Source organism: Pygocentrus nattereri, chromosome 4 (assembly GCF_015220715.1).
Source record: "Pygocentrus nattereri isolate fPygNat1 chromosome 4, fPygNat1.pri, whole genome shotgun sequence".
Lineage (NCBI taxonomy): Eukaryota > Metazoa > Chordata > Actinopteri > Characiformes > Serrasalmidae > Pygocentrus > Pygocentrus nattereri.
Genome location: NC_051214.1, coordinates 15,405,026 through 15,693,383, shown reverse-complemented (window position 1 = coordinate 15,693,383; position 288,358 = coordinate 15,405,026). Strand labels below are relative to the sequence as shown.

General features: G+C 40.0%; 12 protein-coding genes and 1 long non-coding RNA gene across 28 annotated transcripts; 7 read left to right on the top strand and 6 right to left on the bottom strand.

The window, feature by feature from the left end:
* Positions 1 to 8,565: 8,565 nt before the first annotated feature.
* On the bottom strand, positions 8,566 to 9,820 carry LOC119263284. The gene is made up of 2 exons (XR_005130224.1): positions 9,477 to 9,820; positions 8,566 to 9,001 (listed from the first exon to the last, which is right to left on the bottom strand). It is a non-coding gene; the product is annotated as an uncharacterized LOC119263284 (long non-coding RNA).
* A 37,065-nt stretch (positions 9,821 to 46,885) lies between these two features.
* On the bottom strand, positions 46,886 to 79,442 carry rhpn1 (rhophilin, Rho GTPase binding protein 1). 2 transcript variants are annotated; one of them, XM_017723752.2, is made up of 16 exons: positions 78,447 to 79,442; positions 70,197 to 70,312; positions 69,812 to 69,940; positions 69,598 to 69,673; positions 68,931 to 69,008; positions 68,573 to 68,697; positions 63,767 to 63,933; positions 63,326 to 63,423; positions 61,566 to 61,655; positions 61,257 to 61,413; positions 60,898 to 61,011; positions 54,293 to 54,487; positions 53,874 to 53,950; positions 52,467 to 52,610; positions 50,777 to 50,923; positions 46,886 to 47,855 (listed from the first exon to the last, which is right to left on the bottom strand). In XM_017723752.2, the coding sequence occupies exons 1-16, from the start codon at positions 78,516 to 78,518 to the stop codon at positions 47,643 to 47,645; spliced, it is 1,998 nt and encodes a 665-aa protein (XP_017579241.1). In that variant the 5' UTR covers positions 78,519 to 79,442; the 3' UTR covers positions 46,886 to 47,642. The 2 variants fall into 2 exon arrangements, with proteins under 2 accessions (XP_017579241.1, XP_017579242.1); XM_017723753.2 differs by lacking the exon at positions 46,886 to 47,855 and having other exon boundaries at positions 50,781 to 50,923; positions 52,517 to 52,610.
* A 316-nt stretch (positions 79,443 to 79,758) lies between these two features.
* On the bottom strand, positions 79,759 to 92,545 carry naprt (nicotinate phosphoribosyltransferase). Its single transcript, XM_017723754.2, has 13 exons — positions 92,214 to 92,545; positions 89,293 to 89,420; positions 89,125 to 89,207; positions 88,585 to 88,715; positions 87,970 to 88,085; positions 85,339 to 85,532; positions 85,113 to 85,253; positions 84,935 to 85,019; positions 84,743 to 84,823; positions 84,301 to 84,403; positions 81,369 to 81,526; positions 80,090 to 80,197; positions 79,759 to 79,973 (listed from the first exon to the last, which is right to left on the bottom strand). The coding sequence occupies exons 1-13, from the start codon at positions 92,458 to 92,460 to the stop codon at positions 79,887 to 79,889; spliced, it is 1,662 nt and encodes a 553-aa protein (XP_017579243.2). The 5' UTR covers positions 92,461 to 92,545; the 3' UTR covers positions 79,759 to 79,886.
* Positions 92,546 to 92,955: 410 nt separating this feature from the next.
* c4h8orf82 (chromosome 4 C8orf82 homolog) lies at positions 92,956 to 95,850 on the bottom strand. The gene is made up of 3 exons (XM_017723745.2): positions 95,516 to 95,850; positions 94,832 to 94,880; positions 92,956 to 94,045 (listed from the first exon to the last, which is right to left on the bottom strand). Exons 1-3 carry the CDS (start codon positions 95,681 to 95,683, stop codon positions 93,603 to 93,605), a joined length of 660 nt encoding a protein of 219 aa, XP_017579234.1. The 5' UTR covers positions 95,684 to 95,850; the 3' UTR covers positions 92,956 to 93,602.
* Positions 95,851 to 96,427: 577 nt separating this feature from the next.
* arhgap39 (Rho GTPase activating protein 39) lies at positions 96,428 to 144,623 on the top strand. 2 transcript variants are annotated; one of them, XM_037538064.1, is made up of 11 exons: positions 96,428 to 96,576; positions 123,280 to 123,666; positions 126,860 to 127,363; positions 127,625 to 128,300; positions 132,863 to 133,027; positions 133,704 to 134,103; positions 134,871 to 134,944; positions 136,541 to 136,740; positions 137,463 to 137,554; positions 139,455 to 139,624; positions 141,723 to 144,623. In XM_037538064.1, exons 1-11 carry the CDS (start codon positions 96,566 to 96,568, stop codon positions 141,915 to 141,917), a joined length of 2,874 nt encoding a protein of 957 aa, XP_037393961.1. In that variant the 5' UTR covers positions 96,428 to 96,565; the 3' UTR covers positions 141,918 to 144,623. The 2 variants fall into 2 exon arrangements, with proteins under 2 accessions (XP_037393961.1, XP_017579244.1); XM_017723755.2 differs by having other exon boundaries at positions 126,854 to 127,363.
* A 2,460-nt stretch (positions 144,624 to 147,083) lies between these two features.
* On the top strand, positions 147,084 to 157,352 carry LOC108443227 (GDP-L-fucose synthase). Its single transcript, XM_017723746.2, has 10 exons — positions 147,084 to 147,209; positions 151,332 to 151,480; positions 151,859 to 151,973; positions 152,067 to 152,195; positions 153,379 to 153,452; positions 154,226 to 154,359; positions 155,708 to 155,839; positions 155,995 to 156,074; positions 156,469 to 156,568; positions 156,954 to 157,352. Exons 2-10 carry the CDS (start codon positions 151,332 to 151,334, stop codon positions 157,007 to 157,009), a joined length of 969 nt encoding a protein of 322 aa, XP_017579235.1. The 5' UTR covers positions 147,084 to 147,209; the 3' UTR covers positions 157,010 to 157,352.
* Positions 157,353 to 160,133: 2,781 nt separating this feature from the next.
* Positions 160,134 to 163,739, top strand: pycr3 (pyrroline-5-carboxylate reductase 3). Of its 2 annotated transcripts, XM_017723747.2 has the most exons (7): positions 160,134 to 160,315; positions 160,460 to 160,550; positions 161,005 to 161,069; positions 162,097 to 162,276; positions 162,361 to 162,573; positions 162,888 to 162,980; positions 163,073 to 163,739. In XM_017723747.2, exons 2-7 carry the CDS (start codon positions 160,466 to 160,468, stop codon positions 163,253 to 163,255), a joined length of 819 nt encoding a protein of 272 aa, XP_017579236.1. In that variant the 5' UTR covers positions 160,134 to 160,315; positions 160,460 to 160,465; the 3' UTR covers positions 163,256 to 163,739. The 2 variants fall into 2 exon arrangements, with proteins under 2 accessions (XP_017579236.1, XP_017579237.1); XM_017723748.2 differs by lacking the exon at positions 160,134 to 160,315 and having other exon boundaries at positions 160,486 to 160,550; positions 162,094 to 162,276.
* Positions 163,740 to 164,261: 522 nt separating this feature from the next.
* eef1db (eukaryotic translation elongation factor 1 delta b (guanine nucleotide exchange protein)) lies at positions 164,262 to 173,351 on the top strand. 4 transcript variants are annotated; one of them, XM_037537963.1, is made up of 11 exons: positions 164,304 to 164,403; positions 165,422 to 165,485; positions 166,732 to 167,609; positions 168,045 to 168,159; positions 169,158 to 169,229; positions 169,445 to 169,513; positions 169,907 to 169,997; positions 172,245 to 172,351; positions 172,426 to 172,644; positions 172,967 to 173,161; positions 173,239 to 173,351. In XM_037537963.1, exons 3-11 carry the CDS (start codon positions 166,735 to 166,737, stop codon positions 173,275 to 173,277), a joined length of 1,782 nt encoding a protein of 593 aa, XP_037393860.1. In that variant the 5' UTR covers positions 164,304 to 164,403; positions 165,422 to 165,485; positions 166,732 to 166,734; the 3' UTR covers positions 173,278 to 173,351. The 4 variants fall into 4 exon arrangements, with proteins under 4 accessions (XP_017579249.1, XP_037393860.1, XP_017579247.2 ...); XM_017723758.2 differs by having other exon boundaries at positions 164,309 to 164,403; positions 172,453 to 172,644; XM_017723759.2 differs by lacking the exon at positions 169,445 to 169,513 and having other exon boundaries at positions 164,321 to 164,403.
* Positions 173,352 to 176,950: 3,599 nt separating this feature from the next.
* si:ch211-221n20.8 (neurogenic locus notch homolog protein 1) lies at positions 176,951 to 198,769 on the top strand. 2 transcript variants are annotated; one of them, XM_017723749.2, is made up of 23 exons: positions 176,951 to 177,028; positions 177,652 to 177,769; positions 179,611 to 179,680; positions 179,760 to 179,882; positions 180,156 to 180,281; positions 182,286 to 182,426; positions 182,566 to 182,691; positions 183,789 to 183,821; positions 183,962 to 184,084; positions 184,371 to 184,493; positions 184,927 to 185,049; positions 186,564 to 186,686; positions 187,431 to 187,553; positions 188,372 to 188,497; positions 189,309 to 189,434; positions 189,547 to 189,639; positions 191,928 to 192,023; positions 192,095 to 192,190; positions 193,326 to 193,421; positions 195,681 to 195,782; positions 196,673 to 196,778; positions 197,771 to 197,887; positions 197,995 to 198,769. In XM_017723749.2, the coding sequence occupies exons 2-23, from the start codon at positions 177,653 to 177,655 to the stop codon at positions 198,068 to 198,070; spliced, it is 2,385 nt and encodes a 794-aa protein (XP_017579238.1). In that variant the 5' UTR covers positions 176,951 to 177,028; position 177,652; the 3' UTR covers positions 198,071 to 198,769. The 2 variants fall into 2 exon arrangements, with proteins under 2 accessions (XP_017579238.1, XP_017579239.1); XM_017723750.2 differs by lacking the exon at positions 183,789 to 183,821.
* Positions 198,770 to 204,804: 6,035 nt separating this feature from the next.
* Positions 204,805 to 218,477, top strand: LOC108443236 (alanine aminotransferase 2-like). The gene is made up of 11 exons (XM_017723761.2): positions 204,805 to 204,940; positions 205,952 to 206,041; positions 206,656 to 206,764; positions 207,097 to 207,227; positions 209,177 to 209,420; positions 209,514 to 209,593; positions 211,260 to 211,396; positions 216,083 to 216,257; positions 216,338 to 216,493; positions 217,466 to 217,596; positions 217,683 to 218,477. The coding sequence occupies exons 1-11, from the start codon at positions 204,851 to 204,853 to the stop codon at positions 217,768 to 217,770; spliced, it is 1,431 nt and encodes a 476-aa protein (XP_017579250.1). The 5' UTR covers positions 204,805 to 204,850; the 3' UTR covers positions 217,771 to 218,477.
* Positions 218,478 to 220,473: 1,996 nt separating this feature from the next.
* phactr1 (phosphatase and actin regulator 1) lies at positions 220,474 to 242,025 on the top strand. Of its 5 annotated transcripts, none has more exons than XM_017723765.2 (13): positions 220,474 to 220,911; positions 231,368 to 231,532; positions 231,669 to 231,749; positions 231,906 to 232,010; positions 232,119 to 232,319; positions 234,786 to 235,020; positions 235,118 to 235,329; positions 236,102 to 236,258; positions 236,990 to 237,045; positions 238,157 to 238,218; positions 238,442 to 238,582; positions 240,507 to 240,583; positions 240,662 to 242,025. In XM_017723765.2, the coding sequence occupies exons 1-13, from the start codon at positions 220,800 to 220,802 to the stop codon at positions 240,675 to 240,677; spliced, it is 1,620 nt and encodes a 539-aa protein (XP_017579254.1). In that variant the 5' UTR covers positions 220,474 to 220,799; the 3' UTR covers positions 240,678 to 242,025. The 5 variants fall into 5 exon arrangements, with proteins under 5 accessions (XP_017579254.1, XP_017579252.1, XP_017579251.1 ...); XM_017723763.2 differs by lacking the exon at positions 220,474 to 220,911 and adding an exon at positions 228,952 to 229,558 and having other exon boundaries at positions 231,371 to 231,532; XM_017723762.2 differs by lacking the exon at positions 220,474 to 220,911 and adding an exon at positions 228,952 to 229,558.
* tbc1d7 (TBC1 domain family, member 7) lies at positions 241,661 to 248,667 on the bottom strand. Of its 3 annotated transcripts, XM_017723769.2 has the most exons (9): positions 248,522 to 248,667; positions 248,282 to 248,427; positions 247,224 to 247,347; positions 246,786 to 246,866; positions 246,478 to 246,668; positions 246,205 to 246,342; positions 245,582 to 245,727; positions 243,969 to 244,098; positions 241,661 to 242,343 (listed from the first exon to the last, which is right to left on the bottom strand). In XM_017723769.2, the coding sequence occupies exons 3-9, from the start codon at positions 247,333 to 247,335 to the stop codon at positions 242,257 to 242,259; spliced, it is 885 nt and encodes a 294-aa protein (XP_017579258.1). In that variant the 5' UTR covers positions 247,336 to 247,347; positions 248,282 to 248,427; positions 248,522 to 248,667; the 3' UTR covers positions 241,661 to 242,256. The 3 variants fall into 3 exon arrangements, with proteins under 3 accessions (XP_017579258.1, XP_017579257.1, XP_017579259.1); XM_017723768.2 differs by having other exon boundaries at positions 248,282 to 248,582; XM_017723770.2 differs by having other exon boundaries at positions 247,288 to 247,347; positions 248,282 to 248,580.
* A 2,859-nt stretch (positions 248,668 to 251,526) lies between these two features.
* Positions 251,527 to 279,994, bottom strand: wu:fi04e12 (desmoplakin). 3 transcript variants are annotated; one of them, XM_017723773.2, is made up of 24 exons: positions 279,655 to 279,994; positions 274,785 to 274,878; positions 273,776 to 273,912; positions 272,980 to 273,130; positions 269,342 to 269,467; positions 269,030 to 269,089; positions 268,562 to 268,729; positions 266,460 to 266,564; positions 266,270 to 266,365; positions 265,763 to 265,888; positions 264,553 to 264,705; positions 263,992 to 264,146; positions 263,312 to 263,438; positions 262,054 to 262,240; positions 261,718 to 261,884; positions 259,408 to 259,586; positions 259,180 to 259,318; positions 258,805 to 258,998; positions 258,514 to 258,676; positions 258,341 to 258,424; positions 258,024 to 258,131; positions 257,840 to 257,938; positions 255,912 to 257,738; positions 251,527 to 255,286 (listed from the first exon to the last, which is right to left on the bottom strand). In XM_017723773.2, the coding sequence occupies exons 1-24, from the start codon at positions 279,825 to 279,827 to the stop codon at positions 252,050 to 252,052; spliced, it is 8,055 nt and encodes a 2,684-aa protein (XP_017579262.1). In that variant the 5' UTR covers positions 279,828 to 279,994; the 3' UTR covers positions 251,527 to 252,049. The 3 variants fall into 3 exon arrangements, with proteins under 3 accessions (XP_017579262.1, XP_017579263.1, XP_017579264.1); XM_017723774.2 differs by having other exon boundaries at positions 273,776 to 273,909; XM_017723775.2 differs by having other exon boundaries at positions 257,241 to 257,738; positions 279,655 to 279,993.
* Between the last annotated feature and the right edge of the window lie 8,364 nt (positions 279,995 to 288,358).

Here is a 288,358-nt window from a genome sequence, read left to right as displayed (position 1 = left end):
GTTCCTGGCCCTGGTCTTGGCCAACTGAAGGAGGCTGGTGTTGACCCTGGCCCTGGTCTTGGTCCTGGTCCTGGCCGGGTGATGGAGGCTTACCCTGGTCTTGGTCTTGGCCTTGGCCCTGGCCTTGGCTGGGTGAAGGAGGCTGGCGCTGGTCTTGGCGAGGTGAGGTGAGGGGTAGGACGCTGGTCCTGGCTCTGGCCCTTTACCTGTTCCTGGCCCTGTTCCTGGCCCCGGTCTTGGCCAAATGAAGGAGGCTGGTGTTGGCCCTGGCCCTGGTCTTGGGTCTGGTCCTGGCCTTGGTCCTGGCCGGGTGATGGAGGCTTACCCTGGAGGCTGGCGCTGGTCTTGGCGAGGTGAAGGAGGCTGGCCCTGGTGAGGTGAAGGAGGCCAGTGCTGGTCTTGGCCCTGGCAGGGTGAGGGGTAGGACGCTGGCCCTGGCAGGGTTAGGTGAGGGGTAGGAAGCTTGCCCCAGCAGGGTTAGGTGAGGGGTAGGAAGCTGGCCCTGGCCCTGGCAGAGTGAGGTGTAGGATGCTGGCTCTGGTCCTGGCAGGGTGAGGTGTAGAACGCTGGCCCTGGCAGGGTAAGGGAAGGTGTAGGAGGCTGGCCCTGGCCCTGGCATGGCAAGGTGTAGGAGGCTGGCCCTGGCTCTGACCCTGGCACGGCAAGGTGTAGGAGGCTGGCCCTGGCCCTTGCACGGCAAGGTGTCGGAGCCTGGCCCAGGCCCTTGCCCTGGCACGGCAAGGTGTAGGAGGCTGGCCCTGGCCCTGGCAGGGCAAGGTGTAGGAAGCTGGCCCTGGCCCTGGCACGGCAATGTGTAGGAGGCTGGCCCTGGCTCTGACCCTGGCACGGCAAGGTGTAGGAGGCTGGCCCTGGCTCTGACCCTGGCAAGGTGTAGGAGATGGCCCTGGCTCTGACCCTGGCACGGCAAGGTGGAGGAGGCTGGCCCTGGCTCTGACCCTGGCACGGCAAGGTGTAGGAGGCTGGCCCTGGCCCTGGCACGGCAAGGTGTAGGAGGCTGACCCTGGCCCTGGCCCTGGCAGGGCAAGGTGTAGGACGCTGGCCCTGGCTCTGGCCCTGCATGGCAAGGTGTAGGAGGCTGGCCCTGGCTCTGACCCTGGCACGGCAAGGTGGAGGAGGCTGGCCCTGGCTCTGACCCTGGCACAGCAAGATGTAGGAGGCTGGCTCTTACCCTGGCATGGCAAGGTGTAGGAGGCTGGCTCTGGCCCTGGCACGGCAAGGTGTAGGAGGCTGGCCCTGGCTCTGACCCTGGCACGGCAAGGTGTAGGAGGCTGGCCCTGGCCCTGGCACGGCAAGGTGTAGGAGGCTGGCCCTGGCCCTGGCACGGCAAGGTGTAGGAGGCTGGCCCTGGCACGGCAAGGTGTAGGAGGCTGGCCCTAGCTCTGACCCTGGCAAGGCAAGGTGTAGGAGGCTGGCCCTGGCCCTGGCACGGCAAGGTGTAGGAGGCTGGCCCTGGCTCTGACCCTGGCACGGCAAGGTGTAGGAGGCTGGCCCTGGCCCTGGCACAGCAAGGTGTAGGAGGCTGGCCCTGGCACGGCAAGGTGTAGGAGGCTGGCCCTAGCTCTGACCCTGGCACGGCAAGGTGTAGGAGGCTGGCCCTGGCCCTGGCATGGCAAGGTGTAGGAGGCTGGCCCTGGCAGGGCAAGGTGTAGGAGCCTGGCCCTGGCCTTGGCAGGGCGAGGTGTAGGAGCCTGGCCCTGGCCCTGGCAGGGCGAGGTGTAGGACGCTGGCTCTGGCAGGGCGAGGTGTAGGATGCTGGCCTTGGCAGGGTGAGGTGTAGGAGGCAGGCCCTGGCCCTGGCAGGGCGAGGTGTAGGAGGCTGGCCCTGGCCCTGGCAGGGCGAGGTGTAGGAGGCTGGCCCTGGCAGGGTTAGGCAAGGGGTAGGAAGCTGGCCCTGGCAGGGTTAGGCGAGGGTCAGGACGCTGGCCCTGGTCCTGGCAGGGTGAGGTGTAGGACGCTGGCCCTGTCAGGGTGAGGGAAGGTGTATGAGTCTGGCCTTGGTGAGGTGAGGGGTAGGACGCTGGTCCTGGCTCTGACCCAGTGTAGGAGGCTGGCCCTGGCACTTTACCTGTTCCTGTTCCTGGCCCTGGTCTTGGCCAACTGAAGGAGGCTGGTGTTGACCCTGGCCCTGGTCTTGGTCCTGGTCCTGGCCGGGTGATGGAGGCTTACCCTGGTCTTGGTCTTGGCCTTGGCCCTGGCCTTGGCTGGGTGAAGGAGGCTGGCGCTGGTCTTGGCGAGGTGAGGTGAGGGGTAGGACGCTGGTCCTGGCTCTGGCCCTTTACCTGTTCCTGGCCCTGTTCCTGGCCCCGGTCTTGGCCAAATGAAGGAGGCTGGTGTTGGCCCTGGCCCTGGTCTTGGGTCTGGTCCTGGCCTTGGTCCTGGCCGGGTGATGGAGGCTTACCCTGGAGGCTGGCGCTGGTCTTGGCGAGGTGAAGGAGGCTGGCCCTGGTGAGGTGAAGGAGGCCAGTGCTGGTCTTGGCCCTGGCAGGGTGAGGGGTAGGACGCTGGCCCTGGCAGGATTAGGTGAGGGGTAGGAAGCTTGCCCCAGCAGGGTTAGGTGAGGGGTAGGAAGCTGGCCCTGGCCCTGGCAGAGTGAGGTGTAGGATGCTGGCTCTGGTCCTGGCAGGGTGAGGTGTAGAACGCTGGCCCTGGCAGGGTAAGGGAAGGTGTAGGAGGCTGGCCTTGGTGAGGTGAGGGGTAGGACGCTGGTCCTGGCTCTGGCCCAGTGAAGGAGGCTGGCCCTTTACCTGGCCCTTTACTTGTTCCTGGCCCTGGTCATGGCCAAGTGAAGGAGGCTGGTGTTGGCCCTGGCCCTGGTCTTGGTCCTGGCCCTGGCCGGGTGATGGAGGCTTATCCTGGTCTTGACCTTGGCCCTGGCCTTGGCTGGGTGAAGGAGGCTGGCGCTGGTCTTGGTGAGGTGAAGGAGGCTGGCCCTGGTGAGGTGAAGGAGGCCAGTGCTGGTCCTGGCCCTGGCAGGGTGAGGGGTAGGACGCTGGCCCTGGCAGGGTGAGGGGTAGGACGCTGGCCCTGGCAGGGTGAGGGGTAGGACGCTGGCCCTGGCAGGGTGAGGGGTAGGACGCTGGCCCTGGCAGGGTTAGGTGAGGGGTAGGAAGCTTGCCCCAGCAGGGTTAGGTGAGGGGTAGGAAGCTGGCCCTGGCCCTGGCAGAGTGAGGTGTAGGATGCTGGCTCTGGTCCTGGCAGGGTGAGGTGTAGAACGCTGGCCCTGGCAGGGTAAGGGAAGGTGTAGGAGGCTGGCCTTGGTGAGGTGAGGGGTAGGAGACTGGTCCTGGATCTGGCCCAGTGAAGGAGTCTGGCCCTGGCCCTTTACCTGTTCCTGGTCCTGTTCCTGGCCCTGGTCTTGGCCAAGTGAAGGAGGCTGATGTTTGTAAGTCTCACACTGTCTACAGTTATTAAGTTTTATGTTAATATTTCTTGGGTTGAGTGCAGAATTAATGTTAATGGTTAGTTTACGGTCAGCTACATGTAGATGTATTAGTGATGGATGGTTAAAGCATTAGTGTTGGTTTAAATGATAATTCTGATGTATTTTCATGTTTCATTACTTCTTCCAAAATACCTACCTTTAAGCACTTGTTCAAATTGTTTTCTCAGTAATTGTGTGTGTACAAATGTACAAGAGATATTAGGACTTACACAGGTACTTATCAGTTGTATTTTGTGTTCTTTTGTGCAGTTTTACAAATTACATATTGTAGCGTCATGCCTATAGCGGATGGTGCCTGTAATTAGGGGCGGAGCATTCATGTTCACAGAAACCTCTCAGGTTGCAGTCTAGCCACCGGTATGGTGTTTCGTGGCTAAGACTATGGGGTCGGTATGCTATTTTGCTGCGGGACACCCTTCTGATGCTGTTGGTCTGTTTAATAGAATGTGTGTATTGGAGACTGATTTCAGTAAATCACCAAAATGATTAACTTTTCTGTTTCGGGCTTCTCTGAATCACCATGTTGGTATCAGAAGTTGGATTGGAAGTTTTCTCCAGTCGAGAAACTACAGTGATCCCCTGACGAAGTGGACCAAGCCTTGGAAGAGGAAGCACAGTTGTGAGGTACTCTCACAGGTTTGGGTACTGAGCATCATGCCTGCCCAATCCCCAGGCAGGGTCGCAGAATCCCAGTGCGGGGCTGGGTACCAATGGGGCTACTGAGCCGCAGCACCACCCACGTTTGCGGAACGACGGCATGTCCACAGTAGCACGGCTCCCACGTTTTGACGGTACGTGGGAATGCTATGGGAATTTCCACATGCCGTGGGAATGCTACAAGGCACAACTCAATGCGGTGGAGCGTCATCTTGGTTGGACAGCGGAGGACACGGCGCTACAACTAAGTTTGGTGTTGGAAGGAGAGGCGCTCCAAGTTCTTCTAGACGTACCGGAATCTGAGCACAGCAAATTGGAATTACTCAAAATGGCACTTCGTCAACGCTTCAGCCGAACGCCACCCACAGAGCAACAGCGGTGTGCACTGAGAGAGAGAAAGCAATGCAAGGGTGAAAGGGTAAGCATTTTACCGGTGAAACTTAGCACACTGGCATGGCAGGCTTATCCTCGGTTTCCAGAAGAGGCACAGCAAGAGCTGGCATTAGAGGCATTTATCAACGCATTAACACTGAAGCGGCTTCAACGATATTTACAGTTAGCCGCACCGCTGAGCTTGGCAGATGCCGTTAGGGACGCTGAGCATGCTGAGCCGATTGTATGCTGCCTTTCCTCCACAACTCCCTTAACACTATGTCATGCAACTGAGGTGGAGGAAGAAGTTGTCGTGCAGCGAGTGACCCAAGACCGGCAGATCGTGTGCTGGCAGTGCCGGAAGCGTGGTCATCACGCTTGCCACTGCAAAGAGGTAGAGCCAGCAGGAAACAACGAAGGGGCCGGACAGTGAGGAATGGCCTGGCCCCATTGGGAATTACCCTCATGACAGAGCATGTAGCAGGCCGATTGGGAAAACAGCATGGGCTTTGGCTCCAGTGTGAGGTGGGTGGTGTCAAGCTTACAGCATTAGTAGATACTGGTTCAACCATTTCCATTATTAGGCCTGGATTGCTACAGCAAGGCTGGGATAGGAGGGAAGTTGTTAAATTGCTGGATCTACTCATGGCAGTTCAAGCTCAGATCTGTGTGGAGACTAAGATGCTGGAGGCGTGCGGGAAGCGCCTACAGCTGAGGGAAACTGAAGGTGAGCAGCTGAATCGTGTGGTGACTGGCGTTTTTGCGTGGACTACAGATGACTGAATGCGGTCATGAAGGTGGACTCCTACCCGCTGCCCCGCATTGATGACACACCAGATTGGCTTGCAGGATCTTAGTGGTTCAGTTCCTTGGATCTACGGAGCGGCTATTGGCAAGTGGCACTGGCAAACGATGCGAAGGAGAAAACAGCATTCACCTTGGGCCTGTGGCATTTCCGAGTTATGGCTTTCGTGCCAGCCACCTTCGAACGACTAATGGAGAGCATGTTGGTGGCTGTACCCAAAGAATGGTGTGTGGTGTACAGTCCTGCTCACCATTATTGGCACCCCTTCATTTTTTGCATTTAGAAATAAATGGAAATGTACCAAATTTATATTATCAGGATTTTTAAATTGGAGGTTCAAAGAAATATAACGAAGAACATTGTTTTTCAGCTTACATGCTGTCATTTTAAAGAAGAAACAGAAAAAAACGGCATGTGCATTAATAAAGGCACCCCTCCTTAATATTTGGTAGCACACCCTTTGGCAGTGATGACAGCCTCCAAACGTTTCTTGTAGCAATCTATAAGCTTCTTGCACTTCTCAGCTGGTATTTTCTCCCACTCTTCCTTTGCAGTTTGTTCAAGCTCTTGAATGTTTGCAGGGTTCTTTTTCCCAATGGCAGATTTCAGCTCACCCCATTTTCAATGGGATTGAGATCAGGACTCATTGCTGGCCATTTTAAAACAGTCCATTTCTTCCTTTTCAACCATTTCTGTGTGCTTTTGGATGTGTGCTTTGGGTCTTTGTCTTGCTGGAGGACCCATGATCTTCGACTCAACTGAAGTTTTCTTACACTGTGCAGTAAAATCTCTTGGTAATTCTCCGAGTTCATGATTCCTGTGATACGGACAAGTCCCTCAGTACCAGATGCTGCAAAACAGCCCCACAGCATTATGGATCCTCCACCATGCTTAACTGTAGGTAGGGTGTTCTTTTCCTTATATGCTTCATTGTGCCATCTGTAAACAAACTGTTGGTGTGCATTACCAAAAAGCTCTATTTTTGTTTCATCGGTCCACAGAACATTTTCCCAGAAAGATTGTGGTTTGTCCAGGTACTCTTTGGCAAAGCTGAGTTGTTCCTTTTTATGTCTTTTCTTCAGCAATGATGTCTTTCTTGGCCTTCACCCATAAAGCTCTGCTTGGTTTAGTGTGAGCCGTATGGTACTTGTTGGAACCATGACCCCAGACTGTTCCAGGTTGGCCTTCAGGTCTTTGGATGTTTGACATGGTGTTTTTTCCACCACATCTCTCATCAATTTTCCTCTTCCCTCCACGTCCAGGTAGGTTCTTGACTGTTCCATGCTAGGCAAACTTCTTAATAACATTGCGCACTGTTGAAACAGGGATACCAAGGTCTTTGGAGATGGCCTTATACCCTTTGGAGATCTTGTGTTTGCTAATAATAGCACTTCTGATGTCCTCAGACAGCTCCTTTGTCTTAACAATTGTGACAAAGGAACAGGGAATAACAATTGGCTTTTTAAAACACTCAAGTCATCATTCATTGGATAATTAATGTCATATGAGCACTGACAATTTATCACAGGTGATTCTCATTTGTGACTTAGCACAGGTGAGTCAAAATGTGTTTTCATACTGATTTACTGTAAAGGGTGCCAATACCAGTGCCACAGCAAGCTTTAGGTTTTCCTATTTTTTCTCTCCTGTTGTTTTTAGTTTTAAATGTTGTTTATCATTTGCTCTTTTGTATCAAACAGAAGTTCTCTATAGAAAAAAGCTGTTACACTTGATATTTTTTTTCCCGGAGATATTCCACATTATGTACTTAAACATCATGGGTGCCAATAATGGTGAGCAGGACTGTACCTGGACGATGTGTTGGTGTTCCAGAGTTTGATGAAGCACTGATGCGCTTGGGGGAAGTGTTTGAGGCAATCCGAATCGCAAAGCTGAAGCTTCACCCCAAAAATGCCAGTAATTTTGGAATTGGAGCTGTTTTGTCCCAGGAGCAAGAGGGACAGAAGCAGGTGCTCACTTACTTTAGTCATGGTCTGTCCAAACCGGAGTGGAATTACTGTGTCACTCTGCGAGAGTTGTTGGCTGTTGTAGCGAGGCTGAAACACTTTAAACCATACTTGTATGGCACTCCATTCACGCTGAGAACCGAACATGCATCCCTGATCTGGCACTCTCCCGCCATCCATGGAGCGAGCAGGCCTGCAGGTACTGTGAACGGCTGGAAGACAGACACAAACTACAGGCCCGCTGTGCCATCATGCAATGGGTCCCAGCCACACCGTGGGGCCCAGATGAGCTCCACACAGCCCAGGAGGAGGATGCAGAGCTGAACCAGGTGAGACAGTGGCTTAGAGGGAGGTGTAAGCCGGAGTGGTCAGTGGTGACACCACTTGGGCCAGCCATGAAAGCCCTGTACTCACAATGGCGAAGCCTGATGGAACGGGAGGGGTTGCTCTATTGCCGCTGTTGTTAGTGCTACTTGACCTCAGCGCAGCTTTCGATACAATAGACCACAGTCTTCTCCTAGAAAAGTTAGAAAACATGGTTGGAGTCACAGGAACGGCCCTATCATGGTTCTAATCTTACCTAACAGAACATTATCAGCTCATCAGTGTAAACAATTCCAATTATTCAAAAGTAAGATTTGGAATTCCTCAAGGCTCTATTTTAGGACCATTATTATTTACACTATACATGTTACCGTTAGGAACAGTTATAAGTAACCATGACATTAACTTTCACTGTTACACAGACGATACGCAACTGTACATATCAGCCAAGCCTGATGACAAATACAGATTAAAGAAAATAGAGGACTGTGTAAAAGATGTGAAATGCTGGATGTTACGGAACTTCCTCCTACTAAACAGTAACAAAACAGAGGTTCTCCTTCTGGGTCCTAAATTGGCAAGAAATAAACTACCAGATTTAATTTTAAATCTCGCCGACTTTCCAGTCACACATGGCTCAGCCGCAAAAAATCTTGGCATCATAATTGATTCAGATTTATCATTCGATCAATACATAGGCAGCATCACTAGGACAGCTTTTCTACATCTTCGCAACATTGCCAAGATAAGAAATGCCCTATCCCTGCATGATGCAGAAACACTAGTACATGCTTTTATTACTTCCAGGCTAGACTACTGTAACCAGTATTAGGTGTACAGTACGGTAAGTGTAGTTCTTAGATATAGCAAAGTATGTATATAAGAAATTCAATTGGGCCAATCAGAAGTTTCCTCACTAGATTTGACTACAGAGCCAGAGCAACCAAACCACTGAGACCACACTGGACTACTAAAAGTATATTTGGAAAAAGGAATTGTTCAATTTAATACAAAAAAACACAATTCAATGCATACAAAACATGTTACCCGGGTAATTGTGAGAAGAGAAAAAAAACAAAGAAAATAAACACCAGTCACGTTCAGAAAATGGAAATTAGAGAATCCTGGGACTTAGACGTCCTTTAGTGTTCTGATTCCAATTGGAAATGTGTTCGCATACCACAGTCCATGTCCACAAAATTAAGTCGAGCGAATGTAGGATCCTGCGATTTGTGGGAGTGCAAGTTTAGCCTACCAAGCTCAGAAGTGAATAGGCTCAGTGTCAGTGTGAACGTGGAATCAGAGTTCAGTTCGCTGCATGCAGTAAGGTTCCTTGGTTCAGATAGTCGGGCTCGGCTCGCCATCCAAATCACTGGAATTCAGTTCAACTTCACCTCTCTCAAAAAACCTGACCTATAGTACACATAGAGTCAGAATAGAAAATTAAGTCTATGACTTGGTTTAACAAATAAATCACTAAACTGATTTACTCAATTCCTGAGTATCTGTAAACTGTAATAATAATTTACAGTGTATAGAGAGCATAACATTCACACAAAATGGCTCAAATAAACATTTTAGCGTTACAAAATTAGCCAACACGAGGCTGCAGCTAGCGGCTACACTCGCTGTGCTTCGCCTAAAATATTTCACATTTGACGACAGAAATGCTCAATAAACAGTAGAAATATAGCAAACATTAACACAATAACTCATCAATAACATCTTTAACTACCCTCCTAACAGGAGGATGGTTCATATTTTCCCAAAATATAAGCATATTAGATTGCTAATATATCGCTAACAGTCAATATAACTCAATGGGTTTCCCCATAGAGCGGTTAGCATGTTAGCTAGCCAGCATAGCACTAGGTTGTGCTTGCCTTACCAATGCGGGGAAACCGCAGCATGCTCACACGGGGTAGACAACGCAGACGCTCCAATTACAGCTCCAGGTAAGTAATCCTGCCAACTAGGAATGTTCTGTGATGTTTTAGTGAACTTTTATTAACTTTTACTTTGTTTTATTTCCGATTAGCTGGAAAGATCTGAGCTCCAGGTGCTCGCTCTACCGCTGTCTGCCCTAGTGTGAGAAAAACGCCGGGAACCGCGTGTTCACCCGCCGCACACACCTATGTTGTGCAACCTCATTGGTCAACAAACCTCCCTAGGCCTGCAAGCCAATCAGAAACCAGAAATAAATCCCATAAAATAAAATAAAATAAACCATTTTTTTTTTTCTTGTCATTTATTTAAAGTAAATATGTGTTTAACCTAGTTTCTTGTGCAAATAAATTATTTAATTATTTTTATTAATTCCACTATTGCTGTTCTTTCTAAAAGTTTAACAACTAAATGACTAAATTATTAGTCTGGGCTACACTACTGTAACACACTACTGTCAGGATGTACGAGCAGGAATTTAAGCAAACTTCAACTAGTCCAAAACGCCGCAGCCAGGGTCCTCACTAAAACTAGAAAATTTCATAATATCAGTATCTTCACTTCATTGACTGCTTGTTAAATTCCGTATTGATTATAAAATTCTTTTATTGATGTATAAAGCCCTACATGGGCTCGCTCCTGAGTACCTGCAAGATTATTTCCCATTACGAGCCATCACGACTATGCAGATCCCAGATTGCTGGCTTATTAATAGTTCCAAGAATTCATAAGGCTGCAGCTGGGGGAAGAGCTTTTTCTTATAAAGCCCCCAAACTTTGGAATGATCTTCCAGAAAATGTTCGGGACTTAGACACAGTCTAAAACTAGGCTGAAAACTCACTTGTTCAGTTTAGCTTTTGGTAGGTAATGTTCCCCCTTAGATAAAGGCAGCAGATCCAGGGGTCCATGGACAGAAGGAATTATAGTAAACTGAGACGCTGGTGCTGTCGTCCCGCTGCTTGCACGCGGTCACTCAGGTTTCTGGACGGTGGAGCGGAGGGATGCCAAACTGTTTCAGAGTGCTCTCATGTCTGTATGTCCTTCTGGTTCTCTCCTTTTAGTTAAGCTGTTATAGTCAGATATGCCGGAGTCATTAGCCACACTGTAAATGTTTACATCCCCTGTTTTACATACAGACAGAATAAAACTAATTATTCTAATTAAAACTAATTATTATTATACTCCCTCTCCCTGCTTTTTTTTCCAAGTATGCAACCGCCCACACGTCCAGCCGGGCACTGAAGGACAAATGGCTGTCGAGCCCTCCTGTTACCCACTTCAGACCAGCTGCCCACGCCCCAGCTGCCCACCCTACACTGATGTTTTCATAGACTCCTAGCTATTCCTACTACCAATAATACTGCTATTAATATTAGTAGTATAATCACTTGTAGGTAGTTTGACCAGAGGAGGATGGGTGCCCCCTGGTGAGCCTGGTTCCTCCCAAGGTTTCTTACTCAGTTCTGAGTGAGTTTTTCCTTGCCACTGTTGCCCCTGGCTTGCCCGCCGGGGGGGTTTTACATTCTTGTGAAAACTTTGTCTTTTCTGAAATTCTGTGAAGCTGCTTTGTGACAACATCTGTTGTAAAAAGCGTTATACAAATAAATTGGATTTGATTTGATTTGAGGCTCCATGCTCGGCACGTTTTAGTCCTCCTTGCTCCTAGCACATCTCATCTGTCTGTGCAACAAATTATCATGACTTTTCTTAGTTGTTAGAGCAGGGAAAACACTAAAATGTTCAGGGCAGGGGGGCCTCCAGGACCAAGGTTTGTGAGCCACAGACATAGAAGAAAAATACACACACACTCACAAACACAAAAAAAGCATCACAGATGTTTTTTTTTTGTTTTGTTTTTTTGCTTTTTGTTTTTTTATGCTTACTCATTCAAAAGTTAACTTAACTTCTTATTCTCCAGGATATATTTTGGTTTTTCCATCTGAATGTATGTTACCAAATCGTAAGACAAATTCTTAAGTAACTGCATGAAATAAATGCAAATGTTTATTTTATTTATTTGTTTTGTAAAAGCTCCCCTCAAATTAACAGAAAATGTGTTTTATGATCAAACATATTGCTATCTGCTTACAGTTTACTGCTGAAAGCCAATAATCTTAGACGCTCTTTGTATTATTTTATAAAAATAATTTTTACAGCGTTTATCACTGAAGAGACGACATTTGTTTTTAGTTCATAGCCCAGATTTGTAAGGGTTATTATAAGGGTTTAAAATGACATCACCAAATATTTGACTGGATAGAAGACAGTTACAGCTGTCATACAACACCCACCTTATGAATGTAGCTTATGAAATATTTGAATATGAAATACCTTTTAATCATGGTTCTATAAAGAATCATCCAAAAATATTTTTATCAGCTGTTATCAGTCAAAGAAGCCTTTTCAGTGCTATACAGAACTCCTTTTGCTTAGAGTGTATATATAGCTGGAATGTAAAATGCAACCTTCCAGTTTACATTAACAATGAGAATAGAAGGATGGTGTTCACAGCGATAACAAAAGAACCCATAACTGTAATCCCTCAAAGCAGAGAAATAGAAAAAGGCTTTTCTTATTGTATCATGGGGGACGTTGCAGCCACTTAAATCCTCCATAATTGAAAGAGTCCGACCAATTGCTGTGTGGTTCTGTAAATTAGAAATAAAACTTTCAGAATTAGGTCAGTCTAATCACTTTAAAGGACAAACTAACTAAATGCAAAATACAGTCTATTATCCATCCATCCATCATCTTCCGCTTCTCCGGGGTTCGGGTCGCGGGGGCAGCATCCTGAGCAATGAGGCCCAGACCTCCCTTTCCCCAGCCACTTCCACTAGCTCCCTGGGAGGGATTCCGAGGCGCTCCCAGGCCAGCTGGGCGATATAGTCACGCCAGCGTGTCCTGGGTCTTCCCCGGGGTCTCCTCCCTGGTGGACTTGCCTGTGACACCTCCCAAGGGAGGCGTCCAGGAGGCATCCTAACAAGATGCCCAAACCACCTCAACTGGCTCCTCTCAACGTGGAGAAGCAGCGGCTCTACTTTGAGTCCCTCCCGGATGACCGAACTTCTCACCCTATCTCTAAGGGAGAGTCCAGCCACCCTGCGGAGGAAACTCATTTCGGCCGCTTGTATTCGCAATCTCGTCACACCTTTGTAGAGGGGTGACTGGTATGGTACCTAATCTTTGAAAAGACAAGAAACAAAACTGCCCCAAAAAGAAAAATAGAGAGTAATTATACCAAATTACTCACCAAAAAAAAATCCAAGCCATGCAAAAGTGTTCGCTCCTCAAAGAACAAACTGGCTAAACCTAAAGCCGAGCTTCCTCTCACAATCGAAGAGGACGTTGCCTTGTTTTCTTTAACTCGGTCTTTGAGCATGCTGCGTTTGGCGTTTCCTTGGTATGCCGTTCTTCCCCGCCTTCTCATTTCCACCTTCCTTGAGGTGCTTTGCCCTCACTAGCAACGTTAAATATTCACTCCGTTGCCCCCATATATCTCCTTAATCTTATTTTGCTGGGTTTCAGTTCTGCCCTTGTGTCCACCTCCCCGCCCTCCAGTAACACAAGGACATGCAAAAGAGTTAATTAGCTGGAGCAGGTGCAGCAGTTTTGAACTAGACTCCACAGGAAGGTAGATCTCCAGGAGCAGGGCTGGGGACCACTGCTCTACACCATTTCAAACCTCTCCTAATGACTTTGTTTGCATCTTCCCAACCCTTGAATCATGCAATATTACTAAAAAAAACATGGGGTTCACTTTTATGTATTTATGTCTGAATGCCTATGACTAACTTAATGACCTCTAAACTATCCCATTGGAGGACTTTTATATGGGTGTGGTCTACAAGCTAATGGGTGTGCAGAAACGAATTTCAAAGTTGCTCCACCCATACGCCTCCTGACATTGGGCAGTCTACGGAGTGCATGTCTGATAAGACATTACAACAGGTGAAAAGGCGGGGTTTTTTGTTAAATATCATTTATTGTTGTATATAATGTTTACTCATGCCAAATAAATCTTATTTCCGTTAAGTGTTACGTTTCAGAGATGGCACAAATATGTTTAACTTGGTTAACAAAGTTTGCTCACGTTATCTATCTATCTAGCTAGCTAGCATAGCCAATGTGAGTTGTTTGTTCAGTTCACACATGCAGCACAGACATTTTTGTGGCATACCTTTTAGGTTTATGACCTAACTGTTCTCTTTTAACAGAACGTATCCTGTGCCATAAACTAGCTCTTTCTGCTCATTCTCCCACTGTCTGTATTTAATGTCCGAATTCAAAACGTCTTCCAATAATGAAACGATTTACAATTAATGCTAGCTAAGTTACTTGGCTACTGTAGATATGTTCTAGTGAGGTATTTTCTGACTAGAACCCACATTTTCCTATCTGGAAAGAAAGCACAATAAGACTTTCAATTTTTTTTTTTTTAATTTTTATTTATATATATATATATATATATATATATATATATATATATATAAAACAATTTCAGGGTGAGTAAATGTTCTTGACCTATTGGATGTTGGTGAGAGTCAAGCACAAAGTGGAACAGAAGTATGTCAAGTTCACCGATGTGACATATTTCAAAATTTTCTGAAGTTGGGTATGATTTTTAAACTTTTTCTTTATTAGTATAAGTAAGAATGTTCATCCAGGTTGATTTTTATATGCTGCTACTCACTGAAATTTGGAATAAACAATATTCTTAGATCAGTGGTTCTCAATCCTCAGAGTAGTCTGTGGACGAAACCAGTCCTGTGTGTTTGTTGATGCAAAACAAATGAGAAGAGTAGATCAGACTGAAGTGAAACAAATGGTTTTATTACAGAATTCTGGAGAGGTTACAAACAGAGAACATGCATCATGTATCTCCCAAGTAAGCTCTGACCCCTTCTCATCTGACTCCCTTTTTTATAGTCGCATGACAGCTCTTTCCTTACCCCAGCCTCCAATGTGTGCGTTAGGCCATCTCACCAATCCACATCATAAAAGTTTAAGGATGCGCTCGAGACGTGAGTGCGTCTGCAAGGTCAGCTTAAGGTATTTCCTGTGTTTATCAACTCCCCCCGCTTTCCAGACAATGGCTCCGCTTATCTGACCAGATGAACGACATGTGTGGTGTGCTAATCCCAGGGTCTACTACTATCAGCTTCGAGGTATTACCTGTTATCTGACATCCTTGTGTATTCCACCATTAGTCAGCACACAGCCTTATGTGCTGACTCTTAGCTCTTAGAATTGTATAATATAACCATTAAGCTTTCAATGCTAGACATAAGCTTTCTTTAATACATCTTAAAAGAGTAATATGAACAATACTAAGGCTAATAATTCCGCAATTCCCCCTTTTGACCTTTCACCCGAAAGGTCAACATTCAGACATAACATTTAAACATAAATTGTACCCAGATTTAGTTCCACGCTATCCTCCAGATCACTATCCTGGTCACCAGAGCGGCCATTGCTATCCAGGAGAGGAAGCATAATGGCCCCCTTAGGCTCCTGTTTATGGAACATTGAAGTGATAAACCTCTCAGCTAATGTCCTAATACAAGGAACGCAACAACAACTGCATATAATGAGGATGGCCAAAAACACAGCGATTGACATGCATAGAGAGATAAACACAGCCTTCCATTTACCAAATACCTTATCTAACCACCCCGTGATGGCGTTATCCAACCCAGAGTTGCCATGCATTTCTTTGGAGAGAGCTTTGAGGCCCTCTAGGGCTTTAGTGACTGATCCATCCGGGGCGGTGTTGTTGGGGATGAATGTACAACACATCAAACATGTGACAGACACCTCCCGTTTCCGCCAAAAGCATGTCTAGGGCCATTCTATTTTGTATAGACATCAAAGACATGGCCGAGAGCTGTGCGCTGAGGCCCTCAACGGCTACCTTGGTTAAATTGGCAAGGCGCATGACTTGGTAATTAACGTAATTGATGCGATCTACATTTTTGTTGGGGGTGACGGGGAAGAGGGCAGAGATAATAGGAATATTTTCGAATCCTGCGGCTATTTGGTCAACTAGCTTATACTCATCGGGGACCCCCCTTGGGACCCCTATGGCGTCTATGTAAGTGGGTGAATTTTTGGTGAGATTGAAATGATCCTCTGTGGTTTCACGTTTTCGCCTAATGTATAGTAATGTATTTAGCCTGTCTCTGACCTACTAACAATATTGGAGACACCAGCCTTACCATGGCACAGAGACCGAATGTGTGAGTAGGCATCCTGACTAAAAGAATAGTGCTGCCGCAGTAATAATATAGCCCTGCTCTGGCCCATGGGCCTACGGAGGCATTCCCTGAGTACGTAATGTGACACCAATCAGGGTTAATCTGGCCTATCATTTTACCTCGGCCAGCGCCATCAACGTAAGTGCGATTTAAAACAGGTGAAGTTGCCGCTAAGTGGTGCTCTAAATGGGCCCGTACCCGTCGTATTGGCTATGACTGGGAAAATATCGGCTAATGTAGTGCAGTTAATCGGGTTCGCTTGTTTTGTGAGCTCAATCATACATTTAAATCAAATCAAATTTATTTGTATAGCGCTTTTTACAACGGATGTTGTCACAAAGCAGCTTTACAGAATTTCAGAAAAGAAAGTTTCAAGAGAACTGTAAGAATGTACAGAAACCCCCCGGTGGGCAAGCCAGGGGCAACAGTGGCAAGGGAAAAACTCACTCAGAACTGAGGAAGAAACCTTGGGAGGAACCAGGCTCACCAGGGGGGACCCATCCTCCTCTGGTCAAACTACCTACAAGTGATTATATTACTAATATTAATAGCAGTAATATTGGTATTAGGAATAACTAGGAGTCTATGAGAACATCAGCGTAGGGTGGGCAGCTCATCCAAGGTAGGTGGTGGTAGCTGGGCCGTGGGCAGCTGGTCTGAAGTGGGTAGCAGGAGGGCTCGGCAGTCAGTCGTCCTTCAGTGTCCAGCCGGACATATGGGTGATTGTATACTCGGAAAGAAAGCAGGTAAATGGAATTAGCTTTAAAAAAAGCCTGTCATATCTGTGTCTGGAAATAAAGGAGCTGGGGCTAAGGACAGCGGGACACAAGCCTGTGCATAAGCCACGCAGTCCTCCATCCCAGCTTCCCCAGCCTGGGCTGCTAACCATTTGAGCCACAAATTATCCCCTACGTATCCTGTAGTTAATTTAACAATATCACCCGGTGACCACTTAGTATAGTCCCAGCCCTTAAGCCCTGGAACACTCACCTCCTGGGTGGCGGGGGTAAATGTATTAGTCATGGTATTAACCAATGCTGATACAACTTTATTGTGCATATTTATTTTAATTAACCCCAATGGGTCCTTACCCGATACATCTACTCCTAATATGAGGTATGGCGAATGACCAGTCCTACCCCGATGCGCATCCATAATCGATTTCTCCCATTTAATAGATAAGGTCAATGGATTTTGAGTCCTGCTAAAGTCTCGTTGAAATGTCATATGTTCCCAATTTGTATTATGAGTGTAAGCGTCTCTTGCAGCTAAGGTGGGTTGCCATCTACCCGTATATTTTATCACTGAGTGCCAATACCTACACCACCTATCATCCCAGCTCCAACCAAACCCACACTTAGTCGTGACCTGCAGATCCCAGCAAAGATAAACGTCATAACCTCTATATGTTGAGTCCTGACCTGCGCAGTTAATGACGTCACACAAATCAAAGGTCCATGCTGTGGAGCTGCCTAAGGTGTAGTCTAATTCTATTCCCCCGTATCTATTAATACAATGGTCTTTATTTGTAGTTGATCGTCTACTTCTAATTTTAACTATGTCCGGTGGTGCTGTGATATGGTCGGGGTTAACAGAAATGTTCATGTTAAGATACTGTGTTATCTGGGTGATATTATCACTTGTAGTATTGGGGAGGGTGGAGCTGTCATGCAAGGTGGTCTGAGCGGAGCTTGCAAAACAGCATAAAAATACCAAACATACATAAAATAATCATGCCCGCATAAACACATTTCTCCTTTTCTTCAAGTCCCTTTCTGTCTTCTAAGGAGAGTCTCCTAAACCCGTGTTCTGTCATTTCCGAAGAACCACATGTTACCCCCAAAAGCTAACGAACAATGATTAACTATATGTACTGTATGTGTAAAGGTGCTCTTCGCCAGATGTTGGCCCTTCTGCGCTGGACGCAGGGTAGACTTTCCCTGTTGTGCCTCTGTCCCTGGGGATTATTCTGCCCCGTTGGATGGGGGCTCCTTTTCTGCCTTCGGTAGGTGCGCTGGTCTGCACTGGGAGAGATGGTACCAAGCAGGTCCTTTGCCATTCAGGCGAACGGCGTGAGAAGTTCGCTTGACCACTCTGTAGGGTCTTGTCCACCTGGGCTCACACCACTTCCGCTTGATAACTTTCAGATAGACCCACTCAGTGCTACCTCTGGAAGGGTGTCAGTTTCTGGTTCCCCCTTGGAACGGACCTGCACAGAGTAAGCTTGACACAATGCTTTCAGCTCATTAAAGTAGGCTTGGTGAGATTTGTGCTGTATGTCTTTACATGCTAGCACGGTATGGGGCCCCGGAAAAGATCTACCTGTCATCAGTTCAAAGGGCGTGAACCCTGTAGCTCTGTTTACAGAGCTTCTGATGCTAATTAATGCAATTGGTAGGGCGTCCAGCCAATTTTGCCCTGTAGAGTATACAACTTTGTTCAATTTTGATTTCAGTGTTTGGTTCATGCGCTCCACCTTCCCTTGAGACTGTGGATGTTACACTGATCCGTACGCATGTTTCAGGCCTAGTACTTGCTCTACCCATGCCAAGGCGTTACTTGTGAAGTGAGTACCATTATCTGAGTGTATTCTTTTGGGGAAACCCATGTTGGGGAATCCAGTGATTTGATCAACATTTTACAGACTGATTTGCTGTCTTCCCTCATAGTGGGGAACGCTTCCACCCAACCCGAAAATACATCCACAAACATTAACAGATACCTGTACTTCCTGACTGTCTGAATCATATCTGTGTAATCTATCTGAATATGTTCCGCTGGGCCATTGGGCTTAGGGAATTTTCCTACCCCTGGTTTGCAAGTTTTACCCACATCATTTACATTACATACTTGACATTCTTTTACATGTGTGGCTATCATAGTGGTTATAAATGGATGCCACCATCCTTTCAAGTTTTCCCTCATCTGTACGTTTCCTACATGTGCCAACCCGTGAGCTTCTCCCAGCACTGCTTTTGCCAAAGAGGCTGGAAGTACTGGGAGTCCATTGGGACCTTCCCAGACTAATTCACTCTTTCTACCACCTTTATCCAGCCAAATAGTCTTTTCTTCTGGCCTAGCCTGGTCCTGCACTTGCCTGAGCTTTTGTCCTTTCGGAATTGGTTCCCATGGTTCACCTTCCTTCAACACCATCTGCAAACTTGATTCTTTATAACCTGCTGCTTCCTTTGCTGCCTTATCTGCTGCCTCATTACCTCTTTCTACCAATGTGTCCCCTTTCTGATGTCCCTTGCACTTTATGATGGCAACCGGTTTTGGTAGTTGTATCGTTTTCTCTAGTGCTAACAAATCTTCCTTGTGTTTTACAGGTTTGCCCGCACTGGTGAGAACCTGTCTCCTTCCAGTGTGGTAATTCGATGTGGGCTGCTCCCACTGCATAGGCTGAATCTGTGTAGATGTTAACTGCCCTGCCTTCTGCTAATTCGAGCACCGCAATGACCTGCCAATAGTTCCGCTTTCTGAGCTGAGGGACCGTTCTTGACTTCTTTTGAGATCACTGTCCAAAAATCTACTTCCCCATTCATTTCTTGTACTACAACAAACCCTGCTTTTATTTCTCCGCCTTCTCCCCTATAACCGCACCCATCTGTCCACAGATTTAGTGCCCCTTCTATTGGCGTGCCCTTGAGGTCTGGTCTTATTTTCCCTTCTATTTTTACCTTTCTCGCACACTAGTGCATGGGTCCTTCTAACATGTTATCTGCCATGTTACTCCCATCGTGAGTGTAAGTAATGTTGGGGGCTGTCAGTACTTTATGTATGCGTCTTTGCCTGAGGGGAGTGAGTGTGAACATCTGAGAATTTATATATGCTACCACTCCGTGTGTGATCAGCACATGTAATGGATATCCTGCAACTATGTGTGCTGTTTTTTGTACTAATTTGGCTAGTCCTGCAACATGTCTGGTGCAACATGGTTGTCTTTTCTCTGCTAATTCTAGAAGAATGCTCAGATACATTAACACCTGTCTACCTCCCCCTTTTTTTCTGAAACAACACTCCATTTACCAATGAGGGTGTATCAGAAACATCCAGGTAGAATGGAATGGTGTAGTCTGGTCTAGCAAGGTCAGCTGCATGCGCTAGTTCCTGTTTTAGTTCAATGAATGCCTGCTCTAGTTCAGGTGTCCATGACAAAATGCCTGACAAATTTCTCATCCCTAATGTCTTTATCATCTCACGAAGCGGTGCAGTGCGACCAGTGAAATCGGGTATGTATGAACGACTGTATCCTACCAGCCCTAAAAATGCCAACATGTCTCTGACTGTGATTGGTTTTGGGTGGCTTAAAATAGATGACCGGTGCTCGGGGGACATACCTGTACTCCCCTTAGTGACCACTCTGCCGAGAAAGGTGACTCTTGACCTACAAAATTGCAGTTTTTGCTTCGAGACTTTTAAGACCACTCGGCCGGTTTCTCCAATACTGCTACTGAAGCCTCAATACAAGCCTGTTGGGTGTCTCCAGCAATCAGGAGATCATCCACATACTGAATTAAAATGGAACCTTCAGGGAGAGAACAAGTATCCAAACTTTGCTTTAATGCTTGGTTAAACAGGCCGGGTGAAAGGGCAAAGCCTTGTGATAAACTTGTGCACCGGTACTGTCTGCCACGGTGTGTAAACGCACAAATGTCTCCTACACGCTTCATGTACCGGAACACAGAAAAAGGCGTTGGCCAGATCTACACACGTGAACCAAGTTTTGTTGTGGTCTACTTCAGATGCGGTATATGGGTTAGGAACGGGGATGGTTTGGGTAGCCAGGGCTGCATTAATGGCCCTTAAATCATGTGCCATTCTGTACTGCCCAGGTTCCTTCTTTGGAACTGGCAAAATGGGCGTGTTCCACCTAGACTGACATGGTTCTAGCACTCCAGCTCTAAAGAGTACATCAGTAATTTGGTCTAGGGAGGCCATAGCCTCAGGTTTATGGCGATATTGGGGAAGCCAGATTGGTTGAGTCGAGGTCATATTAAATGACACTGGAGTTTGTTGTTTTTGCCCTACGTCATCGGGGCCCTCAGACCACAATGCATCTAGGAGATGTGACAAAAGGACAGGGGTCCTTTTGATAATTTGGTCTAGGGAGGCCATAGCCTCAGGTTTATGGCGATATTGGGGAAGCCAGATTGGTTGAGTCGAGGTCATATTAAATGACACTGGAGTTTGTTGTTTTTGCCCTACGTCATCGGGGCCCTCAGACCACAATGCATCTAGGAGATGTGACAAAAGGACAGGGGTGTCAATATGGTCAGCTGCCTCACAACCATGATGTCTAGTTAACAAATCAACGTGATGTGATTATGGGTCTCACCCCTAATAAAATGTTTTTGTGGCTTCGGAAAAGGAAACGTCAGGAATCTGCGTCTGTACCCAATCAGTGGCAGCATTTGCCCTTTTGGTCATGCCCCCTAACTGCTTTGCCATGTGGCCTGGATATAACCACTGTGATTGTGCTGGTGTGAGTGTAATTGGAGCTGCCACGCCCTCTGGCCCAACACACATACCCGGAGAAAAAACTTCCCACTCTGCATCTTGCAGTTCAGATTGGAATAAATCATAATAGGGCAAATCCGCCGAAGGGTCGTAGTAGAGGGTGAGATGAGGGGGGTCGGGAGGAGGACCATAGTGTTCCATCCGAGATATCCATGGTCTCCACTGGATAAATAAATTCAATGCCCCTGTAGTTGTATCATTGATCAGGCCCCAATAAATATCCACCATGTCATCATTTGTGGCAGATATTAAATACATGCTTGGGCTGTTCTCACCATAACAACTGGCCAGGTTAAAGTCAGTCCTGTGGGGCTGCACAGAATGGAAGCCCCCATTTTCATCAGCAGATCTCGTCCACACAAATTCACTGGTGCTTGAGTTGCAATGATAAATGTGTGCATGACAGTCTGAGAGCCATTATAGACAACCAATGGCTTGGTTTTGGGCAGAGTCAGTGAGTCCCCTGAGAAACCTCTGACTGAGAGATAGTTACTACTCATCTGGTGGAAGTTGAGAGTTGATAGCAGAAAAGGTGGCTCCTGTGTCAATCAGGAATAGCAATCTCAGGTGCCCCACAGTCAGTGATAGCATGGGTTCTGCCATGGCCACGCTATCAGGGTCCCCCAGTGGGCCCCGTCAGTGCTCTCCCCCCCCATGGACTGGGTGAGGGGCCGGGTAGTAGGTGGCCTGGTGTTGAGGCTGAGAATGGTGTGGTGCTCCTGCCAGCGGATGGGGGCATGGTCGTGCCCAGTGATCCATGGCGCCACATCTGAAGCAGCCTAAATCATACTGCTGCGGACCACGGCCCCCGCCCCCATTACCCCTCCCCCTGCCTCTACCACGTCCCCTGTACGGACCCCCATATGGTGTGGGTTGATATTGAACCACAATTGGAGGTGGTTGATCTGGCAACAGCTGGGTCTGGGGAGGCAGCGGCTGTGAAATGGGGGATTGTGATTGTGGTTGCCTCCCTGCATAATTAACAGAATTGTCTTCAGCAGCGGTGATCACCATATTACCTGGGTTGGTCCTTTTCTTGTCCTCACCTAAAGTCTTTCGAGCCTCTGCCAGTTGAGCTTTCATCAGCTCCAACTGCAGTTTGTCTACTTCACCTGTCCTGGCATCTACCTGTCCCTTATGTTTGTTCATATAAAACAGAAATGGCTGAAAACCAGAGTCATGTGAGGCGTCTGGTCCCATATTGGGATCATCCATTTTTTTTTCTAACATAATCTGGCATGCCTTTCAGGATGGCTGTACGGAACCATATGTGCTGTACGCCCCCATGGCCTGGGTGTGTGGTAGTTCTGTTAGTCGAATCCTCAGCTGCAAGACCCATATACTCAGCTGGGTTGGTCTTGCCATCCCACGGGTAGGAAGGGACAGTAGAGGAGACCTGCACTGGCCACTTTTTTTTTCTCATGACATCAGCAATGACATCTGCGTGTCGGGTGAGACGCTCTGAATTATGTACATGCTCAATGTCTGCCTGTTTCTCTACGTCTGCGGCATCTAATACGGTAGTGGCGCGATTAAGGAGATTTCTGAAATCCCCTATAGCTAAACAAACTCCTCCTGTGAGTTTAGCCAATTGTTTTAACCATGGCCCTCCTCCTGCTGTTAAAGGTGGTAACTGCTCAGCCAGTCCCGCCGCATCAGACAGGTTAAACAGGACGTATTTCATGTCGCCTTGTGAGGTGGCTAACAGGGGGGCCATCAAAGGGGGTTCATCGCCACGGTTGTTACGTACGTGTGACCGAGTACGTGTGTGTATTCACCCATCTTCCCGATCGACATCCTCCCTAATGTCTATCTCTAACTGTGCCAATTGCTCACCCAAATTAACTCCCATCCGTTCTAAGGTTTTGAGCCTCTCGTCTATTTCTAAACTTGTTCTAACCGAACCCTGGTTCGCGAGAGACCTGGAGCATGCCTCTTTATCTTGATCTTTACGATATTTACCCTGCAATACACGTGACCTCCACTGGTGTCTGCTCGAGCTGACACTGGGGATCAGTGGGAGGTGGGTGGGGCGCCTGTCCACCACACGTTTGGATGGCCTCCGGGGAACCCCCCATTTCCATCACCAAGGGGCATGGCTCTGCGTTCCCTTGTGCTCCACCTCCTACAACACGTAAGAGTGGGGAGCCACATTGGGTCGGGCGCTGCTGACCGGCGGGGTCACCCTCAGACTTTGTGTATACGTTCGGTGCATTTGGTTTTTCATGTGCTATTCTGTTACAAAAGGGGTTATTGGGGTTAAAATTATGTTCGAGCGGGGTGTTCTGGGCTGCATATGGTTGGTTCTGGGTTTGACACACCCACTCCCGAACGCGCTCAGTACATTGCGTCGAGGGGGCCGGGCTGTTGCGGTCTTATATCTATTGTGCCTGTACGTTAATGACTGGGTATATGTCTGGCGTTAGGTTATCGTAGGAGGGTGGGGATACTTGGGCACCACTCCGCACCACTCCACACCATTCTATCCAGGTTGCCATTATATGTGCACTTCAACCTTCTGACCTTAGCTATTTCCTGTTCTGCATCTGATAACCTCTTCCTGGCTTTTCCCTTCTTAAACATTCCTGCCTTTTCATGTTCTGCCTTAGCCTCGTCTAATTCCTTTATTGCTCTAGCTGTAAAATCATTTAACGCCTGTCCCAAAGAAATCTGGTCATGGGGAGACAGTTCTTTATATAACATCCATTTTCTCAACAGTTTCTCTGTTTCTGCTCTCACTTTTTTTCCACTTTTTTGGGTCTATCTCTAAGTCATAAACCGCTTTAGCCAAAATGATTCTGTTCCTCCTATGTTTTCCATTGCCAATTCCCCACCCCAACTGTATTATCCAATTCCTTTTCTAAATCTCTTTTACTGTATTCAGCCATGTTGATCAAAAACTGGTACTCACCAAGACGTCTTCTAAGTTTTACTTGCTCGACTCACAATGCTCAGTTATCACCGTTAGGTTTGCTGCATGTGAGGAACTTCAAACTTATCACGAATGGGCGCTTTAGAGGACCACCCTCAGGGACTCCAACCCGGTACTTTAGAGGACTTGAACCTCAGGGACTCCAACCCTGTTTTAGGGAGAGCCAATCCCAGGGGCTTTCAACCCAGTCCTTATCCCATTACCTCATCAGATGATGGGAGGTTCACCAATTCCCGGCAAAACACAGACCCAATACCTTATTAATCACTCAGTATCACTTTACCATTTACCCAAAAATGTTTTTCATTATTCTCACCTTACGTTTGTTCCAATTCAGTCCTTTAAATTTAATCACCTGATCCAACCTCTTTTACCCATCCATAATTTAGCAGTTGTCAATATGCAGAATTTATTTAAATAGGTTTCTGCTTACCTTTTTAAATGGCACGCCTGTGATGAGTAATGGAGGAAGATCAAGGCTGTTTTTCTAATGGTCTCCTTTGCATCACGTCGGGGTCACCAAATTGTGGACGAAACCAGTCCTGCGTGTTTGTTGATGCAAAACAAATGAGAAGAGTAGATCAGACTGAAGTGAAACAAACGGTTTTATTATAGAATTCTGGAGAGGTTACAAACAGAGAACATGCATCATGTATCTCCCAAGTAAGCTCTGACCCCTTCTCATCTGACTCCCTTTTTTATAGTCGCATGACAGCTCTTTCCTTACCCCAGCCTCCAATGTGTGCGTTAGGCCATCTCACCAATCCACATCATAAAAGTTTAAGGATGCGCTCGAGACTTAAGGTATTTCCTGTGTTTATCAACTCCCCCCGCTTTCCAGACAATGGCTCTGCTTATCTGACCAGATGAACCACATGTGTGGTATGCTAATCCCAGGGTCTACTACTATCAGCTTCGAGGTATTACATAAGGATGTCAGATAACAGGTATTCCACCATTAGTCAGCACACAGCCTTATGTGCTGACTCTTAGCTCTTAGAATTGTACAATATAACCATTAAGCTTTCAATGCTAGAAATAAGCTTTCTTTAATGCATCTTAAAAGAGTAATATGAACAATACTACGGCTAATAATTCCGCAAGTCTAATGCAAACAAATTAAAGATGATGTTTGGAACAAATTAAAGATGTTTTTGAGGATTTGCTAAAGGATCCAAATTGTGGCATATTAAAGCTGGTGGCAAAAGATGAAATACGTAAGTTCCTTTTTCTCACTGCTCTCCCACTTTGAAAGATTTTTACATGCTAGACTAGTGGTTCCCAAATATTTTAAGGTCCCATACCCCTTTCTGGCACTGCGTGTGTGAGGTAATTTTGTCTGATCTGTAATCGCTGCTCTGAAGATGTTTTTTGAGCAATCTCATATCACAATATTGATAAATATTGTGCAGCCCTACTAACAACATTGCTCCACTTTAGATTAAAGCTCAGTATTCAGAGGTCCACTCAGTGTCTCAGGATTTTGTTCCAAGCTGCAGAGAAGTATGTGTAATTGTGCAACTAGCTAAGGGAATAAAATTAAGATTACATGAAGTGTAAATGTTACTGTAAAACCATATAAAATTTAATGTCTTTTTGGAATTGTTAAAGCTAATTTTACTTATGTTCTGTACAAAGTTTTAATGATATGTTCTCTCACCAGAGGTCTCTCCAGATGAATCACTGAACTCCTCTGCTGATCTATCATCTTGTGATTCAGATGAGTCATCCTGCCTCCAAATAAACGGCAGAGAGAAGATAGCAAAGCTGAACGCGTAAGTATTTTAATATGGATTCAAAGAAGTGTTTAATGTACTGAAAGGTCCTCATTTTTCTTCCATTTGATGCAGTGTCCTGTATAAAAATTGGATAAAATTTGAGAGAAACTCCTTTCTACTTCCTAGATATGATTTAAATGCAAAGAGTTTCACCAGTCCGAATTAATTCAGATTGTGCTGTAGATTGTACATTAGATTTAAGGGTGAGGCGTTTATATGCTTTACTGACAAATCTGATAAACACAGTGCAAATGCACATGAACAGAATGTGCTTAATCTTTGCAATTTAAAATGTAATCAGATCCAGACTTATTTTTCTATTTATTTACATGGTTACCCAGCTTGTTCAGTCGGATAGAAGTTGTATTCAGAATCGCCTCAGTTGGACTAGTGTTTTGTGATTGGTGTATTCAATTCTATCTGGCTATTGGCTAGATTATGAAAGGATTACCAGGCTGCAGGAAAATATGGCTGTTTATGTACATATAATTGTACCTGTACTTTAAAGATTACCTGTTACAAATCTGTTTCTGTGTGATGAGATTTATTGATTTGTTGGTTAAATGCATTTTTAAATATGATTTAATGTTGACAGTTTGTTACATCTTACAGATGTAATTTGCTTGAATTTTGTTTCATTTGCAGGTCATTGAAAACATACTTTTGAAGAAACCTGGAGATAAAGGGTAATTAAAGAATACACACAAACCAAGATGTTGACCGACACAACCAGAAGACAAATGGTCAACATATTGACTGCAGAAATGACCCAGACTCATGGGTAGGTTGTTCTTATGGATTTTATTTGGTAAGAAAAATGCAAACTGAATTAAACTGACATCACAAGTTTTTAACTTGGAACTTGTATAAATTAAGTTGTAAGGTTCAGTTTGCTTACCCTGTATTTGTTGGATTGTTTTAAGGACATCGCCACCAAGACATGTAAGAAAGCTCTATGCCAAGGGAATTGTTTCTCTGTTCCCATACTTAAAGGACCCTTATTCCAAGAATGGCTATGTAAGTATGAATAGAGCTGCACTTTCATTTACGACAACTACTTTTGATCTGTAGAATTGACTTTTTTTTAATATATATATAAATATTCCTCTGTAAAAGGAGCATTACTATGACTCAGAAAGCGGATCTGATTACTTGGCTTGGCGTCTCAAGACAATCCAAAGAAAAACATCCACTGAGAGCCCAAAACCATCAAGCAGTTCCTGTTTGGGAGGACCAACTTCAAAACTACCACCTTCACTCAAAGTAGACTCACAACTGAATGAAGATCAGATCAGAGAGGCAATATCTCTCTGAAGCATTCTTCTGATGAAGCCTTAGTCAAACAGAAGATGAGACTCACATTCAGCTACTGCCAGAAGATGGTCCATGACCCGCAGATATGCGATATGCTCTGTGTTTCCTCGGTTTAAAGATGTAAAGGTATTAGTAGGTATTGGTAGGTATTCCTGTCATAATGGCTGGTAAAACAACGTTTATAAGGCGACAATTTTTGGCCTTTTAAGTAATTTTTTTTGCAGATTGAGCAAGGCTTTGTGTTGCTGTTTGGCGTGAGTACTTCTGCAAAGTTCCTTGAGAAAAGGTCTCGCTCATTCACGTGAAGTTCAAGAACTGATTGAAGCTACATTTAGTAGACATTGAATAAAATGTTTTACTAATTGTGCTGTAAGATCTAATTCTGATATATAGTACTACTGGCACAAAAATTACTTTTGTCTATTTTGTTATCCTCCTCAGTTTTGACTTTATCGTTATGTTGCTTCTATTAGGATGGGACAGTGACCTTTCTTCACTCATACTGCTGCTTCATTTACTCCCACCTTCTGTGCAAGGCCGCAAAAAACCAGGCAAGATGTCGGTTGCCGAGGCTACAGGGTATCTTGTATTTAGAAAGGTCTGTGTTAATTTATTCCCTTTTTAATAATTGTATCTAATGGGGTGCTTATGAAATACTGGACATTTTTTATCTACTTATGTGTATTGCTAAACCAGATTTGCTTCAAGGATAAATATCTTGAGTAGTAATTGAGGTTCTTGGTGTTTGTTTATTTTAAGGCAGGAGCCAGCATTCAGGAACATCTCGACTCCATTGAAGAAAGACGTCAGCCCTACCTTCTTGTAGTTGGTACAGCAAGAAGTCGCATTCATGCATTCTACATTGTAGTGGACAAGGTGGCAATCCCCTGTAAGGCAGCTGGTTCTCTTTGTGCCTTTTGATGTTGTTTAAAGCACATTTTGTTTTTGGTGCTGCTTACTGGGAGAGCCTGCGTAACGTACAAGTTTATTCAGACGACAGTCTACAAGATAGACATTGGAAAAGTAAGAGAGCCTGAGTGGCTGTGTTGAGGGCTAGATTTGTACAGTAAACACAGTGCTTTAAAGGCCTGCTAAGATGATTTGTTTCATATGCCAGTTGCACCACTCTAATGCCAATTTGCTTGTTAGACACTTCAAGGTAATTCATGGGCTGTGCCCTGATAAAACACTTGGATTGAAATGTGGAGAAATAGGATGTTTCCATGGGTCGGGTATGTTTTCTGGATTTCGAAAGCGTGTTAAATGAGCACCTGAACATAAAATTGCAATGCAAACATGTAATGAGGAATTCGTTATTAAAGAGGGACAAAGTGGTATTGATGTTGTGCAGGAAGATTTTGATGATTTGAGTCCAAACACCATTTCTGTACTGGAAGTGTCTAACAAAAATATTCTGGATATGTGTGCCTCAGCTGTTGCGCAGGTTCAGGCGGCAGGAGTTGGTCAGGGCATAGTGAACAATTTGGCTTGTTCTCTAAAAGAATTTGTTATTGAAATACAATCAGTTTAGAGACAGTCCTCAAACAATTACCTTCAGAAAATACACAATGTGTCGATCAAGTTAAGCAGTCTTTAAGTGAAATTGAAAACCCTTTCACACAATTAAATTCTGAGGCAAAGCAAATCCTGTGGAGAAAGTACTTGGTGTTAGGTTTGATAAAAGGAGAAACAAAAGCACAGGTACATATGACCAGGTTGTTGTAAGTGACAAGTTTGCCTATACAGTGTTCCCTCTGAGAGAAATTAAGCTTCTATCTTCTGACCGGAGGGTGGTCAACTCCCTGCATTGTTGGTATGGACCTTTTTGATTGCCGACCATAAGGTCACACAATAACCCTCCAGGGTGGCAACCATCAAGGAGTGTTGATGTTCGCCATCCTTGCAGGGAGTTGGCACCTCTGTCCTTTTGATAAGGTAATCCTCATCCCCCTGCTTAACCCCCTCTTCTTCATCACCCTCATCCCCCTCACTTACCCCCGCCCTAAAACTCCTCTTCCTCACCTTGTTTACCTAGTGCTCGTGTATGTGGGGATTTAAAGGAGCCATCCCCTTTTTTGTAAAGAAAAAAATGCTTTACAGATTGTTTTGACACTTTTGAAACTGCAAATCCATTAGGATCTAAAGAGTGTACATAAATTAGGGGGTATTTATTTTACTTTAAGAAACTTTTCACCCAGATACAATTCATGTTTGCTTAATATACACTTGTGTGCTCTCTCTCATTTTTAAGACGTATGGGTTTAGCTCGATTTTGGAACCTCTTGTTGGAGATATTAAATTTCTTGAAAGTGAGGGCTTTGACGTCACAGCTATGGGTGGGCGCATACATGCAACTGTTGTTCAAGTAACAAGTGATAACCTAGGTCTCCACAGCTTATTTGGCTTTGTTGTTATTATGGATTTGTGTAAAGGAGAAATCGGCCCCCTGCTGTGAAATTAGGCAATAGGAGCAACGATCTGGGCCATAATGCTATACAGTCATGGTGTTTCCTGTGCAATATGCCACTACTATTTGGTGACGTGGTGGGGGTAAATAACGGTTACTGGCATCTTTTGTTACTGCTGCTACAGTTAACATAGGTTTCACACCAATGTTGACTGAGGGCATCACTGTCTATTTGAAACATTTGATTGCTGAACATCATTGCCTTTTCAAAAGCCTGTTTCCTGAAAAAAATCTTTTACCCAAACACCATTTCATGATTCACTATCCCTGTTGCATACGAAAAATTGGTCCAGTAATTCACATGTGGTGTATGCGATTTGAAGCGAAACACAATTAAGAGACAACAGAAATGCTTCAAAAATATAACATTGAGCTTGGCAAGGAAACACCAGCATCCTTTGTCATACAACTGGGAATATTTCAGCCAGAATAAGTTGATATTTGGTCCAGGAAAGGAAATTTCATTGTCAGATTTCACCGCAGGTAAAGAGATTGCTCCCAAATTGAATGTGTTGCTCAACACCAATGTGTTATCAGTCAAATGGATAAAGTACCATGGGGATAAGTATCGTCCTGATTTGGTTGTTTGTACGGATGTTGTTCAAGAAATCCCTGTTTTCCAGAAAACAGACTATCATAGTCAAAGATCAGCAAGTTCTTTTAGTTGTTACAGCATTGGAGACCTTGTGTTTTAATAAGCATTTTCATGCATTTCAAGTTGCTTTCCTAAAAAAGGAGTTTACTGTTATTAGTAACTCTTTTAGAGTTAATCTAACACGTGTAGCCAGCTACATAAAGTATTTTTAATGTTTCAGTTTTAACTGGGATAGTTCCTAAGGTCTGGTAGTTTGCAAATGTAACTGCTCTACATAAAGGGAGTGAAGCATCTGAACTCAACAATTATAGGTCTAAGTTGATACTTTCATGTTCTTCACATGGATTACTGCAACTCACTTTTCTATGACCTTACAGCTAAACTGATCAATCGTCTTCAGGTACATCCAAAACTCAGCAGCCAGCGTTCTTTTCTCCACCAAGTGCACAACTCCCATTACTCCTTGTTCTTCGACAGTTGCATTGGCTTCCTGTTAGTAGTGATGGGGGTGGTTCCTGTGGTTGTCTCCAAATTACCATGCTTGGCCAAAAACACACAAAGAGTAAATAATCAGCTTAAATTATTCATTTCGGCACATTTTTCTAATCGTACATCAGTCTGGTTTTAAAAATTGTATAGTTTAGATAAGGAGAAGCCTTGTGCAGCTCTTTTTTTTGATCTTTCAAAAGCATTCCAGTGGATCACTACTTCTAAAAGGACTTCTTAAAAGTGGATTTGATCAAATTGTGAATAAATGGTTTGAGCTGGCTCATGGACAGACAGCCATGTAACAGATTTTAAATTTGAATTTGTGCAGATTACTAAGTAACCCACAAATTTTGGGCCCAGCTTTACAATTTACATTGATATTGTTTCTTCTGTAATTGGATGTAATGTACATTTTTATGCTCAAGATAGTCTTGTGCCATTCTGCAGATACTGTATATGCTGCTGTTAAATTCTTTTAGCACTGCTTTAATGATTTACAAGTTGCACTCAATAACCATAAATTAGTTCTTAATGCAAAAAAATAAATGTATAATAAATAAAAATAAAAGGGGAAGCTAAGCAGGAAGCTAAGCAGCTAATAATTAGCATACAATACAAGCTTCAACCAGCAGGGACAAACTTGTATTCAGTTAATGACAGCTGTGACATTGGGTAGGTCAAATGCAAGTTATTTCTGTTTTTATTAATGTTAAGTGCATCAGATCATGCTGTGAATGGAGTAATTAGCTTATTAATGTTGAAATGGGTGGGTCTGTATATCGGGTAACTACCATTCCAGCTGGATAGGCTTGGTTCCCATTTATGTATTGTTAATATGGGCTGAGTCTCAAACAGCTTCTTTCTGTGTGTAATACAGAACTGGACACACTACTTTAAAATATAACTATACACTATGGAGGTTTGAAATCAACAGGTTTTCAACCTTAATAGTGCATTTAATGTTTATTAGGAAGTAATTAAAATGTAGACAAAGGCTCCATGACTCAGTCATAGGGCACTATTTGGGTGTAATTTCTTGAAGAGCACTACGTAGTGAGTAGCGAGCAATTTGAGATTCAGCCCATATTAATACATAAATGCTAACAAATCCTGTCTGACTGGATTAGATGGTAATAATCACCCTGTCAAAATTCCATCATATTTAACATAAATAAAAATATCATGTCATGATTGTCATTTACTGAATCAAAGTTTGTCCCTGCTCCCAGCTTTGGATGCTAGTTATTACCTGCTTAGCTCCCCTAAAAACACTTATGCTGGTCTTGCATGCTGTTAGCAAATACATTTTTTTCAACTACATTACCCTTCAGGTGTGCTGAAACATCATTACGTCACATGCATTACTATGTTTATGCATAACAAATGCAGGAAAAGGAAAAAACAAACAGTAAACAGTTAAAGCAAACAGTGTATCATTAAACAAATTGTATGTGTGCATCAGTACTACAGTCATAGCCACTTTTCATATACACCGACTGGCCAGTGCATTTTGTAGTTCTACAGTTACAAACTGTAGTTCATCTGTTTTTCTGCATACTTTGTAACCCTGTTCTTCAATGATCAGGACCCCCATAGCACCCCCACAGAGCAGGTACTATTAAGGAGGTGGGTCATTTTCAGCTCAGCAGTGACACTGATGTGGTGGTGGTGTGTTAGTGTGTTGTGATGGTATGAGTGGATCAGACACAGCAGAGCTGCTGGAGTTTTTAAATCAGCTGTCGGCTGGTCCTCAGTCCAGCAGCTGGAGTTTTTAAATACCGCAGTGTCACTGCTGGACTAAGAATAGTCCACCAACCAAAAATATCCATTTTATAAGTCCTATGGGCGGCGTCCTGTGAGCACTGACGAAGGACTAGAAAATGACCAACACACTGTACAGCAGCAGATGAGCTACTGTCTCTGACTTTATATATACATACACACACACACATGATGGACAAGGTAGGAGTGTCTAATAGGGTGGACAGTGAGTGGATAGTGAGTGGACAGTGTTTAAAAATTCCAGCAGCTCTGCTGTGTCTGATCCACTCACACCAGCATGACACACTAACACTAACAGTACTGAGAATGATCCTCCACCTGAATAATATGAGCTTTGTGGTGGTCCTGTGGGGTCCTGGCCATTGAAGAACAGGTTTACAAAGTATGCAGAGAAACAGATGGACTACAGTCTGTAATTGTAGATCTACAAAGTGCTCCTACACGGTAATTGGACCTGGTAAATTGGACAATCAGTGTAGATACATGGGTGTGATTTTAATGAAGTGGCCGGCCGTTGTTTGTCCTCCACCTCAGTATTAATTATCAGAGAGGAAAAGCTACAAACATTTAACCTTAAAGCCAAAAAATAACATTGTATGTAAAATGGAACATTTAAACATGTTTACATCACTACCATTGACATAGCCCCCCCCCCAACCCAACTTATCAATGAAAAACAAAACTGAAGTACAGCCAAAATCCAAACAGTAGTGTACAGTATCACAAAGTCTACATATAAGCTGGTGCAACTGTATGCTGATGGGATGATCTGCTTTGTGTATTCAGGTATGTGATGTTATGTTTGTGTGCTTACACACTTTGGCAGCATCAATGTTCGCCATACATTTATGTCAACAACTTGTTCTTCAATGACAGAATCTTAGGGGACAGTTTCCCACTGTCTAGTTCCAGTAGCATTTTTTGGAAAAATTCAAATGTGTACCTCTGTGGTTTGGGATAACAGATTGACTGCATACATCAGGCCAACAAGGATGACGCACGCATTCAGGACACTCTGTAGTCCTGCAATCACCTGTACCCCCTCCAAAACAATCCCTGCCTCTAAAGGACTGCCATCTGCAGAGCCCCCTTTGGTGACAATCTTCAACGTGTGGTGTGTCAGGTTATCAGGGTCGAGATCACCATTGATGTGCTGAAACAAACATAAAGACCATTATGATAGTGTTTGCAAATGTGTTCCTCTCCACACTGTCTTCTCCTTACATGTCCTTAAATGTGGAGGCGTCCTAACTTTTTTTCCTCCAAGGAAAGTTGCATTTCTAGTAGTTACACTTTAGAAATTATTTTTCAATGACATTTCTTCAGTTTATTTGTTTAGTTATATTACCATTCCTCAATACTGTTAAAATGAAGATCCAAAGTCCATATGTTTTTAAGTATGTTAAAAACATGACTGTATGCATATACCACACTAACCTGATAATGTGTTATAAGGTGCTCAGCATTTTCAGAGAGGTATACCATCAAGCCATGAATCACTACCTCTCTACGGTTATCCACACCAGCATCCTTAGTGGCATACAAATACAAATTTTTCATGAGTTCATGGTCAGGCACCATATGTCAATGCTTCAAAAATTCAGTAACACATCTGAATTACCTGGTCAAGCAACATCCGTACTTCATTCATTCATCTTGGAGCGGAAGAACCTGAGGAGCCTGTCCGTGTATTTTGTCCAGATTAGAATAGAATTGCGATTCCAAATCAATGGCTGTCAAACTTTTGAATTCCTCTTTCACCTTAAAAAGCAAGATTTAATAAATATTAATGATGCTGTACTTTATTATAAAACATAGTTATAGTCACATATGTGATTAATTTTCTTCTCATGTTCAGTGATATTCAGAAACCTTTCATGAAATTATTAAGTCACACAAGAGTCACCTGAATAGCATCAAAAAGCGCAGGCCATCTCTCCAGAAGATCTCGTACAGATGGGCTGTCCTCAACCCCCATTTCCTGCCTGCGATAGGAAAAGGTTCTGGCCATCTTCTCAGCAACAGGCTTCTGGTTGTTTCTAATCTTGAAGTCACAGAGAAGCTCTACCCTCTCCAATGTCTGTTTACTTTCTCCAGGTGGGAAAGGGGGAAGGTAGTTTCGCTCTGCTTTTTGTGGCTTTTTTACTGCAGCAGGTCTCTTGTGTTGTGAAGAGTTGATAGCCAATTCATGGCATCCAAGCTGTTTTGGTTTCCGCCTGTAATTGGCCATCTTATTCTTCAATCTGGATAACCAGCCATCATACCCAGACAATGATCCAGGCTCCCTCAGACACGGATGCTTTTCAATTAGTGCCTGAGCACCAGCACATATTTGCTTGCTAGTAGGGTATGCACAGTGCTGGAACATTTTTTTGACTAGTGCATCAGAAACTTGAGATCTCGCACTGTGATCATTCAAAAGAACTCTTTTAAGGAACTCTTCATTTCCTGCCAGCAGAATCAGCTCTGTGTCATATGGAAAATCAGGAATGTCAAATTGTGTTGACGAATGTTCTGACCGCAACCCTTGAGTCTTCAAGGGGGACAGCAACACAGTGTCATCTGACGATCCATACTGTACAGATGAGGCAACTGATGAGTTGACAGAAGTCTCAGTTGATAAAACATCCAATGAGGTTGATGAACACAGTGTTGACAGGGCATCTTCAGATGGAGTGTACATATCCTGAGGGTTGTCAATTGCTGTTAAGGTGATCATTATTTCTCAACATTCAAAGTTGATCCACTAGAATGGAACATCAATGTGGCGCTTCAGGGTAACCATACATTTCCCCTCAACACTGTATGCAGCTAATGGCACAGTGTCATTCAATTCACTCTGGAGAAGGAACTTTGGATGGCCTGGTTTCTCCAGCTGAAATGATCTCATGTGTTCATCGTACCAGGCTACACAGGTCTTCACCATAATTCCAACCACATTCTCAACAATAACAATTTGGTGAATCTGCACAAAATCTGTAAGGCCTGCAGTAGAGCCATGGGCCAGGATCATACATGCACAGTATTTTGTTCAATGGCAGGACACAGAATTAGCCAGCTGTACTGACGTCTGATTTGGGAATTTAATTAGTATTGTTTCCTGCATGTCAGTCTTCAACAAATCCAAAGGCACAAGAGAAACATGTGAAACAGAAAGTTCTGGTTTTGAGAAACTGCAATTCTGTGACTGATAGGCCATTACTAGCTGATGTTTAGTCGCAAGAGATAGCAAAATGTTTCTGAAAGAATTTGTATGCCGGACTACATGTTTTAAAAAAAAAACTATGTTTAGCCTCAAAGCGCATTGTCCACATAGCCACAAGAGGACCAAAGGCCTGTATCAAGTCTGGATAGTGCTCCAGAAAATGATGCTTTGGTGTTAGTTTTTCACCTGGGAAGACATGCAAATATCTATGTTTGTGCTCTGATATTTTGACACCTAGGTAGCAAATGGTCTCTTTGGTATGAACTGGTGCAATAACCAGCTCAACAATTTCTTTTAGATCCATTAAAAGTAACCATGCTGGTTCATCAGCTGGTATATTAATTCCAATAAGAAATGGCAAAAATCTTAACAGGGTCCAGTTTTCGTGAGCGTTTCCTCCAATGCTCTTTCTAGCTGCAAATGTGAGAGGTACTGACTTTGGAGAGTTAGTTTTGTTTGTCCATTTAAGTGGAAAATGTTTGATTGAATCATTTGAGCACTGACAAAGTCAGATATTTTTTCTCAATTAACACTTTCAGACATAAGGCTATTTCGAGAGGAACAATCCCTTCAAAAAGATCATGTAGTATATCAGGTGGACACCCTATCAAGACATGAAAGCTGGTCAGTTTTTCAGTCAGCACACATTGTTTTTTGAAACCACAGCAGTGGGAAATACTTTGGTCATGGAGCGCTGTTTGAACATGCAATAAGTGCTCCTGTTTAGTCCTCAACTGAGATTCACCTGTGCGTACCTCCTTCAAGTGAAAATCTGAGCGCTGGCCAAGACAAAATCTGCATGGGTATTGCCCTGAAAAACTTTCCACAAATCCCCCAAGTGCATGTGCACCTAAATTGTCTGCTCCACACACTGTACAGTACCTTTTCACATTTCTGGCAAGACCTGAAACAAAAATTCCTTCTGACTCCAAGAATACGAGGTCTTTCAACAGTGGTTCTAGAACCACTGAGTAACCATGCGTTTTGCCATCACCTGCTTTACAAAGCACTGCCAAATGAATGGAGGAAACACTTACTTGTACAGTCTAGCCTTTGGTGATTTAGTCTTTCCTGTCAGATCTAGACCTGCTGGAGTCTCTGCTGCTCTGTTTACTGTAATCTGTGATCAGCCACTCTTTACAGAACTGACTCTGTGTTTTTCTTTCCTTTCTCTGTCGAGCTGATCAGCTGCCCATCCTGTGCGTCTGATGCTGTTGCCTCTTCTGCCTTGATTGGTGCCGCTGCTCACCAGCCTTCTGGACCGGTTTGACCACCACTGAGCTTCTTGCTTTACAACGCTGTGCAGTCCTCACCCTCAGATCTTTTCTTTTCCCACTTTACTATAATACTTCTTACTAATAATGTTTGCTATCCGGTGTCAACCATAGGAGGATGGGTTCCCCTTCTGAATCTTGGTTCCTCTCAAGGTTTCTTCCTCTTTTAGGTAGTTTTTCCTTGCCACGTCGCCGCTGGCTTTCTCATGGGGGCTCGGACCCGGATTTTCTTTTCTTTTCTTTTCTCTTCTTTCAGTAATACAGATTGTTCTGTAAAGCTGCTTTGTGACAACACCTGTTGTAAAAAGCACTATATAAATAAATTTTGCTTGCTTGCTTGGAGGTCAATTCAGATCTCAAAGGTGATGGAATATTTCCAGTATAGAGCTGTTATCTTGTGTTTCTTTCGGGAGGTTCCAAGAGGATTGCAGATCTCAAAATCATCAGCTCTCTTTAAAGTAAGAACCATCGTAGAAAGATTTGTAGTAATGTGTCGCACCACATTTGGAAGTTTAAGTATTTTCAACAGCTTTTTCTAAAATATTTTTGTTGTTCAGTAACTGAGACAATGATTTCAGAATTGGAACATAGTGAAAACACCTTTTTGCCCTTAAATTAATTATATACTCCACAGGCTGAACAACACTGAAATTTTCTTCAAAATATCTCCTTCTCTTGTATGCACTGTTAAAGGGACCATTCAACCCAAGTGAAGTACTTATTGGTCCTGATTCACAAAGCTCCTTCACTAAATCTGTAATTACTGATGCAGCAAGTATGCAACCGTGTTTCTCCAATGTTCGCTCAATAATATTTTTGAAATCTTGAGCTGATGCTACAGACGAAATGAACTGCAAGTCCTCTACTCATCCACACAATTTCCTGATACATGGAAGAGGCTTTCCAATTTAAGCAGCAATGAACCAAATCTTTTTCACAGAAGCACGTTGTAAATGGTTGAAAAACAACCAGTGAAAACACAGTCAACCTTTTCTTGCAAAAAAATCCTTCTCTGCTGTGAATCTGTTTTGATCCACAATTTTGACAACAGAAAGTAAGGTGCTCTCTGCTTATCGACCCATCTGGGCAATGGTGTCTTGCCAAGTGCAATTGCAGAGACCTGTGAGTCTTGAAGGTGCAAGGACATTCAAAATGTGGACAAGGCTGTGATTGGTGGTGCCCTAAACAGACATGATCAATTTTATAATGTTTAAGAAGGGCTACTCTCCTTGAAACTTGTTTTTGACAAAATTTACATTTCCACTTCATGCAATTCTAAAAGAGGACAAAAACAACAACATATGACTTGTAATATATGGCTACAGGGAAATAATATAAATATAAACACTGACTTATCAGGTCCACTTACAATACAGATGGACTTTCTACAATTACTGACTATAGTCCATATGTTTCTCTTCGTACAGAGAAATAGAAGGACTACGGTCTGTGGTTATAGAACTATAAAGTGCACCTATATGGTAAGTGAAGCTGATAAAATGGACAAAGAGTGTAGATGCAAGGGTTTGTTTTAATGAAGTGGCCTATCAGTGTATATTAAATGTATATTATGGCACTGTATGCTATCCAATAGCTGCAACAAATATTTGGGAATAGGGATCTCAAACATCACTTTAAAACTCTACATACTGAAAATAAACACAAAATTGCTGCTGTTCTTACCGTAACTCAGATGGAGTCTGATCAACAAAGGCTTCCCTGAATCAGATGTAACAAAATAAAAACAAACATTTATCAGTTAATTTTGCTCAAAGTCATTTAGATAAACACTGTCAGTATGAGCTGACAATTATAAATACACTGCAATGTAACATTAATCTACCTGCCATTTTAAATTCATGGGCGTTCAGTGGCTACGCTGGTTTACCTGCCTCGTTTGGGATGCAGTAGTGGGTTTGCATCCAGAAGTGAAATCTCATGTGAAAGGAGATTGGTACAACCCAAATCCCCTTCATGAGCTGAGAAAATGGAACAATACTTCAGCAGCAGCGATCTTACCTGACTCTGTTACGGATCTGACAAGGAGGACAAATCAATTTCTGCTACCTTTTCCTGAAGTAAACTAGCTCCTGTTGACACACTGGCAGCCATGGTCCGCACTTCTGCTACTCCTGGGAGCAGACTTACAACATTAACATCAGTCAAAGTGCCTAAATGAATATGACGGTAGAGCAGAACATCACTTGTACCCACATTAACAATGAGGATATATACAGTACCCCTATCTGACCTCTCTAACGCTGGGGAGGCTAGTAGGCCTTCTGGCAAGCCAGAATCCACAGGCTCAAAAAGAACAGAGCTGCCGAATGGTCGGGTCCAACCTGTTGCGGCCACCAACTTTGTTGTGCCACCAGGAATGCGTTGTGCACGTCCCCCACGCACCTTTACTTTTCCCAATACACTGGGGAGGGGTTGAGATGTAGACTGGTGGCAATACTGCAAGGCTTGTACAACCAACTTGGGGGCCTGTGACACAGTGGGAGAATCAAATAAAGCTGAACCATGTTGCCCAAACAGCTCTTGATAACATTTACTGATTACATTCATTACATTCATTCCCAATACCCCAGGAACTTGAGTAAACAAACCTCCCGAAGGGTCCCGTACCACTAGCACCCCACAATTTGGTACCACCTTCCCACACCTCCACATCCAGTTCTATATACCCCAGGTAAGGAATGGCCAGTCCATTTGCTGCCCTTAACTATAACCACTGACATGACTGGAGGCGATCTGGCCCCCAAGGCTTTAATGTTTAATGTTGGGGGAAAAAGCTCTCTGTAATTGTAGACACCATGGATCCCGTGTCAAGCAAACATGGTACACTAATCCCACCAATCAAAACATTAATATGTGGACAAGAGGACATTAACCTTAATGCAGTACCTGAAGTATGCATATCCTCAGAGCCAATAAACACCCCATCCGAACTGTGGCTCAAAAATTTGGTGGGTATTAGTTTTCCGGCACCTGACTGTGACGGGAAGACCTAACCAAATTAGAGGCCGAGCCTAGACCTGAAGTAGACTGATGTTGATGAGGTTCTGAAGAATGGAGAAATTCTGCCATTCTGTGCATTCTGTGTGAGGTTTGGCAGTTACTTTTGCCTGCACTTTTAAAATCAGAGGTGTTCTCAGCTTCACCAAGACCATGGTCATCAGGGTATCAAGCGAACAGCAGAGTTAGTTCGCCAGCGATGTTATTGGCCAGGAATGTCATCCGAGATAAATGGCTGGTGTCAGGAGTGTGAGCGTTGCCAGGTATCCAAAGATGCTCAATCGATTGCCCATAGTTTTATGAGACATCTGTTGGCTTCACGTCCTAACAAGGTATTGGCCATAGATTTCACTGTGCTGGAACCCTCCCAAAAAGGGGAGGAAAATGTCTTGGTGTTGACAGATATTTTTAGTAAGTACACTTTGGCCATTCCTACTTGGGATCAACGTGCCACGACTGACGCTCAGGTTTTGGTGACAGAGTGGTTTTGTAAGTTTGGGGTGCCAAGCCGTTTGCATTCCGAACAGGGTAGTAATTTTGAAAGCGCTCTTATCCAACAGCTGTGTCAGTTATATGGAATCAACAGGTCCTGTACTACTCCGTATCACCCGGCAGGTAATGGGCCGCCATAAGATTTGTGATTTGTGGAGTTCAGTGGTATATAAAGTGCTAAAGGCACCTGTAGGAGCAGGTTCAGTGTACACTATTGCACCTATAGATGATCTGAGCAAGAAAAGGCAGATACACCATTCTCTGTTAAAAGCTCAGATTCGAAGGGACCTTCCCGGTCTGTCTGAGAATGAGGTTACGGAGGGGGCCCGACATCAAAGGCAGGAAGAGAGTGAGTCTTCTAGTGAGGGTGAATTGTATGTGCTGGTGCCCCACCTCATCCCTGGGCCACAAGGGTCGCCACAAATGGTACCTGTCTTAGTAGGACCAGTTCCCGAAGTAATGGAGGATGTAGTGGAAGAGGAGCCAGCTAGTGATCCCCAGGTACAAGCATGAGGTCGTGGTATGTAGTACACCTGTGCTACCGCTTGTCACCATTCTAACCCACATCACCTCCCCCAGTCTGTCGGGAATTTGGCCAGTATGTCAGTTAACCATGTGACTCCTGGACCAAATTTTTTTAGGCCTTGGCATTAAATTACAAGTAAATTTGTGGCATGCCATTGCCAGGGACGGCAATGTAAACAAAAAGGGGGTGGATTGTGGCAGGCAAAAGGTTTTTTTTTTTTGTTGTTGTTTTTTGGTTTAGTATTTCTTCCACAGCAGCTGCGCTGCTGGCTAAATTAGCCCTTTCCAACTTCAATTGAAATTTGTGTAACTGGAGGGCTGAAAGCAGTGGTCTGTTTATTTTTGGCGTTGGTACAGCTAATGGTTTAATACGGATGTGAGTATCCATAATTTGGTACAGATTGACTACAGCCAGTGTGCTGTGGAGATTATTTTATTATTATTATTATTAATAATAATAATAATAACAATAATATTCTTTTGTTCTCTATTTTTTTTGCTGCTCCTTATTATTATTATTATTATTATTATTACTGAGTTAAGCATGACTGGTTTTAGTTTGGCTAATGACTATTAGCCATTAACTAGTATTTTAATTGTTATAATAAAGTGGTTTGTTTAAGATTATATCAGCTGACTTCTCCTGCAGGTGTGTGCGCACACGAGTGTACCTGCAACTGTGTTAATAAACTGCCTGTTATTGTGAATTTATGTCTCTGCCTTTTTGGTCTCAACGAACCTGGGTGCTAATCTAATTCTCAGGGTGAAACTCCCTGGGTGGCGTAGTCGGTTGTGAATTTCTGAATCCTGAGATATAGTTAAATTGAAACTCCTTGTTACGAATTTCATCTTGTATCGCCACATTTGACAGCGTAAAATCTAGCAGTTTCACTAGTTACATGATAAATTGAAATGTTGTGTCTATCCTACATATCTGCAATTTGTCAGATATTTACAGCATCCCAGTTTATTAAGGAGGTGTAGATTTAGTTTTAGTAGTTAGCTCGATACTTGCCTACTTCCAGCTGTGAGCAACACACTTCACCGTAGAGCTGCGTCTCTAACAGCAGCTCAAACTGAAGGAACACACAAACAAACTGCGTGCAGAAACACTTTTAATCTGCCCAATTAAACTCTCGGTTCTCCTTTTTTTTCACCAGCCTGCACAGCGATTGCACTTTCTGAAGAGAGGATACCACCGTCACTGTCTCAAACACTCCCCACTGCCTACATAGTGCACTACTTTAACAATAATATATCATTGAGAAGTGATAGTGTTACCTAGAGAGTTGGCTAACCTATTGTAGGATATACTAATTTAGTTCAAATGTATCATGCACTCTTTGGGTGGATGTGCTGCTATTTCGGAAAGTACACTTCACAGAGAAGGGAGTGTTAAGACGAAGCCTCAAAAAGGCCATTCATGACGCTTTTTGGAAAAGAAAAATGCTTTCAGTTAAGATATTTTTAAAAATGTTTTAGTTAGGATATTAAACTTTAGGAGTGTTTATGCACACATATCGGATGACCATTAACTGAGTTTGAGTTTTTGGACTGTTTTTGAACAGTATTTAAAGACGCAGCTCCACACGTGAACACACTGTTAACAACTACATATCAAATATTCAAACTCAGAAACGACTCAGAACTGTAAACACTTAAAAATGTTTGTAATTGTACATTTACCTGCAACCCTTCCTTGAGAATGTTATGCATGTGGTCCAATTTTTTTCTTCTTGGCGCCAACGTCCTTAGTCACGTGGTGTCCCAAAGAGTCTTAAAATATGTAGTAACATGTACTCAGTTCTATAGTCACGCCGATATTTCTCAAATTTATATGTAATTTTTCAGCAAAATTCTGAATATAATAAACACAAAATACTGGGCTTCACTTATTCTTTTAATTAAGTGAAGTTCAAAAGGTGTAATTTTAGGTAATCTTTTCATTTTAATAAGCAATAATTACTGAACTCAAGAATCTTTTTTCAGAGAAGGAATGTGTTAAAACGGTGTTTTAGAGTTAGTTTTTATATACATCTTTGTTTGGATAATTCTTAATGAACTGCAGCTTAGTTATAGCAACATTGATGTAAGAGTCACTTTACACTAGTCTAAATTTTGCAAATGTATTGTTATTGAGCATATAGTTCCAGGGTAATATTAAAGTTTGCTAGCACTTGGTGTGAATAGTGTGAGATCTTCTGTCACTGTAACTCAAATACACATCAACAGACAATGCATATACACTCTGTGGAATCAACAGGGAACCCTCATGTTGTTGCTGTGATACGTCTTAAGCTGCTTAAGAAACGCAGAATTAAAACGAATTAAATGGTTGAAAATGTTAGTTCTGGTGTTCTTTGTGGTTTATTAGATGTTAAAGTATGGATTTCAGTGCTTTACTCACCACTGAAGAGAACTTATCACCACAAAAAACTTTGTGGTGAAAACAAAGGCAGTACCATAGTACAGTTTCAAATAAACACGATCAAGATAAATGAGCCAGAAAATAGAAACGCGATCTTCCGTCGTTCCGCAGATGCATATTCAGCAGGAGAGCAAAAAGCGACAGTTCCACATTTTCCCATACCAATATCCTACGTCTCAAAAAGAATTTCCTTCACTTCGATGTTTTACCGGTCGTTTGTGCTGGAAAACCGTTTGACCTGAAATAAGCCAAGCTGGCGACGTTGCGACGTGAAAACGCATCAAAACGGCAGGCGAGGCTCCGCAACACATCATAGCACATTCATCACTGAGAAACGGTCGATTGTGTTGGAAAACAGTTAGACTTGAAATGCATTCGCCTCTTTCCACAAGCGCTCAACCGCTTTAGAAGGGCTGCTATTCAGTATTCCCTTAATGTGAACGCATTATGATATGAAAGTCATACCTGCCCCAAATTATCCTTTATGTATTGGAACAGGCAGCGATTGACATTTTTAATGTTCATAAAACATGTTCATGTTTTTTTTTTTTAAAGACTATTTTCATTTGAGTTACATAACTTGTGAAATGTTGAAGTGATGATTTTAGGTGTTTCTTCAAGCTGAAAAGGCATTCGGCCAAAACGCTTTAGAAAGGCTCGAACCGACCTCCAGTATTCTCTTAATGTGAACGCATTATAATTAGTTCGTTATAGTTATTTCTGCCAGAAAGTATCCCTTATATATAATGGAACCGGCAGTAAATCACACGTTCTGAAGTTAAAACATGACTACTTTAACCTGGGTGACTACACCTGCGCGATCATGAAGGCGGTGTTTTAGACGTTTCTTCACAGTGAAAAGGCGTTTCCAGCACTCCAGACGCGCTCAAATGTTTTAGAAAGGCTGGAAACGCTAAGCAGTATTCTCTTAAAGAGAACTCATGTTCATGATCATGGAAAGACATTACTGACACAAAATATCCGTAATATGTAAAATGGAACAGGCAGTAAGTGACATTTTGTCAAGTTAAACTATGACTACTTTAGACTGGGTGACTGCACCTGCACAATCATGAAGCGTTTCTCTGCAGGGGTTCGGTCCCGATGTGGCGTCTGACAGCAGGAAGTCACCTGCTAGCGATAACTGGTAACGAGTGGCACATGTAGCTCGTGCTGCTCCGTTAATGGCACTCGCCAGTGGTACCTGCCATACAGAAACGGACCAACAGCTCCTGTGAGTAAAGCCGTGACTGGACAGCACTACTGGGCTCGGCTAACTAGCAGCACAGCATAGCTCCACCATCGGCCATCAGAACCTGGGATGTCGTGGAGTAATGTTGACCTAAAGACTTTGTTCAGATTGTCTGTGATTTTGTTGGTTCGTGCTGTTTGGTGGACGATTCCAAGCGAAATGAGCCGCTTTAAGGTTCTCAATGTCAAATCATGTGCTTTGATGTGTTGCAGAGCCTCCCCTGCAATTTTCATGTTTTTTTATCTTCATTCTCGCGGCGGTCGTGGCCAAGAGCTTTTTTTTCTCCTTGCCCAAAGCGCCGATATATAAGGTTTAAATACTAAGTCTATTCTGTACTGTGGTTTTGTTCAAATTATTGTCTAATCACTTTGAAGCTGGACATGAAAACAATCGTGTGGTTTGCCTGTCATTTGAAGGACCTGCCTTCGCTGTAGCGCTGCACTTTTTCGTTTTTTGTTAAATCAGCTGAAAAACGCACATGTTGCTGTTCACATTGCTGCTTTTAAATTGTATACAATTTAAGTAACTCTCTAGCTACCGCATGCCTGAAAGCTAAGCTAAACCAATGCTAACTAATTCAGCCGAGTACTGCTAACGCTAGCTATGTCGCTAATCCTGCTATCATTTGAAAAGTTATGCTGCATGTGAACGTAGCACATCAAGATCCAGCAGCCCTTCTGTGTAATTACAAAAGATGGCCCACTTTCACTTTACTGAAGTGCTTATCTTAAAATAATGTAAACTTGACCTATAGTTTTTAGAAGTAAGTGTTCAGGTTTTGTAACCAGCATGTCTAATAATGATTGTTTTCTTCTTTTCCAGATAGCATTCATTCTCAGCCAGCCATCCATCTCTCTTCCTCTCCAACGGCTCTTTCAAGAGCCACTTCTCTTACTTTTTAAGAACAGCCTTGAGTGAAGGCTAGAAGTCGACGCTGAAGTCCCTGTTTGATCAGGGCATGAATAGAGTTGGTTCACCGCTCATCAGCACTGCTGTTGCAGCAACAGGACTTCAGCAAATTGTTGTTGAGGTGACATTTACTGGTTTTAGTCTTAAACACTAGTTGGATGAGGGTAGTTTTCCATGAGGAGGAGGAGGAGGAGGAGGAGGGGGGGTAATACCGGTTTACCACAGGATGCCCATAATAATGAACACACCATTCATTCACACTGGATGATAAATCTTGGTATAAATGACAGATAATATCTGTTGGCACATCCAGACAACTTGAAACCTTACGAGGTTAGTCACTGTTACAGACTCCTTATTTAGGACTGATCATAACAGAGATCATTCTATGTTAATGCAAACCCAGTGTCATTCTTCCATATAAACTGAAATCATTCCCATATCTCTAGGACTGTAGTATCTTCAGGTCTGGCAACCTCCTAAGGTCAGAAAAACAAGTGAAGAAGTTTGATACACAAACAGTTTGATTTCATGCAGTGATCTTGGCTGCTGGTCATGAATTCCCAAGCTAATGACAATGCTAATGACAGTGCACCAAATAGAAAGGCAGATGGTTAGTGTAAACAAAATAGTGCAGCGCTACAGCGAAGGCAGGTCCTTCAAATGACAGGCAAACCACACAATTGTTTTCGGGTCCAGATTATCAAGATTAGCTAGCTATGTAAAGTTAGCCACTAGCTTACTATGCAGCATAAGTTAGCTGTTGGCTAGAAAGCTAGGTACTAACCTCGTCTTATGCGATGGCCCACTTGTATCTTGTATCTGTGATGAAGCAAATTAAAGCAAAACAACAAGCCAATGCTCTATTTTCGCTAAGGGAAAAAGGCTGACAACCGTGTGCTTCAAAGGCGATCTACTGGCTTCTTTTTGGTCCGAGTGATGAACGATAGGAATAGATAACAACCATATTCTGAGCCTTCTATCCGGCACAGGAGGTCATACTGAACCATATCAATGGGCCTACCGGCTACTAATTACATCCATTCAATGGAGTGATAACATTCAAAGCGGGTGATCGTTCTCAGTGTTTGGGAAGGAAAAAAAAACAAAACACAACAGTACTTTTAAAAGCAACATGCCGTTTTCTAGGTATGCTGCATTAGACATTAGGGCACTGAATCAACAAGGCAGATTGGACAGCCAGAAATATGCACAACATATGTATCAGTGCTGACAACAAAACACATGCAAAGGACATTGTGATTCTACAAAACACATGCAGAAATATTACAAAACTTTGTAAGACAAAACTACATTTCTTGTTCAGTGCAAATCTACATTCACCTGTAATAAACTCATCAAAATAAATGATGTATTGGTTTACAATCACTGACTTCTACCTCAATATACACAAGTTCGAAATAAAGAACCTATCAAAAGCATGTGGTTTGATGGTTTTGCTAAGTACATACATTTCTTCACTGCAAAAATGGATATCACTCAAACATCTTGCACATTGTTTTAAAGGAACTATAAACCATGTTTAGCATTTCCTTGTCAGGTTTTTGTTTTTTTTTGTTGTTGCTGATCACTGAAGTCAGATATGAAATTCTTATTATGAAAATCTTGTTTTGTGAAGCACATCAGACTGTAGAAAAATGATGCATACTATATTTTTGTCCTTATTAACTACACTATAAAAAACCTGGAAATGTTATGTAAGACTATATAATACAATCATAAGCTTTTGTAATTTACTCACATCATTTCAGTCAAGATACTTTTCATATAACTGTCGATGTATTGCTGACAAATTGACAATGCTAGGAAGGAAGAATAGTGCTTTTCTTTTGCTTAAAGGCATCCTCATTGTCTGTCAGTACATGGACTCGCTCTCGCGCAAGCTGCCAAAAGGGAGGCTGAAAGTGCTACCAAGTCTTTTTGTAACTCCGCCTCCTCCTCCACTTCTCCAGTTCCAGTTCAGTAAAGAAGTAGTGCCTCCGTCATTATCCTTGCTGTGTCTCTTCTGCCTGGCAGACTGAGTCTCCCTGTCGCTGCTGGGTGAAAGCGGGGCCGCCCTTCTCTCCACCTGAGCCAAAAATGTGTTGCAGGTCTTAAATTTACAAATGTTAAATCTAGAGTTGACAGTAAATAGGGCTCAAAGAAGAGTGCAGTCTTCCAATCACAAGAGCTGCAATTTTATATACGTTTATAGATGAGTTGGACAAATCATCAGGTGCAACCATGTGCACAGCAACACAATAACAGCTAACTAGCAAGGCTAATTTATAGAAATAATTGCAGTCACAATATTGGTCAGGGAAACACAAAATATTAATATTGCCATCATGTTGCTGATTGTTATTAATATATATTACAATATATTGTAAGTGCATTATGAACCAAAAATGTGGCAATATCTTGGCTGATTTACATTTTTGGATTAAATCTGGCTCTACATTCAAAAGAGGAAATAAAAAAAAATTTGACCCAATTCCTGGCTCTACCTTAACATTTGAAACATATATTGATAACATTGCCAAAACAGCTTTCTTATACATAAAAGAAATATAGCACAAGATCATTTCACACACTGTAAGATGCTAAGAAGATGATCCATGCTTTTGTCTTTTCACGACTAGTCTATTTAAATGCTTTATTCATAGGATTACCTAAAACCACAACTGACAAAGTTGTTTATAATTCTGCAGCCAGAGTATTATCATGCAAAAGAGAGAATGTTTCATTTAGAATTGATTTTAAGATTCTTTTACTATTTTTGAAGTTCATAATGGGTTAGCACTTTCATGCATTTTAGAATATGCTGTGTTCTAGATTGAGTCTACTCTATTTGTATTCAGCCATCTATCCTTACTAATGTAAAAAAAAACAGCTGAATATTATTCATTTACTTTGTACTTTTTGTACTTTTGTAATTTTATCACGTTTTATTTTTATTGTATCATATGCTGTATTGTGTACACTTTCCTTACTGTTTTATTTAAGTATACTGTGCCTTTGAGCTGCATTTGTCTGTATGAAAAGAGCTTTATAAATAAATATAATTGTTACATAAATACAACCCCAATTCCAAGGAAGTTGGGACATTGTGTAAAACAAATAAAAACAGAATACGATGATTTGCAAATCCTTTTCAACCTATTTTCAATTGAAAACACTACAAAGACAAGATATCTATCTATCCATCCATCCATCCATCCATCCATCCATCCATCCATCCATCCATCCATCCATCCATTTTCTAAGCCGCTTCTCCGTCAGGGTCGCGGGGGTGCTGGAACCTATCCCAGCAGTCATCGGGCAGAAGGCAGGATACACCCTGGACAGGTCGCCAGTCAAGACAAGATATTTAATGTTCAAACAGATAAACTTTGTTTTTTGCAAATATTCACTCATTTTGAATTTGATGCCTGCAACACATCCAAGGAAGTTGGGACAGGGGCAACAAAAGACTGGGAAAGTTGAGGAATGCTCAAAAAACACCTGTTTCGAACATTCCACTTGTGAACAGGTTAATTGGAAACAGGAGAGTGTCATGATTGGGTATAAAGGGAGCATCCCTCTAAGGCTCATTCACAAGCAAGGATGGGGTGAGGTTCACCACTTTGTGAACAACTGCATGAGCAAATAGTCCAACAGTTTAAGAACGTTTCTCAACATGCAACTGTGACCTTCGATTCCTCAGCACTGCGGCACTGCATTAAAAACCAACGGATATTACCACATGGGCTCAGGAACACTTCAGAAACCATTGGCAATGAACACAGTTCGTCGCTCCATCTACAAGTGCAAGTTAAAACTCTGGCATGCAAAGCGAAAGCCATATATCAACACCACCCAGAAATGCCGCCGGCTTCTCTGGGCCTGAGCTCATCTGAGATGGACTGACGCAAAGTGGAAAAGTGTCCTGTGGTCTGACGTGGTCCACATTTCAAATTGCTTTTGGATGAATGTCGTGTCCTCTGGACTGTTGCACAACTGAAGTTGTACATCAAGCAAGAATGGGAAAGAATTCCACCTACAAAGCTCCAACAATTAGTGTCCTCAGTTCCCAAACGCTTATTGAGTGTTGTTAAAAGGAAAGGTGATGTAACACAGTGGTAAACACGCCCCTGTCCCAACTTCTTTGGAACGTGTTGCAGGCATCAAATTCAAAATGAGTGAATATTTGCAAAAAACAAAAAAAGTTAATCTGTTTGAACATTAAATATCTTGTCTTTTGTAGAGTATTCAATTGAATATAGGTTGAAAAGGATTTCCAAATCATCGCATTCCGTTTTTGTTTTACACAACGTCCCAACATAACTGGAATTGGGGTTGTACCTACATTCATCAAAATATTGACAAACACTCATGTGAAACTAAGTATGGCTCATTACAGTTACAATAAAAGTTGTTAGTGGGCATTCTTCTGCAATATCATGATAATGAGTGTATTTACCTGCACTACATGCACTTTATCTGATAATCGCAGAAAATCTGATTTTGTCAGTAATCCAATCAACACATTTACATGCACTCAGGTCTACGTGAGTGGGGCAGTAATCAGATTTCTGCAGCCAGCCATTACAACCAGTAGACATTTTTAAACAACATGCAACTTTACTTCTAAATGATGCATGTTCATATTTTTAAGAAAAAAATGTAATCTTTTATTTAATTTTTGGTTTGTGTTGCTCCAAAAGTGTTTTGCTGCCATCTTGCAACATCCACCATCTGATCTCGGGCATGCACAGACTGAGAAATCGCATGCACTGAGAAATCTGATTACTGAGCTAAAATCTAGCTCTCTTTATTGGATTTCTAGATCGGATCCGGTATGGTGTTTACATGACCATTTGAATAACTGCAGAAATCTGATTATGATCAGATTGAGTGCATGTATACACACTCCATAATTAACAAGACAAGTGATATATTATGCAGCAGAAGTCAGAAACTTGTAAAATATGTAATCAATATTTATGACATAATATTCCATGTGTGTACCTCGTGAGAATGGAGGGTAATAACGTCAAGCTCCACTCCTCTCTCCGAGCAACTTTTCAGAGCACGCACTACTTCTGCGTGTTCAGCCCACTTGCAGTCTGAACCATTCACAGTCACAATATAATCACCTTCACGCAATCCTGCTTCCTGCAACACAAACAGTTCAACTTACTCCCATTAAAAAACTGTCAGTTTAATTTAGTGATTTATTATTTTCTAATTATATCCATTTTGAATGAATGTAAAAGGCACAATGTTAGGATAAATTGAGTTTTTTTTTGTTTTTTTTTTTGTGTGTAATTTCACCCTACCTTATGGCAAGCATCTGTGACCATATACTAAATTTTATAAGGGCTAATCATTTTTTCACTGGGATTCAAAGATCTTTTACACTATTTGTCTCTTCACTGCTGTTACCACTGCTGTTACCAAGTGGCTTGACGTTATTGATATACAGTACTGTGCAAAAGACAGGCCCCCCCCCTATACTTGCATAAAGAAGTAAAATATAAAGGGAAATAAGTGAAAACAACACCAAGAGTTTCCAAAACTGCAGTAAAAAAAATTAACATATACAGAGAAAATGGGACTCCTATCAACTATGCAAAATCTGGTAGACCACCAAAGCTGTCACCAATAGATAAACAGTACTTATTTTAAATTAGGGGAAAATCAAACTCCATTCTTGCTTCTAATCTGAAGTTTGTTCTTCCTTCCACTATGAGAAAATAACACTAGGTCTGAAAGGATGTGTAGCTGTCACTAACTTAACCCTGGGTCTGAGGATACATAACTGCCAAAAAGCCATTACTGAGGAAAGAAAACAGACAAAAAAATGTAAATCAAACAAAGAAGCGGAACCACCACAGAGCCCAGACCTCATCACTGAATGTGTTTACAATTACTTGAATCGTGAGAAGCAGAAAATGGAATCAACTTCCAAAACTGAACTTTGGAGATGTTTAAAATGATCCCTTCAGATTTCTTTGAAAACCTGACAGTCTCCAAAGAAATGAAACGGGAATAAAGGCAAGTGGATAGCCCAATGCACTTGATTTTGGCACAGGCTAGCAGTATACTGAGTGATGGGAGAAGAGGCAAGGCCAATTATGCCCTCTAGGGCTCCTGTTCACAGAAGGCTGCAGAAATAACAGGTACTGAGCTTGTGATCTTCCAATGATAGGTAGAACACTTTAGATAGTTGCGCCACTTTAGAGTATCTTTACATCTTTTCTTTACTGTTTGTATATATTGCACGCAAATCTGAGAAAGTGTTGTAACTATGGGCATGTTGCAGTACTTAGGGGTACAGGCCACAATGTAGCTAGCCAACGTTAAAACGGCTCATGTCAGTGAACTTACTGCTTAGACTATCAAAGCAGATGTTTATTCACAGCAACCTTACGCAACAAAAAAAGAATACACTATCTATGCGTACAGTGTACAAAATATAAATCACTTGAAATTAATGCATTAAACATGCATTTTGAAGAGAACTTTAAATGGGAATTTTTCCAACATTATTGCTAAGCTTATCTATGCAGAAAGACATTTGTGGGCAGAGCCTAAATAGATTAATTGGTGGCTTCTACCTTCTATTAATTTTTAGCCACATTAATATTGTGTAATGAAGCTATTTCTTTTATAGTCCCTTCACTGTAAACAATTTGTATGAGAGAGACCTCCTTACTGCAGCACAACCCCCCGGCAACACACCGGCAACCAGAACCGGCGAATCACCTCGCAGAGTGAGACCAAGCCCTGTCTCTTCCCGAATCAGACACACATGGCGCCCCACCCATCGATTCCGAGCAGAGAATACAGAGAGAGGACCCTACACATATGAACACACACAAACACAGTCAACAAGTAGCATGTACATACAATCCACTCAACTAATATAATAGCAACACAATGATAACATCTAGTACTGGGCAATATACTGTCCATTCCAGTATACTATGATACCATGATATTGATTTTCAGTAATATGCTTAATAGATAGTGACTATAAAATGGTAATATCAATGTTACCATGTGTTTTTCTGCTTTGAAGAAACAGTTCAAAATCTGATAAAAGTAAAAAAATGTTTCCTTTCTGGAAATGTGTCTTGGATGATAATTCTGATTCTGCAGGTTCACAATGTCTTCTTAAAGTTGTACTAGTTGGTAAGTCTTTCAAATATTTTGCTTTATACACAAATACATTCAAATACTCATTTAACAACATACTATTGAAAATCAGTTCAAATCAGTTCAAACTGGCCACACTATACTATCTATTACAGGCTTGGTAATTAAAATGCACATGCTTCCTTGCATTATACCAGATAACAGTTACAGGATTCATTAGTTTCCACCTACAGGTTACTGGGACAAGCTAAACTCTGTCTCATCTCGATACATTTGCAATGGGAAAAACAGCCATATTAAGCTTTCCACCATTCAGCCAGGTAAATTGGATGGGGATCTTCCCTTTCCTGATTTCGAATTAACCAAACACACAGGTTTAAAGGAATGCCATTGAATAGTTACTTGTTGAGCTACATAAATGTACTTGTTAGTTGTATTTCTGTTAGACAGTGTATCTATTTTAGGGGCCCACAATTTCAGATTTAATATCCACTTTGACAGCAGAAGAAAAGCGGACAGGTCTGCTACTTAATACCATCAGCACTCTCCTCTTTTCAGTAACTTTTAATAACTTTTGGGAAATGCTCCCTTTCACTGCTGTAAATGAGTCCAAAACAATATCAAATTATCTTTGGTGCAAAAAGCTTAATTTTTGTTAAGACATCAAACATCAATATGGCTTACTCTACACTTCTTTCTTTTTAAAATAACATTCCAGATCCTTCTTTGCTTTCACAGGAGAAGAATATGTTGTTATTAGTTTTCACAGCTTCCAAAAATTCTTAGTAATACGCTGAAACCCTACACATGTTATGAACAGAAAAGTATTGGCCCTAACTTTACTTGATATTGTACATATATTGATGTTATATCTAAAAATAACATAATTGTTAATAATAAAATGGTATTTTGTATGTTTTGCTGAACACAACAAATATTAAGACAAAAGTGTTTACTGTATTACCAGTCGGTGAAAGATGTCTGTTATTCTAACCAAGCTGAAGTCAGGAGGTTGAATATCAGGCTTTTGATGAGTGTGAGCTGTAAGAGAGAGGTCAGAGGTCATGGGAGACTGTTAAAAGTGCTGATATCAGGCTTGCAATCTGTAGAGCAATACATGATTAATGAAATTGGTATACTCATTTCTGCAACAATATAAATGTTTAGATAATATAGACATGTAAACAGTAACATCATATTTATGGTTTCCACCAGACTGTTAATAAGGTGCTTTCATAAGTAAATAATTGGTCATCATTATTTGAAGATTGTCAAAATTTACACATAACTAAAATAACACAATCCCATTGGTGAAAAAATATTTACTGGTGAATATCTAAACTACTATTTGAACTGAATATTTAAAATAACTCCTTCACTCACACTGAATCTCTGGAGCTTCTGCTATTTCACAAAAATCATCCTCTTGATCAATGTCGGAGTATTTTTCCAGTGAACGTGTGTGTCCATATGACAGAACTTCCTGTAAAATATCCATCTTGCGCAGCATCTTGCATACACCATGGAGACGTAGTGCCTCCTCGTGTCTTATGATAGCTTTTCGCAAATGAGCTTTACCTAAACAGTACAGATACACATTTTAGTTAAAAAAAACAGTTCATACAGTAACCAAACAAGGAAAGATCCAAGATACATTTTATAGGCAATCCATTTCAGAATGACTGTGTATTTACAAACAACAATGTAGTTTTTTTTAACAGTGCTCTGAAACCTTATGCAATGTAAAGTTGCATAAGGTGTAATTTATTAATTTATAGGAATTTTGAGTTTTTGCTGCTGATCCAAGTCCATCCATCCATCCATCATCTTCCGCTTCTCTGGGGTTCGGGTCACGGGGGCAGCATCTTGAGCAATGAAGCCCAGACCTCCCTTTCCCCAGCCACTTCCACTAGCTCCCTGGGAGGGATTCCGAGGCGCTCCCAGGCCAGCTGGGCGATATAGTCACGCCAGCGTGTCCTGGGTCTTCCCCGGGGTCTCCTCCCCGGTGGACTTGCCTGTGACACCTCCCAAGGGAGGCGTCCAGGAGGCATCCTAACAAGATGCCCGAACCACCTCAACTGGCTCCTCTCGACGTGAAGAAGCAGTGTCCCTCCCGGATGACCGAACTTCTCACCCTATCTCTAAGGGAGAGTCCAGCCACCCTGCGGAGGAAACTCATTTCAGCCGCTTGTATTCGCGATCTCGTTCTTTCGGTCATTACCCAAAGCTCATGACCATAGGTGAGGGTGGGAACGTAGATCGACCAGTAAATCGAGAGCCTTGCCTTATGGCTCAGCTCTTTCTTTACCACAACAGACCGGTAAAGAGCCCGCATCACTGCTGACCCAGCACCAATCCGCCTGTCAATCTCCCGCTCCCTTGTACCATCACTCATGAACAAGACCCCGAGATACTTACACTCCTCCACTTGAGGCAAGAGCTCATCCCCGACCCAGAGAGGGCTCTCCACCTTTTCCCGCGTGAGAACCATGGCCTCGGATTTGGAGGTACTGATCCTCATCCTGGCCGCTTCACACTCGGCTGCAAACCGATCCAGTGAAAACTGAAGTTCACGGCCTGATGTCCCCAATAGGACCACATCATATGCAAACAGCAGCGATGTGACCCTGAGGTCACCAAACCAGACACCCTCCATCCCATGACTGCGCCTAGAAATTCTATCCATAAAAATTATGAATAGAATCGGTGACAAAGGGCAGCCCTGACGGAGTCCAACTCTCACTGGGAAAAAGTCTGACTTACTGCCGGCCATGCGAACCAAGCTCCTGCTTTGTTTGTACAGGGCCTGAATGGCTCGTAGCAAAGAGCCATGTACCCCGTACTCCCGAAGCACCTCCCACAGAATACCCCGGGGAACACAGTCGAATGCCTTCTCCAAATCCACAAAGCACATGTGGACTGGTTGGGCAAACTCCCATGAACCCTCAAGAATCCTGGAGAGGGTAAAGAGTTGGTCCAGTGTTCCACGACCAGGGCGGAACCCGCACTGCTCCTCCTGAATCCGAGGTTCGACTATAAGCCGGACTCTCTTCTCCAGTACCCTTGCATAGACCTTACCAGGGAGGCTGAGGAGTGTGATTCCCCTGTAGTTGGAACACACCCTCCGGTCCCCCTTTTTAAAAAGAGGCACCACCACCCCAGTCTGCCAATCAAGTGGCACCACCCCCGATGTCCACGCAATGTTGAAAAGGCGTGTCAGCCAAGACAGCCCCACAACATCCAGAGCCTTGAGGAACTCGGGACGGATCTCATCCACCCCTGCAGCCCTGCCGCCAAGGAGCTTTTTAACTACCTTAGCGACTTCGGCCTCAGTAATGGACAAGCCTATTCCCGTGTCCCCAGACTCTGCCTCCTCACTGGAGAACGTGTTGGTGGGATTGAGAAGGTCCTCAAAGTATTCCTTCCACCGCCCAATGATGTCTTCAGTCGAAGTCAGCAGCACACCATCTCCACTATATACAGTGCTAGTGGCACACTGCTTTCCCCTTCTGAGTCGCCTGACGGTTTGCCAGAATCTTTTTGGAGCCGACTTAAAGTCACTTTCCAAGGCCTCACCGAACTCTTCCCACACCCGGGTTTTTGCCTTGGCAACGACTGAAGCCGCAGATCGCTTGGCCTGTCGATACCTGCCAGCTGCCTCTGGTGTCCTACAGGCCAACCATGTCCAGTAGGACTCCTTCTTCAGCTTGACGGCATCTCTCACCTGGGGTGTCCACCACCGGGTTCGAGGATTACCGCCCCGACAGGCGCCAACTACCTTACGGCCACAGCTACAGTCAGCCGCTTCAACAATGGAGGAGCGGAACATGGCCCATTCTGAGTCAATGTCCCCCACCTGCCCCGATATCTGGTCAAAGTTCTGACGGAGGTGTGAGTTGAAGATCAATCTGACAGGTTCTTCTGCCAGACGTTCCCAGCAAACCCTCACTATACGTTTGGGTTTGCCTGGTCTGACTGGCATCTTCCCCCACCACCTGATCCAACTCACCACCAGGTGGTGATCAGTTGACAGCTCAGCTCCTCTCTTTACCCGAGTGTCCAGTACACATGGCCGCAAGTCCGCTGACACGACTACAAAGTCAATCATTGAACTGCGGCCTAGGGTGTCCTGGTGCCATGTGCACTTATGGACATCCTTGTGTTCAAACATGGTGTTCGTTATGGACAAACTGTGGTTTGCACAGAAGTCCAAAAACTGAACACCACTCGGGTTCAGATCAGAGAGGCCATTCCTCCCAATCACACCCCTCCAGGGTGCCCCTCGTTGCCCATGTGAGCGTTGAAGTCCCCCAGTAGGACAATCGAGTCTCCAGGAGGAGCACTTTCAAGCACCCCTTCCAAGGACTCTATGAAGGCTGGGTATTCTGAACTGCTGTTCGGTGCATAAGCACAGACAACAGTCAGGACCCGTTCCCCAACGCGAAGGCGTAGGGAAGCTACCCTCTCGTCCACCGGGGAAAACCCCAACATACAGGCGCCGAGTCGAGGGGCTATGAGAAAGCCCACATCTGCCCGCCGCCTCTCACCATGGGCAACTCCAGAAAAGAAAAAAGTCCAGCCCCTCTCAAGGAGATTGGACCCAGAGCCCAAGCTGTGTGTTGAGGTGAGCCCGACTATATCTAGCCGGTATCTCTCGACCTCGCGCACCAACTCAGGCTCCTTCCCCGCCAGTGAGGTAACGTTCCAAGTTCCAAAAGCCAGTTTCAGCAACCGAGGATCAGAACGCCAAATCCCACGCCTTCGGACACTGCCCGATCCACAATGCACCGCACCCCTACTACTGCCCCTCCCATCGGTGGTGGGTCGATGGGAGGGGGGACTCATGTAGCTCCTTCGGGCTGGGCCCGGCCGGGCACCATGAGTGAATGCCCAGCCACCAGATGCTCGCTGGCGAGCCCCTCCCCCAGGCCTGGCTCCAGGGTGGGGCCCCGGTAACCCTGATCCGGGCAGGGTACACAAGTCCTGCTTTGTTGTCCTCATAGGGGTGGTTATGGATCACACTTTGTCTGGCCTGTCACCTAGGACCAGTTTGCCATGGGAGACCCTACCAGGAGCTTTTGCTCCAGACAACATAGCTCCTAGGGTCCTTCAAGCACACAAACCTCTCCACCATGATAAGGTGGTGATCCATGGAGAGGCTGATCCAAGTCATTTAATGAAAATGCCTTTGACTTATCAGCCTTCATTAAATGTAAAACACTTGTAGCAAATGTGTCAATTCGGTGATGCACTAAATGTACTGATTCGGATATTTGCATCATAACCATATGAATAAAATATACAATCCCAGTTTAGAAAACAGGTGTGAAATTAAGTAGTAGTGAAGAGAACGGACTGACTGATGTGTACTAAATTAAAAACAGATTGAATTGTTACGTCTTAACAGCCCTTAATAAATCCTTCAAAGGACCATCAAGCTGGTCAAAAGGAGCTACAGGGACAGAGTGGAATCCAGCTATCTTGGCTCTGATCTCAGACCTATGTGGAGTGGCCTGCGCACAATCACTGACTACAAAGTAGGTGTGATCTGTGATGGGGGCTCTTCCTCCTCACTTGTAGATGAACTCAATGCTCATTATGCTTGTTTTGAGGCAATTAACACCTCACCTGCTGAGAAACTCCCAGTAGATGAGGAGCTAGCCATTCCCCTGTCTGAGGTGGTACGATCCTTCAGGACAGTTAACCCACATAAGGCACCTGGTCCTGAAGGCATCCACAGCCGGGTACTTAAAGCATGTGCCAACCAGCTGGCTGAGGTCTTTAACCTCTCCTTAAGTGCTTTAAGGAAACCACAATTGTTCCAGTCCCCAAGAAATCATCTGTCACCTGCCTGAATGACTACTGTTGCACTGACATCTACAGTTATGAAGTGCTTTAAGCGGCTCATCAAAGCTCACATCTGCTCAACGCTTCCAGCCACTGTGGACCCTCACCAATTTGCATATTGCTCCAACAGATCCACAGACAATGCCATTGCACTACCAATACATACTGCTGTCACACACCAGGACAGAAAGAACACATATGTAAGAATGCTGTTCATAGATTACAGCTTAGCATTCAACACAATCATCTCTGCCAAACTCATTCCTAAGCTCACACACTTGGATTTGAACTCTCATCTGTGCAACTGGATACTGGACTTAATGATGAGCAGACCCCAGATGGTGAAAGTTGGGAACAGCTGTGACCACATGGCCCTTAGAGGAGTGGTGAGGACAGCAGAAACCATCATAGGCAACAGACTACCAGCCTTACAGGACCTCTACCAGTCCCGCTGCCTCAGGAAAATCAAAAGATCCAGTCAGACAGCAGCCACCCAGCACAACGGCCTGTTCACCATCCTGCCATTAGGCAGGAGATTTTGCAACATCCAGGCTAGAACAACCTGGCTAATGAACAGTTTCTACCCACAGGCTGTCAGACTTCTGAATAAACTATGAAGCTGTGGCTCTGTCCCCAACTACCACTTCACTCAGTCACTCTGTCAGTAGTATTATTGTATCATATCATCTCTGCTATGGACAATAACAGTTTAAGACTAAGCCACTTTAAAGAACTATAGCACACTCAAGTCACTTTTAATGTGTATTGGCTCTGTCTTGTGTGTATTGTGTCTATACTTTCTGTATATTTCATTATATTTTGTGTATAATTTCTAGATTTTTTGTACATTTAATATTTATTTATTTATTTATATTTTACTTTGTTACTTTCTGTAGAGTGATTATCTGAGCCTCACCACAAGCATTTCAACGCACAAATGTCCTGACATGTTGTGCAAATGACAAATAAACTTGAAACTTAACTTGCTTGGTGACTGAAGACATAAACAGTAAATCAATTGTGGTTTTTGCCCTTGCAGAGATGTTTCTGGATTCCCTAAATCTTTTGATGATATTATAAACCACAGAGGGTGGAAAGTCCTAAAATCCTTGCAAATGCTTGTTGAGGAATGTTTTTCCTAAACAGCAAATATTTTATGGTAAAGTGGCGAGTCTCATCCAATCCTTGGTCATGAAGGAGTGGGCCTTTCATGGATTACATCACTGCTTTTAAAACAATTTGTGAACATTTGACAATAAACCTTAAATTGCCCAATCTCAATTTTTTGGAACATGTTGAATGCAACCAATTTCAGAATGACTGTGTATTTACAAAAACCAATGTAGTTGACAAGATAAAATAATAAATATATTGTCTTTGTACTGTTTTCATTTGAATACAGATCAGATCACTGCTTTCTATTTTTATTTACATTTCACATACTGTCCCAACTTTTGTTATTGGAAATTATATTAATACAATATATGTTGATATGACACATTTGAAAGTAAATACAGTGCATTAATTTTAGGTATAATGTGACTGAATTAGTATATTTTTGTGGACTATTTTTCTGAAATGATCATTTTATAGCACCTTTAATATCGACTTATGATCTTATTTGATTGACAAACATTATGGTGCCTACAATTTATTTGGTATGTGCACAGTATGACAGACTCAGAACTGATACCTTTTGTTTAATAACCATTAAATAATTATTAAATAATCAGTTTACAAGAGTTTTGAAAATGCTAGTTTCAAGTTGCACTGATATAAGTACAGGATTTTATCATGACTTTCAACATGCTGTCCAACTCTTAAATTTACATTTAAACTTTACATGCAGTTAGTTAACAATGTTTTAACAAAAAGTATGCATCTTAACTGATACCAGAGCCTGCAGGGCTATTTCCACTTTAATTAGTTTTAGTTTTCCATTTCTTAACTTGTTTACCTGATACCTACTTTACACGTTTTTTGCAGCCACATTTTTCATGGTTATCTATTAAATCTACTGTTAAATGGTAATAAAAATATTTTTACTTGAATATGGTTTCAGGGTGTACTCCTTACTTCTTCTTACATTATACATTATATATACATACAGCGTGCACACACCATTGAAGTAGCATGCTTACCCAGCCTCAGTCTGTCCTCTGGCTCTTGCAGACACAGTCTGTCTGGAGGTCTGGTGTGGACCTGCATTAGGGCCTTCACTCCTGAACCATCATCCTTGTCCTTGTCAATCATATCTATGGACCCACAACATAGATAAACATATATATTAAATAATGGTAATGACAAGTCGCTTGTTGGGCCTGATCAAGTCAAGTCAAAGTTTATGTATATAGTCATGCTAAAGATTAAGTTTGGATGCAAGTTGCATGCTTTTGTTTATTTTGCTCATGATGCTGATTTGGTGAGATCACGTTACTTTGTTCATTTATTACTAGGTTTCATGTACTTCTTTTTTAACCAGTTCAGAAAGTGCACTCACCTGTGCAGTCACACAGTGCAATCGCAGTGTAGTAGTGGGCCAAGGCTCTGAAATGCTGAGTTTTGACCTGAACCACAGAGATCCAGGAGAATGGAACGTAATCTTTCAGCAAAGGCACTGACATGGCCTGCAGCACCAGGGAATAGACATCTGAAACCTAAAAGTTACACACATAACCAAATGCTAACAAATTTTTAAAAAATAATTACAATTCTGATTAAAGTGTGTGTGTGTGTGTGTGTGTGTGTGTGTGTGTGTGTGTGTGTGTGTATGTATGTATGTATATGTATATATATATATATAGTTTACCCGTGCTGCCTCCTGAGCTGCCTTCAGGTTTGACATGAGGTCGTCCTCTTCCATAGTAAGTGTTATTCTCTCACAAACACACTCCTGGACCTATAGAGCAGGGGTGTCATACTCCGTCACTGAAAGGGTCATATTGAGAAATCTCAAAAAACCCATGGGCCAGTGTTCAAAATTTTGCCATGACCCCAACTGGCCATTTTTATTCAAAATATGTCAAAACTACAATGGCAAAATATAGACACTGAATACTTAAACGACTCAAAAATAATTTTAAACACAAATTGTTTTATATAAATTCTTCATTAGCTGCAGATAACTGTTAACCCTCTTTACATGTTGCAAATGTACTGTAGGCTTTTCTCTTTTTTTAAATTTATGTTGGGGAGGGGCTTAGAGCACACATGCCCTCACATCATGAATTTCCATGAAAAGAATTAGCTAATTAATGTTAATGTAAAATAAAAAAACATGAATACAGCAAAATATCATTGCAATTTCTATAGCAAGCAATTCCAAACATGTGAACAGTGGTGTATGTCCCATAATTAAAAATTACTTAGCATTAGTTCAGCCAAAATAATTTACTTTTAATTGTTTACATTAACTTATTAAGTCATCAAAAAACCCACAGAAACACCCTTCTGGAGCTGTGACTGGTCGAGATGCTCACAGCACAAAACAGAGACCAAGATTATCTGTATTGTAGCCTTCTGCAACATCAGTACTGATTCACTACTAATCACTATATAGTACACCCCTAATACACAGGACATCTGCTTTAACTATGAAGATCATACAGTAACAATATATTGTCTAGGAATGTGTATTTCAAGCAACTGCATAGCACAATACTAAGTTAAACTGCTCAATAAGAATTCTATATTACTTCAAATCAACTAGTTTTGTGATAATAAATGCCCTCAACAAGTTAATTTATTGGAGGATGTACTTAATGAGTCACACTGTGCAATATTTCTACTCCCAAATTTAATCTTTCAGTCAGTTTTCAAAATATTTTTTACAAAATGAAGGATTCATGCAGTGTTCATAGATTTCTAGCAAATCTATAAATGATCTATTTATTATTTGAGAATGCAATATTTAAATGCTACACTATGGGTTAAAAATGGCTTCAAAAGTAAAATTCCATTTCATTCCATTTTGTGTGCCCTGTATTTCAAGGAATAATCCCATTTCCTTCGAATTTGACTAAAAAGCCGAACAGAAAAATGGTTACAAAAATTTTCGGATTTCCAAATTAACTTTTCTAATGGTCCATAAAGTCTGCACACAGAATTTTAAGAGGTAATAAGTTCTTGAATTTCTTGTTGATCCATTATATACATACATATGTGAATGTGTGTGTGTGTGTGTGTGTGTGTATTTGGCTGGCATCCAAAAAGTATCCTATTTTATGGTTTTTGCTTGACTTTCTTCATGGAAATCCATGATAGGCTATAGATGTGCTGGCATGGAATTACCCATGTGCATTTTAGCTACAAATACAAACTTCACATGAAACAGCAAACATATGTGTAATATATACACACACATATTATAAAACACGCTGCACAACTACTTTATAAACTTTAATAATGATTAACATTACAAATGAATTACTTTACAGAGTGTGATTTACTATGTGATGGATTTGCAAACAAAGCAACTTTTACATATCTGAGGCACTATATAGTCAAGATATTTTAATTAAATCCACATCTTGAAACAGATGATTTAGATGTATAAAGACATTTTTTTACCTGAGCAACCATGAGACGAACCAGCATGCTCAGTGCAGGGCTACTCATATCTAGGCTGGGAGCGTGAGAGAAGTTCTCTTGCAAGTAGAGAAATGCACCTGTTGAACAAAAGTTCCACATACACAGCAAAAAAATCTGTTATTTTGCATTATTTAAAATTCGGTCCACTAACGCATTAATATCTTAAATAATATTCCCTCCTTCAGCCTGCCTCTGAATGTCAAAAGTCTACACAGCCCTTAATTGTAAATATAGAGAAAGTTTATGTTAACGTTTGTGATATTAGAGCATGGTTATTAATCAAAAGGTTTCTGAATCTGAGCAGTTGTACTGCACTGAGAGAAAACTGACAGAAAATAACATTTCACATGTTGAAGCAAGTACTTTTCAATCATTCATCACTAATATTGATTTGCACACATACGCAACAGATTACAGTACCAGCAGCTCTCTGGAAAGCATCAATTGCATTATGGATGCCAGGCATCGTGGAGCGATCTTGTCTTGCGCCGATTTGTGTGTACAGTGCTCCAATGTTAAACAATACACTTCCTTTCTCAAAAGCCAGCGCTCTCTGGAATGATGGCACACCAGTCAGGGAGTCATACCTAGCAGGAAAATAAGCCATGTTTCATGACTACACACATTTTCATAGCACATACACATGCAAATGAATACATGGTACAGTTGCATAGTGTGGATTAAATACTAGTATTTTCAGTATATTGTTAGATATTGTGATATACCCTGCAAAAAGTCTGAACTGATCAAAGTTTGGAATCAGTGTTTTCAATAATACCAAACCAAGTGTATAAAGTCAACATGTTTCAAACTATATTTAAAAATAGCACATTACTAGGAAGTAGAGGCTGTATAAAATTGAGAATTAAGATAAAATAAAATTAATATCCAGATTAATTTCAAATGTGAAGATCAAAACTTGAGGCAAAAAAAATTAATGTAAACAGATAATTACAATATATTATTTATCATTTTATTTTTTTCTTGCTCACAGAATGATTACAAACTTATGAATACAATGTAAAATAACAAAAACTGTTAATATAGCAAGCAATTCCAAACTTTTGAATGTTACTGTATATTAAAAAAACGCAATGAACAATGTACCATGATCAGTTTTTACTCATTTTTAGATTGCCCAAAATATTTTAATTTTGATAATTTACATGAATGTATTAATTCATGAAAATACTCACAGAAACCCTCATCTGGAACTGTGACTAGTCATGATACTCATAGCAGACAGAATAAAAAATTATGATTGATTACAGTGCTTACCTGCTTATTGCAGCCTTCTGCAACATTAGTACTGCAACAAAGGCCAATATTGTGACAAAATAATAAATATATAATATGTCCCTAATAAACAGGAAATCTGTTCTATTATGAACATTTAATAATATATGTCCAGTGTCCAGGGGTTCATTACTGGAAATGTGAAAGTTAACAGTTGATAAATTATTCATAGACAATAAATAAAATGTACTGAATTTAAAACTAAATATGATGCAGCTTATACATTATACACATGTTAAAAAGTACTCAAACACACTTTCTAACTAGTGAATTCAACTACTTTAAGGTGCTCCTGTTGCTGACAGAAGTGTTCAATCTTTTAGAACTTCCATAGAAAAGCATTGGTAATAGAACGGGATGCTCTGGAGCAACTTATCATGATCTTAAGGTGCCATGCATACCAAGCATCAGTTTGAGTAGACATTCCCATAAATCTTCAGCATTGGGCTGTGAAGCCGTCTACCTTTGGAGCACCATAAAATATATTTAGGATGAACTGGAGTGGTGGTGGTAATGCAGAACTAATCATCCAACATCTGACCTCAATAGCGCAATCATATCCTCACAACAATGTTCCAACATATGGTGTAAAGCCTTCTCAGAACAGTAGAGCCTGTTACTGCAGCAAAGGTGTTCCAATGCCCTTAATACACTTGATTTCAGAAGTGTTTATAAATTAGGGATGCACCAATAACATATACAGCTCTAGTTGAGTGTCCTCTAAAGTCAGGCATACAGTGTACCATTTTAGAAATCCTGCTTTTTGGTCATTCACACTTTAATAGACCATCATGTATGGACAAAGCCTATGATCTATATGCTCACACTGTCCACAAAAAACTTGATCCAATTGACACATGTGAAACACAGCCCCTACAGACAACAATGTCTAAGGCAAATTATCAATAAAGCTGTTTCATTCAAAACAGCATGGTACACATATGAGTACCAAGCAGAAACACTGAGAACTTGGCCCACACTGTGCACTGAAATTAAAACCAGGTGGTGATGTACATGGGTTGGATGATACTGTCTCTCTATAGCCTATTATACAAATGTGTGTGTGTGTGTGTGTGTGTGTGTGTGTGTGTGTATATTTTTTTTTCTTTTTTTTTCTTTTTCTAAATCACTATATTAAAGTTTATAAAGACTAAAGATGGCATATATGGACTTAAGCAAACGTTGAGATTTTTCTGTTTCCTGTCTTGAGGATATGAATTGTGATTGTATTTGTGTGTTTAAAAACAAGGTAAAAATGCACAATGTCTGTCTGGGGGAAATATGCCAAGGCGGAATGTTTAAAGTGACCAGCGACTTTGTGTCCACAGCATCAGCAACACTTCATTGTGCATGCAGACCCTCGTTTACTGCCAGCTGAAGCTGTTTGTTCCTTTAGGATTCATACACTTATTCCATGACTTTTCCATGACATAAAATGAAATTTCCATGCCAAACATTTAGCATAGTGTTGGGCAATGTATCATTTATACTGGTACACCATGATACTGACATACAACTTCCTGTTTTTGTGGCATTTTTAGTGACATATTTGACAGATAAGGACATTTATATTTTTTTGCACTTTACTCATGGCCTGTAGTCCCTGATGGTTTACATTTAACTAATTTGCTTAAATTCCATTAAAATAAGGAAACATTGGAAGCATGAGTTTATTGACTTCATTAATGGTGTGATATGTTTGAAAATGCCATAATATTCCAGTTCCTCAGTAACTGCCCAGCACTAATTTAACACATAGACAGCTATTCAGAGAGTAAAAAAATAATAAACATTATTTAAATATTACATTAAAATTGAATTACTATCAGCTAGTAGGTCATTTCAGTTATAATAGAATGAATGTGAGTAAAATTAAAATTGCACACATGATAAGGTAGACACTTTTCTCCATTTAAGTAGGTTAATATCTTGAAATTAAATGAGTAAGCAATAAGCAACACATGTATTTATTTAACGAGTGAAATGAGTTATCTAACTAAAGTTTAATTTGGGAGGGATTAGTTTTGCATTGTGTTTTGCATATGTATTTATTAGGCGACCGAAGTTTCTAGCTGATTTTAGTCCCGTCCAAATCCAGAATGTCTGCAATGCCTTTATGCATGCTACATTTAGAAGTAGGATGTAACAAGAGTCAGTTCACAACTTTGAGTACAACAAAGGCTGTATAAAATCAAATCAATATAAGATGTGCAGTTAGGTTTTACAGTGTTGTGACTGTGTGGTTTTGGGTACAACTTTGAGAAATCAGTTTGTGAGGCTGCTCAAACTGTGAGACAAGCAACCAAAATTTAAATGCCAGAAATGTAGGACATCGATCATCCGGCAGCTCAAATGGAGCTTGTCTGGGCAATTAAACACATATCGTTTGCCATAATTCCCTGCATGGCAAACAACAGCCACGTAAGCTAAAATTCAGGCTTAAAAACAAGCTAAAATCTCCAGTGTATGCTTGGCTTTACAATGGGTCAAGTATAAACCCAACTTTACAGTAAAGAAGCTAGTCACACAGGTCTTAGTATGGGAAGCAGCTGCAGTGTGTTTTTCCTCTTAGGTTTAGCTTATTAATTTGTCTTCTCCAGCATTTGAATATCAAAACATCTTCCACAACACATGCATCACACACCTTAGCTATCTGAGTTTCATAGTAAGAATATGTCAGTTGAACTAGTCCAAGCGCAGATACATTAGTCTCAGGTCTCTGTGCTTTTTGCAATATAGACTCTTCTGTGCTTTAAATGTGATGACAAATAGCAAGGAGGAATGTTCAAGAAATTTCATAATTTTTCCAGCACGGTCACGCATGCAGCCAGTCCGCATACGGACGTGAACTGCATTTCACAGAATCCTCTGGGGAATCATTCGCTGCTGTTCCCGGACTCTGACTCTATTTCCCAGACACCTCAGCAAAGTCACATGACTCCAGACATCTCCCCATCATCCTATCAGCGGTCAAGATCGCCTGAGTACTAACTTTCCACAGCTGTGTATTTGTCACATTATTATCATAACCTAGTATATAAGCCCGGGCTTTAGACTAGGTAGTTGTGAAGTATTGCTTTTACTTGTGAAACTACTGAGCGTTATTCTGTACTGATCCTGATCGTGTTTTTGACTTCCTGCCTGTTTTCTTGTTGACCCTGTTTTTTTCTTGCCCTTTTGTACTTTTGCCTGGTTTGTTGGATTCATGGTTTTGACCCATCGCCCGTTTTGTGGACTCTGCCCTGTCTTGCCCTTTTCTGTTGTGGTTGCCATTCTTGTTCTGCTGTGTTTCCTGGATTTGACCCCTGCCTGTTTCCTGACTACTCTCTGCATCTCCGATTCCACAAGTAAAGCTTCACTTTTGTTGACAAACCACAAGCATCTGCTTTCTGGTTGCATGTCACAAGCACATATTATTTTCCATGACTTTTCCAGGTCTGGAAAACCAAATTTCTATACTTCTTGACTTTTCCAGGATTTTCATGACATACAAAACCTGTAGTGCAGCAGCATACACTAGGTTTATGTCACATGGTATAACGTGGTATGCCACGTTGATTTGGCTTTATAGAGAGTCACTAAACACAATGTTTACTGAATGCCAACACACAAAACAAGAAAACATGAAAGTCTGTACTTATGACCATGTCATTTTATTGCATACTATTGCTATTGCTATTACTACAGCATTAGTAATCTATGCATATTGAATTATAACATTTATTTTAGGGATTCTTTCTACATGAAAATGTTAAGCTTTATACTGTGTCGATAAATACCAAAATCTAAGTAATATAAATAATAATTTACTTCCAATGAATTACATTTTTGTATGGGTATTTGTATAGCTCTCTATGAACCAATATTCAGATATGTTATACTACTGAGCTTGGAACGGTGAGAAAAGATGCATGTGATGCAGTCTCTTACCAGTGGAAGTGAACCCCCAGTGTTTTGTGCGGAGCAAAGAAGCGCTGGTCCAGAAAGTAGAGCTGGTTGTAGTACTCCATTAGCAGCTCGAGCCCTGCACCATTACGACTAGGGGTCCGCATGGCCTGGGTTGAGTACACAACATGTGCATTCACTTGAATTAGTCTATGGCTAATTACAGACTTTATCAGCTAAAGTAGTGGTTAATAATTTGAATAATAAAATCTCAAAACAATCAAAGTACTGCTCAGCAAAGTGCAAAATATTCTGGTTGATTTTGAATCAAATCAAACAAACAAACTGGCAAGAATTTTGAGCAGAGTGAGTGCAAGTGAATTGATGCCTGTATGTCAGATACTTGTCTGAGATCCATAAACTCTTTGATCTCTGCCATATAGAGAGAAGCATCTTCACCATAATGTTCACTGATGAAGTCCTGAAAGAAACAAAAGTCTGTCTATATTTAATTGAAAATCTTTTGTCTACACATTATAGCATAGTATGCAAACATATTGACAATACTGCCACGTGGACAGCCTTAACTACATAGTATATAAAAAAAATAAATAACATGACAGATTTGGCTTAAACAAACGTGATATTCACATTGTATAAAAATCAAAATTGATTGTTTTTACTTTGTTACTTCAAGTCTCTGGTCATATTAAACATGAATTATCATGTCATACCCTTTAAAAGAAAAATCTTTGTCCAAAGTGTAGTGCCTTTTGCCCACATTTAAAATGTCTTGTGGGTTTTAATTACATTCATGCATTGGTAGGGAGAGGGGAAGATTGCACAATGATAATACTTATCAATAAAATCACGATTTTCCTCTCCTCCTTTTTAGCCTATCATCACGCAAAAACCCCCAGCTAGCTCAGAGATCCTCCCTAAACCCATGTTTCACTTAGAAATACCAAGAAGGAAAGAAGAAGGAAAATGTTTTGTGGTTTCTATTGTGATAATTCACATTTACTTTAAGTATCTATCCATGAACCACAGCTTGTGAGTAATTATCTTACCTGAAGGGGGATAGTCATGTCAATTTCCTTAGTCTCTTTTAGTCCAAGTGGGATCATAGGAACATTTACTTTCTCACTTTTAGAAAGAGAAAAAAAATCATGTATTATTATGCCTATTATACCTATACACAAATTGCTCAAAAATATATTTACTGTATGCAATTGATTTCATTGGATCATCATGATTCATTCAATTTAAGCAATTTGTATTTACCTATCAGTCTGGTAAACCTCCATACTGCTATTCAGCTCCTCCAGTTCTTCTTTGAGTAGCTGCAAGTTTGAGTTTACAAAACTCAACTCCAACGACACCGTTTCTTTAACCTTCTGATTAGTTGTAGCCCTGAGATACACACATGCACACAAGCTTCTGATCATATGACACACCTACTTTTCATGCAAACAACCAAAAACATGTTATAAATAAATAACCAATAATATGATATGAATATGTGTGTGTGATGGACTATTATGAGAACTGAAGCAAAGAAAAACTGTTTATGCAGATATATTTGGTATTTAAGTGTAGAATATGGTTCAGTTGTGGAAAAGTGGAAAAGACTCGTTGTCACTGCACAAAGCCACACATAAGCCCAGACCTGTACAGATTTTCCGCTCCTGTTCGCAAACGGAGCTCACGGTTGATTTGCTGATTGAGTTTGGCTCTTCGTTGCTGAAGTTTGCTCCGTTGAGTTAAGACGAGAGGATCACATCCCTATAACAAACACACACATACACATGCATATTTATAGCTCACACAGCAGCTTACTTAGTACAAATGCACCAACCCCAGTTTTTCGCTCCAAAACTGCTTCTGATACCTCTGACAACTCTGCATATCAGTTAATACAAAATATTGATCTGATATCAGTGCTTTTTTTTTTTTTTTTACTTAAATTCTCACTGTGTCAAACCAAGGTTGTAATTAGAGCACAAGAGCAATAAAAATTCAAATGAATAAGAATAAAAAACAAGAATTAAGTGTAGCAAAAACTTTTCTCTTCTGGATAATGCAACTGTAAAATAAAATTTGTGTAAACATTTTAGTGCAACAATGAAGTTGTAAAATCTATATATTCAAAGAAAATATGGGTTTAACCCTTGAAAATTTGGCTTTTCAAAGTTGCTAAGCTTATAGCAGCATTATGCATATCATGCATGAAAGTCCTACAAATTGCAGACTTTTGTTATTAGCCAGCATGAGTCATGTTGCTTGTCATTTATTATTCATTTCATATTTAGCCACATTATTCAAATTTAACTAGAATTTTTCAGCCTTAATGAAACTGATAATACTGCAAACACATTTCACTTGCGAAGGTGATAGAGTAGAGAGAAAAGTATCCAAAGCATAGAGAAACAACTGTATCAGAGTCCAAAATGAATGGGTTAAGATGGAGAATTTGAGCAAAATCATAATTTATTAATGCTTAAACATTTTAAATATAAATTAATACATTCATTACATGACCACAGAACAGCATAAAACGTTTAACACTACTGCTATTTTTTGAGTGCTTCTGAATTCGAGTTACAGGAGTGCAACAGTGCCTCATGCATGTTTGGTGTCAGTGAGCACAAACAGCCAGTGAGCTGCTCTGCTCGCCAACCAATCACACTCAGTAGCAATAATGCTAGGCCTGCTGCCAAAAACCCATTTGCTCTAGAAAAAAGGAAACATACAGGTAAGATTTTTTTGCTTTACTGAAATACATCTCTCTGTTTTCTAAAACTAAAGGAAAGCTCTAGGCAAGTGATTAAAAACTATTTGGACTATTAGTTTTTAGCCATTTAGCTCCATTCACCCACATTTATTAAGGACTCAGTCGAGGATGTCCTCTGGCATTTTGCCGCCCTGTTTTTGATATAACAGGTAAAATATGAAGGGGTCAGGCTTCTTTTAAAAAGTAGAGTCTCTGATGTGAGTCTCTGCAGGACGGAGCAGTGCGCATTTGCAAGGTTTACGGGCAGGTCACTGGGTGTCTCAAAAGGTGGGCGTATGGACAAGAAAAGAGTCCTGCAAAATAGGTGGGACCACGCTATTGATATCTAAGACCCACTAAGTAGATAGTTATGGTTTGTGGTGGTGTGGTCATGAAGTGCTATAAAATTATCTACACAACACTAAAATGCCGTATGTATGGGGTAGCACTGTTTACTGCTGCTGCAGCTGCTCACATCATGCAGTCTATGTGTGTATGAACAGCTCACGTTAGTTGGCAAGTTATGTCAAACCTGGCACAGCTCTCCCTCACCACAAACAACTAGGTATCTCAGAAAATTGAAAACAAAATAGTCACAGCATAACTACAATGTTAAGTTACAAGCTAGGAGTCATGTTTTCGAGTGAGTAGTGAAAGGTGGATATTATCTGAAGTACTGGTTCAAAAATTGTAGTGAAACGAAAAGAATTATGCTGTGTTCCAAAACGCTAATATAGCTGGCCAACTAATTGCTGCTCATATGAGGCTGGTGTTTTTAAATTGCTAATGGTAGGCTAGTTAATAGCCTGATGGCCTACCATTACCTACAAGAGAGCTCAGACAAAGTCTAGCAAATAGGCTTTATGTATAATTAGCTAGTAATGGTAACATGACATTGTTATATTACAGAATAAAAAATAAAGAATATAAAGTTATAAATATAAAAATATTAAGATGAGATCAGGTTTTGCAACAGATGGCTGCCTCGGTGACAGCTTTGTACAGTCTGTGCTTGTTTTTGTTTGTGAATGTTAGCTATTATGTGTCAAACTCAGCCATCTGGAACAGAAAACAGTTATTGGCCTTCAAGGACAAGTTTTTTCAAAAACCTTCAGAGGTTTCAGAAATCCTCAACAGGTGTGCTGGCCCTGCTAAACCTAGTGAGACAGTGGTGGAAAAGCAGGAGAGCTGGAGCGCATGTAAGGATGAGACAGCATGGAGCCTGTACACCTTTACCACCTTTATCCCTCTCCAATCTGTGATCTGTGCACAAAAATTGGAAGAACTACTTCTGCTCAACAAAACCAACAAGGACTTTTCAAACACATCTGTCTCTCTGCTTCACGGAGACCTGGCTTTTTGATCTGACCATGACACAAAGCCACAGAAGGATGCTTCTATATCAACTACATCAGCTGGTGTAAATATGTCACAGTACTGATAAAATCATGAACCCCTCTTCTGGAGTCATTCTTTCACTCTGGTCACTGTCTACATTCCACTAGGTGCTCGCATGAGCAATGCACAGAAACTGCTGGCTGATTAGATAATAAAAACAGGAGATTTCATCAGAGCAGTTAATCTCAATAAAGAAATGCCCAAGTATAGACAACATGTCACCTATGCCACAAAAGAAGGAAACATTTTGGAGCATTCTTACACAACTTCTAAAAATGCCTCTATCAGACCACAGTCTTATACACCTCATCCCCACATACAGGCAGAAATTCAAAACAAACAAGCCTGTCATCACTATAATGACCTTGGCTCTCTCACGTCTGACCCTGGTTCTAACCATGAACAAGCAGATTGTTAACAGGCTTTTCAGCAGACAGAAGGTGAGAAAAGTCCTAGGACCTGACCTAGTCTCTCCATCCACCTTAAAGCACTGCTCTACCAACTGTCTGCTGGATCCCCTGCAGTTCACATACAGAGCTAACAGGTCTGTCAACAACACAGTTAACTTGGCCCTGCACTTCATTCTACAACATCTCAACAGTCCTAGAACCTACACTAGAGTTCTGTTTGTGGGCTTCAACTCGGCACTGAACACCATAGGGCCAGAGCTGCTGCAGGCCAAATTGTCCCAGCTGTCGGTGCCAGATCCCATGTGCTGGTGGATCATGAATTTCCTGATAAACAAGAGACAGCAGGTGTGGCTTGGAAAACACATGTCAGACCCCTGGGCCCTTCAGTATTGGAGTACCACAGGTTTGCAAGCTCTTACTCCTGCTCTTCAGGCTCTACACCAATGACTGTGTCGCTAACTAACCAGCAGTGAAGATCCTGAGATTTGCAGATGACACCACCGTGGTGGGCCTCATAGCCAACAGCAATAGGTCTGCCTATAGAAAGGCATTCAAGCACCTGATCTCCTGGTGCAGAAGCAACCACCTGCTGCTGAACACAGAAAAGATGGTGGAGATGGTGGTGGACTTCAGGCACAACCCCACCCCCTGCCCTCACCACCAATGACTCTGTGGTTTCCACTGTGGAGTCACTTAAGTTGCTGGGCACCACCATTTCCAGGGATCTGAAGTGGAAAATGAATATGGTCTTAATCACCAAGAAAGCACGGCAAAGAATGTTCTTCCTGAGACAGCTCAAGAAATTCAACCTGCGGCAGGGTCTGATTATTCAGTTCTGCACAGCAATCATCCATAACCATCTGGTTTGGTTCCTCCACGTCACAAGAATGAGCCAAACTCCAGCGTAATAATCAGGGCAGCAGAGAGGATCACTGGATGTAGCCTGCCAATGCTTCAGGACATCTATGATAGCAGCATGCCGAAGCGTGCCAGAGAAATTTCCCTTTTCACTCCTTGGCCCTGCCACTTTGCCCTCAGTCCTCCATTTTGCACGTTTATGCCTGGGGGTAGGGTGTCCCAGTTTTTGTTGAGATAGAGGACTAGAGTGAAGTGTTCCTCTTACTGGAGATTTTTCAGAGGCAAACTCCAAATGGAGCATTATGAGAAAAAAGAAAACCTCCAGATAGCTGCACAAGTGACCAAAGAAACCCAAAAATATGAGTCGCGGGGGCAGCATCCTAAGCAATGAGGCCCAGACCTCCCTTTCCCCAGCCACTTCCACTAGCTCTCCGGGGGGGATTCCGAGGTGCTCCCAGGCCAGCTGGGCAATATAGTCACGCCAGCCTGTCCTGGGTCTTCCCCGGGGTCTCCTCCCTGGTGGACTTGCCTGTGACACCTCACGAGGGAGGCGTCCAGGAGACATCCTAACCAGATGCCCAAACCACCTCAACTGGCTCCTCTCTCATTACCCAAAACTCATGACCATAGGTGAGGGTGGGAACGTAGATCGACCGGTAAATCGAGAGCTTTGCCTTGTGGCTCAGCTCTTTCTTTACCACAACAGACCGGTAAAGAGCCCGCATCACTGCTGACCCAGCACCAATCCGCCTGTCAATCTCCCGCTCCCTTGTACCATCACTCATGAACAAGACCCCGAGATACTTAAAACTCCTCCACTTGAGGCAAGAGCTTATCCCCGACCCAGAGAGGGCTCTCCACCCTTTTCCGCCTGAGAACCATGGTCTCGGATTTAGAGGTACTGATTCTCATCCCAGCCGCTTCACACTCGGCTGCAAACCGATCCAGCGAAAGCTGAAGTTCACGGCCTGATGTCCCCAATAGGACCACATCATATGCAAACAGCAGCGATGTGACCTTGAGGTCACCAAACCGGACACCCTCCGTCCCCTGACTGCGCCTAGAAATTCTATCCATAAAAATTTGTCACAAGAATCGGTGACAAAGGGCAGCTCTGACAGAGTCCAACTCTCACTGGGAACGAGTCTGACTTACTGCCGGCCATGTGAACCAAGCTCCTGCTTTGTTTGTACAGGGCCTGAATGGCTCGTAGCAAAGAGCCATGTACCCCATAATCCCGAAGCACCTCCCACAGAATACCCCAGGGAACACAGTTGAATGCCTTCTCCAGATCCACAAAGCACATGTGGACTGGTTGGGCAAACTCCCATGAGCCCTCTAGGATCCTGGAGAGGGTGAAGAGTTGGTCCAGTGTTCCACGACCAGGGCAGAACCCGCACTGCTCCTCCTGAATCCGAGGTTTGACTATAGGCCGGACTCTCTTCTCCAGTACCCCTGCATAGACCTTACCAGGGAGGCTGAGAAGTGTGATTCCCCTGTAGTTGGAACACTTTTTTTAAAAAGAGGCACCACCACCCCAGTCTGCCAATCCAGTGGCACCGCCCCCGATGTCCACGCAATGTTGAAAAGGCGTGTCAGCCAAGACAGCCCCACAACATCCAGAGCCTTGAAGAACTCGGGACGGATCTCATCCACCCCTGAAGCCTTGTCACCAAGGAGCTTTTTAACTACCTTAATGACTTCGGCCTCAGTAATGGACGAGCCTATTCCTGTGTCTCCAGACACAGTTCTCCTCACTGGAGAACGTGTCGGTGGGATTGAGAAGGTTCTCAAAGTATGAAGATACTGAAGACGTCATTGGGCAGTGGAAGGAAAACCTCTGTATTGTCTTAGTTTAATGTTGATTTAATGTATTATGGTCCTTTTCTTCATAGGATGCTGATGTCTCAGTAGCTAGCTAGCTAAATTGAATTCAACTGAATGTAACTGCTGCTGCATTTAAGTTGGAACAGGAAAATCTCCCGTCTGACCAATTGGCTATAGGTTAAATGTAATCTTAAAAATATCTATTTTCTGTTTGTACACAAAGTAAGAAGTAAAAACATTCAAATAGCTTAAGCATCTCCTACAGCTGTCAAAATCGTTGCTTAGCAATGGTGTCTCAGAGGAGTGATACAAGGTTTGTGAAAAAACATGCTCTTATGGGGAAATAACAACACGGTTAGAACGCTTCTCGACCAACCAGTTTGCTACCCTTGTGACTCAGTTCCAAGGGGCAAGGTAACACTCAAAAACAAGGGGTAGGGATAAAAATAAGAAACAGGATTGGGCCCAAGTCTTCCAGCCACTTCCCTCTGGTAGAAAATTCTGGACCATCAAAGCCAGTACAACCTAGACATGCTAACAACTTTCCCCAGCTTTTTTACTCTATTTATTATATTTTATTTTACTTTTCCCTTAGCTCAGTACTTAATAGTCTATCCGTGGCTGCATCCTTTGGAGACTGCATTTGAAGGCCTATTGCATCACAGCGGCGCAACTAGGCTGTCCCATTTCGATGGGTCCTTCAAGAAATGTGTCCTTCTTTTTCACAGCAAAAAATAAACAACTAAAATCAAAGTATCTGGCTCCATCTTTAAAGAACTTGACAAGAGCAGTGTTTTGTGGCTCAACGGTAAGGGTGGGAACAGCAGTGCTGTGACACAAACAGAAAATCCGCTGTAGGGCAGACCGTCTTATTTTGCTTCAGCCTTCACAGGTCTTAGCCTTCGAAGGACATGCCTTCATAGACTGTGTCCTTTGAAGGATCCAGCCCCTGAATTGGGACACACTGTATGTATGCACCTAAACAGATTCCTTCTGTCTGTAACATACATGGAGAAATAAAGCTATTCTTTTTCTGAAAAGTTTCCTTTCACAAAGATACAGAAATTGTTCACATGCTATAAAATGTACCACAGAGACTGCTGCGTGTTAGCTGGTGCCAGCAGCTAATGGCAGCTAACTAGCTACCTTGCTTGGGAATATAGCTACTTTTGCTAATGGCTTCTAGCTAGCGTAAGTTAGTTATGCTAGCTGGCCAGCTAAATATCAACAAAGTCTATCAAATAAATACTACATATAAAAGTTGTGCTTTCAATTTAAGTCGTTTATTTAATTTATTTTGGTCGTTGCATGTTGCAGTTACAGAAAATAATTCATACCTATTTGAAATACAGTGAGATGCAATACACACATTACATTTTCATAGTGACATAGCAGAGTGAAATGAAAAACGAAACCTCTATTAGAATTGTGTTAAAAATCACTTGAACCACTTTACTGATCTACCTTGAAATATAATCAATACACCAACAACACATTACACTGTGTGATGCTTTCAAAATGCCAAAACTAAATACACATAATTTTATTTCAAAACAGCAATCGGCAGTGTTCAGCATTATTGCAAGGTTTAGACAGTGCTCTGATCACTGTTGAACTGCTGAACCCTGAAGCTAAGAATGAACTTCACTGCATTTTTTTTTTTTTAATTTTGGAGAAGTCTTCTCCACTGCAAGAACCTCTCCAATGTTCTCTAAAAACCAATGAGAAAATCACAATCTCTAAGTTCAGCATGTTAAAAGCACCACAGACGGGGGTTGATTGCATTTAACAAGGATTGTATTTCATTCTTACACAAATTCAGCATTTTATCTATCAAATTAAAATTCTTGTGTACTGCTTTTAAGCAAAGAGATCAAGTGCCATGAAAACTATAACAGAAATCTTGCTTTTCATTATGGAACATGTCACTATGGAAAAGTAATGTCATGTGTGCACTGCATTTCACATTTCTCAACTGTAGTTGCACTTCTCAACTGTAGTAGCTGCATTTCAGGTTGGCATAAATACGCAATTTGGTAAATAATATGAGCCATGTAAGCACACTTGCACTGTATTTAAATATTACACCACAATTATGCATGTCCCATTGTGCTAAATTACCTCTGTACTTTGTAGTACTGCATGGCTCATTAAAGGGCAAGCAACATTATATATTGCAACTAACAGAAAAGTACTAGAAATGTGCTTTGTGATTCATATGTTCAGTACTTCTGCGGTGCTTTTATTGAAAATAAAAAAGGCTATAAGGAAATCCACAGCAAAAAAATCATTCCTAATTGTGCCTGTGGTGCTGGTGTACCATCTTAAGATATGGTATGACATGGCATTCATGATTTATCAAACACCCAGAGACTTTGTGATGTTTCTCACACCGTTCAATAACAGTTATCCGTTATTGTATGACGTTATCTGTGAAGGCTCGTTCGTATGCATACTGCTGCATGTCATGAATATCGCGATAACGATTAACAAACGATAATTGCGCAGCCCTTATTTCGTAGTTGCTGGATAATCCATAGCTTTTGGATACTGCGCCTCAAGATTAAAAATAGAATAATAAGCCTGGAAAGTAACGGGTTAATTACGTTTTGATATTTTTTTAATGAGTAGGGCTCACTGAAGATTCACTTACCTTTCGCACAGATCCCCCCGAGACTCCTTCTTCCCCAAGAGCTGTATCTTCATCAGAGGCATTGTCAGACATCCCTGTCCACGGGGCCACTCACCTGTCCACTGAGTTAACGGTCACTTGTTACTCTAGGCCCAGTGAGACCGGCACCGTTACAACAACTCAAACAACGGCAAGCTCGCGCCCCTGTTTAGACGAGTAGTCACGCGACACTCCAGATCGCTTGCATATCAAACTTTGGCAAATCCGTGAGTTTCACCATAATCCCCCCACACATGGAACATTCGCGAGAAGAACCCAACAAAGGCCAGAGTTCTAGACTGATTTTGATCCCAACAAACTCGACTTTAGCGTATAAACCTAACCTGGAGTTGATTTGCCCTCATAAAAGCGAACCAAAACGACATAAAGTGGTAACTATCAGACATAATAAAATCCACTTGTTGCATTCGTGCGAGCACTGCAGCTGATCTCTCTCCCTGCATTGGTTTAATTCCCAAGACAAGCCCACTCGTGCTTACAGCCAATAGAAGTGCGCCAATTATGATTGACATTTGAATACCCGAATCGTAATACGGAGGACAGATTTGAGTGACAGTGAAGCTGACAAATGCGGAACAGAAGGGTGTGACTAAAGGTGATTTGGAGCGGAAGAACAACCGTCGTCCATGGCAACACTGAGGCATCGTCAGTCGGGAGGAGTCGATAGCTCAGACAAAGGCATTCGTCGTCCTCTTATGCTGAGGCCGTTCACTTCACCCCTTCTTCGTTACTTTGTTGCCCATATGACGTATTTCCCACTGTTTTCCTTCATATCTACAACATGTATAAAGCTAACTGATATGTTTTTGTCTGTACCTAAAGCACGGCGAGGAAGACTTTTGCAGCTAGCCTGGCTATTGCATAAACAGACCAGGCAACAGACGGGGATTAATTATCTGTAACCTAGCTATGTAACTTACCTAACACTTACATTTATCTAGCTTATTAATTATTCCCATTAATTTTAAGTCTTTTTCCGTTATCTCATTTTGTCTCAGCTAACCAAACCAAATCCAAACAAAACATTATACTTACACAGCATGAACATTTGGGAGAAACATTAAAACCATATAATTTCCATTAGAGTTTTAATGAGGGACTCTGGAATAAAGTTCCAATGCAATTGTCATTCATTACCACAGAGAACATGAAAAAACATACTTTTAGGGTTACTTCCTTGAATTACAATATCACCAAGAAAGTATGTATGATGGAATGTGCGCATATTCAACAGCTCAGTAAGGAACATGTAGTCTAGTGTAAATAAAGCAGGTCTGCAGAAATTAGGTTTATTTTTTATTCTACACTTTAAGCATGCAAACAGAATCATTAGATCAGCAGCAGAGTATAATTGTGCATGGATGTGATGCTGTGAAACTGAGGTTCTGTAGTGAATTAAACTCAGTTGGAGAGCAGAAAATTACTGCCTTTACTGTTTCCCTTTCTGATGTCAGACACAAGAGAATGAATTTTCTCTGATATAGCCACCTGTGAGAGACAAACATACAGATTTAACCAATAAAAGATCAACAATCAGAATGTATTTGGTCTTAATTATCAGGTAGATTATTACAGTGAATTATAAAAAAGAGGAAATAACTCACTGTGTAATTCTCTGGTTCCTGCAGTTTTTTGTGGTGGGGGTACAGGGCTTGAAGGGAAGTCTGGGCATATATTCGACTATCAGATGCACTGCTCAGTGGGAGTGCGATCTGAAAACACAATGCACAAAATAGCTTAGTGATCACTAACACTTAGTGTCAGGCAGACAAAGGGTGGAGTTCAGGTGTTCACTCACCACAAGACATGCCAGCCAGCACTCTGACACTGAACTATAAGATTATTCACACACATTTCTATACCTTTTATGCACGCGCCAATTTTACATATATTAATCTGATTACATCATTACTCTCACCATGGAATATCCTGCTTTTTTGGCCTTTGTAGATGGGGCTACCAATGTTTCTCCTTCCTGACTTATCAAAACAAAATAAGAATTGAGTGAATGTGATTCCAAAAACACCAAAAAGACTCTTGGATTTACAGTCAAGACTAAAATATTGTTACTTCTGATCCTGACATTTCTTTTTGACAGTAGATCCTCATTTGAAAAATATCGATACTTGGTATATATATATATATATATATATATATATATATATATATATATATGCTGTGAAACTGAGGTTCTGTAGTGAATTAAACTCAGTTGGAGGGCAGAAAATTACTACTATATATATATATATATATATATATATATATATATAGAGAGAGAAAAGGTTTAAAAAAATAGATCATAGCAATTAAATATGGAGCAAAAGAACTACTCTGCCCCATCCCTATGCTTCTGCTACTCACTCAATGACACAGACAGCCCTCATATGGCAGTGAATGTGAATGGAAGAGTTGGAGTTATTTCCCTAAACAATGAACATATGTGCAAGATTATTTAATGCTAACACAAAGACTTTCAGGTATTTTTAATGGCTACTTTTTAAATGGATTTCAGTGTAGAAATCACAAAGAATTACTCCTTTTAAAATATTGGTATTGGAATCAGGATATATGGTATTAGTTGGTATCGAATTGAAAAGAAAACCTGCAGTATCACCCATCCCTACTTAGAATGCTAAAAGCAGGGGTTTCCAATTATGTCTGCAAATAGCCAATGTGGCTGCAGGTTTTAAATCTTTTCAGCTTTCAGCTTTCCGTTTCTTGTCTAATTAATCATTTGAAGACGGAGACCAACTGAATTAACATGAATTAGGTGTGCTCTTGCTTGTTTGAAATGAATACCTGCAGTCACACCGGCCCTTTATAGATGGAAGGGACATCTCTAGCTTAACGTTCACATAATCAGTCAGTGAAATGAGTTTTTACCTCACCATGGAAGAAGACATCTGATCGTAGGCTTGTCACCTGGGCAGGTGTCACCGACTGGACACCCTTGTCCAGCCCTAAAGGGTAACAGTTCAGTGACACACCCACTTTAGGAGCAGTTTCCTCTGACAGGCAAATTAGATCCATTTGAGGATGACCTATGGGTAGTAGCACAAAGAGTGGAAGAGAATGTGTGAGACTGACTTGAGCAGTGATCCAAAAGCATGTGCATGTGGGCAGCCTGTTCATTATGGTTGCATATTTCTCTCTGGCTCTCAACGAAGGCGGTCGCACATTCTCCCTCTCCTCTCCCTTATCTCTCCTGCTTCGCTCCTGTGTCTAGTCTATTGTCTGAGCTCTTTACTGAGAGATTCTCTCTGCGCTGTTCTTCAAACTTAAAAAATGGATTTGATCAAATGGTCTCTCAACGCAATTGACACCATCTTCTCGACGAGAAGTCCTGGTTCAGGGGAACCAACCTGTCCTGCCGGATCGTTTGCAGCTGGCTACACGATGGACGCGTGGGAGAGGTGGCGTGTCGTGTGCCTGGCGGCTCTCTCTCTGGAGGATATTGAGGACGTCTACCTATTCGGAACCATGATCACAGGTGTTTTGCTGATTGGATTAGGCATTACCCTGGTGTATCGTGAAATTCGCAGAATGGGGGCAGCTGTCCACGGCCCCTTGAAGCTGCCCGACATGATTGACGTGGTGGGCAGAGCTGTCAACACTAAGACTATGACTGTAAGTCATACCCTGGAGAACATCGTGGAGAAGTTGCCCGCTTTGCAAAGGAAAATGGATAGTTTGAGTGACCAAATGATCTTGGTGAGCTACCGTAAAAAATATGGCTACTCGTTCGAAGCCTGCAACTCTTTTCTTATCTGCTTTCGGCCCCCCCGTATCAGCGTGGGCCTTGGCCTTGGCTGGTACATCACATCTCCCCCAGAAGAACACTGCTGCGAGACGCTCCTTTATCCCTCCCCCACTTTCCTGGATTCCTGCTGATTGTTGATTCTGCCTGGGCCCGATCAAGGTTGTCTCCATGGCAATTTGCTGTGTTATCGCCATACCACCCTGCGAACTGAGATACCTGGACTGGGATGCTGAGTAAGGCGCCTTCTTCAGGCCACCCCCCCTCACTCCCTCCCACCCCTGCCCCTTCCCAACGATATTTTACCCCCCTGGTATGGCATGACGGGTCTGTTGATCAGCGCCGGATTAATGGCTGCAGATACGGACGGCCGCTTGCTGTGCTGGGTTTGTCCACACCCCCCGCCCCCATTCCCGTTGCAAGTCATGGACATGTGTGTGTGGAACTTTGTGCTAATGCTGAGGTGTTTTTTTCCTCTCTGTTCCCAGATTGAGTTTCCATAGGAACTCGGGGGTGTTGTCCCCTCCCTCACCCACTGTATTCTGTTTCTCTGTATTTCCATTATTCCTGTCTCCCCAACTTGTCATATTGTATGTGCTCAGATGGGTTGATCAAAATTTCGCTGGTTACTTTGGTGACTATGTGACAATAAAGGCTTCATCATCATAACATAGTCATAATTATTACAATATAATTATTTTTTGTGTTACATGTAAAAAATCTTTAATTAATATTTTAAATGAAAACTAATTATGGAAACCCAAAAGTAATTTTTTTTCCTGACAAGAGAATGCCCTGTGTTCTTGAGAGCTTCAAGGCTTAATTTTTGGCATAGCAGCATTAACAGCTGTTAATGGCTTTTTCCCATGAGGCAGTACGGTACAGCATGGTATGGTTACCCATTCAAACCCAGAACTATTTGCACACTAGTCAAGTACCTGTGTCCTTTTCCTGTCACAAAGTGGTGGTGTCAGGTGGGGTTCTGAGGAGACTGTGATGTGGTAACTTGATTTCTCAGGTGACGCCAGTGTTAGCAGCAAACAGTAAACACATAAACAAATTATTTAGATTTACTTTTAATTTAGAATTGAGTTTTGTTCTCTTCACATTTCAAGGAGTGGCTTGTCACCTGACTTGACTGATGGTGTATGACGATTCTCTGACAATGGCATTTGTCCATTTAGTGGCCTGCAATATTTCTAGCTTCACATATGTATCTCTGAATGGCACACTAGCAAGATGGATAAATTCAGCACGGAGAATCTGGTACAGTATGGTTCACCTGGCAGTGGAAACCAGGACAAAATGCAAAATCATGGGTTTTTAACTGTATCGTAGCTCGTATCGTAGGAAAAAAGGCACAAGTTAGTCTATTTAGTTGTAGTAGTACAACCATAACAGAAGCTGACAGTGCTAAGTTCTAACTGTAGCAATATAATATAGACTCATAAAAATATTACATTCAAAGATTATGTCCAGCAATGCAGACCACTACAATCATTCTGAATGCAATCTTAGATAAAACTAATAGACTGAGGCCTTTAAGTGAAGGCCTATCATAGCTGAATATATTGTTTTATATGATAGCTCCAGCCACACAAGCTGATTGTTTGAGAATCGTTCTACCCATAGCATCATGGGTTTTTTTTTTTTTTTTTTTTACTTTTACAAACACTGCATCACTGGAGCGATTGCTAAGCATCGACTTTGACAGCTGTGGGAGACATTTGAAAGTTTTTTTCCTATTACTCTGCACACAAACAGAAAATGGATACTTTTAAGATTATATTTGACCTACAGCCGAAAATATTAAATGCCACGTTCATGGCCCAATTTATTTATTTCTCACTTTATTTATTTAACTGTTGTATAAAAGCAATAGAACATGATCTATGACCAAATCAAAGCTGTAATGTTATTTCGCAATAACGCACTCCCTCTATTGCTTAAACAGAATATGGTATGTTTGTATTCTGTAACGATATATTCTAATATTGTTAAACTGTCAAAGGCACTTAGGGATGGCTACAGCAGCCTGAAGAAGAAATTATGTCAGACCCTCTGTGTCTAGAAGTCTGTAGATGGCCTTTCTGCCTGGCAGTGTACTCTTCTCTGGATCCTCACTCAGCTTCATCCTGGGACAACCTCTGACTTCTACCAACTAAGAAAAGAAACATTAATGTAAACATTAGTCTTGATTTGTGTTTGATTTGATGTTTCTCACTTCGCACAATGAAAGTTATTACTATTATAGGGCTATTATAGTAGGTATATTATACTATTATAGTAGTTACTATTATAGGGTTTGTTCATTTACTTTTGTATGTCAGTAATACAAATGCAAATATCGAGAATGATTAACAAATAATTTGTGCAGCTCTTATGTCGTAGTTGTTGCAAAATTCACAGCTACTGAATAATGAGCCTCAAGATTAATAACAGAATACATAGAGGATCTGCAATTGTCTCATAATAAGCAGTAGCTATTTGCCTTGGTTACCTTGTATACACAGCCAAGGGAGGGATGACTTGTGCAGGTAACAAGGTGAGTTCCAACTCCCACTGCATCAATCTCATTATCCTGAGAGAGACAGAGAGAAGCATATATTTACTAAGATAGCACAATTTAAATAATGACTAAGCTAAAATTTTCAATAAACGCTTTATGGAGAACCCATAAAAATTCACTTACTCTTTTGTTGAGCTCAGCAAGACTTTGTTCAGACACGCTGTTAGTACACACAATGATGAAAGACTCAAATGCAGGGACAGTAAAACTACAGGAATGCAGAGAGAATGCATCAATTAACACAGGCCTGTAGATAACTGAAGTATTTCAGGGAAGCAGAGGGTATGCGGTTGTTACGGACTGGTTGCTGCACTCTCTGAAGACACGCCGCACTTCAACAGACTGCCTGCAGAGGTCTCCACTGTCCAGCCTTATGCCCAGAGGCTGATAGTGTAATTGACATAGAGCCAGAGCAACTGCACAGAAACACGGCAACCCACTGCTGCAAAAACAACAGATGCACATATTTCACATTCTTGTTATCCCATCCTGTTAAACCATGTTACTCAGAGAGATTGATGTGTTACCAGCTGACACTGTAGCTGTCAATCACAGGCAGAAAGTTTTGGGGATATGCAATGGCATAGGACAGGAAGGCAGCAAGCTCTCCTTCGCGTACCCTCTGAGGCTTTGTTCCTAATAGCTGGCACACACGTCCCAACCAACCCTTCACCAAACAGATGAGATCAATGGGGTCACCGCCCCTGGAAGGCACCAAAGTCTGCAGTGAAATTAGAAATCAATATAAATTAAAATTACATTTTCTTTCTTAATTTGCATGCAGCTGAGCTAATATCGGTTAAACTAAAGATACAAGTCTATAGTTGGTAAACTGTTCTTTTTTGCTGTACATTCAGGCATAAATACAGAATGTTTCTATATTCTGGACTGTTGTAGGTGACGCACATCTTCGGGCTACTACACAAACCGAGTCTTAATTAGGACTATGTGACACCGCTGACCAGGATTGAGAACACAGCAAAAAATTGTGTGCTAAAAAAGCAGCAATATAGCAAACACTGCAGGAAAAGCAGTGGGGTTTGGACCCCTTATTGGTGGTTGGGATAGTGTAGTGGTTAACACCTCTGTCTTCTACACTGTAGACTGGGGTTCAATCCCCACCTGGGCAAAACACCCTACGCTATATCAATACGAGTCCTTGGGCAAGACTCCTAACACCGCCTTGGCCTACCTATGTAAAATGATCAAATTGTAAGTCGCTCTGGATAAGAGCGTCAGCCAAATGCTGTAAATGTAAATGTAATTTCAAAGACAGGGTAATCTGGCCTGTTTGCGCAGTGAAACATTGGACATAAATCACTGCATTCATAGATTTAGATTTTTTTTAATGTGGAACATTCAATGACAGATGGAACTAAACTTAGAAGAAAGACTAAACTCCAAGTTTTTATAATCTACTATACTAATATAGGCTGTTTGGTATGACATTAAGGGCTGATAATGTTAATGCATAGAGTAAATAAATGAAATAAGTGAGTGTGAGATGATCACTGATTAATTTTACATAGCGGTGACATAGCTAAATCAGACATACCAAATATTGTAAAAAAAAAACAAAAAAAAAAACATTTATTTGACACGTGTGTCAAGTATTTTTCAATGGTAGGTGAATGCAACATAAGAGTTTTACCTCCAGTCTCTTATCAATATTGCAGTGGCATTCCTGCCAGCACAGTGAATCTAATCCAGTGGTGGACAGTAACAAAGTAAAAGCAATTCATTACTGTACTTAAGTAGTTTTTTTTTTTGCTGTTTATCTGTACTTTACTGAAGTATTTCCATTTTAGATGACTTTTTACTTTCACTGCACCACATGTCAAAGTCAAATTTCTTACGCTTTACTCTACTACATTATGCAAACTCTGTCATTCCTTCAACATGTCAAAAACAAAAGAAGTGTGAAACAAGCACTTTGTTTTGAGCTTGTTTTGACCTGTTGGACATACCTACCCAGTGCAAGCATACAGTTCAACATCAGTGCAGCAACGTAAAATAAAGTTCCCATGCCAACCTAAATGATGGAACTAACCTAACTTTGTGAAAATAGACCACAGTACAGAAATATGTACACATATGCAGTTGTGGCATATGCCTTTTTCTGAATTTATAGAAATATTTCATTTTATAGTAAAATTGTTGTGCTTTATGTTTATGAACAGAGACCTACAGATGCAATATTGTAAGTTTTTATTAAACTTAAAATTGAAACTAATTTGCAAATAAATCTTAAAATGAAACTTTGTTTGCAAAAAGTTATTTCATAGCCACTTGGTTCTAACTAACGGAAATGTTTGCCTTCTGTGTTTTGTGCTTATGGTAATTTTAATAGACATCAGTAACAGACTAATTAATGACATTGTAATAAAAAAGAGAGACCTTCTACTTTTACTGGAGTAATATTATACCTTGGGTATCTCTACTTTAACTCACGTACATGATTTGCATCCATCACTGATCTAATCTATATACATATACTTGGCACCCCATGCATATCAGTTGCAATTATATGTTGTATTTCCAATATTAAAACAATAATAGCAATTACTAATATTTCACATTTAATGATGTAGCAGCCATCAATGTTTTTAACTTACACAAAGACTAGGTACCTGCTGGTTATATCTGACAGGGCCAAAAAGGACTGGTTCCACCCCTGGTCCTGGAGCACAGCCTGCCCTGGGCATTTTAGTGGATTAGGCATGTTTGGAGCAAGGAAAAACACAAAAATGGGCAGGGTAGGGGTTATTCCAGGACAGTGGACAGGAATTTAAAGCACTGGGTCTAAAACCATTCCATTCCTGAGGGTCCCTAGGCAGTTTATGCTTAATTTGAACTACTTCAGCATAATGTTTGGCTTCCAAACAGGTCCTTTTGCTGTATCCCTGTGTTTGGAGATGAGATCAGTATGCACATACATATTCTTATATAAATACTCTTCATTATGGTGTTTGCAGTTTCTCTAAAGCCATTATGGTCACTGTAATTTTGATCAATGTAAGCAAGATGTCATCCCTGGGCTGGTCTCAAAATTTAATTATATGATGTTAATAAAGATGCCGAACTATATGACAACGTTTTTTCTTGCAGATGTCTCTACAGCTAATTAGTGAGTAACAGAAAACAAGGATATGACACACCTGTGGCCAAACCTCCTCCAGAGAGGAAAAGGATGTGACATAAGAGTGTGCCATTGTTCCGGTCACTGGAATCCCAAAGAGACGCCCAGCCAGAGCATTACTCGTCAAATCAAAACCTGAGGACAGAAAGACAGTAGAAGAATGGGTATGTCTCCACATTCTGATGCAGTCATGGTGCTGAGGTTGGGTGGGGTGGGCTGGGGGTAGAGGTCATGTAGACTGATCTTTGCACTTTGATACCAGCACCACACAGCCAGAAAAAACAGTGGTGTAAAGGACAGCTTATTAAATGCTAATGTGTCTTAATAATGTAGCTAATGCTGTATCTTACAATTACTGTAATTATTAGTAATCAAAATTGAGAATGTGTCTGGTCTTGTTGCCTAGGCACATTGTGGAAGTACTTCCTAAGATATAGGAATGGCATAACATTTTAGCAGCTAATTCTAGGCAAAGCCATTGCAAAATTTTAAATGACAAATGTAGGAATTTAATTTTGGCTGCATTCATTAAAGCTTAAAAGTTAAATAGTGTAACTCACTACCTAAAACAGATCTACTGGAACTATATATACTGGAAGTATAATCTCAAGTGCAGCTGTCTCTATGCATTTACCTCCAATATATGTATATCGAGATGCAGTCAGTCCTCCATCTGGTCCCTGAGCTCTCCTCAGGCCCATCTCTAGGAGCCGGCGTTTGGGGCCTGCAGCTAGACGAAAGCGCGCAGCATTTGTGCACACCAGACTGAGGATATACAAAGGAGGAACAGCGAATGAAAAATCTGTGAAAAACCTAATAAACACAATTTCTTTTATTCTAAATGTACTGGATCAAGATAAAAAAATGTTCTCACAAGTTGGCCACTTTAGTTTTACACTGGAGCTAAGAGCTTTCTGACACTGTATAATACACCATCTCAAAAATTGGACAAAATACACTGTAGAACAAGAGTAACAGCTGTCGAAGATTTTTTCTATTTTTATAGCTAACTTTTGACACTAAACAGGTCTTTGCTGAATGACTACACCTGTTTACATGATTCTGTTTTATCAACGAAATAATAGACACCATCCTGCAAGGTAAATACACAACAATGAAGGCAATTTATGAATAACAGTATGCATAAATTAGTTGACAAGTAGGTAAAATATACCTTGCATAATTGACCAGACACAGCAGGCTGGTTTCTAGCAACTGAACAATGGCAAGAGGGCCAGAAACCTCCAAAAAAGGTACCTAAATAAAAGACACAGCACATAATCCTCTTCCTCTACACTTATCACTAGAAGTGATTCAGAAGTATTGCTAGTACTGTACGTACCCTGGCAAACACAACAGTGCCCTCAGATACAGCACTGACGGAGACAGCAGAGCAGTCTAATTCTTTCAGGTAGGTGAAGAAGTCTGGGTCTGTGTCCGAGGGGAGCACTGAGCGCAAATACTCTACATCTGTATAACCCAAATACACACACGCATTTTAAAACTCTTGAAAGTTCATTGGTAAGTTTTATATATATATATATAATATATTATCTGATATACACTTACATTAGCAAACAGTCTAGCTGATGACTACCCATTCCTGCATGAACACCTAACCTGTTTCTGGTAGGCTGAAGGGTTGATCCAGAATTCATTATTTATGCTATATGGTCTTGTGGATACCTCACTTTCTCATCTATATGAGCTTGTGGAACACCCCATACCAAAACCATTGGCCAACCTCTGTGGCTATAACATACACCAATATTCTTGGAAGGCCTCTGGAGTGTGTCTGCAGGAATCTATTCCTATTCAGTCAAAAAGGCATTTGTGAGGTCAAGCTCCAGTGTTGGATGGGAAGGCCTGGCATGCAATCAATGTTCCAATATATACCAAAGGTCGTCAACATGGTTGAAGTCAGGGCTTTGTGCAGGCCACTGGAAATATTTCACACCATGTCAAACCTTTATGCATCCAATTTTACGCACTGGGTCACAGTTATGGTGGAACAGGAAAGGGCTTTACCAAAACTGTAGTCACAAAGTTGGAAGCACATAATTTTCTAAAATGTCTGTATGCTTCAGTATTAACAGTACACTTTACTGGAACTAAGGGGCCTAACCCTGAAAAACAGCCTCAGACTGTCCTTCCTCCACCAAACTTTACTGGTGGCACTATGGCTTTCGGTAGGTAATGTTCTGCTGGCATCCACCAAACTCAGATTCGTCCATCTTTCATGCCAGATAACGGAGCATGGTTCATCACTCTGGAGAATTTCCAATGTTCCAGAGTCCAGTGGCAGCATGCTTTACACCACCCTAGCCAACACTTGGCACTGCAAATAGTGATCTTAGGATTGTGTGCAGCTGCTTGGCCATGCAAACCCATTTAATAAAGCTCCTGGACGTCTACACCTCATCATCAAACTTTGATGTTTTGATGACTTACAGTGTGTTCTTCCCAATTAAGTTTAAGGAAAGAAAAAGAAGAAAAATACTTGCAATAGCAAAAATGCACTTATGTGCACTTGTGTTGGATCCCTAAAATGTATGTAATATATTCTGTAATAACCAGGGGTCCAAGACGCTGGAAACAGGGGTCCAGACCATCTTTACCTGTAGTTTATCGCAGATTAATAGCAGTGAGAGTATTAGCCACTATGTATTTCACTCATTGCTAAATCCGAAAGAAAATCTTAACATTTTAAAAACTGCATCACTTATGACATGCCTAAGCCAGGTCTTTGTTAAGACTAATATATCTGGACAGGCTGTGCTATCAAAACTTTCAGTTGATTCATTTTATCCTTTGCAGATAAGCTTCTAATATTTAAATAAATTATTCCTCAACATGTCTTTTAAAACTAGTAAAATCCTTTACAGGGTTTACAGGAGGTTTTGACTAGAAGTACAAAGGCAGAGGTGAAGGCTCAATGCAAATTAGATTGTTCGTGTTTAGAAAATCATTACAATTGTCTGCTTCCTTAATATTTCTTTATTGCTTAGGTAAAAAGCTGGTCCTAGGTCTACTACCAATAACTTCCAGAATATTTGCACAGATATCATTAGTATTGTGTAGTCACCCATTTTGGCCATCTAGTCAAACATGTTCTCATATCCAATAATCAATCATGTCTAAAAGAATCTGAATTTAATCAAATTCTGTTAGACTGCATAAAGTTACAAGGCTGCATACTGTCAACACAGGACACTTAACACTTAAGTAGTGTCTCACTTAAATAGAAAACACTAATACCGTTCCTGCTAAAATGAAAACCTTTACCTGGATTCTTCAGAGATCTCAATAGTCTATGACTATTTAAGGATGATAAAAAGTATTTTCAACCTACCAACGATCACATTCTTGCTGTCAATTCCTGCCGTTTGGAATGAACAACAGGACACAATCTTTACCCACAGACAATAACCCATACAAAACATGCCAATGATTTTTCAAAGCTTCTCACACTAATCAAGTGCCACACATCCCCCACATACCACTGACTGTATGTCTCAGCTCATATTGTCTGGTTTATTAATCTAGAATAAACTGCCCTACACTGCATCCCACATGAATTTCTAATCAGTTCCTTAACATTGTAAACCTGTGTTCATTTTAGCATCTTTCCCCATCAAGCCTCATATTAAACATCCATCTTTAATAGATTTCTAAAATGAGTCACTGGTCTGTCTCATGGAACCTTATTCTGTATGATCCATGTCCCAGTGTTTAATCTTTCTTGTAATGTGTTTCATCTTGTGACTCTCGGCTCCTCTAAAAGACATTAAACAGGAAACCCATTCTCTTCTGGTCTGCACCAGCTATTATTATATTATTATAGACTTTATAGTTGTTTTTGTTTGTTTTCCTCCAACACCCCCCCAACCCTAACCCTAACCCCACCTTGGGGCATTTTAATTGGACTAGTGGACTTCGTTCTATGATGTAGGCTAGTAGTTACTACAACGGTTAAAATGTGACTGGAAAGTAAGACAGTTGGTTGTATTTACACTTAGCAAACTGCTTGAAAATTTAAGCAGTGGCGGATGAGGTTCAAAAGTCGTTCCTAGTGTGCTTCATTTTCTTCAGACATTTGTAGAGCGATTAAAGCAGTTTGGTAAACATCTGTTGCGCAATGTTTCAGCGGCCATGATTTACAGAAACGAGTACCTCCCACAGACTATCCCCTCCGTCAATGTCTACTGTCAACTTCAGCGATAGTTGTATGCCCTCGCAGTGCCAAAACACAAGCACACTAACCTTCCTTTTTGAAACGGAAGTTCCTCAGAAACATCAAACAGTCGCTCAATCCTGCAAAAAGTGAGAATCCGCCGCCGAACGGATTATCCCTGAAAAACAACTCGAACACGGCGGGTTCGTTGTGTCTGCCCGCGCGCCAGTACGCATAAGCCATAGTAAACTGGTAAAGATCTGTGAGCAGCGGCGACACCCGCTCGCACACAGAGCGCTCTAGAGTGGCACATGTTTCATTTAACTGCATCGCCATAATCGCTCGTCCACACACTACAAATACATGCGTAGGCAAGTCTGCTGGGACGTACAGCTCTTAAATACACGGCGCCCCACCTCACCGCGTGCTCGTCCTCTGACCTCTCTGTTATGTACGAGCTCTCGCTCCTCCCCTTACATTTTCAGTATTCGCCGTTAACTTGTAAGTTTATTGGGCAAGACTCAAGAATGATTAGCACAAGAATTGGAAACAGTGCAATAATCCTACACTTTTAAACCAGATTTTCCCAGTTTAACTTCTGCATTCATAACCGCCTGCACAGATTGCCCAAGAGACCAAACAAATGGTTGTAATTACCCTATGATGTTAAACCTTTTAGTCATATGGTGTGTGTAGCTATTTGTGGGGACCAAATATCCTCAAGAGAGAGAAAACATTTCTTGACATCAGATATTCTGACCTGTGGAAGCAGAAACTATAATGCACTCTGCTATACTGTCATTACCGGAGGGCAAGAAAAAGTCTCTCAAATGTGTTCGGCAAGTTTATTGGCAATGCACAGATGACAAACATTCCCTATTTGTTAATCCTAGACTGAATTAGCTGAGTAGAACAACCTCAAGCGTAGCAGATTTAGGGCAATTATTGTTTTAAAACCAAGCTAGAGTTTGGTATTGATTGTATAACTGTATAAGGATGGCTTTCCTCAAGATCCAGACACGTGTAGCAGTGTTTACAAGATACATTTGTTTCAATAGTATTTTAAATGGTTTAATCATTTAAATCAAGGTTATCAACTGTGGTCATCAAAGCAGAGGCTTTAATCTATTGTGCATGAACTAATCTTGATGGAAGACTCGCTGTCATAGAACATTACTATATACAGTCCCAGTTTTTCAAATAAATATGATTTATTGATATGAATAATGATCAAATATGCACATACAAAATCACAGATCAAACCCTTCACCTACTGCAGTTTGTTAATCAAAATGCTGCTGCAATATTTCCCGAAGGTCTTGATGTGCAATTGTGTCTATTTGATTATTAAAAAAAAATTATCAATTATGCACACACACAATCAAACATCAAGCCCTTCAATTTAATCAAAATGCTTCTGCAATATTTCCCAAAGGGCATTTGAGAATAAAGCTTTGCCACAGTTGTCTTATTTCTTTTCACTGCAGAAGGAAACGTCTGGACAGCTCATTGGTCAGTGTGTGTTGCTGCCCGGCCCATAGGAAATGAGTAGGCTGGGAAGTGTTGTCCTGCCCTGCAGAGTACTGAAAGTGAGGGCTGAGCTCTATGGACAGTGCAGAGCGTACCAATCCAACACCCCCTACATGCTCAGGAGCAGGGTGGTACACTCTGCCACTGACTGGATGCATGAACAAGGATTGTGGTTGGAATGGAACTGTCAGTTTAACCCCGCCTCCGCAGTATGACAGACGTTCCTCACAGCCCGACTCAGACAACAAGTGAGTGTAGACAACTGGAAGATCATCACAGCGTAGGAAGTTCCTCTCACGTCCACACAGTGAGATAAAGGGGAAGTGCTGTTGGTAACGGCCAGTCTGATTGACTTTCAATTGTTTAAAGAAGAACACAAGAAACTGTTGATCTGATGAGAAGACATAAAGGAGAACAAAATGAGACATTTCAAAGAGAGAAATTGTACAGTTATAAGAAAAAAAAACATGAACCCTTTGAAATAGGAGGATTTCTTGTATTCATGGCTCCTTAAATATGATCATAAACAACCTACTCTTTTAAAAAAGGGTACCAAATAGGGTTAATTAAGCGATGCCCTAGAAGAACCACATTTGTTTCCCTACAGAACCTTATTTGAAATGGAGATTTGTAAGGGTTCATATAATGTAAAGGTTCTATACCAGTTTAAAGATTCTTCCTAGAAGCTTTATGCTATGTAAGGTTATTCACACGTCTTATTTACATAAATACTCTAAAGAGTATTTGTCTGACCCAACCTTGAGCATCTTGTTGATAAATCCCAAACTGATTTGACTGAATTGTATAAAACCTGTTAGATTTTTCCACTAAATCTTATTAGAAGGCAGTGCGCATGTGCAATAGTAACAGAAAGCGATCATCAACCAGGAAATTGCTTATGGCCTGGTGGACATGAAATGGCTCTTTTTATTTTTTTAAACAATGCAACTGCAATTAGTTGAAATAGTGATACACATTAACTTAATTTGTGTTTCTGTTTTTGACCATATATTAATGTTTCATGTTGCTTATTTTGAGAGGTATTCTAGACAACACCAGCGAACTGCTAGGTCTTCTGTCATGTTAATGGGTACAGGTAGATTAAATAAACAATGGCAGTGGCTTTTGAAAAATTGACATGTAATTAAAATGCATAAGTGAGAAAGGCATTTCATACCTTTGAAGCAAGTGACAAAGTTCTTCACTTTGGTATCATCCAAAAAGAGCTGGTAAAGACACAGAATTACCTAATTAAGTTTTTTTGCTCAGTTAGCCATGAATGAAGACCTTAATTATATGAATATACACAACAGACAAACTAATTGTTCAGAACACTGCAGCGAGAGAAATAACACAGAAAAGAGAAAGAACTAAACAGATTTATACCTGTTTATACCTAGCATTTCAAATGGTGTAGTCTCTTCATACATTTCAGACCTTTTATAGATTTTTTGTGTTTTATTTTTCTATATAAAATAAATACACAGCATTTCTTTTTAAATGTGAGATGCATTTTGTATACCTCACTTTATTCCAAAATGTATTCCAAATATTAAATGCACAAGAATAATAATAATAATAATAATAATAATAATAATAAACATTTTGGGGAATTTCACCTATATTATTAATCGTTTTACATTTAAGTCAATATTCTTTCTATTTCAGTACTTTTTGATTTCTTTTGCTTGCTCCTCACTGCTTTGTTTACACTGTTTTACTCTTTAAATATAATTGTGGGGCAATTCAGGATGCATTATTGTGTGAAAGGTGCTACATAAATAAAGCTGTTATTAGTAATTGAATAGGGGAAGAGCGTATTCTAAGTAGAGGAATCTAATTTGTCATATAGGCCGTCTACCTGTCCTTGATGATCAATGTAGTAGAAATACTCGCGGATGCGCGCCTCCGGACTCTGTCCTTGCGTGTAGGAGGCCTTCTCTCGCCAAAACACCGCGGGCACGCGCACGGCCACTCGAAGCCATGTAGCGTTTCTCCTCCCACAACAGAGCAGCCCGACTACAGTCATATCTGGACCGCAGAGCGTGACTTACAGGCTAGTTGTACAGGTTATGAATGGCCATAGCCTCGGGTAGCAGAATGAACGCTAAACCTGTTAGCAAAAGTGGTGGAATGTTTTCAAGCGGTTCGTTCGCACTGTTTTCTTCACCGGGAGGAATCTAAGGACGCTGAACAGTAGTTCCACCCAGTGAGCTTGAATAATGACACCATAAGCACGTTGCATTAAAAAGCTATTGCTTAAAATGATTAGATTATTATTTTGAACCCAAAAAATGAAAACAAATCTGTTTCATTTAGTCTGGTCGGTTAACTGAAACAGAACCTATACAGTGGAAACAAAACCTGAATTCAGTTGCGTAACACTAGATGGAGCTGTTGTCCGTTAACAGTGAGCTAAAAGATTGAACTGGCGCGCATCTTTTCGAAAGGTCATGAAGTCTTGAGGTGCATGGAAGCCCAAATGAATGGATATGAATGCTGAGAATTGGGAATAAGCGTGTAGTGATGAAACTACTCAATCAGAGACAAATCACGTTTATGCGAGTTTAACACAAAAATGGCCCTCATCATACCAAAATCGTAGCAGGATTTAGAATCATATTATTTGGAATAAACACTACTTGAGACTTAAGCAATTCAACAGAAAACTGAAAAGCATGCAGCGAACCGCTATGGTGTTGCACCGCTGCCATGGCAACGGCCGTTCCCTTTCTTTGCGTGCACGCCGCCGAGCGCAAAATGACGTCAGGGTTGTCGGTGGTGACGGCGACGCGGAGAGACAGCGCGTGCTCCAGATCCGTACTGCGGTGCCCGAGCCCCTACCACCATGACTGGCGCGCTGTGGATTACTTTCACTGGATTTTAACGGGGAAGAATAAGAAGAGGGACCATGGCAGAGAGGTAAAACCGTCGCATTCTGCATCCATTACGGCATCTGCGAGGATGGGGGGCGCGAGCGCAGTTATTTACAGCGACATTGAACTGGGCAGGCTGGGGATGACTGGTCTACCAGGCGAAGCACTGCGCGTTGACGATGGTTCCGTCGTTCTTTAGCTTTTCGCATCAGCAGTGGAACCCCAAATCTGGTACACGAGTTAATATGAATTGCGTGGGAATCAGACCAACATGCGGCATCCCGCACGGCCATTTGGTCTCGCTGTCGTTATGGGTGTTTCTTACTCCCTCTTTTTGCGCGCAAACCTCCACACCCATAGCACCCATTGCCGCTGCACAAGGAGACCCTGGCTCGCTGTAGATTTTCTGTCATGATTGGGCAAGAGGCGTCACACGGGGCTTTAGCCGAGCGTTTTCCTGGCCAAAAAACACATCCCACTGGCCGCTTATCTGCAGCTAATGCCGTTACCGAGAGGCAGACACCTGCGGCACGCGCTGGCGGCGTCGATGAGGATGATCGGAAAATGAACGCTATTTGTCTCGGCTGTGTGCAGATAGTAGGGTTGAAATTGGGCTTGCCGCCGATGGGGCTTTGGTTCGTGTTTAATTATTAATTACGAAATACTGGCGTGTTCTGTCAGCCGAGTGCAAATTGGAAGTGTCGTTTTTATTGAGCGCATGTGAGCAAATGTGAGCGTGTTTAGCAAACAGCGCGCGTTGCCCCATGGGCGAGACGTCTTGTAGTGGCCACTTACTAGGGCTGCCTCCCACATGTGGGGCCGGGGCTATGCAAATTAAATTGTGGCTCCCTGCTTATATATATTAAAAAAACACATAGCTCTTCTTGTCTGTTAACCGTTTACTGTTATGCTAGTAGGCGGCCCGCTATTAAGCGATTTGGCTCATTCACTGCATTTTAATCACATGCTGTTATGAGTGAGCGGGCAACATCTGCCGAAGCTGATGGTGAGCAGAGCTTTGGGTGTGTTCATGGATCAAAGAGGCCGCATGGCCGGATATGCCCCATGTAGTCTGTCATATAATACCAAAAGGCCACTAGCTATCGTTAAAAGCTTTAAAGGACCACACAAGCCTGTTTGCTAGCCTCGTTGAACTACCCACACAGCATTCCAGCCTTGTCTAACCTCTGTCACAAAGCTTTCAGTCATCGTGTGGGGGGGCACAGGGGATAGACCGTGTTTAGCTACTGTGTGACGGATGGTTGGAGCAGCCAGAGCCTATCCCTGTCTGGACAGACCTGTGGAATAACTTCTAGCTGTCATTCAATTTGACCATCCACTCCAGAGAAGATTAAAGCAGACTACACTATTGATCTCTTAAACCAACTTGTTTATCCCTGTGGAAATTAAGGCCTGGCTAGACCTTTAAGTTTTTCTTGTCATCTATTAGTTCCATAAAATGTAACAGACAGATTTGTTTCTCATACCCCCTGCATGGTGGTAATGCAATATCACAATACTTGAAGATGTTTTCACAATACAAATGTAATGCACAATATGTATATTCATATTCTATCCTATTAGATTTGATTGGGTGGAACTGACCAACAAAATAGTAGCGCCACATCAAAAAATGCTTTCAAAATCCGTAAATAATATACTGTATTTATTTAACACATCACTTCAAGCAGTTAAGCAGTGCTAGTTATACTGTCCTAGACTGAAAACACAGCTATGCCAGCTAGAATCTTTTGATTCTCTTTTTTTTTAATGCCAGTACTCATCACATCATCTAGATCTGTAGCTGAATATAATGGGTGGTCACAAATTTATGAGCAGTGAGGGAATGCCCATAAAAGGTCACCAAATATACATAAGCACATCCAAGGTGTGAATATGGATAGTCCAAGTCCTGTGTAGAGCCAAGGAATGCAATAATTCAAAAGTGAAGGCTAAGTTTTAATTAATGAAAACATATTTTCAGAAATTCTGCTTTAGAAATGACAAACTACAGTGACAAGTGGCCTTTATTTAATGTTTGAAGCTCATTTTTAAAATAGTTTTGTTTTTCACTCGTTTAATAATGCCCAATATCAAGTCTTACTTGTTATTATGTTACACAACATAACTGTTCATATTTTTCCACCTGGATTGGCCCTTACTGCGCTCTGCTGAATGCTTTAGCACACTTGGAGGAGGAACATGGTATCCACTCAGATTTCTTTATGACTTTGTAGATGCTGTGTCTGAGTCAGTGTTGCACGGAAAAGCAGAGAGTGACACCTACAGTCCAATTACAATCCCCTTGGTCCTCTTGTCATAGATTGCAAATGGCTGGTCAGGTTTTACCAAGGCTATGAGGCTACAATGTGCTTATCTGGCAGTGTTTTTCCCACTTAAAACAGAAGTCACTGGGCAGCTGCTTAATTGTGCGGAAAAAAAAAATCTCTTTGGAATACGTTATATAACACAAATTCAAAACTACAACCATTACACTCAACACCCCAGGTCTTTCCTGTTTTGTATTTAGTTTTTTTTTTTTTTTTTTTTTGCTGTCCACAGATGATCAGGCAAGAGCCTGTGAAAATCTCTGCCACCACCACATTGATAATATTGTGCAACATAAAATTGTCTCCATGAAAAACTAGTCGTTATATCTTTGCTAATATTGAAACATTGAGTATTGGCTGGTGCAGACAGCTTTTAAAGTACAAACACTACCCCTCAAGAAGAAATGCACAGCTAAAACATCACATCACACAAGATGAATGTGTGCTTTATTAGGCTAGGTAATTTTTTACCCTCTGCTATCTGATGCAGTATTTGTATCATCCCAGTGCCCATTAATACCTTTATCTCTACAAATTGTACAGATTTACATATTTGTCTTAGTAAAAGTATGGGTTTTGTTTGCTGTCGGAATTCAGCAAGCACCCAGTGGCTTCTGTTATCAGTGTGCTGCATCAACAGGTTTTCACTTAGTACAAAGCAATACATTGATTTTATTGTCTTCAGTAGTCAGTCATGGTTGGTTGAAAAACACTGCAGTGTTCCTTTAAGATGAAGTCTGGCTATTTCTGTGTGCTGCATAATTTCACTGCACGTAGCTTGACATCCCCATGCCTTACACCCACATGGCATATATTTATGTAAGAATCCCTCTACAAACTAATCTGGATTTACATTTTCCTAAAAGGAAGGTATAACACTTATTGTAAGGAAATCGGTCGAACCACAGAAGCATGACAGGGCGACAGTGTGGAAAGGTGCTGTCAGTTATATTGATCACAGATAATCGCATTACTCCATTCAAGACTTGGCTGAGCAGGACAGGATGGCTTCATTTCACATAAGGTTTGGCCACAGTTTTGATTTTGGTTGCAATGTCGAACTTCCACCAAAGAGACTAGTTGAATTCGTCTTTTCATTGTTTTCGCTTTCATATTTATCTGAAAAATAGGACTTTTTTTTAATTATGAAAGTAATAAACTAGCTGCTATCAGATTGCTATATGCATGATCTCACCGGACCACTGTTTCATCAAATATTGTTTGGGTGGCTGACCATTCTCAACAAAGCAGTGACACTGACCTGGTAGTGGAATGGTCATGGGTGTCACACTAGTGCATCAGGTACAGCAGTATTGCTGCACTTTTTTATGAAGATCTGTGTCACTGGCTGTGTTGAAAGTCCAACTGACCAGTGATGAAGTGTAGAGAATGGTTGACAGAAATTGTTCATGGCAACCAATGCCCTACAGTCTGTTAACTGTTTTTCAGACACTAGCAATGTGGAACTATAATGTAAAAATCTAATAAAGTGGCAAAAGATTAGGAATGGTTTATTGCAAAAATACACTGATCAAGCATAACATTATGATTACCTGCTTGTTTCTATGCTCATTAGTAATTGTAGTTCTACAATTACAGACTGTAGTCCATCTGTTTCTCTGCTTACTTTGCTAGCTCCCTTTTACCCTGTTCTTCAGTAATCAGGACCCTCCATGGACCCTCACAGAGCAGGTATTATTTGGGTGGTGGATTAATTAGTTTATTATTTTTTTTATTTTTTTATTTTTTTTATAAATTTTTTCTTTTAATTATGCCTGCTTTGTAATGACAAAGCAGTTAATGAAGTGCTGATGATGTCCATGATGTGCTCTAAAACACATTTTGTTCTGATGTAGTTTATCATGGTAGAATAAAGTATTGTCATATTGCCAGAGGGGAAGCATAATGATTTTAGTTAGCACTTTTAATCAATGGAATCATGCTTGAATTTAAACTATGACTGGAACAAATATTACAGTATTTCTTATTCCTTATCAAAGTTAGGAAGGGAAAGAAAAGAGTAAAATTTTTTAAATGGCCAGTGAAAAAAATTGCCCAATCAGGAATGCTTTTCCTCCATGGTATCTAGGTAGATGTAGCTAAGCAAGCTTTCTTCTTGGTTAGAACTTCAAGATCTAAAGAGAAGGCGTCAAGTATTAGACAAAAAAATGAGTGAATGACAAAGTGAGTGAGAAATCAACCAGTCATGTTTTTATAGACTCTCTCTCTCCCTCTCTCTCTCTCTCTCTCTCTCTCTCTCTCTCTCTCTCTCTCGCTCTCTCTCTCGCTCTCTCGCGCGCTCTCTCTCTCTCTCTCTCTCTCTCTCTCTCTCTCTCTCTCTCTCTCTCTCTCTCTCTCTCTCTCTCTCGCTCTCTCTCGCTCTCATATACGTACTTATGTATGTAAGTGTGTGTGTGTATATATAGTACATTTTGTAGAGTGTATATATATTATATACTTTTTTTTTACATTTACAAACACACATGTGCAAAAGTATTGGGACACCTGCACATCACACAGGAATTTTAAGGATATTCCATTCTAATTCCATAGGCATTTATATGGAGTTGGTCCCCTCTTTGCTGCTATAACATCTTCCACTCTTACAGAAGAGCATTTGTGAGATCAGACACTTAACGTTGGATGAGAGGATCTGGCTCGCAGTCTCCATTCTGGTTCATCCTAAAGGGGTTTGAGGGGATTGAGGTCAGGGCTCTGTGTGGGCCAGTTCCTTCACACTGAACTCACCCAACCATGCCTTTGTGCACTGGAACACAGTCTTGCTGGAACATAAAAGGGCCTTTCACAAAGTTGGAAGCATACAATTGTCCAAAATGTCTTTGTATGCTGAAGCATTAAGAAAACACTGAAAAACAACCCCATAGCATTATCCCTCCTCCACCAAACTTTACAGTTGACACAGTGCAGTCAGGCAGGTAATGTTTTCCTGACTTTTGTCAAACCCAGACTTTTCCATCAGACTGCCAGATAGAGAAGTTTGATTAGTCCCTCCACAGAATAGGTTTCCATACGAGTCCATTGCTTCATTAGTACGGCCCCTTCTACTGCAAGTGTTTGTCTATGGAGGCTGCAAAACAATATGATTTTATACATCTGTCAGCAATGGGTGTGGCTGAAATACCCAAACTCAATAATTAGGAGGGATGTCTGAATACTTTCATCCATATAGTGTATATACAAATACATCTATGTATATTTAGTATATATAAGGTATAATACATATTGGAATAGCAGTAAGTAACTAAATAAAGCATGCTTCAAATGAGAGTACTTAACCTGTTGTTCTTGTTGTGATTTCTCTGTGTAGTAGAACTGTTTGCAGAGTATTTAGCATTTAGCTATTCAGACATTTACTGTCAATTTGAAAGATGGAACAAGTAAGTGAAGTAGCAAACATTTAAATACAATCTCAGCTGTGCAATTCTGATTGCAGTGTAGTCTGCTGATAGGATTTTGAGTCCTTTTGACACAGCAGCTGAATAGCTGCAGTCACTTTAGAAAGAGTGAAATTCATAATAATTACCCAGAATAATGTTGGTTTGTTCTGTTTTTAGGCAGTTATGTAAGAGCATATTGCATATGAGTTTTTTAACCTCTTTCTTGTTATTGCAGTTTGCAGAGTTTTGAGTGGAATGTGAATGGCAAATCAACACATTTTCCTTACCATGACATCTCAGAGCTAAACATGTAACCCAGATAGGGTCTCTGGATTTGATGAACATTTTTGCATGATAGGTTGGGGTTATGGGAAGGGATATGCAAATGTAATATTATTGGTAATTAATACTTTTTTTCCATACCCGCTCATGCACAGTGACAGTCAAAACAGAAGATGCCGCAATATGTGGCTCTGAGCAAGCTGTGGATACTGCCAGTACTTAAAAAAAAAAAAAAAAACACTGACCAACTGTATGTTACAAGAATTGCATAATTAAGCCTGTTCAGTTGGATTTAGTGCAGTGCAGTATGTGAAATGTTGCTTTTTGTTTGTACCAACTTATCAAACCTCAGAAAAACTGAATACAATATTATGTATCTTGAAATGTTTTTGCAGAAAGTCAATGGCTTAGCCTAGATGTTTAGACACCTCACTTGCAGTTTCATGATAGTAAAGCTGGTTCCAGAGTTAATGAAATGTGTTCTCAGGTACTACCACAAAGCTAACCATAACAGCATGATATCTATTTAATCTATTTAACCATGGCAGATACATTTCAGCTTTTGGTGAAAACAGGATCTTTGTCAAAAGGGAGCTAGATGAAAAATAGTTTAGAAGAACATCTTGAGTACTTGATGCCTTTTATCACAGCAAATCAAGGATTGAAATAAAGCTATGTGAAGCTATGAATTTCATAACTAGTTGATTTTTACAGGGTTAAAGGTGCTAACAAATTACACAGAAAAATGGATTCACCTGTTTCTTTAGGGACCAGTGAACCACAGGGCCACCACAGAACAGGTGTTGTTTGATAGGTGGATGCTTTGTGGTGGTCCTGTGGGGAACCTGACCATTCACAGGGTAAAACAGGGGCTAACAAATTATGCGGAGAAACAGATGAACTACAGCCTGTAATTGAGCTAGAAAGTGCCACTATATGGTAATTGGAGCTAATAAAATGTACAGTGAGTGTAGATGCATGGAGATGTACTTAATGAATATACACACAAAATACATACTATGGTCAAAAGTTTGAGTACACCTAAATGAGTTCTTTTATTTTTATTTTATTCTTTAAGATAAATACAAATAGTGAAGTTGATGCCTGCATGTGATTATTTGAAAAGAAAAAAAATTCTTTGATAGCCCTGCATCTCAAACAAGTAGTATGAGGCCTTGTTGTGAAAGGATCCTGGCTCCCGTTGAAGCTGCTTGGGAGAATGATTGATATTATGTAAAGCTGCATCAAAGTAAAGGTGTTTTAGTTTTTGGTCACTGCATAATTCCATGTGAGTTTTTTCATACTTTTGATTATTCTAAAATATGGAAAGCCCTTCTATGGGCAAGTGTGTGCATTTGTTTGACTGAAATTATATACATAATACATTTGTATAATGTGATAACCATTTTTGTCATTTTATTGAGATAAAAACTACCTCAACGTTGTACATTTACAGTCCTGTCACCTAGATGGGACTACAGAGGTACATGTGCAGTAATGCTTCAAATGCGCTTTGCAGCTAGGGCCTTTGGGACAGAAAGCAAAGTCTGGAATGAAGTGAAGAGAGAGAATAAGAGGGAGAGAGCAAGCAAAGTGAGAGAAAAATAGAGAGAAAGTGACAGACAGGCAAGAGAAATTGAGAGTGTCGGACAGAGAGACAGAAAACTGATGAGACGTAGGGACACAGTGACTGAGCCTGGCTCCCAGAGAGGAGCAATGAAATCCTCAGCATTTTTTCCTCTGTGTGTGTGTATGCTTGATTGGGTTCATTTGTGTGTATATGTTGCGTTTGTATGTATGCTATGCGTGAGATGATTGTTTTTTCAATTCAACCTTTATATAAACTCTGCTTTGAGGGTGATCCTCATTCACAAAGGAGCTGGGCATTTATAAACAGGGAATTTATGTTAAAAAAAAAAAGAAATAGGTTTGTGGTAATACAAATGTAGCAAAGAAATAAAAATTATATATACATATTAAACTCTTACACAGTAGCCATAAATTTCTATTTAAAATACTGCCTGTTTTGGAGAAGGTCCCTCAGTTTTCACAGCAAAGGGTTCTCCTATGTCTCCTTTGACACTTAATCGCTCCCCAGCAACTCAGCACAGAGACATTTCACACATAGAGTGCCAACAGTGTCCTTGTTAAGCTGATTATACAGTTATGGGGTGAAGTGAAATGTTTTGTTTGATTATATTAATTGCAAACATCTGAGTCAGTTTCTATTCTGCCTGCAGGTTTAAATGATAAAGAAGACAAAAATAAGTTTAAATGAAGTGTGTGTTTGCATGGGTGCATTTATGTATCTATATGTAATCAGCAAACAGTGATTATTAGTACTAGGCCTTAGGTTTGCGCCATAAATATGAAAACTATGTAAACACCTCTAAAGAAATGTGAATTATTGCTAGCAGCTGGAATTGGTCCCACCCATTTTATGTGAAAACTGAATTAATTGATTTCATTTGATTGATATGTTAGTGATTAGAGCCTAGGCATAGACTGCCTTCTGAAGACTTAACTAATGGGAGATCTGTTGCCTGTATCTACCTAGATACCACGGGGATGAAACCTGTTTAAAATATTTTCTGATGGGCGATTTAAGAAATTAATTAGTGTATATGTGTAGTGTTGTATTAGTTTATATGCATGTGCACTTCATTAGGAAAGACTAGTGAATTTTTGTTTTCATGGATACATTGTATGGTGTGTGTGTGTGCGTGTGTGTGCGTGTGGAGTTGTGTCCTCTCTTTGGCTCCTGATCTACAGATGTGGAGTATTGGGGGTCATGGAATTGCAGAGGCTGTGGTTGCTAGGAAACTGTTGCCAGGATGCCTTTGTCTGGTGGGATGAATTTCATTGGAGGCGATGTCTACAAAAGTAGCCTTAGTCACAGGTCACACACAATCAAACACAAAGAACCACCATGGAGTATTTCTATTTTTAGACAGAGTCTTTAACTAAAGTATTAATAAGAGTATTGATGCCTATTTCTGTGAGCGAGTAAGTGAATGAATGAGAGCGCGTGTGGGTGTCTGTACGGGTGAGTGAAGTGATAGCTTTTTGTGTGAAGATGCGCAAAGCTTGTCTGAGTGTGCGTGGGTGGTTGTGGGGGTGGGGGGTGATTGTAATTGTGTGCTTTTGTTGTTGTTTCAGTTTTAACAGCAAAGCCCAGCATTTTAGTTTTGCCTCATTGTTCAATACTTTTCTCTCTTTAGTCTCTCCAAGTGAGGCTACATATAATTCTGATAGACCCAGATTACTTTAATTATTTTGTGGGAATGAGAAGTTCATCCAGCTTAGGCAGCATTTTAGTGCTACAGGCGGTGGTGAAGTTGTAAAGTAAAATTAAGCGGATGGTGGGTTTTAAAGGGGAGGTGGGGGGGTCAGTATTGAGCTGTGGCTATGCTCACTTTTTTAGTACTAGAAAAATCCTCTTTTGATATTTTTCTTATATAGTGATCAAATTGTTGAGACTACAATAATTATACTTTCCTAAATACTGTGGTATTAGAACTAGGGATGTACTGATAATTTTGGAATCTGAAGCTTACACTTAATAAGGTAAAAGAACACAAACGCACTAGCACATTCCCAGTACTTTCTATGAGCTCAGGTCACAATAGAAATAAAACGGTTTCCTCTTCAACAGGCAAACAGGCATTTTAAATTCATAAATGAGAAACGCTTATTTCTAACATGAATTAAATAAAGTAAATTGATATTGAGCACAATGGTATTTAAATGGAAATCATAATTATGACATCATATATAATTATCAGACGTTTTGGTATAGGTGTAACAGCAGCACTCAAATACAGCATGAGCGCATTAACTGGCAAGTTTTATTATTGGCATAAAATTCGAGAGCATGTCAGCCAAAATAAAATAATATAATGGCCGGTAATGGCCTAATTCCAATCTTAGGAAGGTTATCAGCTACATCATATACTATGAATATAAACAGCTTGTGAAAAACATACACTGACTGTGGTGTTTTATTATGGGATCTATACATCCAGTGTAATGTGGTATGTGAACACCAAATATGGACGGGGTGGGTGAGGTTGGGTAAAAATGTCAGTTGAAGTCATCTTAGGGGATGTCATCTTCGATGATATAAGGACATTAATCAAAAGGAGGTCCATTTTTTTTTTTTTTTTTTTTTTTACTAGTGGAGGTAGTACCCTCTCTCAACTCCTCAAATTAGTTTTAGAATAACATGTAGAAAATTCTGTAGTTTCTGCTTTTTCTGAGCCTCCCTCTCCTTTTGCGGAGTGCAAGTCAAGGTTAAACTCACGGAAATGCTCTACTCTGAAGTGTGTGTGTGTGTGGGAGTGGGAGTGGGGTGTGTTTGAAATAATGGAGCAGGTGGTTTTGTTGAGGAGGAAGGGGGAAGGGTGTTAATGTCTCAATAGCTGCCTATGTGTGTGTGTATGTGAGAGAGAGTGTGTTTGTGTATGTGTGAAATCTTCCCAGGGAATCACAGAAGATTCCAAAGTCTCTGGAGTCTGTGGGGGCAAAGACGGGACAATGTGCGGAATGTTAGGAATTTTAAACGTGGAACACCCTGTAGCCTACACGTTGTGTGTGTGTATGTGTGTTCATGAGCATGTGTATTAGGCAGACCTAAATTTCTTGACCAATTTGTCTGACCCAGAAAGCAAAAAATATCTAGAGCCCAGCACACGTTCAATGACACACTAACAGAGTTCATGGGGACTCTAAGTGCAGCTCCATAACAAGTTTGGAAAGAATAAGTAATTAATTTATCTTTTGCCATCTTTGAAAGGCTACACATGATTTGTTATTATTCGATCAGATCATTTATTTGGTTCTGATTACTTGTCTAAATAAACAAATAAGATTGCTCAATTAGCTGCTTAATTGATATAATTAATAGTGACAGCCTTCATAAATATCCATGCAATGAAACATTTTTATATAACATGCCTCACATACACATACACACACATGAACACATACACATTAACCACGCACCTTAATTAACCCACCTTCTGGATTGTGGTACCGTCACATATTTTCAGCATAATTTGAAAATGTGTGAGACTCAATGGAAGCATAAGCGACAATGTATTTCCAGGTCTTGAGCAGAAAAATCAAACCACAATGTATGTTTATAGCTAAATGTACACAGACTTTTTGGAAGGAAAATTAATGCTACTTGTTAACTTGCCTATGTAGAAGTCAACACAATAAGAACAAACAAAACTTCGCACTTTGGCTATCTATCGATGCAGAGCAGCATTTGGTCAATAGAACTACTTGCTGGACAAGCGTGGGCCAAAGTTTCTACACTTTTCAGTTTGCTTGCTAAGAACTCTTTGAGTTAAGCTTATCCTGTGCACATTATCCAACAATGGACCCATCATTTATTGAAACTATATTGATCATGTGACTAAATCAAAACAGGTGAGGTCATGCACATTGCAGCATGAATCTAGTATTAATACATTCTGCTAATGATAGCTCAGTGTCTTAGTTAGTGGTTCAGCCATAAAAGTAAATTCATATAATTTCCTTCTTGCTCAAAATATCAGCCAAGATATGTTTGGCATGTGTAGTTTTCTTGTTAGTTTTATACTGAACCTAAAATGCTAATGTAGCTATGTAAATAATTGAAGCATATTCTCACCCCCTAAATGATTACACACTAAAACCATGTTGTGACACTGAATTATCTTAAACTTACATGAAGACTAGATAGGCCTTAATGTGGTTTCTGGCACAGTATGGTGTATTGTTATCTATCTAAAATGCTCTATCTAAACAGTGGGCTAAATTCATGCTTTAAAATGGCAGATAAGTGCTATTTTTAGGTATGCAATGTATATATAGTAACACAGTTTTGTCAGTATTACAGATATAACAGTATGCCATACAGTGTCAGAAATAAAAGCAAATCAATTGGTGATTAATACAATGTGGTTTAAAGCAAGTGTGTAACGTTTAAGCATATAGTTTTCATGATGCTAACTAATATCTGAAAGTTCACAATACTTGTTAGCCTCCAATGCAAAAGTAAAGAAGCAGACTTCAGACTCCAAACGTCTTGGCTGATCAACTATTTGGGGTGAGAGGGAAATCTGATTTTTGAACAAATTTATCACTTCAAATGCTTAGGAGACTGGCAACCATGTAAGCTTCTATTTCAGTGGTTGACAACAGTTCACTCACCAAGCCTGGGCTGGGCAAAATGAGAAGGCAGCCAAATGGCATTTTCTTCTTCATTTTGAACTAAATTCCTACACCACAGCATGAGACAGTGTGAGGAGGCTTACATAGAACCTGAGCCTTCTATTGTAGTGTAGCCTGCAATTCAAGTTTAAGCATCTTGAATGTACAAAGCACATTCTCACTGATGTTACTGGGCTATCTGAAATATGATAAATTCTTTTTTGCACAGTTGGATTTTTGGACACATGCACAAAGCACAGGCCTGCAGATGGTTGCCAATTTTAGGCCTTGGATGTCTCTGGAATGCATAATACCCCATCACAGCCAGACATGTCCAACATTTGTCACATCTGCCATCCAACATGTCACGAGTCATCTCTACACATTGTTTCTGCAATGCAGAATTGCAAATTTCAGATATGCCTAGGCTAAGCTTCTGAATGGCCTCTTTTGCTTACTTATTTCCTTTACTATTCATGGGCTCATAAAGATATGCGAAGACAATTTTGTCTTGAGTGCGACCCATGGAGGAGGTCATAAATTGTGCTGTCCTTAACCTAGTCTAGTTCTGTACTTGGAAACCTAGACCAACGGTGCATTTCTGATTTGGAAACATACCATGATAATTGTTGTTTGATTCATTTATTCAAATTGAGAGTGCAGCAAGTGACTGTAATATAGCATTGTATTTTTGGTACATAAATTTGGAACATTTAAATTGAGAACTGAGCCACACAGTACATTAGGAAAAAAATTAAATGGTAATGTGAACTTGTTCAGAGGCTCTCTGGAGAGTATACTTCCTTAGCTCCACTGACACACATAGGCTGACCCATTCACCCTGAAATTTGCACAACTGTCCTATTTATAACTGGTGGCACATTTATTGGCTTTGTGAAACTAATGTAGCCTAATTATGCTCATAAATGTGAGTTTTAATTAAATATTCCTATCCCACAATTCTCCTAAGATTAATGAGTAACACTTCCGTCTCTTTCTGATCCAAGCGGCATTACGCAGACACACAGCTATCGCGTACAGGCTGTGGTCTTTCCCACAGTGCTTTTAGGCACAGCTAAAACTGCACCATGCCATTTGGCTCACTAACTGCTTCAGTCCTGCAGAGCCCTTAGCAACTGGGATAAATGACAGCAGCATTGCGTTGGCCTGAGACAAGCACACACACAAACATACAGATGCACTTCTTCAGAAATGCTCATTTTCTAGATTAAGAGAAGGAGAAAGGGTGTTGAGGAGGGCTGTAAGGAGAGAAGGATGAGAGGGAAGGGCAGAGGTGTAGTAGTAAAGCTATTATATGAGGATAAACAGTTATCATCAGTAGGTCAACTCAGCGGTGTGGAATTATCAAATCAAATCAAATCAAATTTATTTGTATAGCGCTTTTTACAACGGATGTTGTCACAAAGCAGCTTTACAGAATTTCGGAAAAGGAAATGTCTGGGGGAATGTGTGTGTTTGTATGTCAGACAGAGCCTAACCCATCCAAAGTACCCACACTATTCTCTGACCTTGAATTAACTCTGTTATTTTCAGATACACCAGATAAACTGTATTATTAAGGGTCATTGAATGTTCAGTGCTCATCTACCATTTATTTCTTTCTCTGAGAAGCACTCCTCTATGAGTAAATGATCATCATCCATCAGTTCCACACTGAACTCTAGAAAACTGTCTATGTACAGTAAGTTGTTAATGTATTGGATTTGCTCAAGTGTCTTAACTTGATGTTAATTAAGAGCAATGATTAATTTATTAAGTGCTCAAATTAAATTGGAACAGCGTTGGGAAACGATGCCACAGTCTCAGTTTGGCCACATCAGCAAAACATGACCGCATCAGTCGCTCATCATGATCTGTGCTGCTGCAAACTCATTGATTGTGCCACTGGAAACATCAACTGAGCATGGTATGTGTTTGTGAAGGGGAGACACCCCAGAGAACCACGCTATGTGAAATTTTATGATGTGTTCTCTTTCTTATTTCTTCCCTCCTTCCCTCTCTCTCTCTATCTTTTATTCCTTCTCTCTATTCTTTCTTTCTCCTCTGTTCTTGTCTCTGTATTTTCCCCTCTTTCTCTCCCTTTGTCTCTCTGTCTCAGATTCCCTGACTCCCTCTTTCTCTTTCATTCTCGCTGTAATTCTGTCATTCCCTCCCTCTCTCTGTCCATCTCTTTCTTTCTCTTATTCTTCCTCTGTTATTCCCGATCTCTTTTTCTATCGCATTCTTTCTCTGGTTCTCTCATTCTCTTATTTATTTACTGTCTCCTCTCTTGTGTCTTATTTTTTCTCTCTCTTATTCCCTTTTCGTTTTTCTCTGTCCCTCTGTCCTTTTCTAATTCTCTTCTTGTTTACTGTCTCCTTCTCTCCCTCCATCCTTTCCTATTCAGTCTTTTCTCATTTTCTGTATGATTTTCTCTCTCTCTTCTCTTTCTCTTCTCTCTCTCTCTCACACTCTCTCTCTTCTCTCTTCTCTCTCTCTCTTTTTGAGTGAAGGTTTTCTAGCCATGAATTTGTCTTGTCTGTGTGAGGATATCTGAGGTCATGTGTGTATTGCAGTAGAGTGGGGATGGCCTGGCCAAGGTGTGTTTGTGTGAGGTGTTAATAGGAGTAAAAAGGTGAGGCCAAAATTGTTGGGCAAAATGTGTCACACTCCACTGGGCTGCTAAATAGAAGAGCAGACATTTTTATGAGCATATGTGTTTCATTTGTGAATCTGAAATACATTTTTTCTTTTTTCCCCCTCTTCCCCTCTCTCTTTCTTATTCTGCCCCTTTCCTTGTCATTTCCACTCCCTTGTTTTTCGCTATCTTTCTTTTATCTCATTTAATCTCATTCTTCTCTTTATCTCTCTCTCTCATTAACTGTCTATGTATTGCTCTCTATATATTGCTTTTTCTTTGCCTCCCCTTCCTCTTTTGTCTTCCCATTCTGTTCTCCTTATCTCTTACTATCCCTGTGTTTTTCTGCATCTCCTTAATCTCCCCCCCCTCTCTCTTCTCTCTTCTCTCTCTCTCTCTCTCTCTCTCTCTCTCTCTCTCTCTCTCTCTCTCTCTCTCTCTCTCTCTCTCTCTCTCTCTCTCTCTCTCTCTCTCTCTCTCTCTCTCTCTCCACACTCTCAGATGAAATCCAATCTGTGTTAAAGACTGTTTGCAGTTTTGTTATTGATTATATTAACATATAGTGCTGCAGACTGAACTGACTGGAATCTAAAACCCAATGACCCTCATCACTGGACCCCTCAATGCTCTCTCTTCTATTTACATGTTATCAACCCATTCTATAGTTCTAGACAGTTGTGATTGTAGCAGCTCGCAGATGACCGCTGTGTGTGTTATAGCCTCCAACAGAGAAAGGCAAATAAAAGCATAATGTATTTGTTTGATAACTCTGAGAATGCAGCAAGGAAAGTTAATGTTTGCTAATTAGAATATGTATGCATGCATGTGTGAGAGAGAGAGAGAGAGAGAGAGAGAGAGAGAGAGAGAGAGAGAGAGAGAGAGAGAAAAAATGAGAGCGACAGTATTTATTTACCGTTGATATCCTTTGAGCTAGTTTGAAGAACACAGTTCTAGACTCATCTAGCCACTGTATTAATTTGTTGAAGTCCAACATTACACCTGATTTAAATGAATGAAGCGCAGATTTTCCCAAACCAGAGACTGAATGATGACTGCAAATAATATTGGGCTGTCTTGAGGAGATGTTTAGTAATTGTTAAACATATACAATGGCATACATATTTACACATTGGTGGTTTTCTGTTCAAATACATGACGTTACATTTCTAAAATTATCATTATCATTACATAAAGGTAATTATGCACAAAACACTGTGACTTTGGACTTTGTGTGGAAATTGGAGCACCCGATGGAAACCCTCACAGACACTGGGAGAACATGCAAACTTCACACAGAAAGGACCCTGGTCACCCCAGGCTGGGGAATTGAATCCATCCCTTCTTGCTGTGACACAACAGCGCTACCCACTGTTTACACACAAAGGAAAGGCTTGAAAAAATGAGTGGAGAAACAAGTGCAGATCCATCCAGTAGAGTAATTAACATCATGCCATGCACTATGCTGAGCAGGACAAGTTGACAGTTTTGGATCATCATGGCAAAGGGAAAAGATCCAAGTGACATTGAAAGACGGTTCACTAGTGGGCATGGATGGCAGCAGCTTTAGACACAGATGCTCTTCACTGTGTGCACAATTATTAGGCAAGTGAGTATTTTGACCATATTAGGCATGAGGCTCCAAGGTGGAGGTGGGGTACTTGTATGGGCTGGTATTATTAAAGATGAGCTGGATGGACCTTTTCAGGTTGAAGATGGGCTCAAAATCAACTCCCAAGCCTACTGCCAGTTTTTAGAAGACTCTTTCTTTAAGCAGTGGTACAGAAAGAAGTCTGCATCTTTCAAAAAGACAATGATTTTTATGCAGGACACATGCATCCAAGTACTCATCTGCATGGCTAGCCAGTAAAGGAATTAAAGATGAAAAACTTATGGCATGGCCCCCTTCCTCACCTGACCTGAACCCAATTGAGTACTTGTGGGCAATTCTTAAATGGGAGATTTACGGTCAAGGAAAACAGTACACCTCTCTGAACAGTGTCTGGGAGGCTGTGGTTGCTGCTGCACAAAAAGTTGATCGTTAACAGGTCAAGAAACTGACAGACTCAATGAATTTTTTTTTTTTTTTATGTGTCATGTTTATTGGAAAGTTTTGAGTTGTTTGTTTATAATTCTCACTTGAACAGATGAAAATAAAAAAGTGAGATGGGAAAATTTTTCATTCAGCTGCATAATAATTCTGCACAATAATAGTTGCCCAATAATTGTGCACATATAGATATTCTCCTAAGAAAGCCAAAACCTCACTTTTAATTTCTTAAACATTCATATTTGAGGTTTATTAACATTTTGGTTTAACCGAGAGCGCTGTACTTGGTGATTAATAAATATTTTTCTTCTTCTTTCGGCTGCTCCCTTTAGGGGTCGCCACAGCGGATCATCTGCCTCCATCCTGCCCTATCCATTGCCTCCTCTACTTTCACACCAACCATCTCCATGTCCACCTTCACTACATCCATAAACCTTCTCTGAGGTCTACCTCTTCTCCTTCTACCCAGCAGCTCCATTTCCAACATTCTTTGCCCAATATATCCACTATTCCTCCTCAACACATGTCCAAACCTTCTCAACCTGGCCTCTCTGGCTTTATCTCCAAACTGCTCCACCTTCACTGTCCCTCTGATCTGCTCATTTCTAATCTTGTCCATCCTTGTCACTCCCAATGAAAATCTCAGCATCTTCATCTCCTCCACCTCCAGCTCAGCCTCCTGTCTTTTAGACAGAGCCACAGTCTCCAAACCATACATCATAGCAGGATGCACTACGGTCTTGTAAACCTTCCCTTTCACTCTTGCTGCTATCCTTCTGTCACACATCAGCCCTGACATCCATCTCTACCCACTACACCCTGCCTGCACCCTGTTCTTCACCTCTTTTCTACACTGTCCATTGCTCTGGATGGTTGACCCAAGATATTTGAAGTCATCCACCTTTACGACCTCTACTCCTTGCATCTTCACCTTTCCACCTGCCTCCCTCTCATTCACACACATGTATTCCGTCTTATCTCTACTGACCTTCATTCCTCTCCTCTCCAGTGCAAACCTCCACCTCTCCAGATTCTCTTCCACCTGCTCTCTACTCTCACCACAGATTACCATGTCATCTGCAAACATCATGGTCCATGGAGCCTCCTGCCTGACCTCATCTGTCAGCCTGTCCATCACCATTGCAAACAAGAAGGGGCTCAAACCTGTTCCCTGATGTAACCCTACCTTCAACTTGAAACCATTTGTCACTCCAACTGCACACCTCACCACTGTCTCACTATCCTCATACATGTCCTGCACCACCCTAACATACTTTTCAGCTACACCTGACTTCCTCATAGAGTACCACAGTTCCTGTCTTGGCACCCTATCATATGCCTTCTCTAGATCCACAAAGACACAATGTAGCTCCTTCTGACCTTCTCTGTACTTCTCTACCAACAATCTCAATGCAAAAATTGCATCTGTGGTACTCTTTCTGGGCATGAAACCAAACTGCTGCTCACTGATCTGGACCTCTCGCCTTAGCCTTGCTTCAACAACTCTTTCCCATACCTTCATGGTGTGGCTCATCAACTTTATATCTCTGTAGTTACTGCAGCTCTGCACATCACTCTTGTTCTTAAAAATGGGGACCAGTAGACTGCTTCTCCACTCATCAGGCATCCTCTCACTCTCCAAGATTTTGTTAAAAATCCTGGTTAAAAAGTCCACTGCCTTCTCTCCTAAACATCTCCATACCTCCACAGGTATGTCATCTGGACCAACTGCCTTTCCATTCTTCATCCTTTTTAAAGCTGCCCTCACTTCCACCTTACTAATTCTCTGCACTTCCTGATCCGCTATCTCTCCCCCCATTGTCCTCCTCTCTCTCTCGTTTTCCTCATTCATTAGTTCTTCAAAGTACTCCTTCCATCTACTCAACACTCTCTGTTCACTCACTAGTACATTTCCCTCTCTATCCTTTATCAGCCTAACCTGCTGTACATCCTTTCCAGCTCTATCTCTGTTTAGCCAAACGATACACGTCCTTTACACCTTCTTTACTGTCCAGCCTCTCATACAGCTCATCATAGGCCTGAGCCTTTGCCTTTGCCACCATACTTTTTGCTATGCAACTAGCCTCACAGTACTCCTGCCTACTTCCTTCATCTTTCTGGTTAGCCCACTTTTTCTTAGCTGCCTTCTTCTTCTGAATACTCTCCTGGACTTCCTCATTCCACCACCAACTTTCCTTGTCTTCTTTCCTCTTACTAGACGAAACACCCAACACATTCTTGCCACCTTAGCTGTAGTTTCCCAGTCCTCAGGTAGCTTCTCACTGCCTCCAAGGGCCTGTTGCAATTTTCCCTGAACTGCCTGCAACCATCCTCCTCCTTCAGCTTCCACCATCTAATCTTTGGCTCTGTCTTCACTCTCTTCCTCTTCTTTGTTTCTAATCTCATTCTACAGGCAACCACCCTATGTTGCCTTGCTACACTTTCCCCTGGCACCACTTTACAATCTCCAATCTCCTTTAGGTGGCATCTCCTGCTAAGGATATAATCCACCTGTGTGCACCTCCCTCCACTCTTGTATGTCACCCTGTGTTCTTCCCTCTTCTGAAAATACGTGTTCACCACAGCCATTTCCATTCTCTTTGCAAAATCTACAACCATCTGACCTTCCGCATTTCTGTCTTTCACACCATACATACCCAGTACCTCTGCATCCCCTCTGTTCCCTTCACCAACATGTCCATTGAAGTCTGCACCAATCACTAATCTCTCCTCTCTAGGGACACTATCTACCACTTCATCCATCTTACTCCAAAATTCCTCTTTCTCCTCTAACTGACAACCAATCTGTGGTGCATATGAACTGACCACATTCAAAATCACACCATCAACCTCCAACTTCAGGCTTATGATCCTGTCTGACACTCTTTACATCCAGAACACTTTTCCCAAGCTGTTCCTTAAGGATTATCCCTACTCCATTTTTCTTCCTATCTACACCATGATAGAACAGTTTGAATCCATCTCCAATGTTCCTGGCCTTGCTTCCTTTCCATCTGGTCTCCTAGACACACAGAATATCTACCTTCCTTCTCTCCATCATGTCTGCAAGCTCTCTGCCTTTACCAGTCATTGTCCCTATGTTCAGAGTCCCTACTCTAACCTCCACACTCCTGTCTTTCCTTCTCTCTTGCTGCCTTCTAACCCACCTTCCTCCTCTCCTCTTTGATGGTCTTCGACCTACAGTAGTCCAATTTCCACCGGCACCCTGCTGGTCAACCGGAGGCGGTCGTTGTTAACCCAGGCCTCGACCGATCCGGTATGGCAATCATATTTGTGATCCGCATGATAGTTTTGGCACAAGTTTTACGCCGGATGCCCTTCCTGACGCAACCCTCACCATTTATCCGGGCTTGGGACCGGCACCAGAAGTACACAAAGTACACCCCTAATGGCTGGTTTTGGTGATTAATAAAAATAATCCTCAAAAATAAGACTTGCCTAATAATTGTGCACACAGTGTAATGCATGTGCATTAGTGCAATATGTAAGGTAAAAAAAAAATGTAAAAAACTGGGAATGCCAGTGTAGGACATGATCAGACTGTGTTGACAAGAACAGATTATTCACAGCTAAATAGTAATGATACTGTAGGATTGCATAACACCACTCATTACAAAGACAGATGCACATGTAAGAGTTCAGCACTGCTCTAGAGAGATGTTGTAAAAAATGAGATGGTCAGATATGTCCTTCACCATATATTCCACAAGTGGGCGATTGCATACACTAGTGAGGGGGTCCAGTGTGCTGTAAGGTACATTTTGCTAATTATTAAAATTTATTTATTAAAAATTTGAAATTAGAATAAATACAAATAATTGTGTACATTAAAAAAGTATGTATAAGTAATAGCAGTGTATATATAGAAAAGTTATTAAGTATTAATAGCTTTTAAGTAGATAATATAATATATAATACTTATTAACTAATTAGCTAATCTAGGTATTGGATGGTAACTGTGAATACTGGGATTCATTAAGAATAGCTTTGGAAATTTTTAAGCTAACACATGGACACATAAAATCACATTATTGTTTTATTTATTTGCATGTAGTTATTCTGTAGTGTTTATGAACAAACCGATGCTGACTGCCCTGATAAATGGCTCTACATATCATTTTCTTAGAAACCTTTTGGACAGTAGTGTACATATAATATTGTATTGTTCTGCTGTTGGCTGGCACTGGCGCCTGAGACTCTGTAGGTGTGGCTAGGCAGATAACCACACGAAAAGGCTCATAGTAGTGCATGACTAACAATAAAAGGATTCTGGATGCTGTTGTTTGTTGTTACAGTGTGGTTGTAGTTTACATTAGTCTACATTTCATGCAGCAAATTATGGTTATCCCTGTGTTTCTTCTTGTGCTGATGCTTTAATATCTACATTTACAGCATCCCATATATGTTTTTAGATCTTAATATTGCATAAAAACAGACTTGTATGTGTCCTTGTGTGTATGTATCTAAGAGAGACAGCAGAAAGTAGGTAGAGCTGTACTCTCCTTTTAGATTTTGGCTTATCTCCACGGTGGTGGCTAAAGGACAGGTAGCCGATAAAGAGATAATATATTATGTGTGAAGAGATGAGCTTGAGCTCTAGAGATTAAGGGAAAGAGGGATTGTGAAAGAGAGCATGGAAAGTTAGAGAGAGAGATAGAATGAGTAGAGTGACCTAGATAGGTCTAGATAGACTGATCAATACTTCATTAAGATCATTCTGTGGATGATGCTGTCATGAGGTGGCGTGGTCAAGGTCAGTCTGCGGTCTCCTGACCTATTGCATCACAATGTGCCCACAGGCATAAAGTGTCTTTTTATGTACCCAGACCTTGACCTCAACCACTACTGCTAGACTGCTTTTGGCTTAACATAAATGGGACCATCATCTAACAAAAGCTAGTAATTAGGGATGTTAAAATAAGTATTCAACCTTTGAAAGAAGAGTTAAAACTTTTTTGGCAATAAAATAAAGTTCCAGTTTACTTTTTCAAATGAAATAATGTAGTTCTAACATCAGCTAGAGTCATTTGTACTGTCAAACAAATGGACAGTAGGCTATATTTCTGTGTACATTCTTATGTTGTCTACAGTGTTGTATTATTATTATTATTATTATTATTATTATTATTATTATTATTATTATTATTATTATTATTATTATTGACAAACCTTTTTTAAAAAAAACAACAGACCGGCTTGAACCCCATAGTGGTCTAAACTGGTTTACGCTGGTGAGTGCTGGTCTGGTGCTGGTCTAGCTGGTCACCCACCATCACCAGCATAACACAACATATCCTAGTTTTGTGGGTGGCTAGTATACCAACTTCCCATGCTAGTGACCACCATGCCAGCAGACAAAACAGAACATGTTGTCACTGTTGGCACAAAAACTTTGTTTACATAATCAGAAAATGCCATCATTTCAGTATTGTCAGCATTTCTTGATGAATGGACCAATAGAAATGCCCCAAAATTACTTGGAATAAAATCATATTACATTAACTTTGATTAAATATTAAGAATGTTTTCGACTTCTCCTCTAAAGTTACTATTTTGGAGATACAAAATTTTGTCATGGCAGTGAGGATGTACACACTACTCATACCTCCCCATTAAAAATGAATTGTAATTAATTTATTCAATATGCAGAACTATTTTTACATGGCAAATAAATTACATAGTTATAGATGTGTTGCCCTATCAATCTCTCAAGTATAACTGTTCAGTTATAGTGAAGCTTCATGACATTAGCTTTTATTAAAAACTTTTAACAATGAGCCCTTACATGCACTTATATGAACTTCATTATCATAAGCCTTGCATTTATTTAATACAATGTTCTTTTATTTAAGAAGGTTTTTCCCTTTGTCAGTGGGAGTTCTGATTCTAGGAGTAACTGATTCTTTAGAAAAATCAGCAGCTGATACAAATACTGATTGTTTGGTCTGCTTCCACAAGATGCACATTTACAGCTTGAGTCTTTTTGGTAGAAGCAAAAGACATTTGTCTTTAAGAAATTCTTTTTATTCCTTATTGTGCAGTCACCTGGCTATTTTTGTAGGATTTAAATTTTTAATAGCAATGCTTCCTCATGAAATTGTAGCTGAACACTGCTTGTAAAAATCATTTCACACTTTTCCACATAGCACATTATAGACTACTTACTGTACATGTTTAGAGCATCAAGGACTAGCACTTTTTTGCCTGCTCTAGTTTTTGAAAACAATCAACTGATTTACAACTTTGCATTATTTTTGTTTTATTGACCAGTATTGATTGATGGGCAATACCATTGCACTGCATGTTGTGTAGTTTTATGTGCTGTTGTTAGTTTGTCTGCTGTTGTTGACAAGGTCACACATTGATATCAGATAAAATGATCTATGTTCTGTGGTCTATTACGTCTGTATGATTAATATAGATTTGGAGTCATGCTTTCTTGCACATTGTGATCGTTTTTTCAATCCATTTGTATCATCTGTCACTGGGCTGCAATCAGCTGATAAATAGGCTTAGCCTGTTTTTTCTCTACACAATCCACATGCGGTCACAGCTGCACCTGCACCAGATAATCAGCTTCATATTTATTTAGCGGGATCAAGTCATCCTCTGTCTGGTCAAAATGGTCCCCAGAAACACCTTTCAACAAGATTTCAATAATCAGATTAGCCTGGGTCTGAGCAGATTACATTAGATTAAGGGAGTAGTAGAACTTTACTGAGGAATTAAGTGGCTTTATTAAGGCAATCACAAGCATACACAGATTCAGTTTGTACAAAGAAAGGCACAAAAACAGATGTGAATAAACACACACACACACAAGCATACAGAAAAGTTGATGACAGACTGCCAGATTTGATGATTTGACAAAATGTAGCAGACCCTGGCTGTCATCATGCTTCATAACTATGCATGATCAGACTCAGACTTTTCAGTCTCCCTCCCATATTTATGCATGGGATTCTTTATCACACCCACTAATGCTTCATACATGCATTAATCAAACGCTCAAACATTAAGCTAGTGAACAATGATTCAGGTGTAGAAGGTCAGAATGTTACTCTTAAATGTGTGTGTTTGTGTTTCTGACCCACTCCCCACTCTCCCTGATGGGATTGCTGGTGATCGCAGGCTGATATATGCTTTGCACATGTACATTACACAACAGTAAGTTGAGGCCATACAGTCTGATTGGTTGAATAGTGTTAAACCCACGTTGTTATATCTGGAAGCAGCATCAGAATCAGTTACAGATTTATTGGCCAAGTATGTTGACACACACACAAAATATTTGGTTCCAACTTTTAGCATCTCTCTAGTATTGAAATATTCAGAAAGTGTGGGTGTCATTTACAGACAATACACAATATACAGGTCCTTCTCAAAAAATTAGCATATTGTGATAAAGTTCATTATTTTCTGTAATGTACTGATAAACATTAGACTTTCATATATTTTGGATTCATTACACACAACTGAAGTTGTTCAAGCCTTTTATTTTTTTAATATTGATGATTTTGGCAAAAAGGGAAAGACAAAACAAAAAATCTCAAAAAATTAGCATATTTCATCCGACCAATAAAAGAAAAGTGTTTTTAATACAAAAAAGTCAACCTTCAAATAATTATGTTCAGTTATGCACTCAATACTTGGTCGGGAATCCTTTTGCAGAAATGACTGCTTCAATGCGGCGTGGCATGGAGGCAATCAGCCTGTGGCACTGCTGAGGTGTTATGGAGGCCCAGGATGCTTCGATAGCGGCCTTAAGCTCATCCAGAGTGTTGGGTCTTGCATCTCTCAACTTTCTCTTCACAATATCCCACAGATTCTCTATGGGGTTCAGGTCAGGAGAGTTGGCAGGCCAATTGAACACAGTAATACCATGGTCAGTAAACCATTTACCAGTGGTTTTGGCACTGTGAGCAGGTGCCAGGTCGTGCTGAAAAATGAAATCTTCATCTCCGTAAAGCTTTTCAGCAGATGGAAGCATGAAGTGCTCCAAAATCTCCTGATAGCTAGCTGCATTGACCCTGCCCTTGATAAAACACAGTGGACCAACACCAGCAGCTGACATGGCACCCCAGACCATCACTGACTGTGGGTACTTGACACTGGACTTCAGGCATTTTGGCATTTCCTTCTCCCCAGTCTTCCTCCAGACTCTGGCACCTTGATTTCCGAATGGCATGCAAAATTTGCTTTCATCCGAAAAAAGTACTTTGGACCACTGAGCAACAGTCCAGTGCTGCTTCTCTGTAGCCCAGGTCAGGTGCTTCTGCCGCTGTTTCTGGTTCAAAAGTGACTTGACCTGGGGAATGCGGCACCTGTTTCTACTCCAGACTCAGTCCACTGCTTCCGCAGGTCCCCCAAGGTCTGGAATCGGCCCTTCTCCACAATCTTCCTCAGGGACCTCTTCTCATGGTGCAGCGTTTTCTGCCACACTTTTTCCTTCCCACAGACTTCCCACTGAGGTGCCTTGATACAGCCTATTCGTTCAGAAATTTCTTTCTGTGTCTTACCCTCTTGCTTGAGGGTGTCAATGATGGCCTTGTGGACAGCAGTCAGGTCGGCAGTCTTACCCATGATTGCGGTTTTGAGTAATGAACCAGGCTGGGAGTTTTTAAAAGCCTCAGGAATCTTTTGCAGGTGTTTAGAGTTAATTCGTTGATTCAGATGATTAGGTTAATAGCTCGTTTAGAGAACCTTTTCATGATATGCTAATTTTGTGAGATCTTTGGGTTTTCATGAGCTGTATGCCAAAATCATCAGTATTAAAACAATAAAAGACTTGAAATATTTCAGTTGGTGTGCAATTAATCTAAAATATATGAAAGTTTAATTTTTATCATTACATTATGGAAAAGAATGAACTTTATCACAATATGCTAATTTTTTTAGAAGGACCTGTATAATGTACAAACTATACAACAATTAGCATACAATAAAAGTACAATAATATGCAGAAACTATACATATTATTTACAGACAAAAATACATCATATAAAAGCAGCATAAGATTATATAGGGACAAGCAATATACATAAGAGTGTGTAGTAGTGCAAACAATAGTAGTATACTTCATGTATGGGAATGAGGTTGTGGTGTACAATAGTGTGGATGTGAAGTAGGTGTAATAACTATCTGGAGAGAGAAGGAGTAGCTATAGCCTAGCAGATGATATTATTGTTTAGCTGTCTATGAGGGTGATAGCCTGGGGGGGGGGGACTGCTCCTGTGTCTGGTAGTCTTAGTATGCTGGCTTCTATAGCACGTACTGAAAAGGAAGAGTTGAAGAAGGTTGTGTCCTGGTGTGGGTAATCTGTAATGTAATGACTGTCCTGTCCAGTCCTGTCCAGTGATTTTTTTTTTTTTTTTTTTTTTTTTTCTCAGCTGTTTTTCATACTGTTTTATCATACCTGTATCCGTCCATTGACCTCTGATTACAACAGTAGTAACAATAGTTGCTTTACTCTAAGCTGTTGAACTTAATTTTTGGTGGACGAAATTGTTAATATTTGTAGCATAAAGTGGGGTCCAAAAGTCTAAGACCAAATTGAAAACTTCTGGTGTCAATGCCAACAAAAATATGACATAACAAATACTAAAAATAGTGAAATTCATGTAAATGAAAGATTCTACCTTTAACTTAAAATCTGAATACTGAAAGTGTAATTTATAATGAAGAAGAAAAAAAATGAGCAAAACAGACACAAGTTAACCATTTAACCATATGTTAAACAATATTTCACTTCGCTTTCTTTCTTTCTTTACTTTTCAAAACTATTGGATAATTCCAGTAGATTACTTATATATATTTATGCTTGTGTGTTCAGGTTGGAGTGGGTGGAGATCATCGAGCCTCGCACACGGGAGCGGATGTACGCCAACCTGCTGACAGGGGAGTGTGTATGGGACGCCCCTGCTGGTGTGAGGATTAAGCGGAGTGGCCAGGACCAGTGGTGGGAGCTGTTTGACTCCAACACATCACGTTTTTATTACTACAATGCCTCCACCCAACGAACCGTGTGGCACCGCCCACATGGCTGTGACATCATCCCCCTTGCCAAACTCCAGACTCTTAAGCAGAACACGGATTCGCCACCGCCCGTCACCACAACAATCAGTGCCTCGGCTGACAGCAGCCCGGCCCGCAGCGCTGTCAGCACCACATCATCTCAAGAGCAGGAAGATAAAACAGCACCCAGAGAGGAAGGAGAGAGGTGAGAGAGATATGAGAGATATGAGATATGAGAGATAGAGAGAGAGACGCACAGGCAGGCAGGCAGACAGACAGACAGAAAGAGAGAGACACAAAGGGAAGGAGAAGCACAAATGTAAGGGGCCAGTATGAACAAACTGCACATAGAAATGCCTCTGGAACATTTGAGGTTGGTTGGGATACTTTTAACACAGAAAAAAAAAAAACTACAGTTTGTTTTTTGCATATTGCACACCTAATATGGTATTAAGCATATAATATGCAAATTGTCATGCAAAGTAATATGATGATGATCATAAGTTAGGCTTTAAGATGCCTATTTACTAGGGATTCACTGTAAATCTGCAATATACAAGTCAGTTACATGTGTTACAAACTTCAGATGTTTATATTTAAATCACAGCAGCCATGAGTGGTATTAAACCCAGTGTTGGAAAATGAGTTTACACCACCATTAGCTTAACAATGTAAATTCCATACAGTGTTCAAGAAAATTAGCATTATTTTAACATTGAAAATCATATAAACAGAGGCTACTTACGAAGGGATCATTCAAGTTGAATGGATGACTACAGGAATACAAATTTCCAGTGCTCATCTGAGCATAAATTACCATGGATCAATTTGCTGTACACTGTACACTGTCCATGATGACATCTGGGCGAACTTCATTCAGAACAGATAAAAGATGGTTCTGTTATTTCTGTTAGATTGAGAAGCTACAAATACAGGATTATAATTGGTGAAAGAGTGACAGCCTAGTGTTAGCCTTTTCCAAAAACAAATAACTGCCAGCTGGGTTAAAAATACCGGACTGACTGTGTGTTCCCATCCTTGGTTGAAGAACTTGACCTCCCCACTTTCCTAGGTGATGATGCTGTCCTGCTTCTACTCGGGGCACAGTTAGGCAGCAACATGACAAATTCTAATTGTAGGATTGATAAAGTATGTTGTAAGACATGAGTAGCATTCAATAAAATAAAAACTGATGAACCTTGATAGATAAATGTGTTTCAAGCGCTGCTCACAAAGTGCATTTTATAGAAAGTATGTAAACTCATATGCAGTATGAATCTAGGTACAACGTCTAGTCTGCACTTAAATAATTTCACCTCATTGGAAAGAGTGTTGGGGAAAGAAGTAAGCTGTTGACTGAGTGTGACAGAATAGAGAGTGAGCAAGAGAAAGAATGTGTAAATTGATTTGAAGGCCAGATATCCATGAATAATTTATGGCCACAAAGAAACAGGGTTCACTTTGTAATTAATTAATTAATTTACTTATTTATTTTGAGAGAGAGAGAGAGAGAGAGAGAGAGAGAAGCTACACAACAGAGTTTTAATCCAACTTATAAATGAAACACACACACAGTCTTGGCTGTGTCAGCAGGTCCAGTCTTGGGGAGTTTTCAGGCTGCTAAAGTGGCCAAGTGCTGAATTGATTTCACAGTACTGTCACTCTGCTTTGCTTTAATGCAAAGAGGCAAATGACTGTCCTATATTTTTAAGGCTTAGTGGGTTTTTTTAGACTTATGTAGATAGTGTGCCTTGAAATGTTTTATGGGCTACCGCTTATGATAAAAGTTCCTAGCTATTGCCATTTGAAATTAGCATAACCTTCAAGAATGGCAATGTGAAATTTAAATTTTCTGTTTGATAATGGTAACATAAAGGCCTATGGGCCAGTTTCCTAAACCTAGATTATGCCTAAATCTGTACTAAAAAGGATTTTCAATAATGAATCACCACTGGCATTGTGGTTTAGACAAAAACTAAACATAATTCATTTATTGTGAAAAGAATATTTATGTATAGTGAAAAATTGGCATGCTAAGCAGTATTAATAAAGGTCAGTATCACTTTTTCTAAATATATTGTGATAACTAAGATTTAATTATACTGCCATATATAAAAGTAAAAAGAAATTGTTTTAACAAATAAATGTAATTTTTTGTTTGGTGGTGATTTTTTGTGTGTGCCTTTACCACTAATAGGCGGTACTAGTCCTTTCACAAAGACAAGTGATCATGGATGTAGGCAGTTTGTTTTCTTTGCTATAAATTAACATATATAAATAAATAAACATATACATAATACTTCCATACATCAACACAGTACTGTGCGAAAAAAAAGGACAATACGTAAAAGCAGTTAGTAAAAAAGCAGCAAACATATTTAACACATAGTTACACAAAAGCCTTGACCAAATTTAATAGAACATTTTTGATTTTTAAGTGTGTCCAATCTTTGCCTTTATTAAAGTTTCTATTCTTTTGGGGTTTTTTTTCCTTCAGGCTTTTAAATTCTAAAGTTTTTTTTTTTTTTTTTTTTTTTTTTTTTTTTTTGTGCAGGGATATTTTTCCACACTTCCAAAGTAAAATCTTTTTTTGGAATAAATAATCCCAAACACATTAAATGATGTTGAGGTTTGGCCAGTCCATTGTTCTGAGAACACCTGCAGTTTCTTTGTTTGACAAATACATTCTGATCTGAGTAGTGTAGTTGTGATTTTAATCCTGTTGTAGAATTCATTTGTTTCAAATCAATGTTTTCCAGATGATATGACGTGATGTATTTAAATTTGTTTATACCTATTAGCTTTCATGGTACAGTCAATCAAAAATGTGATATACACTCACTGGCCACTTTATTAGGTTGCACCCCCTTTTGCCTTCAGAACTGCGTTAATTCTTCATGGCATACTTTCAACAAGGTGTTGGAAACATTCCTCAGAGATTTTGGTTGGTTATTTGAGTTACTCTCACACAATGAGACATTTTCATGCCGCTCACTGGATATTTTCTCTTTCTCGGACCATTCTCTGTAAACCCTAGAGATGGTTGTGCATGAAAATCCCAGTAGATCAGCAGTTTCTGAAATACTCAGACCAGCCCGTCTGGCACCAACAACCACGCCACGTTCAAAGTCACTTAAATCACCTTTCTTCCCCGTTCTGATGCTCAGTCTGCACTTCAGCAAGTTGTCTTGACCACCTCTACATGCCTAAATGCACTGAGCTGCAGCCATGGGATTGGCTGATTAGCTATTTGTGTTGACAAGCAATTGAACAGCAATTGAATTATTGTACCTAATAAAGTGGCCGGTGAGTGTATATTCTACCACTCTGAAATTCTTTTAAAACGAAATAACTGAATAACAAACATTTCTGCGTCTTTACTTGTTTGTCAGATTTAGGTGGGGGACTGGCAGCAAGGACAGAATGCTGATAAAAGTATCAGACAGAGAGCCCAGTTTTTTGTCACAGGGGAATGGTTATTCTGGCACCTCCCCTCGCTCCCGACGCTCATCTAGCAATGCACCCTCTGACCCAGAAGTCACTCCACATTCTCTACCTGATCGCCGGCAATCACAGTCTCCTTTCTTGAAGAGGGCAGAGCTTGGTGGCACTCAGCGGCGATGCTCTGGTGACTCACAGCCTCCTTCCCCACGCTACGCTTACGAACCTCCACTCTACGAGGAACCACCCTCAGAGTACCAGTCTCCACCTATTTATGAAGAACCACCTACTGATATGCATTGTGACCCCAGCTTCTATGGTTCTGACAGGTCGCCAGCACGTAAGCCTGGTTTTTATCACTCGCCTAAACAAAGCCCTTCCCCTTATGGTCAGCTGGTGTTGACCAGACAGAGAGGCTCCACTCCTGAGAAGACATCCAATCAAGGAGACCGTGATTACAGGTGAAGCTTCTTTCAACGTATGTGCTCTTTTACATTGTTTATGAGCATTAATTTATTTTTTTTATTTGGTTTTATTCTTTGTCTCTTCCATATTTTACTCATTGTTATTAATATTATTACATTTTTCCTTCCTTGGTCAGTGCTTTTATTTCTATTATTTTTTGTTATTCTCTTGTTTGGCTTTTATTTTAATGTCTGAGAAGTGCTGTAAAAATGTAGTTTTTATCATTATTATTATTATTATTATTATTATTATTACAGCTCAAGTGGCCGTGACTATAGTTCTGCAGGGCGGGACTACAGCTCTGGTGGACGGGACTACAGCTCGGGTGCAAGAGACTACAGCTCTGGTGGGCGGGATTATAACTCCAGTGGGCGGGAATACAGTGCAGCAGGACGAGAATATGTCAAGCAGCTGGTTTATGTGGAACAGTCAGGTTCCTCTCCTAGGTTCCGGACAACAGAGCGACTTTTAAGCTATGGCACAGCTGGAACTGGGGGTGTGTGTGCTGGAATGTCTTACGGGGGCTCCTTTACACTACAGCACAGCCATGATGGTGGTGGTGGCAATCGAAAACGTAAAAATCGCAAGCCGTCCTTGCCTGGCGGGGAAGGTGAATGCATGGGGGCAGGTGTAGGAGCAATGCTCACTCAGGCACGACTGGCCTGGGAGGCCCAGCAACTCATACAGCAGCGTGGAGGTGTGGCCTCTGGGGGTGGAGCTAAGGATGGTTACGAAAGCGATGGTGCAACACCCCTGCCACTGCCAGGGCCAGTGGTGCGGGCATTCAGTGAGGATGAAGCCTTGGCACAGCAGGATGGGCACTGGAAACGTGCCACGCTGGATAGACTCGCATTTCCTCAGACACTCTTAGAGAAGAGCCTGTCTGTACAAACCAATCTGGCATCACCCGAACCTTACCTGCATCCCTCACAGGTAATACACACACACAAGCATTGCACATAAGCAATCATAAACATACTTGTGATTATTGGCCATTTGGTTCCCACAAAAGAAGTAACACAGTGTACATGTACACACATTTAAAGAACATTTAAAAGTTTATGGTAATTTGGAGTGGTCCTTTGTAGATGATTAATAACAGATTATCAGAAACACATCAGTAAAGTAGTAGTAGTAGTGCAGCATCTGAATACATTGAAGTAGAAATCTGGGAGCTGCGATATACTGTGGCTACTTTCCTCACATTAAGTAGATGTATTGTTAACATATTACTTCCATTATGCAAAACCTAATCTTACCCAACCGTACCCAAAACCTAATCCTAACCCTGGCCCTAATCCTAACCCTAACCTTAACCTCAACCCAAAACCTAATCCTAACATGTTTTGACATGTTAATGAGTCTTTGCTTGTTTAATCAAAAAGGACCACTCAAAATAAAGTTTATCTTTCCAAGCATCATTAATTTGACTTTTTTTTTGAGTTTCCAGTTTATTAGATATACTTACCTTGTACATACTCACATGCCATTTTACACCTACAATATAGGATTTGGGAATCAACAACATATCACACTGCATTATGGGATTATTCCACTATATTATCAGGGTTAGTTTCCTGTGCTGCAAATACTCAAACATGCAATGAAAGTTTAAAAAATGGCTGTTTTATAAAACTTTATACTACATTATTATACCATATTAATACAATATTTCACTCAGTTACTACTGCCATATTTCACTCAGTTATTGGCATATCACTATAGTTACCCTTTTAGAGAACACTGACAGCCTAGCTATTTAGCAAACTAACTTTTTTTTTTTTTTGCTGTAATCTTTGATCTAGTACCAGGGTTGGACAAAATGCTTTGAAAAGGTAGTGATGGCTGGATATTGAATGCACTGCACTAAATGCATTTAGTAATGTATTCCGCTACAGTACATATTAAGTAATGTATTCCGAATACATTTGGAATACATATTGATAAAGTACATGGGATAAACTCTGCTGTTTTTTTTATTATTACTCAATTATTTCTCACTGTTAATAAATGGCATTTTTAATGTAATTCTTACAATATGTTTCATGAAAAATTCAGTTACTTAAATTAGTGCAAAAATGATTACAAAATTCTCAACCTTAGTTTGGCACTTATCACTTACTTTAGTCCAATGCCGCTCCCATTATCTTGCTGCCCTTTCCCATTATCTTGCTGCCCCATTAAGTGAAATTAGGCTGTGTAATTTCAGTTTTATATATATATATATATATATATATATATATATATATATATATATATATATATATATATATATATATATATATATATATATATATATATGTAATTTGCCACAGAACACATTTTACAAGCCCAGTACAATCCTGAAGCTAAGCTTATCGATCAAAAATATGTCCATTACTCAGTTCAGTCATCTCTCAACAGCGTTTACAAAAACAGATTAATAACACTGGCTCATCATAGTGATTTATCAGTTTATGCCTGATATGCCAATATTTAGTAGGTCCATGGGCTCCAGATCAGGCAAAAAAACAAAGAAAAAAACAGGTAGAAAAGGAAGATCCTGCTCTGGCCCCTTTCTAGGTACACAGTAGGTGTACTTAGTGTATGTTTTCATGTTATGTGTTAGAAACAACAATAGATATTTACCATATCTTGCCTTGTAAGTGTATAAGGCAAGAAATATAGTACATTTGTCATGTAGTGTTGCTTGGATGAAAATCAGCTGCCCCACCCTGTCACAAAAGCCTGATGGGGAAAACTATTGTCCCTTATTTAGCTAGAAAAACTAGTTTAGCTCAGTTGGTTTCTAATCATGCACTGCGTGGCGTTGTTTTTCCTGGTCTACTCGGCTTGATTCAGTCAGCTTAGAATCTTAAGCCCTATTCAGTCCAGTTTAATATTTGAAAATCCTCTAGCCTGCGAAAAATTACAAGTGAAGTACTACTTAACTGCTGGCAGTTGGGTTAATTGGAATGACACTTCCTGTTAAAGAGCTATTCCATTTATGGTGTTGGCCAGGCTGGTGATATTATATTGCCACTATGCTAGCCCCCTTTTCTGTCTCTTAACTGTGGTCCCTCATTAAATTTATCATTGCTTGTGGTCTGCTAGAGTGAAAGGCTGGCAGAAAAGATGAGGACACAAAAAAACACCCTGTGGAGCAGCCTTTAAGTTGAGAGAGGTGTGGATAATCACATAAAACTCATTAAAAGGCAGTGGTTCTACTGCCAAACATTCATTAGTGTCCTTTCATTTTTAAACCTCCCCAACTCTCTCTCTCTCTCTCTCTCTCGCGCGCTCTCTCTTGCGCTCTCTCGTGCTCTCTTGCTCGCTCGCTCTCGCTCGCTCTCTCTCGCTCTCTCTCACTCTCTCTCTCTCGCTCTCTCTCTTTCTCTCCCTTGTGAAAACACACACCTATTTGCTCTTACATTAAGTCAGTGTTAGATCGCTGCAGTACCAAGCTCTCTGACTTGCCATAGTAAACAGCTGAGTTGATGGAAACACTTAAGACGTTCATTGGAGGTTTTTGCATGTTTTAACCAACTTTTGGATTGTATGTTTCCGTTTGTTTCTGGCAAACAATAAGGGTCATCTAATGCTAAACCACTGCACACACACCACACATATACACACACTCAAAACTGAGAGACACACCCTGCTGTTAGAGTATAAATATTTCAGCATCTGCAGATTATTTTAAGAGTCTTTACTGAGTTGGCTTATGTAAGGATTAATGTCTGCTTCTCCCTGTAGTACATATACACTCTTGGCTACAATTTGATGGATGGATGGATGGATGGATGGATGGATGGATGGATGGATGGATGGATGGATGGATACACAATATAAAGTACTGTGCAAAAGTCAGAGATTACACTTCATTTAATTCATTTCAATTTCCAGTTAAAATGCCCACCAAATGCAAGTTATTATAAATTCAGCATCAGGAAAAAATCAGGATTGTTGTCTTCTCACATTGGACAGATAGACAAAATATCTCTGAAATATCACTAACTTGTACTCACACAGCTTGTAATGTGGTCCTTTTGACTGGAAATGAAATAAGTGAAGGTCTCTGACTTTTACAATGTAAACATTTCAAACTCAGTATATGCATGGTTCCCCAAACAGAACAGACAATGTGACCACTGAGGCACTACAACAAGGCACAGAGGCGCAGAGAGAGAAAGGGAGGGAGTTGGAGAACTGAGAATGTTGTATCCCTGTTAGTGCGAATATGCTTATTAAGCAGATAAACCCAAAGAGTAGCTTTGAAGATGGAGTAGAATCGTTTCTGGAGCACAGCTGGTGGAATGATAAGAATCAAAATCATTTGTATTCACTTTTACAGATCACATATTAGAAAATCTGTCTCAGAAAATTTGGCACATATAAGAAACTGTTGGGGCGGTATAGCTGAGATTCAGTGGTGTGTGGAGTATCGGAACACATATGATGGGAGAATATAAACTGATCCTCACATATTTTCATGGTGATATCAACACCTTGTCGCTCCAGTATTTCTGTATTTATGACAATAGGAATTACTTGGAAAAAAGTCTATTTACAATGAGTGCAAATTCAGTTTAAGAATTAAACAGAATTAAGAGTTATACATGTACAGTATAAATTACAGTAAATAAAAGTGCAGCACATTTAGGCATAAATGTGCCTAATGCAGGGGTGTAATGCAATGAATGCTAAGTAATCATGCACAAAACATTATTCTGTATATGGATTAAAGTATGGATTAAAAGCTTGGAAGCATTTCCACATGGGTGTGGGAGTGTGATTTTGAGCATTCTATATGTATGAGAGAGAGAGAGACTGAGAGAGGGAGAGAGAGAGAGAGACTGATAGAGAGAGACTGCATGACTCATTTATTAAGAGCATTAATCAGGGAAGCATTAGGGTCTGAGTAATTTATGGTCTGCTTACAGTCCAGTCACCTGATGCAGTTTTCTGCTAGCAAGTCTGAAAAATTATTACACAAAGACACACAGTTCTAACTGTTACACAGAATGACAAAATGGAGACATTTTCCATAGTTCTGTATATGAAAAGGAATGACAAAAATTAGATAAACTGATATACCCAAGACCAAAAAAAAGAGCTGGGATACAAAACAGCATTTTAGAAATTGCCCTGCATTGTGCTGTTGTATTGGAATACTTTGAAGCATATAGTGCATTGTTCTATCTATTATATGCTGCTTTGCTTAAATTCAAACTCCTGTTATTGTGACATAAGGACTTAATGTGATAAAACATGTTTATAAGTCACATTAATTATTTGTCTAATCACATTTCATCATGGTTGTCAACTCAAATTACAAAAGTATGTTTATCACATATTCAGGCCACTTTGAATTTTTGAAATTTGAAGCTTCTACTAGCTTGTTTTCCTCCTTCTCTCAGTACTCTGAGATTAAGACATTTAACTCCCTGCATTTCTGTGAAGTCATTTGCATCGACCTGCTAATGCTGATTATGACTGCATTCTCGCTTTCTCAGTCGGAAGATCTTGGAGCATGCTCACAGTTTGAGGCAAGTCGGAACGCCCGCAACATGATGCCCAGCGCCAGCTGTGGTGTGTTTCCAGAATTCTCTTTGCGAAAGCCCTCATCTGAGACTGACATTGAGAACTGGGCATCCAAGCACTTCAACAAACACACACAGGTACTTGGACCTTCCGTCACATCCACATATGAGCATTTAGATCAATTAGGCCAAAACAATGTATTATTGATCTTTATTAATTTTATTTAAAAAATAATTTAACAGGTATTCAGTCAATATTTTAAATCCAAAAAAATTATGGGACCCAAAATTTTGTCATTACAAGGTAATGTGTCCCTTTTTGTAGCTTATGGTGTCCTTGAAAAATCTAATTCATGCAATTTTCCACTTACCCCACTGACCGTCAACCAAGACATGTTTCTGTTGCTTCTTTTCATAAATTATATAACTGTTTAAAGTTGAATTTTAAAGGTGAAGATATTTATAAGTAAATCTTGGCTGATTGACTACATATGGGACTGAGTAGGAATAGTGTAAATTTGAGTTTTCGCCGAACCATTCTTTTAAATGAACCAAATAGTTTTGTAGTCTATTGGTGGGTAGTGCTATGTGCTAACATTACCAATGAAGTCCCATTGAAATCTATTGTTTTGTTTGTAATTGCTTGGCAAATGCTTGGGGCAGACCACTACAAACATTCAAAATCTGATGTTAGGTAAATCAAATATAGGTTATTAAAGACAGTATCAGTTAATGATAAAAACCTTCAGCTGACAACGTTGAGGTTGTGTGGATCACTGTTTTGTATTGTCTCACACATCTATCCATGTGTCAGGGTCTCTTCAGAAGGAAGGTGTCTATTGCTAATATGCTGTCCTGGAGCAGCGAGCCCATCAAGAAGCCTATGATTGTAACCTCCGACCGTACAGTTAAGCGTGAGGCTGTGGAGCTCTTCAAACTCATACAGACATACATGGGTGACCGGCGGGGAAAAGGTGAGCCTTTGGCCGTGGCACTGGAGGTGGCTGTCCGGGGCTGGAGTAACCAGGGCCTACGAGATGAGCTCTACATCCAGTTATGCAGGCAGACCACGGAGAACTTTCGCTATGACAGTCTGCAGAGGGGCTGGGAGCTAATGGCCATCTGCCTGGCCTTCTTTCCTCCAACACCTCGCTTCCATAACTACCTAGAAGGATACATCTACAGACACATGGACCCTCTCAATGACACCAAAGGTAGAGCCCACACACAAATATCTACTAGAGCCTGGCTGATATAAAAACTGATTCCTATTTTTAGGGATTAAAATTATGGTAATATATCAGTTGATATCATTTATGGTCAGAAATGAAACAACTAACTACCAAATATGATTGTCCCCTCTCAGTTGTTACTTTTCATAAACTCAGACAAACAGCAAAAATGTACAATCTTAAATAATAGTAATATTGTTGCACTGAGCTTCCCTTTATTCATAGTGGCTTTGATTATTTCTTTTAATTAGCACTGTTTTTCTTATTTTTCACAAGATCTGTTTGCATTAAGTTTTTTGGGTAACATTTTACTGAAGGCTAGTATTTGCAAGGCCACAAGACAGTAACCTCTTCAAGTCTGTGACAAATTATGCTTGTTAGAGTAAGCCTTTATAAATGTTTATATGGCTTTATGGCAAGTGTCCTGAAAGACTTAATTATGTGATATGCAGCCTTATGAATGTTGCCCTTCAGTAAAGTGTTGCCATTTTTGTTGTTGTCAAGATGGGCATAAAATCACAAAACTATTAAAATCCACACAAATGAAGCCCAAGCAGTAAATGCAATACACATAGTATAACACAAGCTACTTGGAAGTTTGTGAAGCTTTTTTGCAGATAAATCCATGTAATCCTTATAAATTTTATCAGCTAAATAATACTCGAATGCATGAATACCTACTAAACTAGTTCTGCCCTTTTACATACTGTTACATTGACATAGGTTGGTATTTGTTTGTATGTGTGAAGGAGTGGCCATCAGCAGCTATGCGAAGTACTGCTATCGCAAATTACAGAAAGCTGCGCTCACTGGAGCTAAAAAGGTTGGTTCTTTCAGTAGCTCTGACTTCGTGTTTCACTTTTTTTATCTACATATTTATATCTTTGCTATATATCTATAACTGTATTTTTGCTCATGTTTGTAGCATAGAGAATTTGAAGTGTTCATACGTTTTTTGTATTCACTACTGTTGCCCTAGTTCATATGCAGCTGTGGTTGTTTTTTTTTGTTTGTTTTTTTTTTTGTTCTTTGTTTTTTTTTTTTATGGCTCAGACTGCCTAAAAAGAGTTTGGGCATTGTCTATTCTGACTGGCCTCAGGGCAGTAGGAGGTCCTGGTTTTGTCTTGGTAATTAACATGATTTAATTAACATTCAATTAAAGACTAGAATTTGCCTATTGCCCTGGAGATGTCACCATGACAACAGGCAGCTCATTTAACTTGTTCTCTTTAAATAACTACAGTCAAGCCTGCTAGTGTCTGTGATGACATCATATGTGAGCTTACACATGTAATACTCAAATACAGATGTAGTCTTCCAAAGTTTCGTTTGATGTAATCTGCAGGGCTGAACTGGAGTTAAGCCATAAGTGAAATGCTACTCCGCCTCCTTTTCATCCTCTCCGTAAGACAAAGATTTTACACCCACCACCCACAGCCTCCCCTTCTTTCACACATTCTTCCACTTTTTCTGTGACAGAGGGGGGGGGTTCAGCCTTTAAGTACCACGGTCAGAACTCCAGCCTAAGCTTTTCAAAAGTTCCCTTCTGCTTAAAATTCAGTTTAAGCATAGTTTGCACTCACAAATTAGCAATTAATTATTCATTTTTGTCCATATGGGAAATTCCCATTGTAGGTTGTTCTATGAATATAACCTGTAGTGTTTATGTTCAGTGTTTTTGTGCTTTTGAGTGTGTATAATGATAGTGGTGTATAGGATGTGTATGTACATTGCATGCAGATATTTGGGTAGAAAAGTGAAACGTTTTGTTATTTTTCTAAGTGAAAATAAGTACACATCCTCTACTAAGAACACAATTCTGTACATTTTAATACACAATTGCTATGTATTTGCTGAAATTCATGTATTTAAAAACACATGAAATCTGGCCTTTGCTAAAGTGATGGTACATAGCAAATAAATAGAAACTTTATAAAATTTGTTTATAAGTTTGTTTTCCGTAGAGCACATTGTCATCACCAAACTCTGGTCCTGGAGTATCCCCTGGCCTGCACATTTTCATGTCTTCCTTCCTCCCATCATACCCACTTCAAATCATGGAAGGCTTGTTAATGAGCTGATTTATTGGATCTGGTGTGTTGGAAGTAGGGGAAAGACTCATGCAGAGCAGTACAGAATGTGCTGTACAGAACCTTTTTACTTAGAAAATCAACAAAACATGTAATTTGATAACCATATGACTATGAATGCATGTGTGTGTATCTTTGTGTGGCTGGGCCTGATTATGAGTGTGAACGATTTCATTGCCTCAGTTTTATAGGAGTGCCAGTTGCCTGTAGAGATACCAGTCTGTGAAAATGGTCTGAAATGCTGTGCGTGTGTGAGTGTGCCAGACTCTCAGCAGGGATATAAGTGAAAAACTTGCTCACTCGCTTGCTCTCTGTGTCTTTCCCTCCAGGGCTTGAAAAAGCCTTGTCTTGAAGAGATAGCTTATGCTCGTAACGCCATCTTTAGCCCCTCTATGTTTGGCTCTTCACTGGAGGAAGTGATGGCAATGCAGAAGGAGCGTTACCCCGACCGGGAGTTGCCATGGGTACAGACCCGTCTCTCGGAAGAAGTGCTTGGTTTAAATGGAGACCAAACTGAGGGCATCTTCAGGTGAGATGTATTCTTCTAAATGATTTTCTAATATTAATCTTGAAAAACAGTACTGCATATGTTAGGAATATGTCTGAAAATGTGGTGTAGCCATTTTAAGTGGTAATAGCTAATTAGATGTCAGATTTCTATAAAGGCATTACAGCCGAAAACTAGAGTTTCATATTTTACTTGTCATGCTATACAGTATTCTATAGCACAGCAGTATATGCCTTAGCTTCATCAGTTTAACAGATTTTATAACGTTTTCATTTTTTAGTTCAGTGTTATCAGTGTTAGCTGCAATACCCAGCATGCCTTTGTACATACCCAAACATATCATACAATCATTGTACACCTGTGGTGTGAACCAATCTTAACTGTTTACTGATACACTGATCTCTAACTAATAAAGACAGTCAAGCTAGTGTCAGCATAACTCGGTCGTTTAGCTTGTCCTCCTTACCAGATCACTCATTTCTGTTGTTTGATTCTGTTGTTTGATTAATCCATGCTTTCCGCTGTAATAATGATTTTACGTTATCATGGTTATCACCTACAATAAGATATATTATCCCAAGCAGTAATGTTAGCCATCTGCCTTAATACTGCATTCACCAGCCACTAACAAAAAAAAGTGTCATTACTGCAGTACCACCACCGTGTCAGTCAACTGGAAGTGGCTTCTGCCAGTGTGCTCTTGGCTTTATTTTGAGAAGTGTTGCATTGTGTGTGTCTCTCAGGGTGCCTGGAGATATAGATGAAGTTAATGCGCTGAAGTTGCAAGTGGACCAATGGAAGGTGCCGACAGGCTTGGAGGACCCACATGTCCCGGGTATTTCTACTTCTTCAGCTGCTAACCATGCCTCCAGAGAGTCAAAGGCAAAGTAGTCAACCAAATCTGATGCAAAAATGTTTGATTTGATTCTGCAGTTTTTATTTTTGTCATTTAACTCTTAGAAGCATCTAAATTATTTTTGGAGATAAAAGCATGATGTGATTTTTATTGGTTATTTCATTATTACAGCACATTGAAACATGCAGAGAAATTCTTCTGAATGTGCATATTCAGCAGAATCTCTCTGCATGTTTCAATGTGCAAACAGCAATACCATTGTCATTAAATTTAACTTTTTGGAATTGCTGTCTGTAGACTGTTAATTAGCAAAAGGTGAAATCTTTGTCATTTATTGACATTGAAACAAACAAAACAAATTGGAATTAAAGACTCAAAGCTAATAATACAGAATGTGAATCAAATATAAATATAAATATATAGTTAACATGTAAGTATATAATAACATGTAAGTAGGGTCACCAGACATCCAGGATTTTCCTCTATTCTCCTGAATTTTGGTTGATGGCCATTCCGTTGGACACAAAGTCTTGTTATCCAAGCTTTTTTAATATTAACATTTCCTTTAAGGTTTAAAATGCAGATTTTTATTATTATTATTATCATTTTCTTTATCAAATCAAACAATTTGCATACAAAGAATGAGTTTGATTGTTGCAGATTACACTCACTGCTGTACAGTTCTTTCAGAAAGGTACGCTGTTGGTGACATGTTTAGGCACTAGGCAGTACTGCAGCATAACTGAGTATATCAGATTCTATAGCTGAACTGACATCTATCAACCTTAGACTGCATCATGAGCATAGTTACCCATCTACTGAATTTAGCAAAAAATCAGGCCATTGATGAAGTGTTCAAGAATTTTACAGGACTGAGGTAGAAACCCGGCATGTGACTCTAGACTGCTAAGAGTTAAACAAAGGAAAACGTTTGTGTTCTCCTGAACATAAAAAGAACAACCTCAGTTGTTCATTCCTCTCTCTACCTTCCAAAATACTAATCTAAACCTAAACACTGTATACATAGATCTCTCTCTCCCTCTCTCTCTCCCTCTCTCTCTTCACTCACACACACCTTTAGCCTAGGGCATTTTGCAGTGCTCCATTTCTCACTGAATATAAATAGCCTAATCTCTCAGTGCATTATGGGAAAAGAAACAAAACTCCCCCTCACAAAATATTCCTCTGTGAAGCAGGGTAAACCTTTTAAATGATCAAAACCTGAAATTCACATTTCATGCTTCAGTCAGAAATTTCACAACAACAAAGTGGAAGTCCCACAGTTGAATTTTCTAGAACAGAAAGAAAGAGGCCATGGTGTCCTTCTGAAAATTGTAGATAGAGCTCTAAATACTGCGAGAAACAATTAGTTAAAAAATGATTTTCATAAAATTAAGTAGACTACCTATATTTTTGAAAAATAAAAGATCTAAAATGTTATCTTTGTGTGTACAGTACGAAAATTACTTCACTAAGTTTCTTTTTTGAAATCCATTCAGTGTTTATACAAGTTTATAGAGACATTTTTGTTAACTTGGAATTGGATAAAAAAAGTCAGTAGCCATTGACTTTTTGTAGGTGGAAAGTTGAATGCTCATAAATAAGAATGAATATTTAAGTGCAGATTTATGAAATATTAAGGCAAATATACAGTTGTCAATGAATGAAATAACTCTTGAAGTTAATCCTGCTGAAATTTACTGCAAAACATGCAGATACACACATCCATGCAGCACCACTTCTCCACATGGACACATGGTCAGTGAAGTGTTGAGTTTCAGTATTGATCAGCTAAGTTTCAGACCAGCTGTTCCTCATTAAGCAGTAGTCTCATGCTCCATTCTTATCCCTGCCTATCTTTCTCTCTTTCTTTTGTTAGCATCTTTGTTAAAGCTGTGGTACAGGGAGCTGGAGGAACCAGTGATTCCTCATGAGTATTATGAAGAGTGCATCGCTAACTATGACAGTCCTGAAGCTGCCGCCAGTGTCATTCATAACCTTCCTCTCATCAACAAACTGGTGCTCTGCTACCTCATCCGTTTCCTACAGGTCTGTCTGTCTAAACATGTATCTATCTAATTATCCGTCTGCACATTGAAATATTGCACACTTAATATACTTGATTCAAATACTGTGAGTGGTACTGAAATACTGAAAGCGTTAAGGAACCACAGAAACTCAGCCACGACGTGTCAGACCACGAAAAAGTTATAGAGTGCTGAGGCGCATAGTGAATAAAAGTCACCAACGATCTGCTGACGCGATAACTGCAGAGTTCCAAACTTCCTCTGGTATTAAAATCAGCACAAAAACTGTGTGCCAGGAGTTTTATGCCATTGTTTTCCATGGCTGAGCAGCTGCATACAGACCTTATGTTACCAAGCACAATGCCAAGCCTCGGATGGAGTGGTGAATAGCATGTTGCCATTGGACTCTGGAGCAATGGAAATGTATTCTGTAGAGTGATGAATCACACTTCTCTATGTGGTAGTCTGATGGACAAGTCTGGGTTTGGCAAATGCCAGTAGAACGTAATCATAATTGCATTGTGCCAAGTGTAAATTGTGGTAGAGGAGGGATAATGCTATGGGGTGGTTTTTCAGGGGTTGATCTAGGCTCCTTAGTTCCAGTGAAGGGAGAATGCCCTTTCTGTTGCAGCTGTGCCTCAGTGCACAAAGCAAGGTCTATAAAAGCATGGTTGGGTGAGTTTTGTGTTTGACTGGCCCACACTGAAGTCAACCCCATCCAAATTTTTTGGGAAGAACTAGAACAGACATTACGAGTTAGGCCCTCTCATCCAACATCAATGTCTGACCTCACAAATGCTCTTCTGGGTGAATGGGCAAAATTCCCACAGACACTCCAGTATCTTATAGAAAGCCTTCCTAGAAGAGTGAAAGCTGTTATAGCTGCAAAGGGGGATCAACTCCATATTAATGGTAATAGTTTTTAGAATGGGAGGACATAAAAGCTCTTGTAGGAATAATGTGTAGGTGTTCCAGTTCATTTGTCTATATAGTACTATATCTATATATCAGCTTACATAGGAAATATGGTATGCTGTTCTGTGAGTTAAAATTATTCAAAGAATGATCAAATATTCATGATAAATGCTGCTTTAGATGTTGGTCTGTGTAATTCATAACTCAAAGCATCCACTCAATATACTTCATAAAGTTCACACTTAAACTAGAGAAAACAGTTTTTCTTTTGAAGGAATAATTTGCAATCAAACATAACATATCCCAGAATGTTATATTTCAATACTTAGCACATCATAAATCTTTAACTATCTAATTAGATCTAAGTAGAAAATGGATCAAATTTGCTTCAAAATAGCTTGATAGGCATGGCCGTATTAAGTTACCATATGTTTATTTACAGTATCTGTCTAATAATCAGATAACAAATCATAACTGAAGAGTATTCTAATGAATACATCAATCTTGAGCTCCTTTAATACAAATTTCAAACTATATTCTCACTAGTTGCTGTTGTGAGGGTGTAAAGAAACAAAAGCTGAAAAAATAGAGTTAAGTCAGTTACTCTGACAATGTTTGTCTTTCACAAAGGAGAAAGTGCATCTTTTCAGGCACATCTTCACTTCCTCTGTCTCACAGTGATACCATAACCCTTCTTCTTTGGACAGACATATTTTTCTATGCTTGCCAATGTTTAATGTGACATGCTCAGTAGAAGTTGATTTCGTGCTTTTACAACCAAAGAATTAAGCTTAAGGTGGTCCAAAAACTTGCAAAAATGACCGCTGCTACAAAGCATGTGTAAATATAGCTAATAAGGAGTGGCATTGAATGATTAAAAATGGTTTATCAAGGTTTTTCGGTAAATGCAGTGGTTACATATAGAACCATGAACATTTAACGAATGATTTCAATGAATAATTAATTCACCATGTTGTAAAACCTGTTGTATATGGTTCTTTGTAGAAGGATTTATATAGCATCAAGGCGCATCAATTTATATACAAGTCAAGGAGGGTTTTTGGTAATATTTTTTTCTAGGAGTGTGCCCCAGGTTTTAGTTTACATATAGAATTATTTGAAATGGCTTACCTAGCCATGTGCAGAATGAGCATTCCTTGAAGTCTGTCTCAATAATTGCCTGGTTCTCTTGTACTTTTCTCCAGGTGTTTGCTCAGCCTGCAAATGTGGCGGTCACTAAAATGGACGTGAGTAACCTGGCGATGGTTATGGCCCCAAATTGCCTGCGCTGCCTGTCCGATGACCCACGCATCATCTTCGAGAACACACGCAAAGAGATGAGCTTCATCCGGGTCCTCATTCAGCACCTCGATACAAGCTTCATGGATGGAGTTCTATAGCCCACAACACACACATACACACACAGAAACACACATACTCACATATACTGAAAACACACATCTATATACAAATACTCCTGCCATGCACACATATACTATATACACAAAAAATGTGAAACAATTATGAACAAGCAAAACTCTTAGCCAATCTCTGTAGTCAACTGTAGAGCAGTTTGAATTGGCATGACCCATGATTTACTACACTGACACACACTCACCAAAAGCACAACTTTAAACTCTCTCACAATCAAATACTCAGATACACATTTACAGGACTGCACATGCATTCCTTTTCTGCCCCTTTATGATTTCTGAATGTGGTTGAATGGAGGTGTCTGTCAAAGTAATAGCAGTGACTTTGTGTGTGTTTCTGTGTGTATGTGTGCAATTCTGTCTGTTACTGTTTTTTAACTTGACTGACCTATATAACAGTCTACTTGATTTTATATGATTAATTTATTTTTTATTTATTTTAACATGTGTTTATAACTACTGCCTTTTTGAGACAATTTGTCAGCCTCATTTCCAGTATGGGTGTGTATGTCTGTGTTTTTGTATGAGTGTGTTTATCTGTATGCATCTGTGCATGTACAGTATGTTTCACCTAATTGATCTATCCATGCTTGGCCTACAAATGTTATTTCTTAGCAACTGTTGCAAGATCAAGGTTTATAGAACTGTGGCAAGAATGAATTTAGGTTGGATTTCCCATTCAAAACAAAGTTGAGACAACATTCTAGAATGGTGTGACTGAGAAGAACATTCTAAAAGGGGTAAAGGGGGAGGATTAACTTTCACATATAGTGTGAATGGGAAAGAGCGCTCAAGAACAGTATGAATGGGGAGAATATTCTAGAACATTTAAATGGGAAGAACTATATAAAATTGAAGTTTTAGATGTCCAGAAGGAGAAATGGAACAATGGCCAAAGTAAAAGAAAATTATGGAGAACCATCTAAACCATCAAGACTTAAGTGGAGAATAAATCTCAAGGCATATTACATGCCAAAAATCTGTAAATAAACAATCACTGCCTATTGTTACATTGTTATAGTCACTTACCATTGGGCTGGTAAAGTGGGCTTCCTCAAATGCCATCCAAAAAGACAGAAATCGCATTTCATTTTCCTTTTCCTTCTAATTCGGTCATCACCAAAATGCAATAATACATTACAGTTTTGTTTAAACTTGAACCAAACTCATTTAGGTGGTTAGCCTTCTTTCCTGGTAGCCAGTAAAAGAGGTGTAGTTGCCAATTACCAGGATTTGGTAGTACATTACGATGAGGTTGATTTGAATAGGACTCCTGTTACTGAGGGAGCTCCAGGTATGACATTAAATCATTGAATTATTACTTAGCAAACTTGTAAAAACTGCAGACATTTCAGGTTTGCACTTGTTTAAAATCATTTTGTAGGTAATTACTCAAACTAAAGCACCTCCTGAGGTAAATCAGATCCAGCTTGAATATGGCAGAAATGTCTATATTTTAAGAAAAAGTAAAAATTTCACATTCAGTTGAATGGTGAATAGTGGCTGTAAAGCTGGCCTTGACATTACAACATTTGCTATGAAAAAATGCTGTGGGTGGAACATTGATATTTTTTCTCACTTCCTTTTGACTGTTTTATCATACCACTTTGTATGACGCACTGTATGGTTATGATGGAATGCCACCTTACCCCACCCCACATAACCCAACCTCCACCAAGATCTCAACTACACATGCATAGGCCCTACACACACACACACACACACACACACACACACACACACACACACACACACACACACACACACAGGTTAGGCTCGGTGCTTATAATAAAAACACACACTGCCATAAACACAAGAACGGATACACAGTGTCCTCACTTCCCCTCAGGAGAAGCAAAAAAGAGAGAAAGAATGAAATGGTCTGAAAGAGAGAGATTGAGTGAGAGAGAGAGAGATCAAGGCAGACAAATAAAATAAATGATGTAAGTTTGGTTTTTCCACTCTTCTGCACATTGAAATGTCATGGCCACCATTTTCACCTCCTCATATCTATAAAATATGACAAAAAATAAGAATAAAAAAATATTTAAAAAAAAAACACTAAAAATAAAAAAACAAAAAAATATATAAAACATATAAAGGAAGTAAACAAAAAGTAATGTCACAAAATAGAGGAATATTGCAATATTTGACAGGAAGTGAGCCTGAGTACAGTTCTCATTTTAATAACACAAAACTCAACCATTAGCAGAAACCTGTAGGGTAAATAAAAGATCAAAGATTAAAACATTATGAAGAAACACTTATAGTGTGTGTTCTAATTAAAACCAACCAGTGAAAAGTATCTGAGAGTGAGCGCTGAGAAATGAAAAGATAAAAGGCTCCTGAGCAGATCACTGTGACCAGCATCCTCAGAGCAGAACCCACCACACACATACTGACTTGCACACACTCATGCACACATACTGTGAGCACTCACAGCTCACCCAACACACACAAACACAGGATAGGCAGGTGTGTGCAGCAAGTGGGAAACTTTCTGCTTGGATGCTCGTCTTCTCATGCTCCTGTCTCAGATTATGATGGTTTTATTCTGTTAATGGAGCCATGCTGATGAACCCCCTCTCCCTCCTTTTGTTCTGAGGTGTAATGGTGATTCTATAAGGTGGGTTACGGTCTAACTGAACATTGTTTAATAAACAATTCAAAGAAGACAATGTTATGATCCATTTTTTAAACAGAATTCCACTGTTTTTTTTCCCCAAAATGTATGCCTATTACAGTTGATAAAAGGGGAATCCCACTGATTTTTCTACATTTCAGCATGATAGTTATTGACAGGTAAGCAAAGTAATTCAGAGTGGTTTGCTGTAAAGTGGTTTGTTGTAAAGAAATGTATTGTTTTCTTTACAATGTTGTTCATAGGAACCAGGGGGCATGATGTCGACAAAGCAAATATAGACATTTTATTTACTATCCAAAACTACCAGTGAACTTTGAGTAAATTAATTAATTAATTGATATGTGTTCAAGACCAAAGGCTTATCTCAGAACCATTGTAAAACAATACCTCAGGCATCTAGTAACATATTCTTAGCTCATTTATGTAATAACTTCAAACTTTGAATCTGTGAGGGATGTATGGTTTCCATCACCCCCACTGTGAAAAATTGACTTGATATGTTTCTCTACAGTAACTCCATTTAAAATCAAACCACGCTGAATTACGTTGTTTATGTTTTAATCATCAAATCATTCGGAAATTTTGATAAATTGGTGGAATTCCTCTTTAAGATGTAAACAGAGTCCTCCAGAGTAATTTGATGTGAAATGGTGAATTGTAGAGAAGCTTATCAACTCAGTCTTGTCCCTTTTTTTCGAAGCTACCAGCTTTTTAGGTGACTTGCTTTCAGTTTTTCAAAAAAAAAGAGTATTTTTCCATGCTTCAGTCTCAGAATTTGGTTTCATCAAAAACATCTCATGAAAAAAGAATGGTCTTTGACAACACTGTACTGTATGTCTTCTGAGTTTCTATATGTTTTGTTAATAATGTTAAAACAGTAGTAAATCAGAATAAAGACGTCATCTTTGGCGTCTATTTTGCCTTGACAATGACAATGACAATGACCCACATGTCTCTCTCCACCATGAATGGAATTTAAAAAGGCCAGAACTTTTTTTCAAAGCTATTGTATAACAACATCTCAAGCATCAGGCAACAAATTCGTAACCACTCGACAAGGACTTAACTTTCTGTGAGGTAGCTTTGGGAGACTTGCTTTGGATGTCTGTTCTATCACCACCAGTGTGAACAATTCTGATTAGGTTTCTCTAGAACACAGCATGTCACATCCAGCCACTCTAGATGACTTTCTTTACATCTGACATTATTTATTTATGTAGAATTTTTTAATTGGTGAAGTTCTCCTTGAACTTGCTCATGAACACACGCACACACAAAAAGATGTGATGGTATAATATGGTCAAATATACAGACCAATTATATATACATATATATATATATATATATATATATATATACACACACACATATATATATATATATATATATATATATATATATATATATATATATATATATATATATATATATAATGTTGTAATCAACATGAGATGTTAAGATAATGTTCGTTATAGCGCATATGTGCATTATGTGTGCATTATATGTTGAGAAAATTCTGGTTCAACTTCAAATGAACTGTCTTAGTGATACCTCTCCAATCTAATAGGGGGCAGTGGCGCTCCGTATACGTTACGTTCGCCTACAGTACGGTACACGTTGTATTTACCTATGGATTGTGTTGCCAAACGTGTAGGAAATCCGCCATGAGTAAGGAGTTTTATCCTTGTTAAGTCAAGATGAAATGAAGCAATGACGTTGATGAATGAGTCACATTAAATCCTGACACACAGATGTAGAACTTGAATTGATACATTTTGTTTAACAAACGTTAAGTTGAAGACTGTGTGTCAACACACACACACACATTTTCCAAGCCTCACCCTTCTGGGTCGCGGGGGGATGTGGAGCCTATCCCAGCGGTCAGTGGGCGGAAGGCAGGAAAAACCCAGGACAGGTCGCCAGTCCATCGCAGGGCAGACAGACAGACAGATACATTGCATGTGTCTACAACAGATGTATAATGTGGAATCGGGCCCTCTATGTTCAAAGCTACTATATAAGGGATCTTCACGCATGTTTTTCACTGAATCTGAAATACAAAATCTTAGTGTGTGTGATGACTATGCAAAAAAAGTATCTACATTAAATTTTTCGAAATCATTTGAGCACAGCAGCTACCCTCTACATCGTGTGAAAATGTATTATAAATGGGCCAAGAGAAATGTTTCAAATTGTATTAAAATAAAAATAAGTTATAAGTGAAAATAAAAATATATTTACAGCATCTTATTAAAAGTAAACATTTGAACTTTTTCTGTAGTTACCATTTTGTAGTTGCTAGTTTTCTTATTTCCTTAATAATAATAACAATAAGAAGAAGAAGCAGAAGAAGAATAAGAAGAACAGGCTCGACAGTCGGGTGAAGGAGTCTCAGTAGGCAAACCTGTTCGGCATTGACTGTTCCAGGATGTACACTCAAAAAAGGACTCATGAGCACCGCCCAACATGCAGAGGGGCAGTGGGAGCGTCCCAGCGTCACCCAATAGTCTTGTAGACTTGCACGCGTAATTTGCTATGTATCTGGCAACCCGGGAAGAGAGCTTAGTAGTAGGCAAGTGTGCGTCTTGACTTAGCTGTTCGCCTGGAACGTACCGGTAAGTTAGACATACATCGTTCCTTTATACGTGTCATAGAAACTATTTGGTCCTCCTAATGGAAGAAATTGGTTTTTGTTTAGATACTTGGGAATAGTACAACGACTTCCACAGTCTCGGTTTGACCGGCCTGTATAGCTTCTAGGATTTAGTAGTTAGCAAGTTAGCTAGCTAGCTCGATGGGAACAATCCGTTACTAAGAGTGTAGTTAGGTTAAGTAATGTGGTTACTCCGATTTGATCATTTACCTACGCAATGTCAGGGCTTCAAACAAACCTCAGTGGTGTGCTCATGCTTAATGAGAGCATAGCGCTGTGGACGAGCTAAGCTATTTTAAGCGACTCTTTATTTTCATAGATATAACTACATGGCAATTACCTGTTCGTTACAATTCAGAATACCGTTAACGTTAACCTTAGTCAATTAGCTAGTATACATGAGCTGTGTAAGTGTGGGTGGGTAGGCGGTGTATCGAATGCTTCTCTACCTGCATGTTCCGTGACGTCAACGAAGTCCGGGATAACATACTCCCGGTAACAACAGGTGGGAAAGTACAGGTATGACGTGGCTCGTCTTTTTGTAAATTAGGCACCAGTTTGGCTGCATTGCAAAACATTTGAAGGTCCTGTCGGAAAAACACGTTTAATGATCAATGATGGTTTACGTCTAGTCTAATACGTTGTGGTGTATTTCTAAGCACAAGCACACTTATTAGTTCAGTTCATTTCAGTTCAGAGTACTTTATTACTCCCAGAGAGGGCAATTCATTTACAGCCTTCTCGTCCATACTCACGACTATACATATATACACATATATACACACACACATATATACTTAAAAAAAATAATTACCTTACATATGTCTAACACCACATAGTGTATTATTTATTTATGTATTTATCTAAGACAACAAATATAACAATCATTTAGAAAAAAAACTATTTTCCGCATTTAATAGCTAAATAAAAGTAAAAGATAGCAGAATGAATATAAGACTTGGAATAGCGATTTGTTCTACTGAAGGGCATAATATAACGCTGACATAATGGCATTACAGTAAATTCGCTGGACAAAATGTGATCACATTGAGTCATAATTCCTCTTGCTTTCTGAGCCACTTGTTTCTCCCACAGGGAGACCAGGTCTGTCTGTCGGACTCCAATTATCTTTGAACAGATTTTTACAACACCCCTTCAGGCTATTCTTGTCCCTCACCGACACCCTACTAAACCAACAAATAAACAAGAAAGTTAAAACACTTTCAATAAAAGACTTGTAGAAACGGAACAATACGGTATGACAAACATGAAAAGAATTCAGCTTACCCAATAAATGAGTTCTTTGTTGACGCTTCTTAACAACCAGCTCTGTATTCGCATCAAATTTAAGTTGGGAGTTGAATACTGTCCCTAAATACTTATGTGTCCACAATTTGTACCTTTTTTGGTTCCTTTTTATTTGAAATCAATAATTAATTCCTTAGTTTTTGACACATTAAGGTCAAGAAAGTGCTCATCACACCACATAACAAAAGCAGGAAGAGCACAACCATGATCTGACTCTGAGCCCTGAAGAAGAGATAATAATACAGTATCGAATATTTTACAAGACAGCTGCCCTCTCTAGAACCCCTGCAGTTGTCTGTATACATAATGAAAAGCAAAGGAGACAGGACACAACCCTGAGGTGCACCCATATTTAAGACCATAGTGCTGGACATACAGCCATTCACCCAAACTTGCTGAATTCTGTCAGTCAAAAAGTCTAAAAACAACACCAGCAGCTGATCAGGTAGTTTAAAATAAGAAGCCAGCTGCTCAATCAAAGTATGAGACTGCATCTTATTAAAAGCCGAAGAAAAATCAGCAAATAAGAGTCTCACATGAGAGTGGGGTCTCTCAAGGTGCTTATACACCCTATCAAGGATAAAAAGTTTTGCATCTTCTACACCCTTACCAGCTTGGTAAGCAAACTGCAAAGGATCTAATTTGTTACCAATGAAAGAGACAATTATATATTTTTAAAATCTTTTCAAAAATTTTAATAACCAGGGCTGTGAGTGCAACCGGTCTAAACTCACTTAATTCCTTAGCGTTTTTCAATTTTGGAATAGGTATTATCGTGGGTGTTTTCCAGATTGTAGGTATCTGACCACATTTAATACACAACTGGAAAAGTCTTGTGAAGACCAGCTCAGTGAGGTTGACACAATGATGCAAAATGTGCCTATAAATGGCATAGGAGCAGCAGCTTTGTTCATGTTCACCCTCCTAAACAGTTCTGTAACACATTCCTGAGTTATCACAATCTCATCCAGAGATACAAGATACCCGAGAGAAATTCTAAGTTTAGACACATTCTTAGAAAACTCAGGCCTTTCAAAACGTGAAAAAAACGTATTGAAAACATTTGGTAATTCAGACTCATCCACTCCGTTAATCCTAATAGACTGTTGTGACTTGTTTACTCCTTGGTTAACAGAGGCCATTTTTTAATACCTTGCCAGGCTTCTCTTAAATTACCCCTGCTATACTGCCTTTATATCTTTTCCCTATATCTTATTTTTGTCTTCCTAATTTTATTCCATACATCTCTGGAGATAGGCTTTTTCTCCAGCGAATTTCCAATAAAAAATCCTTTACTTTTTATTGAGTATTGTTTTGAGCTCTTTCGTTACCCAAGGTATTTGGATAAATAACATCCTTTTTAGTTGAAATAGTGGGCAGTCGTGGGCTGGAGGTTAGGGAACCAGCCCTGTGACCGGAATGTTGCCAGTTCGATCCCCTTGGCTGACAGTCCATGTCTGAAGTGCCCTTGAGCAAGGCACCTAGCCCCCAATTGCTCCCCGGGCGTCGAGGATAGGGCTGCCCACTGCTCCGGGCAAGTGTGCTCACTGCCCCCTAGTGTGTGTTCGTGTGTGTTCACTAGTGTGCCTGTATGTGGGTGTCTCACTGCATGGATGTGATAAATGCAGAGGTCTAATTTCACAGTGTGCAAACACAGTGACAAATGGTTGTTAATTCTATTCTAGTGATGTCAACACAAAATGTAATGTAAGATGAGACCGTATCAGCTAGTTCATTAATATCATCACAAGCATCATAGAAACATTGCCAGTCTGTATGATCAAAATGTGCTTGGAGAGAGGAAGTACTGTCTTCTGACCTAATATTTACTGTTCTCACCTTGTGCTCAAGGCATCTGAAGGAAGGTTTGTACATGGGCATCAGATACACACTATTGTGATAGGTTGCCCCGACAAGGATTTATAAGCACCAGTCAGAGAACCATAACAAAGATCAATCATGGAGTTTTTTGTGTAGTGGTACAACTCACATTTTGATCATACGTCCTAAGAGTTTTGTCCAGTTTACAATGGTTAAAATCACCGGAATAAACTTTGGAGCATCCAGACAAATTGAGTCCAACCTGTACATTACATCAGCAATCAGCTGGGTTGCTATTACCAAGAGAAATGGTGTATACAAAGAACAGTGTGCCTCACTACCCAGTATCTTCCTAGATTTTTTTCTTGTTTCGTTGTTTTTTATTGTTTTTATTTGTTCTTGTGCTTAGCGATCCGTAACAATCCACCTAGCCCTCCCAGTTCAAGTTATGGATTTTCTTGAAAAAAGAAAAGCAAAATTGAAAACATCTATGAAATTCAATGGATCTTGAAAACCCTATAGCTCTAATCCAATTACTTTTTCAGTTGAGTTTTTGCTGCATTGGGTTGAAATTGCACTGAATATCCAAGAAACCCTAAGCATAATTTGCAATATGTATTCATGTAAATAGTTGCTGTTGAATGTTTCAAATAATAATTTTACAGAAATATTGTAACAATTTATTGAAATTGGCTAACTTTTCTTTGTATAATTTGTCAAAATCACAGTTTTTAATTTCTATCAAATCTTTCTCTACCTGATCACGTCTCCACTGCAGAATGATGTAACTCTTGCAAGAGTATAAGACTCTTATATAAGGGAATATAAGGGACTTCAATGCAAACTGACTGAGCTATACTTGTTTATAGAAGTATGTAGTAAAACGTTGGGCCCACAAGTGGCTATTTAAAGGGTTAACCAGGTGGGTTTTTTTTTCTCTTTCTATCTGCATTAGATGGAATCGAAAACTGGGACCATGCGTGTGATGGTGACCGGAGGGAGTGGTCTGGTGGGCAAAGCGATACAACATGTGCTAAAGGAGGAAGGAGGAGCAAGAGAAGGAGAGGAATGGATCTTCCTGTCCTCAAAAGATGCCAATCTAATGTGAGCACTGCTCTTTCAAAAAACACATATTTTACCAAGGACTGTGATCACATGACAGTTCAACTTGTTCTTGATGTTTCCTGAGTGTCTCATTTTGCTTTGTATTCACTGTTCTTTGTAAGTATTGCTTCATAATATTTATAACTATACATTATTGACCTGCATGAGATTGTGATTATATAGCTATATATTGTAGTCAAGATACACAGCACACAGCAAAAACACTGATTGGTTACATTTTTTCGGTTTGCGATCTCAGCATTGTCAAGGCTAATAGTGGCATAACTATTAATAAACTATATTACACACCCCTAGTTTATTAGCATATTCCCATTCTGTCCATGTGTTGTGACATAAACATGTTTGTCGTGTTTTTAGGAATGCAGATGAGACAAAAGCTCTCTTTGAGAAACACCGTCCAACACATGTCATTCATCTGGCAGCTATGGTGGGCGGCCTCTTCAAAAACATGAGACAGAACTTAGATTTTTGGGTAAAGCACACACACTTACAGACATAAAACATTACTGCACTGGTCTTAAATAATGATTGAATACATGAATGTGCCTACTGTATTTTATTTCAGAGAAACAACATGTACATCAATGACAATGTGCTGCAAGCAGCTCATGACTTTGATGTCTTAAAAGTCGTCTCCTGTCTGTCCACCTGCATCTTCCCAGACAAAATCACTTACCCCATTGATGAGACTATGGTTTGTATCTTAACCTACATTTTCATGCTTCATTTTCAAACTGTGCAACATTTCTGCAAGTCCTCAAAACAAGTATAGCAGTTTTGTTTTTGTTCAGATTACAGAACAAAAAAGAAGTTAGTTTGGCGATACTTTTTAATTTGATGACGCTTGATGCTCCACCTTGAGTCCCCTAGGATATTCAAGACACACTCACAGTGGAGACAACACAAAATGATATATCCTTAAACATCAAACTAGCAGTCCCTTCCATATCTGTCTCCACCCTCATACTAGAGAACAGCAATCCCAACCTACAATATAGTCCTGTTAATATAGGTTGACATATTACATATTAAGACTGTAACTGTAGCTCCATGACAATTGCAGTTCTTGCTTTTTGTTGGTTGGTAACCATACAGGTGATTGAATGTCATATAAGAAATATTTCTGTTGTTCTTCTGAAGTAATGTGCTTGTTACAGTGGTGAACTACCATTAGTGCAGGTAGGGCAATTGCATTGGCAAATTTTACATCCATGACTTATGACTAGCTACAACAATGTGATAATATGGTTTAACTTTAAGCCTACATTGGAGCACCAACTTGGTTAAAACAGCAAGTAAAAAAGCATATTACATTATGCTTTTTTATCTTTTGGGCACATTGGGGACAGTAAGCTACAAGTTACACCACTGGCTTTTTATAAGTGTTTTACACTGAACTGAATTTGATTTGGAAGAACTAATTTCTACTTTGATGGCTGAAGTTGCTTTTTTGAGCAGCTTTGGTCTGCACAAGCATGTTAAATGACTTGAAAATCAAATGCACATACATATAGTCATATGCAAAAGTTTGAACATCCCCAGTTAAACTAAGTGTTTTGTTGATCTTTAAAACGTTTCATTTTTAGTGCACCATTTGTACAAACTCAACATTTTGGGGAAAATAAATAATGTAATATATGATTTTTTTATTTGAATTTTTCCAGTATGTTAGTCTCAGGGGATAAACATTAATTGCACATTATAATATGCCAACATGTATTCTTTGTAAAGGATGTATATTTACTTTGACTTAGAAAATTAAAAAAATGTAATCAGACCACGGTGCCCAAACATTTGCAGAAGACTGTATATTTGTATAAAGTTAATTATTTTTGGTTAGCCCTTCATCTCCTTCATGTTTGGTTTGTCTATCTCAGATTCACAGTGGTCCTCCTCATGACTCAAACTTTGGTTATTCATATGCCAAAAGAATGATTGATGTCCACAACAGGTCAGTAATGAGATTTTTGTTAATAAAATGTTTATGACCATGTTTTCTCAACCTGTACAAGATCTTGAGTTTAGGCTAATTGTAACAATTATACCACAGTCCCGACCACACAGTGTGATCGGATGAAAAGCAACCCAGGTTGTTATATCTGATAGCAACATTATCATTGACCCTTATCATTTAACACTGCTTGGTAAGTAATACCAGTGGTAATTGTACTCTAATTAAGATGGGACTACTTTTTGTGAATTTATTAACAATATACCACCGCTATCAGGAAAAAAGCGTATCTCCATTTTTATCGTTTATTTTTCTCTGTGATTTGAACACAGTGGCTGTCCTTTACGTTCTGTGAAGTATGTCATTAAAATGATCTGTTTGCATAAAATCAGCAGATTCTTCAAGTTCATCTGCTATGGAAAGTAACCTCACTTAGCACGTTTGGCTCATGCCTGTGTTCTTTTGTTCTGCTGTTTTAAGTTTTGCCTATGCTATGAAAGTTTCCACATTTACACGTAGCTAGAGTAAGATCATCTCCACAAATCTGCCTGATTAGCTACATCATTTGTCAGCTGGGGACCACAAGCAGACATAATAAAACCTTTATCTTGTTACTGAAGTTTCCTGGAGTACTATGTGGCCTCTTTGCAAAGTAGAGATTATGCATGCGACAGGAGACAACACAGACCAAGGAAGAATAAACAGTGATTTAAAGGTTGTGTTTTGTTGTGGGTTTTTCTAAACACAATATTAATTTTGATGTTTTTTTACAGGGCCTATTTTACACAGTACGGTCGGAGGTACACAGCTGTTATACCTACAAATGTGTTTGGTCCCCATGACAATTTCAACATAGAGGATGGTCATGTTCTACCAGGACTTATACACAAGACCTACATTGCACAGAGTAAGTAACAACACTCTCTCTCTCTCTCTCTCTCTCTCTCTCTCTCTCTCTCTCTCTCTCTGACGCTTCCTCTTTTACACAGACTTTCACTCTTTTCTCTTGCACTTTTTCTTTTGTCTTTCTCTGTCTATAGTCTGTCTTTCACTCTGTGTCTCTCCCACCTCTTTTCTGTTTCTCTCTCTCTCTCTCTCTCTCTCTCTCTCTTTCTTTCGTCCTTCACATAAATGGGAATATCATGTAGCCAGCTGCACAAAATAAATGAATAACTACATGAAAATTGACTTGAACTCAAAAGTATCCTCCTTATAATTACAGTCTGAATCACATTGGGTTGAATGCCAGTTACCTGTCTGTATCTGTAAAAGAAATGTCAGTCAGTATTCCAAAAAGTTAACTTCATAGGATAAGCAAATCATAATGCATATTAATGTTCCAAGTAAATTTAGACTGTATATTTATTCAACATGAAATGTTCACAGCATGCCAGGTCAGCTGGCACCTTTAAATGTTTTAAAATGTCCAGTACTGTTTTGTCACTACTTAACATACCCTGAGGAAAATATGTAAGTCTGTATCAAAGTACCAATGAGAAAATTGCCCAAAGACTAACTGTAACATTTTTAAATAGATTAAATGGATAAATAGATTCTTGTTACTGAGGTGTCCACTGAAAGATGATGACACCTACCCACTGAAAGAATCACTGCAGTTGGGCATTAGAGTAACCGCCTTCAGCTATCATTACTGGTTTGGTAGTAGAGATGTCATTTGTAAACATTAAGATTGGCAATTGGCATCAGTAGAACTTTAAGGGCTCTAGTGCAAAGAACAAATACTGGGCGTGTCATATACCTTTAATAAATAGAAAAAGATAATGTAATTTGCTTGTTTACTCACCATTACTATTGCTATCTTAATCAGGCTGGTGCTTTCATATCATGGCTAATGGCTGAACTATATTAAGTTTTTAAATCTACCCTTGAGCCATTGGTTTTAATTTACATAAGTTGATATTTAAGGGGTCCAGAGGTCTCAATTGCCATGGCCCTGCATATTGGCTCTGATGTATTACAGATTGTGATTATGATTGTGAATGTTTGTCACGTTGTATACTGCAAAAAGCTGATATCACTGCAATCATGGTCTGCTAGAACTCCAAATAGTGCCTTGGTTTAGAACCAATACTGGCATCCATGGAAGCTGGAGGACTAACATTGACATCCAGACAACACAGGTTTAAATGTTCACTTAGAAGTAAACATCAGCAAAGGAAATAATCAGGAATAATAAATAACGATTATCAGGTAACACTTACCTAACCAAATATTTATTTGTGTGTGTGCACCAGAGGAGGGGACAGCTCTACAGGTATGGGGTTCTGGTCGACCACTGAGACAATTCATCTACTCACTGGATTTGGCTCGTCTGTTTCTGTGGGTCCTGAGGGAATACAATGAGGTGGATCCGATTATATTGTCAGGTACACATTGTGTATATTATTTAGATGTAATCAAACAACAGTGAAACCTAATATATGACATAAGTGTCAAATATGTTTACTGTGGAAAAATTTCTCTCTCTGTTTCTTTCTTTTTAATATGTATAATATAATATCTTTCACACCCACACATCTAGTTGGAGAGGAGGATGAGGTGTCCATTAAAGAAGCTGCAGATGCTGTTGTTAAAGCTCTGAATTTCAGAGGAGAAGTGGTTGTATCCTTTTTACTCATTCACATGATCAGTGACAAAAAAAAAACACGTAAGCATCAATATACAGGGGAAGAGATGTTTTACAGTTACAGTTTGTTATTTGTAATTTAGTTTAGCATTTCTCAGATCTAGTTCTAATGCCTAGAACTGCACTAATCTTTGTTCTACTGAAATTGGCAGAGTTAAGGCAGATTATTTAGCCTTACATATTCATATGTAAAATAGCAACTGATATAACTAAGGCTGTAGAAGACATTGAGTTTTATACTGAACGCTACCCAGCTTACTTTTGTTTTTTTTATCTGAATAGCCCTGTTACAATGTTTATCATTGTGGATAACATTTTCTAACACTACTCTCAAAAATGGGTAGACTGGCCTTGACCTTCTTTGTCCAGTATGACACTAATAAGTCTGATGGACAGTTTAAGAAAACAGCCAGCAATGCTAAACTCCGCAAATACCGTCCTGACTTCACCTTTACTCCATTCCACAAAGGTAAACATCAACACACACATACACTCACACCCACACAGCTGCAAAAGTACAGGTTGAATCTCTAATAAGCTCTAATAAGAGCATAAGAGCAGGTGTAAATGAGATCTTCATTCATACACATTGCCAGTATTGTAACAAAACTCTCTCAAAAATACCTTTACAGGAGCAAAAAAGTTCTTAACTTTGTACATTACTGTAGCAGAATTTTATTCTAAGTAATTTCGAACCACTTCCTGTTTCTTCATTCATCATTAAATGCACACAATATAATGTAAAGCTGGTATTTTTAAAATGTTATTTAATGAAAAAAAAGGTACCTTGCATCACAAAGCATTCTCTCAAGCAAAAGTGTTGATTTTAGATCTGCCACTCTTTCTTTCCTCAGCTATCAAGGAGACGTGTGACTGGTTTGTGGCGAATTACGATGTTGCTCGCAAATAAGGATCATGACACCATTCTCACTGCAAGATGATGTAGCAGCACAAACGTTGGACTTCCTGCACTGCTCAAGAGCCAGCAATGCTTCAGTGAACTACTGAATCCACAGCTCAACATTCTTAATACTGAAAAAGCCTTAAATGTACAAAGTCGATATGTTACTTTTCCAAAATCTTTATACATGTGATGGAATTATTACATTGACCAATAGATCATTATATGTCACAAGTAGTTGTACTTGGCGCTTGATACAACAATTTTTTTTTGTTTGAATGTAGAGTAGTAGGCTTTTTTATTTAGTTTTTATTTTATATATATATATATATATAGAGAGAGAGAGATACATCCACTGACCACTTTATTAGGTACACCTTGCTAGTTGGACCCCCTTTTGCCTTCAGAATTGCCTTAATTCTCTGTGGCATACTTTCAACAAGGTGTTGGAAACATTCCTCAGAGATTTTGGTTGGTTATTTGAGTTACTGTTGCCTTTCTATCATCTTGAACCAGTCTGCCCATTCTCCTCTGACCTCTCACATCAACAAGGCGTTTTTGTCCACACAACTGCCGCTCACTGGATATTTTCTCTTTTTCGGCCCATTCTCTGTAAACCCTAGAGATGGTTGTGCGTGAAAATCCAAGTAGATCAGCAGTTTCTGAAATACTCAGACCAGCCCGTCTGGCACCAACAACCATGCCACGTTCAAAGTCACTTAAATCACCTTTCTTCCCTGTTCTGATGCTTGTTCTGCACTTCAGCAAGTTGTCTTGACCACCTCTACATGCCTAAATGCACTGAGCTGCAGCCATGGGATTGCGTTGACAAGCAATTGAACAATTGTACCTAATAAAGTGGCCGTTGAGTGTGTGTGTGTGTGTGTGTGTGTGTGTGTGTGTGTGTGTGTGTGTGTGTGTGTGTGTGTGTGTGTGTGTGTGTGTGTGTGTGTGTATTATTTTGATGTTGGTTGTAAGGGGTACGTTGGCTTGAACATGGTTGTAAGGGGTATCTAATATATCAAACATGTCCTTTTTATGAATGATTGTACTGGAGCCTTATCTTCACTGGAGAAACTAGATGTTTTAAGATGAAGGATGATTTCCTTAAATCAGCTCTTAATATGGTTCTCATTTTGTGATTTATATATTGTTCTTTTGCAGGTTTCAACATACTGTAAGTTAAGCTGGGTGAACCAATAAACTGATGACACAATCAACCTTTTTTATGAGACCGCAGTTTCTTTGTTGCAATGTATAAAAGATATTTTTCTCGAATGCAGTCCACTAAAACGAGTTTGTAACTTCTAGCAGTGATGAGTGCATGATTAGCATGTCCTAAAGGAAAATAATTTGATTTAATAATAAAAAAAATGTAGAGATTATATAGGACTGAACCTCATCTACTGCAGCCATAACAGAAATGTATGTTCACAACTTTGATTTTATGTAGATTAAAAAAGAAATGCAATTCTTATACCAACTCAGCAAAGCCTGGCCTTTGGTTTAGGGCAAGGCTTCAGTAAGCTTTGAGTTCACATATAACTTCATACATGACATATTGTGTTTACTAGCACAGTTATTCATCTTAGCTATCCTATGGTTGTATGTTATATGCTCGGTTTTGAGCTTTCTGTCAGAGATCTAATATTGTGTTTTCTCTGTCAGACAACTGAATCAGCTCAAGAAGGCCTAATTAGGGAATTTTGTGAAATATGTTCAGGGAGAACACAAAAGAAACAGCTGTTGGGCTGCAGGACTATTGGGAAACGATGTAGATCAAATAAGAGACTCGAGTTTTAATGTACTTTTAGTAAGCTTTACTATTGTGTCTACCGGTTACGAATAACACTATACTTGCAAAAGTATTCGTTCATCTGCCTTCACACGCATATGAAATTACGTGAGATGCCATTCTTTATCTATAGGGTTTAATATGATGTCGGCCCACCCTTTGCAGCTATAACAGCTTCAACTCTTCTGGGAAGGCTTTCCACAAGGTTTAGAATCGTGTTCATGGTCATTTTTGACCATTCTTCCAGAAGCGACACTGATGTTGGATGAGAAGGCCTGGCTCACACTTTCTGCTCTAATTCATCCCAAAGGTGTTCTATCGGGCTGAGGTCAGCGACCAAACTTTACACTTGGCACAATGCAGTCAGACAAGTACTGTTCTCCTGGCAACCGCCAAACCCAGACTCGTCCATCGGATTGCCAGATGGAGAAGCTCGATTCATCACTCTAGAGAACACGTCTCCACTGCTCTAGAGTCCAGTGGTGGCGCTTTACACCACTGCATTTGACACTTTACATTAAGCTTGGTGGTGTAAGGCTTGGATGCAGCTGCTCAGCCATGGAAACCCATTCCATGAAACTCTCTATGCATTTGTTTATGAGCTGATCTGAAGGCCACGTGAAGTTTGGAGATCTGTAGAAAGTTGCCGTCCTCTGCGCATTATGCGCCTCAGGCTTTTCACGTGGCCTGCCAGTTCATGGCTGAGTTGCTGTCGTTCCCAGTCACTTCCACTTTGTTATAATACCACTGACACTGACAGACTGTGGAATATTTAGTAGTGATGAAATTTCACGACTGGACTTGTTACTCAGGTGGTGTCCTATCACGGTACGATACTGGAACTCACTGAGCTCCTGAGAGCGACCCATTCTTTCACAAATGTTTGTAGAAGCAGTCTGCATGCCCTGGTGTTTGGTCTTATACATCTGTAGACATGGAAGTGATTGGAACACATGAATTCAGTGATTTGGATGGGTGACCGAACACTTTTTGGCAACATAGTGTATGTCTAAACTATTCGCATACGTAAACCCAAAGTGCCTGGAAACCTCAGGGAAAAAAAAACACATGATTTGTTGGACATAAACAAGATTATTGTTCCCACACTTTAATGTGGGTCAAAATTCGTTGCAAAATCTTTTTATTTGTCTTGTCATTATGAGCCCAGAATTTATTTTGATACGCATTAAATATCTGAATTTAATAGTTAAATAACTGGCAACTCTAATATTCGTTAAATTCATTGAAAAATTGGTATTTGTGTTTTTATGTGTGTCATCGCGTTTATACGCCATAGGCACGTCAGGCTGATTTCGCTCCCCGCCAGCAGGTGGCAGTGTCTCTGCGTTCAGATCGGACGAAGAAGGAAACAGTGCGTTGGCGGAGCCGGTTTGGTGTTGCTCGCTGGGTCCTTCGACTTGTGCATGGCAGCGATTTCAGCGCGGATTTTACTCTACACTGCTGACATACTTCTGTTTAGTGTGCACAAACAAGCAAACTATTCGTAAACGCCGATTATTGTAAGTATAACTCATATTATAATCATGTAGTCCAGTGGCTACATTGTAGTCCAGTGGCTACATATTTGTGTATGGATGTGGATGGTGGCTTTTAAAATAATTATTTATCTTTGCTCGAATGTTAAAGATAGCTTCTGCTTTCAGGGCATCATGGATGAACTGTCTCAGCTGAAGATTGGCTTCATTGGTGCGGGGAATATGGCTTTCGGAATAGCACGGGGCATCCTTAAATCAGGTCACCGTATGTTTTGAGCTTCAACCTAAGCGCGACGTTAATCAGTGGGCTGTTGGGATGTGGAGGGAGGTGAAATGGATACTTTTCAACTTGCACTCAATATGTGTTCTTATAAGCCTAATAACCTATCCAGCCTTTTCTGACTCCGTGTGAGTAGTGATAGCAGTGGTAACCCTGTTGTGCTCCTAAACGTCAGCACACTCAATGATCTTAATGAATCGATAACAGCAGAGATAATATTTGTCAGGCATCTGACTTCGCAGTAAACCGGGCCTAGGCCTAGATATTTCAAGAATGACAGTTGATCATGTTATGTAAGCCTTTTAGTTACACTTTTAAATGGCGCCAGATCTGAAGAGAGCTTATGTTCAATAACATTGTTCAATAACATGTCGAGTCTATGTTTATTTATTTCAAAAGAATTATGCTCGATGTTTGTATTTTGCATTGTTAGGTGATGTTCCCTCATCCAATGTGATCATAAGCGCTCCATCCAGAAACAATTTCCCCCGGTTTGAGGTAGATCACATGTCTGTCTACTGTCTACAGAGTTGCACACTAGCACTAACATATGTGTCCTGTATGTTTTATTTCTATTGATTTACACAGCATGATCTCCGCAGCATGAAAATCATATTCTTAAATGCTTTAAAGAAACGATTTGAACTATGATTTACTTATTCAGGGTTTGGGGGATTGTCTAGAAAATATTTGTTGTTTCAATACAGCCTGCAATGCTTCTGGTTTAAACAAAAGTGTTGGATTGATAAATGATGATAGATAAATGAGGGATAGAGTTGGGCAGTATGACTGCATCACTATCATGACATCGCAATATGCATATCATAGATGTCATCAGATCTTGAAGAACACTGACCAACCGTATGTTTCATTAAATAAACAGCATACATAGTCTTGTTTAATTAGATTTAGTAAGCAACATTTAATAAAAATAACCTTTTAGTTTTTATAGTATATTCAAAATTTTGCTTTTACTTTCCTTTCTTGTCTGTTCTAACTGATAAAACGTAAGAAAAATGCAGTATTGTGATACATATGGTGTATTCTGAAAACATCTTTAAGTATTGTGATGTTATATTTTTGCCATATCTCCCATCCCTAGTGCTGGCTGACGTATTGTCTACACTGGTATGCCAGAATTAGTGTCAAACAACAGTATAACAGAAGGTTTTTAGTTTTAGTGGTACTGATTGATAACAAAAACCTAGTTAACTGGGAGGCCTGGCATTTGCAGCTTGGATAAAGATAGCAGATCGGATAAAAACTAAATAAGCAGCAAAATTCCTTTCAAGAAATCTGCTTTCAGTTCATTACTGTATTAGTGCAAATTTAAATAAATCATGGTATTTATAGAAGACATTATGATTTTTACTATTTTTTCCAATACTGCTCGGCACTACAAGTGTAAATAAACAGTTATAAGCAGTTGTAAGAATGCCACAGGGGCCTTTGAATATCTCTTCTGTTCTTTAACCTTTCAACATTCTAGCAGCTGTCATTGCTGATCATGTCACTGTGCCAGTAGGATATGGGAGTTGCAGTCACACACTCAAATAAGGAAGTGGTTGATCACTCACGTTTGGTTTTCCTGGCAGTCAAACCACACCTCATCCGCACAGTCCTAAATGGCATTTCAGAACATGTCACCAGACAACACATCATCATCTCAGTGGCAGCTGGCATCACCCTGGCAACACTGGAGGAGGTGTGAGATTTTGAATTTGTAGGCAGTTTTTATTGGACTGTCCCCCAGTTGTACTATAACTTCACTTCCTTCTTCTCTTTGTAGTTGTTGCCGGTTGGCTCCTGTGTGATGCGTTTGATGCCCAACCTTCCCTGCATGCTCCAGGAAGGAGCCCTTCTGCTGGCTTGTGGAAAAGGGGCTGGGCAGGATGTGGAGTCTCTACTGAAGAGGCTCCTCTCTCCTTGTGGATTGGTGGAAGTGGGGCCTGAGACCTGGATCGATGTCCACACAGGCCTGAGTGGCAGTGGCGTGGCTTTTGTGAGTAGGCTACATAACTGTTGGAAAGGTGCTGTCATTACAGTTATGATGCTATCTTTCAACAAGCAAGGCAGTCATATGAACAGGCCATAAAAGAAGAGCGCAAGCATGTCTTCCACTTTTCATTTGCCGGTTTTCTAAATACAATTTTTACAAATACTGAATACAAGTTAACTACATCATTAAACTAAACTCAAAAGCTAAATTTAACTGAAATATTTTCAATCATTACACTCGTGTGTAAGAGACATTGTATATGCTTAATGAGCTTGACAGTTTCTGCTACAATTATAATATCCCCTTCTGTCTGAAAGGTGTACTTGTTTGCTGAGGCTTTGGCAGAAGGAGCTGTTAAAATGGGAATGCCCAGTGAACTGGCTCAGCGTATTGCTGCCCAGACTATAATAGTAAGTATATACAATTGTGCATGTGTCATCAGTACCATTTAAATCTAGTGGATTATTTTGTTACTGATTAAAACACTGAATTATCTTGGCAGGGGGCAGGTCAGTTGTTACGAGATGGAGGGAAGCACCCAGCTCAGCTGAGGGCAGAGGTGTGTACTCCAGGAGGAACTACAATATATGGACTTCACGCCCTGGAAAAGGGAGGACTCAGGGCAGCCACAATGGGGGCTGTAGAGGCAGCCACGGAAAGAGCAAGAGAATTGGGATGTAAGTAGAGGAGGAGTGAAAAAGACCGCAAGAAGAAATGACTGGGGAGAGCTTTCGAGACGAGAAAAAGAAGGGAAGAATGGAAGAAGACAAATTAGTCACAAGGAAAGGAATCGTGTGAGGGACGTGTCAAAGAGTTCATTGAACATGCTTGGTTTTCATGCGTTTATCTTATGCTGTTGTCATATTAAATGAAATCCACCATTTGTATGCTGGGGTCTTGTTTCAGCAAGCATCCACAAACATCTGGTTTCCTTCTGTTTGAAAAATGTGAGTAAGCATTCCTATGTTAAAATGCCTCAAGGGTGAAAAAGAAAGCAGATCAGATAGCACAGGCCAGTAAAGGGGAACCTTCACAGCAGTGCTGATGATTCTGAAAGCTTTAATATGTTACAGAGCAGCAGGAAATTCCTTCGGTGTAGTCTGGGATGGAATTGTCATTAATAATGTACACAGGATGGTTGAATGTAATTAAATGTTGAGGCTGAATCAGTGGGACTCATCAGTACGTTTGTTCTTTTGATGCCAAATAATGCCTAAGAACGTTTTTCAAAGCAGCATTGCCCTTGTGTTTCGAGGAAAGAAGCTGCGCACAGAAGTCAACGTGGAGTTTGTCCTTCGCCAGTTTATTAAAGATGTACAAAAAGATTTATAAAATACAACAGAATAAGCATAGTTTCCGTTGACATTATCTTTCATGCCTACTTCTTAGTGAAATCTTACCAGTTAAGGAGAAACAGGTTTGTCTCCTCCATTATTCCATATTGCTTTAACATTAATCCACAACCCAGAAAAGGGCTTGGAGAAATGAGGCATTTTCCGTCAGGGAATTGCGTCACCACCGCGCAGGCGCAGTGACATGCTTAAAGAGGGATATACCACCTCTAAAGCGAATTGTGGTGCAAACAATATATATTATTTTGTCATATACGTTATATATGTTTATCTATATGAATACTAGGGTGAGTCTCATCGTATATGAAGTGTTTCATTTATATTTATTTGCATGTAAAATCACATTTTATAGCTGTAACACTCCCAACACACCCGCACGCTCAAATGAATGGTAACGCCGGAACGTCCACTCTCTCTTCTCGGAGGTGTCTTGGTGAGGAGCGCTTAAGGCTCTAATAAGATCACCACAAAATACCGAAAAGTGAGTATCAGTTATTAAGATAAATGGACGTTGACCATTTCCAATAATTAGTGGCTATATTATCAGTTTTCATGTTTATGTCTATCCAGTGTGTTACGAAGGAGAGACGGTTTACCGTGCCGAAATATGCTCCGCTGTTTTGCGCTTGCCGGAAAGCGTCTACAATTGAACAAAGAAAACGAAATGACAGGATTTCTTGTTCAACAGAAAGCTGGAAAGCGCAGTTATGGTGATCCTAAAGGAAAAGATGATCAGTGTTATTTCCCTGTTGCATGAAATGTAGCTAGCGTGGCTAGCTAACTTAACCTTAACCCACTCGAGCATGGAGGCAGAAAAAGGATGTGCGCACTTTCCGAGCTCGCTGGTATTGGGTTTTTTGTCTTAGTTAGTTATCCTTTATGCTTTTAACGAAAATTTTCTTACGTATATTGAGTGTATGATTATGTTCGACCGACAAATGTTTTTTAAATTACTTGAGAGACATATGATTTATTGTTCAGAAGCTTTGGATCTTTCCATTTTTGTCTTGCTATTAACGACTGATTTACGTGGCTTGATTTATTAGCTGATTTAAGACTGATTTTATCTCATTAATATTAAAATCTATAACTGCTGAGATCTGAGTACAGCGTCAAGAAACACGTGTTTTTGTGGCTCCCACGTTGGGATTTGGCACACGTCAGTTAGAGAGACGGGCGCACACGCTCGTGTTTTAAAATCGGGATTTCGGTTTTCTGGCATCGTATCGATTGATGTCCTGAGATTTGATTCAGAAACTTAAGTCAACACCTTATTTGTAAGTGGGGATAATGAAGCATTTAGTATAAATACTGCTTGTAGTGGTATATATTGTAGTACATGCTGTAGTAAGTTATAATGAAATAGTTTAGTCTCTTTAATTTAAGCTGTCTACATACAAGGTAAAATGTCCTGTTAAACAAGTGTTGTAAAAGAAGAATCAAGCCTAAATCTAGCTGAAATGCTCTTTGTTTTCTTCTTCTGCTGACTTGGTGAAAAGAGCAAACTGAACTTAAATTAGCACCATTACTTTGGCTGCTGTGTTGCTCACTCATTACAAAAAGGTGAGTTAGGAAAAATATTGAATGCATGAGAAGTGAGTGTTGCCACTTATGTTCTTGTCCATTTATTTCACCATTTACAAATCCCAGTCCAGTGGTACTCCTGATTTCTGTGTATTAGCGTCACAATTTTAAAGAAGAGTTTCAAAACCTAAGAACCTGTGCACAACGAAACCGAAATCACTGGCAGAAATCAGGTTATAGCCATTTTTTGACTGAAGTGTTAGCATGAAAAGCAATATGCAAAAGTGCCTTTGCACATAGGATTGGTGAAATATTTACATTTACGCCAGATGGGTCCAGTATTTACAATGTGGAAGTCATAATGTTATCAGCAGTTAATTTGCTTAAAGAAAGCCTGTAACTGTATCAGACGAAATTTGAGATTTGACTGATATTTCAAAATGATGTTTGAAGCATTTTAGTGCACTATCAATAGAAGTGTAATATTTCTCTCCAATGTTAGTCCAAGTGAAACCAGTCACAATTTCTACATTTTATAAATGTGTATGTATTCTGACTGGCAGATATGTGCACAAAAATGTTAGCTTCAGCACAGAATTTCCATGTTGGTGAATTCCTAATATGCTCACATTTAAGTAATCACATAACGCATGATGATTACCTGCTCACAAATATTTTCGGCAGATATGTATTTGTTGAGATTGAAGTTTACTCTAATTAAGTTTGCCCTAATTAAAGAAATCAGATAGATATGTTAAAAGTCTTAACCCCAAGAGGATAAGTTGTGTCAGAAGCATCAGTGTGCATATAAGCACTGTCTATAGAGACCTGCATTGTGTTAGAGCTGGAAATTTGGGTCAGTTTCCCAGACATGGATTAAGCCTAGTCTTTGACTAAACCACAACAGCAATGGTGAATCACCATTGGAAGTTCTTTTTAGTCCAGACTTACAGGTAAAATGTAGCCTGACAAATAGGCCTTTTATGCCATTATGTGCAGGTTTGTTGGGAAGTGCTGTTGTGTTTCAGAAAATCATCTGCCCTTTCTTCTGCATTTTGAATTGCATTCCTCTTCACTTCCTGTCATTGTGAACGTGGTATCTACACACATGAATTGTTGTTCACACCTGAATGCCCCTTTGCATGCGTTCTCTTTGCTTGCCTCTGCATGTGTGCCTTTTGCTCTCTAATTGTTACTAATATTCTAGTCCCTGTCACTCTGCTTTTCTCCTCTCTTTTTCTCCTTTTGATGCTCGTGGCCCTTTTTCATCTGTCCTGGATGCAAGGTAATGCCTCGGAGAAGTCCAGTAAATGCTGGTGTGGACCAGATTGCTGCTGGCATTTCAGACTGTGTGACTACGGAGGGCCTTAGGGGCTGTTTGTCCAGTGAGGTCATGCAAGGCCTGCGTTCAGAATGTGCTGCAGTGTGGTTCGACTGTGGCGTGTATGAGAGAGCAGAGAGCCACTACTATGTCAAGCTGCAAGAACATCAGAATGGAACCACTGCTCTGGCACGCACCAGGAACAACCAAGAAACCTGTCACCATGGTGACCAGGAGGCCTGTCACCATGTGGTTCAGACTGTCTGGGTCAATAAGCCCATCTTTGACCAAGCTGAATGCCATTTTGTAGCCCAGTATCCCAAAAAGACAAATTCAGTGACCACACCCAGTTCTCTCCAGTTGTCACCTGCTAACCCCTCCTCCAATACATTATGTGATGAAGGCTACCTTTCTCAAACCCCAACTCCTGCTACTCCTGCTTCAAGAGCAATCAATGGCCTCCCCTTTCTGCCTGCACCACTGCATGGGGTGTGGCTTCAGAAACCTCTGTATGACAGGGCAGAAGCAGCTTTCTATCAGAACCTGTACCGTAAAAGTGATCCCCATTACAAGCCCATTGGAAATGATGAAGACCAAGTATGCTTCCAGGACCTGAGTGGCACCATCGTCAAGGAAACCAAGCTTGACAGGACAGAGCAGCAGAAACATTACAACAATGGCATCAAGAATGAAGACAGAGGCTGGTGTCACTTTCTCCATGCGGATAGTGAGAGGGTGTGGCTTGACCGCAGTCGCTATGTGGAAGCGGAGACTCATTTCTACGAAACAGTTGCTGCCAAAACCAACCAATCTGCCATAGTCCACTCTAGCACATCACTGAAGTATGACTTTTGCACTCAAATTTACAATCGTAACTTGCACCCACTTTAATCACACATATGTAGCTCTGTATGTATGGGCAGTGACAGTCATGTCAGTAAGATAGTCTGGGTAAATGTGGATGCAATAGTTTGATCCCTTTATTGCTGCAGCCTTATATTCTTCTACTTTTCTGTTTTTTAAATTGTTTTTGTTCTGTTCTTGCAGTGCATTTCTTTATTGTTTGACTTCCTTTTTGGCTTCCTCCTTTATGTTTACAGCACTCTTGTTTTCACCAATTTCTTTGTGTTTTCTATTTTATGTGATGTTTGGTTTTGCTGACGTTATGTGATTTGGAGATGCTGCTCAGAAGACACAAGAGTAGTACCATTATCAGTGTGCTGATGTATTGCTTGTAGTATTAATTGATACAGTGCTCTTCCTTTATATCTGGGTAGAATGACTGGAGTGGACTATTTGGCTCAGGAGAGGATATGGTTTGACAAGCCACGCTATGATGAGGCTGAACGAAGGTTTTATGAAAGGATGAATGGCCCTACACTACCTACACAGGTATGCTCATATGCTGCATGTATAGCATATGGTCAGTTACCAAAGACAGAAATTTTGAAGTGTTTCCTGTGTTGAGTAAAAGAACAGAAAACTTGCTTACTCTAAAGTCACTTATAATAGAAGCCTATGGGCAAGTTTAGAATTCTGTGAGTAAACATTTGAAATAAACTGGTTACACTCTACGAGTGCAGACCTTAGGATGAGACACATAGCAGAGAATGTCTTATAAAATGTTATCCTCATGAAAAGCCATATCCATATGCATCAGTCAGAAGCCTGTGAAACTTCCACCTACGTCAGTGGTAATGAACAACCAAATGAATTAACAAATTCGGGGGGGCGGGGCCCGGGGGGGACGACAAAATTTGCTTTGAGTTAACAGATTTTCTGTTTGTTAAGAACTCAGAAATGTCAATTATTGCTCATGATAATCGACCCAATGTTTTAGCAAAAACTATCATGACCTACAGAGATTAGGTTAAAGAATGATGAAGTGGTCCTTTAAAGGAGAAGTTTGCTGAAAATTTAAATTTGCACAGCTTTCCACTTCCCTTGTATGGAGTTTGGAGTTTGTTTTTCTTCTTTAGTTCAGAATTGGACCTGCAAGTCCAGCGTTGCTAACAAACACTACAACTAACAAGTCACTGAATAACCCAAGTAGTCTCCTTTGAAAATGCATTACCAAAAAGTCTCTCAACCCACTCAAACAGCATTCGAATCTTGATGAAGATTACACAGACTTGTCAATAAGTTAGGTCACTGAATGATGAAGAAGGGTATGATGGGTGCCTAGTGTTCTAGCGTTAGCAACATTTAGTCTTGCAACTTCAGTTCTAAATTAAAGAAGCAAAATTTGGACTCCAAACATGTATTGGCTGATCAATTACATTAAGGTTAAGTGGCACACTGTGTGAATTTCTTTTTGCGAAATTATTCTGGAAGCATGGTTAGATGCAGTGAATAACTCTCTCTAATATCTTCTCTCTTTGAAAATGTAGGACTCAGGAGCTAACAGTATTCTACAGGATATTGCCAGAGCTCGAGAGAACATCCAGAAGTCTCTTGCTGGGGTATGTTGTTAACAGCCTACCACTGCAGAGTTGTCCACATGACCATTTTTCTTCTCTTCATTTATACTTCTCTTCCCTTGTGAGAGAGGGAAGAAAAAGCATTAAAGATAGTCCATGTAACCTGCTTTTTTGTGTCCAGTCAGATGTACATTTTTAGACTTCTCTCTGTCACCCAAATTCTTGTACCCTATCCTTACCCATATTCTCTCCTTTAGTTGAAGACGACCTTGCAGCCAACTAGAGGCTCTGCTCAAAAATCTCTAAGCCCCTCCCACATCTCCATTGTAAGTGTGTGTGACCATGTGACAGACTCCCCTGTTGCCTGTTCGAACACACTCTGGTGAAGCTGAATTAGCTTTGTGTTCTGGAAATTTCATCCCACTCCCTTGCATGCATTGTTTTTATGTTAATGTGTGTTCCATGTTTTGATTTTTGCTACAAGTAGCTATTTCACACAAGACAAAATGTTTAAGAAAGCCTGTAATTGTAAAAATCATAAAATAAGAATGTTGTATTGTGTTGATTTGTGGTTTATCTTATTTCTCGTGTGTGTGTCTGTGTGTCATTCATAGTGGCTGTGACATTGCTTGAGTAGTTGCTAGGTATAGCCTGTGTAAATTGGTCTTTCATTTACACTCTCTTTCACTTGCACTCTCTTTGATCTGTGCGTTCTTCAGGAGAAGACTTCAGGAGGCAGCAGTGCTGATCAGGCAGAACTGCTCACACGCATGAAGAACCTGGAACTGGAAAACAAGAGTCTATGTAAAGGTGTGGCAAAGATTTCAGTAGAAAAGAAAGTTCTTAAAACATATTTCTGTGTGTCCCTGCACAACACATTACTGTTTTCACTGTTCACTGAAGTGTGGGATATTTTCATTTAAATCCCTGATGAGTGGTGTGTAGATAATTGTGTTCCTATTAAACAAAGCCATGCTTTTTTATCATCTACTTGCATCTTATATTTTGGCCACACAATAAAATCATTTCCTGCAACGCCAACTGAAGTTCAGAGGTATGGAAGATAGTCTTTGGCCCTGTTTATTGTTGTCTAGAGCAGTTATTATGGCCAGAGGGACGATAAGACGGATCCATCAACCATGTTTTAAGTATTGTTGTTGCATAGTTTGTCCATCAGAGGCACTCTACAACTTTTTTTTGTTGGGAAAACCACACATTTGGAAGTCTGTTGATCATAACAATCAACTGAGTCAAGCAAAGTAACGTTACCCTACAATAGATGTTATCAGCATTAATGGTAAGCTGATAATAGTCATGAAATAAATTACTTAAATGTTCGCATCACTTCTCATCTTGGCCTAAATAAGCCTGGCAACATGTCAACAATGCCTGCTTTTGCTGCAGTAATCTAAAAGCCAGTACTGACAGGCAGACATCAAAATTTGCCTACGTTTGATGTTACGGTAGTTGAGCAGTGTAGGCTAAGCTTTTGACAAACTTGATTCTAAGTTTATTTATGGAGTGTGACCATTGTAGCATGTAAGCTAACACCAGTCCCATATTTTATCCCTTGCTCATCACATAAAGCACATCTATCAAACTCCAGTCCTTGCGGACCACAACACTGCATTCTTCAGCACGATGCCACATTAAACACACTTGTTTCAGCACATCAACTAATTAGCAAGGCCTTCATCAACTGAATTCAGAGCATTTGATGAGGGTAAATGCTAAACTCTACAGCATTTTGGCCCGCAAGGTCTCCAGTTTGACATGCCTGACTTACAGCAACTTATAACTCTGTATATTGTGTTACCCACAGAGCTAACGGTTAGCGTTAGTAAAATGGTTAACGTTAATAAACGGTTAAACTCTAGCGATTCACTTATTCTACCGAAATGATGCAGATGAAGTCAGCTTCTTCTTCATGCGCCAGTATCTTGTTTGAATTGTCCCATTCCACCTTAATGGTGCAGCATTTTCTAGCTTATCTTTCAAACGTGTAGTGTGTATGTTGTAGTGGCATCTTGTTAGAGCGCAGAGCACATTGATGGGCAAGGAGATCTTATTCACAACTCAAAAAGGAGTTCTGGTATAGTTATGAGTAACATGCTATGTTTAGATGAAACTAGTTTACCTGTGGGAAATTCTTTAATTCTAATCATTTAAATTCTTTAAATGATAATAGGAATGATGTTTGTAATGCTACAGTGTGAAATCCCAAAGTAGCAAGTGTTATACTTGTACTGCATTATGTCATGTTATCTTGGTGAGGACTCTTAAATAACTACACAACAAATTTTGGGGAACATTGAATAATTTGTGTTTATAATTTTTAAATCCTCAAATATCGAAATCTAAATCTTGACTTTACTGACTTTCTGACTTTACTCTTGTCTACTCTTAAACGTATCCAAATATGGATGTTATCCATATATGCATTTAAAAGACAAGTGTAACTGCATTTTATAATTGGAATATGTTTGAATCTGAAGCATTTGAACACTTGACTACGTTAATGATATGTCATGCACTTCACCAACTATACCACCAATATGTTTATCAGTGCACTTTTCTTTATTTTAGGTGTTTGCATGTTTTCAAATGTAGGCTTTAGAACAAGAAAATTAAAAAACCTGAGTAGGACTTTACACAGTTCTCTCACCGCTTCTGGGTGTTATTTTAATCCACTTTTTTTTCCAAAATGAACATAACTCCTATTTGTCCTGTCTCTGTAGCCTAAAATGCCTGGAGTGTTCTCCCAGTGATTGCAAAATGTTTAATTGAACATTAAACGCGCCATAGCCTGTATAGTCTCTGGCCACTTTATTCTGCCATCATACCAGCCTGATTAAAAAATAAATAAATAAAAAATACTGTGCAAGGAAACAAGATCCTGAAATACACTATTGAACTTGTCAGCTCTTCATGAGTTTAAAACACTATTTTAACAATTCAGAGAAGCTTGAAATTTTTTGAGAATGTTTTTGTTAGTCCCCAGCTGCTTTAATGTCAGTCTCCCTTATTAAATGTTTCTCTCCTGGCTGTTTATTTCAGTGGTGGAGGACTTGCGTGCTGCTCTCTCTAAACTGGAGAGTCGAGTCTCTGTCCTGGAAAAAAGGCCTGCAGCCCCATTACCAGTGGTTAATGGAACAGCTCCTAATGTGAATAAAAAAACACTAACAAATACTGCACTCCACATGTTTTTTGTTGTTTGATCATATAACTGTTTTCACAGAAATCTGTTTTCACTCCACTTCCCCAGAAAACACCACCTGCACCAGCAAACAATGATGAAGATGATGATGATGATGATATTGACCTGTTTGACAGTGATGAAGAGGTGGATGAGGAGGCCGAGCGGCTCAAAGAGCAGCGGTTGCAGGAATATGCTGCCAAAAAGGCCAAAAAGCCTGCCCTTATCGCCAAATCCTCTATTTTGTTGGATGTCAAGCCTGTATGTCCTCTTAAGTAGTGCTTTTACTGATTTGCTTTATAATTTTTTATTCTATTCTATATACCTATTCATTTTAAGTGATAAAGCATTGCCTGTAGGCCCATAGCACATTTTAACATTTCCTCAGCACTGACGCTCCTTGTTTAACATAATAATTGTTTAATCGTGTGTGTTAGAGCACAGGAAACTTTGACCATTACTATAATCTTGCAAATGCTGCCTATCCTGCTTTAGGACGTCTGGTGTTGGCACATGGAATGTGATTTGTCTTCTGCTTGATCATTCCTTCCCTCACTGTTTTTTTGTGTCTGGTGTTGTGCAGTGGGATGACGAGACAGACATGGCAAAACTAGAGGAGTGTGTAAGGTCAGTACAGGTTGACGGATTGCTGTGGGGAGCCTCCAAGCTGGTACCTGTTGGTTATGGTATTAAGAAGTTGCAGATCAATTGTGTGGTTGAGGATGACAAGGTGGGAACAGACCTGCTGGAAGAAGAAATCACTAAGTTTGAAGACTATGTAAGTAAGAATAAGGATGCATAAAGAACGATGTGTTCCTTCCTGTGACCTTGCTGATGTATTTGTCTTTTTTGCAGGTCCAGAGTGTGGATGTAGCAGCCTTCAATAAGATTTAAGTACTTGCAATCATTCACACATGCACTACTGCTACTGATAAAATGACAGTTGATAATAAAGAGCTCTGACTGCATTTTCTTCTGCCTTTTATTCCTTTTCATCTCTTAAATCAAAACATATTTCTGCACACAAGGGATCACACATGGTAACATACAAAAGTGAAGTGATATTCTGAATGAACAAACATGGCCTGTCTTGCCCCTGTAGATCTACCTTTCATCAGGTCTACCTTTCTCACAACCCTGTCTAAAATGGCACAATTTAATTTTGGGTGTTAAGCAAGATATTTGAACAAATAGTTGTTTGTTACTCCATGTAGTTTATCAGTAATAATCGAATAGTATTCAATAATCTGCATGTCCAACTATATGAATTCATATTTGGTAATTAATATTTGTTTTGTGATTTATTGCTAAGCTCCCATCTAGGAATTTATCATTTCCACTTCAGTAATCTCACTAGTTGGCTGTGAGGTTCCCAGGGGCTTTTTTTAGCTTTAATTTTCAGTGATGGGTTTAATTTCTTTTGCCATAATACTGAGATGAATTTTAATTACCCTTCATTACAGTCTAAGACAATGAACTCTGTTATGTATGTCTTGATCATTGCATGTTAAAACATTGTATCATTTAATGACTATGCTTATCCTAATAAACTAGCCAAAATATAATCTACAATCACACCTAAAGTTTGTACAATCACAATCTAAAGTTGATTATGAGGATGTGATCCACTCTTCATCTAAGTTACATGTACAGAAAAACAGAACATGCTAAAGCTAAGAACACACAAGTCTTTCAGTCTTTGTGAACACCAATTACAGGTTCACAGTGCCTTTGGAAAAAGTGAACTCTTAGATTTAATAACCTGAGCAATAACTTCAAGCAAGCGCTTCCTGTAGCTGCGGATCAGAGCTGCACAGCGTTCAAATCAAATATTGAACCATTCTTATAGAGCTGCTTCAGCTCAGCTATATTCTTCTATACGTGTCTGTTGTAAACGGGTCTTGAGGTCATTCCACAATATTAAGGTCACCCCGTTTCTGCTGAGTTTCAGCCAAGCTGAGTGTCACCTGACATATTGCGTAGGATACCTGGTAATTTTGGGAAATAATTTTTCCTTCAATGGTGGCAGTCAATCCAGGCCCAGAGGCAACGATTTCCCCAAATCATAACACTCCCTCCACCATACTACACTGCTGAAATGATGTTTTCATGTTCCATCAGTAGTGCTTTGTATTCAACCTTTCATCAGTCATAAAACATTTTGTTCTGCAGTGTCGGTCATCTGGCGAGCTTCAGCTTTGTTCATAATTTTGTGTTTTTAAGTTCACCTGAGCAGTTAGGGACTTACACTGATCAGGCATAACATGTTGAGCACCACCTTGTTTTTATGCTCATTGTCCATTTTATCAGCTCCGCTTACTATATAGGTGCACTTTGTAGTTCGACAAGTACAAACTGTTGTCAATCTGTTTCTCTGCATACTTTGTTAGCCCCCTTTTACCCTGCTCTTCAGTGGTATGGCCCCTCACAGAGCAGGTACTATTTGGGTAGTGGATCATTTTCACCACTGCAGTAACGCTGACGTGGTGGTGGTGTGTTCATGTGTGTTGCGCTGGTCTGAGTGGATCAAACACAGCAGTGCTGCTGGAGTTGTTAGTTCTCAGTGTCGCTACTGAGCTGAGAATAGTCCACCAACCAAAAATATCCAGCCTACAGCATCCTGTGGGCTGCATCCTGCAACCACTGATGAAGGACTACAGGATGAACAAAACAACCTGCAGCTGCAGATGGGCAGACTTAACATCTACAAGGTGGACTGATGATGTAGGAGTGTAATAGAGTGGACAGTGTTTTGTTTAAAAACTTGAGCAGCACTGCTATGTCTGATCCATTTGTACCAGCACAACACACACTAACACACCACCACCATCTCAGTGTTACTGCAGAGCAGGGACTGATCCACCACCCAAATAGTACATGCTCTTTGAGGGTCTATGGGGTCCTGACCACGGAAGTACGGGGTAAAAGGGGACTAACAAAGTATGCAGAGAAACAGATGGTCTACAGTCTGTAATTATAGAACTACAAAGTGCACTTATATAGTAAGTGGAGCTGATAAAATGGACAGTGAGCATAGAAACAAGGAGGTGGTCCTAATGTTATGCATGGTCGGTGTAAATGGTCAGGCATGACTTCCTGTTTCACTGCAGAATTTATATAGGAGTTGAAACAGGCCAAATTCCCTCAGTCAGCCATCATTATCAGAAAGACCAGAGAATACAGTAATGATGTATGTCTGAAATGGCAGCAAGAAAACAGCTATACAATTTTAAATGCCTGTTTCCACTATCAGGAGTATAATTAAGAATTTTAAACAATTGGAGATAAAAAATCTGCTATGAAGAGGACCTATGTCTATACTGACCCCACACACAGTGAGGAGGATGGTTTAAGTGGACAGACAAAAGCCTCTGTTTTTAAGGACAAACAAACTTAGGCTTCTAGAGTTTGCCAGATGTTTGTGAGAAAAAATAAAGGTTTTTGACAACAAACACCAGAGGTGAGTTTGGAGTGGATACAGAGATAGAGATGCAGAGAAGTACTTTACCTCCTCTGTGAAGTATGGTGGAGGATCTCTGGTAATGGGCTGTTTTTATTTGGATACATTGTATCATAAACTCCATCAAGTACCAACAGATTCCATCAAGTAAAGCCTTACTGCCTCAACCAGGAAGCTTAAACTGGGCCATAATTAGAATCTTCCAGCAAGGCAGTGAAGAGAGAGGCCAAAGTGTGGACCTCAGAATCTGAAGGACCTGCAGAGAGTCTGTGGAAAGGTCTCAGACCATTTACCATTTAGATCCAACAAGAAAGTTGGATCTAATCTGGTCTCCATTAAGCATTATAGGAGAAGACTGAGCTGTGTTGTGTCTTTGCAAATGGAGGCTTCACAAAGTATTGAATGAAGGGGTGCCAACAATTGTGGCATACAAAGATTTGAGAAATGTATTTGTTTCCTGATAATATTTAGATTTTTAATCATTCAGTGTGCTTCAAATAAATGTTGGAGTTTTGTTTATATTTTGAATGAAAGATCAAAATGATAGGCAATAAACAATGCTTTTTACAGCCTGGTTTGCTCTTCTTTACCAGGGGTGCCAATATTTGGGAGGGCACTACACACACACACACACACACACACACACACACATACATACAGACATACAAACATTCATTTCTCTCGCTCTCGGCTCTAATATGCAGTGTACCCCAGCAGGAGTGATGCTCTATCGTTCTGCCTTTTAAGCTACATTTCTTGCTCTTGTCGCGAATAACATGCATAAATGAATAGAAATAACTTAATATTGCCCAAGTGCCTCCTTGGTACAAGTGAGAAATCAAGGTGTAATGTTCAGGGGCTTCTAAACAGCCGTGGATGTGCTCGGTGCGTGAGAGGATCATCGCTTTGTTTCGTATATACTAGTTTAATGCTAGTACATACCTAAAACCTTGAAATATAAACCCTCTGGCCTATAGCCTAACCGTCACTGTCTGAATAGGACTTTGCATGAAGTACAGTCATTGCAGACTTAAAGCCAATCCTCGAGTGGAGCGCATGTGGCTCGCTCTGTGAATGGGAAGTACACAATTAAAGCACAGGATGTGGAATTGAGTCCTGCCCTCGGCAGTGTCGATCTTAAGACCGAGGAAAGTTTCTTCAGTGCGGAATCCCCGTTATTGTCAGGTTTGTGTTGTTTTTCATGTATTTTCTGTCGCTGAAGTGTTGGATACAGAAGTTTCGTTGTGTTGGGCTGCAGTTTCTTCAGTTTTACCCAGGTTTAGAAACTCGGCGGTGATGTGTCGTGAGTCGGTGTGAGATGCAGAGCGCAAAGCATGAACTGCAAACGCTCAGTTTTCAGCCAGTGCCGTACAACATGTACAAATAACAGGCTTTACATCAGAAACAGGGTCTTAGTAATTTTGTCTGATTTGATCAGTAATATCCAGCTGCAGGACGTGTATAAAAGAAAGTAGCACGAAAATCCTTTCTTTGTTTGCAGATTATTTGCCACTAATGATGTGTAGGTTATCGGTAAAGAGAGTTAATGACACGCTGCCTCGCCGTCATGTCTGGGCTTGTGTTATAGTGATGAGTGACCCTCAGACCTTCTGAGAAACGCACAGGACCTAGGTTACCAAAACCTGAAAAAACTCAATGACTCTTCCTTTGTGTTTGCTTATATATTTTAATCAGTAATTTCAGGTATAGAGCGTTGATGGTAAATGATGAATAAAATGTGGCATGTTAGGTTAAGGGCTGCCTATTTCATGTACTGTATATGCCTTAAACTGTCACGTTGCCCCTAGGATGGGAATACCAGTTGTCCTTTTACTGCTGACAATCCAATCCTCTGCTAACTACATGACCGCTGGACAAGAGGACAACGAAATTCTCAAACACACCGCCACACAGGTCAAGCACCAGGTCAGCTTAATTATTTAATGTCTTGTTTATTTATTTACTTGACTTTATCAAAGGAGATTTTTCACATTTTCTGATTAATTCAGTTATTACGAAGCAAATAAAGTCATTCAAAGTGGTTTGATGTGCATTTTATAAGACACTTTCTGACTGTGGTGATAATAGGAACCAGGGTTTGCGGTGTCTACAGCACACATAGGAAACGACAAGTGAAACTTCTTGTTCTATATGTTATGTTATAATGGTAAGACACAGGTAGACTGGGGTTCAATCCCCCACCAGGGCAATCACCCTACACTATACCAGTAAGAGTCCTTGGGCAAGACTCCTAACACCACCTTGGCCTACCTGTGTAAAATGACCAAATTGTAAGTCGCTCTGGATAAGAGCGTCAGCCAAATGCCGTAAATGTAAATGTAAACCCCCCCCAAATTCTTTGGGAATTATTTTGCCTCAGAAAGCCCTAGAATGCCTTAGAATGAAAAATTCTTGTTATATATGTATTTGCAAATCTCATAGACCCATATGTATTCACATTAGAACATAGAACACATATCAGAGTTGAAAGTGAGACATTTTACCATTTCATGAAAAACATTAACTCGTTTAGAACCTGATGGCCGCACGCATCTCAAAAAAGTTGGGACTGAGCCAGGTCTAGCATCCTCTCTTCTTTTAACAACAGTCTGTAAATGTCTAGGAAGAAAGGGAACAGTTACTGAAGTTTTAGGAGAGGAGTGTTGTGCCATTCTTGTCTGATGTAGGATTCTAGCTCAACAGTACTGGGTCTTCTTTAACAGATTTTTTCCTTTCATGATGCATGAAATGTTGTCTGTTGTTGAACAGTCTGGACTGCAGGCAGGCCAGTTCAGCACCCAGACTCTTCTTCTCCTAAGCCATGCTGCTGTGATAGATGCAGTATGTTGTTTAGCATAGTCTTGCTAAAATATGCAAGGCCTTCCCTGAAAGAGACGTTGTCTGGATGAGAGCATATGTTGTTCTGAAACCTCTATATACTGTTCAGCATTGATAGCGCCTTTCCAGATGTGTAAGCTGCCCACATCATAGGCACTAATGCAATCCCATACCATCAGAGATGCAGGCTTTTGAACTGTGCATTGATAACAAGCTGGATGGTCCCTCACCTGTTGACTCCACAGGATACAGTGTCCGTGACCAAAAACAATATCAAATTTTGATTAATCTGAACACAGAACAGTTTTCCATTTTGTCTCAGTCCATTTTAACTTAGCTTTGGCCCAGAGAAGATGGCGGCGTTTCTATATCGTTTTGACATATGGCTTCTTTGCATGATAAAGCTTTAACTTACATTTGTGGATTGCGTGGCGAACTGTGTTCATAGACAATGATTTCAGGAGGTGTTCTTGAGCCCATGCAGTGATTTACAGTGCAGAATCATTCCTGTTTTTAAATACAGTGCCACCTGTCCCAACTTTTTTGGAATTGGGAAAATATATATATATATATATATATATATATATATATATATATATATATATATATATATATATACCATAAATAACTGTCTACAATTTTACTTTAGTAAGATAATTTTCTAAATAAATTACACCATTCAAAAGTAACAATTGTAAAATTCTCCCTTATCAAAACTTAGAATCTCCAAAATGGTAACTTTAGAGAAAATACCAAAATGTACTAGACGTAATGTGAATTGATTTGATTCTAGGTAACCGTTATCATATCTGTTAAAGTTTTGATATAATAGTGGCGATGTTTGGTTGGTCAATTTAGGAGAGTAAAAAATCTAAAGGAGCCATGATCCACTGTGTGTGACTATGTCCTATATCTCTGTTTATAAACAGAATCAGATTGAGCACATCAGGGTTACTGCCAGCAATTTGAGCCATACACCTCTTAATGTTCTTGCAACAGGTAAAACACACTTGCACACATTTGTTCATGGTCAATGTGCCTTATTATTCTTTTGATTAAATTTCTTTTCGGCACTCAGACCCACAGCACTCCATGACCTCTCACCCAAGCACTGGTTGCCAGGGTAGCCAAGTGAGCATGGAGGGTCAGAACTGCTCCTGTGCTGCAGGCTATGCTCAGAGGGGGGCAGCAGAGTGTGATGGTAAGATACATACACACTCTCTGTCCTAACAATAATAACAATAATTTTAAATGGAAAAAAAAACGTTTTTATGAATGTTTCACTTCACTAGCTGTAGAATGTGCATGTAATATATGTCATGTTAATATGGATATATAATATTGGAATTTGCATTTTATAATGCTGCATTGATTAGGAGAAGATGATTCAGGTGATTCAATTCTCTCTCTCTCTCTCTCTCTCTCTCTCTCTCTCTCTCTCTCTCTCTCTCTCTCTCTTTGTCTCTCATTGAAGACATTAATGAGTGTGAGCAGGGTAACCCTGGGCCCTGTGGTTACCACAGCAACTGCACCAACACCCCTGGTTCCTTTCTGTGTAGCTGTCTCCGTGGTTATCTGATGACTGCTGGAGGTTGTCAGGGTGAGCACATTCAGATTGATGTGTAAATTCACGTTAATGTGCACCTATTGCTGACACAGGCATTCAGTTATTCCCTCACAATTTTTTCACATTTAAATATTTCAGATCATCCAATCAATTTACATAAAGACAGTGTGAGTAAATAGAAAATGCAGCTTTCAAATAATCATTCCATTTATTGAATATAAAGATTAATTCATAGCCTATATCACACACACACACACACACACACACACACACACACACACACACACACACACACACACACACACACACACACACACATTTTCTAAGCTGCTTCTCCCTCAGGGTCCTGCATCATCTGTGTGAAAAAGCAATTGGCCCCAAACTTAATAACTGGTTGTGCCACCATTGGCAATAACAACTGCAGTCAAACCTTTGTTATAACTTGCAGTGAGTCTTTTACATCACTGTGGAGGAATTCTGGCCCACTCTTCTTTGCAGAATTGTTTTAATTCAGCTGCAATGGAGAGTTTTTGAGCATGAATTGTCCATTTAAGGTCTTGCCTCAGCATTTCAATGAGATGTAAGTCAGGACTAAGACCTGGACACTAAAACTTTCATTTTTTTTCTTTGGAGTCATTCAGTAATAGACTGGCTTGTCTGCTTTGGGTCACTATCCTGCTGCATAAACCCAAATGCGCTAGAGCTTTAAGCTGAGACCAAGTGGGTGGACATTCTCCTGATTTTCTGATAGCAGAATTCATGGTTCCATCATTTATGACAAGTTGTCCAGGTACTGCAGAAGCAAAGCAGCCCTAGACCATCACACTGCCACCACCATGTTTGACTATTGGTATGTTATTCTTATGGTGTGGAATGCAATGTTAGCTTTACCCCAGATATAACAGGACCGCTGTCTTCCAAAAAAGTCCCATCTTTGATTCATCAGTCCACAGAATGATATCCCAAAATCTTGGGGGTCATCTAGATGTTTTTTGTCAAATGCAAGATGAGCCTTTGTTTTCCTTTTGGTCTGCAGTGGTTTGTGCCTTGCAACTCTTCCATAGATGCCATTTTCCCAGTGTCTTTCTTTTTGTGGAATTGTGTACACTGACCTTAACTGAGGCAAGTTAGATCTGCAGTTCTGTAGATGTTTGTCTGAGCTCTTTTGTGACATCCTGGATGAGTCATCAGTGCGTTGTTGGTGCAGTTTTGTTGGCCAGCCACTCCTGGCAAGGTTCACCATTGTTACAAGTCCCTTTGTGGATGATGGCTCTCAATGGGGTTTACTAGAGTCCCAGAGCAATGTCTTCAATGTCTTCATCCATGGCAATTTGAAAAGGGCAACACTGTATAATCTGCACAGAATATGCCTCCACGCTAAACCTTCCAATCCGACCTTATGAAACGACAGATTTTGCGTGAGTTATGTTATTACATGATTATAAATACAAATTAATAATTAAAGCTTAATAGATTCATAAATAAATTAATTTAATAGCTAAATAGTTTTCTTTAAATGGCCCATATACTATGTTTTTTCTTTTTTTCATAGATATGCTGTTGGATGGATATGTTGTGGATTTTCACCCACTCTTTAACTTTCTACAACCTATATGTCAAACACAAGGACTGTGAGGCCAGGTCAGGCCTATCCAATCTGCAGAATTATTTGTATTTTCTATTAATATTAGCCTGTTTCGTAATGCCATAATGCCATGCCCTACAATCCCCAGCATGCACTTCAAGATTATTTGCATTCCCACCCCTCCCCCAACAACAATTAAAATGTATATTTCAAGTTTTCATGTAATATTCCAAGGTCTACTACAAGTGCTGTTAACAATTTGCCATATTTTGAATAATCAATAGCCAGTAAAGGTTGTAGCAAAGTGTTATTTAAAAATGAAATAAAAACATAGGCATTCCCTGGCCCACAGATTTGTTGAGATTTTTTTATATGGCCATTTCAGTGGTTGAGTTTTGACACCCCTGCTTTACAATAAAATGTTTCACCTTGGCTATTTGTGTTTGTTGTAGATATAGATGAATGTGCATTAGCTGCAGTAACTGGTCTGCAGGCTTGTGGCAGAGGGGCAACATGTAAGAATAGCCCTGGGTCCTTCTCTTGCCACTGTCCAGCTGGATTTGTCCTGGCAATTGTTGGACACAACTGTATCGGTGGGTTCTTTACCTTGTAAAGTGAAGTACTTGCTTAGGTACATTTTTCAGTTGGTGCTTATATAAAATAATGTTAAGTTAGTAGCTTCCACATGTTATAGACTGAAGTCCAATAAGAATATTTCTTTATTTCTTGCAGATGTGGATGAGTGCAGTTATGAAGAGAGCTGTCGGAGGGAGCTGGGGAATGTGTGTGTGAACACAGAGGGCAGCTACAAATGTGTGTGCCAGACTGGCTTCAGAGAAGAGAAGGCAGCTTGCATGGGTGAGTGTGTGTGTGTGTATTGCATACCTACCATATTGTGACAAAGGTTTAGTTTAGTTAGATACTTTAGTTTCTGTCACCAATGAAGCCATCAATTGTTGACCAAGCTGTATGTTGTTATTATTAGGCATGCACTAAGCATGATTTTTTTATGACTGACTCTGATTCAAAAGTTATTTTCTGTTATTTTCTGCCAAGTTGACGATATTGGACAGTTTTTTAACCTGAAGCTCTTTGGGCTAAGTGTGCACATGAAACATGCTAGCACATATAAATGTGCTTAGATTCTATTTTTACAAAAGAACAAATCCCAAACAAAAAACATTGGTGAATGTCAGAATCTTCATGAAAACTGCATAAGTAGGTTTTAAGAAATAAATTCTTCTCAATAAATGTTGGTGAAATAAGGCTGAATATTTGCTCTTTAACAGGCCAAAGTGGTATTTTATATCCTGAATCTTTATTCCCTATATTTAATGTAAAAACAACAATAATTTGGTGTGTGCAAAAGTTATGGCACATTTTGAAATTTATGTTTAGTTTTTTCCAAAATTTTACACTCTTCAAATTGCCATGTTTAAGTTCCCTGTAGAGGATATGTTAACTTATTTTCAAAATCAACAAAGCTTGTAATTTGTCAGGAAATGTGTAAAAGTTTCCATACAATGACTGTATATATTATAATTCCTTTTATTTTTATATGAGTTTCCCATACACCATTCAAATGAAAATAGCAGAGAGACAGCAGACAGACGCTTGTTCTGTCCTATGTCAGCAACTAGTTTTCATTTTAAGTCAATGTGCATACCAATATGATTTCAGAAATTACACAAAACTCTTCACTTGCATGAAATGCTATGCCATGGCTGTGACCAGTCCTTTGTAGTCTGTTAATGAAATCGAGCTAATACTGCCCTTGTCACTCATCATTGTTTAGCTCCTTGTATGCTTCTGTGCACAAGCACTAACTAACCTGTCTGCTAACACACTGCCTCACTGCATCGATGCATGCGCTCTCTCTCTCTCTCTCTCTCTCTCTCTCTCTCTCTCTCTCTCTCTCTCTCTCTCTCTCGCATACTGTTTTTTTTTTCGTTTAGGTGCTTTGTGTCCTGTCTTCCACACATGTAAAGGTATTGTAATACAGCATGAGAAAGATAAAAAAAAACATTTTTGGTGAGACATTGCAGAAATTCCACCTTAATGGAAGCATTCACTGTTTGCATATATTTCCAGTGATCATTTATGTTTTGTGGTAACTCTTTTTCTCTAGATGTGGATGAGTGTGTTGAGCTGAAAGGTGTGTGTACTAATCGAGGAGTGTGTGAGAACACATTGGGAAGCTACAAGTGTGTGTGTTCAAATGGCTACCGTGGAAATGGAACACACTGTACAGGTGAAAAACACATCATACAGGTTTTTTAAACCTATACATTGTCATAGTCCTAAAACAATGGTTCTGTTTCCCAGGCTTTCTTAATTAGTAATATTAAAAATGACAACGTGGTACAACCCAAAATACACACATTTAATTTGCATACTATTTCCTCTGCTTCAGTGTGATTTAGCAAAGTGATGGCATGAAACTATAGTCCACAATCTCAAAATATTTTTTTATCCTGCCTTTAGAGTGTATTATGGATAACAGTGGCTTATCAATGTCTTATCCATGTTTTGTGTAGATGTAAACGAGTGTGTATCAGGGGTTCACACCTGTGATGTAAATGCTCGCTGTGGAAATGTCATGGGCTCATATTTCTGCCAGTGCCACCAGGGGTACAGTGGAGACGGCCACACCTGCTACGGTCAGCCCCTACCACATCTGCATTTAGCAGACTTTTACACATGAAGATACTATAATTTGTCACTAGCCAGGTCAGTGATGTTAAGTCAATATGAATCTGCAACTCAGCAATATCTGTAATATTAGACATTAAATAATGACCTTCTGTAATTTGCTCCTTCAGTGACAGTAATCCTGTTCAAACTGACCTCATGTAATGTAATAACAAAATCTGCTGACAGGCATTGCCATGTTGTTTTTCTTATTGAGAATGGTGCATAAAATTAAATGACATTACAGAACTGACTATGTTAAAATGTATAATCTAGTTCAAGTAGTACGTGAGAGACTTAAGAGCACAGAATTAGCGTCTTCAAACAGAAGACAGGCATTAAGCACCGGAGGCTTGTTTGTTTTCTTCTTTTTGTTGACGATGTTTCTTGTCATGATAACAGATGTTGACGAATGTGCAATAAACAACGGCCATTGTGAGCACAGCTGTGCCAACCTGCCTGGCACGTACAACTGTGTGTGCAAAGTAGGATACGCATTGACAGAGGACCTACACAATTGTACAGGTACACACATACACATGCAAGCACACATACACAGGCGATTTCTATAAAAAATCTGGATCTCTTTTGGCCCCTCATATGTCTCTAGAGCCCATGTGTGTTTGACATGAAGTTACTTCTGTTTTTTCTGTCTCTTTTTTTCTATGACATATTCTTTTGTCATATTGCCATATTTTGCAGAAAGACTAGTTATATATGCCTCTTTCCCAAAACGACTCATATTGGTTGGAGAGCTGTCATTTCACAGAGAGCAAGCACCTCTAGCTCAGCCTCATCTATCATCCCTGTCATGCAGTGAATATGAATTCTTTCTATTTTGGCAACTTTTCATGTCTAGTCATTTCTCATTCAGAACTCTTTATCATACTCTTTAAATGTCTAAGAATTGGTCAGTTAATTAAATAGTTAATTAGTCCTGCACACACACACAGATAAGAACACAATTAATCTGTTTTAAAAAACTGTATCCCTTTGACTATTTATTAATAGGTTTTAAAAGATATCTTGAACATGTAAAATAATTAATCCTAGTTAATTACATTTTTTTGGGTTGTAAATCATAATTAATAAAATTTTCTTATTTGATCGAATTTGACCCTAAAGAAAGATTTTCCATTTAAAAAGTAGTGCATTTTGATGAAACTGTATGGTCAAAATAAGCTTCATCAGAATGTATTTATGTGAATACAGAATTCTGATGACTATAGGTTTTTACTTTGCTATTCCTTTATCAGTGTGCTGTTCATTGATTTATCCGTGATAGTCTGGTATATTCTACCAGGCATGCTAAAGATATTTCTATGGTAAAGCTGAATTAGAACCAAGAACACTGTGTTTGTGGATTTTGTAATAGTGAAATGAAATGCATGAGCTGCTAGACTTTCCAGTTGGTTCAGAGGTCAAACCAGGAAAATGCTTTAACAGCATTAAAAAAATGTGAATCGTTTAGAAATGGAACAATTGATCGGGGATTTATCGATATTAGCTGATTTTCAGCCGGATCAGAGATCAGTTGATCATCATCTTAACTTAGACGATGTGATAGATGATCAAAAACATATGAGCCACATTTTGCAAGTTAAGTTTGCTGCAGAACTGCACAAGGCCCCTGCACAAGGCCACAGGACAGTGCAGTTCCTTCTTCAAACTCTAAATGGAAATACAGACCTTTTGACTTTTGGCTATGGGACTAAAGACCTGTTCACACAAGTTAGATTTTTACGGATAAAAAAAACGCACGTCATGTCTTGAAAAGGAACACACACATATTAATACCGTCATTCACACCAAGTCCAAAACTGACAGACTACGAGGCTAAATATTGTTTTATGTGAACCTGCTTGATTTCCTACATACGAATGCCTCAATGCTCCATTGTCATGGTTGCAGCCCAAACAAATGTGCGTCAGGATGGTCGCAAAACTCTTGCTTGCTGCTAAATACGTTTATACAGCAGGCAGCATGTGGAGGTTAAAGACAATTAATCTCTCTGCCTCTCCATGTCTCTCTCCCTGTAGATGTGGATGAATGTGTAAGTGGTAATGGAACGTGTGAGCAGATGTGCACTAACACACCAGGCTCATTCCAGTGCTCCTGTCAGCCGGGATATCAGTTGCACATAGACAGATACAGCTGTGTGGGTTAGTACATACTACAACTGAGAAAGTCTCAAAAATATCCCATTATATGCTGATGTGGATGTCGTCACATAACATTGTTCTTATCTCAAGACATCTATCTGTTGTCGTAGTACCACAAACTGACCTGTTAGGGAATTTTCCTTGGGTGTGAATAGTGTTAGTCTTCAGGGATCAGTGCACAAGTAGTTGCATTGTTTTTAAAGGCTGATTTCTACTTCTGCATCTCTATCTTCAAATATGTGTGGATGTCAGAATATAGAGAAAATTAAAAGGCATGCCTTGCATTTTCCTCTTGATTTAATACTAACTTCACCATTTTTTCTAATATTTTGAACATATAGAATATATTAAAATTATATAATATATAAATTATATAATATAATAATACAGTTATATAAAATTTTGAAGAACACATCATTTTTGTAATTTTTGTAGTTTTTGGAGGTGTGCACATCACAGCCTCTGCAAACCTCTGTGAACTGCACTTATACATATTCCTCCTTTCTTTGACATAGATCAACAAAGAGACATTTACATGCATCTTGCAGAAGTAGAAATCAGCCTTTATAGTTTTTTTGAAGACTGTGTTCCTAGAAAGCTAAAAAACAAGCTAATGAAAAGGAGACTAATTTTTATTTTGGTCATGAGGGTTAATTGTTAGAGATGGGATTCTTTATGGTAATACTTGGGCTTAATTGCAAAATGCCCCACATTAACCTAAGTGTGTTTGCCTATATGTATTAGACATAGATGAATGTAAGTTGCAGAATGGCGGCTGTTCTCATGGCTGCACAAACACACCAGGAGGACACATATGCCACTGCCCAGCTCCACTACTGCTGGACCATCTCAACACCATCTGTGTCAGTAAGTTACATTTTTCCTTACAGGGCTAGTGGAAAAATGTTGACCTTTTTTTTTTTTTTTTTTTTTTTTTTTTAACCTGTCATGTCTGGCCATTTTTGCAATCGGAATGGTAATCCGAATGTACTGATGTACCAAACATATTTGTTTTCACAAGAAAAAGCTCTATAGGTTACTAAAGCCTATTCTTGTTAAAGTTTTTATTTTATTTGTTTGGCCAGGCCTGACAGGCAATAAAAAAGAGGACAGGGAAGAAAGAGAAGAAGGGAGGAGAGAGAAAAAAAATAAAAAATAAAAATAATAATAATAATAATAAATCATAATAATGATAATTAAGTAAGTAAATAAATAAATAGAAAATAATAATAATAATAATAATTTAAAAAAAAGAGAAAAAACAAATAAAATAAGTAAATAAACAGACAACTAAATAAAAATAAATAGATAAATAAGTAAGTTAAAAAAAAAAAAAAAAAGGGAGGGGAAAAAAACAATTATACAGATATACATACATATACATATTCACATATACATATACATATATACACCCAGACATAATTCTACTATTTGCTGCTACATACATACACATGTTTACATATCTATACATATGCCTCTATACATATACACCCACCCACCACACACAATTCTACTGTTTGCAGCAATGTGTATATGTGTGTATATGCGTTCACGTGTCATGTGTCATGGAATGTGCTCAGCAATGAGGGCAAGAAGCCGCAACCATGCCAATGTTGACCTTTTGCCTGTATTTATAAGAATGTACCTGTATATGTGCGTATGTATATGTGTTTTCTTTCTGATAGACATCACTTCCTGTTCTTTGCGGAATGGGGGCTGTGATCATGTATGCTCTCTGGGTGCTGAGGGACGCGTTCAGTGCAGCTGCAGAGATGGCTGGGAGTTGGCCAACGACCAAAGAATCTGCCTCGGTAACACCACACATCACTGCACTCACACAGCTGAACATACGCCCTGGCTTAACACACCTATTACAGTTACTTTGAATTGGTAATTAGTTTAGAGTTAGGTATGATGCATTAGATCAGGCACAATAATAAACCGCACTGTTGAGGGAGTCCGTAGGTACCAAAACTAGAGAGTTCAGCTTTAACTGTCACAACTTCGTAGTTATTGATGTCGATTTGCTATACAGTTTAAATTGAATTACATAATTGCATAATAAGTTACGTTTACATCTCATTTACAGTTTGTATTAGCAGGTTTAAAGGGCTTATAGCCTTTTATAGCATTTTCTTGTGTTTTATCTTTTCCCTGAGGTCCACTTAAGACTTTCATGTGGTTTTATGCACTAAAACTAGTCATAATTTATTTTTACAGAACCATTTTTCATCTACTGTTTTTATTACTGTGCCTTTAAAATTGGAGTAAGTAAACAACCTTTCTTCTACATGGCTCTGTCTTGTGGCTCATCATAAAAGCAGTTTGGGCTGAGGCCCTCTTTGTAACTTTAGTGGGCAGAGGCTGAATAGTTGAACATATATCTTTTTTTTTTGATGACAATACAGAAACAAGTCATTTTAAACGGGCTGTTTTTGTGGTTTGGTATATGGATTGTATGGACTAGGAAGTGAACCACATCAAATTATTTTACTTTAAAAATAAAAAATTATGTGGTATGGGGCCTTAAGTCTGTACATTCATGTGTTTTCATGTCAAGAAAGACACAATGTGTGGCAAAATATGTGTGTCTTTTCATTCTATGATCTCTCTCTTACACAGATGTGGATGAGTGTGTGAGTTTTAATGGGGGATGTGAGCAGGTGTGTGTAAATCATGCGGGCAGCTTTAACTGTTCATGTAGGTCAGGGTTTGAACCTCGCACTGATGACTCCACTAAATGCCAGCGTAAGCCAGCTATAATCTAACTACATTTCAATTTGAATATATATTTTGATTATATTTTGTGAAGTTATGTAAGTCTGCACTCTCTCTTTCTCTCACACTCGGTGACTCTTAGCGGTGTGTGAACCTAGTTGCCAGAATTCTGGAGTGTGTATTGCTCCTAACACCTGTGATTGTCCTGCCGGCTACCCAGGACCTGGATGCTCAGGTACAGCGGCGTCACTAGACATTTATGGATTTGGGGGGCTGAGCCTTTAGTAAGCCTTTATGCTCCACAATGAGATTTTTTTATTTATTCCAAAACAGCTGTTCATCATGAACTTTTAGAGTAGCAAGAGACAGAAAAGTGATTATAAACTATTACTATTTGGAGAAGATGGCATATAGAAGACACTATATGTCTATACATAGTTTGTATTAGACACAGCTCTAATATGACTCATATAATATCCATACACTCATAACAGACAGATCCATGCCATGGTGCTGAAGTCAAGCAGTGTTCTTGTTTCTTTTAGTTAAGGTACAGGTCCTAAATATGTTATTTAAAAACATCAAAGCTGCTCCTTCAGCCCTGGCATTCTCCTTCAACTTCTTTCTCTCCATCTTAGCCTGTGTTTAGTAACATGTTTTTTTATTAAAACGGTTTACAAGAATTTAAAGCCTAGTAAGAGATCAATCCATTCATTTTTCAGTTTCAACTGGCAAAAAACTTCTCACCTGACTGGCCTTCAGTGCAGTTGCTGCCTCTCTTAAAACACATATCATGTCCATCTGCAGGTTGAGAAACTTAACTTATTGTATACAATCTGCAGCTATTACTGATGTGCTTGTTTCAAGTAAGAGAAATGAAGAGAAATATGAAAAAGAATATAGAGATTTCGTTTTCACTTGTTCAAACTTTCACTATCTTTGAAGTTTCTTCAAATTCAAACTTAGACTAAAATAGTTGGCTCTTCATTTAGCAAATGTTAGTGATAGCCTATCCCCTTTTCTTTAGCATGTGTAAATCTAGCAACCATAAAAATCGATAGCCAGCTCTGCTGACCACATTTTGCCACAAATCCATATTGTAGGTGGGTAACTTCACTCTGTAAGTACGTACTGTTTCACTCTGTATATAGTATTTAGAATATGGTCTAATGTTTATTTTAGTAAGCTCTTAGCCAAAATCCTGTCACAATGTAACTTTGCAGAGCCAGTAATAGCTTTAGAGCCCCTCCCCAGTCTAATATGATTGGCTTAAACTTACGAGGTCTGATACGACTGGCTGAGCAGGGGGCTCTCCTTTTATCCCCCAGTGCAAAACAGCAGCAGGACTGTCAATTCCTCTTATGTTATTACCCTGCTATGACAGTGCATTGCAAATTTAGAGAGTGTGTGAGAATGTGTGTATGATTCAAGATTATTTTCAGCAATGAAAAGTAGGTCATTTGTAGGTCAATGGTTTGACCAAAAATCTACACAATTATGCAATTCAAAAAACTACATAAGGAAAGGGTTTACGTAGGGGTTTAGTTTACTAAATAGCAGTAAAAATATATGAATGAGTAAAAAATTCAGACATTTTCTGACCTGTGTCCGTATTCACCAGTCACATAAATAAACCACCATTAGTTGCTAGAGCAAGGCTGAAGTTTGGTGCAACGTTTTTTAAAGTACAGGTGATAACCAATAAAAAGTGCAAAACTTGACAAGGCTACATTTTATTCTTGGTCCGTGACTGCAGTAACATACAGTTAGCAAGATCAGTGTTTTTGCTCTGTGATGAGCAGCATTAGGATCTTTGTTTTTAATTTTACAGAGCTGCTGTTTTTCTTACAGTGTGCTGCCAGAGAGTCAAGAGACTGATAAGTTCTGCTAAATTCTTTTAGTGGCATCCACTTGGTATCCACCATAAATACTTGCTAATGTTCCTCAATACATTTCTTAGTAACAAGAAACTCTTAAAGCATTCAGCTGATGTAGGAATACAGTGTTCACTAGAAATGACAAGTGTACAGTGAGAAATTCTAGTGCCCTAAAATTACTATGAAATTTAATTTTATGAATTTAGAGGAAAATAGCCAAAGGATATGATCGTACCCTGCAAATGGGTATGCAATTTGTTTACAGTGTGTGGTAATGTGTCAATTTTTGACCAAACCAACAAAATCAGCATGAGGAAAGAACCATAATGCATGATCTTCCTTCCATATTGTTATGAGTATCTGAGTGTAAGTAAATCTAAGTACAATATCAACAAGGATAGGCGATGAAAGAATGACAGAAGCAAGAATGACAGACAGCAGACAAAAGCCACTTCTTTGTGATCAAAGATTACAGGAGAACAAATGTTATAATGTATAAAAATGGTACTAAAGATATGAGCTAACAAGGTAAAAAGAAGTCTGTTTTAATTTCAGGCTGCCTTTAAATGTCTGGATGTAACTGTGTGTGGTGTGTGTGTGTGTGTGTGTGTTTGTGTGTGTGTGTGTGTGTTTGTGTGTGTCCTAGCTATGTGTACACCACCTTGCTCTCATGGAGGAACCTGCATGCGCTGGAACACCTGTCTCTGCCCCCCTGGCTGGACTGGAGAGGGTTGCCACACAGGTAACACACAAACACAGACACCCATAAATACAGAGTCTTTAAATTTGTATTCATGTTTTTTTTTCTTCCAGCGGTGTGTGAGTTACCATGTGGAAATGGTGGTCGGTGTGTAGCTCCTAACACCTGCCATTGTCCTTCTGATTATGCTGGTCCTCAGTGCCTTACTCGTGAGTATGATTTTTCTTAAGGTGGGGTGGGAGATAAAACTGATACAACACAGTATTGCGGTATTTTGGTGAAAAGGTAGTATCACTACATGAATACTATGGAATCAGTGCTTTGATAATTAACATTTCTAAAGTGTATTACACCCATTAGTCAACTTATAAGTTACCAAAGTTTCTTAGTCCACAAGATGGTGCTAAGGCTTTGTTTGCTTTTTTGAAGAGTGTTGCTTAATAAAAAAGACTGAAGTACAATTAGCAAAGTACGTACAAAATACACGTAAAGAGCCAACAAGAGCAAATGTATTATCATACAGTATTATACACATGCATAAATAGAAGTAAAGATATACTAACAAACTAGTAAAATATACAAAAACAACCATAAAATACAATGTGCCATATGAAAATAAGTAAGTAAAATTGCATAAATATTATGCAGGTGACGATGCAGTGGTGCATGTCATTTCTAGTGAATGAACCGAGTAACTATACTGTAAATGATTACATATGTTGTATATGCATGGGTGTATAAAGAAGTGACAGTGCAATATGTAATATTATGAGTGTATAAACAAAGTGTCAGTGCAATATATATGTGTGGATGTGTAAACAAATTGGCGCAGTAAACAATGTGTATGGACGTATAAACATCTCCCAGAACTTGTCAGTTGTGCACAGATTCTAGTTATTTTCAAAAGCAGACTGAAAACATCTGTTCACCTGCTCCTTTCAGACTCCTGTATCAATTGCAGTTTGCATATTTCTAGCACTTAGTATTTATTCTCTATTCCTTTTGCTCTGTTCCGCACTTCATCTTCATTAACCTTTTTTGAATGTATGTTTTAATTGTGTTTATTTTTTTGGAAAGCTTCACACTTTTTAAAAATTATTTCTATTTCACCTTTATTTAAATAAAGCACTTTGAATTGTTTTTGTGTATGGCAAGTCATAAAAATAAACAAATAATCTTGCCTTGCCTCTTGCGTTGCTTTTTTTCAGATGACCTTGCGAGACAGTGGGATCTTTTTCATTATGCTATGTGTCAATTGCTGTAAATGAATCTAATTGTGTGTGTATGTGTGTGTGTGTGTGTGTGTATGTGTGTGTGTGTGTGTGTATGTGTGTGTGTGTTTAGCTCTCTGCACTCCTCCATGTCTGAATGGTGGGAGGTGTGTGGATGTCAACACCTGCAGCTGTGCTGGAGCCTGGCAAGGAGCTCGATGTCAGATAGGTACATACACACAAACACAAAGTCATGCATTAATAGAGACAGACAAAACTACTCTAGATCAATGTTTATTAATCCTACAACCAGGGATCTGCAGCCCTGCACAACTTCAACTATTTCAACCCCGAGCACACCAGATGCAGCTCATGAAAGGCTTGATAATCGGATGATGAGCTGCATCAGGTGTGTTAGGGCAACAAGGTTCCTGCAGATACTTAAAAATTATTATAACATCTTAATATGTTACTATAAGAGTATTAAATTCTAAGATGATGCCTTAAGATTGGGCTAAAAAAAGTCTGTTTATATCAACTCATGGTAGATGCACAAAAGTGGCCTTTTAATTGCATTTATTTTGCACACAAAGAATAAGATCTGACAAGCCAAAAACGCGTAGATTTTATTTTGTTTCTACCACAAACACACGAATAGCAATATCTCACATATCAATATCACAAAGCGATTATACAACTCCAATTCCAATGAAGTTAAGACGTTGTGTAAAACAAATGAAAACAGAATACGATGATTTGCAAATCCTTTTCAACCTATATTCAATTGAATACACTACAGAGACAAGATATTTAATGTTCAAACGGATAAACTTTATTGTTTTTTGCAAATATTCACTCATTTTGAATTTGATACGTTCAAAAGAAGTTGGGACAGGGGCAACAAAAGACTGGGAAAGTTGAGGAATACTCAAAAACCACCTGTTTGGAACATTCCACAGGTGAACAGGTTCATTGGAAACAGGTGAGTGTCATTTCATGCAATTGCAAGGAATTTAGGGATTTCATCATCTACAGTCCATAATATCATCAAAAGATTTTGAGAATCTGAAGAAATCTCTGTAAGTAAGTGGCAAGGCAGAAAGCCAACATTGAATGCCTGTGAATTTCTGGCAAAAAACTGGCATAATTCTGTAACCAGCATCTTTGATGGAATGGGGGTGTGTTAGTGCCCATGGCATGCATATCTGTGAAGGCACCATTAATGCTGAAAGGTACGACAGGTTTTGGAGCAACATGTGCTGCCATCCAAGCAACGTCTAATTTCAAGGATGTCCTGCTTATTTCAGCAAGACAATGCCAAGCCACATTCTGCACGTGTTACAACAGCGTGGCTTTGTGGTAAAAGAGTGCATGTACTAGACTGACGTGCCTGCAGTCCAGACCTGTCTCCAATTGAAAATGTGTGGCGCATTAAGAAGTGCAAAATATGACAATGGAGACCCCGGACTGTTGAGCAACTGAAGTTGTACATCAAGCAAGAATGGGAAAGAATTCCACCTACAAAGCTTCAACAATTAGTGTCCTCAGTTCCCAAACCCTTATTGAGTGTTGTTAAAAGGAAAGGTGATGTGACACAGCGGTAAACATGCCCCTGTCCCAACTTCTTTGGAACGTGTTGCAGGCATCAAATTCAAAATGAGTGAATATTTGCAAAAAACAATAAAGTTTATCCATTTGAACATTAAATATCTTGTCTTTGTAGTAAATTCAATTGAATATAGGTTGAAAAGGATTTGCAAATCATCGTATTCTGTTACACAACATCCCAACTTCATTGGAATTGGGGTTGTAACACTACTGAAACTTTGCCAAATGTTTTGGTAATGACTGCTAATTTTTAGCTACCTCCAGCATGCTAGCCAGCTTTGAACTGTTGTACACACATAAAATCATACTTTTCATTAAACCAGTCAAAAAAGTGACAGTTCTCAAGATTACACACTGATTCTCAGACTTTGGGACGCATTTACTTCAGAACAATAGACCTCATTCACAAACCATTTTTTTCATGAAGATTTTGACATTCACTATTGTTTTCTTATTTGGGATTTTTTTCTTAGATGCTAATAGAATCTACGCACACAAAGGTGAAAACGATTCTGTGGTTTAAGAACACATTATGAATCTAACTTTTCTTAGGACTTTTCTCAAAAGCAATTTAAAGAAAAAAATTATATTGGTGGATGAGGCCCAATGGGATTTAATTGCTGACCATGTGGCCATGAGGGATGCAGTCTCACTTTCTGCAGGTGTGTGGTTAGAACAAGACTCTGCTTATGGACTAAAACTCTTTGTGTTTCGGTAGTGACATGAAAACATAAGACAATTGCAGCAACCCTGGGCAGGGAATAGTTGAAACTGCAAGGCAGTAGGTCCCCAGGAGTGCAATTAAATACACTGATTTAGAGATATCAGATACACTTTTTACTACAATCACTCACTTCTTTGTTTGTGTGTTTTTCCTCAGAACCTGTGCAGTGTGTAAAGCCCTGTAAGAATGGTGGAGTGTGTGTGGGATTCAACAGATGCCGCTGCATCAGTGGCTTTACAGGGACTCTCTGTGAAACAGGTGAGTTTGTGGTCTAGGTAAGGTGTTTGCCATCAAAACTGCTTCAGTGCAGTTTGGCATAGATCTATGCACTTCACTGCAAGTCATATCGTTTTCATACTCATCAAAGTATTCAGTGATCCCTCATGGGGACATTGTCATCCTGAACAAGACCACTCCAGCTGGAATAGAAATATTTCAGCAAAGGTTAAAGGTGGTCAGAATAACTATATTGACTGACAGTGACTCTTGCCTTTAAGGCACTTGTGTCAAACTCAACCACTAAAAGGGCCATATTTAATAATCTGGACAGTTCTATGGGCCAGGTGTGACCCTAACAGCAAAAAGTAGACAAATACTTGAATGATTGAATAATAATAATAATAATTTAAAAAATGCTTTATATAAAACAATAGTCTACATTAGCAACTGTTAAACCTCTTTAAAGGTCCCCAGTTTACAGTAGTTTTTTTAAAACTACCCGTTTGCTTGAACTAGACACCTGACATCTTTTTTTGTGTTTTATTTTGTGGTGCAGTCCCATAGATCGTTGTTGGGGAGGGCTGGGAACACACATTAAGTGCTTGCTGGGAACTGTTGTGCAGTTCATGGTGGAAGGAATTAATATTAATAGACAATTAAAATAATTTTGTGGTCCCAATAGGATTGTGCCTTGAGCCTGGCTTGTAGCGCTCCATGTAGATTTGAACTCAATCAGTAAGTGATGGACTTTCACCCCAGTACTTTAAAAATGGTTCAATTACACTCATTTGTAGCATGCAGTACACAGGTCTGGAAGCAAGTCTGTAGTCTTTTTTTTTATTTATGATGTCTGGATAACACTCTTGTGACAATGTTATTTAAAACGTCTGTATGTGTGTGTGTGTGTTTGTCTGACTGTGTGTTTGTAGCTATCACTACTCCCTGTGTACCACCCTGCCAGCATGGTGCCACGTGCAGCCCTCACAACACTTGCACCTGCCCAAAAGGGACCAGTGGCCTGCGCTGTGAGAAACTGTATGTTCTGTCCAAACATACATGGAGATCACACGTGTACAATGTGCATGAATTATATAAACGACAGGCCAAATCTTTAGGAACGGTATTACTTTGTAACATACTTTCAGTTTAGTTTTCCTAAAGATAATAGACATTTTTATTAACGCTAACCAAAAGGGGCTGACTAAATATCTGTAGTGATAGAGCACAATTAACAGATTTATAGTGTATTATTATCCTGCTTATTCTCATACAAATAATGTTCCGATAAACAGGAGTCATCTGTGAATTTTTTGACAGCAATAGGGCAGACGTTTCTGTACTGTAAAAGTACCTTTTTTAATTTCATCAGTTTTCTGATTACTAAATTTGGTATGTAATTCACATTTTTCTAGAGGTTTTCATGCACAGCTTAAAACTAAAATGTGCTATAGATGTATGTTTCAAGATAGATGAAGGTAAATACAAATATTTTAGTTGCTATTATTAGCTTTTCTACTTTGTGCTCAAAAATAAATTCATCACGTGCCTATTTTCACTAATCATATTTATTTTGATGCACATGTGTTACATATTTAGGTTGGAAAACTTGTTTGGCTCAGCATAGAATTGTGGTTAATCAATCAACTTACTAGACTTTTTAAACTTGCCCTTAGCATTTTAAGGTTAACAGGGTGACATGGCAGTCATGCCACTTTTGGCTAAATGGTTAAAGTATTTTACCATTAACAGGGTAACATGGCAATCATGCCACTTTCGGCTAAATGGTTAACAAATGTTAAATGTTGGAAGCAAAGTTTATGTTTTCATTTGTAGCAGAGAAGGTTTCTTTGTATAAATAGTCATCTTGCTCTGATAAAAACAATAGCTAAAAACAAAATGTTTTAGTTGTGTCCTGCTCTCCCCAGTATGACAGTAACAGCCTATTATTGTTATTCATTCAAGATACTTTTCTTCACAGATACTGGCACTGACAAACTTCTGTCTATCTGTATCTCACTTTTTCTCAGGACATGTCCAGTGGTGACCACAGTGGTCAGTATGGCCCGAGCAGTGCGTAAAGGATTTAGAGAAAGTTATGTGGATCGTTGTGGACCTCTGGGAGTCCAGCTTTGCACCAAATACAGGTAATGAGGAACTCATCTTTTCATAAATATGATAAATATGTGTGCAAACATACACATAACCACATATAAAAATACTTGGCTATGGTGTATATTGTGTGTTTCTACAGGATAAACCAAGCACGTGTGTATCTTCAGGCATACAGAGTGGGCTACAAGATCCAGTGTCCTGATAAAGCAGTTTGACACACAATCCAACATTTGGACCCTCACTAACTTCCACAGACAATTATGTACTGTATCACATTTACACACATACATAAATAAGATCTGATTTGATTTTTTTGGTAAGATTCAGAATCAAGACACTTTTTTTTTATATCATCTTAGACTTGGTCTCAGTTTCAATAGTATTTATTAGGGGTGTGGGAAAAAATCGTTTCTTGGGTGCATCGCAATGTGGATGTGAACAATTCTGAATCGATTCACAAATGTCAAAAATAGATTTTCTAAATATTTAATTTGTAACAATGTTGACAGAACGCAAAAGGCAGAACTTAGAAGTTTGGAAGTGCAGCTCCCAGACAGTCTGTGAGGTGCACATAAAAACACATGGATGAGCGAGAAATCCGAACAGCCCACAGAGTCACAACCCAAATGTTTAGAAGAGACATTTTGTCATCTCAACAAAAATTTGAGGGCTCGACGTCTAATACCTTGGCAGACATTTATGTCCAGTATGTCTCATTATGTGCGAATGTCCTAGTATTAAGTTAAATATAAATGAAAACGTGGACTTACTTGGCTCTGCTTTAAGTTTTAGCTATAGCTGCTTTCCCCCCATCTCACCAGAAAAGTACTTCCTCTAAAGTAGATCAGTTTCTTATAAAATGTTTCTCAACGTTTGGCTTTTTTACAAGGCTGAAGTCGTCTCTCACTCTCCAGCTTCTTGTTTAAATTTTCCTGTTACACCTTAAATTCTGACTGAGGCTCCGAATGTAAATGCAGCACCATTTAAGGTGGAATGGGAAAATTCGAAAGAGAAACGACTTCATCTTCGCAACTTTTTCATTTTTGACAGTCTCTCATTGCAGAGTTAAGCTAACTTGCCAGGAAACCAGCTGTGCTGCTTATAAATGCGAATAATGCATCGTTGCTGTACCTCAGTTCTCAGTCATTGCGAAACAAGGCTTTCACGCTATGTTGCACACATCCTGTTTCAAAGATATTGAAAAACTTAAATATAAAATCACTAAAGAAAACGGGCAGGACAGCTGTAACGTGTTGCATGGATATCTATTGCCACTGGATCTTATTTCACCGTAACTGCGCATTTTATCGCAGATGAGCGGTAGCAGCTTCTTATGTGCTCCAAGCAATAGCGGTGAATGAGAGCCTAGTTCACTTGTCACATCACTGCCATTTGATTTATTAATAAAAGACAATGGAAGAAGATTCATTATGGATCATTACAGATACTTTGTTTTGAAAATACCAAGTCCTGACACAATGAGAAAATAGAAATCCTCTACAGAAAAAAAAGATGCATCAAGATACATTGATAATTGTTTTATAATCGCATCACAGCCCTCTGAATTGTAATCAAATCAAATCATGAGGTGACTAAAGATTCTCACATCTAGTATTTATACTTGGACTGGGTCTCAGCCATTCACAAAACAGTTTAGAACAATTATATTAATTTGTCATTTTGCCAGTCCTTCAACCATGAAAACTAGCACTGAAAAAAACAGGTTGTTAACTCTAATGGAAAAAATAAAAATGACAGTTTTCAAAAACTCAAAAACTACAGCTAAAGTACAACGACCACTACAAAACTACAATGAAATTACTAAGAAAAAAATTCACTACATAAGTGAGGTCTGTGTTTAGAAGTCTGTGTTTGCCAGTTTTTGGGAAAGCTGGAGCTGAGTCAAGCTAGCTAGTATCACAGCTAAATCATGGCTATTTTCAGAAAATAAAAACAAAACTAAAACTTTATGAAATCTTAAAACTAATTAAACTAAACTGAAAGTAAAAAGCAAATGAAAAACTAACAAAGTAAAAACTGATTTTTCGGTAACTGTAGTTATAGCTCGATTTCAGTTCGTCACAGTTTTGAACTTTTGGACTTGACAAATCTAGTCTTAGCAACTGTCTTACACATTAGACAAATATACTTAGTAAAAACAAAAACTTTTTCCACAATAGATAATAGTGAGGGTCTTTATTTTGGCCAAAAACTAGGGCCTATATTTTGAATATTACTATAATCAGTTTTAATCAGTTATAACATTCTGAAATCAATGCAGTTAACTGTCACTTTCACAATGCACTGATGCAGTTTACACCCCTAATGCACATATCATTTTATGTCTATTAAACTATACTGAGTGACTGTACTTGTGATCTGTATTTGTACTGTTGATTTGTATTGTGTATCCTTGAGTAGTGTGTAGAGCAGAGCAAAAAAGTATTTGCTTTTTAATGAGTCACTTTTATGATGTGCTCTTCTTTACTGTCTAACTACAGCTCAGAGAGAGTTCCAGTGAAGTGAGAAAATGACCAACACACAGATTCTGATATACACATGCACTGTCTCACATTGTCACAGTATGTCTTGCAGTCTTATGAACAAAAGCTTCATCTCAGGATTACTTTTGCATTATCTTTGAGTGAAATTTTAAGATTAGGGAATAAAAAGCTTTTGATGATGTGGCTTTGAAAGTGATAGAAACTTTTGACAAATAATGTATCAAATAATTTACTTTCAGCCAGAATTCCCCTCTAAAACAATTCAGTAGACTGGTCTTGACACTGCTGATTTTTCCAACAAACCTACTGAATTTTAAAAAGAGCAAATAATTTCAAATTGATTGACTAATTTATGACTGCAATGCCAATTGCATGCTAAAGGACATCTTTGAAATGCTTTTATTGATCGTCCTTGAAGTAAAGCGTCAAAACCTTATAAATGGCTTTTTAAAGACTATGCATGGTTTGTTATTCTTTTTTTTGCCGGGCCATCTGGGCTGTATACGTCAATATACACTTTTGGGTAATTTACTCCAGCAACTTCCAGCAATTTTTAAAGTTTAAAAATGTTGGAAAAACACCCATTTAATAATTTGTATGATGCAATATAACCGAAAAGAGAAGATCATGTGTTGAAATTCAAAAGTAAAACATTGTAAAATTTAATAATATGAATGTTTTTCAGGATTACAGGGTCATGAAAAAGGAAACATAATGGGAAAAAAATGTATATTAAAAAAATATTCTCAACAGGTTAACAAGTTAGCACAAACACACACAACCTCACACAGACCACTTCTCAGTACCTTTCTGCTTTCTGGCTGATGTTTTGGTCACTTTTGAATGTTGGTGGTGCTTTCACACTCGTGGTAGAATGAGATGGACTCTACAACCCACACAAGTGGCTCAGGTAGTGCAGCTCATCCAGGATGGCACTTCAATGTGAGCTGTGGCAAGAAGGTTTGCTGTGTCTGTCAGCTTAGTGTCCAGAGGCTGGAGGCGCTACCAGGAGACAGGACAGTACACCAGGAGATGTGGAGGAGGCCGTAGGAGAGCAAGAACCCAGCAACAGGACCGCTACCTCTGCCTTTGTGCAAGGAGGAACAGGAGGAGCACTGCCAGCGCCCTGCAAAATGACCTCCAGCAGGCCACAAATGTGCATGTGTCTGCACAAACGGTTAGAAACCGACTCCATGAGGATGGTATGAGGGCCCGACGTCCACAGATGGGGGTTGTGCTCACAGCCCAACACCGTGCAGGACGCTTGGCATTTGCCAGAGAACACCAGGATTGGCAAATTCGCCACTGGCACCCTGTGCTCTTCACAGATGAAAGCAGGTTCACACTGAGCACGTGACAGATGTGACAGACTCTGGAGATGCCATGGAGAGCGATCTGCTGCCTGCAACATCCTTCAGCATGACCAGTTTGGCAGTGGGTCAGTAATGGTGTGGGGTGCCATTTCTTTGGAGGGCCGCACAGCCCTTCATGTGCTCGCCAGAGGTAGCCTGACTGCCATTTGGTACCGAGATGAGATCCTCAGACCCCTTGTGAGACCATATGCTGGTGCGATTGGCCCTGGGTTCCTCCTAATGCAGGACAATGCTAGACCTCATGTGGCTGGAGTGTGTCAGCAGTTCCTGCAAGATGAAGGCATTTAAGCTATGGACTGGCCCGCCCGTTCCCCAGACCTGAATCTGATTGAGCACATCTGGGACATCATGTCTCGCTCCATCCACCGACGCCACATTTCACCACCGTCCGTCCAGGAGTTGGCGGATGCTTTAGTCCAGGTCTGGGAGGAGATCCCTCAGGAGACCATTCACCACCTCATCAGGAGCATGCCCAGGCATTGTAGGGTCATACAGCCACGTGGGGGCCACACACAATACTGAGCCTCATTTTGACTTGTTTTAAGGACATTACATCAAAGTTGGATCAGCCTGTAGTGTGTTTTTCCACTTTAATTTTGTGTGTGACTCCAAATCCAGGCCTCCATTTGTTAATAAATTTGAGTTCCATTGATGATTTTTGTGTGATTTTATTGTCGGCACATTCAACTTTGTACAGAACAAAGTATTCAATGAGAATATTTCATTCAGATCTAGGATGTGTTATTTGAGTGTTCCCTTTATTTTTTGAGCAGTATGTATATATATATATATATATATATATATATATATATATATATATATATATATATATATATATATATATATATATATATATATATATATATGTGTTAAAATACACATGCTGCTATAATGCACTTATGCACTGTACATAATAATTGAACTAAATTCATCTTTTGGTTTTTGGTTTAATAATACATAATACAATCATAATACAAATGAAAATCACAATGAAAATCATACAATATACAAATGTAAATCATAATACAATAATATCAAACTTGTAATACATTAATAATACATTGTATTATCCTTAGTTACTAAAGTAAATCTAGTTAAAATAATTTGGATATGTCCTACAAACTGAAGGGTCCTGTGCTTAAGAAGCATCATAGTATCCTTAGCAGTTTTGTTGCTTTTGTTTAATTAACATTTATTTTCTAATTTATAAATAAAATTTATTTTCTTTGTAAAATGTTATTTTTTGTGTCACAGCCTACTCTTCTGCTAAATTTGAAGTTTAAATGCATTTCACATGTAAATCAAACCAAATATGTAACTTTGTCCTGCTCAAGGAACATAACAAGCCTCACAGAGACCTATTATTCTTAGGTGTTAGGAATATATTCTTATGCAAAATGTTCTTTCCTGAAAAGATTGTAATTGGACTTTGGGAGAAAATCTATGTCCTTTCAACACAGACCAGCCACTTCATTAAATACACCTACTTTCCATCTACATTCTACAATTCTGCATGTGACGGAGCTGCCCTCCACCACAATGTACATATGTTTAAACTTTCTAGGTAATGGGGACATTTCATACTCAGAGACACAAACTGTTTTTAAATAGCATTTATTGATTGAGTGGTTATGCAGGAGAACAAGAGCAAACCTGCAGAGAGAGAAAAGAAACAAAACTTAATGGTGAATGTGAATGTTTTATTATTTGTAAATTTAGATTGATTTAGTGATGTAATGAAACATATATTATAAACTAACATTATTGAAACACTTGGGGAAGGCAACAAGTACTTACCTGTGAATAGACTCCAGAGGAAGGTAGCCGTGTTTTCAGTCAGGGAGGAAAACAGGACCCTTTGTTTGCTGCGTTTTTATAGTGAACTTTCCCCGCGCAAAAAACCGGAAGTGACGTCATAGCACATCCTGTTTAGCTCTATAAAAGCCCTAGATGGACCAGAATGAGCCAGTGTTGTGGGAGAGGTAATGGAATGTGGTTGAAGCCTGAAACCCTCTCAAGTTGTGATTGAATAACTGACTATTCATATTAAGCTGTATATATTTGTAAATATTTTTCTTTTTGGCATTGGATAAATTGCATTTTTTGTTTTTTTATTTGGTTTTTCACTGGGATTTAATAAACACCAATTTTTGCACCCCAAACTGGAACGTACCCACGTGTCTTTTCCGTCGGACCATCACACTGCAATTGCACACTGTAGTCCATCTGTTTCTCTGCACAATTTGTTATTGTCCAACCAACACATTCTTCTTTGGTCAGGACGACTGCAGAGCAAGTACTAGTTGATTGGTGGATCATTCTTAGCACTGCCGTGACACTGACGTGGTGGCGGCGGCCTGTTAGTGTGTACTGTGCTGATATGAAGGGATCAGACACAGCAGTGTTGCCAGAGTTTTTAACCACTGTATCCTCTCACTGTCCACTCTATTAGACACACCTACCTCACTGGGTCACTTTTTAGATGTAAAAAATGAGAGACAGTAGCTTGTGTTGCCACAGAGTTTGTGTTCGTCATCATCTCATACTTCAACAAATGTCACACTGTTGTTGGCTGGATATTTTTGGCTGTGGATTGTTTTCAGCTCAGCAGTGACACTGAGGTGTTTAAAAGCTGCCACCACCATGGCAGTGTCTGAGAATGACCCACCACCCAAATAGTACCTGCTCTGTGGTGGTGCTATGAGGTGCATGACCACTGAAGAACAGTGAAAAAGGGGGCTAAGTATGTAAATGCATTGTTTTTTATGATCATCAAACAATTAATTCAAAGTGGTTTTGGCCTATTTTATATACATGGATTGTTTGTACTTGGAGGTGAAGTCATCCATCTTAGTTTTAAATAAATGAGGAAAATTGGTATTTAATGTTATGGGCCCTTCAAAATAAAGTGCTTTTAAAAATGCAGAACTGCAATTTTTTTATGTGTACCTTGTGTGTTCTCTGGATCTGTGTTTAATGAGTCACTGAAGTTAAGCTGTGATCTGTTATGCAGTAACCCCATTACTGGGTTGATGATATGCTCATGAGAGATGTATAAAATCTGGTGGGAGCAGAAAACAGACTGTCTCAGCAGTGAAGGCAGTTTCAATCAGTAAAAATGTCTTCCATAATGAAGTGCATTGGTCACTCATCAGCAGAGGAACAGTTACGGAGAAGAGCAGACGCCATTAGACTGCAGCTCACACAGGTGACTCTGACACAATCTTTTGTTCTTTTTGTGGTTCTTAATTGTACCTCAAGAGAATAATCACTTTGTTATCCAAACTGTTTTACTGTCTTTTCATCTTTTATTGGGAGCCGTTTTTCAGGACATGTTACAATGTGGACTAAGAAATTTCAGGTGTAATCTTATTAAAGGGTCTATATCCTACATTTTACTTTGTTGTGATTTGTTATCCTTGAGGTCCTCATACGGCACTTGTGTGTGTTTATGTACCAAAAACAGTCATATTATTTTTACATAACCATTGTAAACCTCTCTTTATGCCTTAGAATTAAACAGACTGTTACTGTTGTAAGCAGAACAGGTAGATGTATGGCATCACAAAAGCAACAAATTCAGAAAGGCCTGTTTTTGCAACTTAGTTTCCATATATGGATTGAATGCACTGGGGAGTGAATGGCACATTTTTGAAGCTGTTGCAGTGTTTATGTACTACATTAAACTGTTTTACTTCAAAAAGTTGAAGACATTCATTTTTCCATGATATGGGCCCTTTAAATCATATTTCTTTGCTTAAGGGGGTTTAAACCTGTTGTTCTCAAAGCATTTCATGTTTAAATAGTTGCATCCTTCCCCTAAAAATCCACTTTTAGGACAGGTAAAGCATGGAAGGATTTTTGCTTTTGTTGGCTTTCTCAACTGTCTGCTTTTTTTTAGTCCTGGTAGAGTTGTGTAATTTTTGAACTGCTGTTTTGGCAAATGTGTATTTACCCTCCAGGGACAGTTTATGCAAAGAACTGACCTGAAACCTTCCTTAACAGGGCGTAGTTAATGATCTATAAATACTGACACAGTACAATGCATAAGAATCCATGGGATGCTTTGTTACAGTATAGAATGTAATATGTTAAATTAGATAATGCAAATGCGAAACTTGGCATAGGTACACTTAAAAATGATCTATTTGTTTTATAAGTAATTCTCACTGTTGATGTGTGTGTGTGTGTGTGTGTGTACGTCTGTTTGTTTCTGTAGGGAGTGAGCAAACCCTTTAAGAAGATAATTGACCTCAGTTCTGGTGACATCCACTCAGTAGGAATGAAGCCATTCACATTTGTTAGACAGGTAGTGCCATTTCCTCTAAGCACCACAAACTTCTGTCATCCTGCTTCTAGATCAGGGCCCATACTAATGAAGATTTTTCATAGTACGAGTGCTGAACTAGGATCTGTTCCTGTCAGTGATGTAATAATATATAAAAGAGGAATCCGATCCCAGATCAACACTGCTACTTTGAGAAGCTGTCTGAAGAGGCCCAGGGATGTCAAACTGGGTTTGTTCCAGGACACAGCTCTGCAGAGGCTACAGTTGAGATAGGAGAGAATTTGCTGACACTGAGATACAAAGGTTTCTCGTCAGTGTTCACTCATATACATTCAATACAGTCTGAGCAAGCGGTGCTGACATGTTATGGGTTACTGACAATAGTGCTACACATTTAAATAAATTCCATTAAAATTTACATTTTGTTACAAACTCTGGCACCAGTTGAGTCCATTGTTTTCTCAGAAAATGTCTAGAAAATGTTTGTATGTTCATACATATGTATGTATGCTTTATTGAAACAAGTGATGTGGGAGTTTTTCACTGTTTTGCATTTTACAATGTTCAAACAGTTTGCACCATGTTTTTAGCACAGATGTTCTGTGTGCTTGTGTGCTTGTGTTTGTGTTTCTCAGGTTCTGGCAGGGTGCTTGTGGCCTAATCTATTGGCCAGTGACACACTTCCTGATGATGCACGACGGAGGGCCAAGAAGTTGTTGGAAAACTGTGATGGGGGGAGTATAGGTGAGATGTGTGTGTGTGTGTGTGTGTGTGTGTGGGAGTCAAACAATTAGTCAAATCATGTTTGGTGTTTGCTTCTTTAGCTGAAAACTATAGTCGCAGTGATCCTGAAGCCTGAATTTTAAACATCTATTTGAGATGGCTTCACAACTTGGCATAATTTGAGGCAAGTATGTGATGGTTTTAACGTGCAGCTTGCACAGTGCTAATTGATAGAGAATGCCAAACTCCAAGCATGTTCTGGCTGATTGAGCTCCAGAACCTGGTTTGAATACCACTTATGTAAGACAGTAGAATATATGGCTGAACTTAACCTAAACTCCTTATTATTTCAGGTGCATATGCAGAATCGAGTGGACTGGCTTATGTGCAGCGCACTGTGGCAAAGTTCATTTCTGCACGAGACGGCTGGCCTTCCAATCCAGCACACATCTTCATTGCTTCCGGCTCCATAAGAGCTATAACAGTACATTCCAACAATATAAAAATATCTGAGACAGTCCAGAACTGTACAGGGAATGAAAATAAAAATAACCCAAAATAAAAAATATTTCACAAAACAATCAAAAACAGAAACAAAATGGAGTGAAAGTAGCTGTTTTAAAGAGTGGTTAGTAAGGGTTGGAAAGTAAATATTGTTACTGGATTCCTTTTGAGATGTTATATACTTGCTCCAGCGTTAGGCCCCCTCTGTCACGCTTCCTGGTGCTCAGTCAGCGACTCATACCATCAAAGACTCCACTTCCCAGAATCCTTTAGACTGTCATGAGACTCTTCCAGCCAATCACAAGCCACCCATCAGATCACAGTCACCTGAATTCTAATCACCACCACCTGTTCAGTCTGTCTGTTTGCGGCTGATCTTTATGAAGTGTTGCTGTTGTTCCGTCAGTGCCGTTTATTTTCCTGATTGTTCCGTGTTTTGACGTCGCTTTGTTTTCTCCGGTTTACGATTCTCGCTCCTGTTTATAGCTTTGTCGTTTGTACGATTCTTCTATAGTTTTGACCCTTGCCTGTTTTTTGACTTCGTTTTCGCCGATTCCTATGCAATTCTCTCTGGCTCTTCTGGTTATTGACCTGGTCTGGTGTTAACCCTGTTCACCTCCCTTCAGATAAACCCTCTGGGTTCATTTTTATCCGCCCGTGTTTGATTTGCAAACCCAGCGTTACATCCCCTCCATTTGATCACAACTTAGAACCACATAAACAAATAAAATGTTAGATTTACTTATAAATGTTGTCAAGTGGTTTCACCCAACTGTGTTATATAGATTGTAAGATGCTTGATTGTGTAATATGTACTTAATGAAATGAAGTTAAATGCAGTCTAATAATTGGGCTGATCATTTTTGTTTTCCTCCAACATGCAAAGTATTATGGTTACATTCTACTAATTAAAATAGAAAAATATCATACAATTATTAGGTTTAAATTAGATCTACATCGCTGTTCAATTGCTTGTTAACACAAATAGCTAATCAGCCAATCACATGGCCGCAACTCAATGCATTTAGGCATGTAGAGGTGGTCAAGACAACTCGCTGAAGTGCAAACTGAGCATCAGAATGGGGAAGAAAGGGGATTTAAGTGACTTTGAACGTGGCATGGTTGTTGGTGCCAGACGGGCTGGTCTGAGTATTTCAGAAACTGCTGATCTACAGGGATTTTCACGCACAACCATCTCTAGGGTTTACAGAGAATGGTCAGAAAAGAGAAAATATCCAGGGAGCGGCAGTTGTGTGGACAAAAATGCCTTGTTGATGTGAGAGGTCAGAGGAGAATGGGCAGACTGGTTCAAGATGATAGAAAGGCAACAGTAACTCAAATAACCAACCAAAATCTCTGAAGAATGTTTCCAACACCTTGTTGAAAGTACGGCATGAAGAATTAAGGCAGTTCTGAAGGCAAAAGGGGGTCCAACTTGTTTTGCTAGCAAGTGGCTGTATAAAGTGGGGGTATATTAGTATAAACTAATAAAGTGGCTGGTGAGTGTACACTTACAGCCAACAACAATGTGGTTAGACTTTTAATTGTGGAGTATGAATAAGATGCATGCAGACAGGAAGGTTGGCTAAGGAAAAGGAGTTTTACTTAATAAGATTACATGCACCAAAGAAATACCTATGAATTTTATTTGACAACTTACTGAATTTCATTGAAACTGCTCAACTAACTCCGTTTCACTTCCATTCATTTGTTGAGCAGTATCACCAGGAGAAGACTGTATAGCAAATCAATCACCATGGCTTTTATTATCCAGAAGAAACTAATAATGTTATTAAATAATGGACTGCATGAACTAGTAGAGGCTGAAAGTGGCTGCTGATTTCACTTGTGTTCTAAGACAAATGTTTGTCACTAGTGAACCATTTCAAATCCCTGACTGCAGCCTCCTTCTTCTACTCCTTTTTTAAGGCAGTTCTGAAGCTGCTGGCCCAAGGTGGGGGTGTATCCCAGACTGGAGTCCTGATCCCTGTACCCTTTCCCTATACCCTGCCTCGTGTGCTGGAGAGTGTGGGGTCAGTGCCTTTGTCTTACTCGCTGAGAGAGGAGGCAGGGTGGAGGATAGAAATGGAAGAGCTTCAGAGAGCACTACTTTCCTCTAAAGGCCATTGCTTGCCACGTGCTATTTACATCAGTAACCCTGGCAACCCTACAGGTACAAACTGCACATGTAAATGCCTGATTATGATTATTCCTATAGAATGTGAGTATTAAAGAGTCTAAATATCAGCCCTGATCTGATGAATAGGCCATGTGCAGAGCAGAGAATCCATTCAAGAAGTGATACAGTTTGTTGCACAGGAGAATCTGTTTTTATTGGTTGATGAGGTGAGTGATTTTTTTAAAAGCTTGTTTATGTAACACCGATAATACACACTAATAAAAGTAACTATTTCATAATGTTACTGTGCCACATTCAACCAAATGACTAATTTTATCTATGAACGTATTGTTACAAAATATGAAACATACTTCTTGCACGGGTAAAATAAAACACATTTGAGTGACATTTAAAGGGGAGAGTTAACAACTTTTCGGGGTGTTTTTCTCTTTTTTATATATTTGTCACATGTTAATGTTTCAGGTCTTTAAGCAAAACTGAATACAAGACAAAAACAACCTGAGTAAACACAAAATAGCTTTTGAATTATCATTACATTTATTGAGAATACTATCCAAACGTTATCCAATGCCAGCTGGCTCTTTGTGAAAGAGTAATTGCCCTCTTAGTTCCTCAATCAACCAGTTAACCAAATGCAGTTACTAATGGGAATCCATTAGGTCAGACACACCCCAGCTTGTTTACTGCCAGCCCTGAGGAATCTAAACATTAGTTAAACCATTTCAGCAATGTGAAGTAGGCTAAGAGGTCTCAACAAGCAGCACACCACAATCAAAAGAAATTCCAGATGAGACAAAAGAAAGTTAGTGAAATATATGAGTCTGGAGACAAAGCTATTTCTAAGGCTCTTGGACTCCAACAAACCACAGTGAGAGACATTATTTCCAAATGGTGAAAACTTAAAACAGTGGTGAGGTAGCTGACCTACCAAAAATGTCTCAAAGAGCACAGCTACAACTCATCTACCAGTCAACCCAAACAAGCATCTAAAAAACCCGCAGGCCTAAGTTGCATCAAAAAAGGTCAACGTTCATAATTCCACCATTAGAAAGACACTGGACTGAAAGTATTCAAGGGAGAGTTGCAAGGTGAAAACCACAGCTAACCAAGAGAAACATAAAACTTTTTGGAACGATGATCTGTGGACTGATGAGCTGAAAGTGGAATATTTTGGTAGTCAGGGGTCCTGTTACATCTGGTGTACAGCTAACACAGCATGGAGTGGTGCTGGAGCCTATCCCAGCGGTCATCGGGCGGAAGGCAGGGTACACCCTGGACAGGTCGCCAGTCCATCGCAGGGCAGACAGACAGTCACACACTCACACCCAGGGGCAATTTAGCATGTTCAATTGACCTGACTGCATGTCTTTGGACTGTGGGAGGAAACCGGAGAACGGTCATCAGTCTGTGATCTTAAAACTTTAGCACAATTGAGTTATACAGCAAGACAACAATCCAAAGCACAAGAGCTAGTTCACTTCTGAATGGCTCAAAAGAAACAAAATTAAGGTTATTGAGTGGCCTAGTCAAAGTTCTCACCTGAACCCCACTGAAATGCTGTAGCAGGAAATGAAATGGGCAATTCATGCTTGGTAGCTCTCAAGTGTGGCTGAATTAACAATTCTGCAAACAAGAGTAGGCCAAAATTCTTGTGTAAAAACTGACGTCCAGTTAGAGAGAATTGTTTTTCTTCAATAAATTAAAGGATCAATTAAAAGTTGCGTTTTGGGTTTATTCATGTTATTCTTGTATTATATAACATTTTGTATGAGGATCTGAAACCATTTAGTGTGACAAATTGAGAAAATCAGGAAGTACTTTTTCACAGTACTGTGTGTCCTTTCTCCTTTCGTCTCTCTTTTCGTGTTTTAGGTATACCAGGACACTGTTTTTGAGGTGGGCTGTGAGTTTGTATCTTATAAGAAGGTGCTAGCTGAGATGGGTCCCCCTTACTCTCACACTGTGCAACTAGCCTCAGTCCACTCCCTCTCCAATGGCATTATGGGAGAGTGAGTCTTCCTTCTACACCTAGTTTAGTCAAATCTTCTTTTTAAAAAATACAACCCCATTTCCAAAAATGTTGAGGCGCTGTGCAAAATGTAAATAAAAACAAAATGCATTTATTGCAAATCATTTAAACCCTATATTTTAAACCAGCCATTAGGGGTGTACTTTGTGTACTTCTGGTGCCGGTCCCAAGCCTGGATAAATGGTGAGGGTTGCGTCAGGAAGGGCATCCGGCGTAAAACTTGTGCCAAAACTATCATGCGGATCACAAATATGATTGCCATACCGGATCGGTCGAGGCCCGGGTTAACAACGACTGCCTCCGGTGCTGTTGACCAGCAGGGTGCCGGTGGAAATTGGACTACTGTAGGTCAAAGACCATCAAAGAGGAGAGGAGGAAGGCGGGTTAGAAGGCAGCGAGAGAGAAGGAAAGGCAGGAGTGTGGAGGTTAGAGTAGGGACTCTGAATATAGGGACAATGACTAGTAAAGGCAGAGAGCTTGCAGACATGATGGAGAGAAGGAAGGTAGATATTCTGTGTGTTCAGGAGACCAGATGGAAAGGAAGCAAGGCCAGGAACATTGAAGGTGGATTCAAACTGTTCTATCATGATATAGAGAGGAAGAGAAATGGAGTAGGGATAATCCTAAAGGAACAGCTTGGGAAAAGTGTTCTGGATGTAAAGAAAGTATCAGACAGGATCATGAGCCTGAAGTTGGAGGTTGATGGTGTAATTTTGAATGTGGTCAGTTCATATGCACCACAGGTTGGTTGTCAGTTAGAGGAGAAAGAGGAATTTTGGAGTAAGATGGATGAAGTGGTAGATGGTGTCCCTAGAGAGGAGAGATTGGTGATTGGTGCAGATTTCAATGGACATGTTGGTGAAGGGAACAGAGGGGATGAAGAGGTGCTGGGTATGTATGGTGTGAAAGACAGAAATGTGGAAGGTCAGATGGAGGAGAGGGAAGAAGAGGGAAGAACACAGGGTGACATACAAGAGTGGAGGGAGGTGCACACAGGTGGATTATATCCTTAGCAGGAGATGCCACCTATAGGAGATTGGAGATTGTAAAGTGGTGCCAGGGGAAAGTGTAGCAAGACAGCATAGGGTGGTTGTCTGTAGAATGAGATTAGAAACAAAGAAGAGGAAGAGAGTGAAGACAGAGCCAAAGATTAGATGGTGGAAGCTGAAGGAAGAGGATGGTTGCAGGCAGTTCAGGGGAAAATTGCAACAGGCCCTTGGGGGCAGTGAGGAGCTACATGAGGACTGGGAAACTACAGCTAAGGTGGTGAGAGAAACTGGCAAGAATGTGTTGGGTGTTTCGTCTGGTCAGAGGAAAGAAGACAAGGAAAGTTGGTGGTGGAATGAGGAAGTCCAGGAGAGTATTCAGAAGAAGAAGGCAGCTAAGAAAAAGTGGGATAGCCAGAGAGATGAAGGAAGTAGGCAGGAGTACTATGAGGCTAGTCGCATAGCGAAAAGAATGGTGGCAAAGGCAAAGGCTCAGGCCTATGATGAGCTGTATGAGAGGCTGGACAGTAAAGAAGGAGTAAAGGACTTGTATCGTTTGGCTAAACAGAGAGATAGAGCTGGAAAAGATGTACAGCAGATTAGGCTGATAAAGGATAGAGAGGGAAATGTACTAGTGAGTGAACAGAGAGTGATGAGTATGGAAGGAGTACTTTGAAGAACTAACGAATGAGGAAAACAAGAGAGAGAGAGGAGGACAACGGGGGGAGAGATAGTGGATCAGGAAGTGCAGAGAATTAGTAAGGTGGAACTGAGGGCAGCTTTAAACCGGATGAAGAATGGAAAGGCAGTGGATCCAGATGACATACCTGTGGAGGTATGGAGATTTTTAGGAGAGAAGGCAGTGGACTTTTTAACCAGGTTGTTTAACAAAATCCTGGAGAGTGAGAGGATGCCTGATGAGTGGAGAAACAATGTACTGGTCTCCATTTTTAAGAACAAGGGTGATGTGCAGAGCTGCAGTAACTACAGAGGTATAAAGTTGATGAGCCACACCATGAAGGTGTGGGAAAGAGTTGTTGAAGCAAGGCTAAGGCGAGAGGTTCAGATCAGTGAGCAGCAGTTTGGTTTCATGCCCAGAAAGAGTACCACAGATGCAATTTTTGTGGTGAGAGTGTTGGTAGAGAAGTACAGAGAAGGTCAGAAGGAGCTACATTGTGTCTTTGTGGATCTGGAGAAGGTATATGATAGGGTGCCAAGAGAGGAACTGTGGTACTGTATGAGGAAGTCAGGTGTAGCTGAAAAGTATGTTAAAGTGGTGCAGGACATGTATGAGGATAGTGAGACAGTGGTGAGGTGTGCAGGTGGAGTGACAAATTGTTTCAAGGTGAAGGTAGGGTTACATCAGGGATTAGATTTGAGCCCCTTCTTGTTTGCAATGGTGATGGACAGGTTGACAGATGAGGTCAGGCAGGAGGCTCCATGGACCATGATGTTTGCAGATGACATTGTAATCTGTGGTGAGAGTAGAGAGCAGGTGGAAGAGAATCTGGAGAGGTGGAGGTTTGCACTGGAGAGGAGAGGAATGAAGGTCAGTAGAGATAAGACTGAATACATGTGTGTGAATGAGAGGGAGGCAGGTGGAAAGGTGAAGATGCAAGGAGTAGAGGTCGTGAAGGTGGATGACTTCAAATATCTTGGGTCAACCATCCAGAGCAATGGACAGTGTAGAAAAGAGGTGAAGAAGAGGGTGCAGGCAGGATGGAGTGGGTGGAGACGGATGTCAGGGCTGATGTGTGACAGAAGGATAGCAGCAAGAGTGAAAGGGAAGGTTTACAAGACAGTAGTGCGTCCTGCTATGATGTATGGTTTGGAGACTGTGGCTCTGTCTAAAAGACAGGAGGCTGAGCTGGAGGTGGCGGAGATGAAGATGCTGAGATTTTCGTTGGGAGTGACAAGGATGGACAAGATTAGAAATAAGCAGATCAGAGGGACAGTGAAGGTGGAGCAGTTTGGAGATGAAGCCAGGTTGAGATGGTTTGGACATGTGTTGAGGAGGAATAGTGGATATATTGGTCAAAGAATGTTGGAGATGGAGCTGCCGGGTAGAAGGAGAAGAGGTAGACCTCAGAGAAGGTTTATGGATGTAGTGAACGTGGACATGGAGATGGTTGGTGTGAAAGTAGAGGAGGCAATGGATAGGGCAAAATGGAGGCAGATGATCCGCTGTGGCGACCCCTAAAGGGAGCAGCCGAAAGAAGAAGAAGATTTAAAACCTATATTTCATTGAAAATAGTACAAAGACAACATATGTTGAAACTGAGAAATTGTTTCTTAAATTGTTTTTTGAAAAAAAATACAATACATGCCCATCTTGAATTTGATGCCAACAACATCTTCCAAAAAAGTTTGGGACGGGTGCAACAAAAGGCTGCTAAAGTTGTGTAATGCTAAAAAAAAACACCTGGTAGTTGATTGACAACAGGTCAGTAACATGATTGGATTTAAAAAAATGGGTCTTTCAGAAATAAAGATGGGGAGGAGTTCTCTGTGTGCAAGGGACAAGGCTGAAAACCAGTATTTGCTAGTCATGAACTTCGGGCCCTCAGACAGCACTGCATTAAAAACAGACATGATTCTGTTGAGGTAATCACTGCATGGGCTCAGGAACCCTTCTGAAAGCCACTGTCTGTGAACACAGTTCATCACTGCATCCACAAATGCAAGTTAAAACTCCAAAATGCAAAGAAGAAAGCATATATAAACAAGATCCAGAAATACTGCCACCTTCTTTGGGCCTGAGCTCATTTTAAATAGACTGAGGGAAGTGGGAAATTGAGTCCAAATCAACATTTGAAATTGTTTTTGGAAATCATGGACACCGTGTCCTCCAGGCTAAAGACCACTCAGCTTGTTATCAGTGCACAGTTCAAAAGACAGTATTCATTAAGGTATAGGGTTGCATTAATATGGGTATAGCATGGGTGACGTGCACATTTGTGTCCATTAATGCTGAATGATGTATACATGGTTTGGCAACATATGCTGCCATCCAGACGTCTTTTTAAGGGAAGGCCTTGCTTATTTCAACAAGACAATGTCAAACCTGTACTTTCAATTAAATATAGGGTTTAAAAGATAAACAAAACACATTGATGTAAAGAAATGCACATTTTGCAGTGTCCCAACCTTTTTGAAAATGGGTTTTTTAAAAAAAAAAGGTATTGCTTAAGTTTTTTGATAGATTTTTACTCAGTTCTTCACTCAATTTGATTTTGGATGAATAGATAATTCCCACCCACAGGCTACAACTGTAAGTGGTGTTTGAGGGCTTCCTTCTCTCTGATGTCTGACCATGGAGGGCTGAGACGTTCTGTGACATGATATCCTGATAAATAGGCAATTAGATTGCATCACTCAAGAGCCATGAAACTGTTTACATTTTTGCAAAAACTGAATGAACTAAATGAGCAGTGTGACATGTTTAGGTAAATAAGACTTGCCGGTGGTGCAACTGTCCAACTGCCTGATCATTAGGAGACAATGGATCATGAGTTCAAATTCTGGTAGCATCTTGGCTCTTTATGGTCAGGAGCCTGAGGTGGAGTCCTGTGGGTGGGAATTGGCAATGATTAAATTTAGGGAAGGAGCTGTAAAAATCCAACAGAAACTGTGTTTTGTAAATTAGTATGTGTGTATTTGCCTGTACATTTGTGATCCAGGTGTGGTTTAAGAGCAGGCTACATGGAGCTGGTCAATGTTGATGAAAGTGTGATGTTATTTGCTGAGGCTTTGCTCTGTGGGGACATAAGCACTCCTATTACTGGTCAGATTGCTCTCAATGTCATGGCTGACCCACCCAAGCCAGGAGATCCCTCACACTGTTTATATAAACAGGTACTCAAATGTATTGAATTATGTTTATTTTATGTACATTATATTGTCTGTGTATACATGTGTATGTGTTTGTGTTGCAGGAAGTGGAATACAGGCAAAACACACTAAAGCGTAACATGTACAGAACTGCTGAGTTTTTTAACACTCTGCCAGGATTCCACTGTGCTCGAGTACAAAGCGGAATTTTTATCTACCCACGCTTAACATTCTCTCCCGAAGCCCTGACCCACGCACAGGTACACACACACACACACACACACACACACACACACACACACACACACACACACACACACACACACACACACTCCTCCCACACAGAAAAATGTAATGTACAGAATGTCAAAATGGCCATTATGTGCAAGTTATTTGTTGTTCATTGTCAAAGAAAAGCAGGAAACGGATGGTGGGAGGAAACCCACCTAGACCCACCTCCTTTTAGTTAAACTGTTATGGTCGGATCTGCCAGAGTCATTAGCCGCACTCTGTAAATGTTTACATTCTCTGTTTTACATACACCCAAACAGAACAAAAATAAATCCATCTCCCTACCTTTTTTTGAGTAAACGACCACCCACCTATCCGGCCGGACACTGAAGGACGACTGACTGTTGAGCCCTCCTGCTACCTGCTTCAGACCAGCTGCCCACACCCCAGCTACTGCCACCTGCCTTGGACTAGCTGCCCACCTTACATTGATGTTTTCATGGACTCCTAGCTATTACTACTACTACTACTACTACTACTACTACTACTACTATTAATATTAGTAGTATAATAACCTTGTAGGTAGTTTGACCAGAGGAGGATGGGTCCCCCCCTTGTGAGCCTTGGTTTCTCCCAAGGTTTCTTCCTCAGCTCTGAGGAAGTTTCTCCTTGCCACTGTTGCCCCTGGCTTGCTCACCTGGAGTTTTTTTTACATCCATGTTAAAACTTTGTCTTTACTGGAATTATGTGAAGCTGCTTTGTGACATCAGTTGTAAAAAGTGCTATACAAGTAAATTTGACTTGACTTGACTAGACAAGGGGAGAACATGCAAACTCTGTGCAGAGGGCAACCTGGTCACCCGGCCAGCTCACTCTCTTTGCTGTGAGGCGACAGCACTACCCACTGCACAACCATGCTGCCCCCATTTGCGTTTTTTTTTTTTTCAATTTAATTTGCTAAATAATTTTTAAGGTATTTCTGTCTCTCTCTCATGCTCTAGGGGCTTGGTTTGGAGGCAGGACTGTGGTACTGTGGGAGGTTGTTGGAGGAGGAGGGCGTGTGTGTTGGGGTAAGCGAGTGTGTGGATGAAGCAGTGTCTCACTGTCAGCCAGGGAGCAGCTGGCATTTAAGGTAATATATACAAGTTACACACACATACAAACACACAAACTGCAAGGTTTGCATACAAAAACATGTTTGTTTGTGTTTATTTTCAGGCTGTGTGTGTTGATGCCACCTGATGCTCTGGAAGAGGTTCTGTACTGTGTGCAAGCCTTTCACTGCCGTTTCCTCAAAGAATTCTAAGAACAGAACTCTGAAAAGGGTTGGAAATGGCAAAAAGTGTAAACTTACCTGATTATTTGTAGCTTTTTGACAGCACCATTTAAATGCACACATACTGCACCTACTATATTACCTTTTGTTTGTCCTTAAAATTAATGCAGTTTTAAATGATATTCTGTGAACAGCAGAGAGCAGCAGAGGCAAGGCCTCAGCCAACATACATAATCACCAAGGATATGCCTAGCAAGCATAAACTCAGGGTGTAGAAATTGCCCTTTGATTTAGAACCAACCTGCCCCACTCATGTGGTTTTATGCCTCACAAGCTATTTTATCCATTAAAAAATGGTGTCCCTTTCATTGGAGTGCTGCGATTAGGATTAACGTGCAGGGCTATCAAGGAAAACTTGCGTATACTGTATTTAAAATGTAGTGATACACAAAAACGGTAAATTGCATCTATTTGTGTGGTCTCTTTGTTGTTCTGTATGTGTTATCTAATCCCTGATCCCTGAATTGTTGTATGGACTATTACATTTTTCCATTCAGTTACAAAGGGTAAAGTCAGCAGATACAGACTATTTTGTGTGTAATGACAACATGAAATTGAATTACCATGGACATATTTTCAGTTTGTAAGTCAAACAACATATGAGCAATATTAAAGTTTCAAAATATACTCCCCTAGTTCATAGTCCATATAAAAATAATAAAGAAGCAAAAACAGTGTGTTTTGAATGAATTGTTTCAGTGATGTGACAAAAGCCAACATATATCCATCTGTTCAGCCTGTAGCATTTTAGCTCTGCCCCTTCACATTGAAGCTATAAAGAGTGTTTCAGCCTGGACTGCTTTATTTTAAATACAGGAAAGCCAATCTGAACAGTGGTTACATATATCTGTCTTAAAGACAAAGTTACGAAACATTCTTAATTCTAATGAATAAAGAGATTGTAAAATGGTAAAAAATCTAACTTAAAAGTCAGACAAGAAATGTAGAAAAAAATAAAATACAATTGAAATATAGGAGACTGCTGGGATAGGCTCCAGCACCCTCCCCGCAACCCTAAGGGGGGAAGCGGCTCAGAAAGTGTGTGTGTGTGTGTGTGTGTGTGTGTGTGTGTGAAATATAGGATGTGGGCCCTTTTATATAACCCTTACCTCAATCTTATTTTCCACCTTATAACATTGAACATTTATTGAACATTTATTATTTTCAGGGAGGGCAAGTGATTTGTACAAGTGAAATACAAGTGAGTCAATTTTTCCAGGAAAGTAACCTCAGTGGGATAGCAAGGGCATCGCTATCGCTACAGCCAATCAATTTTCAGTCCAATTCAATTTTATTTGAATTCTAGTGTTTTACACAACAGACACTGACAAACACACCGTGGTGTAGTGGCCCAGATCCAAACCTATAATGAATAATATATGGATGGCAGTTGCATAAAAAGTTCCTGAGATGGTCTGATGATATGAAACTTGAGAGCAACCAAGATTCAAAAAGGAAACCTTATTCATTTGGGCTACAGCACAGTGTAGTTTCAGGAAAGACGCTTAAATGAAATCCACATTGACACGTCTGAGAGGATTTTAACATTTCATAAGTTACGGAGTAGGAAAAAGACTTTTTATCTGCACTTAGCTCCACAATGAAATCGTATCAGATCCAGACACTAAATCTGGCCTAATTTTACAGCAATGGTTTGGCCGAAAATCAAATTTACCCAATTTCCTAATTTACTTATCCCAAACACTGTCCATAGTTTGCCTCTTTAATTTTGCCCTGAAGACACAGTACATGCCTACATTATTTCACACTTAGATAGATTTGTTTACATGGTTCCTGACACTGTACGACATACTGCTATCTTTAAAAATAAAACAAAATGTGAGCATGAGTTAAGATTTAAGATGGCTTCTGTTTTAGCTTTGCAACATTCTTTAGCCCATTTCTACAGGTGCAATATGTCATGCATCGTCTGAAACAACAAAAGTAAGTCTATTTGAAATTAATCAACAGCTTAACATGGTGGCAGGCAAATGTGTGATGATTTAGGCATGTGGTTAAGTTGGACATTGCTATTTAGTGTAGCATAGTCTTCCAGTGCTAAGCAAACTTCAGACAAGGTGCCCTGGCTGACTGAATACATTTGGGGCAAGAGGAAAATCATGCAATTTTGACTTTTGATCGAACCATTGTTTCCTCCAATCTATGGGGCTGATGTGATTTCCCCTTATGGCAACAAACACATTCTGTAATGCAACAGTGACTCAAACCTGGTTGACATACAGTATTTGAACTGATGTAAGAGATTTGTATTGCACATGAGTAATTGAGTTATGGAGTATTTTTAAAAAATATTTCAAGGAAAGACAGAAGAACGAAAATCAGTTAACAATGCTTTTCTTGCAGTGATGGAGCAGGGAAATTGGTACAAACGTTGGTTAGGTCGTTGTGCTTGTTAGCTTATTAGATAAAAGCCACTGTTTCAGTGTGTAATGATGAGTCAACTGACGTCACCTTAGCTCTTGGATGAAACAAGGCAGGTGAGGTCAGTGAGGTCAGCAGTAGCAGGAGAGCAGTAAAGTATACAGGGTTAAAGCAGGTTAAACAAAATTCACTCAGCCTTTGCCGGTGGGCTGGATCCAGCCTGTTTGGTGGGATAAGAATAGATGATGTAGTGCCTCAGACACAGGATAATGAAACAGCCAATGCCATTTGATTTTCCGTCAGTGATCCAGCGCACAACCAGCCTACGCGAAAGCCACCAGGAGCGCGTTAAGCCGCTGCAGTGCGGGACGCTGAGAAACGTGTGTACACAGTTGCAGTGTACAGCCTGCTCTGCTCTTCGTAATCCACGCTGTCGTTAAGGGGGCGGGCTTCGTTTCAGTTCGTTGTCGCGCATCTCTCGTGTGTCGCTGTGAGGGAGGAGGGAGAGAAAGAGGAGGGGGTCTCATCTCCGTCTCTCCGTTTCCGTCCTGCCCGTTTCTTCCGCCACCCCCAACCCTCCCTCCCGACCATCCGTTCACGCGCTGCAGCGAGGCTCAATGGCGGCGGCTCCGGAGGACGATGTGGACCGGCGGCCCATCCGGAGAGCGCGCTCCAAGAGCGACACCCCCTACCTCACCGAGACGAGACTATCATACTCGCTGCAGACAGGTAGGGCGCGCGACGGCCAGACGCGCGCGTGCATGTGTGTCTTTCGTGTGTGTGTGTGTGTGTGTGTGTGTGTGTGTGTGTGCGCGCGCGAGCATGCATGACAGATGACTTTTCTCGTGCCGAGAAGGCTGAAAGGCAGTTCCTGATACCTAATGGCACTGTGCACGAGCTCACGGCTTCAAATCTGGCTGCAGGGGGAAAAGGCGCTGTTGGCCACAGAGCCGTGCACGAGCACCCCTGACTGACTCAGTTCGTGCCGTGTGTCCCCGCAAACAGCGTGACTCACGGGTTTCACGATAAACGTCTCGAGGAACGTTTTACACCGCCCGCCGCGTCGTCACACGCGCGCGAAACTGCGCAGAGGGCAACTCGGTGGAAGTTAACGGCGTTTTATGACACCGATACATCGCGGCCACGTTAACGTCAGCTAACATAGGCTTCCCCAGGATGCTGTCAAAGCCACTGCGGAATTTTAGTGTAAAGAAACAACAGCACGCTGGCTATAGCGCGCGTGATCGCTGGTGTCTTCCAGTGCGTATTCTTCAGTGTGTTACTACAGCCAGTGTCCTATACACGCAGAAACGGTCCGTCCTCAACCCCACATCTGATTAAAACCACGCAGGCAGACCAGGCACGTGCGCCCACTTGCTTGTGTTGCAGAAAAAATGATACAATCATGAAACGCCTGGAGGCCTGATTGTAATCAGTGTTGCTATAGTAACTTGCTCCACACCCGCCACCACGCGTGCTGTTTGATGACGCCGTCGTTGTCGTCTCGTGACGGGTTGTGCTAGAACGCTCTCGTGCCAGAATTGGAGCTGTCCGTGGAACTGAAGTGCTGAAACTGAAACTGTCTGCAGGCAGTTGTGTTCGAAAGGCCATTGGTTGCAGTGCACTCACAGTGACAATGCAGATACTTGGAAATACTCCTTTACAATCCTTGTGGCTGTAGGCTTGCTCTCCAACCACTTATTTCTTCTTATGTCATTCTCTCTCTCTCTCGCTTTAGAGCGTGCCACACCCATTCAGCTTGTTAATGCTTGTATGTGTCTGTATGTCCAAACCTAGGTGCACATTATGCTACATCCCTATATATACATTTAATTGAAAATGCTTTAAAGCCAACATATCAAATTTTGTTTTTTTGAAAAATATATGCCCATTTTGAATTTGATGCCAGAAACACATTCCAAAAAAGTTGGCACGGTCCAACAAAAGGCTGGTAAAGTTGTGTAATGCTTAAAAAACACCTGGTGGTTAATTGCCAACAGGTCAGTAGCATGACTGGGTAAAAAAAAGTCTTTCAGAAGTATAAGAAGATGAGAAAGGGTTCACCACTCTGTGAAAGACAGCACAGGCAAATGGTGCAATAATTCAAGAATAACGTTTCTCAACTTAAAATAGCAAGTAACTTTTGTTTTTCATCATCTACAGTACATAATATCATTAAAAGATTCAGGGAATCCAGAGAAATTTCTGTGTGCAAGGGACAAGGCCATGGCCGTGATCTTTGGGCCTTCAGATGACAGTGCATTAAAAACTGACATGATTCTGTAGTGGGAATCAATGCTTGGGTTCAGAAAGACTTCTGAAAAACACTGTCTACAAAAACAGTTCAGTGCTGCATCCTCAAATGTTAATATAAACTCTTAATGCAAAGAACCATATATAAACAGGATCCAGAAGTTCCGCCATCTTCTCTGCGCCCAAGCTTATTTAAAATGGACTAAGGGGACAAGGAAAAGTGTCCTGTGGTCCGACAAACCAACTTTGAAATTCTTTTTGGAAAACATGGACAGTGTGCTCCAGGCTAAAGACCACTCAGCTATCAAGTGCACAGTTTAAAAGCCAGTATTCGTGATGGTATGGTGTGCATTAGTGCACATTGCATGGGTGACATGCACATCTGTGAAGGCAGCATTAATGCTGAATGATATATGTACAGGTTTTGGCTACATATGCTGCCATCCAGATGATGGCTTTTTCAAGGAAGTCCTTCATTGTTTCAGCAAGACAGGGTCAAACTACATTCTGCACGTATTACAACAGCATGGCTCTGCATTAAAAGAGTCTGGGTGCTAAACTGACCTGCCTGCAGTCCAGACCTGTCACCACTGAAAACAACTGGCATGTTATAAAATAAAAAATATGACAAAGGAGATGCCAAACTGTCAAGCAGCTGAAATCCTATGTTAAACAAAAATGTGAAAACATTTCACTTTCAAAACTACAGCAGTTGGTCTCCTTACTTCCCAAACACTTACAGATTGTTGGTAAAAGAGGTGATGAATCACAGTAGTAAACTTTTTTGGAACAAGTTATTGCCATCAAATTCAAAGCGGGCATATGTTTTTCAAAAAACAATAACATTTCTCAGTTTCAACATTTGATATGTTGTTTGTACTATTTTCAATTAAATATATGGTTTAAATGATTTACACATGATTGAATTTTATTTTTATGTACATTTTGCAAAGTGTCCCAACCTTTTGGAAATGGGGTTGTATAATATATATTTGGCATTGCAAAACGTAGCAGCTGCAAATAAGGCTAAAGCCACAATGCTCAATGGCAAGCATCAACTAGCTTGAGCAACTAACTGAGACTGCATTCTGTGGATTGTAGATCAATATATGGACCAAAATATCTTTGGGATGCGTTGGAATGATTTTTGTGATCCCGAACTAATTACTAAACATCAGCAAAACAAAAACAAAACAAAAAAGTCTCAAAATGGAAACTTCAAAGGAGAGGAAACATTCTTAACTTATAAAATCCTCATTACGAACTAAAGCTTACTATTGAGCGACTACAGGGACTTCAGTACAAACTGGTTGATCTGTTCTTTGGTTACAGAAGTGTATAAAACTTTAGGCCTGCCAGCAGGCCCTAATCATTTAAGGGGTTAACGTAAAGAGATTCCAAGTAAATCTGGAACACCTCTATTGCATTATTCATCATGAATAATCTGGCTCCCATGACCCAGAAGAATAAGCAGTTTAGAAAATGTAAGTGTGTGTGTGCAGGTGCTAACGCAAGCAAGTTTCCAGTTAACAGGTTTATATGTTTTTTATTATTATTATTATTATTATCATTATTATTGGCCAAAGACATGCAATTAGGCCAATTGGACATGCTTGATTGCCCCTAGGCGTGAGTTTGTGTGTGAATGTGTAGTCTGTCTGCCCTGCGATGGACTGGCGACCTGTCCAGGGTGTATCCTGCCTTCCGCCCAATGACCGCTGGGATAGGCTCCTGAGGGTGAAGCGGCTTAGAAAATGTGTGTGTGTGTGTATTATTATCGGGAAAACATGGCCTCTTTGGCTTTTAAATCAATTTCCTCTTGTCTATCAGCTTGCTCCAAAGACTTATTTGCAGTTAAATTTGTCTTCTCATTCTCTCCTCTTCTTTACTTTTGACAGACTTTACTTTTAGCTCAAATGATCTGATCCTTAAATTAAATTCTGCCTACACAATTGGACAAGCTCCTCTGTTATATTTCTATGCAAATTAGCATAGCAGTAATATTAAATGTCTTAGCACATAACCAAGAATTAATTAATTGGGTTACAGTGTCATAAGTATAGGACCAATGCATTATGACAGCACTTGTCTCTTTCTTGTTATTTTTAAGGTGTCAGATATTAGTGACATCACTGCCAGTATAACCAACGAAAGTGTTAAAAATGATGTTTTCTTTAGAAAGAGGAGGTATAAAGAATCAGAGAGAGATGTTACTCATCAGTCTTTTCTACCATTGCCAACTGATACACATGCATAGACACACACACACACACACACACACACCCTGCAGGCTGAGCTGTTCTGCCACAATGAATTTAGTCCAGTGCTTTGGAAACCACAAACTATGCCCCCACAGTGGAGAAAGAGATTATGTCATCATCTCATTTGGGTGTGTTTAATAATTATTTTTGTCCGGTAGAAGCTACAGAGATAAGATGTGAGTACATAACCATCCGGGCCATCTGTGTGTGTGCATCTTTGTTTTTGTACATTTTATGGACGCAAATACCCTGACTATGGTGAAAAAAAGGAAAACAAAAGCAGAGCTTACCTCCAGTGATGAGCAAAATGGTCTTGACTTTGTGAATTTTTTAAATGCAAGGGCAACTGCCTATGTATAGTAAGAGTTTTTTAGTCTAACCTTAAACCTTGCGTCCAGGTTTGCCATTTTTTTATACACACACACACACACACACACACACACACACACACACACACACACACACACATATATGTATTTGTTATTTATATTATTATATAATGTTATGTAGTTTTTTTACACAATGTCCGGGCATGGGGCCAAATATTAATGTTATTCATACGATGACAAGATGTGGGAATTTGTAATAATAAAAAAAACTCCATTTATTTAATTTCCATTCAAATGAATCTTAATTACAAGTTATTCATTTTTCAGCATCAAGGTGAAAAAAGCTGAAAATGTATTTATTAGAAAATGATATTACAAAAACCCTTAACAACTAATATACAATCTTTTTTCAGTTTAGTGTATCCATCCTTAGCCTTTATCACAGTTCTAATTCTTTTTGGGAGGCTTGCTTTACGTTTTTTCTGAAGAAATCTGCAGGGATATGTTTCCGTACTTCTTGTCTTCATTTTCTGCTTCTCAAAATCCAAGTAATCAAAATCCATAAATCCTCACTCCACATCTCATATATCCACTTTCTGGAGTAAATGCTCTTCATTTTTTGACTATTTCCTTTTCTAAGTAACAGCTTTCTGACAGTTATACATCCTTTCAGATCCATAGTTGTCTCTCAACAGTGGACAGAAACACCTTTTTTTCAGATCTAAAGCAAGAGTGGAGTTTCACTTTCTAGTCACTTTCTAGTTCCTTATGCAAATGGACTACCTTATATCTGATCTCCTCAGAATATATCTGATCTCCTTGAAATATAAATAACTATATATTTAATAGCTGTTTCGACTAAAAATGTAATAAAAAATGAAAGACAGTCGAATGCCTCTGTGTCTATGTGGGCACCCATGTCTTTATCCTTTGAGAGGGTATTAGAAATGTTTTTTTTATAGATTTGTCAATGGTAGATCAATATTTAGTACTATGCTTGGTGTTGCATTGCAAGTAGTTTGTGTGTGTGTGTGTGTGTGTGTGTGTGTGTGTGTGTGTGTGTTGAGGCCAAAGAGGACAGACAGTCTCAGGCAGGAGTTCTGATACACACACAGAGAGAGCTTGCAGGAAGCCTCTGTTCATACTGAGCCCTGCATCTGTGTGTGCAAAAGAGAGAGAGAGAGATAATCCAGGATGGTGTGTGTAATTTGCATGTGTGTGTATGTGTGGTTGAGTGCGTGTGTGCCAGAGATATGCTAAAGGGGGGCTAATCACTGGTTCACACTGTGTGCATGTATGTGTGTGTGTGTGTGTGTGTGTGTGTGTGAGACGGGTGTTACATAAGAATGTGGATTATACAGTAGATGATTGTTATTGTGCCAAGCTTGAAACATTTACTTGCATTCAAATATATCAGGCCAATAATCCCTCACTTCTGAGTGTTGTGTGACAGAGCAGCCATATTGCTATTGTGTTTTTTTAATTCATACCATGCACCACAAAATGATTTTTAGTGAATAATAATAATTTATGCCATGATAAGAGGAATAACTATTAATTGCTGGCTTAAAGTTGCTATATTTTCTTATTATTGAGAGAATGTTATATTATTAAGTATTAATTGTGAAAGTTATATAATAAATAAGCATTCATGCAAAAGCAGTCATGTAAACTACCGTATCCTATGCATTAAAATGTGCACTCTATGCCCTTAAAGCACAGTGTACAGGGTATAATTATAAACACAGAAAGCACCTCGGTTCTTAAGCATCAGAAGGCTTTAAGACTGCAGACGAGGATTTAGCTGAATAACAGGGCTGCATGCCATTAATGATTTTTTATGAAATCTGATCTGTCCTAATCCAACAATAAAAAAAGAAGTGCTGCACTGCACTATTTTCATGACTATTTTGAAAGCTTTAGACCAAGTACCATGTGATGGTATAAAAAACAAAAATGTTTTGGTTGACATTAAAAGTTATTCTGGGTTGCATCTTGAGACATAGATATGGTGCTGCACCTGAGGCACATCTTATTTCCATTGTTTCTGTTTTTGAAATGCTCATTGCCTGGAATCCTGCACTGTTCCTATGTACTGGTCATCAACAAGGATGACATATATTTTCCCCTTGAATACTAAGCTTTACTAAAATATCATCAGTGGAGGCACACTTCTGAATCATAAACATATTCAGGGGGAGCATTCAATGTATTTAGAAGTAAGCTGCTGCAATATTATCTACACAAAATGACACTTTATACTGGTTCAAACAGGCTGTGGATTGTAATGGGAGAGTGCCATCTGTTGGGGGTTTGGGGAGAGGGGAGAGGGGAGACGGGAGAGGAGAGAGAGAGAGAGAGAGAGAGAGAGAGAGAGAGAGTGAGAGAGAGAGAGAGAGAGAGAGAGAGAGAGAGAGCGCTTTAGACAACAGTCCATAGATGTGCTTGACACAGTTTTCTACTTATTGCTGGTCTAGTCAATCTTTCATTTTGTTCTGGAGCTATGAGGCCACAAAATACCTAAGAAGTAATGAAAGCTGGAAATAGAGTGTTTTTTGCCACGTTATGTTACTGTATGTACATATTATTAGTTATGTACAGCCGTTTCCAAAAGAGTTGGTGTGCAAAATGCAAATAATTTAAACCCTGTATTTACATGAAACATGTACAAAGATAACATATTAACTGTTGAAACTGAGAAATGTTATTGTTTTTTGAGAAATATATACTGATTAAATTTTTTTGCAATCTTTTAAAAGGTTGGGACAGGGGCATGTTTACCACTGTGTTGCATCACCTTTTTTATCAAAACTCTGTTTGGAAACTAAGAAAACCAATTGTGGTAGTTTTGAAAGTAAAATGTTTTCCCATTCTTGCTTGATACAGAATTTCAGATGCTCAACACTTCAGGGTCTCTCTCTTTTGTCATATTTTTCATTTCATAATATGCCAAATGTTTTCAGTAGGTGATAGGTCTGGACCACAGGAACCATGCTGTAAAACGTGCAGACTGTGGTTTGGCACTGTCTTGCGGAAATAATCAAGGCCTTTCCTGAAAAAGACATCATCATTTTCCAGAAAGAATTTTAAGTTTTGATGGACGCTTTTCCACTTCACCTCAGTCCATCTTTAAAGAAGCCTAGAGAAAGCAGTGGAGTTTCTAGATCCTGTTTATATAGCTTTTTTTTTTTTTTTTAACCCCTTAACATTTTAGGTTAATTTCATACAAAGGCTTATTATCCAGTAACTATATGGACTTCAATGCAAATTAATAGAGCTATAGTTATAAAAGTGTGTAATAAAAATGTAGGCCTGCTGGAAGGTCCATGGCTTTTTAAGGGTAGACTTGCATTTGTAGATGGAGTGACAAGCTGTGTTTACAGACAGTGATTTTCAGGTGTGTTCCTGAACCCATGCAGTGAAAGTCTTCATAACAGTATTTGTACTGCGATATTAACCTGCGTATTATATAGCATCGAATAGAAAAGAAAACCTGCGGTATCGCCTAACCCTAACTCCAGGCCTCAGCTCTTCGTTTAGACCTTTTAAGAGGCTAAGCTAATGAAGTGCCACACAGTTGTTACAAATCATACAATTAGCCTAGCACAAAATGTATTTCAAAGGCATACACACAAAGAGAACACGGATGGTTGGATGGATGTTTACTTAAATATTTACTCCTTCAGTATTTATTTTGATTCGAAAGCGAAGTTGTGTGACTAATACACGAGCTCTGTTGGACCAACAGTACCACATAAATATTTTCTAAAGATACTGTCGTAAGCCTGGGGTTGTAGTACAAAACTGAGCTGGATCACAGGAGAGGAGGGCAGTTTCACTTCAGTATGACCGAAGGTTCTCTGACTTCATTCCGCTCGTAAACTCCAGTCCGGGTCTTAAGCACGGCATACAGCTCAACGTCACTATGATGATTTCGAAAGGCTGCTAGTGATGCTACCGTTATACAGGCACCGCTGTATACAAACATATTTAACGTTAAAGAAAATTAATCCGCGAATAATAATGATAAAGTCTCTAGATCTAGAATTATGAGACTGTGCTGATGGCGTCAACACGGAGCTGGATTTGAAAGAAAGTAAAACGAGAAACGTGCCTCATATCAGAGGGCGTGTGAGTGTGTATATACCCTACTCCATCGCACGCAGGTGGGCCATTTTCGTGGCTGACGTCGGAGGTTCAGCCGCTGGGACGAGCGGGCGGATCTTCGGGATGGAGCGCGGGGTACTGCCCCGCTGCCTCTCCGCTCGGTCTCTGGCAGCGGCTGCACGTTTTTAGACCTAGATCTGGGGCACAGAGTTCCGTTAACGGCCTCCATGGCGTCCCGGCTCGCAGCCCGAGCTCGAGAGGAGCCATCTTCTGCGCTCATGTCGTCGGAGAAGCCGCGTAAACGGAGAGCGTTCAGCGTGGCGCGAGCGCGGCTGCCGCAGCCTGCGGCGCCCAATAACAACAACACGCCCTTCATGATCTCCGGACAGATCAAGCACATGTGCAGCAACTGCAGCCGAGGGGACGGTGAGTGTCCACAGAGCTGAGCTTTTAGTTAGCGGCTGGGAAAAATAGCTGTGTTTGCATGGCCATCGTATCATGTGAAGCTGTTGACTATTAAGCGTTTAGGTATGATCCCGTTTTTCTTAAGGTGTGCTTTAACTGGTGCAACGTTTAATTCAGCATATTTTTGTAGGCCAAGGTGTTTGTTGTGTTGGCTGTGTGTGGGTTCTGATAGTCTTCGAATGGTTAAGGTAGTGCAGGCTTGTTGAGACGGAATATTTCTAAGTAGCTTTCATTGAATCGTGTTTCTTCTTAGCTCAGTGAAACGTTTCGTTGCTAGGTTCGGTCTCCATGAAGACCGAGCAGAAGAGTTTGGGTGCGCTGCACTGAATTCCTCGTTTGTCCATGTAGTTTTACAGCCTACTGTCTGTTTTTTTCCATTTGGGAACGTCTGACAGAGGCGTTTAGCAGAACTTTTCCAAGTGGAAATTTCATCATCTTTATTAACAGGCTGCATTTGTGAGGACTTGGAATATTTAGTTCTGTGTAACGTTAGTCTAGTGTCTACGGGCCTCTCAGCCTCTTTGAATATGCAGAAACACTTATTCCTATAAATTCATGGTTTGTATTGAAAAGCAGGACACAAAATAATGTGGATCAAATGTAACACATTTTATGCAGTTAAAGAAGTTCAAGTAAAACATGCTCTAAATTATGTTCTTATATTCCCATAGCAACGTCATCTGTGAATTTGAAAGGATTCACCTTGAAGAATCTATAAAGAGTCCGAACAGAGTCTATAAGGAATCTAGAAGTACCTGTAACATAGATTTTTTTAATGTGTTTTTTGATTGCGGAGTTGCTCAAATCACAGAATTTCCTCCTGTATCATTTTAATCACTGTTTTGATGGCTGTAGTATGCACCATTTTTGAAGCATGTAAATAGCTCAAAGTGAGAGCTAGCCCAGCTAAAGAACAGCTTCCACACAGTGGGGTTAGTTGTAATGTAGTGTTGCAACTAAGACCCCTAAAATAAACAATGGGAGAAGTACATATCCCCCACACAAATTCAAAGCAGTAATTTTTTAACCACAAGTTCATCAAAAAATGTACCATAGATGTAATGTAAATAAAATGCATCATATTGTGCTGATATATTTTGTTTTGTCACTAATCAAATTGACTTTGATGACTATGTTTTTCTCCATTTAGGTTGGAAACCTCATCTGGTTTAAACAACTTAGATTCGCACTTAATTATTTTTGTTTTGCACTGATTCATCAGACTTTGTAGAGACTTCTGGCCCCTCCATCTGTTTTAATTAACCCTGCCTTGGGGTTGTAACTTTTCCTCTTATTGTTTATATTTTCATTTGTAATGAACATGCATAGTCTACTTACATAATTATTAATATTGTAAACATTTTTAAGCTAGAAGCAAAATGTGACGGTCAGGCTCACCAGGTTTTTACTGAGTTCTCTTTGAATACTAATTACAATGTGCCTGCAATCGTCAGGTCCCGCTCAGGAAAGGGGTCTAAACGCAATCACCATTAGAAAATGTTGCACGCAATTACACATATCGACCCCAAGGAGGACACCAAAGGTCCCCAAAACTTACATTGTGTAGCAGTTAGTAAAATTCTAGATCTTCTGTGACTTAATCTGGAGTGCTTAAATTTTTACATTTTTTAGTGTTCTTTAAAGTGTGTAGGGCAGGACTGCCTTCTGTGCGCTTTAGAATATTTTTGAACTTTTTGTAATGACGTCTTCTGTAAGTTTGCTCTTGCACATTAGCCATTTTATTGATGAATTTATTTATCCTCTTTATAGCAGAGGGGGCTGAGCGACTGGCTGCAATGCGCTCTGATTCACTGGTGCCAGGCACCCACACTCCGCCCATTCGGAGGAGGAGTAAGCTAGCAACCCTGGGGCGACTCTTCAAGCCATGGAAATGGAGGAAGAAGAAGAGTGACAAGTTCAAACAGACATCTGCAGGTACACACAAGCACACACACTCACACTCACATACTCACACACACACACATTCCTATGCCACAAATAGCAGATGAAGATCCTTACTCTCTGTTGGCATCTGCTAATGTGTGACAGATGGCTGTTGTCATTTCTTTAGTCTTGGAGAGAAAGATGTCCACACGGCAGAGCAGAGAGGAACTGATAAAAAGAGGCGTCTTAAAGGAGGTTAATGAAAAAGGTAGACACTTTTACATATCGCCACAAAGAACATCATATGATAATAGTGATAAGTTGAAATACTAAACAGAAAATCTAATTAGCATGATGAATATTTTTCTCAGCTGTTTTATGGTCAGTTATGTGGTTTTCTCTTGTTCTCTCTCTCTTGTTTTAGAGGAGGTAACAGTAGACGGTGGTCATGTTTGTGTGCCTGATTTGGACAGACTCACAGTCATTAGTCCTGTATCTGAGACCCAGGAGGTCAGTGGGACTGGAACAGGTATTCAGCCCATCAGATATTCACCCATCAAATGCCTGCCGAGCCAACTCTGTATTTTTTTTTATTACCTGATATATTAAATCCTACTCCTGTTTTTGTCTTGTATTGGTCCAGAAACTCAGTTGCTAGGGGAAACAGGGGTGTGTCTTACAGGCCACACCTCCAAGCCATCTCCAGCCACACCCCCTGTGAAGCCCATGCCATTGCCAAGTGACATTTTGGACGTGCCACATACCAAACCAGCAGTGCTGAAGCAGCCACCTGCCTTACCTCCTAAACCATACAGCAGAATACCCAACCATTTAACAGGTACACATATAAACGCACACACATTTTTAGGGTCATTTCCATCTCTCTCCTCCTGATGCACACACATATTGTCTTAAAGGGTCTAAATAATGAAAAATATTTTCTTTTTTTTTTTTTTTAATAAAGGGGTTTGATTTAATATAAACATAAGCCTTGGGGTGTTCATTGATATTATCAAATATTTTGATCATTTATAAATGCTAATATTACGTAAATACATTTTCTTTTTATTTCACATGCTATGATGCTTCATCTTAATTTAACAGTTCCTTATGCAGTCATTCTAACACATACAAATAAAACAAAAAAAAAAACTCCAGAATAAAGAGTGTCAAATGAACAAGCTTGTCAGGGAGAGGGCAATATTTTGGCTTCCAGCCAAACAAATGTGAAGAGCCACTGTTACAGTGGTGCTTGAAACTTTGTGAACCCTTTAGAATTTTCTATATGTCTGCATAAATATGACCTAAAACATCATCAGATTTTCCTAAAATTTTCCTAATAGTCCTAAAAGTAGATAAAGAGAACCCAGTTAAACAAATGACACAAACATATTATACTTGGTCATTTGTTTATTGAGGAAAATGATCCAATATTACATATTTGTGAGTGGCAAAAGTATGTGAACCTTTGCTTTCAGTATCTGGTGTGACCCCCTGTGCAGCAATAACTGCAACTAAATGTTTCTGGTAACTTGATCAGTCCTGCACACCAGCTTGATGGAATTTTAGCCCATTCCTCCATACATAACAGCTTCAACTCTGTTATGTTGGTGGGTTTTCTCACATGAACTGCTCGCTTCAGGTCCTTCTGCAACATTTCGATGGGATTAGGGTCAAAACATTAACTTTATTCTTCTTTAACCATTCTTTGGTAGAACGATTTGTGTGCTTAGGGTCGTTGTCTTGCTGCATGACCCACCTTCTCTTGAGATTCAGTTCATGGACAGATGTCCTGACATTTTCCTTTAGAATTCTCTGATATAATTCAGAATTCATTGTTTCATCAATGATGGCAAGCCGTCCTGGCCCAGATGCAGCAAAACAGGCCCAAACCATGATACTACCACCGCCATGTTTCACAGATGGGATAAGGTTCTTATGCAGGAATGCAGTATTTTCCTTTCTTCAAACATAATGCTTTTCATTTAAGCCAAAAAGTTCTGTTTTGGTCTCATCTGTCCACAAAACACTCTTCCAGCAGTCTTCTGGCTTGTCCACAAGATTTTAGGAAACTGCAGCTGAGCAGCAATGTTCTATTTGGAGAGCAGTGGCTTTCTCCTTGCAACCCTGCCATGCACACCTTTGTTGTTCAGTGTTCTCCTGATGATGGACTCATGAACATTAACCTTAGCCAATGTGAGAGAGGCCTTCAGTTGCTTAGAAGTTACCCTGGGGTCCTTTGCAGACTATTACACGCCTTGCTCTTGGAGTAATCTTTGTTGGTCGACCACTCCTGGGGAGGGAAACGGTGGTCTTGAATTTCCTCCATTTGTACACAGTCTGTCTGACTGTGGATTGGTGGACTCCAAACTCTTTAGAGATGGTTTTGATAACCTTTTCCAGCCTGATGAGCAATAACCACTCTTTTTCTGAGGTCCTCAGAAATCTCCTTTGTTCAGGTCATGATACACTTACGTGTTGTGAAGAGCAGACGTTGCTAGATCCCTGTTCTTTAAATAAAACAGGGTGCCCACTCACACCTGATTGTCAGCCCATTGATTGAAAACACCTGACTCTAATTTCACCTTCAAATTAACTGCTAATCCTACAGGTTTACATACTTTTTGCCACTCACAAATATGTGATATTGAATCATTTTCCTCAATAAACAAATGACCAAGTATAGTATTTTTGTGTCATTCATTTAACTGGGTTCTCTTTATCTACTTTTAGGACTTGTGTGAAAATCTGATGATGTTTTAGGTCACATTTATGCAGAAAAATAGAAAATCCTGAAGGGTTCACAAACTTTCAAGCACCACTGTACCATCTTTACATACCAATCCTCATTATAAATGATAAGTAATATAGTATACTATAGATTACTATAGATAGTAATATTACAAGCTAGCCCAGTTGACATTCATGCCGTAATTGTATTACTATCAAGGGCAGAATAAGATATATACTCGTGGTATTTGTGACTGGATTTGGACCACAGTAACATTGTTTATTGCAATAATTCTGCAGATGATAATCGTTTGTCTAAATTTACATTAACATCCTATGTGAAATGTGTGTTGTGGTAACCAATCTGTATTATAATTAGCCATTCATTCATCAATTCATAATAAACAATTCTTAATTTTTGCGGATTCCTCCAAATTGAAACAGAAATAGTGGCTTTGTATTACAGTCATTATATACATGCATGTACATACAGATTTGTACACACTGATCCTTCCATCTCTCTCTTTTTCTGACACAGTTGCTTAACACTTGACCTCTCTGTTTTCCCCTCTAGACACGATAGGAAAACTCTCACCACCGCTCCCTCCAAAAAAAGTGATGATCTGTGAGCCGGTGTCTTCTTTTCAGCTCAAATGCCCCCAGCCCCTCAACACACACCCGCACACACACTCTCTCACGCACTCGCACCCTTTGCAGTATGCCACACTCCCTCTCTCTCTCCATCCCCCCAGTAGCATCATCGAAGAACTCAACAAAACACTTGCGCTCACTGTGCAGAGACTGGAGAGGTGAGTGTGTTTATTTGTAAATATGTTTGTGTGAGAGAGTGTATGTGTATGTGTATGTTTGTGTATGTTTCTGACCCTTCTGCTCTGTTGTGTGAAGCTCGGTGCTACAGACTGTACCATCAGTGCTAATGGAGAGTGAAGAGGAGAAGGAGAACCGAGACGCAATACATACACCCCTGCCCAATGCACATACACTCACTGCTCACTCCACCAACACCCTTGTGCCCAGTACACATATGTACAGCACTCACACGCATGAAGAAGAGGACGAAGATGAGGAAGAAGATGATGACGACTCTTTGTTTACAAGTATGTGTCTGTTTTCAGATAAGTACATTATAAACCAAAGCCTAAGTCTCCTAAAATTCTTTTAGAGAAGTAGCTTTAGACAAAAAGGAGAAATAAGGTACAAGAGAGATAAAAGACAGAGGAGATAAAGCAAATAAAGATGAGGGTTAGTATTTTAACACAGTGTTTAACTTTATGAAGATCTCTACTAAAACTTAAGAGAAGACACATGAGATTACTTTGCTGTTTTTCTCAGGAGAAATGCCTGAGCATCAGTCTCCTTTGTCTTTCGATCTGATCTCATTGTGTAGGAGAAACTACAGAGATATTAAGATTTTGCTTTCCTCTAGGAGAATTATTACTTTCCTCCAGAATTATTACTTGTTGTATGTCTAAACAATCCATGTGTCTTTCAGCCTTTCTCCACTCATGAAATCCAATCACAAGTGGTCATTGAAAACACATTTGAAATTCGAGTAAATGCCTGATTATACATCTCACTGTCTGCTTGTAATCAGATCACTCAAGGCTAATGTTAATACCAGGTATGGACATGGACAAAGTAACAGATCTCATCAATAGTCACTTAACTTGCAGTATCTCCCCAGCTAATACTAATTCTGCTTTAACAGGGCTTTAAACTGTAGGCTACGAAAGGGGTTTATTTACTGTGTAGTATCTCTAAGGCTTCTTGTTTCATTTGGCCAGATTTGGGCTAAACAAAGAAGAGTGATGTTAGGACAGCAGAATATGGTTTACCACGTTTCTCTGTTCTGTGTGTATGTGTGAGCAGGCACCCTAGCTCTGAGAATTCTGAGGAAAGACTCACTGGCAATAAAACTGAGCAACCGGCCATCTAAGAGAGAACTGGAGGACAAGAACATTCTGCCCATGATGACTGACCAGGAGAGGCTAGAGTCCAGACAGCAAATTGGCACTAAACTCACACGGTAAGATCACAAGTACATAGTTTATCATTCGTAGTGCCAGTATTTAAATACTGACCATCACTTTTTGGCTAGTCTGTGACTGGTGACCTGTCCTTCTGCCCAATAAGTGGTGGTATGGGCTCCAGCAACCCCCACAGGACAGGAGGATAAGCAGCATAGATAATGTGTGTGTTTATTTGTGTAGTCCTTGCAAGAGTAATTGAGAGTAAGATAAAGAAATGAACAGACAATCAGCGAACCAACAATTTTATGTTTTAACAGAACTGTAAAAAATGGAAGTGTTGCTCATATGCAAGTAATTGTGTTATGGCTTTGCTTTGCTGCCCAAAAACACAAGTGCCTCAGCACGTGAACATGCTGTCAAGGACACGTTGTTAAGAACGTGACTGAAAAGGCAGAGGTAGCTCGGCTTGTAGTGCGAAAGGATGATGTTAACGTTAAGTCTAGAAACAGTTGTTTTTCTGACTGATCTAACTACTAAGATGTATTGGCTCATCGTCCACTGTTGAAGACAATTAATCTTTATTCCTGCTTTTTGTGTTTCTTGTGTCTCTCCTGTTTATCCAATATGTCTTCATTCTCTTATGGGTACTTAACTATGAAAATGAGTCGACATCCATATCTCTAATACAGACACACGTTCATCTAGACACAGACATATTAATTGCAACATACTGCACATTGTGGCATGAGTATTTGGGTATGTTTTTACATGTTTTTTCTGCTTTTAGGAGGCTTAGCCAGAGACCAACTGCAGAGGAACTAGAGCAACGAAATATACTAAAACGTGAGTAAAACACACTTATGCACACATGTGGCTATATACAGACATACTCCCAACTTAACAAAATCTTCTAAACTGTATAGATTTTTGTTGCAAAACGAATGGGTCCCGCTCCCAGTTCGAGATATTTTACGATTTGCCTATTTTAATACACCTAATTCAGCTTATTCACTAATTGTTAATAGGCCTGTCACAATTTTCCCATAATCGTTTCCATTATTTAAACAAATAAAATAACATTAAAGTAATCAGGAAACAAATTTATCGAGATATGTTCTCGGTGTTGCCCTGCGATGGACTGGCGACCTGTCCAGGGTGTATCCTGCCTTCCGCCTGAAGAAAGCTGGGATAGGCTCCAGCCCCCCAACCCACCTGTGACCCTGACAGAGAAGCGGCTTAGAAAATGGATGAATACATGGATGGATGGTTAACAGGATGATGAACAAGAGTAGAACATTCTAAAACTACTGACTAATGACACTGAGAATAAGTTAATAATAAAATTAATAATACCAGAATTCATAATATAAGTATAGATCAAATCACAAGACTGATAACCTGACAAAAATAATGTAATTAGATTGTCCATAAAATTCTTGATTTATTGAATAAAACATAAACCCATCCTTTTGGTGAATAGCTTGTAATATTTAAATGTATGACTTGATTATGGCTCTGACCAAGGAACTTATGAAAACTGCAAAAGTTTTAACTTATGACTTTGTTGCTATGACCCCCTCAGAGGACAGCATTGAGTAATTGTTTATTTGATTTTGAGCTGTTTGTTGTCATTTGAGAGCTACTGAGTATTGACAGCTAGAAAACAAGATAGCTAATCAGCCAATTTGGCCATTTTTCGGCTTGGCAATTAATAGATGTGTACAATAGAAAAAATACATTAATCACAATTGTGTATATAGCAGTTGATTGTTTAAAATGTAATGATTGTGACCTAAATATTCCTGATTGTCAGTCCCTTCAATAAACAAGAAAGAAGCAAGGAAAACAAAAGGTTTACCATGGTTCTCAGTCCCAGACATAGACAGTACATAGACAACACATCAGGCAGATGAATCGAAAAATATCTTTCCTTTATTTTCTCTTTCTGTGGTAGCACGTAATGAGCAGGAGGAGCTTGAGGAGAAGAGAGAGCTCAAGAAAAGACTGTCACGAAAGGTAAGTCGAGAAGAGGATTTGTCACAAGAGCTGACTAGGCCTTTGATAGTTTCCATGGTAACCTGTGTGGTTGTCTGAGTCTATGAAACAGATTAAATTCGTGTTATGCAACATGCTGCAGGTTGCCTTCTTCGCATGTTGCTGAGATACTCTAATGGACCATGTGTTGTTTGAGTACGAACAGTATGGGTTTCTTTGATAGCATCTCTCTGCCCTTCTGCAGTTAAGTCAGAGGCCTACAGTAGAGGAGCTGAGGGAGGCAAAAATCCTCATACGGTTCAGTGATTATGTGGAGGTGGCTGAAGCTCAGGACTACGACCGACGGGCAGATAAACCCTGGACACGTCTCACTGCTGCAGACAAGGTCAGCTTACATGACTGACATCCTTCATGACCATTCGGTATCATTGATTGCATTAGTTGTATTGGAAGGGAAGTCTATTCTAACAAAGGATTTTTCCTGCTCTCATTGGATGAGCAGTGAATTAGGCATGAAGTGCAGCGGGCATTGGTCCTTGCAATATTTTTTACAGTGGACACAATGTTAGCAGGAATTTTTTTTTTTTTTTTATCATTAATTGATATTGTCTTTATTGACCTTTTAGTTTTTATAATTAAAACTCTTAAAATAACTTGTAGTGCCTAGCATATAGTATTATAAGTTATTAGTATGATAAGTGATTGCAAACTTTTGAACAATATATCAGTTTAAAATCGTTAGCAGTTGTTATCAAGTATGGGTAATATAAAATAGGTAAAAAGTTTAAATTCTAACTCTTCCATTGTGGCTGGCCTAATGGCATGTTGCTTTAGCACTATCAACTACTGATTTAAACCTTTATAACATCCCTGGTTCAATTAGATCAGGCTAAATTTAGCTTATTCTAAAGCTTCAGCCTTAGCATGGCAAAGTTTATTATTATTATTATTTTTTATTTTTTTCCTCATTTAAAGTTTAAACTGAATATTTGTTCATTTTTAGAAGAAACATTTTACTACATTGTACAACTACATTGTAGTGATTTATTAAATTCTTTTTGACAAAGAAAGTTGGGACAGCAGCATGTTTACCACTGAATTACATTACCTTTCCTTTGAACAGTCCATAATAATCATTTGGGGTCTGAAGACCCAAACTGGTGCACTTTTGAAAGTGGAACTTTTTTTTTTTTTTTTTTTTTAAGCTGTGCAACCATATGGGGGATTGTGGAATTTTGAGCTTAATTGTATTGTCTTATGTTTCCAAATATGGTACTTATTTCTTTGGCTTGGAGAACACAGCATCCATTATTTCCATAAAGGTTGACTTGTCAGACCACAATACATATTTCCAGCGTGCCAGATAAGTGGGCAGCATTTCTGGGTGCTGTTGACATATTACTTCTACTGTGCATGGGTAGTAAAGTTTTAAATAACATTTGTGGTGAGCAGCGTTCATTGACCACTTTGTATTCCTGAACTCTTGTGGTAATATTCATTGCAAAAACCTACCGGTTTTCATTGCTGTGAGAGGGGTATTTGTGGTTTTTGACCTTGCCCCTTACACATAGAGATTTCTCCAAATTCGATGAGTTTGTGATGTTATTCTATGCTGTAGAGGGTAAAATCCTTGCAATCACAGTGGTGAGGATGGGTCGAGGCTTACCACTGGTCTTGGTCTAGGTCTTTCCTGCAAGCTCCTTTTATAACAAGCGCAAGTGCATGACCTGTTTAAGATATTTTTAAGACATTTTACAATGTTACTAGTCTAAAATGTTCCCTGTCCCAATGTGTTGCACACATCAATTTCAAAATGAGTGTGTATGTATGTACGTATCGCTGTTGTCAGAAGAAAACTTTATCTCCATTTTTGATGTTTTTCAGCTTTTGATATAATTTGAAAATGCCTGTTTTTTTGTTTTTTTTTTACATGGTGTGTAAATTTCCTTCTCCTGTAGAGTTATATATATCTCACATGCATACACATACATACATTTTACAGGGGGGCGGTCATGGGCTGGAGGTTAGGGAACTAGCCTTGTGACCGGAAGGTCGCTGGTTTGATCCCCAGTGCCGACAGCACATGACTGAGGTGTCCTTCAGCAAGACACCTAACCCCCAACTGCTCCCCGGGTGCTGTGGATAGGGCTGCCCACCGGTCCGGGCAAGTGTGCTCACTGCCCCCTAGTGTGTGTGTGCTCACTAGAGTGTATGTGGAGTTTTCACTTCACGGATGGGTGAAATTTCCCCGTTGTGGGGACTAATAAGGGTCTCTTAATCTTAATATTTTGAAATTGTGTTTCTTATAGGCTGCCATAAGGAAAGAGCTCAATGAGTTCAAAAGCACAGAGATGGAGGTGCACGAGTCAAGCCGACATCTAACCAGGTGAGTGAGTTAAAACATGCATGTGCATATAGAACTGTCATATAAACATATGCTCACCAGTTTTCTCTCCGTTCCCAGGTTTCACCGACCATAGTGCTGACTGCTGAGCAGCAGCACAGGGCATTACCAATGACCACAAATTCCCCATTGGGGTTGTACTGAGTCTCTGGTCTGGGAATGTGCTGGGATCAGCCCCTAAAGGGGTTCTACAGTGGAACTAAATGCAGAGACTGTGCTGCCATTCTGATCTGAGATCAGAAGATATGGATCTGCTTGTGAAAGCCCCAGAGCACTAAAGCCCAAGACAACCTGACCTGCCTAGAGTCAACCCTCCCTGCCTTCACTGACCAGTTCAGACTCTTATGATGTATGTGCGTGTGCATATGTTTGTATGCTCTGGCTGAAAGTTTCAATTCAGTATTCTATTGTGCTCTGGCAGTACACGTAAATATGAGTGATTTTATTCTGTGCCAACCTTTGAAGATAGAAAGGAAGTGGGTGTAAATCTGTGCACATGGCCCTGTACTGGGAATAATCCAACATGTGTGAGCGGGAACAACACGGGAATATGAGGGAACTTTGATACAAGTTGAAGAACACTACAGTCAAACACTATCTTACATCCTGGAATATTATCTGCCTTTTATTTGCATTTTCTCTCTCTCTGGAGTCTGTTTTACCTCTTTGATGACTGATGTCCTTTTCTGAAAACAAAAAAAACAAAAGAATAGGATGCTTTCATACCATTCTGTCTATGATAAAGGAGATCGCTCGTTTGACCGAGTGACGGGGCTGAGCAATAATTTGTCTGAGTAACGTCTAGTTTTGACGCACATCATGTCTTAATTTCATTGTTTGTCTTAATTGTCAGGCTGCTAATGAGGGACTCTCTGGTCTGCAGCCCCTTTATTTCTGCTTTTGTTTGAGAAGGTTTCTGCTAGTAGACACATGCTAAAGCAGGGCACTCCAATGAAGTGCACTCCAGAGGGTGTGAGGTAGCATTTAGAACACACCCACTGTCTCTGTTTACAGGGTGCGGTGTTGCCTGACTCAGGCAAAAACAATGACTCGCCGATGTTTGTCAAATGATTTTTTATTTTAGATTTTCATTCTTCACACAAAACTTGTCAAAGTACACAGTTTGTGAAAATATTTTACATCCCTTAAATATTTCGATCAACTTTGATATAGAACGGTAAATAGGCACTGGTGAGAGCAAGCGTCCATATGGATCAAAGTAAGAGCGGGTTAAGTAATGTTAAGAGTGGTGGGTTTTGTTTACAGTCTTTCTGTAATGCTCCTCTCCTCTGCTGCTATGGGACTGAGAGAATCCATGAAAGGAGGAGGTGCATGTCTTGTTCTAACTTATTGTTGCTCCCTGGATGATGTATGCAGTTTCTGATGTAAAGAGAACTTATTAAAAAAAGATACACTTAAAGTAAGTGAAAGTTTGGGGCTGTTCTGATCTTTTGTCTTTCAGTGCCTCTACAGTAGAGACTAACACCAAAACCTTACTTAAAAGCTGACTGTTTCATGTTATTTACCATAGTAAAGACTGCCTCTGTGTGGGTCAGAAAACAGCTGTCTGGGCTGACAAAGTCATAAGTCTACAGCACATCACAGACTTCTCAGAAGTGTCTGTTCCTATGTACTACATTCCATATCCACAAGCATTAAACAGAATGCATGGGTGTTCCACAGTATTTGTGCCAGAGATCAATGGCTTTGGTCACTATGGCATCTGTGTTCTCCTGTGGCATCTGCATGGGAAGAAACAGGTACAGTAAATATAATAATTTAAAAAAAAGTATTAAAATTGATGGCAGACACTAGTACATGCACCCATATGTTGGCTTACAAGCAAAGCAGTCCTAATAAGTATGGTTTGATTCACTGGCAAAGGTTGGCAATTTGTCTCAATGGCAATTTTAAGTACTTGCATTTTGTTAATTCTGTAATGTCACTAAATTTTAATCTACGACAACAATGTGAAATGCTGTGATATTGAACTGAATGTAATAGTCAATGAAACTGAGCTTGCAAAAATTAGATTATTTAAAGGAAGTGCGTTCATTAAGGAGTATGTTCTGTTTTGGTTAGGCTGGTGTGTGTGTGTGTGTGACAAAGTACTCAAATAGAACACTTGCAAAAGATAGCAGGAGCTAATATTTTTTACTGAGAAAGTGTCATAAGTATCAGGCAAATCCACAATGAGGGTGTCAGTGTCTTGACTTTGTAAAAGGTATGTATTTAAAAGCATAAACAAACGTTTAACAACACTGTTACACAAATACATACCTACATAGTGGCAAATAAAATAGGTTAGATATTAATAGTGCAAAAAACTGTTCTTGTGCAAATGGCACCTTTTGTCAAAAGACGTTGCCATTGGTTGGGAAGATGTCATGCAACAAAGTAGCAATCATGGTGAAAGAGCTTCATAAAGTTCTCAGGGACAACATTATTAAACGATCCTTTAATGGAAGGGGCTACAGAGAGCAGAGCAGAGACCTTAAATATCCCTGTCAATACAACTGGACTTCGTAATATGGAAATGAAAAACAAACTGTCCAATAAAAGGGGGGGCATGCAAGATTTGATGATCTCAATGATGCCCTCAGACTACTGATAAGAAAGGTAGGAGGGAAGCCAACAGCCCCTCGGAAAGAGTGGTTGGACAACCAGAAAGCAGCAGGAACAAAAGTTGCAGAGAGAACAATGTGCAATGAACTGCGCTAAAGTCAACTCTGTTCCTATAGCTTATGCGTAACTCCTCTGACAAAAAAGAAGCACAGAGATGCATGTAAAAAATGAAGACACAAGCATTTTAACAAATCAGATGGCCAGACAAAATAAGAATTGAAGTCTTTGGCAATAATTCAGTTCATCATGTTTGGAGAACTGTTGCACATATAATCCCAAGGACACCATACCATACCTAAAGGCAGGAGCATGATATGGAGACATATCAAAAAGACAACTTGATATACAGCTAAAATAACTCAAGACTGATTTCTAAAAAAATAGAAGGTGAAGAAACTTGCTTAGGTTAGCAAATCTCCTTGAATCCCACTGAAAATTTATGGAGGATTTTGAAATCCATCAGAGGGACCCTTCCTAATTCTGGGAAATTAAAGACAGTTGGGCAAGAAGAATGTGCCAAATTATTAAAAACATTTGTTTAATGCTCATAAATACAATATATGCTTATAATGTACAAAGTCTAAAGACTTGTGTGTAAAGTGGATGTATGTACTGGAAGTATATTAAATAACAAAATAAAAAAAAAAAAAAGTCTGGTTATTTGTTTCCCCTCACTGCATTTTGGCTTGAGTGCTTGTATAATTGAGTATTGTGTAGGCTGTGTGCATCTGCGTGTTCTTACATTGCTCAGGAAGTTCACTATCGCTTCTGGTCGACTCATCCCCAGGAGCATTATTTTGTAGCTCAGCAGAATTTCCACTGCCACGAAAACTAAGATTTTACAGGAGCCACTGATCACTTTGTCCCACACCCTGTTGACCAATCACACATCACAGAAGCATGACGAGGAAAGAAGAAAGCCAATCAGCACTCATTTCACTATGGAGAAACACATAAAAACTGTGTTTCGTTAAAAGTAAATAAAGGCATTCATACAACTTCAATAAAACAAATATAATGTCACAAAAGATTTACATTATTAATGGGCAATGTTGGAGTAAGTGCAGACTACATATCTTTAATCCAGTTCTTGGAGAACTGCACTACACCAGAGACTTTGTCCAGTCTCATCCCAAAAAGCCTTGCTCTAGTATATAGGTTCTCCAAAAACTTCATTAGTTGCTTGATTAGGGTTAATATCAATATCACTGATTAGGGTAGAGTATCAGGAATGTGGATCAGTGGTTGACAACCCAGGTCCCGGAGTAGCCCTGTCCTGCACATGTTTGTGTTTTCCTTGCTCTAATACCCAATTTAATTCAGGAAGAGCTTGTTAATGAGCTAATTAGTCGTAGAAGGTATTAGAGCAGGGAAAACACAATATGCCAGGGCAGCAGTACCAGTATTCAGGGGATCTTAACTTAATGGTTAATGCTTTGTAGCTAGGCAATTTATAGCATTCCTTAATCCGTGCAGATATTTATAATAGTTTAACGTTAGCACCTTCTATCACAAACCTGCAGTTAGCTTCTATTTGACAGCTTCTTGTTCAAATTCTCCCATTCCGCCTTAAATGGTGCAGCTTCAGGCACCGGAAAGTGACTGTCGCACCATTTAAGGTGGAACAGGAAAACTCGAACAAGGAGCTGGCTAATAGGAAACCAAATTTAGCTTTCTTCTACTGCGTATTAAGATTAGAAGTGATTCACACATTGATGGATTTGCAGATGGGTGTAAGATTATGTTATTGCTAAACTCGTTTTTTAACATCAGGTGCACACTAAATACTTTTCTGCTGGTCTGGATGGCTCATTAGCACAATAAAAATAAAAGTTACTGAGTGCAACCTAGATTAATCTGTGTCTGAGGATTATAACAAAAAAAGTTTGGTGAATGTCGGTTGAATAATAAGGAAGTTGGGGCCGGTTTAATCCTGAAACTCATCTCACAATACAAGTGAATTTGTTCACAAGCGGAGCTTGACCGCTCCAACATGGTGGACACACAGATGTATTGAAAAAAGGCAACGCGGCATCTAGGTATGTAAATCTATGGTTCAGTCTGACGCTGCATTTCCAGAGTGAGGCTGCATTGTTCCGGCTCGTTGACGGATGTGAACGCACACCCTCTTTAGCTTTCCACATGTGGGCATTAACAAAGAGGTTACAGCGTCATCCAATAAAATCACGTCCTGCTAATTTTAATCAATAAAATATTCTGATTTTCTAATAATCAAAAACCAAATTAGTATGTGTTGTGCACTATGCGCCTCAGCATCCACTGACCCCATGGTCATTTTTTTACGTGGCCTACCACTTCATGGCTCTAATTTCTAGGAAATGCATCTGTGCTCACCTCTGTAGACTTGACTCTGGCAAGCAGCCTGCAAAACAGCGTCTAAACCAAAGAGAGTAGGGCAACATCACCAGACTGCCAGTAGCTTTCATGTGGGCCAGCAGACGATTGTCCTCTTGGGAGAGGAAATGCTCCAGACTCTTGGGCTGAAACAAGCAGAGAATGAACTGTGCAAGTACCACAAACCTTAATGCTCTGGAAAAACTGCTGGTAGCAAAGTTTGCCAAAGGTGAAATTCATAAGGCAAGAGTTTACACTGGGCTTAGAGCTGTCACAATTAGCAAACAAGTAATATACAGGTTATTTTGACAATAAGTCATTAGAATATTTACATAATGCATATTGTTTGTTGATCAGTAACAAGCCAGGCATATCCTTCTAAAAGAATCTGAAGTATTTACCAGAAAAGCTAAACTAGAAAGCCTTTAAAATACATCTTTACAAGTCTATAAGACAGACCAGATGAAGAATTTTAAAAATGCATTATCATTATGTACATTGATACCTAATCAGTGCTGATTCATCATGAAGGTGAATTTTAATTAATATTTTAACTGAGTGAGCGTGACAGGCTTATTCACATGAAATTATTCAGAAGAGCTAATTTAACATAATACACGAACCAGATGAGGTATAGAATCACCAAACTTGTGGTTGAACTGGTTGACAAAACACCTAATTAGCCAGTAACAGTCCACTGGGTCTTCTACAATTTCCTCCATCGCCCTGGCAATAGCCAAAAAATCTTCATCCTCTTCCCCCTGCAAAAAAAAAAAAAAACACAACAAAACAAAACAAAAAAAAACATGCATGTAAAGCTCAGAAAATCCAACCTTAAGCTGCTCTTATTCATATGCATACACACAGCAGATGGAGATGCATGACTAGCTCCTCACTGGCTGTGCGAGCTCTGATCGGCGAGGCAGTTGCTGGTTCTCAAGCTGGTGCATGCGAAGGCAGCGCTCTGTATATGGTGTTGCTGCATGGACAAAGCGCATAGCCAGAAGAGCCGCTATCACATCCATATACTGCTCTCGTCTGTATCGTGCAACCAGGGGATGAGAATCACTGTGTGGTGGCAGTATACCTGTGGAATATTGACACAGTAAGATAAGACAAAAGCAAAAGCCTTGGGCCACAAGCATAATGCACTCAACAGACAAACACTAACAACAAATTTGTGCAAGTTAGTAGGTGCTCTCACCAAGTAGCACTTTCCATACATGGATCCTATACATAGAGGGTAATGGAAACCTCTGGCTAAACGTACTTAGCTTCTCCACATCTAAAAGACAACAAGGGAAGCAAAGTTTTCATTTAATTTGTTTGACATGATTAGAAAGAAGCACCTCCGATATGCTCTTGAGCTTAAAAACTGGGACAGCATACTAAGGCCTTCTCTAAAAGATGCCAAGGGTTAGGGTTAAGGGTGAGAAGTGGTCAAACTGCACCTTCCAATTTCTCTACAGCAGTTACTCCTGCAGAAATACCTCGTCATAAATATCTGTCATTTTTTGAAGAAGGTGTACTGGATTAAGTTAATGAATGGATTTCAAACCTACTGACTGCGCAGTAATCTCTCAAGGAACTGGAGGCAAGAAATAAATCCACAGACAAGTATAAATAAAACAGCTCCTCTTACCAAGTGGATTGTCCTTCAGGAGAATCTCAAGTGATTTCTTCTCCTCCACACCCCTGAAACCCACCTTTTCATAGTAAGCAGACCTAAAGTTCCTCTGAGGATCCTCTGCCATGTTCAAAATTTGCTAAAGAGGAAGATAACCCATGTTATAATTTAAGTAAGTTAAGTGATACTTTTTTGATCCCACAGCCGGGGAAATTCCACCTCCGCATTTAACCCATCCGTGAAGTGAAACACCACATATACACTAGTGAACACACACACTAGGGGGCAGTGAGCACACTTGCCCGGAGCGGTGGGCAGCCCTATCCACGGCGCTCAGGGCGCTGTTGGGGGTTAGGTGCCTTGCTCAAGCACACCTCAGTCATGGAGTGTAGGCCCTGGGGATCGAACCGGCAACAAGGCCAGATCCCTAACCTCCAGCCCAGGACTGCCCCCCTAATTATCTAATTCAAGAAAGTAACACATTTGCACTAGCCACATCCTTTCGCTCCTCTTGTTTTATGAGCTGCATGTTTGCTGAATATTTTTTCACTATACACAATTCTGCAAAAAAACGACCTCCCCAAAATCTTAAAATGGGAAGGTAGTGGATTCCAGGTGTGAGCAACTCATTGTTCAGGACTGACTGTTAATTTCCCATCACCTGACAACAACCATTGAAGAACCCTTAGAAAAAATTCCTATCGGCATTCTCATAGTAGTTCCTTAAAGTGATCTATAATACTAGAGTTACAGGATAGTATGAATTTATTAGAGGCTTCTTTTTACTAATTTTGTTACAATCACTTTCTAGATATATTCAGGTACACCACACACACCATCTCAGCACGATTTCTACAGTGAACCCTCTGTAACTGGAGAATATGAAATTTACAGAATGTTTTTTGAAAATATGGTGAGAAAAAGAATATCAGGAAGCTAGCTAGCCATCTTACATATCGTTAAGTATTAACACCTGCAAGAACAGTTACATTTTTGTACATGTCTGAACATTCTATCTAACGTATCAAGGTTATCAATACAACAACAACAAAAAATAAACTGCAGGAACCTACCTCTCGAGTGCCTAGTTGTGTTGTAGGCCGCAGTTACATCCGCGGATTTTCCCACACTACAGTCCCCGCTCATGTGCGTCCTACTCAAACAACTAACGCTGGCCACTCTCGCATATCAGGCTAGATCAGCATTTTCAGAAACGTAGCTAGAATGGAAGTATTCCTGTTAGAAGATAGAACCCCTTTTCCACACACTGAACCACTGAATGCAGAATGAAATACTCTATCAGAGGAACAGACCGATTCAGCGGTACCGCTGCTGTCTCGTCGTTTGTAACTCCTGAAGCAGATTGTTATTGTATTAACCGCATGAATCAGCAGGGGGCACCAATTCTTCTCTAAAATCTCGCTTGAAGAACTTCCAAATCATTTTAGAGCTGCTTTCCATTCCGCAGGCTCCCTAAGCAATGCTGTTATGTTCCCTACGCACTTGAGCGCTGGATATCAGTTAAAGGAGCTAGTTTTGATAAATACCTTTATTCGGGATGGGATGAAATGGAGTGGCATTTGTGATGCATAACAGAAGTAATTCACTTCACTAATGCTTCGGTGACTGAATGCAATCTTATCCTCACAGCAATGTTCCAAAATATAATGGAAACCCTTCCCAGAAGTTCGATTTCTGACTTACAGATATGTACCGCCACTACCGAAACAGGACAATGTGTTCCTTACACAGAGACAGCTGCAGGACAGTTAAATCTGTGCATATTTAAAACCAAAACCGGGAAAAAAAAAAAAAAAAAAAAAAAAAAAAAAAAAAAAAAAAAATTATATATATATATATATATATATATATATATATATATATATATATATATATATATATATATATATATATATATATATATATAAAATAATACTGATATACACACAAAAATGTATATATATAAATAAATAAATAGATAAATAAATAAATAAATAAAATACACACCCCTCAAAAAAAAAAAGGGAACACTCAAATAACATCCTAGATCTGAATGAATGAAATATTCTCATTGAATACTTTGCTCTGTACAAAGGTGAATGTGCTGACAACAAAATAATCAATGGAAATCAAATTTATTAACCAATGGAGGCCTGGATTTGGAGTCACTCACAAAATTAAAGTGGAAAAGCACACTACAGGCTGATCCAACTTTGATGTAATGTCCTTAAGTCAAGTCAAAATGAGGCTCAGTATCGTGTGTGGCCTCCATGTGCCTGTATGACCTCCCTACAACGCCTGGGCATGCTCCTGATGAGGTGGCGAATGGTCTCCTGAGGGATCTCCTCCCAGACCTGGACTAAAGCATCTGCCAACTACTGGACAGTGTGGTGCAATGTGGCGTTGGTGGATGGAGCAAGACATGTCCCAGATGTGCTCAATCGGATTCAGGTCTGGGGAACGGGCGGGCCAGTCCATAGCTTCAATGCTTTCATCTTGCAGGAACTGCTGACACACTCCACCCACATGAGGTCTAGCATTGTCCTGCATTAGGAGGAACCCAGGGCCAACCGCACCAGCATATGGTCTCACAAGGGGTCTAAGGAGCTCATCTCAGTACCTAATGGCAGTCAAGCTATCTCTGGCGAGCACATGGAGAGCTGTGTGGCACTCCAAAGAAATGCCACCCCACACCATTACTGACCCACTGCCAAACCATTCATGCTGAAGGATGTTGCAGGCAGCAGATCGCTCTCCACGACGTCTCCAGACTCTGTCACGTCTGTCACATGTGCTCAGTGTGAACCTGCTTTCATCTGTGAAGAGCACAGGGCGCCAGTGGCGAATTTGCCAATCCTGGTGTTCTCTGGCAAATGCCAAGCGTCCTGCACGGTGTTGGGCTGTGAGCACAACCCCCATCTGTGGACGTTGGGCCCTCATACCATCCTCATGGAGTCTGTTTCTAGCCGTTTGTGCAGACACATGCACATTTGTGGCCTGCTGGAGGTCATTTTGCAGGGCTCTGGCAGTGCTCCTCCTGTTCCTCCTTGCACAAAGGCGGAGGTAGCGGTCCTACTGCTGGGGTGTTGCCCTCCTACGGCCTCCTCCACGTCTCCTGGTAGTGCCTTCAGCCTCTGGACACTACGTTGACAGACACAGCAAACCTTCTTGCCACAGCTCGTATTGATATGTCATCCTGGATGAGCTGCACTACCTGAGCCACTTGTGTGGGTTGTAGAGTCCGTCTCATTCTACCACGAGTGTGAAAGCACCACCAACATTCAAAAGTGACCAAAACATCAGCCAGAAAGCATAGGTACTGAGAAGTGGTCAGTGGGCCCCACCTGCAGAACCACTCCTTTACTGAGTGTGTCTTGCTAATTCCCAATAATTTCCACCTGTTGTCTATTCCATTTGCACAACAGCATGTGAAATTGATTGTCAATCAGTGTTGCTTCCTAAGTGGACAGTTTGATTTCACAGAAGTTTGATTTACTTGGAGTTATATTGTGTTGTTTAAGTGTTCCCTTTATTTTTTTGAGAAGTGTGTGTGTGTGTGTGTGTGTGTGTGTGTATATATATATATATATATATACACACACACACACACACACACACACACACACACACATACATTTCTTCAGCATTTTAGAAATATATATGTGGGTAGATGAGCAAATGTCTGTGACAGTGTTGATGCATAAGAATATATGTTTCTGTGATGGGAAAACGATGCTGAAAAACAAAAAAAAATTGCAGGACACAAATGGTCCTCTTTCTGTGGAAAGGCCAAGTTAAATATTTAAGATATACAAGACCAAGGAATATATCATTTTTCAGGTCTCTTTGTGTCAAACAGAAAATAATCTACTGAATAGCTCATAAGGCACAGTCTCATGCCAACTGGACCATCAAGTGTTTGTGCATTCCAGTGTTCCTAATAGCTTTGGCTCTTTAACAGTATTTTAGATCCAGTATTGTTATTTTGTTTACTCTTATACTGTGCACATATGGTTATTGTCATATGCCTTATAGCATGCTGGATTTTGAGATGCGTTTTGGTCTGATTGGTTATGTATGGGTGTAGTGCACATGAAACTTTGCCATCATAGGCCCTTCAGCACTAGGTCAGCCGGTTAGATTTATGGCATCTGACAGATGTACATTAAATGATACACTTCCATTAAAAAAAACTAATAATGTTAAGTTTAAGTAATTAATTTAAATAAATCTACAATACACAGAATTCATCTTATACCTGACTCTGATGTTAGACATTTCCAAGTGTGTAGGCAAAAAAACCCAAAAAAACAAAAGATGTATTCATGATTTTTTTATTCATTTCAAAGCATCACATTAGTTACCAACTATGTTAAACATATAGTAGAAAAGCAGAGGCACTTGAAATTAAAATGTTTCCATCTACTTAACAATGAACTGCAGCAATATAAACATTAAGTTTCCAACCTAAGTAGAGATTACAGCTACAGTGTAATTACTTCCTAACATCATCAATACCCACACCACTTCAGATATATAGGCATTACCTTTTTGTTACCTTAAAAAAAAATCCTTGAATTACCAAGCAACTACAGTAAAGGATTATTCAAAAGTCACTGACAGATGATCTAATAATGATATTGAGTAGACATTTTCATGAAAAGGAAAGTATATAGTCACACTACTGAGTATATTCTAAAATAATGTTTTTAATATTTCATTATATTCTGTGAGTAGCTTATTTCTTCCTCCTATCTTTCTATTTAATTCATTCATTACAATCCTTAATGTAATTTAGTTAATATTTTGACAGCCTGTGTATATGCTGGGGGTAATTTTCTTTATGAAAGAGACCTGGTGCTGAAAGAGGTTCTGCTGTATGTGAAGCTGCTGTATCTGGAGGAGGATGAAGTTGAAAAACTATGGTCCACGCTCCCTCTGCGCGACCCACTTTGTGAGCCTGGAGCAGAACTTGGTTTTGTGTTGTAAGGGCTGCTGATACCATGTGAGGAGGTGGCAGCTGCAGGAAGCATGCGCACCCCTGTTTTTTCTTCCAACATACATGCATCCATAGCCTCCTTGTAGGAAATCCTCAACTTAGTCTTGGGGCAAGTCAGCGCCTTAGGGTGGTGGCGCGTTTCCAAGAGTTTCTGCGCTGATCTTCCATCCAGCCATCCTAAGTGCAAAGCCTCCTCAAGTGTGAGTCTTCGGCCCTGTTCTGGATCAAATAGGCCTCCTGTCAAAAACTGAAATTCAAGGAAACGCTGGCCGGCCTCATATGGTAACCACTTTTCCTTCACAGCTTCAGCTGCTGACATCTTTTTCTTGGTTTTTAGATCCTCAAAGCCAATGTAGGCTTTCTGAGCAGGTTTCAGTCGGTTAGCCATGTCATCATCAATTATGCCCAAGCGGTTAGATTCTTGAATGGAGATGCGGCGGCCATTTTCTGGGTTTACAATGCCACCAGTACAGGCTTGTGCTTCTAGCAGCCTTTGCCCTGTGATAGAGTCCACAAGGCCACGCTTCATTGCTTGATAGATGCTAATCTTCTCTAACTTCTCTGTGTCAAAGATGGCCCCAACTGGATTCTGCTCATCTATAGACTCTCCAGGTGATGTCAAAGTAATTGACATGCTAGCAATGCGCTTTGGTGAGGAGGGAGGTTGCTGCAAGGGAGTGCTTCTGATAGTTGACACGGTTTCGTTTTTGACTGTTGTCTGGGATGACAATGAGGAGGCAGATGAGGAAGGGCCAAGGGGCTGATTTGTTGGTTTGATCCTACTGGTAATAATATCAACAAATTGTGTCAAAGTAATGGCCCCTGAGCGGTACTTGCTTAAAGTGTCTTGGTCGATCACGCTTTTATCAAGCAGTTCTTGCAAGTCATACTGAAGGCCTGTTTTCTTATCAGTAATGACCAGTTTGCTCGTGCCATCTGTGGCAGTAATAGTCATTTCTTCCCATTCACTTTCTTGCTGGGAAAGCTCCAGGTAGGTTTCGTAGTCAATCAACTTCCTGTCATAGGCTTCACGTACTGTCATTTCCTTATTGGTATCTGGATCTACGATCACAACCCTTGTCTTCCGTGTAGTGTTTTTCTGTGTTGCTGCTGTCTTGCTCTTATCATGAAGTGGCAAAAGCACAAGGCCAGTTTTCTCATCTGTAATACAGCGACTCTTCAATTGCAGATATGTCAGATTGTCTTCATTGTTTGGATCAAAGAACCCTTTTGTGTCATCTCCCTCATCTTTTAGAATTTGATTCATCTCTTTGTCAAAGTAACCTCTCTGATAAGCCACATCAACATCAATTCGATGACTTTGTTTCGGGTCTATGATACCACCACTGGCTATCTGAGCCTCTAGAAGGCGAATACCATGGCCTTTCTCAATCAGACCCCGTTCGATTGCCTCAAAAAGGGAAATGATCTTGTCAGTACCTGGATCCTTATATCCAGTAACTGCTCTCTCAGCAGAGAGGAGTTTGTCTTTAAACTCCACACCAACCAGATGCTTCTTACAAGCCTCTTCTACTGTGTAGTACTGGTTGTTAACAGGGTCAATCACGAAGCCCGAAGCGGCTTGGGCTTCGAGAAGCTCCATCGTGGTGCCAGGTCTCAGAAGTCCTTCTTTCATGGCCTGATAGATAGGCAAGATACATTTGTTGGCTTCATCGAAGACTCCAGCAATGCAGGTAGACCCCCGCAGGTAGGCCCGAAGTCTATGCTCAATGTCCTGGCCAGTCAGCTTGCCCTCTTTTAGCTGATCTATGTCTGTGTACTCTAGCAAGTTGGCCTGTACTAGATCAGACACAGAAACCTTTCCCCGTAGGCCCTGTACCATAATTTGCTCTTGAGGGGCTGGAAGCAGGAGCAAGCCGGTGTTAGGGTCAACTTTGCATAGCTTCTTTAGGCTGATATAGCTAGCACTCAGACGCGTATCAGGGTCAATGTAGCAGTTTGGTTTTGTATTCAAGGCTTGATAAAGGCTCTCATCAATCAGATCACGGTCCATGGCAACATCCTTTGGGAGATATACACTGAGGAGAGGGTCAAGGACCCCTCCGGCAGCCTCTTGTGCCTGCAGCAGACGCAGAGCTGTATCGTGATCTATCAACCCCTTCCTCATGGCTTGGCTGGCTGACAGAGGTTTGTCTGTGTTTGGATCTCTGAATCCAATGCAGGCAGCCTCTGCAGTTAGCAGGTGCTCCTTATCCTCTTCATCCACAAGTCCACTGAGACAAGCCTCTTTCACTGTCATCTTCACATTAGCTCTAGGATCAATTATGTACCCTGTGGCTGCTTGAGCCTCTAGCAGTTTCACTGCACTCTCTTTTGTAATCAAGTTATCTCTTTTGGCCTCTGTGATTGTTAACTTTCCTGCAGGCCCTGCTGCTAGTCCTGCAATGGCACCTGTACCCTTGAGATTCAGCTTGATATCAATAGCCACATCCTGGACAGTCTGTTGACCCCTGACCAAGTGGTCCAATGTTTTGCTGTCGATTACATCACAGTCATGCAGCTGTTGAGCTGTGACCTTTTTACGGACACCATCAAAAACCAGAGTGGAGGGATCGATGTGTGTATCAGGCTGGTCCGTCTGTGTGTACCTGTCTGCAGCATCTGGTTTCTGCCGTAGTTTCAGCACGTCCTCTTGCAATGAATCTCTCAGAGTCTGTAGCTCTGCACGCTCATGTTCCAGTGCCTGTAGCTGGAGCCTGTGGCGCTCCTCCACCTCCTTCAGTCGGGCCTGCAGCCGCTCCAACTCACTCCTCAATGAGTTATGTTCTCGATCTAGCACCATGTGCTGTGTGCTATGCTGCCGCACTTGCTCCTCCTGGGTCTCACACATCTTTTTCCAGTGGCTGAACTCCTTCCTGAGCCTTCCATTCTCTTCCTGCAGCTGTGTTTTCAGACGCAGTTCTGACTCTAGTGATAGTTTGACGCGGTTCAGCTCTTCCTCAAACTTCTTCATGCGGGTCAGATCCTGTTCCATTGTATTCATCTTCCTGATGAGGGCATCCCGCTCTTGCTGTAATTCAGTGCACTGAGATTGGGACGCCTGGATCAAGGATGAAGTCTAGAATGAGGGTGAGAGAGAAAGCAAAAGAAAAAGGAAAGAGAAAAGGTTATATAAATAATGATTCAGACTATAAACAAGATAAGAGAATATATAAAATACCAAAATATCACTACTGATATTGAGAAATATGATTTTGCAACATTCAGAAGTATTATTCACAAAACAATGCAAAAAAACACTGTGTTTATCATTTTTGAGTGCTCTTCCATGTAAGCATAAGACTCATGTAGGTGTCAAAGTATTCAAATAAAACCAGAATCATCTAAAATCTCAAAACCAGAGAAATGTGCATAAACACATTTTGACAACGTTTCACAACAACACAGACATCTTGATTAGAGGACATTAATAAAGACGATGTACACGCAGAGGCAAACAAGTACACAGCAAGGGAGCTTTAAACAAATTAATAGTCTTGTAGATTCAAGTGCTGGAATAAAACTATGCATAATAATAAGGATTATTTGCATGTCAGAAAATGAAAAGTAACCTACAGCATCCAGCAAGCTGGAAAAGCATGCAGCAAGCTAAAGCCAAACCTAAACCTAAAGCAAACTCAGCCAAATATCTGAGTGGAACTACAGTCTACCACTGTCCCAGACTTTCTACAGTGAATTAGTACCTCGCTGGCCTGTTTTTGAATATTTTGTATCTCCAGTCGCAGCTTTTCTCTCTCCTGTGAAAGTTGTTGGACAAGGCTGTCATGCTCGGTTCTAGCATGCTGGCTGTTTTGAAGCTGTTGCTGAAGAGCTTTAATTTGGGTACTCATCTCTTCATCCTCATGCTGCCTGCCTTGCAGCAGCTCTTCGCGCTCCAGACGTATGGCCCGTAGCTCCTCCTCCAGGTGAAGACGCTCCTTGGTGAGAGTCTCTGTAAGCTTCTTCAGACGCTCTACGTCAGCAGTCATTTCGTTCAGAGCTCGAGTTTTCTCCTCCATGCTCCTGTGCAGGGCTTCATAGCGTTGGTTGGCCTCACGAACTCGGCCTTGCTCTTGCACCAACTGCAACCTCAAGGTTTTCATTTCAGCTTCAAGCGTGGCCAACCGTTGGCTAGAGAAACCATGCTCTTTCAAGGTACGGTCAAGAGCCTCTTTCAGTCGCCTGCACTCTTCCTCCGCTTGCCTGGCCTCAATGCTGACCTGCTCCTGACTCTTGCGCAAAGTAGTGATAGTGGAGGTATACTCACGCATGGCCTGACTGGACTTCTCAAGCTGAGCTTCACTTTTCCTGCGCTTAGCAGATTCTTCTTGAGCCACTCGTCCTTGCTGCTCTAGCTCCCCCTCCAACTGTTTCAGTTCCTCCTGGAGTTCCTGAATCCTGGACTGAAGTCGTATGACATTCTGTTCTACCCGGTTCCTCTCATTTGCTTGAGATTCTAGCTCCACACGGACGATTGTTAACTCTTGCTGTGAGGAGCGAAGCTGCACTAGCTCCTGACAGCAGGTTGTATGTTTAATATGGAGGTCAGCTAACTCCTTTTCCAGACGGGCACCCACAGTTTCTATAGCTCTCTTCTTGCGTAACTCTTCCTCAAGAGAGTGTCTGAGGCTGGAAATTTCATTGCCCTTTTCTTTCAGTGCCTGAGCAAAGCTCTCCTGCACCTCTTTCCATTTGCTCTCATTTGTACTTTTTTGATTGAGAAGCAGCTGAATTTGAGCCTCCAATTCACTCCTTTTCCTGGTGTCCTCAGAGCTTGCTACAGTCTGTTGCTGCAGTAGGCCTTCAGCACACCTTCTCTGAGCCTCCTCCTCTCTGAGGGTTAGCCGCAGCCTCCTCAACTCTTCCTGCAATTCCTTGCATTCCCCCTCTAGCCTGTCAACCTTCAGCTGCATCGTTGAGGAGTTGTCCTCCTGCTGTTGTGAGAGCTTCTGCATGTTGGTCTGTGTTACCAGGATCTGGGACTCATAGACCTGTTTAACCTCCTTTATTTCCATGCTGTGCTGCTGCCTTACCTTAGCCAGTTCCATCTGTGCCTCCTTAACATTCTGTGCCTCCTCGTCCAGCTGCCTTTTTAAACGCTCAACCTCCCGGGTCTGATCTGCCACTGTCTTCTCTAACTCAATCTTGGCCCAGTTGGCCCCTTCCAGCTCCCTCTGTCTTTTACGCATGGCCTCCTCATGTTCTTCCTGCTGACTGGTGTACCGTTCCTCCAAAATCTTCTTGTTTGCCTTCTCCTTCTCCAAAAGCAGCTTGTAGTGTTGGAGCTCCTCCATGAGCTCTTGTAGGTGGCTCTGGGAGGAGCTTAAGCTCTCCTGTGCAGCACTGCACTGCATAGCCTGGCTCCTCTTGACCTCCTCCAGGGAGAGGAGATGTTCCTGAGATTCGCTCAGCTGAAGTTGGTACTGTGAGAGTGCCTCCTGCAGTGAGACATTCTTAGCATCACGGTCATGAATGCCTGCTTTCAGAAGCCTTAGCTCCTCTTCTAGCAAATCTATCCTGGTGTTTCTAATCTGTGAATTCAGGAAAAAAGTAAATGAGAAGCTAATAAGTTTGAGGTAAAAAAAAAAAAAAAAAAAAAGGTAAGTCTTATGATCAAGTGAGTTTTGTTTACCTTGAGTTGCTCCAAGTTCTTTAGTGAGTCTCCAAGGTGTCTGCAGTAATCACTTGAACGTGTAAGCAACTCTAAGTAGCGGGCATGTATGGAGGAAACCTAAGACAAAATCAAAAAATGATAAACAACCTGAAGAAAAGACAAAAAATAGCTCTTTACTTACTGTAAGTATTTACTTTTGTACCTCCTGTATCACAGCAGTAGATGGAGATTGCAGCATGGTTCTCTTAATGGGTATATTGAGCAGAGTCTCTAGCCCAGCACTGTAAGAGGCCAACTCTACCTCATAGCCCTATAAATATATACACGTTTTCAAAAATGAAGCATTGTAGTCATGTGATTTTCTCACCTTTTTATGGCAGTAATGCACCTTTAAATTAATACTTAATCGAAAACAACTGCATAAGATAACACTGAATGCAAGCAAGTGGACACTTACATGACCATTATTAACCATGACAGAACTGCTTCATTATATTAGTATTCCTTTGTTATTTTTACCTTGATAGCATTTACACATGAATCACCATCCTTCTGTACAGCCTCCACTGCCTCTCTCTTTGTCATTATCTCAGAATTTAGCACCTAAAAAACACAAGCAAACATTTTAACTTTAATGTCTGGCGATTTGAGCAATATGGATGTTACCGTTTATGAAGTTAACAAAGGCATACTTTCTGTTCATTAAGGAGTCTGGTGAGGACTGTGATGTCATCTGTCTTGGTGGTCTGCTGAGCATCTATGTGTCCTTTTGTGACATCAATCCATTCGCTGAGAGAGGAGCTAGACTTAAGATACCGCAATAGCTGCTGCAGATATGAGTCTAGATCATCCAATCTGAGATGAAGAAGACATGAGAAGAAATGTGTCAAAATTCATAAATAAAAAAAGTTGAAGGAAAAATAAATATTAATAAATGTTAAAAAAATTTAATATTAAATAAAATTAGGATGAGAGTGTCTTACCTGCTGTTTATCTGTGTTTGAATGCGTTTCCAACGGTCAGATAGCAAGCTTACATGTTCAGCATACTGGCAAACCTCGATGTCACATCTTTGACAGCTCTCATAAATTTGTTCATTGTACTGACGGGTCTTGCTTAATTCTGCCTCCAGCAAGCCCAACACATGTTTCTTCTGCTCAAGCTCAGCCTGCATAATCTACAAAACAGAATGCATTACAGTTGCAAATTCATTAAATATCAGCATTACCTCAAAATCACTACATTATTTTATAGCAATAAAATGTGGCCCAACAATTTTATAGGATCATCCATTGTCTAAATCTCAGATTCAGTTATACCAGAATTAAACTAATACAGTAAGGTTCAGCGTGCAATACCCTAAGAGTGCTCTGGTACTCCTGGACTTCGGCAGGGTCCAGTGATGTTGTGTCTCTTTCTGTGAGCCGAGCTTCATAAACCTTCACCACATCCTCGGCCTGCAGTAAGGCTTGCAGCAGAGACTTCAAGGCCTTTAACCTGACAGAAAAGGGGGTGGGGGTGGGGTTATATTTTTTCCCTCCCAATCATAGCTGTTTTTATTAAAACATCTTGTGTGTATTTTTTACCTTAGTAGATAAGTGCCAGTATGAGAATCAAGCCTGTCCAGTCTCTGATTGATGAGATTCAGTTGGCTGCGTAGAAACTGAGCTTTATCTGTGTCTTTCATGTCCTCTAGTTCTTTCAGCACTTGCTCTTTTAGACTTAAAAACTCTCCTCTTAATGACTCCATGTCCTTCTGTACTGCCTACATACAGGAAAACAAAAAAAATGGTTATTATTAATGATACATATTAATGGTTAAAAGTATTTTTGTGTTACTAAAAACTTTTTTTTGCCAGCAGAGGTCTGTGCGGGACTATTTGTAGTTGCACTCCTGTCCAGTTCAGCAAGATTTCCCACTCCTGCAGAAAATCAGAATCATTTGTCCCACTCCTGCCTGCAACTGAAATATTTTGGCCCACTCACACCTGCACAATTCTGTCAAGCTGAACTGACATTGGTAGTCATGGTCATTTGGGATTACTGAGAAGTAACTTGGTTAATAGTAATTTTTTATATTTGCTGGGCTTGTCAACTGTGACGGTTGGGCTGAAGACTCTAAACTCCAAGAATATGCATGCTGTTCATGTTATAGGTTGTTTGTAACTCTTTAGAACGACTTTATTCATTTGAACTATTTTACTATTATCATTTTATGTTGTTTATATACACTGACGTGCCAAATCTAATGGGACAGGAAGAAGTATATTGTAGGATCCCTTGAACCAATTCTGGAAACTTTGACCTGATGGCACGGTGCATTATCCTGTTGGAATATGCTATCATTGTGGGGGTTAGGGTTATATAAAGTCCATGAAGGGCGGCAAATGGTCACCTAGTAGTGAAAAGTAGAGGCCACTGGTCAATGACGTGTTAAGGCCAGCCCATGCCATAAGTACACACCCCATACCAGTATAGAACCACCACCAGCTTGCACAGTGCCTTGTTGACAACTGGGGTACATGGCTTCATGGGATCTGTGCTAGACACAAACCCTACCATCAGCCCAAAACAATAGGCACCGTGACTCACTGGACCATGTCACATATTGCCTGTTCTCTAGGGTTCAGTCAGCAACCTCTTGAACCCAGGTGAGGCGCAGTGTCATGATGTTTTCTTCTCCCATATCCCATGGAATCTGAAAAAACGCTGCTTTGATCTGTAAGATGCGTTTGTGGTGACTCCTGCATTGAATCTGGTTGTGATTTCTGTCAGAATTACTTTTCTGTATGCACAGACAATTCTAGCCAGATGTTGCCAGTTGCGATCATTCAGCACCTGTTTCCAGCCACTGAGCTGTCCACTGTGGGTGGTAATGCCTTCTATGACGTTTTCCTGGAAAACACGTGACACTGTAGATCGGGGAATGCTAAATACCCGCACAATTTCGTAAATACAAAGTCCCATCTATCTGACATCCACTATCATGAGCACGCTGGTCAGTGTTCAACTTCATTCACAACAAAAGACCTCTCTTATACAGGTGTGGGTGTTCCTAAGCAGTCCCCTAAGCTAATGCCACTTCATTTTCTATTTACATACTGCTATCCCATTACCATTGGCACATCAGTGTATATGATTTATGTGGGATTTCAGTGGCCTCGTTACATGCCTACTCCTGCACACAACACTGAAAATTAGTTCTGCATCTCAAGATATGTAGAGTAAGTGTGAGCAAGCCCAGATCTCTATTTGGCAGTGTTAAAGATATATTAGCTATGTAAACTTAAGCTGTGTTCGTGAGGACATTTTGGTATCCTATTTTGTCATTGATTTCAGTGATTCATGAGTTTATTTTATTATGTATTATTTATTTATTTACCTTATTGTCCATTTCTAGAAATGTGTCTTTGGCTCCACCAGGTTGCACAATATAAAAATAATAAATACATTAATAGCAGAAAAAGTGGACATTAAAAAAAAAAAAAAAAAAAAAAAAGACATACAGGAATATGCCTAAGAATATACACCAGTTGTCAAAATAATTACAGTGTAGCTAAAATGAGCATTTTCATTTACATTTTTGTAAGATCAATAGGTAGCTTAAGAGTTAGAAAAATTCCATATGGAATAAATTAATTCTTCAAAGTATTTTAAAGTTGAAGGTACCCTTTATTTTTCTGTAAAGCTGCTTTGTGACAATGCCTGTTGTAAAAAGCACTATATAAAAAGTGATTTGACCCTGTGACACTTTCCAGCAGAGAGCAGATCAAATTAGACAAACAGAGGACGAGAAGAAGTATCAACCACCTGCAGCTCTCCCTTAAAATCTTTCATGTTCTCCACTTACAACTGTGTGTGGCACAATATGTATGGTGTAATATATGTGGATGTACCTGTGTGCGAGAAATGTGATTGGCACACTGTGCCGGGGCATCCTGTCCCAATGGGATGTGCAGGTGGGTGGTTAGGGCTGACTCTGCTGTGTCCAGCTTCAGCTGCAGAGCATGCAGTTCACTGAGGAGGTTCACACCAAACGAAACCTTTTGAAACCTTTTGGAAGCTAAAACAGACAGAGACAGAGAATGTAAGCTTTTTTTTCTCTACATGATCATCTTTTATGCACAGAATGCTCATTTGTGTGCTCAGTTTAAGCTGGAAACTCCAAAGCTAGATGTTTGTGTCACTGATCTGCTTATGTAAAATATGTATGTGTTTGTGAATGCACTCACTATAGGCTGGTAGCTGTACAACTAGCTGATCATAGTGTTGCTGAGCTCCAGTGTACTGGGTCTCAATGGTTCTCCTGTCTTCCTCTCCAAAAATCTCAGAGCCCATGCTGTTCCTCTGAAATTCTTGATACCGAGTTTCCAAACTCTTAATGATATTTCGGTATTCCTCTGGACGCATCTGAGCCAACTACACACACACACACACACACACAACATAAATGATCGGTTGACGTTGACACACACACACACACACACACACACACACACACACACACACACACACACACAGGTATACAGCAGCTACTATATAAGCAAATGATGGGTAGAAGATCTCTCTTAAAAACCCTTTTCCATCTACAATGACTGATCAGCTGTCATTTGTACATTGTGGGATTTTTGAAGAAATATGTCCTTAAATCACCTTTTAATAAAAGTCTTGTAATAATCATTACCTTAGAAATTATTAAAGATGGAGCATAAAACAGAGACAGACAGGCCTATAAGCATTTAACTGAGGCAGGCAGACAGGGACCGGAACAGCAGGCCCAAAACTTCCAAATATGGATTTTCCGCTCCATGAACAGATAGTATAGGCTATGAAAGAGATGCACCTGGCCTAGGAGCCTTGAGAAGTGTTGCCCATTCAGCGAAAATGAGCCTGCTGTTAGTGAGCAAAATAGATAAGAACCGGTAGAAACTAGCCCATCAATCAAAATTAATGAGGAGAGTACCCAACACTTGGTTAAGATGACCTCATGTGCCGGGATAAGGGAATTATATAAAATATAGGAAACAAGGGTTCCTAAGAAAGCTAGAAAAACAGTTCTATTGATTGGTGATTTCAGGATGTATCAAGAGTAGGGGGAGCGATGATCTTACCCTTCTCACCCCAGGGAGAGGTGATGGCTCTGCTCATAAGTGGTATAAAATGTATGGTTTTTGAAGTGTCTGTACATTTTGGCTTTCGGGGCTCAATTTTGTCACATTGGAACTAATAAAGAGGGCCTTTTCTTCCTTCGAACCGAACCTGCGGCTGAAGTTTGGTCTTTTCATCTGACTTTGATTTTTTACTTTTCTTTAACTTTTGCAAGAACAACAACATGAAAAGATATATGGTGCTATACACATCCCAAATATGACAAGCAGCGACATAGAAATTATGTGGTGCACATACATTCAACATACTTGTCATGGTAATGCAAGGGCCAGGGGTAAAGTGTTCTTATGGTCACACAAAAGTGCATATATAGTGGGTTACCATGGAGATGGTGAGAGAGTTGATGCGGTTGATGTCCTGAAGGCAATACTGCCAGGAGATGAGGCTCTTTATGTTGATGTAAAGCTGGTTCCACAGTGACAGAATAGCTTCATAGTACTGCTCATTCCTGCAACGCAACACATACGTTATGTGACTTGTATCACATGCATACTATGCAGGCCACAGTACAGTGACCAAACATTCCCCAACAAACACCAGCATTTCATTAATTGGCAGCTGTTTTGACAATGACCATGGTTCCCTACTTGCATTTTCAGAGTGATGTTTGATTTTTCGCATTGCGAGTCTCTTGTTACTAAGCAACGGACAGAGAAATATTAGCTAAACATTAGCATGCTTGAGTCACATAAAAAAAAGAAAAAAAAAAAGAATTTTTTTTTCCTGGACAGAAAAAAAAAAAAAAAACAAAAAAACACCTCTATACAAAAAAAATAGATAAATAAAAAAAAAGATGCTTGTACATTTACTGCCTGCTGCTCATCAGAACTGTAGATAGAACTGTATGGAACAATGTGAATGGGCAAGAATATTCTACTTTCCCAGCAATCATACATGTATAGCACTCCAACCAGCAGAGTTTGCTGGTGGTTGTTGGAGAACAGTGGGTCATGTGCTCTGACCTTAAAATGTGTGCACATGACTTTACATGACTTTCATACTTGTTAGCCAGGCTGATGGACAGTGGGTTGGGTGGGGGCACAAACAGACAGATGGAAGGAACCTGCATGTCCAGACCTCCAGGTCCAGTCACATGCCACTTAGTGCGCTCTGAGTTATCTTGTAGGATGCCTTCATCGCCCTTACAGATCACCTTCTGCAAAACACACACAGAGACAGACAGACAGACAGACAGACAGACAGACAGACAGAGAGAGAGAGAGAGAGAGAGAGTGAGAGAGAAGAAAGAAGAGAGAGAGAAGAAAAGAGAAGAAAAGAGAAGAAAGGAGAGAGAGAAGAAAAGAGAAGAAAGGAGAAGAAAGGAGAGAGAGAGAGAGAGAGAGAGAGAGAGAGAGAGAGAGAGAGAGAGAGAGAGAGAGAGAGAGAGAGAGAGAGAGAGAGAGAGAAGCAAATTAAAATTCTTTCTGCTTCTGTTGTTTTGCTGTATATCAAGATCAAACCTGTAGTGGAGTAACATGTTGATAACTCAGCATGAGCCCTGATTACAGATCGCTTGTCTAATGTTCTTCATAGAAACCGGTAAATATGTGCATGTGCTTTACCTGATCTTGTCTGAAGTCACATAAAGCCTGTACTATCACAGGGCTGCTGCTCTTGTCCTCTGGGTTTCTTGGTCTTAGTCTCACAATACTCTTGGATTTATTCACCAGGTGCTGAACCTGCTGCTTCTGCTCCATCAGACGCTCACGTTCTTTCTGACACACAAACATCAAATGGCCTTGTCATGCTTCTCTCTCACTCTGTGCGTGTGTAAATATACACTGGATGATATATGGATATATGTATATATATATATATATACATATATACACACACACACACACACACACACACACACACACACACACACACACACACACATACATACATACACACACACACACCTGCCACTTTATTTGTTCAATTACTTAACACAAATAGCTAATCAGCCAATCACATGGCCGCAACTCAATGCATTTTGGCACGTAGAGGTGATCAAGACAACTTGCTGAAGTGCAGACCGAGCATCAGAATGGGGAAGAAAGGTGATTTAAGTGACTATGGCATGGTTGCTGGTGCCAGACGTGGTGGTCTGAATATTTCAGAAACTGCTGATCTGCTGGGATTTTCATGCACAACCATCTCTAGGGTTTACAGAGAATGACCCGAAAAAGAGAAAATATCCAGTGAGTGGCAGATGTGCGGACGAAAATGCCTTGTTGATGTGAGAGGTCAGAGGAGAATGGGCAGACTGGTTCGAGATGATAGAAAGGCAACAGTAACTCAAATAACCAACCAAAATCTCTGAGGAATGTTTCCAACACCTTGTTGAAAGTATGGCATGAAGAATTAAGGCAGTTCTGAAGGCAAAAGGGGGTCCAACCTTTTACTAGCAAGGTGTACCTAATAAAGTGGCCGGTGTGTGTGTGTGTGTGTGTGTGTGTGTGTGTGTGTGTGTGTGTGTGTGTGTGTGTGTGTGTGTGTGTGTGTGTTTCAAAAAGAGTTGTGGCAAAATGTAAATAAACTTGTTTGAAACATTGCTGGTTGCTGGCATCAAATTAAATACAGGCACATATTTAAAAAAACAATGTTTCTCAACACTTTTGATAAGAGGTATATAGTGGCTGTATGTACGTATGTATGTATGTATATAAATAAAAGTCTCATATATCTAAGTAGGTTTGCACTGCTGCTCACTGAACTAAATACTCTGACTCCAGGGTGAAATCATAGTTGTATGTGTGTTTGTGAGCGTGTGTTTGAGAGTATTACCTCCAGGCCTTTAAGCAATTCCTGTAAGTTCTGTAGGGGTGTTGTTTTGTCACAGGTGAATTTCCTGCGAATGGTCTCATGCTCTTGCTGCAGTTTGCTGTATGTCTCGTTAGCTTCAGTGAAGAACTTATAAAATAAAATTTAAAAAAAGTATAAAAGTTAAAGAAAACATCACAATACAGTATTAAATTATTCAACAGTTAACAATTTTGCAAAATCTCAATTAAGGAAAATAAGTTAATTAACATTTCTAAAAAAAAAGTTATTAAACTGAAGCAGGATCTTCCGATATTTTTTTTTTCAACATTTCTTAGAAATAGTTAGCAAGTTCATAAATTTAAATAGCAAAATTCATTTTAAATCAACAATTTTGGTTATCTTTCCAGCATATACATTAGCTATGTGCATGCTATTAGTATTCTGATGGAAGAATATTATTACTTTATTATTCAATTACATTGCTGTTGTGGTGTGAATAGTGATGTATAGTGTGTGTGTGTTTGTTACTTGGCTGTAAGCTGCATTCTCTTTCAGATGTACATGGATGCATTTGGTGATCTGGAGGAGCCAGCTCCACTGGGTCTGAAGAGTTTCCATGTAGGCCTAAGCATAAACACAGGAGCTGAATGATCAGAAACAATAATAAAACATGGCATGCACAAATGATATATTCACACAAAAAAAAACAGATTGTCACCTCAATTTTGTCTGAGGCAGGATGTTTTTTCACCAGCAGGTTGTCCACCTTCAGCTTCAGTTTATTCAGATCTTTCTCTTTCTCCTCCAACTCACTCATTAGCTTCTAAAAAAAGACAAGAATGTGCAAGTATTTTTTTTTAAACTGAAAGGCTGAAACTATTTCTTTTTGGGAATGAAGTTCAAAATTTAGATTCAGGTTTGGATATTTTTTTTAAACATATGGTAGTTATACTGTATGCACACAGGACACAGGTATGACAATGTCCTGACATGAATGAAACTGTGTGTATGCGAGCTAGTTTTGAAAGGTTGATACTGCCTGTCCATGATCAGCCGCTGCCAATTCTGACTGAGGCAGTGACGAGATGACAACATTTAACCTGCAGGTACCAAACACCAAAAAGGGTTTAAATTGATTTATCCCTAACATTGCAACAAATCTGTGAAATAGGTACAGCCTTGCAGCTTCCTTCATGGATAAATGCTTATACACCGATACATTACATACATTATGACCATTCCCAAATGAAGAGAATATATGCTGATTATCTCATAACAGCACATGTCAAGGTCTGTAATATTAGATGGATGTGGGAGAAATGGGCAGGCATTAAGACCTGAGTGACAGTAAGGCTCGTGGGTTGTGGCTCCCAGTCAGCAGTGGTGAGTACCTTCTGACAGTGGTGCACGGAGGGACAAACCAAGAATTGGTAACAGGCTCATCTCTTTATGAGGATAACAAAAGCAATCCCATATGGTCCAAACCCACTGAAGAGCTACTGCCATAAGTAACAAAAATGATTTATGATGGTTACGGGAGGAATGCGTCAACACAAAACAACACACAGCGCATAGCAGCAGACTGGTCAGAGCGCCCATGGTAACCCCCATCCACTGATCAATCCTGTGTGCACCATTTCCTTGGGGAAGTGATGGCACCATGAAGCACTCTGGGAAGGAGACAAGCTGATGCGTGATGCTATGGGCAATTTTCTGCTGGAAACCTCTGGGTCCAGGCATTCATATAACATCAATATGAAACGTTCACCCTACCAAAACATTGCTGTGGACCATGTACACCTCTTCACGGCAATAATAAACCTCAATGGCAATTTCCTCTTTCAGCAGGATAATGCACCCTACCACACTGCACACATTATTTAAGAATGGCTGGAGGAATACAATGAAGAATTAAGAGTTCAAGATATTGTACAGGCCTCCAAATTCCTCTGATTTCATTCCGAACTAGCTGTGGGATGTGCTGGAACAACAAGTCTGATCTGTGGCGGCTACTTGCCACAAGACATCTTCAGCGGTATGGTAGAGTTCATGCCAAGAAAGATCAGCTGTTTCATCAGCACATATTATAGCATATTAAGCATAATGTTTTGGCTCATCAGTGTATGCCTTAAAACATTTTCAGCTGCATTTTCCATAGGCAACCGGCACATTACGATCTCTCAACCTAAAATTATTTTCAACCAAATAAATCTAGCATTAGGACAAAATATTTTAACGCAGAGGAGCCATGGTTCTGTTTAATACCAATGACTTTAATACCAAGGTTTTTTTTTTGATGAAGAATACATTTTGGCTTTCTGACACAGCAGTGTTAAACAATCTTTTACTGTCCATTCTTATGCAAGACACAGAGAATTAGGCTCAAGAGACTTTGGCAAGAGTAGGAAAGCCCTTATTATTGCTCTTCCAGTAATTTAGTGATTGTAGTAGTTACACACTTTCCCGGTCTTCAACATTACACTGTATTTCACTGCACATGCTGAGTAATCCACTCATTGTCTCCATAGTTTGGTGGCTTATTCTTGGTGTCCTGTTATCCATCTTTGCTAGTTCTGTTTCCTTCTGATAGTCGCCAGACAGACAAAAGGCTTACTTGGCTCACATATTTGCATCACTGATCAGCTGTCACTACTGGCCAAATTAAAACTATATCAGCTGATTACTAAATGCATATTTAAGACAAAAATCCAGTCTAGCCAGCTGACCTCTCCATCCATAATGTGCACATGTGTATGTTCTGTACAGTCACAGTGGTCATAATGTGTCAAGGTGTATTCATGATTATTTATATGATCTTACTGAGTAGCTCTCCTGCTTCTTAGGGATGTAGACATCTATGTTTTTGTTGCCCCAGTCGAACACCAGCTCCTCTTCCTCACGATCATTCACCCACATGATCTCTCGAGAAATCTCCTCAATGATATTCTGCAACTCACGCAGCTGAGCACTTCGTGAAAATGACAGTTTCTGCAAATATGGAGAAAATAAATGGTCTCACAGCAAGCAAAAAAATGAGTACGACAAGGACATTTATACACTGGAATGCTGGTAGTGAGGCTCAGATAATTTACACTTAAAAGACCAACAGAAAACAGCTACTGAGGTGTAGTCAGAGTATACAAAATATATACCAAAATACTGTAATATTGAAAAAATTCTAACAGAAAATTCCTTCACATAGTCAACTTCAGAAACTTTAGATACAGTATAATGAAACAATTTGTCTAACCACTTGCAATGTGTGTTAATGTGTGGTAGATGTTCTACCTGTAGGCTGTCCCATTCCTGGTCCAGCAGATGTAAGTTGGCCTTGTCACCTCTCACTCTCTGTAACATGGAAAAATAGGCTTATGGACACATACATGTATGTGTAGGCATGATCTGTGCCTACTAAACCACTACTTTCAATACTTTATTACTTACAACAAATGTTTGCACAGTTTTATAGCTACAGCTTTATTGGTAGAGGTGTGTGTGTGTGGGTCTGTGTAAGAGAGAAACAGACAGAATGGTGCAGATGTGTATTCGGATGGGTGTGCATATGTATACATGCTTGTGTATGCTGTGTATGTGTCTCACCAATTCCTCTCGAGCTCTTTCTACCTCCATGCTTCTCTGGATGGAGCTGTGAAATTTGTTATGGCTGATTAGCTGCTGCTCTATGGTGGCAGTATCATCTCCCCATGGTGATGTCTCTATGAGACGCTACACAAACACAGAAAACGAAATATTCATATATTTCTTCATAACTATTAATGTTAATAATAAACATGAATTATTATAGATAGGCCTTGAGCTCAGTTTGGGGAAAGAAGCCACACCCATTTTCTTGGCCATTCTACATTAAACAAACATTAACACACAACACACATTTAATATGTAGCAGTTTTACAAGGACTCCAATAGTGAAGAGCCCTGAAATTTCTAACATCTAAATGAAACGCACTGGTAATTCTTTCTCTCATATTTGTAATCAGTGACACAGTATATTTCCAAAAGTATTCGCACGTCTGCCTTCACATGTATACAAACTTGAGTGACATCACATTATTAATCCATAGGGTTTAATATGATGTCGGCCCACCCTTTGCAGCTATAACAACTTCAACTCTTCTGAGAAGGCTTTCCACAAGGTTTGGGAGTGTGTTTATGGGCATTTTGAACATTCTTCCAGAAGTGCATTTATGAAGTCAGACACTGATGGTGGATGAGAAGGCCTGGCTCGCAGTCTCCGCTCTAATTTATCCCAAAAGTGCTCTATCCATTTGAGGTGCAGGCCAATCAAGTACTTTCACACCAAACTCGCTCATCCATGTCTTTATGGACCTTGCTTTGTGCACTGGTACACAATCATGTTAGAACAGGAAGGGGCCATCTCCAAACTGTTCCCACAAAAATAGAAGCATGAAATTGTCCAAAATCTCTTGGTCTGCTGAAGCATTAAGTGATCCTTTCATTGGAACTAAAAGGCCGAGCCCAAATCCTGAAAAACAATCCCACACCATAATTCCCCCTCCACCAAACTTTACACTTGGCACAATGCAGTCAGACAAGTACTGTTCTCCTAGCAACCGCCAAACCCAAACTCGTCTATCGGATTGCCAGATGCAGAAGCGTGTTTCATCACTCCAAAGAACACATCTCCACCTAGAGAGCTTCATGGAATGGGTTTCCAATGGTCAAGCAGCTGCGGCGCTTTACACCACTGAATTCGACGTTTTGCATTAAGCTTAGTGATTTAAGACTTGGATGCAGCTGCTCGACCATTGGAAACCCATTCCATGAAGCTCTCTAGGCATTGTTCTTGAGCTAATCTGAAGGCCACATGAAGTTTGGAGGTCTGTAGCGATTGACTCTGCAAAAAGTTGGTGACCTCTGCACACTATGTGCCTCAGCATCCGTTGACCCCATTCTGTTTTTTTTTTTTACATGGCCTACCACTTCCTGGCTGAGTTGCTGTTGTTCCCAATCGCTTCCACTTTGTTATGATACCACTGACAGTTGACTGTGGAATATTTAGTTGCGAGGAGCTTTCACGAGCGGACTTGTTGCACAGGTGGCATCCTATCATGGTACCATGCTGGAATTCACTGAGCTCCTCAGAGCGACTCATTATTTCACAAATGTTCGTAGAAGCAGTCTGCAGGCCTCTGTGCTTGGTCTTATACACCTGTGGCCAAGGAAGTGAACGGAACACCTGAATTCAATGATTTGGATAGGTGAGGGAATATTTCTGACAATATAGTGTAGTTTAGCATAGCTATGGAAGCTCTCCTATTGATTATAATTCAAGAGCTGATATGAAATTTAAATTAAATAATATGAAATGATATTAAAATGAAATTATATTAAAATGTGTGCTAGTGTGTCTCTCACAAGCTTGGACTAAAACATTGAATGTCTTTCAGAAGCTTTAAATATCTGTTTATTCTAGTACTACCTTTATCTAATTTTCCCTCTCGTTTTAATAAGTGCATCAGTTACATTCTTGCATGCTTTAAGGTAGAACATTTTCCATGTGTTGAGCAAGTTTTGGCAATTTTGGCCCAATCTGAAGGCCTAGCTCTAGGCATAGTGACCGTTTCCCACTGCTAAACTGGTCCCAGCCACGGGAAATCTAAATGTGATTGATCGATTCCTCTGTCAGTTCCTATTTATGTTAGTGGTTAATCTGACATTCTAGGCCATTGGTTTAGCTCCTGAAGTCCTACCTAGTCCAATAATTAACTTATCAGTATCTTCCTAAGAATTATTACTGTGCTATGCTATATCATGAGAAAATCACAGAATGAGTTACAGGGCAAAATACTAAAAGAGTGCAGAAATAGGAATATTTTTTGTGGTTGATTACAGTATGCTATGAAAGCATACTTGGTTGAGTTATGGGTTCTTATGTACTAGTATGAGTTCTGAAGCTGTTGCATGTACCTAACTGCTTTCTCCTAGATTTTTTTTTTCCTGTTGTAAATATTTCTGTTGAAATATTGAAAAGTAACCATTTTACAGAAAAAGTACAGAACAATTCATACAGTACAGTTCTTAATTTTTAATGAATAAATGAATAATAATTTTTAAATTCATACAGTATCAAGACCAGCAGCCTTTTTCAAACAATGTAAAAATGGAATTAAAAGGTTTTGATATGCAATACCTTATTATATAGCTCAATTTCTGGATGTAGTGTAAAAAAAAAAACAGTTGTTTGAATGACACTATTTTAACCTGTTGCTAAAGTCTAAAAGCTGTTAGTGTGGCAGGCTGTAATTTTGAGCCCCTTAAAACTGCAGGCACTTTAGTGAGTATGCAGAAGTAAATCTCTTTGACAGGAGGAGGGGAGGAATTTATGGCCCACAAAGAGAAGCCAGACAAAGATAGAGAAAAAGCCTGCAATGCTCTCTCATTCTCCTCTCACTGCTTCTCTCTGTGCCTCCATTATCCCACTTTTTCTCTCCCTGCTCTCTCTTTGCTTTAAAAGATTTATTTTCCCCTTCTGTGAACAACAGCATATATTAAATGAACGTTCAGTCCTAGTTGCTCAATAGTGTGGTTTAGATGCATGCTTGAGAGTGCACTGCTCTGTTTGCACAGAGTGGAATGTTTGAATATTTTGACCCCTGCTGCTATTCTTGGAAAAAAGTTTTTTTTGGCTGGGGTTTTGATTAAAGGCAGCAGAAAGTTATGCAAAACTGAAAACTGGCATCTTTGCTTCTGCAGGCTATTCAAACAGAACACCTGCCACTAGAGGGAGAATAAGTGAATAGCTTTACCCTGGCTTGTGATTTACAGTGAGAGGGCTTTTACACAGAAATAATGGCACTGTGCCTGTATGGGCTTAACTCCAGTCCACTCTTTTTATAGTGTGGGCGGACCACTCTTTTCATTTGTTTTCTGCTAACAGTTGTTTTTCACAACTCAGTGAATCCAAGAGGACTGCATGTTTTCTTCTGCCTTGCTCGCCCTACATTCCTCCCTCATTCTATTTTAGCTTTGCATGAAATGAATATGATGATGACCCTAACTACTCAGAAAGAACAAGCAACTAGTGTAAATGGTTTTGATTGTATGAATCATTATCTCTGTGTTAGGCATATGTGATTTAACATAGTTTCATTTGACATATAGACCTCTTAAAATACTTTATTAGATAAATGAAAACTGAGTATGGTTATTTGAATGATCACATACATCTCTACATCAGGCATATACTATGTGTCTACCTTCTGTTGAGTGATCCAGGCTATGGCGTCGTGAAAGCTTCTACTGGACTCGTCCCAGCCTGTACTTCCTCTGCTGCCTCGACTCTTCCTCTGCAGAGAGCCACCAGCAGCCATGTGAACTGCTCTAAGCTGCTCAGAGCACTGTTTCACACTGTGCAACAAGAAAAAGGGATAATGAATCACCTTGGGTATAAAGTGTCTGCCTCTCAGTCCACAGAATAAAAATTGTGTTACTGACCATGTCTACTTGCAGGTATAGACAATTGGTTGTGTTACAGCAACACAATAAACCATACTTTTACTGATATTGCTGTACATGTTTTCACAATAAAAACATGGGTTACACTACCTCACTTACCAAAATGAGAACAACCTTTTTTAAAATTGTGTAAATTCAAAACTATTTCTTTAATACTACACTACATCAGCATTTAAAGGATAATCTCTGAGCCACTTCTGGATAGCACATAAACATTGCTTATGTAGGATACTTTGCACAAGTGCCAGAGTCAAAATGATTATTTGGGTCATGTACTTCTTTCTATCAGTTATTACTGAAGATGAAACAACAAATATGACAGAAAAAGAAAGAATTGTCACCTTATTTCTGGGTCTGTGCACTTTGTCTCTAATATTTATCATATAAATACACAGACAGAATTTTCAAAATTACATAAATATTTTCACTGTATGTCTACATTTGTATGCTCATATCACCTGGTTTTACTGGGTATATGTCAGTCAAGAGAGTCCATATTCATATAGGAGTATTTGTGAATTCATCTTCATGTCTCACCTGATGAGCACACTCTCGTTGGACTGGCCCATTTTTCTGAGCTCCATGGCGATGACCTCGAGTTGCTCAATGATGTCTTTGGCAGAGGCCATGCAGTGCTCAACCTCTGTCACACCCCGAGCTCCATCTGTGCCCTGCTACACATGGTCATTAACAACACACACTTGAACATCAGCACACAATAATTAGGGCTACGCTACATAAGTCACTGAGGAATCCACTAATCAAGTAATCAGAGTTTTAGAAAAAAAGTAAAAGAATCAAAGTGGACTTAACCAAACAACCATGCATAATTTCAAATTTCAAATATATATCATTTTAAATTACTTTCTTAAAAACATTAAATGCCTGAAATGCATTTAAAATATGCATAATCATCATGGAAATCATCAACTTGTCATTCCGGATTAATCAAGAAGATACGTTTTAATTGGTTTTGTAAATCAAGCATTTGAGCTTAATTGCATAATAGAGAGTCAGTTGTGGGGAATGCTAAGGAATGCTCATCTGATTTTGTTGTGCATTGCACTCAAAACTGTAGTTCAGCACAATCTGTAATTCAACAAATTATAGTTTGAAAACACAATGTTTTGATTCACACATTGCCCCATGTTATATTTAGTTTCAGTATTAGGAAATAATAGAGCAAATACCCAATATGATGCCAGTAACATCATTAAGTGATCTAAAATGCTGGAAAAGCAACTGTTCAACACTACATCAGTTATGACAGTCCCACAATTACAGCACACACAGTGAGGCAGCAATTCTAATGCCTCATTCATTCACAGCGATTATCACGTTACATTTCATTGCTGAATTACACAATAAAGACGTTTACAGCAGGGAGTCTCGGGAACTGAACAATGTCTGGGTTTTAAATTCTTTACCAGTGTAGTAGGTAATTTTATGTTTAGATCTGTTGTAAGATGTGTTTTAGCAGGTGTATAGTTTCACTTTTTTAATTTGTGAGAAAGAGAGAACATGTATAATCATGTTCCATACTCACCGTTTGTAAAATAAACTCGGCTTTACGCAGAAACTCTTGGCACTGGCCCTTGAGAAGAGAAGCTCTCTGGTGGATGATAAGCTTGGGGGAGGGGCTACAAGAGAAAGGGGGTATGGTCAAAAAGGGGAGGCAGAGGGCAATCTGACAATATGCTATTATTATTGTAATACTTCATGCCACAATATGTTGAGTACACTGGTAGTCTGAGGTTAGTAGTTCTAGAACACTAATAGCTGCATGTAACAACAACTAGTGTGTAACCAGTGTTATATTTAAGCAATAGAACACGAGACGGAGTGCGTCATTGCAAAATAACATCACGGCTGTGATTTTGTCGCAGGCATGAGCAAGCTTTTTGGTTTTTATTGCGGCAGTTTTATGACTCAATCCGATTGGTCAGACTCTGAAAATGAGACTACACATTTGGCAAATGGTATTTGGTTAATTTCTGGCTAATTCCAGGTTGTTTAGGTGTTCTTCTGTCACAGCTGCTGACTGAAAAGCTGCTCAGTTGCAATGACAGTTTGGGAGTTTAGTGTAGTCTCATCTTCAGAGTCTGACCAAATTGGCTGTAGGTCGAATATAATCTTAAACGTATCAATTTTCTATTTGTGCAAGTAAGAAGTAAAAATGTTCAAATGGCTTGAGTGTCTCCTACAGCTGTCAAACTTGCTGCTTAGCAACGGTGTCTTAGCGGAGTGATGGTGTGTGTGAAAAACCTGTGATGTTATGGCGAAATATCAGCATTGTTAGAACACCTCTCAACCAATCATCTTGCGTGGCCGGAGCTAACTGTTGTATAATAGTGCATAACAATTAGTGTAACTACAGAAACTGCATGATAAAAGTATGTGATATTTTAATGCAGCATTATTCTTTTTGACTGGTGCACAAACATGCATGTATATATCCTTCTTAAGGTAATTACAGCTGTGAGAGTTTTCTTTCACCACAAATGTCATAATAACCAGACAAGAAGGTGCTGTGCTTAAGGCTACTCTTAAAGGCTGAAAAGTATAAATAGATCAATTTTTTTGGCCGGGGGGGGATTGAGGACTAGATATCATTCAGATGTGCTGAAATTTTTGATACCGATACTGATTCCTGAATGCTAATTTAGTGAAATACCATAAAAAGTACTGGATTTCCAGCCCTATTTACAAGATTAGATTGCATAATCATCTGACTGTTTTTGTTTAGATGTTAATCATTTTAATCAATCCTGTAGGGACCAATATAATTTAGAGGTATCCTTGATATGCAGCCTTTTGTTGTTGCCTTTGATCCTTGTTCCACACAGTGATTTATAAATTCTGCACTTAATATTTACTCTCTCTTGTGTGGTAATCAGCAGAGATACTTTATTTATTCCCAAAAATGAATACACACTCATGAATACATGTTAATACACATAAACAAATGAAAAGCTTTCAGCATTTGGTTTGAGAAATCCTTCGTTTCATCGCTTGGTTATGGTGAAGTAACTTGCAAAAATGCTCCTGATTGGTGTGAAAGTGCAGGCTATTAATATATGACGGATTGATTGAATACTTGATAAAATACATATAACACCACACAGCAGCTGTTACCCACATTAAAGTCATTAGGGATTAAAACACATTAAAGCCCTAGAGCGCAACATAAAACACAAAGACAAAATGAAGTATGGACAAAAAAAAAAACCCACACACTTCTATTTGGTCTCTTCTTGTCCTCTTAAATATTCTTAGAAAATATAAGTAAAAACTACCCTTAGTCTGCTTTCATACTGCCAAATAACCATTTTTAAAAATCCAGTTTGAAACTTTTCGATGGACTACACTTTAACTCTATGGAAAGTCTATTCTATAGCAGAGCAACAGAGTATAAAAATATATTCTTCCCCAACTGGGTTTTAAAGCTAAATGGAACTAAATGTGTAGAACTGGCTTTTGTATGATGAGTGTGAGCATCTCTAACCAAAAGTATTTTAATTATTTTATAGGTAACCAGCATCTTTATATGAGTAACTTTGCTTTCCATCATTAAACATTTTCTAAAACCAGCTTTCTAAAATAAGTAGCCTCTTTATGTTTATGTGGATGAAGTTTTAACACAACCCTAATTGACAGTTTTTGTGATAAATCTGTATGCCAAGAGGTAACTATGTAATCAAAGTGACACTGAACCATAGCTCCTGCCAATATTCTTGAACTCTCCAAAAACATTGCTCTTCTAGCTAGACATTTTCTTTTTTATTTATTTTTGTAAAGGCTTTTAAAGCCATCGCTTCACCTCCAGAGATCCATATAATACACAGCCAAGACAACTCACATTTATTTGCAAATTTAATGATACTTTTACACTTAACACAGATAACTTGCCTAATTTTCTTTTAGAATCAAAAAGAACTGCCTCAGTATTTTTTCCTAGATGTAGAGGAAAAGCCACCATATATTTAGAATTTCTTCACTAAGGACTTTTTCAACCAATCTAAATTTAGAGTATACTTTTTCATACACAGACACTAAATTCACTGTATAGACCAAAGTTCACTCTCTCCAAATAGCCCTCGGCTGACTGCAGCATGATTTACAGGAAATGCTGAGCCAGTGAGGCCAAATCTTTCTTGGATGAGTGGAGGCAATAGAATGTGTACTCCCTGCACAAATTCTTTTTGTTTTGCCCCCCTGTCAAAATATACCATGACGGTATTGTTATGGTATTGTTATATCCCCACTAATTATGCAACAAACAGGTGCATTTTCTTCCATGCTTGTTCCAAAGTAGTAAATGTATAAACCCAATAAAAAGTTTTGACAGTGAATAAATGCACCTGACATTCATGCAGGGGACTAGCAATAAAGTACTGTAGCAATCAAGACAGCAATGTGAGAAGTAATAGAGTATAAAGTAGCACTCATGTAATTATTTCATTTATGCAAGTTGCATGATCCAATATTAAAATGTAAGGCTAAACTACAGGAAAATGGCCAAGCAAATAATAAAGAAAATGTCTGCAGAAAAGAACTATTTCATGTGTTTTTAAAGTATTTTAGTTGCGCAAATGACTTTCAAATTAAATGCATTTAGGATAATTAACTGCAAGATAAGATTTACTATGTCATTCAGTCTTTGACAGTAACCGCATACTAATTAACAGCCGTGAAGAGATGGAGTAGTGCAGTCTTTCTGCTTTTCTCACAGGATCATCAAACTTTAGTCAGCTGGCATGATCACCATAGTACCTTGTACTTGTCAATGCCAATTCTTGTAAATGCCAAGAAACGGAATACGTTGGAGATAATATTTAGTCTTGGTATTTTTGATCTTTTGCAATGGGCTGCAGTAGAGGCACTGCTTAAAGGCAAGCCAAAAAAATTCCAGTAAGTGTTTGCATGATTAACACATCACCAGTAAACAACTTGTAAACAGTTTTCAAGGGGCTCAGTAAGGTCAAATGTCCATGGGATGAATGATTACTATATGAAATGTAGCGGTTTTCACAAATCAATAAAAGCATATATTATAACAGTCAACAGGCTTTCTCCCTTTATTACGGTTTTGTTTCACAAGAATTCTTGATAGAGCCAAGTAGAGCTGGGTAATATCTTGAGAATACCGTAAAATACTGTCAGTGATAAATTACATTGACAATAATTAGCTTAAGTGGATTTAATGCAGCGCAGGATGTGGAATGTTGAATATAAAGCTTTGGATTCATAGCTTTTCATAGCATTTTTAAATGTGGCACTGTTTCGTCTATTTCAACTTATCAGATCCCAAAAAAAATAAATATTAAAACCTCTTGTGTATCGTAATATATTTTTACCACTTCAGCCAACTCTAGAATGACAGCAAAGTCATGTGCAAATGTGAAATCTAAATAATTTAAACATCAATTAGAGATATCTTAATAAGTGATCTCATATTACAATGGATTTTGTCTTTTTATTGTTTTATATATTTTATTTATTTATTTACTTACTTCTGAATCCCATTTGAATGGAGTCATGCAAATCACCAATAAACCTTTTGCCTCTCGCTCAACAAGCTTTCACATACGTCTCGTCAACATAGGAGGAATGTATGAGGCAGAAATATGCAACGGTCACAAACAGGAGGTGAAAATTTTGCAGTCATCCAAGCCTTTAAGCCGTGCTGGACAGACTTGATGACAAAACAAAACCGCAAGCCTCTTTTCCAAATTACACTGGTCCATAGATTTTTGACATAGATAGGAGGCCAACTACTTGGTCTACATTATGTATTTCATATACATTTTTTTTTTTAAAAGAAAAAGTACATTCGTCAGGAAATAATTCAGTTCAGCAGTCAAGGTGCTTCAGTTCAATTACGTTCCTGCCTTTAGTTCTATTTTGTTCTGTTGATGATAGAACTGGCCGGCACTGCTGTTTCTCATACCTTTCACTTTCGAATTTAGCAGAATATTTTAGGGACGTACAATAATATCAGTATCATATATGGCCATATCTTTGATGATTATTTGATGACGTAGTTATTGTATTCTGGGTAAAATATCAGCATTTTCATAATTTTGCTGCATCTGTCTACAAATAAATGTTGCATTTCGTTGTAATGCTAATATCGTTTAGGCCCAATTTAGACTTTTTACTGATACCAAAAAAGATGTAATGTATGTTTAGTCATCGACTCTAAAGGACACCAAAAATACCCTTAACGGCTTTTAACTTTAGACAAGATGCTGAATGTAGGCTAACCTACAAAAGCTCCACTGCAGTTCTATGGGAAACTCGGTTTAGCAGTTTTTCTATCTATTTTTTTTTTTTTTGTTTTATTATTATAATTGTTAGCTGGTGGACAACTGCAAAGAGCTCCTACCCTCCTCTGTTTAAGAATAGGTACTTACGCCTGTCCTCCCACCACTGAGCCTCTGGGCAAGGTGAAGCTTTGCTCTTCCATGTACTCCTGTGTGTATCCATTACCGCCGTGAACCAGCTGGTAGTTTCCCCCGGCCAAGTCGCTTCGTGAGCCCGTCCGTCTGCTTATTTGCAGCCCCCGCTGCGAACCGTACAGACTCATGAGTCTGTCCGAAACACCGTGATGATGAAATAGGAGTTTAGGCTAAGTGATAAACTTTAGATCCACAGGTAGCGGGTGTGAACAGACAAGTGCCTGAGCGAATAGCCACGCATAGCAACCAGCTCTTGAGCGCCCCAGCCTACAGCTTTCTCACAGACACCGAAAAATAAATACGGAAGAGCCATAGGCCTGCTTAAGGGGTGCGGCATTTTCATCAACCCAACAAACCCCGCCTCCCGCACTATGATTGGCTAGAACGACTGCCTGTCAAACGGGCTACTTATGAGTCTTCTTCTTTCGGCTGCTCCCTTGAGGGGTCGCCACAGCGGATCATCTGCTTCCATCTTGCCCTATCTACTGCCTCCTCTACTTTTACACCAACCATCTCCATGTCCACCTTCACTACAACCATAAACCTTCTCTGAGGTCTACCTCTTCTCCTTCTACCCGGCAGCTCCATCTCGAACATCAAACATCTTTGACCAATATACCAATATAAAGAACATTCTTCACCTTTCCACCTGCCTCCCCCTCATTCACACACATGTATTCCGTCTTATCTCTACTGACCTTCATTCCTCTCCTCTCCAGTGTAAACCTCCACCTCTCCAGATTCTCTTCCACCTGCTATCTACTCTCACCACAAATTACAATGTCATCTGCAAACATCATGGTCCATGGAGCCTCCTGTCTGACCTCATCTGTCATCCTTTCCATCACCATTGCAAACAAGAAGGGGCTCAAAGCTGATCCCTGATGTAATGCTACCTTCACCTTGAAACAATTTTTCACTCCAACTGCACACCTCACCACTGTCTCACTGTCCTCATACATGTCCTGCACCACCCTAACATACTTTTCAGCTACACCTGACTTCCTAATACAGTACCACAGTTCCTTTCTTGGCACTCTATCATATGCCTTCTCTAGATCCACAAAGACACAATGTAGCTCCTTCTGACCTTCTCTGTACTTCTCTACCAACACTCTCAATGCAAAAATTGCATCTGTGGTACTCTTTCTGGGCATGAAACCAAACTGCTGCTCATTGATCTAAACCTCTCGCCTTAGCCTTGCTTCAACAACTCTTTCCCATATCTTCATGGTGTGGCTCATCAACTTTAAACCTCTGTAGTTACTGCAGCTCTGCACATCACCCTTGTTCTTAAAAATGGGGACCAGTACATTGCTTCTCCACTCATCAGGCATCACTCATCATCTTCAAAGTACTCCTTCCATCTACTCAACACTCTCTGCTCACTCACTAGTACATTTCCCTCTCTATCCTTTATCAGCCTAACCTACTGTACATCCTTTCCAGCTCGATACAAGTCCTTTACACCTTCTTTACTATCCAGCCTCTCATACAGCTCATCATAGGCCTGAGCCTTTGCCTTTGCCACCATTCTTTTCGCGATGCGACTAGTCTCACAGTACTCCTGCCTACTTCCTTCACAGGCTACTTATGAGTAAAAACTAATAACTTGGCCCATTTCAATCAGTATGCAAAAGACTTTACAAAACACTTCGTGCAGCAACTTTGATAAACAGAGCAGCAACAATCCGTTCAATCTGTATTAACATAAAACTTTACCACGGGGTAAACAAACAAAGAAATAAATAATATGCATTATCTAAATAAGCAATAAATAAATAAATAAGCAATAATATGCTACTCTCTACACTACTCTGACTCTCCCTACTACAAGACCTGGCATACTGTCTGTCAGGGCTGTTGGATGCGGGATACGACTAGTCCTTAAAAATAAATAAAACACTTGTTGAAAAGTACAAATGCAGCGGGTCAAACCACTTTAGTATGGAATATTTAGAGCTGATTAACTTTTAGAACTAGTGGAACTTCTATGAACATCCAGCATATATTAGAATAGGAGCTGAAGACACTTTTAAGTTAATTTGGATCTAAAATAAAATGATAAATCTCCTAAGTGAGAGTTGTGACTAATAGAAAAGCTCAAAACTGAAGTGGAACTAAATAGTACATTCTTTTAAAAGCATTCATAAAAGTACAAATCCATGACAATTTAAGCTACGCACATTAATTAAGTAAATGTCACTTGTTATACTCACCTTTGTCTAACTCTAACCTTATGTGTGTATGAACAACTAAACCATCCTAACACAGGAGGTGGAACTTGTCGAAATACAGGCATAAAGAATCAATCCTTTTGATCACACAGCCCTGGCTATGAAACGGGAGTTAATGGTTTTTTTATTGTTTATTTTTTATTTTTGATCAGCCTACTCCCAGCCCTCTGGCGTAGGGGTAGATTAAGTTTAAAGGACACAGATCTGCTCATGTGTTATTCAGGAAAAACAGGTTTGTGTTTATCACCCTGATCAACTTCTAGCTTCAGTTTCTATAAGGCCCTCAGGCTTTCTACGTTAATAATTTATGAACTATTATTTAATTTTCTAACTTTGCAATGACAAAGAAATGGCTCATTTAAAAAAATTGGGTGGAAATGGCAAGTTTATTTGCGGATTACAAAAATATGTATTTTTGTAAATAAATACACACTTGACAACATGTAAGAGGTCAGAATTAAATCTTAAGTGATGATTGCTACAGGACTACAAACTCTCTCTCTCTCTCTCTCTCTCTCTCTCTCTCTCACACACACACACACACACACACAAACACACACACCAGTGGTCATATAGATTTTGTAACCAGCAGGACCAGCCCAGAAACAACATAGCAGAAGAAACAGAGAGGGAGAACTGGGTAAACAACGTCTACATATTTACTTCAGAGCCATTGATATCACTGTGAGCTAAAAGGCTATTTGCATGTGTTTGGAGTGTGGAAGCGGGTTGTCTTAGGGGTGTGTCCATGTAAGACATCAGCTCCACACACACCCAGTTGTAGTATTTCTCTCCTCCATGTGTGAATGATCACATCCACCCTGACACAGGGTCACACACCCTTAGAGAGAGTGGGAAAATGAAGAGAGGAAGGGAGAGAGATGAAGAGTCAGGTCAGTGGGGGATGAGTATATATTCTCAGGCTTATCCTGTTAATCGTTGTGTTGCTCCAGGCACATTTCTGAAAGGCTTCTATGCCTGTCCATGCCTGACACAAACATTCCACACACATGCCATAAGCTGTACCAACCGCTCCTCTAACCAAAGACATAAGCATTTCTGCTTACGAGTACACATTGTCATCTCAGAATAATTAGCATTTCGTCCACAACGTGTATGACAGAGACAGGGAGAGAGAGAGAGAGAGAGAGAGAGAGAGAGAGAGAGAGAGAGAGAGATACGTGTACTAAGGCTATTTGCAGCGATTCTACCTTCACAAAAAATGAAGTGCCTTCCAGACAAGATGGTGTACTGCATCTGCAAATCCTACATTATTGAATAACAAAGCTAGAAGAAGACAGTTGTTTTCCATTTTTTCACTCATTTGGGTGTTAAGTGACCTGGTGTTAAGTACACCTGGTGTTAAGTACACCTGGTGTGTATAACCAAGGAAGCATCTCTGAAACCCAACCCAAATACGGGAACTTGTGTTATCTCTTCATCTTCACATAAGTACTAGTTTATATCCCAACAGTTCAGTGCAATTATGTACTACGGTAGCATGGCAAGTATGGACCAGGGGAGACATAGGAGGGGGATAGGAAGGCGGACGTCAAAGAATTTTCCAAATTCCAAAGAATTGGAGGTCAAAGAACTTTCACTGGCCTATAATTGTGTTGCTGTACTCATTCTGTTGCATGTATACAGATAAATTCACTGGGCCTACTGGGTCTACCAGTATCACAGTCAACACCAGAAAAATACATAAAAAACATTTACTTGATCATCTTCTTTATTACTGATCATCCCACTATATGCAGTAGCAAACTATCATAGTATTCTGCGAGTAGAATAAACACGCTCATCTTGATAGCAATAAGCTGAAGAATGAAGTGACATAAAGCGATAATTAGTTTTTCTTTTCATGAGGGTCTGATGTCTTGCCTTTCTATCAAAAATATACAGTCTATGGTGGTAAGTATATTAGAATGTTACCTCTGACATTTATTCTTATTTGTTTGCGGGGACTTAGTCAGGCCATTTTGCAATTATGAATGTAAATAATTTCATCCCATGACCTTCAGTATACTTTCCATGGAAGGTTTTGAGTAAGCCCACACTTGAACACCCTTAATCCTAACTAAAGTCCTCCCTACTTCCCACCACAATTCTGTTTTCTGTAAAGCATTTTTGCACACCTCCAGCTGCTCATCTCCTCCCAGTGCTCCATGACTCCTACGCTTCTTCTACCCACAGAAGGTTGTCTCACTTCCTTTTTGTACATTTTTGCACTTATTTCTAAACTTGCAATTGAATGTGTAATTGAGGGTGTGGTCTGCTGTCACAAAATATTCTCACTGACGTGATTCTTTAGATTGCAATAAATCCCCTGACCCCATGATGTTTTCAGTCACAATCAGGGTGTTTCTGAAACATTTTATTTTTTGTTTTGATATTTCTATCAATTTGACCAGAATGTTGAGTAGGGGTATGACTTTTAGACAGTTTGGGAAAGGTCCCTTGTGACAGAGCCCATAAAGAATGTAGCATATTGTTTCTGCTATATCTGAACCTCTGTGTCTTTACTGCTTATATTTTTATACCCTACTTAACATTGAACATTTCATGAGGGGACCCATAAAAATGGACCAAAATGGCATGGAATAAAATACCGTTACATTAAAGTACATTAAAGTTTACAAAACAGTTTATCCTTGTTAGATAAAGTTACTGTTTCAAACATATGAGCTTTGCATACAACAGAAACAATATATTGGTCATATTAAGATTCACATTGAGTACTTGGTGTTAAGATGCTAAGAACTTCACCCTGTCAGAATATGTTCAGACACATTTCACCTGGGACATCATCTGTTCGACCTGCTGCCCTCTGGTAAATGCTTTAGGTCCATCCCATCCCGGACAAACAGACTAAAAAACAGTTTTTACCCCAGAGCCGTACGGGAACTGAACATTTCCAAACACACACACTGACCAGGACTTTTTATAGAAGATTGTGCTCAGATTTTATAGAAGATTGTGCACCACTACTGCTCTTTACTGGCACTGATTCATAGGACACTTTACATTGTTCCAGTGTTCCAGTGTTCCAGTGTTCCACTCCACCTCTGTTGTATTTATTATTCATTTGTTCTCGAGAGTGCAATCTGTATTCTTTCTGTGCAATAATTCTTAGATGTGCAATATTATATAACGCTATAAGCTGTCCAGGAATGTAGAATTACAACTGCTACTTCACCTGTCTATTGTCTATTGACTGTTTTAGAATATATAGTTTTATAGTCCTTTTTCTTTATATTTAAGTTTTGATAGTTTTTTTTCCTTGAATCTGCACTTTATATATTTTAGCCTTATGTTTAGATATTTTAGCCTTATGTTTAAATTGTTTTGTATGTAGGAAGTGCCGTTGGATTGCTGCTCAATTTCGTTGTACACTGTGCAATGACAATAAACGCATCTTATCTTATAAGCACATCTTATCCACTCATGCACTCAAGAGGCCATAAGGTTTTACACACACATATAAATGATTTTTTCTTAGATGTCAGGGCAGTGGTTGTCTTTCTCATACACATTGCAGGTGGAACTACTTAAGCTGCAGATCAGGACTCTGCCTGCAGCAAAGGCGGTGGATAATCAAATGTTATCTGCTGACAGGTAGACAGGTTGAAATATTCTCGCTATGGCTTTCCCATATACACATACAGAGAAACAACCTCTTAAATCACACATATTGATATAACGAGTTGCAAGTAATTTACATGTAGCAGGTGCACTAAATATTCTCCAGCATGAGAACTCTGTGCACCTTTTTGCTGCTGCTTTGCACCAGGCTTTTTTGTTTTGTTTTGCATTGTTTGTTGTTTGTTTTGAACTTTATTCTGGATGGTAAAGGATAAATGTGGGAAAAAAGGAATGTTTAGCCACTTTGGAGGCAGTAATTATTGAGTAGAACAGCTTCCACATTTTCATTACTTGACTGGGCAGTACAAGTGGCATCTTAATGAACGAATCTTGGCTAGTACACATTTAACTCACTTTCATGAAATGGTCTACTACTGTTCCTTGTATAGTGTGCATGTACTTCTCATAGTTCATGACATGGGATTCTCCACTAAAAAACACCAGAAAAAAGTGAATATCTGCAAAAGTCATACTGGAGACATTACACAGTTTTTTGAATAGGGTCCTATGTAGGCCTAACACAATCACGAAATTTAAGCTGGCAATGAATTGTGATTAAAGTATTGTGTAAATGTAAAGAATGTGATTAACAGATGATCTTTTGTTGATAGTTGAATGCAACTACTAAAGTCACCAAATTAGCTGATGAACTATTCTGTTGCATCCTAGCATCCTAGACACAGCTCACGCTCAAACAATTACCTAAATTACCCTTTTAAAATGTTATTGTACCTATTAGAACTTCTTGTTGTCATAATTTGTGTTTACTTCTTGCACCTGATTCACATTCTGTTTGTTGTAACTTACAAATATATAAAATGAAGCAACTGTGGAAAAAAGTTGCTGTCAGCTCAAACAATTGCAATCAGGTCTACATTGTGACAGGCCTTCTCTTATGCAATACCTTTTATTCCCTTATTTCTGGGAAAGGGGGAAATAATAAATGTAGTCATGTATTGGGTTTAGTTCACATTTTGGTAGCTGACCTGGATACTCCTTCAGGAATAGAGTGTGTTGTTTTGCTGACTCTGAACTGATCATGTTACTGAAACCTGACACTCCCTCTAGACTAGTGATGGACGTTCAGAGGGCCTTTGTCGGTTCATTTGAAACAGTTCACCAGAATGAGACATTCTTTTGGCTGCGAGACAGCTCATTTGCTCACTTTTCTTTCCTTAACTGTGCAGAACTTAACTTTCTGTACATGTTTCACTGCACTAATTTAATTTAACTTTCCCAGTTAGCACATATGAACAAATTGACTGTCTTACTACTAAACAAGCATTAGCACTAGCCTTAGTTGTAGTTGGTTTAAATATTGACAAAACCTTATCTTCATGATAACTTTACAGGAGATAAACTTTGAATAGATGTTAATTGAATAAAGTTTCTTTCCAAGTTGTCCTGGAGCATTTTATCACACTTTACCAAATGTTCCAGTAAGGACTGTTTTGGTAGCGATAATTTCAGGTAATTTTGAGCATAACTTAAGAACACACATAAAATCATGCCATTTTCATTAAAACACAAATAAAAAATGAGCATGTGGCCATGAGTGACAGGGATGCAGTCTCACTTCCTGCTCCAACAAATATATATATATATATATATATATATATATATATATATATATTTGTGTACTATTACATAAATGTAATAGTATTCCTGCTCCAACAAATATATATATATTTGTGTACTATTACATAAATGTATATTATATGTACTATTATGTATTATTTATATGCAAGGTTTGGGCACCCCTGGTCAGATTACCTGTTTGTTTGAATTTCTAAGTGAAAAGAAGTTGACACAACACCTGCATGGACCTTACTGCACAAAAATGACACATTTTTACAAGTTTTAAAGCACAATTACTGTAGTAAACCTGAATGTGCTGATATTTAGCAGAATCTTTTCTTTCTTCTATCCCCACAATATTTTCTGTGCCTCTGGCTGCCACACAACCCCAAAACATAACAGATCCACTCCCATGCTTATAGCATTTGGGGATTTGGAGAGCTCTGTAGTGAAAATGTTGGTGACCAAAGGCTATCCCCTTCAACCCCAGGCCTCCAACATATTACATATAACATATATCAATATTATGAATAAAAATAAATCTTTTAATACCAGCTAAACACTTTCACTAATAACTGCTTTAAGTCTAAGTTAAGTCAAGTCAAAAGTTAAGTCAAAAGTTGTCAAAAAAGGAAAGAGTCTTCAGACGCTGAATTTGTGGGAGTGGGAAAAAGGCTTCTTCTTTATTTCAGCATCTTGAGAGACCCAGCTGTGCACCTCAAGAGACCCAGCTGTGCATCTCAAGAGACCCAGCTGTGCAAATACAGTGTTCCAAACAACAGTTTATAAACCATTTATCTGGGGTAATTTGATATCCCCCACCTTACTTCTCAAATTTTGAAATTAGCTCATTCTCTAATAGGTGCATCTCTTCATCCATCAATGTGACCATCGCATGCTGAGCTCACTCCTAAAAACTGCTATCAACAGGTTTTTACCAATCTGCTCTACCTTTCAAGGTCAACTTGCCCCTCTCTTCATTGGGTCAGTAGATACACACAGGCCTCTCTTTGAACCTAGGGACTTGTCTAGTGTCTAGAATCTCCTATGTAGACAGACTAAGGCTGACCCTCTGTGTGAGAATTATTATTGTCTGTTAGGCAATACTTCCTATTTGGTTATTGATTACAAAATCTAATCTATACTGATTGAGGGCATATTTATTTAAAATGTCCATCAAACATGTAGAAGTAATTGAA

Excerpts from the sequence above, each read along its gene's own strand:
- rhpn1 (XM_017723752.2), bottom strand. The coding sequence starts at position 78,518 with ATGTCTGACAATGCCTCTGATGAAGATACAGCTCTTGGGGAAGAAGGA. Across the intron at positions 61,656-63,325 it reads TTCGTCTCATGGTTGCTCAG|GTCCAGGAGTGTGTTTGTGA; the intron begins GTAAAAAAATGT and ends CCTGCTCTATAG. Across the intron at positions 54,488-60,897 it reads AGAGGACAGACTGAGGCTGG|GTAAAGCTCATTTGCGAAAA; the intron begins GTAAGCATGCTA and ends TGTACTGTTTAG.
- naprt (XM_017723754.2), bottom strand. The coding sequence starts at position 92,460 with ATGGCGATGCAGTTAAATGAAACATGTGCCACTCTAGAGCGCTCTGTG. Across the intron at positions 85,254-85,338 it reads GACAGCTACAGTGTCAGCTG|CAGTGGGTTGCCGTGTTTCT; the intron begins GTAACACATCAA and ends TTGTTTTTGCAG. Across the intron at positions 85,020-85,112 it reads TTCAGAGAGTGCAGCAACCA|TTTTACTGTCCCTGCATTTG; the intron begins GTCCGTAACAAC and ends GCATTCCTGTAG.
- c4h8orf82 (XM_017723745.2), bottom strand. The coding sequence starts at position 95,683 with ATGACTGTAGTCGGGCTGCTCTGTTGTGGGAGGAGAAACGCTACATGG. Across the intron at positions 94,881-95,515 it reads ACATTGATCATCAAGGACAG|CTCTTTTTGGATGATACCAA; the intron begins GTAGACGGCCTA and ends TGTCTTTACCAG. Across the intron at positions 94,046-94,831 it reads CTTTGTCACTTGCTTCAAAG|ATCAACAGTTTCTTGTGTTC; the intron begins GTATGAAATGCC and ends TCTTCTCATCAG.
- arhgap39 (XM_017723755.2), top strand. Across the intron at positions 127,364-127,624 it reads CAAGGAGACCGTGATTACAG|CTCAAGTGGCCGTGACTATA; the intron begins GTGAAGCTTCTT and ends TTATTATTACAG. Across the intron at positions 128,301-132,862 it reads CTTACCTGCATCCCTCACAG|TCGGAAGATCTTGGAGCATG; the intron begins GTAATACACACA and ends TCGCTTTCTCAG.
- LOC108443227 (XM_017723746.2), top strand. The coding sequence starts at position 151,332 with ATGGAATCGAAAACTGGGACCATGCGTGTGATGGTGACCGGAGGGAGT. Across the intron at positions 151,481-151,858 it reads TCAAAAGATGCCAATCTAAT|GAATGCAGATGAGACAAAAG; the intron begins GTGAGCACTGCT and ends TCGTGTTTTTAG. Across the intron at positions 153,453-154,225 it reads ATGATTGATGTCCACAACAG|GGCCTATTTTACACAGTACG; the intron begins GTCAGTAATGAG and ends GTTTTTTTACAG.
- pycr3 (XM_017723747.2), top strand. The coding sequence starts at position 160,466 with ATGGATGAACTGTCTCAGCTGAAGATTGGCTTCATTGGTGCGGGGAAT. Across the intron at positions 162,277-162,360 it reads CCCTGGCAACACTGGAGGAG|TTGTTGCCGGTTGGCTCCTG; the intron begins GTGTGAGATTTT and ends TTCTCTTTGTAG. Across the intron at positions 162,574-162,887 it reads GTGGCAGTGGCGTGGCTTTT|GTGTACTTGTTTGCTGAGGC; the intron begins GTGAGTAGGCTA and ends TCTGTCTGAAAG.
- eef1db (XM_037537963.1), top strand. The coding sequence starts at position 166,735 with ATGCCTCGGAGAAGTCCAGTAAATGCTGGTGTGGACCAGATTGCTGCT. Across the intron at positions 172,645-172,966 it reads TTTTGTTGGATGTCAAGCCT|TGGGATGACGAGACAGACAT; the intron begins GTATGTCCTCTT and ends GGTGTTGTGCAG. Across the intron at positions 173,162-173,238 it reads TCACTAAGTTTGAAGACTAT|GTCCAGAGTGTGGATGTAGC; the intron begins GTAAGTAAGAAT and ends TCTTTTTTGCAG.
- si:ch211-221n20.8 (XM_017723749.2), top strand. The coding sequence starts at position 177,653 with ATGGGAATACCAGTTGTCCTTTTACTGCTGACAATCCAATCCTCTGCT. Across the intron at positions 184,494-184,926 it reads AGACGGCCACACCTGCTACG|ATGTTGACGAATGTGCAATA; the intron begins GTCAGCCCCTAC and ends TCATGATAACAG. Across the intron at positions 189,435-189,546 it reads TGACTCCACTAAATGCCAGC|CGGTGTGTGAACCTAGTTGC; the intron begins GTAAGCCAGCTA and ends GGTGACTCTTAG.
- LOC108443236 (XM_017723761.2), top strand. The coding sequence starts at position 204,851 with ATGTCTTCCATAATGAAGTGCATTGGTCACTCATCAGCAGAGGAACAG. Across the intron at positions 207,228-209,176 it reads GCTCCATAAGAGCTATAACA|GCAGTTCTGAAGCTGCTGGC; the intron begins GTACATTCCAAC and ends TCCTTTTTTAAG. Across the intron at positions 209,421-209,513 it reads TAACCCTGGCAACCCTACAG|GCCATGTGCAGAGCAGAGAA; the intron begins GTACAAACTGCA and ends TCTGATGAATAG.
- phactr1 (XM_017723762.2), top strand. The coding sequence starts at position 229,360 with ATGGCGTCCCGGCTCGCAGCCCGAGCTCGAGAGGAGCCATCTTCTGCG. Across the intron at positions 231,533-231,668 it reads GTTCAAACAGACATCTGCAG|TCTTGGAGAGAAAGATGTCC; the intron begins GTACACACAAGC and ends TCATTTCTTTAG. Across the intron at positions 232,320-234,785 it reads AATACCCAACCATTTAACAG|ACACGATAGGAAAACTCTCA; the intron begins GTACACATATAA and ends TTTCCCCTCTAG.
- tbc1d7 (XM_017723769.2), bottom strand. The coding sequence starts at position 247,335 with ATGGCAGAGGATCCTCAGAGGAACTTTAGGTCTGCTTACTATGAAAAG. Across the intron at positions 246,669-246,785 it reads TGTATGGAAAGTGCTACTTG|GTATACTGCCACCACACAGT; the intron begins GTGAGAGCACCT and ends AATATTCCACAG. Across the intron at positions 242,344-243,968 it reads TAGTGAACTTCCTGAGCAAT|ATGCCACAGGAGAACACAGA; the intron begins GTAAGAACACGC and ends CTTCCCATGCAG.
- wu:fi04e12 (XM_017723773.2), bottom strand. The coding sequence starts at position 279,827 with ATGAGTCTGTACGGTTCGCAGCGGGGGCTGCAAATAAGCAGACGGACG. Across the intron at positions 273,131-273,775 it reads AACGAGAGTGTGCTCATCAG|TGTGAAACAGTGCTCTGAGC; the intron begins GTGAGACATGAA and ends CTTGTTGCACAG. Across the intron at positions 261,885-262,053 it reads TGTACAGCTACCAGCCTATA|CTTCCAAAAGGTTTCAAAAG; the intron begins GTGAGTGCATTC and ends TGTCTGTTTTAG.